Source organism: Microtus pennsylvanicus, chromosome 14 (genome assembly GCF_037038515.1).
Source record: "Microtus pennsylvanicus isolate mMicPen1 chromosome 14, mMicPen1.hap1, whole genome shotgun sequence".
Classification (NCBI taxonomy): domain Eukaryota; kingdom Metazoa; phylum Chordata; class Mammalia; order Rodentia; family Cricetidae; genus Microtus; species Microtus pennsylvanicus.
The window spans coordinates 63,940,040-64,183,832 of record NC_134592.1 but is presented as its reverse complement, the minus strand read 5'-3'; the positions used below and the strand labels follow the sequence as shown (position 1 = coordinate 64,183,832).

Sequence of the window (243,793 nt, the reverse complement as noted above, 5' to 3'; positions counted from 1 at the left end):
TTGTATACCATAGTCCATAGTAACCATGGGATGGGCCATGGGATGGGACAGACTTTTGGTGTAGTCACTCTGAAGTCCTATGAAGTCTAGTCATGACTCAGCAAACAGAAAGAACTCTGACAGAAAACTTGAAGAGAAGGCATGTTCCATAGCACTTCCTCTGAGGCAAACTTCCACTGTGGAGGTGGGCAGACGCAGGGTGTTCTGAAGTGATGTGAAGTATTCAATCAGAATAACGATCTCCTGCCTAGAAAAGGAAGAGGCCAGCTGAGCTTCCTGGAAGAGTAGAGCCACCTGGAAAGGACCGTTTCCAACCTGACCAGCTGCCTTCAGGTTGGGTAGGGAGCTCCAGGTCTCCAGCTTTGGTGAGCTGTCACCTGTTCTGGAGTGGACTTTGGTGACGAGGCTTCCTGGGAGTCTTTTCTGCTCCTGGAAGTAATTTCTCACATATATGCTCATAAATAAGACCAAGGAGACCCATGACTCACCACATTGGGCTTTGATAGTATCCTTACTTTGGACTTTCCGAGGTCCTCTATCTGGGGTGAGCAGACATTCGCTCCCATCTCCCCAGGAAAATGCCATATGGGGAGGCAGGGGGAATGAAAACAGGATTTGAGAAATCCAGAGGTTTCAGATGAGGCTCAAATGTGAAGATATGAGAGTCAAGGCAAAAGACTAACCCACCAGCAACACAGTGCAAGTACACTGTATACTGAATATTCTTGGCAGCTTTTATTTGCTGGTTTAAATCTAGTCAGCATCTGGGAAAAGCAGGTGCCCACCATCTGGGTCCTGATGGAGCTATTTATTTATTTATTAGAAACAGGCAAGATTATCAGGGATAGCAAAACAGCAAATTTAAAAGTAAACATGAACATTCTAAGAAAACCACAATTGGCTGTAACAGGCAGTCGGGGGTGAAGGAAATGGCTGTGACCCGTGGTGAGTACGCACTTTGCTGTCAGGTGACCCTTAGCAAGGCTGCGCTGAAGAAGGGACTAAGCAGACCTACCAGAAGGGTAGGGACAGAAGAGACATTTGGCGACGGTTTGAAGGTAACTTCTGCATTAGGAAGGCTTCTCACATACAATAATTACATGCTCCTATGGTTTGGATTTATAATGTGTTCAAAAGTTCTGCCTGGTGAACATTGGTCCATCATCATTCCAAGGCTACTGGGAGGAGGCCAAGGGGGGATTTTCAAGTTATTGAAACTGCCCTCTTAAGGTCTGTGGGACCTAGACTTTCATCTACTTTTCATTTTTGGGCCACAAGGTGACCAGTTTTGCACCACTGTGCTGTACTGTGACATAACCGCGACCCAAAGGCACCGTGTCTGCACCGTCACAGAATGGACCGGCTCTTGACAATTACTAGCCATGGAAACAGAGTGACTGCACCATTTCTTGTCAAGTAGAACGTAGAAACAACTTCCGAATTTCTAACAAGAGCCGAGGACAGCCTTCCTTGGGAGCACCTTGCTGGTGAGTCAGCGTTCTCATTCTGAGCTGAGCGAGACTCACCCGTGGGCACGTGTGGGATTTGAACTCGTTACTATGCAGAGTTCGGGCCATCGCTGACGTCCTCAAGCATCTCATTGCATTCTGCTCATGTTCACCCCACTGCCCTCTCACCCTTTCCTTCTCCACATATACACGTGGTAAATCGGGTTCCACATGAAAGAAAGCATGCAATATCCGTCTGTTTTTTCATGGCCTTGTTTTCCCCTCCTTGTAACCCCTTCCTCCCACACATAAGCTCCTCTCTACGTCCAGTTCCTGTATATACACGAAAGTCCAGATTCCACAGCGGAGAGAAGTGCTGACCAGTTAGGCACGTGTCCTTGATCCTTGCCATGCAGGTCTTCGTCTTTTTTTTTTTTTTAAATGGCCCATCTGCAGCATTTCTAGTATCACTAGTGACTGCAAGTTCCCTCTCCAAATGAAGCGACCTCTGTGGGTTTTCTGGGAGCTCAGCACAGCTCTTTCCTAAACATGGCCAGCAGGGCTGTGTGTGTGTGTGTGTGTGTGTGTGTGTGTGTGTGTGTGTGTGAGAGAGAGAGAGAGAGAGAGAGAGAGAGAGAGAGAGAGAGAGAGAGAGAGCTTACATCCGCCTGCCACCTATGCTATCCTGTGCCAGTGAGAGGCACTGGGATTATCAATAAGAAATCCACTTATTTGAATTTTGGTTCAAAATACCGCAAGGAAATTCCCCATCGCCCTTCTTCTCATTTCCATCTTTCCCCATCTCAAATTGCTTATCTATACAGATAAGATTTTTAAGACATCAAATTATTTTTCTTGGTGTGGTACTGCATACATTTGAGTATCTCAAACATGCGCGCGCGCGCACACACACACACACACACACATTTTTTAAAAGCACATTCCTGGTGGTAACAGAGGGAAAATTGCCAATTAATTAAAGTCATTATCAATTTATCGTATTAATTCTCTCAAAATTTGAGTTGCTGAATTTGAGTTGTTATCAGTTGGTATAACTGAGAACAAATAAAATAATTTTAACAATATAATAATCTTCTAAGGTCAACCAGGTAAGCTGTAATGCTGTTCACAAAAGAAAGTGTCTTTAGGTGCACCATTATCTTATCTCGAAGTTCTCATTTAACCAAACTCTTCCACCATTGATTCTTCATGGAGCAGTGGAGAGCACAGTCTCTGAGTCTACGTCCTTTCCTGTGTGTGCCTGCCAGAAATGGCCCTTTTGCTGACAAAGTTACGCAGGCCACTTCCCTTGAAAAACCAATGGAGTGACATTTGCTTTGCCACAGAAATAAGTGTGCGAGTGGACACGATCTGATCTAGTCTACCTTACCATCTGACGGAGCAGAGAACTGGTCTGTTGAGTCATGGAACACGCTGAGAGAAACTGTTAAACTGAGCACATATTACTGATACCGGCATGAGAACATGCAGTGATCAGCCTAACTGCTACATTCACAAAGATGGACACAAGGCCCCTCTCTCACTGAATACCGGGCACGCTCTTCACTGAGCTTAGCTCCTCCATCTTCTACACTTCAAGCTTTCCCATAATGCCACCACCATCATGCCGTTCTCAGTGCTTAGGTCTCCTGCAGGCACGCAGGCTTCCCCACCAGCATGGCAGGGGTGATGGTGCTCCCCTGCTCGGTGGGGTTTCACAGGTTTCCCAAATAACTGAGAGAAGAAACTTTCACCAGAGTTAAAATATTTAATGACAAACTTGGAGTAGCTGTAATTGCGAACCAACAGAACAGCTGTTACTTGTCTCCGAATGAAACGCAAAGGGGGCTCAATGTCAGAGAGAATTTCTGAGGAACCAAGAACACACGTTAACAGCATCACAATTCTGAAAGTTAGGGGTGAAACCTATCTCAACTAGTTTCTCTTATTTAGGGAACTCTGCAAATGTTTCTACAGAAATGCATAACCTTTTTCTACTCACAATAGGATAAGACAGATTTCACTATAATTTTAAGTCTAACACGTAAGCTTACTTTTATCGGACCTTAAAAAAAAGTGAACTACTGATCTTGTTACATTTTACAAATACATTCTTTAGGATGAAACATCAACCTGAATAACTGCATAGCTCCTGTACATAGAGATCTGACCACTCCAGTGAAGAACTCAACGGCTGTACTCCAGGAGGAAGGGGAAACACTGGCCAGCTCCTTTTCTCTATGCGTCGTCAGTTGGATGTGCAAAGTCCTTCAGAGAAAGACTGCATTTCCATATTCACAGTGAAAAGCAGAAATCTAATAAGCACTGTGAATCTTCCAGCAAGCTCAAACAAATGGGTTGGGCCCAGATGACAGGAGTCCCTTGAACAAATTTCAGTGGGTTAGACTGCATTAGTATTTGCTATTGCAGCACCTGCTACGAAAGGGTAGTGAGAATTTCCCATGTGCTGTCGGGGGCTTCTCCACATGAGGCTGGACGGCTGACCGTTGAAGAGGGGCGGCAACAGCTGTTAGAGACCCGCCTCTGGTGGAGGACAAGCAGATGAAGACCATGGTGAAGGCCTGGATGCTGACTCATCAGTAGACGCAGCTAACGTAACTCCCGGTGAGCTTCTCTTCTAGTTCAGGCTGTTTCTAACAAGACTTGGGCCTAGTGTGATCCACAGGAAGAACGGAAGGAGGGCAGGGAAGGGCACTTACAAGAAGTAAAAGGAACTCTAAGAATTAGGCTGAGGAGGAAGATTCAGCTTTCACAGTATGCATATGGCCCACCCTCTGCCCCTTCTGAATCAGCTGCTCCAAAGCAGACAACGAATTTTGTTCTTGAGTGGTGTGGGGAAGTAAGACCACCCCTCTCAACTATGTACGCTAACTCTCTGAAACGAGAATCCAGTTTTGGAAGATGAGTATGTGTGTTTTCTGAGCTAAAGTCTGCAGATGAAACCTATCTAGAGTGGTATGTGGGGGCTTTTTATTTTTATTGTTTTAGAAATCAGATAGTTCCAGTAATCAGTGGATTGCATGTTCCCGGCTTCTTTAGAATGTTAAGACACCTAAAGAAAAGTATAAGGTATAGTAAACATTCCTAGACCACAGTAGACATTTTTCCAGTATGTTCTTCAACTGGACTATCTGCCCGAGAGAATTATTTGCCGCAAATTCCATCCTCCTGACCTCATACCTGTGACATTCCATGAACCATGTGCTCTTTCCCTGGGATGTGTTATTAGCAGAACTTACACTATTTAACATTAGTAACCTAAAGTCATCTTATGCCGCTGCCTCAGAGGCTACATCACACACAAACAGGGTGGATACAAAAGAACGAATGGGTCCTAAGACCCAGGCAGCTGAAAACTCCATGCATTGCAGTGAGTGTCTGACATGTGTTGCTTGCCTCGTTGCTTTACGAGGAACAAGCACAGATTGTTGTTTTTTATATATTTAGTTTTTAATCCTCCAGAAAACAGAGCGTCCACAGTCTAAGTGCAGTAAATCCTGAGCAACATCGAATCCAAAGGTACGGAAGCGATTCTGTTCATTGTGACAGCAACAGAAAGGCTGGTAGCCATGCTGTCTGGACCAGAACAGGCAGGTTCAAATGGACACATATGCAATCTGGCACGAAGCACATGTTAAACGACACAAAATAAACCAAACACAAAACCAATATCCAAACCTCCAAAACCCAGATACCAAGAAATTTGGGGTCCTTTCCGAAGGCTACTGTGAGAGTACCTCTAACATTGGGCATAGCTTTGCAAAAGGAGAAAAAAAAAGTAGCATCTTTTCACATTATGATTTACACAGACTTTTATCTAGACAAGTTATTTATTATTATTATTGTTTTTGTGTTTGTGTTTTATGAGGTGTGTCACCACACATGTATGGATGTCAGAGGTCAACTCTGTGGCATCCAGTCACCAGGTTTATGGTATAAACACCTCATCTACTGTGCTACCTCACTGAGCCTAGATACATTGTTTTTTTGTTAGAAATATAACCACCTCCAAGTCAGATACTATAATTTGAGAGAATGACAAAAGAGAGAAACATCCATAAGACATGGAGCTTTTAAAGGAGGGTTTTTCTTAAAGGTCTGTACACCCAAATTTTTACCCTTCGTGTGAAAATTCCTACTAATCAGACTGGAAAAGAAGGAGCGGAAATGTTTATGCTTCAGCCCAGAAAGTAGATTTCTATTTGTGGTTCCGACTTGTTTCGTGAATGCTAGTGATGGCTCATGCAAAAAGATGAAGACGCAATGAAGAGCAAACCCAATGCCGCTCCTCTTCCTGATAAGCGTGTTTTCTGCAGCACAGACTTAAATCCCAGGATACTGAATTTTAATTTTGCTCTTCAGATGAAGAGAGCCAGGAATGTAAGTGAATCCACTGCTTGACTTTTAATTTTACCCAGGACCATCATCTGATGCCAGCATATTCAACTATTTTCTTGCTTAGTTTTCAAGGGTGAAAAGAAATTTTTTTTTTTTTGCTAGTTTAGACCTGGTTTATCATTTAGTCTGAATTTTATATTCAAGCTACAAAAAAATTTCCTTCAAAAGGAAAATACACACATACACACGCGCACGCACACACACACACAAAATGGAAAAATAAAGATGAAGTTGATGCTATTGCAGCGTTTCTTAGCAAGATAGCGAAATGTATGAACACAGCACATTTTCATTCATATTAACATCTGAAGATGAAAAGCCAAACCACTCAATGTCCAGATACTGGAAAAAACAATTAAACAGACAAAACAACAACAACAAAAAGAAAGAAGCAGCAGTCTGGAATTCTTGTAATCACGGCTGAGCAAACTTCCATTTTCTCTAGAGGTTCACCAGGAGAGGCAGCTTCTCAACACTTGTGCTTCATGGCAAGCTAAGGAGAGAGAGAGAGAGAGAGAGAGAAGGATGAGAACAGATGAGACCTTATTTACAGGGAGCTCTCCCTGCCTCTCCCTCCCACATCCAGGATGAGACGCATCACTGGACTCTATGTGTGGTGACGGCCACCATTCCAAGCCTCCCTGGATCCTGACAGATGTGCGCCGGAGACTGCACTTTGTCAGCCTTGCTGGTTTATGTGTCTGCTGGTGGAGGAGGCTATGCAGTGTTCTTTCGTCCCACTGCAGGAACAATGGAAACAAGATGCCCAGGGAGGACAGGGGACTCACCCTAGGGACAGGTGGGGTGCCTAGGTCACTGGTTCCGTCAGGAAGCAACACTCTTGAGATGTTAACATTTAAGTGTGAAAGCTCAACAGCATGCTAAGAGACAAACTAAAATCATCTCTATAATATGCATACTGAATTTTCAACCAGGCCCAAAGCTCCAGGCAATTAAATTGTGTTATTGAGTAGGGATGAAGAATAGACCTTAGCTTCTAATTAGTGGTGCTTGGCCTCATCCTGAAATACGTCAATAATCCATCTTTCTAGAAAAGCCTGGGGCAGTCACAATATCATCTTCTTGGTGGCTGAAAGAGAGAGGTTAGAACCCGGAGTTCCACTGGGAAAATAGTATCAATGTTGCTGCATGTGACAGAAGATGGCTAGACGCTGTCCTGGTATTCTGTGGTAGGAAAACCTCAGCTGAAAGCCTTGGTACCCCCGTATGGCACAGCCAGTGAAGACTTCCTCAGAACTGCTGGCTGCAGTAATGTTTAGTCAGCTGGCAGATGCAGAATTTGTGAGTTCTGAGTACACCCATTCTTCTATATTGAGTGCTAAAGCTTTTTTGTTGTTGTTGTTGTTGCTTCCAACAACTGTGGTGTTGCCTAATAATTCTTGACATTATTTAGTCAACAACACAGGGAAATGATAGCGGTAGGGCCCCACCTCAGACCTATCCCAGTCCTCAGTCACATTCTGGGCCCCTTACTGTCACCCTGCGTTTTTGTTCTGCCTCCAGTTTTCATGCATTATTTAGCAATGAAGTCCATCAAATAAACACAGAGCTGTTAAGTGTTGTGCGTAATGAATACGAACCATAAATATTTGATCAAGGCTACTGTCGTGGTATTTATTGAGCTCGTAACTCCCCACTAACGGGCTTGTGCCAGTTCACACAGTCACTCCTCATCAGGACGACTGGGCTGCTGCTCAGACCAGGCCCTGGCCACCTGTACTCTGCAGAAAGGCAATTGGATAGAACAATCTGCTACTTAGGTCTCATTGTGGTCTAAGTATTTGTGCCTTCCCAAAAGCCATGTCCTGAAATCTAACTGCCAGGAGAGGGTATTAGGAGGTGGGTTTGGAAGGAGGCTGGATCAGGATGCAGAGGTCTCAGGATAAACTAGAGACTCCGCTTTCACTATGATAGGACATTCTCGAAGAGGATCAGGAAGCAGACCCTCGCCAGGCATGGAATCAAGCATCTTGACCTCAGTCTTCTCTGTGAGAGATTCACTGTTTAGCAATTATCAGTTTGTTGTTTGTTTGTTTGTTAAGTAGCCTGAACAGACTCATAATAGGTATTTGGGTAAGAAGTACCGATTCTCTGGCTTCCTTAAGTCTCTGGGAATGAAGAGCCTTAGAATTAAGGCAGAAAGATCAGTAGGACTAGACAAAATTAGGAAACTGAACTACACAACTTTGCTGGGAGACGCTGAGCTCCAAAGTCAAGAATACCTTGCCTTCTCACTGTTTCCCATGCCTGTAAAATGGCCCCAGGTGAACTCAGGTGCTGGAGTTCCTCATTTACAGCTTCCTCCTGGTTTCTATACTGAGTGCCTCACAGAAACCCCTTTTCATGATTTGTAACCTATTTTACAGAATGATAATTTTAAAGAATCCTTCTGGCCTGGAGAAACTGCAATGGAAGACAATGGAGAGAGACTGACATTTCCCCCTCCTAAAGACTATAATGCCTGTTGCCAGTCCCCCCCCCCCACACACACAAACGTGGGCTGGTCCAGAAAAGCCAGATCGGTGCTCTTTTCTGTGAGAAATGGCATTTGAGGGTGCCAACTGTGGGCAATGTTCTTGCCTGCTGATTCACACCCATGGTGGGCTGTCAAAACCTGGAAAACGCTGTGGCAACCTTGAGCTTTTGGGGGCAGGGGAAAGTGAGCAGAACAGCTTCTCTCATGAGCTGTTCTTTCTTGATGGCTGGACCCATGCCAAATCCACAGTTTAGGAAGGAATCACACTTCCTCAAGACAGGCCAACCAGAGCTGGGGTGAGGAGGGTGTCAGGACAAGAGAGAAGGATCTTGTCCCTCTCTGCTCTAGAGACGACCAGCACCTACACAATTTAGGGTTTAGTTGTATAAAAGTGACTGTCCACTCTTGCACCTGGGTCATTGCAGGGGTCCTGGAAAAAACTAGAAGACCAAAGCTTCTTTCCTACTGTAAGACAGGCCACACTTTCCACTGGACGCTGGTAGTCCCTAGAGGAACTGTCACCTGGGATGACTGTTCTCTGCCACGTGCACTGTGTCCTCCTCCTGTAAACATACCCCACTCTTCATGAGTCAACAGGCCACACGCGTCTCGGGGCGGGGGAGGGTAGAAGGCCTGGCTCCTCCTCTGAACCCTCTTCCCAGCAGCAGGCCTGGTTGGCGCTTGGCCAGTGAAATGGCATCTTCATGGTAAGCCTATACCAATGGGGACAAATCAGCAGTTCTTGCCCGTGGGAAAGCAGCCACACTTTATCTAAAGAGGTCAGCCTCCTCACTAGGAACGCAGACGAGGCTAGTGGCTCATAAGTGCATTTTCCCATTTTAGAAATCCGCAAGCCTAGCTCTGACACTGTCTTACGCTCCCTCACACACGTTCTCTCAGGAACTCTACAGTGTCTCTTCTCCCCTGGGAACACCTTCCAGAGGGACAACCAATTAAAACGCTAACTCTCTTGCCTAAGCCTTCTTCATTGAGACCAGGCACCTGTCCCTCATTGACAAAGCTGGAGACCCCCTTGCATTTGATTGAAGTCTCATCAACTTCTGGTCTCATAGGCTGCTGTAAGGACTGCTCTTGGCTCAGATACCGTATACTGCCTGCTGCCTTACCCTTTTGATTTTAATCACACAATTTTCATCTGTATTCTGTTTTTTTATTATATTGCTGTTTTAAAGTTTCTCAGTCATCTGTAATAATTCTCCAGCCTCATTACTGAGCTCATTATGTGACCAAATGGGACAGGCTCGGCAGAAGCTATGTCTATTGAAATAAATCATAAACAATTTAGATTTATGAGCATGCTCATCTCAGCACCCAAGGAGGTAGGTGCTGTTTTTAATTAGTTGCCTCTGCTTTACTGATGAGAAAACACGGGCTTTGAGAAATTTAGCCCTTGTCCAAGGTCACCCAGATGGTAAATGACAGTGCGGGGCTCAAACATAGGATGCTAACTACTATACCATGTCATTTCCCAACCATCCAGCAAACTTGGCCACAGTGTCAGGGAAACAGTTGCAGCGGCCAAGAACTTGGGTGTTTGTACAGCCCCTCCTGAGAGAGACGCCGATGTGGATGACATCCAGGTATTGTCTACCCCACATCAGGAAGAATACTTTCCCAGCTTCCTTGGTAACCTGGTTCATGGTTTAACCATTAGCCAGAAATGTTTTAGCAGAGCCTTATCAGTGCACCATTGATTTCTCAATTCTGTGGGAAGGCAGGAGAGATAATCGCCTGGACAACCCAGCCTTTGCAGACGTTGGGATTCCTTTGGCTTTCTCTTCCCCACCTCAACACGAGGAGTTTTCCTCCAGGATTCTACTGTCCGTTTCCCACTCAATAACAGGAGTTGTTTTTCGTATTAGAGCATCTGGGGACTGTCACATTTCCATGCCATCATTTCCTCTGTACTAGAAAGCCTTGGGGAAACACGCGTCCGAGTTTCCTCCTTCTGGAACAGCTCACAGGTGTGAGGTCCTGATTCCAGCTTGTCGGTCTACTTTCTCAAACAGACTTGGCTAGTTCTCCTTCAAGGAGCTCTGCCTGGGCTTCAGAGGCAGTGCACTAAGGGCACTAAGACACCACTGTCGCAGAGACAGTGTCACTGGGACGCTTAGGCAGTGATGTGTAAAGGGGACCACGCAGGAAAGGCAGCATAAACACCCAGCAGGAGCCAGTCTCCTGTGTGAGGCCTGGAGAGGCATCTTCTGCCCCAGTGGAATATATCTTTCCCTTTGCTTCTTGGTTCTCCATTCCCGATTCCTCAGCAGAAGCTGCATATTCCATTGAGGCAAATTGAATTATTCTCCCTCAAAGATCAGCTCAAAACTATCTGAAGGCCCTGATCATGAGCCTGACAGGCCAATATGTCACCAGTAGAAATGGTTTCCGGAAACTTAAATCCAAATCACCAGCTAGAGATGAACCACTCTTTGATATGAAGTACACGCATGGTAATACATCTCCCTTATCACCTGAGCAGGATGGCCTTAGATAGGAGCTGCCAGTAAGTACACAGTCCTGCGTTCTTCTAAGAGGCGGTTCTCAGCAAAAGGGGTACCATCCTCAGAGGTCAGGGCCAGTGGATAATCTTGGTACCACCTGTGCTCAGAATTAGAGATCCAGACTATAGGTCTTGAATTAACACCCAGCCACTTCCAGAGTGGAAACCAGCCTTGAGGCCAGGGCTTGCTTTACGTCTGTTGAAGATCTAACAACACACAGTGACAGATACAGAATGAGAAAGGGGCAGACTGGGAAAGACACCCAAGAAGACTAAGGGCCCCACTGTTTTTTCGATCGTGGCCAAGGACAGGGCTATATCCTGAGTCCTGATCCCATTTCTCTCTTTTCCTGTGACCTGACTTGGATCCTGATTTTTGGGACAGTAATTAAAGATTTTCCCTGTTGCCTGAAATACCTAAAAGCAAAGGTCACAGAACGAGATGAGGATATTAGAAACAAGATGGTGACCACAAAAGCTAGGCACAAGGAGAAAAAGGCTAGACTCTAGTAATCATGGAATCAAATGGGACCTGATTTTCTCTCTTGCCGTAGGAAGTTTCTCGGCACTATGACCTCTTATAACCCAGCATGGGCACCCTCTCCGCTGGCTCACCTTGTGTGCGGTTTCTGCAAACTGCTGGGCACTGTTCTTCATGTCCTCTGTCTTCTCCTCAGCCCGGCCTAACCGCTCCCCACGCTCATTCAAGGCCTGGCTTGCCTTCTGTACTGCACTGGTCACACTGTCAGCTGCTGAATGGAGGATGCTGTTTCCTGGAAGAATTGCAAGAGTGTCAAGAGTTGGCTTGTCTAGCCACAGTGACAGATTCCCACACTATGGAAAGGCCAAAGTCCCAGCAGCTGAACACAGTTAACTTGGTAGCAAGGGCCTTACCTGCTCAGCACCTCAGTGCCTTATTTATATTTTGAGACAAGTATCTCACTCTGTAGTTTAAGCTAGCCTGGGAGTTCATCTTTCTGCCTCTGTCCCAAATCCAAAGTGCTGGGATTCCATGCTCAATAAAGCCTGTGGGAGGGTTTTTGTTTGTCATCTTCCAGGCCTAAGGACTGAACTCAGGGCCTTGTGAATGCAAGGCAAAACCTCCCCCACTGGCTGTATCTTAGCTTCACAGTTTGTTTTGACTTGAAGCTTAAGTTCAATAATCACAGTAAAATTTGGGCCATAGGGATTTCCTAGATATAATGTTCTATATCCCTTCCTCTTTATGTTATCCCTTTACCTAGCCAGTAAGCCACACTCCCCAGCATGTGGCTAAGGTGATATCATGGCTTTCAACCTCCAGGCCTGTGCTATGGCAGTGATGTTTAGGCTTCCTTGTGTGAGCTCTAGATTATGACAAACACCTGCAGCACTCTATGCTGCGTGCAGGTAGGAAACCATTTCAGAAACTGGCAAATAAAGAAATCTGGCATTTGCAAATTCAGGAATGACACCAGAGAAAGTAGAAGCCAATGGCATCACAAAAGGTCACACATCCTTGATACTCCAACTTGCCAAGACAGGGAGCACAACTTGGTGAAGGACTTCCAGGTCCGTTAGCCATGGGGGACAAGCACATTGCCAAATGACAACCCCAGGAAAAATTATACCTCTGTCTTGTTAACATCGAATCGAAGATATTTAATGGCATTTTATACAATAGCTTTATGTCTTTGAATAAGTTGATTACATCATTTTACTGGATGCTTCTAGCCACAAATAGCTTTTTAATAGAAACGTAGAAATGTAATTTTCACTAGTTTTGGCTACAGAGGCTTCCTAATTTCTCCTTTGTGGGAACACTTTGCAGCTTGTGGGAAAGAATCTCAGGCAAAGAATGCCTGGTCCAGAGGCAGCACTGAAGGAGCCACTTTCTACTTTTCAAGGATTTAATACCCACTTAAGAAGAGGGGATTAGGGTTAACTAACATTACCAGTTGTAGCCAGCATCACATTCCCCCCTCTCCATACACACACACACACACACACACACACACACACACACACACACACATATTCTAGATACATATTATATATGTAGACCGTGAACACAGAACTAGGGAGATGGTATTGAGCACAGGGGAAAGTTGGGGACTTCGGAACAACTTAAGAGAAGAAATCTTGGTTTCAGTATGCTTTCATACGCTACCCATGACTACAGTGGCAGTCTATATCCCAGTTATTAACACAGGATTTCACAAGCATAAAAGCATTTACCAAGATCACTTCATTTGTTCAAAATTCTGAGGCAGCAGACAGGACAAGCGGAAAAGCTTGCATATGGTCATCACACCAGAAAGTGACATGGTTATTACCGAGGGGCTTCTGTGTGTGGATGGCCCTATCCTTTCCCACAGACATGATGTAGCAATCCTGTGATGGAAATGTGGGCAGACTGGCATACAGGTGCAGGTGTGAGCCGGTATAAGCTTTGGCAGGTGTGTGTTTTGGTAGGTTATTTCCCCGGATGATTCCAGACTGCTTCTGCCCTAAAAGCGTTTTTCTTAGTAAATAATTACTGCTAATGTTACAAGGCAAGCCAAGTGACACAAAGAAAGGAAGAGGCCAGCCAGCAGGATGGACTAGGAAGATGGAGGAGAGAGTGAAAGCCTTCCTAATCTGTACCACAGATTCGCAACAAGAGGATTGAGAAAAGATGCGGCAGGAATCTGTAAGTCTCGGTGTGAACGCGTATATTGATTATCAACTTGACAGGTTGGGAGTCACTCAGAAGACACATTTCTGGGGATGTCTGTGGAAGCATTTCCAAAGAGGATGAACTAGGAAGTGAGACTTACCCCGAGAGTGGGCGGCACCGTCCTACAGGGTCAGACCCCAGACAGAATTAAAAAGGGGGATATAAGTGGAATACCAGCATTTCTGCTTTCTGACTGTGGAAGTCATGTGACCAACTGCCTCACACTCCCACTGCACCCACCCACTCTTCCCTATCTTCCCTGCCATGATGGCCTATACTCTTAAACTATGAAGAAAGAAAATATCCCCTTTCCCTTAAGTTGCTTCTTATTGTATATCTAACTACAGCAGTGAAGAACACAGGCTACGGAGACAGTTCAATCAGCAGTGTACTTGCTGCACAAGCAAGAGGACCTGAGCTTGATCCTCAGACTTTTGTAAAAATACCAGGTGTGGTGTCACATGCCACAGGACTAGTGGGTCCCTGGAACTCTCTGGACAGCTAGTCTAGCCAAATCAGAAGTATCTGATCCTGATGAAATACCCAGTCACAATAAATAAAGTAGAGGAGTTGAAAAGATAGCTGAGTGGTTAAGAGCACTCACTGCCCTTCTAGAGAAACCATGTTTGGTTGCCAGCACTGACATCAGGTAGTGTTCAAAGGCCCGCTAATCTAGATCGAGGGATCTTTTGCATCCGCGGATGTCTGCACACACATGGGGCACCCACACAGACAAACATATGCTCATGAGTAAAAGGAAATTTCAAAGCAAAATGAAACAGAGTGGAGAGCAATACAAGGAGAACACCCAAAGTTGACTTCTGGTCTACATGCATGCAAGCATGCACATGCATGTGTACATGCTCACCAGCATGCGTGTGTGCGTGCACACACACACACATAACTAATAGAGGAAGTTGGAATGCAGAAGAGGAACCATTGCTGTGATAAGTCTAACGACTGGATAGTGGGAGAAATATGAAAAAGTGGATTTGTGGCAAGAGAGGCCCTAGAAAGCCATTATGAGAATTTAAAGGAGTCATCCTGATGCAGCTTGTAAAAATAAAAATTCATCTGGAAGGAGAGCAACTGGACTGAGAATGTCCTTGATGAATTCCCTGCTAGAAAGTAGGCTCCAGGAAAAGTGCTCTTCTGGGTTCAGTTGCTAACGTGCACAGAGGAAACTACAGCTGTGGTATAAGGGGCCAGACTACTACCTTGGCATTTTTGCCAATATGATGCTGTCTTCAAAATGTAAGACTTTCAGGATCATAGGCTCCAGAATGCCACAGAGGCCAGGCAATGTGTGGCATGGTTGGATTCCCTCTAAGGACATGAGGCCATTGTGTGAAGCTGTAAGGATGAAGTACACATCACACTTGAAACCCCAAAAGATGCCAGGATTATGGGATGTCAGTCTCAGAAAGTTGCAGGCATAGAGTGGAACCAGACCAAGAGAGACTGTATGTGCTACAGCAGCAGAACCAGAGAGAAGTGGCTACCAAAGGTTGTGGAAGCCCATGTGATACCATGAACCCCAGAAGCCAGAGAATCAGTGGCAGAATTTGGAGTTTTTTCTACTCAGTCTGATATTTCCTAGATTGACTCTTATGGACCTTTTTATTGTGTTTTATTATTTTATTTTTTGAGGCAGGGTTTCCATGTCGCCTTGGTTTCCTGGTCTCTTTGTGGACTAGGTTGGCCTTGAACTCATGGAGACCGCCTCTGCCTCCCTCGTGCTGGGATTAAAGGTGTGTGCCACCTCTGCCATAGATCACTATGAACTTTTAATGGTTTTAATGTTTTAAGATTATGGGGATATTTTAAGATGAAATGATTACATTTTCACTATGAGATGGCCTTACATCTATGGGATAAGACATTAAGAGGTGTGTTTGGAGGGCAAGTTGACAAATGGTGTCCCTGTGATGGTTAATCTTAATTCTCAGTTTGCTGACAAAATTTAGTGTTGCTAAGAGATAGACTCTGGTTGTGTATATGAGGGTGTTTTCAGAGAGATGTGAATGTAGATGATACTATGCCTGGGCTGGGGTCCAGGGCTGAGTAAGATGAAAGTGGTTAGATCATCAGCATCCATCTCTCCTTTCTGACTGTAGATGCAGCATGGCCATCTGCCTCATGCTCCGCATGGCATAGCTAGAGTTGCCGTCCTGGCCACTTCTTTCCTGCTAGTAAAGATTGTGCTTCACATCTGAACCAGAAAACCTCTTCCTTAGTTTGCTTTGGTCAGTCATTTTGTCACAGCAATGAGAAAAGTCACTAACACATCTGGTTAAGAACAATTTATTACTAATTGAAGGGACTCTGGGAGTAACTGCAGTGAAATTCAAAGGACATATAATCACCATATTTTCCCAGTTGTAATAGAACCATATCACTTCCTAAGATACATACACTTATGAATTTGGACTGAATCTCCTATGCATAAGCCACATTACTTCTATGTCAGGATTTTTTTGGGATGAATCTTGTACGTGACGTTAGGTAATGCTACATCCAGTTTCTTATAGCTGCTGTAGAAGGAAACACATTGTGTAACTAAAATGGAACCAAATGCTGCACTCGTTGTTTACAGGTGACATTGATGACCACTGCCAATAGGAAACCCACCTTCGGTTATTTTCAGGAATAAGAATGAATCTGAAAAAATCTTTCAGTTGAAATGACCTCTCCCAGTTTCAATGCTGCCCGCATTGGAAGGGCCTGGTAACTCCTCTCACCTACTGGGCTCGCTATGTCCTTCTAGGGTGCTTAACCAAGTGTAACCATGGTACGTAAACCATGTCAACCTCTTCTCATACTTCACATTTTCAGCCTCTTATGCACAACGTTTAGCTGGATCATGGATTTCTTGAGCATCCTCCTTCACTCTGTTGACCATTCCCTACATCTGTAATGATGCTTCTCTTTTGACTTAGATTGGTTCACTTGACTTCCTTCTTTCTGGAACCCTTACTTTTACTAATTTTAGGGCTCTGGCCTCTCCCTGTGGCAATATTATGCAGTTCAGTTTCAAGGGCCCAAATCTTCATCATTCATAAGGTAGCTCTCTGCGCTTGGACCCATGTACTTTCTTAGTGGACTCCAACTGAATGCCCCCAAATTACCTCAAATCCAATACGTCTACACCTGACCCTATAGTATTTTCTGTAGCATTCCTGATCTGTGAATGACTCCAGTATCTGTCCATCTTATCGCACCCGACAGAAGTCTAGGGGTTGTGTGTACACTCTCATGCTACCGTTACCCAACACAAGCAAAGACTGCGTTCCCGACCGCTGGCTACACTGTGCTCTTTCCATCCTCGTGCTCCTCACACAGAGGCCAAGTCTTTACTCTTTTCCTTTTTTTAATTACTCACTTGTCTTATAACTATTACCAAAGAAGTTGGTGGCTCAAATGGCATAAACTCTCTGAGGCTTTTAGTATACGCGGAAATTGCTCTTAGTAAACACTCAGAGTTACTGGCAGCAGGCACTGTTGAACTGATGCGATTGGTAGTCACCCTGATGTTACTGATCTGGTGTTCGGTTTCTTTACATTCAAAACGTGGTTCCTGCCATCTACCTCATTTGGCTGCTACAGAGGACATTATGATGGAGACAAAGGAGCTGTAGCAGTCAGTGCGGGTGCGTCACCCCACCTCCTCTCTAAGGAAGGCCACATAAGCCTTCCAGAGAAGTTTTAGAAAAAGGCAAAATTACATTTTCCCATCTTTTCCCCCTTAACCTGGGATAAATGTTTCTTAACTAATGAAAGATGATTCTTAAGTATCTATGTGTAGCTCAGCGTCTCGCTTAGGGGGAGATGAACACACATCCATTAAGTCAAGGCATGTGCTGTTAAATCTGGAAATGAAGCAATCTCCCGAGACAGCAAGAATCATAATTCTTCCTAAATAGACAGGAAGCATATTAATACCCAAATTTATTCAAGCCGTCTGAGAAGAAGCTGTCAACCACACCAAATAGAGTCAACCGCCATTTGAATTACAGACTCTGGAGGGCACAGGGAGACTGGTTTGGCTTCACTGATGTGATCTTCCCATCAGTTCCACTTGATGTCGTCTTAAAACAAACACATGTTAGCTCCCTTTGTGTTAAGTGATTTAAAGAACTGTGGGAGAGGAACATGAGATGAAGACTCATCATTGTATTCAGTCACCATTAGAACCAAATTAGAAGAGAGAACAAGGAAGGGGAATGGAGACCGAGGAAAGCACACAGAAAGTGATACATGAAGACAACGGAGAGAACAGAGTTTTTATAAGTACATAAATCATACCGATAGCTCAGACACCAACAGGAATTAACTGGATGATTGTAGACCTCAGCCTAAGTGCTGTTGGCTAAAATTTTAAATACTATATTGATTAAAGAGGTAATTGAAAAACCTCAATAGCTACTTCATCTATATATATATAATACATATATATTTTAAATATGCATTATTTATATTTTTTAGGAAATGAAGAAAATCATCTAGAAATAAATGATAGATAAATTATGTTCATCTAGATGAGAAAACAAATATGTTCAGCTAAGAAAACAAGTTCTTAAAAAGTTTTAAATTGTATTATTATTATTATTAGTGTATGTGTGTGTGTGTGTGTGTGCGCGCGCGCGTGTGTGTATGTGTCAAGTGACTGCAATTTCAGATGGAGGCCAGAAGAGGGCATCAGATCCTGCAAATCTGGAGTCATAAGCAGTTCTGAGCTACCTGATGCAGGTGCTGAGACCTTAACTAGGATCATCTGAAAAAGCTGTAAGAACTTTTAGCCACCAGGCCGTTGTTCTAGCCAGACTTTTAAAAATAGTTTTCCTTTGTTTGAACTATTTGGGTTCTCCAAAATGAAAACAAACAAACTAAAAAAAAAAAAAAAAAAAAAACCAAAGCAAAACACCTCACAGAAATTGGCAGGAAGATTTATTTTAATAAATCCGTTAGTATACCAAAAAATTAATACTCTCATATGCATGCTAAAACTGTTCCTTAATAATTTGTTCCCCAAGTAGAGTAAATGGCTTCTATTCAATTTTCACCTAGGAGATTAACTCTCTTAGCAAAACCACTTCTGCGGGTAAGGTTTAAGGTACAATTAAGTCTGGCTTGGTTTAGTAGCATACACACTGCTTTAAATGGACATTAATATGTGGGATTAATCTCCAATGCTTATCTTTCCTTCTTTTCTTCTTCCAGTCTACCTCTAGCACAACACAGTTTCCCGGAGACTTGGATTCTTGCCCGCTACTGAAAGTGCTCACTTCTACCTACATTGTCCTTTTCCTGTGATGAGAAGTTCCCCTCCTACTTTTCATTGGTCCTTCAGTCCCCTAGTACTTTAAGTCAGACTTAGCCATGTGATCTGCATTCAACATCTTAGAAGTGAATATAATTTAAGTGCCAAATAGGCTAGTTATTATCTATATGAAATGAGTAATGAGATGCAAAGACCTACTCGGAAAAATAAGTTGGTTCCTAATTCACAGACTCCATCAATTAAGTAAGGTTTAGAGCAATAACAAGGTCTTTTTACATTATATGGGCTAACCAAATAATACCACATCAGTGCATGCCAGTGTTGGAAGCCCTGAGTGCCCTCTTTAAGATGAAGGTTCTTCTAAAGGGCAAGTTTTACCTGTATTTTCGTGTTGATGACCACATATACAACATCTTTTAAAAACGGTGCTTATATCAAGCCTTTCTAAAAGAAAGAGTATTCACCCATGCTGGGGCCAGATGCAATATGAATGTGAGCCAATCATCAAACAGCTCTCATTTATGAATGTCTACAAGTCAAGAAGTACCTTGGTGAGGGTTCACTGTTCAAAAGAAGACATTCTGACCCTGATCTTACAGTTCCAGAAATAGGGAGTAGCCCAGAACAGCCTTTGTACTAACTCCAAACCTCTTCACCATTCTCTGTTTCCCAGTGTGGTTCTTTGGACTAAGAAAAATAAATGGCTCTCATAGGCCCATGCCTTCTGGGCCAGCTGTGGTAACGGGTGGTATCAGCTCTCTCTCACGAGGGGCAGAGGCAGCTCTCCTGCTGCAGTGTTCATCTGGGCCAGGGGCAGCTATCCTAGAAGGGAAGGGCTGGTCCCAGTGGCCTAGAATCACCCAGACCCACATCCTGGGCATTAGGTTAGTCTACCCTAACATCTTCCCCATTTATGACCCGCTGGAATGTGTGAAGGGGTTGTGTCTGTGGAAGGACAGCTGCAGGATCTCCATGATTTAGGGTACCAGCAGGATATTCGAGAGGCATTTCGGTGAGGGTCCAGCGATGGTGCTGTGCCCGAGGCCTTGAAACAGACCAAGGATCAAATGCAATGAACATTTGCGGGTGGGGCTGATTAGACAAATTGTATGATGTGTGACACACTGCAGTTCCCAATGCCAGGGTGCTGGAGAGAAGGGAAAGACGGAAGAGCAAGATGCTTTTTTGTTTGTTGGCTTGTTTTTAATTACATGGGTGGGTTTCCTTCAGAGGAGGGAGGCTGTGGTGGTGCGGGGGGATACCAGAGTGAGGAGGCAAGAGGGACTGGGGTGCATGATGTCAGATTCCCAAAGAATCAATAAAGAATTATGCTATAAAATATGTGGCCCAAAGAAAGCAAAATGCCATGTCAAAATAGCTATAAAATACAATCTAATCAGGATCTTTCTTGCCGAATTTTAGATAACCCTTCATTATGCAAGCCACACATTTAAATGAGGTAAGCATGGGGGCAAAGTATGGTGTGCAATTTCTCAAACAGAGTTGCTTGTGGGATCCTCCTGGACAGTGTGCTGAAGCAGAACTCGTGCTGGAAAGCGCTGCAAGGAACAAGACTCACTCCTAAGTTAAAGGGAAAAGGCTGTGAATCTGGGCTGTCGCCATCAATTTCATAACGGACAGACAAGTCATGTAATTATATTCAAAGGCCTTGCTTTATAGAGGCAGTAAAACAGATATAGCACACTGAGTGGCAGTTCTGGAATTATCTTTTGTTTCAGTTTGGTGGCTAATTTCAGGGACCATGAAACTTGCAAGTTGCCTGGAGCTGGATGACTCAGAAAAATGGACTCCGAATCCAGGAATACTTTGTAAACCCATAAATTTCAAAGCCTACTTGCAAGAGGCCCTGGGATCTTTTGATGGAGTTAGTAAAGAAGAAACTGGCCCGTTCTACTAAATGCATGTCCCCTGTTGGCTATGTCAAGGTAATTCAGCGAAACCCTTAAGACTAGGGGAAAAAGCCCTCCGCTCTCCACTTTTCTCCTTATCTCATATGTAAATATGACTTCATAATTCAATTCCAGCATGCTCATTGACAAAACATTTAGGATTTTATTCATGTCCCTTTCAACACTTACCTTTATCAAATCAATACCTTTATCAAAAATTGAGTCTTGGTTCCTAGGGACTTGTTCATATGAGCTATGGTGTATGAGAACAGTGAGTGCAAGCCCACATCTGCTGGTTCAGTTTAGAGGGTCAGGCTCTCAAAAGGGTGACACTTCACAAGTGCCCCGTATGACCACACTCGTTTTGAGGTTTAAAAACTTAAGAGACTCTCAACAAGAAAAAGGGATTATGCCTTTTGTCTCTTTCGTTAAGTCTGGTAAGGATCAAGTTATGTCATGCAGGTCTTTGATCTTAATAGAGGAGTAAGGTAGTGGCTTTTATTTTACGAACTACAATATCAAGAGCACATAATATGAAATACCTTTACCTAATGCTGTAGGCTATAAAGCAAATTCAGTTCAATGTGTACAGTCTGCTACATCCTAGCCATGCAACACCGAACAAGTTACCTTCCCCTCTGTGCTGCAGTTTAGTTACTCTATCATGAGGTCAGTATGGTACCTATCCCCCAAGAATGTATGGTGGAAGCTTTCTCCAAGTACGAGGTACAAGTGGTGTAAGCTGCAGATAGTCAACCATCAGTATTAACAAAATAACCTGGCATGAAAATCTTTCTGCTAGGTTTCCCACCTCAGCTCATCTCTCACTTCACATTCCCACCGTTGTGACCAGCCTTCTGTGGTTCTCTCTCTCGAATTTTCCTCAGCATTTGGAACACTCAGTGTGATCCTTCTGACTGACTATATGATGATTCTTCTCTCAGGTGTGGGAAGATTCTCAGTAGGTAAGGGCACTTGGTATTCAAACATGAGAACCTGAGTTTGGGCCATGACATACACATAAAGACCCAAGTGTGGCTGCTCACCCCTTTAACACCAGAGTTGGGGATGAAGGCAGACACAGAAAGATTGCTGGACAGACAACCTAGCTGAGAAATGGTTAGCTCTGGGTTCAGGGAGGGAGCCTGTCTGAAAGAAATATGGCAGAGAGTAAAAGAAATAAGGCAGGACACCTTGTTCTCCTTTGGTTGCTACACTTGTGCATAGGTTTGTGCAAGCCTGGCCACTGGATAACAAATTCGTTGACTGGTCATTCTTTTATTTTGCTTCTAGAATAACTTTTTTTTTTATTTCTACCACTCACATTGTTCTTTTTCTTGTTAGAGAAATAAAGCCAAAACACCTGGGCTTGATTCTGGCTCTGCTAAATTGCCATCTCTGATCTCAGATAAGTTACTCTGAGGTTATAATTTCTTATCAGTAGAAAGGGGATGAAAGTACCTGTTTCCCAGGGTCTATTATAAGAAGTAAAGGCAATATATACCTAGCAAATTGCTCACTACATATTCTGCAATTTACCTACCACACATAACCACACATAACCAGTCCTATGTGAATCGCATATCATAGCATTAACTTAATGGTTTATTTTTTGTCTTCTTCCTCTAACTGTACCATTCTGCCTGGATTCACAATGTTGTTCAGGCCAATATCTTTTATTGTAACCTCCATCATTCCACCTAAGTTTGGGACATTATACCTCAGAAGAGCACTTAGCTCTCCACTTACTTCTAGTTACTATGGAACCTTAGATGCTGTTCTGGCCCTATTAAACAACCACAGACAGCATCCTGCATGACTTCCCTCCCAATGCTTTTTAGGACTCCAGTACCTTGTTTCTTCACAAACAATGTGGGTCAGGCAACTTCTTGTTTCTATAATGTGCTGGCCCACACTCATGATATGACAGAGTCAGCAAGGGAGGCCCGTCTCTTGATCTAGTCCCAGGCTACTTACTTGCAGCCTGTCATGGTTCTCTGGCCTTTATAGATTGCCTCACTATTTTTTCCAGTTATTAAGTTGTTATAGTGTGTTACTATAGAGAAACACATGTAGTAAATGTGTCTCGAATGAAAAGCAAAGTGAATAAAAAGATAACAAGAAAAACCGTGTCTATCTTTGTTCCTAACCTTAGCAGTAGAGCATTCAGGTGATTTTTGGCAGCGTCAGTCCATCTTCAAATGCAGTTGGTAGTCGGGTTTTGGTGTCTATTAGTTTTATGCTAGGAGAAAGGGAAGTTCTTTGAAAAGTAGATTCTGTGAGTTGGGGCAAGAAACACTCAAATACTTCTGAAGCATGTTATTGCCAGACATTGAGAATGCTTTCCAATGGAAGGTGTAGTACTGAAATAAAAAGCTAGTTTAATGTGGATTCCTCTAGGCAAGCTGTGATATTTAGAATTCCAACAGTAATAAAAGTTATAGCAATGATATAATTATACTAGCTTTATCTAAAAATCTCCATAACATTTTAATGCTAATAAGACAAAGAGTTCATATAAAATATATACTAATGATGCTTATACAAAATAAAACTGGATGCTTCATTTATTTGATTCATTTTATTTAGCAACAGATAATTTAATATTTGGTTATTTCATTCCTTTAACTATTTCTCTGTATAAAAGAATATTTATCCTGGTTGGTTTTTAACATGACACAAAGCTAGATTTATATGGGAAAAGGAACCTCAATTGAGAAAAACACCTCCTACAGAGATAGTCTGTAGGCAAGACTTTGTAGGGCATTCTTTGGATAATGATAGATGTGGGAGGGGCCAGTTCATTGGTGGTACCACCCTAGGCAAGCAGTCTTGGGTTGTATAAGAAAGGAGGCTGCGCAAGCCCATAAGCAACATCCCTTCGAGGCTTCTGCCTTAGTTCCTGTGTTCCTTCCCTGATTTCCTTCAATGAAGGACTACAAGCTATATGGTGAAATAAGTCCTTTCCTCACTAAATTGCTTTTCGTCATGGTTTTTATCACAGCTGTAGAAAACAAAGAAAGACAACGTGTATTTGTCTGAATTTGTGTGGATAGCAATGGAAAAATACAGCAAATATAGAAAGCCAACGTGTTTCAGGAAGAGTAGAAACTATTACAGTGAAGGGCTGACAATAAATTTAATGATAAAATATAACTGCTAACCAGAGTGACAGTGGATATTCCAAAGTCAGACTGTTCTTGTTTTTTCATTTATTTTTGAGATTATAATTTATTCACATAATTTCACTCTTCCCTTTCTGATGTGGGAGTGTCATATATTAATCTCTTGATTTCATTGGTTAATTAATAAAGAAACTGCTTGGCCTGATAGGTTAGAACATAGGTGGGTGGAGTAAACAGAACAGAATGCTGGGAGGAAGAGGAAATGAGGCAGACGCCATGCCGCTCCTCTCCAGGGGCAGACGCAATGAAGCAAACCGCCAGGTCAGACATGCTGAATCTTTCCCAGTAAGGCTGGTGCTACACAGATTACTAAATATGGGCTAAGCAAGATATGAGAGTTAGCCGGGCAGAGGCTAGATATAATGGGCCAGGCAGTGTTTAAAAGAATATAGTTTCCATGTAATTATTTTGGGTATAAAGCTAGCCGGTGGACAGAAGCCGGGGGGCAGGAACGCAGCCCGCAGCTCCTTCTACACCTTTTCTCCTTCCAAATCCCCTTACATACTACTCCTTGTTCCCTTTCAAATTCATGGCCCCTTATTTTTCATTTTTTTTGTTGTTAAATGCATATGTCTAAACATATACGTCCCTAAATATAGCCTGCTCAGTCTGTATATCTGTATTTTTATGGTTGACAATTTGGTATTTGATAACATGCTGGTATGCTCTTCCCTGGGAAGGACCATTTCTACCTCTCAGCATTCCTTAGATACTTGCAGTGTTTCTGCATATGATTGATGCCTCTTGATCCTTCCTTTACTTTAACATGTCTATTATTGTTGTCCTTGCTTATCTTATGTTGAGCAGTCATGTTGGTGAGACTTTATGGGTGTATTTTTTGTGATTCCAAGGAGACACATCTCATAGCTAACTCACCAATTCTCTGGCTCTTACGATCTTTCTTCTCCCTCTTCAGCAAGTTCCTTGAACCTTAGGTGCAGTAGTTAATTTGTGGGTTTATCCATTAAAACTGGGGGGTCACAATTCTGCATTTTAATTGGTTATCTGATGTAGGAAGTCCTTCTGTCTATGTGATGCTTTCATTGGTTAATGAATAAAGGACTGCATTGGCCTGTGATAGGACAGAGTAGAGTCAGGAGGAGAAAACTAAACTGAATGCTGGAAGAAAGAAGGTGAAGTCATGAGAGGCCATGAAGCCACCAGAAGCAAAAGACACGAGCTGCTGGCTGGAACTGTGCCAGTAGGTCACAAGCCTCATGGTAAAATATAAAATAATAGAAATCGGTTAACCACAGATATAAGAGCTAGCTAGCAATATGCATAAGTGATTGGCCAAGCAGTGATTTAAATAATTTAAAAAAGGGACCAGGCAGGACAAAAACAACTGTAAAGAGTTGTGGTATATTGTAATGGTCTCCATCTGTTGCAGAGAGAAGTTTTCTTGATGAAGGGTGATGAATACACCTAGTAAAGCAATACTGTAGGTTCTCTCCATGACTGATAACTACACTAGCCCTTGCTAGTTGGTTAGGTTTCCAGTGCCACAGATGATTTACATCTTATTGAGTAAGATGTTACTGCCAAGATATTGTCCACTATTGCACTCTTAGGTTATTGCACCATGCTGGCTGTTGTTGTGGTTCATAGGGGTGATAGTTACTTCTTTAGAAATTCAGCTGTTTATAGTAGATCCCCTTCCACTAGGGGAGAGACATCTTGATAATTTGTAAATTAGTAAGATATTTAAAAGGCACTTGCTTGTGTCTGTTACTTAACACACCAGATTGGTGATCAGTTGGAGGACTATGTAATGTTGGCCAAAAAAGCAAACAGTAAAGCATTCTGGGAGATCTATTAGACTGAAAATACTGAGTGTCGGTGAACAGCTTAGGCTCAGTACAGCTGCCAGTGGAATAATTATTAGGGGATCACACTAAGAGAAGAAAGCAGAATCGGTGCCCCTCCAAAACCAACTCTTTGACAACTCAATTCCTCTAGGCTCAGAAAAACATAAAAACAAGCACTTTCATTAAATTTGGAAGATCTGTAAGGAAGTTACACAATAATTAAGATACAAACTTTTGATGTTGTTAGTCTAAATAAAAGGACTAAATAAAATATTCTAAGTACTATAATTGTGAATATTGCATATTTTATCTATTTACGTTATCTTAACTATACAAAACATTTAAGTTTTGATTGCAACTTAAATTATTCAATAAGCTAAGTTTCATAAGTAATGATTACAAGTTTAGTAAAATTTTATTTTCCAAGTTATGCTCAATAGAAATATTTACTGACTTGAATGTCCCCACAGTCTTGAAGGAATATAATCAACCTATATGCACATACGGCCTCTTTTCTTGCTTTGAGACTTTGTATACTCTCTTTACTCAACTTCATGACACACTGTCTTTTTCTTTCATCCAACAGTTCAAACTCAGCATACTTAATTCCATCTTTGTAAATTTCCCTGATGGCTTGTTTTGCACTCACTGAAGTATTTTGGGGGTTACCTATTATTCACAACAGGTACAGCATCAGGTTGGAAACAGGGTCGCAGATAAGACAGTTGTGTTCTCACACACAGCACCCCACACCCATGTCAAGAGAGGAACTCTGAGTCTAAAGTCAGGGAGTGGAATGCCCATAGGTCAAACTTATGTGTAGAGGTAGACACAGATAGGTAAAAATATGTTTACAATTAAAATGAAATTATTAAAACACAGTTAAAAATTTCTAGGCAAGTAAACAGTTGGAAAATTAAAAACACTGACAGACAGTTAACAAGCAATTTAAACATTCACCAGTAATTTGCTGTAGTAGTAAATGAAGGGGAAGAACATTGACTTAGGGTCAGTTGGGAATACCTTTTGAAGAGGTAATGGGTTAAGCTGTGCTGTGGAAGAGACAAAGTGAACAATGTCTACATGCAAAGACCTCAAAGAGGGAAAACTTGAATGTTGTCAGAACTGAAGAAGACTGATGTGGCTTCAGATGGGATTGTGGCTTATGAAGAGGAAGAGGCAGGGGACAAACAGGAGTCAGACTCTCTAGGACATATGTGTGGATCTTAGGTGCTACTGGGGGGTATTGTTGTGTTTAAAATAGGAGTAACATGGACTAAGATTTTCATAGTAGTTACTTGCCTATAGTTTGAGAAAGGAGCATAGGAGGAAACAAAAAATTGTCAAGAAGCTACTTCAATGATTTCACATAAGAGATAATGTTGGCCAAATACTGGGATGATGTCAGTGGGAAGATCAATGGGGGAATATTAGGGACACATATGGAGGGACAGGGTATGAAGTATGAATGAAGAGGAATACAGATCTGGTTTGGAAAACTGGAATAGTAGTTATAAGATGGAAATAAGTAAAACAAATTTCCTTGGAGGATGAAAGATGAGAATCTAGGATTTTACTTCTAATGTTATTTTACAGTGCCTGTAAGTTTTCCAAGTGCAGCCTGAAAACAGGTAAATATAGTAAGAAACTTTGTAATGAAGTCTAAGATGAGAATAACATTTGGACCTTTTCAGAAGAGAATGGGATAAGCTGGCCCAGGGTTCAACAGAAGACAATAGGGAAGGGTTCATAAACATTTCCTTCAAGAATTTTATACTTTAACATTAACGGTAAAACTAAAAATGCCCATGAAGGGGAGGAATAAAATTGAGAAGTAGAGGAAAACCCAGGTCAATGGAAAGTCAGAAAATGTATCAAAGAGGTAGCTATAAGAATGCCAAGACAATTTGATGCAGAAAAAGAGCCTCACCGTCAAAAGCACCTGTGCACACTGAAGATGCACATGTAAGACTGAAGTTTGACCTCTACATTGCTCATATGCAAAACTTAAAACAGATCAAAGACTAAAAATAATAGCTACACTGTACAATGCTTAGAAGGAAACACAGGTGTACTGATGTGGGATTCCCCTCTGTATGTTGTGAATACCACTGAAGTGAGGGCTGCCAGGGTCTGGTGACTAGGGATGTCCCTCAGCTAAGCTAGCACACTCTAATGGAGTTCTCAGGGACAGGCACCTTAGGAAATGCATATACTTCAACTTTAGTCCTTGTAGGAACAACATCCCCTCCACTCTAAAGAGAGTAAATGGAAACGGGCAGTGGTGCATGCCTTTAATCCCAGCACTCAGGAGGCAGAGGCAGGCGGATCTCTGAGTTCAAGACCAGCCTGGGCTACAGAGTGAGTTTTATGAGAGCTACAGATACACATGGAAACCCTGTCTTCAAAAATAAAAGAAACAAAAAACAACAAAATAAAACAAAAACAAAACAAAGAAGGGGAGACCTAGGATAGAGAAGCAATTTGGTCCAAGGTTACCTTGATCTACATCCCTGCAAAGGGAAGAGGAGTCACTAAGACAAAAAGGCAACCCACTGACTGGGAGAAGATCTTCACCAACCCCTCAACTGACAAAGGTCTGATCTCCAAAACATATAAAGAACTCAAGAAACTAGACCGTAAAAGGCTAATCAACCCAATTATAAAATGGGGCACTGAGCTGAACAGAGAATTCTCAACAGAAGAACTTCAAATGGCCAAAAGACACTTAAGGTCATGCTCAACTTCCCTAGCGATCAGGGAAATGCAAATCAAGACAACTTTAAGATACCATCTTACACCTGTCAGAATGGCTAAAATAAAAAACACCAATGATAGCCTTTGCTGGAGAGGTTGTGGAGAAAGGGGTACACTCATCCATTGCTGGTGGGAATGCAAACTTGTGCAACCACTCTCGAAAGCAGTGTGGCGGTTTCTCAGGAAATTCGGGATCAACCTACCCCTGGACCCAGCAATACCACTCTTGGGAATATACCCGAGAGGCCCTATCATACAACAAAAGTATATGCTCAACTATGTTCATAGCAGCATTATTTGTAATAGCCAGAACCTGGAAACAACCTAGATGCCCTTCAATGGAAGAATGGATGAAGAAAGTATGGAATATATACATATTAGAGTATTCCTCAGCAGTAAAAAACAAGGACTTCTTGAATTTTGTGTACGAATGGATGGAAATAGAAAACACTATCCTGAGTGAGGTAAGCCAGACCCAAAAAGAGGAACATGGGATGTACTCACTCGTATTTGGTTTCTAGCCATAAATAAAGGACATTGAGCTTATAATTCGCGATCCTAGAGAAGCTAAATAAGAAGGTGAATCCAAAGACAAACATATAGGCATCCTCCTGAATATTAACCTTCATCAGGCGATGGAAGGAGACAGAGACCCACATTGGAGCACCGGACAGAAATCTCAAGGTCCAAATCAGGAGCAGAAGGAGAGAGAGCACGAGCAAGGAACTCAGGACCGCGAGGGGTGCACCCACACACTGAGACAATGGGGATGTTCTATTGGGAATTCACCAAGGCCAGCTGGCCTGGGTCTGAAAAAGCATGGGATAAATCCGGACTTGCTGAACATAGAGGACAATGAGGACTACTGAGAACTCAAGAACAATGGCAATGGGTTTTTGATCCTACTGCACGTACTGGCTTTGGGGGAGCCTAGGCAGTTTGGACGCTCACCTTACTAAACCTGGATGGAGGTGGGCAGTCCTTGGACTTCCCACAGGTCAGGGAACCCTGATTGCTCTTCGAGCTGATGAGGGAGAGGGACTTGATATGGGGAGGGGGAGGGATATGAGAGGCGGTGGCGGGGAGGAGGCAGAAATCCTTAATAAATAAATAAATTAAAAAAAAGAGCTCTACAATTTAAAAAGAAAAACCATAGAAGTCAAGACTCCAACACCTGATTTTTTTAAACCAATTTATACACATTCCTTTTGGGAAATGTCAAGTCTTCACTTGCTGAGAAGTTCATTCCACTAAGCATATGCACATACAAGAGTTTATAATTTCAGTAAACACTTTAATTACTAATCACAAAACCCAAAAGGGCAAAAAAGGGGGCTACTTCAAGGCTATCACGAGCATCTTTCCTGACTAACTAATGGCTTTATGATAACTAAATCGTTGTAAGGAAATCACTAATGATGTGCTTAGGATTAAGCAATGCATAAGGACCAGCAATGAGATTTGAATGAGAGGAATGAGTCTCCAGAGTACAGGTGACATTGGTGCTAAATTTTAGTTGAAATGCGCTGAGTGTAGCAGGAAAAACTGCTATTGTAGTTACCAAGGTTACATTACAAGGGGGCTAAGTCATTATTGCTATATGGTTCTCTCCTAGCATTTAGAAGGTAATAAGTTGAATTAGTTCTCCCATTAGCTATTTTTCTCATGGCTGTCACACAATCCCTGACAGAAGCAACCGAAGGAGGAATTGCTTTGGGCTCATCATTTAAGTCTCCCAGACCATGCTGACCTTTACATGAACTTGGAAATCAATTCTCAGAGTTTAATTTGGTGAATATAAAGTTGAAAACCTCCTGTCAAAGACAAGGCACATGATATGGCCATGCTTACCAATGTCAGTCCAGTTCTGCCTAGGCTGGCAGCAGTAGTGGGCACTTTTACAATTTTTCTGGAACTTAGCAATTTTGAAATTATACAACCATAGTGTGTTTCATGACTATTAATTAGTTATTCTATGGTATTTTGTTTGATTACTAATGAATTCTTGGTATAAATTTTTACTTCCTAAGAGAAATTTTTCTGAGAACTGACAACTTGTCATTAAAATCCACTACAATTATCATCAGCGGAACCCAATTATGATCAATTAACAGAAAGGAGCTAATATACACTGTACTATTTTTAGCCATTAATATTTTCTCAATTCATATTAACAAGATGCGAACGGAAAGGAGTGGCCAACCAACTGTAAACCTGGATGTGTATTGCCAGAGTCACAAATGCAGCTCATTGCCATTTACGTCACTATAAGAAACTATGATTTACTAAGGGCCACCACGTGTGATGCACAACATTAAATGCTTCACACTCATTATTATATCCTAGTAGTTGTTGTTTAAGATATTATCATGATCTCTTAAGCCCAGGGAAATGCCGAAACTCACACAAAATTATACTACTAGCCTGCGATAAAATCTTGATTTGAGCAGCGGTGGTTAGCTTCGATACCACTTTCTTTATACTATGAGACTTTTCACATATTTAAAGGCACAATTGTGAGGCAGAATCTAAGTGCCAAGATTGGATTTTCCCTTGTCGTCCATTTTCCCTTTCATCAGCTTGGCAACCTAAACCGCATTTCTTCTGATAATCTAGTTCTGATCCACTGAAGCCGAGTAAGGAAGGCTACTCATGCTCCCAGACCACCACCTGCATTTCTCTGACAGACTGATGTCCATTAGCTGTCTGTTTGTCATACTTGGAGCCTCTTTCTAGAGCACAGCACCATTTCTGACTTTCCGGCATCTCCGGGAACAACATACTCTTTTGTAGGTGTTCATTGATCCTTGCTGAATGGGTGGGAAATTGACCAGAAATAGAAGATATATGGATTCATAAAAACATTCTATGGTAGTATATATGTCTAAATCCTATTTACATTGTCATTCATCATAGATTATGATATGGCTAGTACAAAGAAGAGTGCAATTTTGGACATGGTGAAAAAATTATAATTTGGTTAATATTGCTTTCCAAGTTGTTAGGGACTTCTTTACTCTATTGAAGATCTAATCATGTATAAAATACATCTAATTGAAGCTATTTGATATATAGAGACACATCTTCACTGGAAACATTGCTGTTTCCAAAACTACTATTATCTAGTGGAAAAAGTATGACATACAAAATAAGTTTAAACCAAAACAGATTCTGCTTTAATCCATGTTTATTTCATTGGAGAAAATGAAGGCTTGTTGTTCACACCTCCCTGTTTAAATATCACACTTTAAAAGGAAAAGGGTTAAACACTGAAAACCACATTTAGAATAACAAACTTTAATGCATTCCTTCCCTAGTCATTATAAGATTAAAATGTTAAGAAAAAAATCACACAACTTAGTGATAAAGATATATGCCAGTTAAGAGAGACAGCTTACAGGTTATGCATCATATTCTGCAAACGGCATTAGGAAGACGTACCGAGGAAAGAATGATCCTCATCCATATAAGGTTCTTCCATATCACATAACTATCAGACCAGGCTTACCATCTGAAGGATTTGAAGCAGTGCTTCCGAAGTGTTTTCCTTTATGATCCAGATGAACAATTTGACAGACACAATGCTAGAGATCCGCAGAACAGCGTCTCGTTTCTCTCTTCCTTCCCTACTCTCTCTTTCTCACATAGGTTTAAGCATGTATTTTAAGGAGATCCCTGCAGTAGAATTAGTAATATGGCCAATGCATTGTCAGTAGAGGCAGTGCGTGTTACTGGGGCTGAGGTGATGAAAGCCCTGTGGCAGGCCTCCATCTCTCTTTTCCACTGTGGAACTGACTCCGGAAGGGCAGAGACCAACACAAACTGAGTTGGTTCCTAACATATGAACTGTTTGAGGGAAGGCTTCCAGTCACGCGACATGAAGAAGGAAGAAAGCATTGCTGTTGTATTGACTGAATTCTCAACTGTGGAAGGTTGATGATGACAATTTCAACATATTCTGAGGAGAGTGCCCAAATTTAAAAGCCCCTTGAAAATGCTTTATTAATTTAAGACACATGGAGTCAATAGGTTGTTTTACTGTGTCTCGGGGTGGGAGGGGGAAATACTAAATATCTGGTAAGCATGTAGTAAATGAAATTATCTAAGTGAATCCCTTTAAAATGTTGTTTTGCAACAATAAAAGAACATGGCTTATGCAATTGAAAGCTAGGTTTTACTTTATAGAAAGTTATTTTCCATCATGTCATTAAAGACAAATAGGTGTTTTTGGAAAACAAGTACTAATAAACCTATTTTATGGATCAAAATAAAAAAGGCCTAGACTTGAGATTAATACACTAATATAAACATCCTATTTCCTGCATTGGACTTGTGACCATAACTTTTAGCGATGCTATATTAACTCCTAGTGACAACACCCATAGTACATTTAATCTTCTGTGCAGTGTGAATTAAGCAAAATTATTCACTTCTTGTCTCATTAAAAATCTACCTTTGGGTAAAGAACAAAATGACAATAAGTAACAAATACTGCAGACTCTAGGCGTGATGATCCACTGAGATCACATTCACCATCAGAGAGAATGGGGACCACAGCAGCTGCTAATTCACTCTGTGTGGCGCCTTGAGAAAGTTGTCAGCAACACCTGTTAGTAAGGAGCTCTCTTCCATGTGTGTGAAATCATACACATTTGCACTTGAATGATGAGATGATTGCATTATGTCTTTCATACTCCACCGAGTACAGATAGGGGCTTTGCAGGAATACACCAAATAATTGGTCTACACACCAAAGATAAATATCACTTGCGAACTCACAACTCAGAAATGGAAACCAAACATCATTCAGAAAGCTATCAACTGACAGATGAAATTTTCTTCTTGTTAACTCTTATAATAGGGAGACAGCAGGATGTAGGTGTAGAGGCCAACCAGATCAACAGAAAGGTGAATGGGGGAGGAGAACCATTTCTTAATTCTTTGAATCTTCAGGAAAAAAAAAAAAACTCTTGTTTCAAGTAAAATTTTACATGAGTCCAAGTACACATTTTGCTGCAGGATGGAGCTATATAATTAAAGCCTTCCCTTATATGGCTAGCGTGCAGCTGCTGGCAGAACGCTTTAACATCTCATCATATTGACATGAGTTTGACAAAACGTAGTAATCATTTCCTTTTGTGGATGAGAAAGACATCCAGAACGCGCATGTTTTAATTTGCATGTTAGCGGATCCAGACGTAATTATTAGAGGTTACGGGTTATATATGGCACTGCAATTTCCCCCCTCCTTTTAGGTAATTGAACGCTTTGCTTATTGTGAATACATGTAACTTGACACAATGGTCTAGAACAAGGGGTGGGAGCAGCAGGAAAGACGAAAGAAAGTGGGGCGCAGCCACAAACTCTGAAAAGCACGGAAAGGTGATTTTTTTAAGATAAAAAAATGGCCTCAGGATGCAGATTTGGAGGTCTATTTGGCATTTGTTTCTACCAAATATCTAAATTTACACTTTAGTAAGAAGCCGGCAGTGAGCTAGGCATGGTGGCTCATGCCTTTGATTCCAGCACTCAGGAGTCAGAGGCAGGCAGGTTTCTGTGAGTTGGGGGTAGCCAGGGATATTACACAGAGAAGTCCTGTCTCTAAAGAACAAAAAACAAGAAACAAACTCGCAACAAAAAAGCTAGTGATATCTGCTTTACATTTAATAAAAGAAGCATATGCACATGTGAAATCTGAGCTCTTGTGGTGATGTAACTACAGCGAATCACGTCTCAAATAATATTGAATACTTCCTTGAGACTGGCATATGAGTTTGAATTAAGATCAGGAACCAGAGCTGATGAAATGCTGTCCTGTGGCTTTTTCAGTGGTGGATTAGAGGACTGGACTGAACAGGCTGGAATCTTTATGTTCCAGGTCTTCTGAGCTGAGGACATGCGGAACGCACAATGCCAGAACCACCTGGAGTTAGCCGCACAGGCACTTGCATTCATTTTAGCAAGGGCCAGGACAAAAATAAGCTTTGTGAAATTGACAATAAAATCGTCAAAAAGTGTAGAGGGCACACAACCCTGCTGGGAATCTAGGGAGGTCAGGAACACAGCTCAGCTTTCACAGGACAGGACTAAGATAGGTCTTCCCTTGCACTTCACCCTAAGGCATGTCTTCCAGACACTGTCTTCTGGAGGTCGGTTTGTCTGAAAAGCCCTGCAGAGCTGTGGGTGACTACAAATAGCAGCCACCGTGAAAAAGCAGCGAATGAAGGCTCCTGGTTCAGCCACAAACACAATCTTTCCCATGTTGTTACATCTGGTCAAATGTCTGCACTGTTTAACTCAGAACTTTACTGGCAAAATGGGCACAACAGTACTTGTTTGGGACTGTGTTGTGCAATTAAAGGGAACAACCATTTTCAAATGGCTGATATTTTTGATAGAGTACATATTTTATAAGTACCTACGTTAGATATGCATCTCTTAGAAATATCCCGAGGGACTGAGCTAGTGTGAGCATCAACACTTTTATGCATAGACAACTCAATTATCTTCCTACTTTCATTCCCTGGTGCTTATTATCTTTTCTATACTATGAAATTCTCAACAAACTTATACAGTAGTTCTTTCTCTTAAAAAGTTAAACATACTTAAAAGCAAACAAAACTACAAACAATTAAACCAGAACAGAGAAGAAAAAGCTCAGATCATTCAAAGGTCAACAGGCCTTGAAAATGCACACTGAAAATATTACAAAGCTCCTCCCCTCCCAACTGGGAGCCTGGCCAGGGAAATCCACAGGGAGTCGGCTTCGGTGATGATGAGTGAAAGTTGCATTGTCTGTCCCCGTCTGCCCTCCTGCTCTGTGCTCTAATTTTAGACATATTGGCCTTGACAGCATCCCTTCACAGAAAGATCAGCAGCAAGCAGCCCTAAATGGGACGTTTCCCACACCGAGAAAGTAGATAAATTCCATCTCTTCTTGTAATTTTAGGTAAACACATAGGTACATGCACACATACATGCACATGCACACACCATGCACCGCTATTGGGAACATGATCCCTATCACCACTAATCTTTATAATTCTATTGCCCCTTACACTTTCTAAATATAGGAAGTTCCCTTATGAAATGTATCAAAAATACTGGTTTTGACTATAGACTTACTGAATATCTGTCAGGCAGGATTCAGAAGAGTCAGTTCTGTAAATGGCCAATTAGTAAATACTTGGGGTTTTGCAAGTGGTAGTGCTCCTGTTACAACTGCTGTTAAATCTTGGAACTGTGGATTACAGGCAACTAAGGGGTGTGATGTGTTCCAATATAACTCTATTTACGAAAATAGGCTGGATTTGATCAGAGCCCTGCAGTTTACAGACCTCTGCCCTAGTGTTCCAAGAAGTAAGTCAATACAGCTGGCTGGTATCAGAACATAAAAGTCTATACAACATATTATTTTGATTTATCTTATAAAACTTAGGCATGTGTAAAAGATAATTTGAAATCCATTATGCTTCATATTTTGCAAATCAAAAGAATAAAAATACAACTGAGTGATGAGGCATTAATTCCATGCCCTGTAAAAACAAAATCAGTCTTCAGTGTTAAAGAAGCAGTCCCTAGTGCCTAGTGCAACCATCTCTGTTACAAATTTCCATTCCTGAGAAATGACAGCACCACTAGCTAATACACATCGGACAGGTATGTCAGATAAAATGCTGCTCAAAGTGGTCTGTAAAAACTTACTTAATCCTCTGGGAAATCCTATAAGTTTGGTTTATGTAGAAAATGGGAAGTCTAAGGGTCATATAAAAAAAACTTATCTGAGCTCACAGCTCATACTAAAGAAGGGACATTAGAACCTGAGCATTCCTGATAATATTAAGAAATATAGGTGGATAGATAATCATCTATAACAGTCAAGTTTCTAGTCATGTTAGTTAGGTTTTCTACATATATCGAGGTATATTTCAATTAGATAGGTTTTCTTCAAAATTTTCAGACCTATGGAATATGGCATTTAAATGTCTCAAGAATTTAGGACTTTTCATGAGGAGACACATCAGCTCCTGGCAGCACCAATAACATCAAGAGGAATATGGGCATCAAAGAGGCTTCTTATGGAGTTTGTTAGCCATTTTGGCAAGAAGCTGCTCTTGCCTGGACTGCTTCATGGTACGCTGTAAAAACTGGACATGCAAAATCCACAGAGTAATAACTGCTGAACTTGCCTAAGGGTGAGATGGTCCTTCAGGATTCCTGCTTCAAGAAAGAGTCTGCTAGACATTCTTCAGCGCAAAGAAAAAAGTGACTGACAAACTGCCAATATAGGCAGGCCTGTCTTTGGAATTTCCTGCTTTGTGGAAAAGTCTACTGAATACTATGGGCCTGTAGGCTGAAGATGGATGCCCCAACGTTACAAAAGAACCTTGGGTCACTGTCCAGGCAGTGAGATGTCTCTGTCAATTCTAAAGTTTTAGAACTTGTTTATAGTGCACTTCCTGTTTACTTAGGCAATATTTTATCCTTCTGTGGTCTTTGATGGAGTTGAAGAATAGACAGTTATAGTTTTTCTTAGTTATGATAAAAGATAAAATAGATAAATAGATATAAGTATCGTAACTACAAGTCTTCCTTGATACCTGTTTTGTTATAAGTAATTTTACTGTGTTAAAGTTAAAACCTTCCTTTTTATTTACATAGAAGGGGGAAAAGATGTTGGAAGCACTTATGTTTTATATATATATATACACACACATATATGTATATGTATACATATATATATGTATACACACACATATTGGTTTTATTGGTTAATGAATAAAGAATCTGATATCTGATTTGTCCTGTTTTATGCAGAATAGAGCTGGGAAGAAAAACTAAGCTGAATGCTGGGAGAAAGTAGGAAGAGTCAGAGATATGCCATAAAGCCCCTGGAAGAGATAGATGCCCAGAACTTTAGTGGGTAAGCCACAGCATTGTGACAATAAACAGATAAATAGAAGTGGGTTAATTTAAGATGTAAGAATTATCTGGGAATATGCTAGAGTCATTGGCAAATATGGCAAAAAAATCAGTATTGCAAATAATATAGTATCTGTGTGAGTATTTCAGGTCTGAGCACCTGGGATCGAACGAGCAGCCTCCACCAACACCTATCCACAGATTTGTATAGAAAAAATTTTCCTCTTATTGTATATCAACAAAATGCAACTAGTGAAGCTTATGAGTTACTCCAGTGAATTTCAAATTTTGAATTATTTTATTATTAGCTTCATTCACCTTAAATATAGTTATTTTAAATCTTTTTCAAATTTCTGCTTTTTTTCCCTTTTCATTTTCTTTTGGATAATTTCAGTTCTCAGTTATTTTTCTGTTGGCCTTTTCACTTGCTATTGAAAATTGTGAGCACACCTTTCTGGAGGAAGGAAGAATAATTAACACTAAGAATGTTTGGAAAAGTCATGCAGAAATGAATGTATTTTATAAACTTCAAACACATACACACATGTTTCTTTCTCACATCACAGAGAGAGATTGATGCTGCACTGGATAGCAGATAATACCCCTCCCAGAAGTCACAGGACACCACATAAAAGCCCACTGCCAGGTCTGGAATACCTAACTTTGAGTTGTTGATCACAAGTGCCCCAGGTACCCCCAAAACAATCCAGGTTATTACCACTGCTTTTGGTTGCCCACCATAATCTGATGTCAAGACCCCATTGCTGAAGACAGTAACTACACATTTTGGTCACAGGACTTGGAGAAATCAAGTTGGTACTGCTCAAGAAGCTTCCTACTTTCGTCACACCAGAAGGAGCCATGTAGGATGCTGGGGGAGAACTCAGCAACAGTGTTACGTAGGTGTGAGGCCTGTGGAGCTATAGTAATGGCTGGCATGATATGTCCATGAGGACAATAGTGACCTGAATAGTATAAAAGTAAGCAACTTTTTTTAAAACTCGACTTCATAAATACTGTGACCACCAGGAGCAGTAGCTTCTTACAGGATAATGTCTTATCCAAGACCTCTATCTATTGGTCAATTTCTTTGTCCTATTATCAGGAAGAATGAGAGTACTCAAGTACCATTGTAAGTCAAAGGGGTCATTGAATGAAATAGTAATATTGGCATTTGGAAATGAGAGGTTAAAATCTTCCACTTAATGATGATAAGTAACATTCTTATTTTTTTAAATACACTATTTCAATTTATTCTTTGGGAATTATAGACAATGTATTTTAGTTATAAAAGCCTCTGATTCCTAACCTTATCACCTATCATCTACCACCCACCTCCTTACTCCCCCTGACTTTCTTGCACCCCTCCTTAAAAAGTAGCTCAGTAAGTTCAAAGCTCATATACTCAGAGGTGTAAGGCTATCTACACGTGTGAACAACTTATAAAGTTCCAAATCCTTAAAGAAAACATATCCTCCCCAGAAACCATGAACTTTCAACAGCTCGTCAGTTAGCAGCTGGGGCTTATGAGCCCCTCCTCCTCCATGCTTCCAGGATGACTGGTTTGACCTTGTGCAGGCAACCACAGCTGCTGTGAGTTCACGATGCAGCAGTCCTGTTATGACCAGAAGACATTGTTCTGTCCCGGTCCTCCCTGACCTCAAGCTTCTATAGCCTTTCCTTGTCCTCTTCCACAATGGTCGGTCAGGGGAGGCAGCAATATAGATGTTCCATTTGTGGTTGATCACTTCACTAAACTTATTCTCTGTATTTTGACTAGTTGTGAGTTTCTGGATAACGAGTGTCCACTGCATAAAGAAACTTCTCGGATAAGAGCTGAGATCTGACCTAATCTAGCAGCATAGGGAAATGAGCTTAGAGGGCCATTTGATACTATCTATATTCATTGAGCAGGATGTAGATTCAACTGTGAGGCCTGCCTATAAAATGGGCTCTAAATCCAATTGAAAAGATTTGATAGCTCTCATCCCATGCATGCATCTTGACATGAAGTTCAATACTGTAGTTTATAAGATTCCTAGCTGGGTGAAGATTATTGATGATCTCCCACCTGAGAGCCCCACACAGCAGCTTCCTGAGTGAGATAACCCAGATAGAATAGACAAATGTTGCAATCTGTGGATTTGTGTGTTTAAATGAAGCACCCTTAGAATCCAGAAAACTAGAACTGGAACACTAGAGTATGTGTTTGTGTGTGTATGCACACATGTATGTGCTTGGGTGTGTGCACGTGCATGTGGGGGGTGTTAACTGAGGGGAGGTACAGATAATGAGAAAGGGGAAATAACAGGGGAAGGTTTAGCTGGAGAAAGGGATGGGAAGAAGGGCAGAGGAGGGAATGGGGAGTGGTGTGTGTGTGTGTGTGTGTGTGTGTGTGTGTGCATGTATATGAACGTGCATGCGTGTATGTGTATAAATGTTTGTATGTAAAGGAGTTCAACTGGAACTGCCCTACACAAGGAATAATGTTCTTCCTAGAAGCTATAGGTTGCCAAATTAAAAGTCCAGTGCAAGTGTAGAACATCTCCCTTAGAGTTGTTTGTGAGGACTATCCCAAAGGCCCCTAAAATAGTTCAGGCTATTGCGCTTTGTTGCTCACCAAAATCTGAAGATAAGATCCTGTTGCTGAAGACATGGCACACATTAGTCCATCACAGGACAGAAAGATCAAGTGGAGAGCTAGATTTCAAAGTTCTTCCAAATGCTCTTGTATGACAGCATGTGAACGGAACAGGGTGCCTGTTTCTGTGGATGAAATGCTAACTCACTTCTCATTACAAAGCGGCCTCATCTGATTTATGTATTTTCATTTTTGGCAGAGGAACTAGAAGTAGATTTATGAAAATTTTTTTTGTGGCAAACACATATTCATTCTCTTGTAAAGTTGCAAAAACACGCCTTGGGACTTTTTTTTTTCTAATTAGGCGTTTTGAATTATGTGCCCTGAACTCTGGCATAGTGTCATTCAATATATTTTGAACATCATTGTTTTGTGAAGTCAGCAGTAACATATACACTCCATAAATGTCAAACATAAAATGCAACACTTTCAGCATTCTATAAAACCATGGTAAATAATTCAGGATCCCAAGCATCTGAAGTATCTACAGTGCAGCAAGCTCATTCCTATCTGAAACAAAGAAGTTACTATACAGCTATTTGCATGGCAAACATGACTAAGAATACAAGGGAATTTTCTTTATAAAGAAAATGTTTGATAAATACTCTGAAAAACATGCAATAATATGAATGTGCACATTTAAATTTTTGGGCTTTTACTAATGTATAACAGTTATATAAATAAGGGTCTCATTTAGAAATTTTTAGACATGTAGATAAAAATTTCTAAATGAGACCCTTATTTATATATGTTTATATGTGTAATACAGTTATATATGTAAATAAATATATGTATATAGTATGAATAAATCATTATATATATATAATTGTCAGTTCAAAATAGGAGACTCATTTGACTGAATATTTTAAAGTTAACTTCCATGCCATTCCTTTAAGGTACACATTACTGCCCCATAATATAGTAAAGCAGAGAGACTGAGTATAATGTAAATTGCTTAGAGAAAGTCACAGGGCTAATGAGTGATACCATCTCAGGCAGGGATAAGTGAATCTGGTACACAGAGCTATGTCAATAGATCATGTAGTAAGAGAAACACACTTGTGCCTCTTTTTAAAAATCCATTCTAAATTATATGTGTATGAGTGTCTTACCTCCATGTATGCATGGGTACCACTTAGGTATCTGGTGGCTAAAAGAAGGTGCTGGCCCCCATACACTGGAGATACAGATGGTTGTGAGCTGTTGTAGACAATGGTTTTAAGATGTGTTACATTTGTTTATGCTGTGGAACATTTGTTTAATGATGAAGAGATATGTTGCATTCTTTTATGTTGCACTTGTTTAATTCTATGAAGCTGTGTTACTTTGCCTGTCTAAAACGCCTGATTGGTCTAATAAAGACCCGAATGGCCAATAGTAAGGTGAGAATGGCAGGCAGAGAGAATAAAACGGGGGAGAAATTCAGGAGGAGAGATTGAGAAGCAGGACAAGGAGGAGAACTCCAGGAGGCAGCCACCCAGCTACACAGCAAGCCATGGAGTAAGAAATAACGAAAGGTATACAGAAATAAAGAAAATAGTCAGAAGTAAAAGGGAGGTGAGATAATTTAAGTTAAGGAAAATTGGCTAGAAACAAGTCAAGCTAAGGCCAGGTATTCTTAGGAAAGAGTAAGACTCCATGTATGTGGTTTATTTGGGAGTTGGGTGGTGGACTCCCAAAAAAGTCAAAGAGTCAAAAGTGATGGAGGAAGGTCATTGGCTAATAAAGGAACTGCCTTGGCCCATTTGATTGGTTAGGACATAGGTAGGTGGGGTAAACAGAACAGAGTGCCGGGAGGAAGAGGAAGTGAGCTCAGACTCCACAGCTCTCCTCTCGGAAGCAGACGCCTCAGAGAGAGGCCATGCTCCCGGCTCCTGGGCAGAGGCACGCAATGAAGCAAGCCGCCAGGTCAGACATGCTGAATCTTTCCCGGTAAGACCGGTGCTCACAGTTTATTAGAGATGGGTTGATTGGGATATCAGAATTAGCCAGTAAGGGCTAGAGCTAAAGGGCCAAGCAGTGATTAAATGAATACAGTTTGTGTGTTGTTATTTCAGGCATAAGCTATCCAGGCGGCTGGGGTGTTGGGGACGCAGCCCCGCTACTCCTATTACTACACAAAAGACCAAAAAAACAAAACAAACAACAAAAACCCTACAACAAGCCTGTATGTGGACCTAGGAATTGAACCCAGTTCCGGTGGCAGAGCAGTTTAGTGTTCTTTATCACTGAGCCATCTCTCCAGCCCCACAGTCATGTTGTTTTTTTCCTATTTTTCTTTTCTTTGCAGTGCTACAATTGTAGAATACCAATAACAAAAACAAAATATCTCCTCCAAATAGGATTTTCCATTTATATACTTTATCATTATTATTTTTAGTAATTCACTAAAATTTTTCATTGTTTATTCCTTTATCCAGCAAGTTGTCTGTGATGTTCTTTTTCTTCAGTATTAGGGGTTGAACAGAGAGCAGTACACATGCTGTACCCTCAAGCTCTCTGAGGTAAGTCTGAAATAAAACACTCTGTCCGGGAAAAGATGTGTTGGCTAGAGCAATGAAAATGGTTTTATGGAAGGAATAAGTCTCTCTATCTGGACATTAACACAATTAAATGTTATTCATGAGTGTATAAACACAATTTTTAATTTAAGTCTCACAAAGAACCTGTTAAAGTCGTATTACTTCCTCTTCTAAGCTAAATCAATACAAAGAAATGAAGCCCTTTGTCCACGAAGGGGCCTTGTAAGTCTTTGTCTCCATTTAATGGACGGGGAAAAAGACTCAGATCTCAATTCAAACACCAGCTCTGTTCCTTAATACTGTTGGGATTTGCAGTAAGTGTTTCACAAGTCATTTTCTTCATTTTTACCAAGGGCGAGGATAACTAAAGATTGCTACTACTTTTCCAAGGACAACAAAAACAGTCACCAAGGGAACTCTGACAAGGAGTCCTCTTGGTTTAAAGGGCCAGAAGAGACATTTTGTGACTCTGCAATAACTAGGATTTATTTGTGAAGCTCGTCCTCTTTTGTTCTGTGTCTGTTCCTACATTTCTAGAAGCAACATGGAACCTTTAAAACAAGTTAATTCTACCTGTGAAGTACGGTGCGGGGTAAGGATAGGCAGAGGGAGGGATAGAAAATGGGTGTACTGAGTTTCAGTTAGAAGCGACACTACACAAGACTTTCTAGAAAAATAGGCAATTTATGTTAATGTTCTTGGTCAGAATGCGTGTAGAATTTTCATGTCCATGATCCATAAAACCTTTATATATTAAAATATTCAATAATAGAAGAAATCTAACAATTATAGCAAATGTTAACACGTTCCTTTGAAGAACCATCTTAATAAATTGGAATTTGGGATTATATTCATCACATATTTCCCCCATAAATGCATGCATGTGTTCTGGAGCAACTACAGAAACCAGGAAAGTAAAGGGATCATGGTGGTGGTGGGGGACAATAGGAGGGGGAACAGCAGGATATATGTGATTTGAAGAGGGGAATGGTGGAACAAGGGATTCATTACAGCACACAAAGCACAAGATTAATATAGAAGGAAGGAGGGGGTAAAATAACAGTAAGGATGTCTCAAAAAGTCATTAGGAATCATACTATCTATCTACATAAAATTGCCTATAACACATGTAAGTCAGTATATACACATATATACATAGTTTAAATAAAATTTTCTCATCGGGACTGATAGTGTTCCCTTCAAGAGCCACGAACTAGCTAACAAAAATCTCAACATGAGGCATAAGAAGCACCTTTGGCTTGTTGTTCAAAGTTCTCCAAGAGACTCCCGGGAACATGTTGCTGCTGCCCTTGGCTGCTACTCAGAGGTTAAAGAGAAGTCCCATTGCACAGGATGTCATGCACGTCCAAGACCTGGAGGATCTGATCTGGATCTGAGCTGAAAATCTCCACCCTGAGGACAAGCTCTCACAGCACCGAAAGCCAACTGGCTAGAGCCAGTGAGAGCATCGATTTTCGCGAATAATCTATTCCTGCCACATTTCTAAACCAGCATAATTCCTAACTACACTGTAAATACTTACCTTCTACACACAGGTAAGTGTAGTTCATCAATGAAATACCCCATAAAACAGACAGAAAGCTACAACTGACCAAGATGAAGCAAACAAGAGATCGTCCACTGCCCAGTCCCACAATGGAAACATCTACAATCCAACTCCTGCACCCGAAACTCGTCGTAGCTGAAGAGGAAATGGAGAGATTGTAATAAGGAGAGGAATAGGAAGTTTGCTGTGGCATTGTGTCTGCTAAAAAGGTCAGAAAAGCTACATTCATGAAACCTCACCAATAAGGCCATGTAAACAAGGTGCGAAAAAAATGATACCAAAACACATGCAAACAAGAGATGGGGAAAATCTTTCGGGATCTCAATCCTGGAAAAAGAACTAGAGGCAAGTAAGGAATGCTGATAATGGGAAAAATCGACTTCCCCAAGGAAAAATACATAGATTGGTTATCCTGAACTCATATACTTACAAGTATTTTATACAGACTGAGCAGGTTGCATTTTTATATTAAGGAATATATATATAATGTGTATATAAATATACATATATATGCACACACATACATATATACATGTCTATACATAAACACACACACTCATATATATATATATATATATTTGTTGTATATTTTCTTTTTTGTGTTTTATAAGGCAGTGTTTCTCTGTATATCTTTCCTTGTCCTGGAACTCACTCTGTAGACCAGGTTAGCCTTGAACTCACAGAGGTCTGCCTGCCTCTGTCTTCCAAGTGCTGTAGTTAAAGGCGTGAGCTACCATGCCCAGCTTTTTGCTGTATATTTTAATAATAATTAAAGACATAGAGGCAACAAATTTGAGAGCGGGAGGGGTGTGGGTCGGGCCTGCATAGGAAGGGTTGGTGGGGGAGGAATAATGTAATTATATTTTAATTCGAAGAGTATTTGTAAAGTTAAAAAAGGAAGTCATGCATGCACATGTGTGTGGCATATGTGAATGATGTATATATGTTGTAAGTGCAGACCTGTGAACCTATGTGCACACATGCAGATGCTACATGGCCTCCTATATTACTCTCCACCATATGCCTTTGCAGCAGGATTTCTCGCTGAAACTGGAGAGGGCTGGGTAGCCAGGATGCCCTGGTGAACCTTGTACCTGTACCCTTTCTAACAGTGGTGGAGGTCATGATATATAGCTACACCTGGGATTTTCCTTGGTTGCTGGAGATCCGAATCTAGGTCCTCACGCTGTGTGGCAAGCATTCTCACCCACTGAGCCATCTCCACCTCCTCTCCTCACTTAGTGTGTTGTCTTACTTTACACTATCTGAGCCTGTGACATTCACAAGGTGACATAATCTATTCCCACATTTTACAAGGATGGTCTTGCTTTACTTGTGGAAAAAGAAGTATAATACAAAGTCACATTGTGATTCAGTCTTTGTATTCTGCCCACCCGTGGGGAAGAGAGTAGAGTCCTTTGGCCTTCCTTTCTAGTGCGCCAATCAGCAGGGACAGACAAAGGGCAGCCTGGGATGAAGGAGACATCAGAGGCATCTGTGTTTCTGGCATTCTAATAGTGCTCAGAATCTGGGCTTTATACCATCTTCTGAAGAAGAGAGTGCACAAGGGCAATGTGTCCGAAATACCTTCGCTGCTGATCAAATATATGGCTCTTCAAAACAGGCTGTTTCCCGGAGAAAGAAATCTGCCATGTTATAAATTCTGAATATAGTTAACATAGAAATCAAACTGTCTGGATTAACTGCTGGAATAAGAGAAAACTTATTTCATCTTGCCCCGTTGTCAGCTGCTAGCCATCCCTTAAAATGCAGCGTGACCATTACCTTGCCAATGTGCAATTTGCTTTTGAAGTCTGATGCCTACCAGGAAGGTGAATTAAGATGGCGAGAGTGCCCACTTTGCGGGTGTACATAAATGGATAGCTCAGTGCCCGACACATGGGCAGGGCTGAGGATCACCCGTGGGATCAAGGACAAGAGAAGATGCGCATGCCTGAACTTCATACAGCCACTGGAGGATGGCACAGCAAGAAGCAGAAGAGTAGGAAATAATCCAATGAGTCAGGGCCTTTGGCCTTGGTGTTCAAGGAAAACTCTTAAGATAAACTTTATTGCATGCTCACCTTGAGAATAAGTCATTTTATTCCATAAATAATCTATGCCACTTACGGAAAATGAAATTATCATTACCATACAGACTTTGCAATTTCAATATAGAAGTAGTCAGGACCCAGAGAGTTGTCCATAGTTCCTAGTATACCCTTCATCTGAAAGTCTACAAACCAAAATGACCTCCAAACCTAAAAGTTTCTGGGCACAGACATGTGAAATATTCCAGTTTGATTTCATGATGGGCTGTGGAGAAAAACAGGGGCAAGCTAACAGTGGCTTAGGATCTGTAAGGGAAAAGACTCACCCAGTCATTTCCTCTGTGGAAAAACTTTGTTTCATGTTCAGAGCTATTAAGACTATTATCTACATTCAGGCTCTGTGCATAAGCTGTGTATGAAGCATAAATAAATTTTGCATTCAGACTTGAGTCTCCTCTCAAAAGTTATATCATTATGTTATGCATATACTTAGAAATAGAAAACTGGAGTCTCAAATACCAAATATCCAAACAGGTCAGCAGCAATCACTATAAAAGCTGAAGTCATAAACACAGGGTGGGAGCCATTGGGAAAGTTTCACATTTTACAAAGAGTAATGAAGCAAGCAAGATAACAAAGCCAGACTTGGGACCGCAAATTAATAAGAAATAGAATTCCCATTACCTAAAGGAATGCTCTATTTGGAGCTGACTGTATTTCTTTAAAAGGAAAGTCTCTTCTCAGGAGCTAAAATTCAAGCATACATATGTTATCAGGAGTATAATGTTCTATCATAATCTCTGTGTAAAACAGATACAGAGAAAAATAAAAGCTATGATGCCAGAAGTATATTCAACTCATGTGAACTTGATACTTCACCTCCAGGGATCCCACTCATGGATGATACCATGTCACCTTGCAGCAGCTATGAATGGTTTCATCCATCTGTGCAGGTTGCTAGGTAGTTTGGAGAATCAGAAAACTGAAAGATGGATTTAATTTTGAAGAGACTGAATCTTAGTACATGAGAGGATAGGATATAAAGGCTAGGAATGGGATTGGGAATGTTGCCCTAGGTCAACCATCTTCAGCTATCTAGAGATAAGGAGACAGCTATGAAAGAATGAGGAGCTGCCAGCAGGTCTCCATTCACATCTTTGAGGGAATGCAGCTTTGCTTCCATTTCGTGAAGGCCTTCAACCAGCCACAAAGATGTCCTCACTTCTTTCTCAGACCATGAACTAGCGGTGAGGAGGCCTTAATGCCTGTTATCCTTTGGAGCCAAGGAAATGCCATTTTAAAGCAGAGAATTTTGAATATGTCAAAGAAAAAAATTCATTTCTTTGTAACTGACCTTCCCCATGAGAAAAAGAAGCATAGAATTACACCTGGCCTGCACAGTTGACAAATGCAGGGGGAGGATGACATGGAGTTGTTGCTATCTAGGTGATAACCTTATGTTTGGAGTGGTATTAAAGAAAGTGTTATTCAGAGGAAAGATATATTCTCTGTGACAATGATAAAATCACTTTAAACCACTGGATCTCAGTTTTTCCAAGGACAGCACTGGAACACACTCAGAATCTTTGAAAGGCCATGACAATACCATCTTTCCTGTGTTTTTAACTGTTCTGAAATTCTGACTCCCCCTTTCCCCCAAAAAACCAGTAAACAATTCGAAGTCAGATGATTTTAAAGGTCTTTGATGAATTTCTGGCTCTTGGGACAGAAAGTAGATAATCATTTTTATTATATACACAAGAAGTGGCAAGGAAGACGTTTAAAAGTATCCACAACCTCTAGTCCATCTCTCCTATCCAGTCGCCTTTTAAAAACCAGGAATGTTCTGGCTAAAAAGTTTTCAACAGTTCCTACAGAGCATTAGTCACACTTAAGCCACGTAACATTCTCTAAGATGCCATTAGGGCTGTGAAAGCCACTGCTGGACTCTTATCTCCACTCCTGACAAGTGCCCTGACCCTTCCCTAGCTAGTTAATAACCCTGATTCTTATTCTTTTCTGCAGAGATAGTAAATTGTATTTCCAAAGGCTGCATTCATGCCAAGTAAGATAACATATGTAGAAAGCATCTAACAGGTCTCTCTACATATGTTATCTTACTTGGCATGAATGCAGCCTTTGGAAATACAATTTATTATCTCTGCAGAAAAGATGATTGGGTGGTCCTTGGACTTCCCACAGGGCAGGGAACCCTGATTGCTCTTTGGGCTGGGGGAGGGGGAGGGAAATAGGAGGCGGTGGCAGGGAAGAGACAGAAATCTTTAATAAATAAATAAATTAAAAAAAACATATGTAGAGAGATTGTTGGAGGGTAGCATACCAATAACGATAATAGTTTCCTTTACAAAAAAATCACAAACTTCCCCATTTCAATGTAAAACGAACATTTGCATCTACAACTTGTGACCTGAATAGAAGGTGATAAGCAAAGATTTTGAGAAATTATGTGGAGTTTAATCTGCTGAAGATGGAACAGATTCACAAAAGTAAGAGGGTCAACTAGAGTCATCCAAGAAACACCATTTTTAAGTTTCAGAATTGTGTAAGTGAAGGAAAGGAAGATAATAAGAGCACTAATTCACTAGGCTGTGTTGGCACAACTGTTATCAAGGACAGACAACTGTTTGAACAAGAAAAATTGCATTCATTAGGGACACATATGCTGCCAGCAAATTATGGCATGCTCAATACAAACTTTCTCTTTCTCCCAAGGAAAGTAGGAGCAGTCGATATTTAACAGAGTAAATTATTTAGTTCTTTAGTCAAGAAATAATTCGACACTAAACTAAGCCTCAGGAATTATGGCTGCTCAGAATGATAGAACTGAAATCCTCTAGTCTATTAGGAGATGTTATTCCTGGGAAAACTAAGGGAAAATAAAAGAAAAACTAAATAAATAAGAATAATACCTTGAGTCACAGGAGGCGGAATTAGTTCTGGTGTCTGATCTCATTAGCTTATTCTTTTTCTGACTAGAGGAAAGCAATCGAGTTTTGTCCACCATACACACCAACTGCTTAGCATTAGAAATATGAGGATCCATCTCAGTGCTGCATCTTTGGGGTTCACAAGGTCATAGAAGATAGGGCCAATGACCAATAGACACAGCTGGGTTTGACCTGTGAGGAACGTGAGTATATTCCAGGTGAACGAAGAACATGTGAAAGATGTCTCCCATGACGTTGGGTCTCCTTCTGGACTCTCCATTCTCAGTGTGGATACAGAGAAGCAATGCGCGGGGAGGCCTCTCACAGAGCCACAGGAGAGAGCCAGCCAGCAAACTAATGAACATACCAACCTCAACAAAGACAATGGCTTACAGCAGAAACCAATCTGATGTTAGGTCAGAAGAGAAAATCCCATCTGATGAAGAATAAGTAAATGCTTGGTTTCCTGGACAATTTACTGTGCATTGAAAATAGCTGCAAGTGCTCCGAAAACTATAGTTTGCCTATTTAACGAATTGGGTAAGAATGAGATTTTAATGCAGGTTTAATTTGAAGATTTCCAAGTGGCAAAGGCATAGCAGGGAACAATACCCCATTCTAATACTTCCCTTCTACACTCATCTTTCAGAGTCATGCAGTATGACATTACCATGTATTATATTATATATAATTATATATTATTTATATTTATATATATTATATATAATTATATATGTGTATATATATATATAATATGATTCATCATCCCACATATTTTAGAACTAAACAGGGGAGTTAGAGTATAGGACTCCCTTGATGCAAAAGACAGAGCTCCTAAGGTCCCTAAAATATAAATAGCCACAGAGGAAATAATGAAGCAGACAGTGTATTCTCAATACATTGTCTCATGGAGAAATAGCACAGTATGAGTAGATCAATTGTTAGCACAAAGCAATACATTTTGCCCCGTAGTCATATGAAAGATAAATAGAATCCAAGGGGATGATGCATCATCTCTAATGGGATCTTCTCAGTATTTGATGATGGCAAAGTTGGTACATTTAGAAATATTTTTCTTGATCAGTAGAAAGACCAATGTTCTAAAATATGTCCCCAACTTCAAGTGATCAAAAAGGTTTCATTTTTGTCAGCATGGCTTTCCTAAAAGGCCTTGCCACTGGAAACATAGATGTGGGCACCCTTAAATGTTTCCAGCATCAATGTTTGCCCCTTAAGCCTGGCTTACAATACTAACTCACCTCTGGATGCTATTCCTGAAAGAACAAGAAAAGCTTTTGATAGAAAGTGTTACAGTCTGAATATGAAATGCCCTCCACAGGTTTATGTTGGGGGCACTGATTTTGGAGGTTGCAGAACCTTTTGAAAACATGGGGCTTACACTTAGGGGATGTGTAGGTGTGAAGGCTACAGACTATCTCCACTTCTTAAAAAGTTACTTTGTAAGCACCCTGTGCCACAGACCCAGCTGCTCTGGCCTCCCTGTGAATGCATTTCGCACCATGAGTGGACTGCATTTTCCTCTGAACTGTGAGCCAACACAAACCCTGGCTCCCATCAGATGTTTCTTACCAAGTATCCTATCACAGTGATTTTATAAAATTAATACAATAAGTACTGTATTAGGAGGAATTTGAAGAAACTTAGGAAGGAAAATGGGAGGAACCCAGAAGAGTGTTTTGCAATAGACCTATAGCAAAGGCAGCAAAGAGATCAAACTGAGGATTTCTAATAAAGAGACAGACTTGTTCTCATAGTACAAACTGTTCTAGTTATGCTGACAATTTTTTTATAATAAGACAGGCTCTCGTGGAAGAATGAAAGCCTGCCTTTGCCTCCAGATGTACAAATATATACACAACACATGCCTTAATATCAACTCGTTCTGAGCATTTTGATGCTTTTGTTTGTTCTGAATGATGTTGCTCAACGCCCAGCTTCTTATATGAAAATGAGTGTCGGGAAATAGGATGGCTGTAATAGTGCAAGTGGCCACTTACCTCCCATGATTTTGGATTGGCAGTTAATAAACTCTGGCTTCCTGTCTGTGAGGTACCTCTGGCAGGTATGGTGGAGGATCTGGAAGAAGGTGCACTTTTCCGAGGCCGTGCTCGCCACCCACTGGTCAAAGGCATTTTCAAACAACAAGTCAAACTCTGCAGAATCCTGGAGAAGACAGGGAAGCAACTGCTGATCGCAATTCACACAAACTTCCACTTTGAGCTCTGGCCTTTCAAAAGAGGCACAAAAGCTAAAACAAAAACTCAAAAAAAAAAAAAAGAACCAACATTCATCTTTACCACGATCCAAATTTGTGGAGAGTCTGCAAGTCTTTGTCAAGCAAATAAATCCAAGTATTTTTATATTTAGAGATGTGTCTAGGAGGCTAGCACCGCAGTGGTCAAGACTCACGTGTCAGAAAGCTGACTGTAGAATCTGCCCAATGACTAGAAAAAAACATTCCTTTAAGTTTTCCACATTGATTATTTCTTTATGCAAAGGATGGGAAGGAATTCCCCTGTTCCTTCAGTACTTCACTGATGTTTGGGGACAGTGAAACCTGAGCACCAAAGAAAATAGGTTCTTTGAATACATGCTCACATCATGACACATTTCTGTTGAAATCTTAATGCATTATTTTAAAATGTCATTAAATTATTGGCATTAGGGGGAAAATGAAATGTTGACACACCTGGGGTTTTCATACCTAGGGACATGATTCTTTAAGCTCTGCCCTATGTTGAGAAACATGCTGGAGACAGCAGTGTCCTATGGGCCATCTCTTGGGTTTCCCTATCAAACATGGAAAATGTATATTTTTCCCCAAGACAGGAGCACAGACTGGGGAGTTTTGGTCACATAACTGAAAGAGAGAAATAGCCTCATAAGAAAGGCTCTAGCTACCATTCCCCCTGCTGTGCTCAAGCAGAGTTATCATGTGAAGAGAACTCCTTTGCCTAGCATTGAGAACTTCACTCACCCGGTTAGGATCAATGCCATTAACCTGGCGAAGCTGCTCGAGCATCCACTGGGATCTTCGGACGAAGGATGTGGAGCCCTCAAACTGTTTGACCTTTGTGATGGATGCCTGTGTGGGTTTCTTGTTTGTCACTGTTAAACAAAGAGAAAAAAAAAAGATTAGTGGGCGGGCAATTTGGCTGATTTCCTCAATCAGTGTTATTTTTACATGACATCGAATGTGCACACGCATGGAGAGAAGATGGGAGCTGCCTTTAGGGAGAAGTGCATGCAAGAGAAAATAAAGTTATAACCTCCCCCCGCCTCACAGCAGTTTATAGTGCGATTGTTGCTTCATTTATGTCTTCATCCAATTGAACTGAAAAGATCTTAACTGAATTACACCAAGTAATTTAATGGAAGGTACAAGTGCACAATTCCAGCTCTCAGGGAAAGAGGTATGCAGGGCAGGCAGGCCTCAGATAGGACTCATTAGGAAGGCTGAATTTTAAGTGCGGGAAAGGTTACCAATTCCTTGGGGGTAGTTACCAGGCTTCCATGATGGACTTGACTTTATAGCATGACCCAGTTTGTATCTAGTTTACCTCTGATTAAGACTGTCTGGCTAGGATTCTGGGCATAGCTCCAACATGAATTCTTTTAGTCCCTAAACCTGAGGACCAGGACAATCTTTCCCCCCTAAGTAGTTTTTAATCTTCTGTGCTGCAGGCAGATTGGCAGCATCACCTCTCAGGCAAAGTCAAGCACAGGTACTGGTAAACAGGCACTCCAAAACAGTCCTGCATTTGATTACGCGGATAATTTAGGGCTCAAGGATGGTGGAGGAGGTCATTACAGATCGCGACAAGGCTTTCCAACGGGCCACTATGTCATGTCTGTGGAAGTCAGGGAAGCCACGCGAAATCACAAGACATCATGAAGGAGCCAGGGATAGTGCCAAAAACCACTGGCGGCAATGCATTTCATCCCAGTTGCTGCCTTAAGGAAGAATGTGCATCTGGGGAATATTGTACCTGTGTTTCTAATAACTATGCAGATACTTAGCAGGTGGCATAGAGTTTCGAGGGATGAGCGAGAGAAAACACCTGCTCCAATAGTTGCTGAGAAGAAGCCTCTGTAGGTCTGCAGTGATAGCTTAGCAGTTAGAAGCATTTGCTGCTCTTGCAGAAGACATGAGTTGAGTTCCAAGCACCCACGCTGGAAGGCTGTAACTTCAGCTCCATGTACGCATGCACACAAACACATATTTTTAAATAAAGCCTCTATGGTTCATGTATCCTGCAGCTCATTACTGAAGTAGTCGAGAGCCTAAGAGAGAAGTCAACGAGGTGACTTTGCCTTCAGCTGTGGTGGATCTCCAGGTCCAACATGGAATCTCTCCTTATGGCTTTAGTACAGTCTCCTTTTGCTCCTAAACTGAATTTAGCAAATGATTTTAGACATCAAATAATGTTTGGGCTTGTTGCTTATTAGTTCAGTTATATTTGGATAAAATGTTTGAACATTTCACACCAGTTCCCTTTCTTCTGTGGTTAGCAAGTCATCATTCCTTCACTATCCCCCCTTACAAGATCACCAATGGCCTCTCAGCCTCTAGCCCAGGGGTTCTCAACCTTTTGGTTATGACCCTTTGAGGGGGGAGGGTGTACAACCCTTTCATAGGGGTTCCCTCAGAACATTGGAAAACACAGATATTTATATTACAATTTGTAATACTAGCAAACTTACAATTATGAAGTAGCAATGAAAATTTTATAGTTGGAGCTCACTGCAACATGAGGAACTGTGTTAAATGACCACAGCACTAGGAAGGTTGAGAACCACTGCTCTAGACTATTGCAAACTTTGGGAATCACCATTTTTACACACACACACACACACACACACACACACACACACACACACACACAAACATTATGTGTTAAGTCTCATACCCGGAACAAATGGTTGTGGTGCGGAATTAACACATCATTACTTGATGCCAAGTTCTCCTAGCATCTCTCAGTCCCCAGCTGTTACAGGATATGGTTGGCAGACCCCATACCCTGACCTCTCCAGCCCAGGGACCGGAGTGCCTTCCTCTAGAGGCTCCTCCCTATATAATCCAGACATTTTGATTACCTGTCCTTTTGTACCTTTGGCCTCCTGGCTGCTGCCTCTGGTTCCCCTCTCTCTTTCTCTCCCCATCTCTCCACACGGCCAGCTCAGCTTGGTCATGTCCACTCTGGACTCTCCCAAATGACCCAGCCTTTACCTACGCTCTCCCTTTAACCTACAATAAACTTTCTGCTCTACCATACCTTTTCTTTCCTTTTAATTACTTTTCTTCATTCAACACACACCTCCTGTGGTGAGAAAGAGACTTGAATGGGCCTCTCCGATAGTGTGCTCTGTGCTTACACTTTCTTGTTAAAAAAAACGACACACCTGGACTATGTGCAGGCCCGAAAATGTGCAGAACATATTAAAGACTATTTTTCAATAACAGGAAATGGGTATTAGACATGTGCATTAGACACACCCCTGGACACACAGGAGGATTTCCTCCCATTTATGAAAATCGTACGGCAGACCAGCATCCTGGGAAACTCTAGGCTTTCTTCCTGACCTCAGTTAAAGTTGTTGAGAACACCTGTTTTTTACTTCTGGTCTATTTGTTTCTCCAAGGAGTTTGTAGCATTTTAAAATTTCTCACACAATGAAGGAACACCATATGTTCTTGGCATGTTTAAGACACACGTCAGGGAGGCAAATTCCACTGAACGTTTTTCATTGAAACGAACTAATTGGTTAGGAACCCCACCCTCAATGACCAAAGCCCTCACAAAACCCTACAGCAGGGTTCATGCTATAAAGCATACAGTTACAGCTCTATCCACTCCTGCCTCATTTCCATAATTACTTTATTACTCTCCCAGATCTAGTCATCTGGCTAGTTTTCCTGGGCACCAAGCCCGGTGTGGTTTGATTTTTGTTTATTGTTATTATCTCCGACATCCAAGTTTTGAGTCTGAAGCAGGTGCCTTAAAATCATGTTATTATATACACATTATTATAGAATTAAACAAAAATTTCCTCTTACAACATCAAAGCAGTTATATAACTCCAGACTTTCTGAATACAAACCTTGAAGAAAATGTGATCTAACTCCCTCCTGATATTGGGAGTTCATAGCTGGTATGAATGAATGAATGAATGAATGAATGAATGAATGAATAAAGCTCTCAAATCTCACCTGTCTAGTGAAGAGAGTACTCTACCAGAAAGATGGTTGAAAGCACCTCTTCAATGCAAACTAATTGCCTGAATAAAAAATATCACAGCACTCACATCAAGCCAATCAACATTTCCTACCCCTAACAGCAGACAACATGGATTGGAAGAGAGGTGGAGGAAGAGTTAGTTTTCTTCAGAGATATGACTCATGATAGGCTGCCCATGCTTCAGCAGCTGAACTTAAAGCCAAGTCCATATTGGAAGCCCTAATTGGACTCAGCGATAAAGAAAAGAGGACATGAGGTTGGGTGGAAAATGAGTTAGAAGGTTAGGAGGAGTTGGAGTGGAAGAGAGTGTGTGTGTGCGTGTGTGTGTGTGCGCGCGCGCGTGTGTGTTTGTATGATCAAAATACATTGTGTATATGTGTGATATTCTCAAAGAACAAATAACATATTAAAAAATAAATGCCACAGTGCTGTGTTCTTCATTATCTATATAAACTATAATCCTCAATTAATTATTTTCAGTAACTTTTAAGTAAGTACTGCAATTTCTGTTGTACATTCAATAACCATGAAGGACAGACAGATACAGGCATTTAAAGCAGCAGGTGCATACGACAGTCCCCGGAGATACTGCAGTAACCGCCCTCTTCCTTGGTTCTCAGCAATAACTGAGCATCAGGATCACCCAGAAGCTTCTACAGTAAATATAATGAGCTGTGTGAATGGGAACCTCTGGGGACATGGCCCTGACATACACACTTTAAATCTACTCAGTTAATACTGAGGCTGACCGACCCCCAAGAACCACTAGACATATCCTTATCAATTTAACAAATATTTATGTTTTGTGGGTAATTCTGGGACTAGTACGATGGGATTCTGATCAAGAACCCAGGTGGCAATACGAGGGGTGAAAATTCTGCAGCACAGCATACATACAGGGGGATGGCGGGAATGGATGGGGTCGGCGTGAGCCGTGATACGTAAGTCATCTGAAGAAATAATGTGGGAGCTTTAAGGACTAAAGTGGAGAAAAGTCAACGTGCCGTTGCAAAGAGACAGCATTTCCGGCAGTGTACAATTATCCCTGGTATGAATTTTCATGATTTTCACCCAATTTCTTCCAGTTGGCCTATGACATATGGCAAGCTAATTGTATACAGAATAGGGAATTATGTTTTTTTTTTTCTTCTGTAGTTGAGGACAAAACCCAGGGCCTTGCACTTGCTAGGCAAATACTCTGTGACTGAACTAAATCCCCAACCCTGGGAATTCTGTTTTTTAAATGAAGTGGTATTTCAAAGCATTTAGAGTAAAATGCAAGCCTCTTACCATGACCTACGAAGCCTTAGATGACCTGCCCTTGGGTGCTAGGGACAGCACATTTCACTTCCCTTTTTATCCCCTAAGCTCCGGCTGTCATTTGCTCCTGGCAAGGTCTGTGCTCCAGACCTCCTGCAGAGGACACACCCTTGGTAGATAAGTCATTTCCTTTGCTTTTACAGTGTTTCTTGCTCACTGTTCATATTCCAGGCTACTGGTTAACTTTCCAGAAAGACACATCTATGGTTAATTTATCAACCGTAGATGTATTTCATCTATGTAGGTTTCACTTAGCACATTTCGACACTGAACTGTGTTTGTGTGAAAAATAGATTATTTCAAGCCTGGATACAATATCCAATGTCTGCTTCTTTAAGATGTTTGGGAGGAATCAAATCAGATCTACGTCATGTGCTGAGTCCGCAAACATATGTGCGATGGATATATTTCCACATGAATCTAAGCCACTGATCAGTGTGTGACACAGGTTTCCACATACTTTTAAAAACAGTATGTAATTGCAGACATCTCTTTGGTACAATCTGATTATTCTCTGTGACTTAGGCAAAAACTATGCTTTCCATTTTTATAGATGAGAAAACTGAAGCACATAAAGAGCTGACTTGTCAAAGTCACACCTAATAACTAGTAAACCCACGACATACATGAGAAACATTGAGTCACTGCTTTTTCTACTGCAAATTCTTGCCACAATGTCAAATGTCACATTTTACTTGGCATGGGATGTTCAGTAAGTAAGGATTAATTGAAGCCTTTCTTTCTAATGATACTTACTAAGATTTTTATAGTTTCCTGAATGGTTTCCTTAATATTTCCCTTTAAATAAACAAACATTTTACTCAAATAAGTTAATGAAAGACAAAATAAATTCAAGTCACAAATACACAGAGCTTTGTTTTCCTTAAATAGAAAGCAATGTGGTAAACATAGTTAAAATGTATGCACTACTAATTTCCAGCTAGAGAGAGTTTAGCATTGAGATTTAGGCTTTGGTGAATGGATGATTAGCAATTAAGACAGGTGTTAGTCTTTAACATCAAAATAAGAATGCATTCCTAGATAGGATAAAACATCTGAAAATGGCTCCTCTGGGGTCCATACTGTACACACCGAGACTCATCCATTATGTTTTGAAGGTATCCAGGCCAACATTTCTAGATGCCTTATTTCCACTCTTGGTGACCACTGATTCCTGTATGGTCACTGAAGAAAGACCAAAGCCTGGCGCAAATTAATTCCAGGTCATTTTGCTATGGGCTCTGAAGAAACAAAATGGCTTAATGATTTTTCTTTAATCTTAATAGAGCATGGTCCTAGGTTCTGGGCTATAGCTTAAATATAGTTAAAAAACAGTGATACAAAGTATTGTGTCCAGATTATCATTACCACTGTTATACAAGTTGTATTTAATCTCCATCTCATGAACTAAAGCTTCAAAATGTGTCTCAGAAGATAGTCTTTCCATGAAACATTCTATTTTCATATGAAAATAGAATCAGAATAGAATCACAGGATGGAGATAACAAACAAACTTTAATTATACCCACCTAGAAAACACTTCACTTAATTAGAAACCAACAAATAAAGTAGGCTTGGAGATACATACTTCTAATTCCACCATTTGGAAGACTGAGGCAAGAGGATCACTATGAGTTCAAGGCCAGCATGGTCTATGTAGTAAGTTCCTGGCTATCATGGTCTACATATTAAAATCATGTACTGAAGAAGAGGCAGGTGGAGGAACTATTCAGCATATCGTAGGCATGGCATGTAGAGCTAGGCAACTAACATGAGAATCACCATGCCTACATACCTTAAATATTTTAAACAGCATCATACATTAGTCTTATTATGAGTTTTCATGTAAGAGCAACTCAGTGTTAGTGGTATAGCTCAGGTTCCAGCTCAGATGGTCTAATGTCCTGACATTTTATTTTCAAGGCTTTTGATGAGAAATATATACTCTCTGTATTTTTTAAAGTGATATTTGTAATCTTACCAGTGTTGCTCTTTGACTCTGCCAGGGGTGACCGACAAAGAAAAAAAAATATAGCAGCTACAACAAAAGAAATTTGCAATATGGGTTCAGGACATCAAAGCAAACTTAAGGATGGCTTCTGGCTATCAACATTGTAAAGGAGCAGGATAAAGAAATGGTATTTATTGGAAACGGGCTTCCTTCTAGCTTTTAAAACTCTGATGTATTATCATAGACCTCATAATATGCATGAGAAATAGACTTCAGATCTGAGCTGCATCAGCAAATTTGTCAGGTGAGGTTGCTGAATGTTTATAAAGCTGAAAAACAAAAATTCCCGAATAATTACCACAAAAATGTCCAAAGTAGGGAACTCTTCTCACCTTTGCAAGAGTTAGTGGGAGATGGGACATGCAGCTTTCTATATATCGTCCATTTCTTGTTATATAACATATCAAGGTGTGTTTGTTTAGGACCTCATATATGTTTGAAGTCCAGAAGGTGGTGATCCTGGGTTCAGACTATTTTCCCAAATTACTAGATACAGCTTTGGGGATCAGTCCTCCTTTCTTTCCATCTTAGAAACCAGGGCTCTCTGTAAAGACTTCTGTGGACCCTCACTGGGCCCGAGTACCCTTCCATTTGCAAGTTTTAATAAGGAACTCTGGGGATGGGAGGATGTTGTAATTAGGAGTGGAGGGGCTGCATCCCCAGCACCCCGGCTGCCTGGCTAGCTTATGCCCTGAAATAACAACACACAAACTATATTCATTTAAACACTGCTTGGCCCATTTCTATCTAGCCTCTTCTAGGCTAATTCTCGCACCTGGACTAGCCCATTTCTAATTATCTGTGTAGCCCACGAGGTGGCTTACCAGGGAGATTCTAGGCTACGTCCATCCTGGGTCGGAGCTTCATCGCGTGTGCCTCAGAGAGCAGAGCTATCCCCGTGTCCGCCCAGGAGAGGGGCCCCCGAGAGGAGAGCTGTCGAGTCTTAGCTCACTTCCTCTTCCTCCCAGCATTCTGTTCTGTTTACTCCTCCCACCTATGGTTTAACCTATGAGGGCCAAGCAGTTTCTTTATTGCTTAACCAATGAAATCAACAGATTGATATATGACACTCCCACATCAGGAGGAGAACACTGCTAAGCCATCCTGTTCTTTAGTTCCAAGTGAAGAAGGTAGAGATTCAGTATATATGGTTTTGGTCTCCATGGGGACTAACCATAAAGGAAGAAGTCTTCTTACAAAAGATTCCTTATTTGGTATCACTATTTTAAGCTGGAGGAGAAAAATGGTGTTGGGAATGGTGATGATGATGGTGGCAGTGGTAGTGATGGAAAAAACACAAAGTTTCTCCAAAACGATATGAAAAAAAGGAACCATTTATATAAAAAATGTTTTCCCTTATAAATAAGTAGGATAAGGTATCTTGCATTAAGCCTTCTCCAGGGAAGTTCAGGGTACCCATCTATCCACTGATAGGAGAAGTACCACTTCGTAGAACTTTGCTGAGGTACTTCTTGTTTTTGTATTTTCAAATTACCAGTGACGATGTAGTATGCTGTTAGAATGTGACACATCTATTTCAAGTAGACGACTGGGTTCAGGTACAGCATAAATGGTCTTGAGCCTTTACATCCTAAAGTCAGAAAAGAAGTGTAAACCCTAAAAACATGAGTTCCCATTGCTCTCTCCAAACTAGGTTTATGATATATGGTGGTTTAGGTAAGAATGGCCCCCACAGGCTCATATATTTGAATGCTTGTCATTAGAGAGCACCACTATTTGAGATGGATCAGAATATTAGAAGGTATAAACTTGTTAGGAATAGATAGGGCTTTCTTGAAGGAAGTATGTCACGAGGGGTGGGCTTTAAGGTTTGCAAAGCTCACATTCTAGGCCTCTCTTTTTCTTGGTCTGTGGATCAGGATATTGTTTTCAGCTATTGTTCTGAAATTGTAAGCGAGCCCCCAGTTAAATGCTTTATTTGATGATTTACTTTGGTCATGGTGTTTCTTCACAGCAATATAATAGCGATGAGATCTGATGTCTTCTGTCCCATAAGTTGACACAAGTACAAATTGTATATGCATAAACAAGGGAATTAGTCACTGGTTGATTGGTTTCCTGAGATAAAGAACAGTTCTGTGCCTATCAAAAACTAGGAATACAGAAAAACTTATTTCAGGTCTAACTGCTAGGATTCAAAAATCAAGATATAGTTTACCAGACTTATTGGAAAAGAGGATTATCCTAGGACCTTGAGTGATAAGGAAGGGTAAACATCAAGAAATTACAGAAACGTCATGAGAAATAGGAGAGGAATTTCAGCATTAAAACCACTTACACTATTTTTTCCTACAACCTTATTCGAGCAGCCTCCTTAGCAAGTAATTTTTTTGCTTCCAAATCCCTGGAAACATGGCCTGAGCCCTGAGATGTGACCCATTGTCAATGTGCTGGATGGTTTAACTTCCTTACACAATCTGTCATAGTCTTGGAGAACAAATCTATTTCAATGTATTTGGAGTGAAGGTGAAATAGGATATGAAAAAAATTACAAAAGTAATATTCGTTTCTGTTCCCTTTCTGGGAAATATATGAAACTTCTGATTCATGGAATGAACTGAGTCAAGCAGCCAAATAAGTAAAGGAAATGCTCAGAGAAACAACTATGATAGAATTTGAAGGAGATTCAACTCAGGACTATTAAGGACTGCAATATACAATATACAACAAGGAAACAGAAGGGGTTAACTACAGACAGAGAGTCTGCTCTGTTCTTACTTCCTCATTTTCTCTGGAAAATAATGTAAGCGTTGCTTTTTATCTATTCTTAGAAGAGATTTACAGTAGACCATAGCACAGAAGAATCGAAGCCACAGCTACCTGACCCAAGAATCAATTAAATTTCTCCACAAGAAGGTGGAAGATAAGATCACTGAATATAAGACAGTGTCCTTTATTTGTTACACTTTCTTTCAGCAGTAATATTACATATTGGAAATATAGGTGAAGCAGTAACTGTCCTCAGGAAAGCACCGTATTTGGCATAAATTCAGTATCTATTATAACTTGACAAGCTGAGAAAAGCAAGTTTCAGCTGAGAAAAGCTGAGAAAACACATCTTACAAGAGAGAAGGGTGGTGACAACTTATTCCCTTCCAGTTTTGCAAGAGGACGGATGCTGACCACTGTGAGATGTAGTTCTGGGTCTTAGTTCCTCCAGGCTACACCCTCAGCCATGCGTCACTACTGGGGATAGTATTTCACAACACATATTCAGTACAAATGAAACATGAGAGGATTTCCTACAACCGTCAGTCTCCTTCTGCGACAAGATCATGGGCAGGAGGAAGCAAGAGAAGAAAGGAGGGAGAAGAAAAAAAAAAGAAGGTGGCTAAAACTTGAAGAGTCAGAATTAACACAATTTCCTAATGGAATAGTTCTTAAATATTTAATATCCTTAGTATTTTGAAAAAAATCAAAGCTTTTATTACTTAGCAAACACAAGCTGTCAAATATAATTACAACTATCAGTCAAGCAAAGACAGGCATAGCTGCTCTCTGCTTTACAACCACTTACTGGATACACCTCTAATTACATAGATTTTAAATAAAGACATGCATTACTGATAGTCTAAAAAAGTGAGTGATGTCACTCAGAATCTGACATGTTAACTCTTTACTGCTTGATACTGGAATATAAAATCAAGCAAAACATTCTGGTTCAAACAAAAACTTCACCACATTATAAAAGCCACCTGGGATTCAAGCTTGCTGAGGTTATTTTGGTTAACTCAAGGTAGTATCTACTATAGGTAAGTAACAGTACACATACACACACACAAATATATGCTCTGATTTGATGAAAGAAGTGAAAGATCTGCACACTAAAGACCATAATGAAAGATATTAAGGAATTAAACAAATATAAAACTATCTCATGTTCAAGCAAATGAATGATTCAGTATGGTTAAAATGGCAAAAATCTCCAAATTAATCTAAAGAGTCACAGAGGCAAGAGGCTAGAAAACTCTGCATTATTAATAGGTTAGTCTCCTCAATTGATATGCAGATTTATTAATGCTAAAAATGTCACTGGGCATTTTGGTGGAAATTGAGTATGAAATTCATATGGAAATAAATGCTAGAGGAACAGACATTGAGTGAAAAGTGGAAGACTAACATGATGTGATTACAAGATTTGTGATAAAACCAACCCCAGACAATGTGCTACGTTAGAAAAACAGACACATAAATGCAGGAACAGAGGGGAGCGTCCAAGGCAGAGATCTAGCACATAAATGCACATGTGGGTTTTTAACAAAAACGTAAGTGGTAGAACACAGAATATTACAATAGCTGGGTGCAACAAAAACAAAATCTTCTATTACTATCCACAAAGTCCGTCTGAATGATACTCAAGTATCATAAACACCAACAGATATAAACTCAGAAAGGAATGCACAGGAAAAGAAACCTGGGACCCTGGGCTGCACAAACATGTCACTGTAATATGAAAGTATAATCCATGAGCGAATGAGGGATTACGCAAATCAAAACACAATCTCTCAAAAAATTCCTCGAGAATGAAATCAGTCTCTAAAGTAGGAGGCGACATTTGCAAGCACTGAGAGTGACAGCATTTGCTTACAACGTTCGTGCTTGTTGGTTTTTGTTGCTGCAATAAAATACACGGCAAAAAAGTGGAAGAGTAAGGGTTTATTTTGGCTTGTGGTGGTTTCTGAATGTTTTGTCCATCTGGCTCATAAGCTTGGGCAGAACTTTTCTAGTATGGTGATTTCAGATATTTTGTCATGGTGATTTTAGATATTTTGTCGCAGTGATGGAATACTGTCAAAAATAACATACATATATACACACACATATATATATAATATGTGCATAAGCATATATATATATGCATTACACACAAACATGTATATATACAATACATATGCATGTATGTATATACTTTACATGTTCTATTTCTTTAGATAACTAAAGATAAAAATCCCAAGACATTTTTAGGTACAGAAAGATTTTGGGGGTATAATAGTTAGTGCAACGTGTAGGGATGTGAAAGAGTTAACACCTCAAATAAGACAAGTTTCTTTGTCTAGGATGATAAAGCTTTATGAGGAAAGAAGAAATTGAAAGATAATGGACAAAAACAAGGGCAAGTCATTAAGAGCCTGGTATAAAAGGCTTTATGAGCATGAATCAAGATGTAATTAGACAGACTTTTTTTCTTTATACTGACTATTGCACTGAATAAGTCATGGCAGCAGTGTGTATTAAAGCAGGGACCTCCCTTGCAACACGGGTTCCTATGGTCCAAGGAAGAAATGGCAAAAAGCAGGTGAGACCAGATGATAGAAGTGAAAACAGAGATACAGTGGATATTCTAATCACATAGCTGTTGAGGCTCAATATAGAAATTTCAGTCAATATAAAATCGAAATTATGATTAATACAAAAATAACAGTCCTGAAGGTCAGTTAGATACCTAGTGGATATATCACCGTCCACTTTGTGTTTTTATGAGTTGTTTTATCTGGCATATTATAAATACCCTGAGAATACATTCTTTCAAAGTAATTGGTGGTGTGTGGACTCAGTGTTCTGATTCCAATCTGCAGAAGGTCACATCATCTCCACACCATTAGAATTAGCCATAGAGCTGTATGTACTGATCACTGTGGTTACAAACACTTCATCCTCTACGCTCATCGATCATGTCTCTATTATTATTATTATTATTAATTTTAAAACTTTTGAAATTTGGACTCATTTGAAGCAGATATGCCAGGGAGACTAAGCAGTTACACCTGACTAGCAGATTACTCCATATGGTAAAGAGCTGCCGCACACACGGAAATCAGCGTCACCCCTCTGCACCTCCGTGACTCCTGCTGCACGTTCCCAGGCGGAACATACTGTTATGCATGCCATTACCATTTTGAAACAGCCTAGGAGTCATTTTTGAAATGAGTGAAGCCACATGTGTTAAACGGATTCTTCCTAAGAAAAATCTCTGGGGTCTTTTCAAAGTACTATAGTGATGAAGATTTAGAACAAGAGGAATGAATGCTGAATGAGTATTAATATGCTCAGTTTTATATTTAATTTCCACATAAATTACAACATAATTGCTGGATTCACTGTCCTAAGGAAATGAGACACAACTATCAATAAACCCACACGTCTCAACTCAGCTGGCCACAATGCATGTAATCTTCCATGTGCTAGGCCCCTCCTTTCTTCCCCTCCCTCAGCTATAGCACCTACAAGAGAGACTCCCATGATGTCTTACTGTTTTATTGCTGTGATAAGACACCATGACCAAGGCAACTTACAGACAAAAGAGTTTATTAGGGCTTACAGTTTCAGAATGAGTCCATGACCTTCACAACAGTGAGTATGGTGGAGGCAGGCAGACATGGAGCAATAGCTGAGAACTGAACCACAAGCATGAATCACACACACACACACACACACACACACACACACACACACACACACGGAGCGAGAGCAAGAGAGAGAGAGAAAGAGAGAGACAGAGAAACAGAGAGAACACAGAGACTAACTAGGAATGGTGGGGACTTTTGAAGGCTCAAAGCCCACCCCCAGGGACACATCTTCTCTCATAAGCCTATACCTCCTAATCCTTTCCAAATAGTTCTAACTATTGGTGCAGGGCCAAATTTCAAATATATGAGCCTATGTTAGCAATTCTCATTCAAACTACCACATTTGATAAAACCAATGTGAAGCAGAGAACAGTCACTATAAAGAGCCATTACTCAGTGACAGAAAGAAGCTGTAGCTTTTGTAAATGCTAATGGGAGTAACTCAACTTGATTCTCCTAGGTTCAGACAGATTTTCAGAGGTCTCTTCAACCTCTCAGTGCCTACACTAGGGAATGGGTTTTCAGTAAGTGATTATCACCTCGAATCTTCTACTGGAAGATCAAGGTGTCACACTAAAAACTAAATAGCAGGGGTAACATAATGGACAGATGTGGTTTATGTCTGACAGAGAGCAACTTTATTAAAGCATGACATTTCCCAGAATTCTCCAGTGCTTTGCATGATATTGGATTGATACAAAATTTTACTTTATTTCTTTTTTTGAGTTGTCTATTTTTTTAATTGATTGATTTTATTGGAGAATTTTTTTAGCATTTTATTGAGCATTTTTCTCTGCTCCCCTCCTTTTCTCTCCCCTCCACTTCAACCCTCTCCCATAGTCCCCATGCTCCCAATTTACACAGGAGATCGGGTCTTTGTCTACTTCCCATGTAGATTAGATCCATGTATGTCTCTCTTAGGGTCCTCATTGTTTACTTTATTCCAACTGAAATTTGTGGCAGAAATTACCACTTTCTATTGCAAAGTAATCTGTATTAGACTTAACGCTAAACTAAGAGCCAAATATGAAAGTCCTGAGATCCATAAGATAATAAAATTATAACTTTTCTTCAGAAGTGATGTCTTCTATTCTTTCAATGTATAAGCCAAAGTCTGACATAAAGTTTGTGTTACAGATCATACATGTAAGCGCTGCATGTCTATCAGGAAAGGTATCTCAAAAGGGTTTTTTTTTCCCCACTCATGTTTCCCTTGGTTACAGTCTTCTAAGACACATTGTATAAATGTTCCTTCAACTTATTCTCAAAGTAATTTATAACTTATGCCAACAACTAAAAAATTTTGTTGACAAGGAGCTCTTTATAGAATATAATTACCATCATTTCCATTTTTACATTTTCACAGCCTGAGAGTTGTTATTTAAATTGTCTCCAGTATTTTTTTAATAATCCTGCCAAAACTTTCCTATGTAGTCTATAATATGAGGCATTGTCCTACCCATCCATAACACATCACCCACTCCCTTCATGGTCCATCACTGACTCCTACTGAGGTTCCCATTTCCCATTTTCAGACACAGAAGAAAATATCAGCAGTATAAAAATACATCAAAAATGTCAAATGTGGTATAAGCACATGCTTGGCACCAGCCCTATCTGACCTCCTATTTGAGTACACTGGTTTTTTAATTAATGATGCAACGTATCTATGGTTATCTTGTTATCTAGAGTAATGGTTTAGTGTTACAGGGAGCGGGACCCATTGTTCTGGCTGCCCGGCTAGTTTACACCTGAAATAACCACACAGAAACTGTATTAATTAAAACACTGCTTATCCATTAGCTCTAGCCTCCTATTGGCTAACTCTCACATCTTGATTTAATCCGTTTCTATTAATTTGCATTGACCACGAGGTCGTTGCTTACTGAGAAATATTTAGCATGTCTGACCTGGCGTCTCCATGGCAGCTCTCTGACTCTACTTTCTTCCTCCCAGAATTCAGTTCTGTCTTCTCTGCCTACCTAAGTTCTGCCCTATCAGGCCAAGCAATTTCTTTATTGATTAACCAATGAAAGCAATCCATAAACAGAATGACCTCCTATACCAGTTTAGAGGCTCATTCTTTGACCACACTCTCAAAGAATTTAGAGACAATTGACTTTGAAAACTTATTTTTTGTTTTGTCTATAATCTATAGCAGTATTTTATATCTCATTGTATTCTTCCACAGTGCAAGAAAGCCACTCTGAGCTCCTCTTGGGAGACAAATAATGTATCTAGCAGATGGCATCAGTGGTGAGTAAACACGGAATGAATGCTATGGACATTAAGTAGACAGGCTGCTCAAAATGTCAGGATGATTCCAAGGTATGAAGAGAAAACCCTTTCACCATCCCTATCTATATAGGCATTTGTCACAGTTTAGGGAACTTCCATGTTCAAGATAAACAGGAGCTGTGGGCCGTTTTTCCCCTCAAGCTGTAATCTGGGACTGTGTCAGATGATGTCATCAGTGGATCTAAAGGTCACAAGAACTCTCACAACCAGCAACCAGCCAAACTTTTACTACCTTCAGTGCAAATGACCAAAACTTTCCTATCCAGTATAGCTTGTCTGCGTTCTCCTACTGTCATTCAATGCCCATGACTGAATGGCATTTGAAGGTACGATCTCTGAGACCGAGAGAGAGGGGGGGGGGAGAGCCAACTCCTTTAAGTTATCCTCTCCTCTCTATACAACACACTGAAGGAGTGCCCCAATCCACCACCACATACACAAAACAAGAAAATAAATGTTTAAAACTGGATCAAATTTTGCAAAATTTGATATTTTTGCAAAAACGATTGCTAACATCAAAAGCTTTGATGCTTACCTTTAATTGAAATTACAGTTTACTCAGATATCATTGCTGAGGATCATGAACTAAGACGCTTCCCCCATTTGGCAGAGGCAGTAACTTTACGCAACTGAGAATTCCACCGAGGGATATCACTGTCTGTCTCAAATACTAAATGATGACCTCTTGACACCAACCTCTCCCCTCTCCTGATTCTCTGTCTACAAACACCATGGGTATGAGTCAACCTGCTTTGTCACAGGTAGAGCACACTTGTTTAGCTATAAGACTACTCAGAAATGCTCATCATTCAAGTCTGGACTACTGATAAAGGCTACAATGTTATATTAGAAAACAATGTTGATTCTTTAAGCAAAGAGGATCATCATAAACGGGTAAAAGGCACCCAGCTCACTCCTGTATTAATGAAGGTTCTCTGTGGGAACAGAGTCAACAAGATGGACACAGATAGAATGATCAAAAAAATTTAAATTTTGAATGCAAGAAACTCAGCTGAGAACATCCCTGATAATGCTGTTGTGTAATGTGTGTAGTAGTTGTGCAGGAAATTTGGATATGGTCCTATATTTCAGCTCAAGTAGAGGTTTTCAAAAGCTAAGGTAATCATTTAAAAAAGTTAAATTCTTAAGTAGGGCTTGGACCAAGAAAGGAAACAAAATCTTTCCAAAAGGTAGGATAAATACTATGGACAGTCACTTGTTTAAGTGTAGGAATGAACAATGTCTAAATCACCTTTTCAGAGGGGAGAAACTAAAGATAGAGATGGCCAAATGTGACTGATTTGGGATTGGTAACAAAGGGATAGGACCACAGTGACTTTGTTTCTGGGCTGGAAGGACCATGACAGCCATTCAAAAGGAAGGACAGGAAAGGTCACTGCTGTTCGGCAGTGGTGTTTGTTTTGATTGTTTTTCTTTTCCATTTGCTCCCACCATCTACTGAGGACTTCTTGTAAGGTGATTTATTTTGCAGCTGGAAGTCCACCCTCTGGATCTCTCTTCCTTGATTGAGAACAATGAGGATGTGGCGGAAGAGCGTGGGAACAGCGTCCAAACATAACAGACGCAGACTCTATGCGCCCAAACTCCAGTTCTATCTTCCCCAGGACACATCTGACAATTCATATAACACCACACCTGGCTCCAATAGACAAGGAACATAATTTTGCTGATGTACATATGCAGAATCCCCAGACTGTCAATTTTTTGTCCTAGAAATGAGGTAATGGATGCTCTTGATTACAAACTAAAATTAAAATACACTGAACACTCCAAATAGGCACTTACAAATCTTAAGCAGTGGGGATTTTGAAGGCAATATCTTTGTCCTTGGTAAATTGCATACTCTTCTCTCATGGAAAGATTTTGTCTGAGAATCTGCATGCTGAATGAGGGCAGAGGCTGGAGAGGAAGGCTGCTGGGTTGTGCATTAAAGTGAAGAGCAAAAAGAGCTGAAGGGACAGCCCTCAGATCAGAGGTCCAAATTTGTACATGATGGATTCATCATGCCACTGGTCTCCGTCTTAAGTCTACACTACCACAGAGGGTTGTGCAGGTTTTTTTCAGAAGAGAAATGCAGATGGGGGAGGGGTGAATGCAGAAGTGACATCAGATCAAATTCATTCCTTGTTTTTACCTAAAAGCATTGCTTTCAAAAGACAAAAGGTTATCATCAACACTCCTGTTCCAGTTCTAGCCACGGAAACAAACCTCATTACATAGGAGGCCACACGCACTCCATGCTGTCTTGTTCATTAAAGTCTTTACTATGCAGCTCATGCATTATGACAGGTGGAAGGTCACCTCTATTCAAAAGGCTAAAGCTAATTAATAGCTATTTTTTTCCCTATGGAAAAGTTTGTTTGCTGCTAGAACAAAGTAAAGGGAAGTTTATGTAAGAATCAAAAAAAAAAGTTTCTTGTTGCGAGCCTCACAAAGGTATGTTGTTTATAGGGTCTCAGATCTATAGTGTTCAAAGAATTACAGCTCAGCCTATTGCCCCTAAGAGAAAACTAATGCTCTTTGCTTTCTGCCGAATGGACAAGCTTACTAAAGTAGCTTTCTAGTGCAGAACAATGTTTCTTTTGTCTGAAGATCCTGTATTTCTCCTGTTCATCCGATGGCAAAACAACATTAACGGCACAGGATTTTACCTAAAATCTACGCATCCCGTCGCATGGGGAGGATGCTCCACATGGCAATGAACCTTGTGCACCACTGCCGGATGGCAAACAGCAGCAGCAATACTAACATGAAGGCGGCCTCAGGGAGCAGCGGGGGGACTGGGAATCTGGGGAAACAGGACACATGCTGCCTATCTGCCTCGGCACACGGACCTTTCCTGTTTGAGTCTATTATCAATTTTAATATTGAACCTGGGCCAGGGAAACAGTATTTACTCCTTCTAGTCTTAACATTCTCTGACTCCGAAAGTAACAGAAATGAATGCATGCTGACACTGTGGGGACCATCTTCTCAGGTCCAGATACCTGGACCTAACAGAATGAGAAACAAACACAGCAATGGACTTCCTGGGTAATGCAGAAAGCTCTACACCTTTGCAAATCCAAGCAGGACATGAGAAATACATACTCTGCATGTCTAACACTCGGGCTGTTTTCAGCTCCTCATACATTCTTCCAAGACTCATCCGAGATGCATGAAAGGAGGGCCATCCTTGCCATCCCTTCTGCATGGCTAAGAGGAGCTGCCTGAGAGCAGGGCTGGAGAATCCTCTTTGCAGGAAAGGAGCCTAATGTTATATGAAGGTTTTTTTTTCTTCCTGCTGGGAGTGGCAAAACCCTATGCTCATAATTCTTTCCTAAATTCCCCTGGAGAGAATCACAGCCAGATATGGGAAGTATATGTAAATTTTCTGTCACTTAAGAGGGAGTTAAACTGCCAACACTTGGATCATAAAGCAGCATGACTTTTTTTTTCTCTCCCAGAAAATTTAAAAGCACAAATAACATGCATTCAAACAATGTTTACTGTGTGCATCCTGAAAGTAACATGAAAGTGATGGAGATGGAAGATGATGCAGGAAGTAGCCAGGTGACAGAAAATAGCTGCACTCCTTAGGAGATGTATTTCAGAAAAAGAGGGATATCCCTGAGTGCTAGAATACAGGCAGGATATCAAAGATGCCACGGGGCACACTTCTCACTACCATCATCTCTTATGATCACGTAGGAGGGTTGGAAGAACACACACTGAAAGGAAGGGTGATATGGAGAGGTGGGCTGAGCTCACGGGAAGCAAAGCACAGTTGCGCTTCTTTCCCCAAGCCCCATTTCTGCTTCCACAAGGAAACAGGCAAGCTCACTAAGGGGAAAGCACTGGGCAAGCAGGTACAGATACGCAGTCAGTCTATGAGTTCCTCCTTTCAAATTGCCTTGAGCTGGGGTGAGCCTAAAGATGACGCACATCCTGGCCAAGGACCCAGGGTACTCTCTGTGTCCAAGCTAAATGTTTAGGAAATAATCTTGTTAAATACATATTTATATTCACAACTAGAGCTCTAGACTTCCTGGTTTGGTTTCCTGGCCTTAATACAAAGGCACTATGATTTTCATGAAATGGGAATTGCTCTAGTACTCCTGCCTGGGCCCTGACAGCTACTGTTTGCCCCAATCTTCTTCCTCCCCTTGAAAGGACATACAAAATTATGGCCAACACCGGCGTGGGCAGTTCATGGGGCATGACATAGGAGCACAACATCATACTTCCACTTACACTGTGAGAGAAGAGCTAGCATTGCTTACCTCAAAATCTACACCCATTAACAATGCAGCTGCAGGGCGGGTTTGTTTCGTTTTAAGACGTAAGTCAAGAGTCTCAAATTGGTAATTGGGTATTTAATTGGGTATGTGAAAGTACTTACCGGATTTAACAGCTTCAACAGGTAATGTTTGAGAACATTAAAAATTAGAGAGATGATGACTTGGATGCAGGTGGGAAGCCGATTGGGTTCCAGCACTAGTTTAACACACACAGTGCCAAGGATGTGAGCAAATGATGATGAGTTTCTTAAACCTCCTCTGTGGCAGGGGTCATCGGAACATTTTACTTTCTTAGTTTGCTACTCCAGAAAACTGTTCTGCTCATTGCTCAATTGTTTAATAGATAATGTTTAATTTCTCCAGGGAATGGCAAGAATGACCTTCAATGGCATAAGGAAGCAACAATGAACACCTGTGAGCACCTGTGCACTCTGGCATCTGACACTCAGCCTGAGGTCTGTTCCCTGAAAGCATTGATTCTTCATGACGGTCTATTCCCAAAGATCCCAAAGACACTTATGAATTCAGCCAATGCCCATACATTAACTGTTCTTTGTAAATTTTATCTTATTTTAAATAGGTAACACACACACACACACACACATGACTTAAAAGTAAGATACCAAAGCATGATGCCTGCATCTGTGTCCACCTCACTCAGCCCCTTCCCCTTTTCTTGATGTGGAAACTACACACATGAACAGTCATTCTTCTCATTCTCCCCATTCAAGGGAAGTTTTTAAAAAACACTGAACTGTGGAAACCTCCCGAAACTCATCCAGATAGAAATTCTCAAGTTCTTTTCATTTTCATGCCCTGATTGTACAAAATAATCGGGTTCACTGCAGCCTTTCATGGGTGCATATATAACATGTGTTGGTCACAGTCACCATACCACTCTCCCTTACTTCTCCTCCAGCTTCCCCGAGCCGACTTTGCCACCCCCAGAACTCTTCACCTTCATATTTTCCTGATTATTTTTCTCCTTTACACTCCACATGGAAGAAAAGGCTGCACTTGTCTGAGTCTCACACGATATGATCTCTAGCTCCATAAATCTTCCTGAAAATGAAATAAAATTTCCTCCTTATAGCTAAGCAATACTACACATTTTTCCCCATCTAATAATCTATGGATGGGACCCAGGCTATTTCTATGATTTGGTCAGTATAATTATGCACATAAGTACAGGCATGCAAGTACTATCGGTTGAACTCTTTCTTTTTATAGCTTCAAAATACATGCTTAGTCCTAAGAATATGACTTGGGTTACTGAACTAGCCTTCCCCACTGATGAATCTTGTTAATCATCAATAATGTTACATCCAATAATCCTGCAATCATACCTCAAGAACGGTCCAGATCTAGATGCAATTGCTGTATCAACAAGCAAGGGCATAAGTAATTTTAACTATGTTGTCATCAGTGTTCTGCTGGCATATGGCACTAAGTTCTCCCACTGGAAACCTATGTCTATTTTCTCACATGCCCGTGGGCACAGGGCACGACGAGGCAGTAAGCCAAGAGATAAGAGATGACACCACAATGTACTTTACCTCTGCATTTGTCTAACTATTGACAAGGCTTTCATGGGCTTAGGACCAATTCGTAGTTCATATATTTTTCCATTTTTTTCTATCATGTTAATCATCTTTCCTTATTTATGGTATTTCCTATCTCTGGTAATTTTCTACTCTAAGGAAATAAGCTCTCTAATATGACCATCTTTTGCCATTTGGTTCTTGACCATGATGTTCTGTGCTGCAGCATTTTAATGGTTATGCTGTTTTATATTCTTATAATAATTGCCATTTTATGGTTTCAAGACTTTCAGCAAGCCAGGAATTATCTCAACTTCCTTATCCCAACCCCTTTCTAAGTGTTTTTATAAAGCATTTTTTTTTATGTTTAGCTACTGCACCTACTGGGAGTTCATAATTACAGACAACCAATGACTCCTGAGAAAGGGAGAGTTAGCATCTCCCAGAGATGAGCCTCCTAATTGGGTGTCCAATACAAAGTGTCCCTGAAACCACGTACATACAAATAACAAAAATGGACTTGGGAGTTTGTTTTATTTTTGTACATATTCATACACATATATACATATATAATACATACATGTATACTTACATGCATACACACATGCACATTTATACTTACTATAAACACATACATACACACACATATATACTTACATCCATACATGCATACATATATAATGAGATTAATCAGGGGAGAAGGAGCTACCAATGTGAGACAGGGGTGGTCATGGAAAGAATGGGAGGAGGGATTTGGTACGGGCTGGAGGGAGGAAAGGGAAGGGGAAAATGATGCAATACTATTTTAATAAAATTTGAAAAAAATATGATACTAACATGAGCTCAATTAAAAATTCACAGATGGCAACTGTTTCTATATTTCTTACTAACAGTTCAACATTTTCTCACAGACTTGAGACATGACCTCTAATACAGACCAATTTATTCATTCATTTATGTTGAACACAAATTCGACATGTAGGCTTAAGTCCAACCAGATAACCAAGCCCAGGTTGAGACAAAACCCAAATTCGAGTATCTAGTGACCTTTTCTAAAACTGACTTCCCAGAAAACCTGTCAGGATCTTCACCCGCAAGACACTCCACATTCTTATCGCTGACTTCTTTCCCATTCAATGAAAAAACTTTTTGCCTTAGAGTTGTGTGGACAATGCAAAACAGTAAGGGACCAAAGGGAACTTCTGCCCATGTTCATTCTCTTTGCAGAGAAACTCTGTGCAAGAAAGAATGATTATTAAAACACAGGTGCTTAACATTCTCCTTAAACAGGTTTGGCACAGACAACCATGTGCCTCAAATGTAAGGAGTTTAGGAATTTTATGCAAGAATAAAACGTGTAAACCAAAAGAAAAAAAAGAAATCAATACATAGCAAACACCAATAATCCAGAAAATAAACCATAATACATGCTGTCATGCTGTCAGTGATTGGTCATTCTTGTTGGTAGGAATATAAAGTTGTCCCCCAACTATGAAAATCAGAATGGAATTTTTTCAAAAAGCTATTATTGTGACTATTATAAGATGTAGCCATATCACACTTGGAACAGACCCATGGGAGGCCACGTCAGCAAAGATGAATATTGCACACATGCTTACAATGATTGCACAGATTAACAGCCAAGCTATAGAATACACCTAGGAGCCTAAAAATGGGAGAAGAAAAACAGGAGTTTTCTTCAGCTAAAAGAACGAAACTATGTCATTTGCAGTCAAAGAATGAATCTAGAAAACATCATATTAAGTGAGGTAACCCAGACTCAGAAAGACAAATATCATATGTACCCACTCAATAAGTGGCTTTTAGACATAAAGCAAAGAAAAACAAGCCTACAATTCACAATCCCAGAGAACCTAAGCAACAATGAGAACACTAAGAGAGACATAAATGGATCTAACTTCAGGCATCACTGAATGAAATACATGCAGGATACTTTGCTGGCACAGCTGGCCCCTCTCAACAATAAAAACCCAGATGGACAAAATGATCCCCCAGCAGCACCAAGGTGCCTTGTGTGGGGCTCCCGGGGTCACTTAGTGCTCAGTTAGGTGTGCAAAACCACCTGCTTCACACTTGCCGCTGACATGGGAGCAATCCTTGGTTGATATATTTCTTGTTCTTCACATTTGCTTGGTGCATACTCTCTCTTCCTGTATTAAATGGAGAACCACCCACACCAGCAGGCTTGACTGCTGTGTATTCTGACCAGTGCCTGGGCACAGCTGTGAGTGTAAAGCTAAGAGATCATGTGAGTGACCAGTAATCCCTGCTTCTCCCAATCATATTTTAACTTAATTTGTGCTATAGTAATCTGGGAAAACAAGTTAATAAACAGATTTATTTATTATATTGTTCATAATAGTTCCTAGAGAAGCCACCAGAAAGTTTTCTTAGTTAGGCAAATAGTAGGAATTAATTCCAGGCATTTTTTTTTATTTTCATTTTTTAAGTGCCAATTTAGGCATGCCAGGCAAAAAACAAAAACTAAAACCAACTAACCAACCAACCAACCAATCAACCAACAAACCAACCAACGAACAAAACAAGAGACAGGTGAATGATTTCAAACATTTCTCAAAGAATGTAAAACCTAGTGCCACCTCCTAAAGGCACATGGGTATTTAGTTCACATCCATAGGCTGTATCAGATACCGCATCCATTGCTACAGGTGTGACTGAGGCTTAGCACATCAAAGGCTTCAGACAGGAAAAAGCTCTTTGTGCTGGAAGCAGTTACAAGGAATCTAGGGATGTAAGTAACTGCACCACACCACGCGGTGCTGGGGATTTGGGACCTGAATGTAAAATGCAAAGTACAGGGGATATAGGAACAAACATCTTCAATTAGCTCAGTTCACAGGAGAGCTCATCTATAGCAGAGATGCTATAATTCATGTTCCTAGAGAAGCTAAATAAGAAGGTGAATCCAAAGACAAACACATAGGCATCCTCCTGAATGTTAACCTTCATCAGGCGATGAAAGGAGACAGAGACAGAGACCCACATTGGAGCACCGGACAGAAATCTCAAGGTCCAAATCAGGAGCAGAAGGAGACGGAGCACGAGCAAGGAACTCAGGACCGCGAGGGGTGCACCCACACACTGAGAAAATGGGGATGTTCTATCGGGAACTCACCAAGGCCAGCTGGCCTGGGTCTGAAAAAGCATGGGATAAATTTGGACTAGCCGAACATAGCAGACAATGAGGAAGAATGGGAACTCAAGAACAATCGCAGTGGGTTTTTGATCCTACTGCACGTACTGGCTTTGGGGGAGTCTAGGCAGTTTGGATGCTCACCTTACTAGATCTGGATAGAGGTGGGCGGTCCTTGGGCTTCCCACAGGTCAGGGAACCCTGATTGCTCTTTGAGCAGATGAGGGAGGGTGACTTGATCGGGGGAGGGGGAGGGAAATGGGAGGCGGTGGCAGGGAGGAGGCAGAAATCCTTAATAAATAAATAAATTAAAAAAAAAAGCCAAAAAAATAAATAAATAAAAGCCAACAAAAAAAATCAAACCCAAAACAGTGAGATATGTATGGCCCAGTGATACAGACAAGCTATGAGCCAATCATTATGGAACATCTAAATCTCTTTCCCACGGCTGTAGGCAGAAAAGGAGTGGGGTGAAGAGAGCTGCAGGGTAGAGAAGCTGGGTGAGCTGGTGGCTGGTGGCATTGCAGGGCAGCTCCAACTTCAAAAGATTGGAAGAGTCCCACTTCATAGGGCTTGCTGAATTTCTTTCCTGAGAGTGTTCTTAATCACTGCCTCAAAATCTACACAAGGGCACTGGTCCAGAGGCACCCGCATCATTTCAGGGATCATCTCTGCTGTCTTTCCAGTCGCATCCATGTTTATCTTTTCTTCCACAGATTTGCAGGTGAGTTGCATAGCCTTCTGTTTTTTTCTGTAATCTAAGAGCGTGCTGCGCTGGGAGTGACAGAGACTTCCTCTGCTGTGTTCAGTGTTTCGAGGCTGAGACTTGGGGGCAGCATTCTGGATAACTTTTGGGGGCTCTGGCTTTGTGAATCTTTCTGTCTTTCCCAGGCTGCGGTGGGTGGCCAGAGTTCCAGCCAGCAGATGAAGTTTACATTGGAACACTCTTTCAGGAACAGAGGAAAAGAAAACCCTGTTTAGGGAGTGGACTTCAGAAAAGAACACAAGTCGGTGTTTGAGCCACACTCAAAACATCCTGAAGGAGACACTTCGCAGGAGGAAAACACTCGAAATCCAACAAATGACAAATGTAAAACAACACAGATGCCATTCACAAATTCAGAACGTCTGCGGACAGAAAAGGGTTCATCAATGTGCTTTTACAGTTCCTTAACAGGAAGCAGCTGGGCTATAGCGGAGTTTGAACACCATGGCAGCAGAAGCACAGTCAGGGAACTCATGGGAGCACTGTTCACAGAAATGACAGGGAGGAGTTGTTTGTTTGATTGCTTAAAGTCTTGCTATATTTCCCAGGCAGATGATGAACTCAGGAGAAGTCCGGGCTGACCTCCACCTCATTAGCCTCCTCTGTTAGGCTCTGGGATTACAGGTGTGGTTACTGTGCCTGGCATGGATGCATTTTTCAAAGTGGGTAACCTGAGTGGCTCTGGGATTACAGGTGTGGTTGCTGTGCCTGGCATGGATGCATTGTTCAAAGCGGGTAATCTGAGCGGCTGGCATGTGCAGGGCAGGGTAATTGAATGATTGGAGCAGACATAATTCTGTGCAGCTCTGAAAGTAAGGGCCAAGAGAAGAGGAGCCATGGCCAACTGGAGGATGCTGCACAGGGAAGTCATATGAGTATCTTCATAGGAATATCCACTAGGCTTGCTGAAAATTGGATGCAAAAGGCCAACAGACTGTTGTGAAAATCTGTCAAACCAGGTTCCTCTGTAAAGTAGCTCACAACTCCTATTCCTTCTGGGTGATGGGATATAAGTGGGGTTCTCATACTTAGAAACCTGGCTCTGAGTTAATTAGCCAAAACTGTTCTGTGACCCAGCAAATGGAGAAGGATGCTCTGAGCATCCGTGAAGCTCTCCTCTGTGCCAAGTCTGTACAAAGCAACACCCAATCTGCTCTTTTTCTCATGCCTCAGTGGTATTTACGAAGTTATCCCTTCTGGTCCTCACACTGCCTCTAGTCATGGGTACCAAAACTTCAAACAGAGTAACCAATACCTTCCTCTCCACTTCCTGATTAGTTCTAGACTGCCAGTATACCATACATTCATTTGTTCATAGAATTAGCAATGTTCTTTCCTGAGGAACCAATAATGGATATTAATGAAGCTTAAACAAAGCTACAGCATGGTGCTTTGTATAATAATGATATGAGTAACTGTTTCAACAAGATGAAATTGGTTAAAGACTCTGCAATATTTTCATAGAGCTGAATATCATGAGCCAATGTTATACAATACGGTGACATAGAAAGATGGTCAAGGATGTTAGAAGCTGTGTGTGTGGTCTCTTATACCAGAAAAACCTTAAGACACAGTGTGTATATCCCCCTTGTCCTATAAAAGTCATGTGCTTAACTGCACAAATATACCCCAAATGTGTTCTTCTGTACACTATGCCTCTAAACTTCCCGAAGTTTCTATAGACAAACACTCTTTAAAATATAAATAAATTCTCTCTAATGTAGAAGACATTGAGCTTTATGAAAAACACATCTGTATTGAGGCCTTACTATAAACTGTACACTCTATTTGGATTTCCTTAATTACTGTGTCTTTGCTACTCTAGGATTCCATCAATAACACTAATATTTTAATAATAAAAATATAAATGTAAGAAGTTGTGATAGAGGAAATCATAAAATTTTACATCATTGATATAACAGTGTCCACGAGTGGCTGCAGCTGCTGAGAGGTCCACAAAGTCAAATGTCTCTACAAGTGAGCCCATTCCCTATGATCCTCAAGTAGAATGTTTTGAAACTCTGTTAGTAGAAGTGAAAAACTGACCAAAGATTCAATATAATAAAAAAACACCTGCTGCACTCACTGGCCTGGAATTAGTGATTCAGAAGTCACTGTGTTACTGAGAGTTGTGTCTGAGTTAGTAGGCAGCTGTTTGTTCTTCTGCACTGTCCAGCCACTGAATCCTTACAGAGCTAATAGAAACAATCAGACCACCCTTCTCCAAGAGTGCTTTATAAAAATGTTTTGAGTCAGAAATTGTCCTCCAGCACAAGCTCTTAAATAATTGGCAAACAAAAGGACACAGTCCTGTGCTGAGAACAAAAAAATACCCAAAGCTCTCTGCCTGCAGGCTGCTTTCCCTTGCCTCAAAAGAAACCTCAAGAGCACTCTTATGTATGTTACTCTCTTCCTATCTTTGCAAAGGAGCACACCTTATTCAGAAGAAAAGTGAGAGTGAACTAAGTCACAAGATTAAATGGATTCTCATCCATCAGTCACTTACTTTCGGAATGCGGGGGCAGGTTACCATAAAACCTAATCTGTAAAAGTGAAAAACCCAGAATAATGTCATTATTCTTAATCACACTCATATCTGAAATCACAATATTTATAAAGTTGAGGTAAAATCACCCAAAGAGGAGCTGCAGTGTCCAATCACATCTCTCATTCATGGCAGAACTTAGGAACAAAGAGTCCCATTATCTCCATTTGTGAATCAACATATTGCCATTTTAAATGGCACATTGAATGATTTCTATACCGACGAGTTTCCCAATGGACGATAATTCTAAAATAGCAGTTCTGCCAAGAGCAACAACAACAACAACAAAACTGGGAATTTCCCCCAGCTCAGTTAAGAGTCAAAAATGACCCAGTGGCTTTCCTTAAGCAATCTTTGAATGCCGCAGCCTTGAAAGCATTCACATGGAAGCTGTCCAAAAACATGTGTGTGTCACCGAGGAGTATAAAACTATAGTATCTGATGCTAATACTACATACAATCGCAGACTTTCCCAGTGTTGGTTCTTGAAGGTACACTCAAAACACAGAATCTGAAAACTTGTGACCGTGCCTTGATAGGGTTTCTGTCTTTATATGGACAGTGACATCGCAAAAGGAGAGAAACTGTTGCTCCTGACAGGTACCTTCACATGCAAAAATGTGTAAGATTATGGTTTTGTTTCCTTGAGAACGCTGAGATATTTGAGCTCAGTCCTAATGACTTTGCCAGGCTGCAGTACAAATGTGCATTGCTTCCCCTCCAGTTTAAATGTTGCCGTCTCCCTAACTGCTTTAGTTAGGGCACAACTGTCTGATGAATATTATTTTAAAAAAATATGATGTGATGAGTCATTTACATTCCTGTGTGACTCAAAAGTTAATAAATGATATAAAGGAAGCTAGTGGCACAAGCCTGAAATTCCAGCATTTGAGAGATTGAAACAGGACCATGGCAAGTTCAAAACCAGCCTAGGCTGCATAGACTCTGTTTCCAGAGAAGAAAGGGGAGGAGGAGGAACAGAGAGGAAGAAATTGCTGTGTATATTATACTAGGTCATTATCTCCAGCAGATGCTAGCTGTGCAGTGCTACAGTGGTGTATTTAAACATCTTGATTTGGAGTCAGGCAGAACCAGCTGCAAGCAGCGTCTACTTCTTGTCTGTATGACTCCAACTGAAACAATCAGGATTCAACATTCTTATATATAATAGAGCAATAATAGTAGCCTCAAATCCACATTATTTGAAAGATCAGCAATAATGTACTTTTTGATCATTAGTGGAGGGCCTGGCACGTAGAAAGCACTCAATAAAAGCCACGTATCTTAATAAAAATCATCTCTGGGAAGCTTTGGATATCTAGGATAATTTTTCCTGGTTCTATGCATTTGCCTACAAATTTGACGATGTCATTCTTTTTAATAGCTGACTAAGACTCCATTATGTAAATGTCCCACATTTTTTTATTCATTCTTTAGTTGAGGGATGATGTGTGATTCTCTTCTGTATGCAGAAAAGGGGAGGTGATGTGGGATTACCCTCAGTATGCTGTGAATATATTTTATTGCCATTGGTTAATAAAAAGAAGCAGCTTTTGGCCAATGACTTAACAGACTATAGCCAGGCTGGAAAAGATATATAGAAAGAGTAGGCAGAGTCTTGGGAGACGCCAAAGTAGCCAACAGAGGAGAAAGATGTGAGCTGGAAACTGAAACTTACCGGTAAACCATGAGCCTTGTGGTAAAATATAAGATAATAGAAATGGGTTAATTTAAGTTGTAAGAGCTAGCTGGAAATATGCTTAAGCTATTGGCCAAACAGTATTGCAATTAATATGTTTTCTGTGTGATTATTTCAGGTCTGAGCAGCCAGGAAACGAACAAGTGGCCTCCATCTACAGAAGAACATCTAGGTTGTTTTCAGTTTTTGGCTATTATGAGTAAAACCTCTATGAACATAGTTGAGCAACTGTCATTGTGATAGGACAGAGCCTCCTTTGAGTATATACCAGAGTGGTAGAGCTGGGACTGGAAGTAGATCTATTCCCAACATTCTGAGAGATTGTCATATAAATTTCCAAAGCACCTATTCAAGTTTGCATACCCACTGGCAATGGAGGAGTATTCCCCCTGCTCTACATCTTCACCAGCATGAGCTGTCACTTATGTTTTTGATCGTAGCCATTTTGTCAATGTAAGACAGAATCTCGGTCATTATGATTTCCTTTTCCCTGGTGGCTAAGGGTGTTGAAGATTTCTTTGTTTTTCAGACATGATATTTCTCAATTGAGAATTCTGTTATATCTGTACCCTATTTTTTATTGGATTATTGGGTTTTTAATATCTGAGTTCTTTATATACTTTGGATATTAGCCCTCTGTCAGATGTGGAGCTGGTAACAATCTTTTTCCATTCTCTGGCAGCCCTTTTTGCTCTGTTAACAGTGACCTTTGTCTTATAGAAACGTTTAAGTTTCATGATGTCCCATTTATTAATTGTCAATCTTAGTGCTTGTGCTATTGGTATCCTGTTCAGGAAGTTGTCTCTTGTGCCAATATGTTCGAGGCAATCTTCCATTTTCTCTTCTATCAGGTCGAGTGTATCTAGATTTATGTTGAAGTCTTTGATCCACCTGGACTTGAGTTTTGTGCAGGGTGACAGATACAGGTCTGCTAGATAAGCACCATTTGTTGAAGGTACTTTCTTTTTTCCATTGCATATTTCTGGCTTCTTTATCAATAATTAGGCATCAAGAGGCATGCAGATTTATGTCTGGGTCTTTGATCCCATTCCATTGATCAATTTTCTTTGTTTTTATGCCACTACCATGGGATTTTTATTATTATAATTCTGTAGTAGAGATTGAAATCATGGATGTTTTGTTTCTGTAGTCTGTTTTCTCTTTGGTCTTCTGATCTTTGTTGCCTGAAGTTCTGGTAGCTTTTGTGGCCTCTGGTCCAGCAGGGTGTCTCCTTCTGAGTTGGATGCGAGACTTCTGGTAGCTTGAGTGGTCTCTGGTCAGACAGGGGTTCTCCATCTGAATTGGGGGCTGTTCTTCTACCTGCTGTGACCTGAGAAGGGGAGATCTGCCTGAGTTGGAACAGGGCTGTGGCCCTTGTGGGTGAGGAGTTGGGAGAAGGAGTTGTATACAGTACATGGGGTCTTTGTAAAACAAACCTCAGGGGTAGAAGAGTCCATGGGCAGGCAGGTGGCTTACCTCAAAACAGACAAAGTCTTAACATTGTTAATTTAAAATCACTAGAAATTAAATAATTTCAAAAAAACCACAACCATTATATTTAGGGTAACACTGACATTATTAATTTCTTTCCACTTTATCGGGAAACTAACTTTAATCTCTCTCCTTACAGCAAAAGAAAGAAAAATTTTTTTCTACTTCAAAAGAAATTCACTTTGTTCATTGCTTCTTCCTAAAATCTATATTTGGATTCAACAGTCAGTAGCCTGAAACATTAATGGGGTTTTCTACTGAGCCATTAGGCTTTTTCTTTCTGTTTTGCAAACAGGGCTTATTAAATCTTTGCTGGAGGCACTAGAGCGTTGAGGAATACTGAGAATGTGCTGATGTGAAAGGCTTCACAGAACTCAAGCAAATCCGTTCTGATTGGCCATAATTCCACAACAAGAACCACCAAGATGCATGTTGCTTGGGTGGCAAATACAGATTTTTTAACACTTGGAACACTCTTGCCCTGTGCAAAGATGCTGGCTGCAGATACTTCTTATCAAGTACTTTCCAGTCAGTGTGAAGGATGGGTATTAGTGCTAGAAAAGCTTACCACAACCCCAATGGCAGAAACAGAAATGCATGAGTGTGTATTTTTGGATACCCAGATTTTCTTTCTTTTAGCTATTCTCTATTCTACTTTAAACATGGATACACACCCAAGGGCATACACTATACTGTCAAGTTGAATAGTCAGGAAAAGATGTTGACAAAAACCATAGTAGCTTTCTGTGTCTCAAAATTCACAGAAATCAACCATTTCTGTGTCAAGACTGCAATGTTCTGTCATACACACACACACACACACACACACACACACACAGCCACAGGCAAAACTTTCATACATGCAACCTTAAAAGGAACACTGTTCTGGCTAGTTTTCTATGTACTTGACACAAGCTAGAGTCAACTGACAAGGGGAGAAGGACCATCAACTGAGAAAATGCCTTGATAAGATCCAGCTGTAGGCAAAAAATGGGGCATTTTCTTAATCAGCGATTATGTGGAGGGTCCAGCCCACTGTGGGTGGTACCATTCCTGGGGTTGGTAGTCCTAGGTTCTAAAAGAAAGCAGGATGAGCAAGTCGTGATGAGGAAGCCAATAAGCAGCATTCTTCCATGGCTCCTGCATAGCTTCTGCCTCCAAGTTCCTGCCCTGTTCCAGTCCTTCAGTGAGTCACCATCATGTGGAAGTGTAAGGCAAATAAACCCTTTTTTTTTTACCACAACTTGCATTTTGGTTATGGTGTTTCACTGCGGCCATACAAACCCTGCTAAGACCAATACAATACCAACAAAGCATGCCAAGCTGGAGAGAACATGGAGAGATGGTAGTGACCCAAGATGAAAACACAGAAAGCTGAAACTTAAGTGGACAACATGGAAAATTCAAAACAAAACGAAACCAGAGTATTCTTACCCCGGTAGTCGTATCAAGAGATAGACTATCCTGAAGCAAAAACTGTTGCTATCACTGCCAACTCCAGAATCAAAGAGTGCTGTTCCTTCCAGAGCATTGTGAGAGCTTTGGTTACGGGCCATGGAGATGTACCTGTCACAGTCCATATGACTAAAAGACAGGACACACAGCATGCTGCCTCTCACAGAGCCAGTGGTTCAACATTGTGATGCTTCATAATGCTGCCCAGGGAAAAGACTTCCACGGCTGTACCTGCTAATGGACAAGTACCTGTACAGATGAATCTAAATGATGCCTGTCACGTGAGCTGTAAAACAGCTTCCAGACTCAGTGGTACCCCAGGGTAAACCAAGAGAAAGCTGCAGTGCATGTGAGATAGATAATTCAGCATGTCTGAGGTCAAAAGATCATCTACACCCAAGTAATGAACGGTCAGAAAGAAAAAAATACTCACAGAAAGAACACTGTGTTGGCTGGACGTATGCCTATCTCAGAACTTGGTAGGTGGAGGCTGGAGAATCATGAGTTTAAGGCCACATTGGGCTACACAGCAAGAGCCTGGAGGAAGAGGAAGGGAGGGAGAAATGGGGGAAGGAGGGAGAGAGGGGAGGGGTGAAAACTAGAGAGTGTGGGGGATAGAAAGGGTTCATGGATTGAAAGTGAGTCAAAACTATTTGAAAGAACCTGAAGAGTGCTCATGTGCTCATGAACCATAAGACAACACATGAAAAGAAGCCCTGAAAACGTGTCACTATAAAACTGCAGGACACTGGGACGGACAAGCCTTAAAAGCTTTGGGGTGGAGGAAAATAAGTCATAAAGTTTAAGAACTCGATTCTTTGGGGTTTCCCAACAAGCTGTACTAAAAACTAGATTGCAAAAGGTCAGCAATTTCAAAGGAAATTTTATTTTCATGTATTCCTTTGAAACACATAGAAACAGGTTATAAAGGGAAATTCAAAGTACCGTAAATTCTTATTTATCCTCCAGCAATAGTAGACGCTACTAGCTTTTGGGCCCATCTTTTATTTACACTTGGCATATTTATTCCCTCAATTCTGCAACTAGCCAGGCTCCCGGAGCAGCACCAAGCACATTTCCAGACAAACCTGTTGTTTATGCTGGGACACAGCATCCTGAACCTCATGCTACCCTCATCCAGGACTTCAGGCACAGTCTCCCATGGGGAATCTGGTCCAGTCATTCACACCCCATGCATTTCCTAGGGAAGGGTTCATAACATCTGAGCACAGGTTTCTGTGCTTTGGCCAAGATCTCATGTTGATCTGTCTGGCATGGATCGAGCGCTCTAGAAAATCTTCATTTCTGAAAGGTGGGTTACAGGTGTGACAAGTTTTCTAAGAAAATAACATGCAGGTAAGAAAACATTCATATTCCTTGGCTTTGTAATTCTACCTTTGTGAAACAACTTTAAAGAAATGATTTTATTCAATCAATATTACAGTATTGAAAAAATAAAAATCCACCTTGCCCTTGCTCAACAATCCACTAAACATAAAAGAACTATTCAAAATCGTATCAACAGTCAGATATCCTTTGTTTAACCATAGAGAAAAATGGGGAAATTCTTGTGATTATATGGTAAATGAGCAGATGAAAAGTAAAAAAAAATAAATTTTATAGGATGGTTACAACTTGGTAAAAAATGAAGCTCATCTCTAAATAGAAAATAAATCAAAGCATCATTTACATAAAATGGTTATATCTGAATAATGGACATGTGGATAATTAATTTTCTTTTGGCCATTGATTTTTCCAAACTATCTTTAGATATCATAATTGATTTTATTTAGAATTTTATTTTAGTGAAAGTAATTATCACATTAAATAGAAAATCGATGCTAATTGGTCTTTCTTATTCTAGTAATATTAGAAGACATGAATGTTCAAATTAGCAGAGATAATTCACATATAGCTTGAAGCATGATTAATAAAAACTCAGAGATAGAAATTGGGGTTCAAACTGAAGGTCAAAAAAGCAAAAGGAGCCTGCCACTGGCTCTTACCTCCACATCAATCTAAAAATGGTGATCCTGCCTCCAGGAATCTCAGAATGAGACTGTGACTGAGAGCTGTCTCCTCCTGTTTTATAATCCTCTCTAGAGCTGGGATAAAAGGCGTGCACCAATGGGATTAAAGGCATGCACTGCCTTATTTCTATGACAACTAGTGTGGCTAGTGGTGTTAAAGGTGTGTGTTACCACTGCCTGGTGTGTAATGCTGACCAGTGGGGCTGTTTTACTCCCTGATCTTCAGGCAAGCTTTATTTATTAAAATACAAATGAAATGCCACTCAGGGAAATTTCCGGAGGACCTACACTGTGCAGGAGAAATGAGAAGGACTTCCTCACCTTCCTGAAATCTGATTACAGTTCTGTGAGTCAGATGACATTATTATTCTATAATAGGTACCGAGTGCTGTAAGCTTAGGAGGAATTTAACCTACTAGCCAACCCTTGGGTGGTGCTCTTGGACCCTGTGCTACACACCACTCACCATTCTCTGAAATGGGAGTTTGTTGAACAATGTTACTGACAATGCTCACAACAGAAGAGAAGCATCAGAGAGGCTGCAGGAATTACAAAACCGCACATGGCGAGAAATTAAAAAGAGACCAAAGTGTCCCAACTCTGATCAAGACTGAAATACATGCAAACAATCTGACTGTATCTGCTCAGTTTTTGTTCCTGAAAATTCAACTTTTTCTTTTTCTATCTTTTTAGTCTTCATAATGGAAATCTACACTTCTGTGTCTTACATCCCTGAAACCCTTGGACTATCAGATATCAAGATCTTCCTTGGGGTATCCACAATTCTACTGGGGTAAAGCCATATCATCTCTCCCTGCCCCATTCAGTACCACCCCCAGCTCTCTAGAACATAGCACTCTAGGAGAATGTTGAACTACAAGAGAGCAGAGTGAAGAGTGGAAACAAAAAAAAAATCCACTTGCCACAGCAAGAAAGGGGGTTTTGTGGATGGTTATCTTCTAATGTATCATGGAGTCCAAAGTAAAGTCCGCACTTCCTCGAGGCATCTGATGTAGCTTCAACGTGTCAGGTCTGTGCTGAAAGATGCGGACAGCACTCTATACCAAATAGCAACTGGGCTAAGTAGCAAGAGATTTCCACAAAACGATTTCACTGAGCTGCTGTGATTCAGACCTGCATAATTTTTTCTGTGTGGTATGCAGAGGTTTCTGAGCTATCTGCCTACGACTGAAAGACAAGAAAATGAGGTTCGTATCCACCTGTGAAAATGACAGGACCAAATGGGGGTGCTATAAAAATTATGAAGAAAAATGACCTCTTTGCCTGACATTGAAGCGTTTTCTGTCCCATGAGGAAAGTACATCGTCTGTCCTCCCAGAAGAAACCACATTGCCAACAGCCCATTTGGGATTCAACTTTAGAAATAAATGTTGACCAGCAAAATCTAAAGCAGTGATGAAGGCAATAAAACTTGGGATGTATGCATAATTGGGAGAAGAAAGAATTCTGCTTATAGCTACATAAACTGCATTACCCCAGGACAGACTAAGTAGTGTTTATAGCTTAAATTTAAAAGCCTAACCTCAAGAACAACCAAATGACCAATCTCACTATAAATAAAAAGAGGAACTACGACTTACTTTAACTGTACACACTAGCTTTGTATAATTGTTGTTAACTTATTTAAAAGCAGAACTGTATGTAGGAATGCCAGAAACATTCTTTTCATAAGCAAAACCAACCTTTTCAAATTTAGGCCCAGTTTAGACATACATGATTTTTTGAGATTGAAGAAAAAATGAATAAATTACCAAAACACACATACCCGGATGTCAAACACAAACAAGCACAAAAACCAAATAAGCAAACCAAACAAGCAAAAGCAAGCACTGGCTGTATCAAGCTAAGACTGGAAAGTTCTGAACAACACAAATACAGTTCAATGTCATTACTACTTGGAATACAGCCTGCAGTTTCTGAAAAAATTAAACATGGCATTCCTATGACTCAGAAACTATGCTCTGATCTATGGCCCAAGAGAAATGAGTGTGTGTGGCTAGAAAGGCTATATTAGAATGTGTGGGGAAATTTCCTAATAGTCCCGAACTGGAAGCAACCCAAACAGCAGAACAAGACAATGAACAGGTACTTGTCAGTAATAAAAAACAAAAACAAACAACAGCAACAAAAATCTACCACCTCCCCAAATGACTCACCTCTATTACGGGTAAGACACAAAGGAGTCTCAAAAAGTATTGAACTAAAGAAATCAAGATTAGAAAGAGTTAAAATGCACTGTGGGAAAGCAGCGTTACCCCAGTTGATAAAAATGAGGAAAGTGATTCCCTTTAAGGATGGTTGCTTCTGGCTGGAAATGGGAGCAAGGAAACAGCACCAGGTGGTGAAAATATTGTATGTCTTCAATTGGATAGGGTTTAAATATGGGTCCACATAAGCAAAGTATCAATAAGCTATACATTTAAGGCTGTGTCTTTTACAGATTCCTTATACCTCAATCAAGAAAGTAACAGACTGAAAATGAAAAGCATTCATTTTCCTTACTATAATAAAATTTTAACATTAAATAATTTGATATATATGCATTTAAAAAGAAATAAAATCTCTATAAAAATATGAGCAATACCTGGTGTGGTCATTTGAATAGGAATGATCCAAGAGGCCTTCCTATATTTTAGTGCTTGGGAAAGTAACCACCTGAATAGGAATCAGGAGGTGTGGTCTTGTTGGAGTAGGCATGGCCTTGTTGGAAGAAATGTGTCGCTCGCTCTCTCTCTCTCTCTCTCTCTCTCTCTCTCTCTCTCTCTCTCTCTTCTGCCTGAGGATCAGGATGTAGAATTCAGCTCCATATCCAGCAAGAGGTCTATCTACATGACACCATGTTACCTGACATGCTAATAGGCAAAACCCTTGAAACTGTGAGTTAGTCCCAATTAAATGCTTTCCTTTACAAGGCCTGCTGTGGTCATGGTGTCTCTTCACAGCTAAATAAACTCTGAGGAAGTTACTCGATGTTGTTGATGAAGGGATGGGTGTAATCATTCAGTGAAAAGGGTGTTCCCTGTCAAATTATTTTTTATAGTCAAAACCTAAGAGAAAGCACTTACATCTACAGAACTAAGTGACTATGTACATACTTAAGTGAAAAGTCTAGCAGGGCAGTGGTGGCTCACACCTTTGATCCCAGCACCAGGAGGCAGAGGCAGGTCGATCTCTGTGATTTTGAGGCCAGCCTGACCTACAAAGTGAGTTCTAAAATAGTCAGGGCTGATACACAAAAAAACTCTGTCAGTCTATACTTGACCTAAATTAAGATGCAATATGTGGAAAGATTAAGCAACAATCCAAGAGTGGTGTGTGTGTGTGTGTGTGTGTGTGTGTGTGTGTGTGTGTGTGTGTGAACACATGTACGTAAAACTTGGGACTTGAAGCCCTAGTTTGTAGTATGGCTATATTGAAGATGAGGTAACTTCTCTCAATGGATGGTTGACAGATGGTGGAGGAAACATGTCAGCCAAGAAGGCCACCTCATTACACTCTCAGTGAGCTGTGGAGACACACCTGATGACCTACGAGCAGACATCCATGGAGTAAGCTGCAGCTTGAGCACCTACTGACTGGCAGAGCCATTCGCTTTTCTCTCTCAGTAGTTACTGCAGGATCAACTGACTGCGATTGCTCTCACTTCCCAATATGAGAGAGAACGTGAGAAAGTTAGCCAAGAACTATGCTTTCATGGCGTCTCCTAAAGTGAAAGGTTAATGACGAGGCCATGGTAAAGTTTCTGGTGAGTGCTGCTGCTTCGGTTAGCTCACTTCTGTCTGCAGGAAATTCCACGACTCATTGTATAAACAGCAGCATAGAGGCAGGTCTTGAATTAAAGCTCTTTATCTAAGAAGCTATTCACATACTTTCACCAATTCCCGGATGAATTATGAAAGACATTTTCAAATACATTTGTCTTTGAGTATGATTTTACATTTCCTTTGAACTTCGGCTAATAATCACATTAAAATGTAGCTCACAACAAGCAACTAATAGCATTTATCTTTTACTTTTCTTATCGAATGCCTGAGAATTGTCACACATGCCTGAGACTATCCAGTAAAATTTTCTGATGGGTTACAGCTGCCCTTCTGTCCAGTTGGGTTTTATTCTCTGCTGTCTTGTAGAACTACTGTTCACCACGAGTTCACTGATTGTTTCTGATGGCTAAGGTAGGTAGCATGGGCATGTTTAGGTATTTCAGATGTTTTTTAAAAAATATCTTTATTTTATCACACATATACACACACGTATACATACACATGATAAATATAAATATAAATATAAATATATATATATATATATATATATATATATATATATATATATATTAGATTAGAAACCAGGGATTCAATATCTGATTTTGAGATAACATGACTGGATCCAAAGCAGGAGTGGTAAAGCAGTGGACCGCCATCAGCTACACAGATATACATATGTCTTTGCCCACCTCTGTGTAACTGTGTGTGTGCAGTGCCCTCAGAAGCCAGAAGAGGGCATCGGGTTTCTCAACCCTAACTATGACAGGCCATTGTGACCTGGTAAGCTGCCAGAAAAGCCTGATATGAACTCCCTGGGTTCTCTGAAAGAACAGTCTTAACTAAGCCACCTCTATCCCCAACCCTTTTCTTAAACTGCCTGAATGCATGGCAATTGTCTCTCTGATGGCCTCATCACTAACATATTCCATGACACACACTAAACTTTATACTTTCTCTCATCAATAAACTTTCTCTCCTCTATAATGGAAGTTAGTTAAGGACAGATAATACATTTTGATTTTTTTTTTGTATTGCCTGGTTCAGAGTGTATTGCCTGGTTCAGAGGATAGAGATTTTTTATAAATGTTGTGGAATGAGCTATACTAAATTTGAAGATCCCTTAAAGCTACATACAAACACTCTGAACATAAAAGACATCTTCATTGTCAAAAGACAATCGACCAAATAGGAAAGCTGTCTTTTGGTGTAGGGACTGAACGCTGCTGAGCACAGAGAATGTGTACACCAAAGCAAAATCTCAAACCAGAAGCACAGCTTCACAGTTCCTTTAAAAACTGTGAACCACTTAAGACCACTGACTTTCAGGTTTATTAACAAAGTGAGGATGGTAGGCCAGAGAACGATTGCCAGGACTCAGTCACGCACTTGAGTCAGGGCCTGCAGGTGCATATACCACCATACACCTGCTTCTGCTCTCCCTTCTAACCCTCGCTACATCCCTGTTCTTTTTGCCGCATTAGAAAGCTTGGCTGAAAAAAAGATATAGATATGTTTTGTTATCATCCCTCTCAAGTGAGAACAATGACATCCATCAGAAAGCTCAAGGGCTGGCTTGTGGGAGCAGGTGAACAGTGTCAATGGCTTGGCACTGGGACACATTTCTTTTTTTTAATTTATTTATTTATTAAAGATTTCTGTCTCTTCCCCGCCACCGCCTCCCATTTCCCTCCCCCTCCCCCAGTTAAGTCCCCCCCCAGCCCAAAAAGCAATCAGGGTTCCCTATCCTGTGGGAAGTCCAAGGAACCCCCACCTCCATCCAGGTCTAGTAAGTTGAGCATCCAAACTGCCTAGGCTCCCACAAAGCCAGTGCGTGCAGTAGGATCAGAAACCCATTGCCATTGTTCTTGAGTTCTCAGTAGTGGGACACATTTCTTGTGGGTGACCTTGCCACTTGCTCCTGTGAGATCTAGAAGCATCATGAACTGGAAGGGACTGTTTTTTCCAGATTTCACATCTCCAGTCAAAACACAGAGTCAAAGCTGTCTCAGATTAAACAAACAAATGAACAAAGCCCTAAGGTTTAATGTGAATAATGGGGTGACTGCATCCAGCTGGAACTTAAATGGCTAGACAGGGTATTTGTCTCAGGTGATGGGGGCCCACAGTTTTAACACTCCTCTTTTGGACCCAATAGTGTCGCCTCAAAATCAGATGTCGAATCCCTGATTTCTAGTCTGACTATATTTAGAATCAGGATCTTTAAGGAAGTAATACATGTTAAATGAGGTCATAAAAATAAGGCCCTAATCCAGTATAACTGGCTTGACAAGAAGAGGAAGAGAGACCAGCATAGGAGTTCTGTGGAGAGGATGCACAAGGAAGCAATGGCTCTGGTCTAGAAGGCAGAAGAGAGACTTCCCAAACTTTTCTCCATGGCTACCCTGAACTTAAATCCCCAGTCTCCAGAATTGTAAGAAAGGTAATTTTTGTTGTTTCTACGGTACTGTTAAAGCAGTCCGAAAAGATGAGTAACAATCACCTAAAGCAAATGTACTTGACTACAACCAGTACTGGAGAAAATGCCCTCCCATCCAACCACTGGTTATTGGAGAAGACTTCCCTTCTTTTAAAAAATGAGATTTTATTAATACACAATTGTAGCAATTGGGGTACCAAGTCAATACAATATTCTGAAAATATCTATTACATTCTAAGACATTAGAACTTTTGCTAGAACACACAGACACAGTTAATAATAGACCTTGAAGTCACTGAAAATTTAAGACGGCTGCCCGACTGTGTACTCGGCCTGGTTGTGTAAACTGCCTTTAAGAAAACAACATTGGTAACAGTCAACCTTGCTTGCCTTGGATTTCCCATGAAGTCAATTCTTGCAACCTAAGCATAGCTGTAATCTTAAATTATGTACTCTTTCATGTTCCTGATCCAGAAAAGTGTATCATTTTCTGAAATCAGCAAATACAGGAATTCAAAGCAACCTTTTAAAAATGGATATTGGTTGATAAACAATGATGTCTGTTGTCTGGGTCAGGTGGGATCACTTGGAGTCACTGACTTAATCCCTGTTAACGATTTCTGTAAAGAATCCCTCATTCCTTCCCCCATGTGAAGCTTTCTGTACTGTTCAACAGATACAAAACAAAGCCCTTTGTTAGGGACAGTCACATAATACTCACAGAACAGAAGACACAGTCAAAGGGACAGAATCACAAGATGACCTACAAGGCAGGCACCGATCCATGCAACTGACCCCGGGAAATGGAAGACACAGGAAGCATGAAGCAGAGAATTCAAACTAGACTCGCTTCTTTACTAAATAACTTGAAGAAGAGGTGCTTTTATTTCTTTCCTGACTGTGACACCAATGCATAATGGGGCATTTGGAATTAACCACTAATGTGTATAATCCATTCAGGGTACAGTGTGATTTTTTTTAACAGTTCTTATTTGCATGAGATTTTGCCTGAATATTTTGTCTGTGCACCACACTCGTCGTTCCCAGTGACCACAGAGGCCAGAAGAGACTTGTCAGATCACATGGAGCTGGAGATACAGATGGTTGTGAGTCATCGGGTGAGTGCTGAGAATTAAACTCTGGTCCTCTGCAAGAGTGCCAAGTGCTCTTAACCCCAAGTCAACACTCCGGTTCCCAGTGTGATATTTTTAATACACACATTTGGCATGCCCAGATCTTAGCAGGGGCAATCAACATTTTCATGTCCTTAGATCTGAAGCCTTCATGCTCCTCTATTATAATTATTAGTGAAATATTTGACAAGCTATTATGACCTACCATTACCTTGCTGGCTTGTAGAACAGACACTAGAACATGAGAACTTATTATTGTTGTGTGTAGGGGGTAGGTACATCACTTATGTTATTCACACATGCTAAAATGGAGATGTTGAAATATCCCAGCCTACAAGGAGAGTCTTGGGCTTTACTACTAGTAGCAAGGAGATGCTGAGAAAATCATTAGCCTTCTATACATCTCAACTTCCCGTAAGTACGGGCATCTTTTCTATAGTAAGATGGAACTTATCTAAATCTCCTCTAATTATATGAATATTCTTACTACAGTAAAGGATGGGCACTGTTATCTCAGATGTGAGTGACTCAATTCTCTTTTGGATTATTTCACAATAATATTTCCTCTTTTGAATTATCTCAAAATCTCCTTCATGTCTGTGCCAGGAGGTGTCTGTCCAAGTTTCAAGTTTCAGGATATCCTTACATACAGAACCCTTAGGCCTGGGAGTGGACAAACATTAGCTTTATCTTGTTCATGAAAACAATTGCCCAATGCCATCTATTGAAGGCAGTGTTACAGGAGGGCCTTTCAACAGGTGGTTTGTGCAGTGTACAGAATAGAGCAGATAGATACGCAATATGTTTGTCAAATGTGGCTCTTTTTCTATGCTCCCACCCAAAGACTCTATTAGTCTTTGGCTTTTTGCTCCCACCTGTCTGGTTTGGAATCCTTGAGCCTCGAGGGGAGCCTGCTCTTCTGATCTTCAAACAGCAAGGGGTTGAGCTCCATGGACTAAGGAGCAAATCTTCCAGGCAGAAGAAGAAAGCTGTTGTCCGGGTCCTGTGCTATCTATACTCCACTCCACAGATGCCTTTTGAAGGAGCAGTCTGTCTTCATCCTTTAACTTTGAAAAGGAATACCTAAAACTTTTTAGTGAGCCAGTTCCTAACTGGAAGCTTCAGGTGGTACACAGCTTGAAACCAAGACTGGATCAGCTCTCCGGAGACATTCCTGAGATGTTTGTTCCCACGGCAGAGAGCCTCCACAAGGCTCTTCTATAGAAAGGCACACTCATGTATGATCTGAACTCAACAGGCTAGAGGAAAAGTTATCCTCTACAAGAAGAAATTGTTATAGAAAGTGGGAAAAACAGAGTAGGATAAAGGACCTGCGTGTGGATACAGAACCATCCATTGAATATCTCTAATTTTTTACCATTTTTAGCAATGGAATTTTTAACAAAGACGACTTTATCTTCATAGAAGATATGGTTCTATTTTCCCAAAGAATTAGATTAATTTTTAAAAAGGCTTTATGAATGGCAATTGTATTTCTCTATTTTGAAGGCCCCTAGGATGGTCTTTTCTCAATCCATACCTTATATCAGTAAACAGATGTCATATTATTTTTCAACTTAAACTAAAATACACAGAACTAAAGACATAATAATCCTCTGCAGTACAAAAACTTCAAAATCACTTATTTTTTTGGCATGGCATTTATCTTTTACTTAGGTTTAGATGTGAGGCCATTTAAAAGATTTATGTAATGCAATTCAAAGAAATAGCCAAAAATAATCATTGTCTCAACTGACATTGATAATGATCTTTTGTGTACAGAAAATATATTTAGCTTCCTGTTCCTAGGGATTCTCATAATTATACATGCATATATATATATTATATATATATACATACATACACACACACACACATATATATATACACAAATACATATATATTTGAAAGTCATTTGATTTAGATATTTTAAAAGACTGGTTTTGTTATGTAACCTAACCTGAGAATAGAACATTCATCATCTATTTTCATTTAAAGTAAAGAAAGACACAGTTCAGGACTGTATGGGTTTCAAATCAAGAGTCCCCCTTACTGTGGGAAATCTCGCTAAATCCAAATTTCAAGCTGGCAAACTGACAAGCTTTTACCTTGCTTAGTACAAACTGATGTGAAGGGGGAATAATAATCAGACTGAGGAGATGAACAGCCTACCTCTATCTTCTGAGAGAAAAAACAAAGGAAGTAGGAACTACACAAAAATAGTGAAGATAAAGGTTTGGAAACATTTAAAGACTAAGTTTAAAAACATACGTTTAAGAATTAAAGAAAATTATACACAGTTGTTAAAATCCCTGTATTATTACCTAAATTACCTAAACAGTGCCTTAGAGACACAAGGAAAAAAATGGAAAAACATGCTAAGTTAATATTTTGGTTGCTTCCTCTCTTCATACTTTTTATGATCATACCTTTTGAAGAGTGAAAATAGTTATACTTCTGATACACAGTATCCCCAACACAAGGCTCCTGTGTTGAAAGTTTGGTCTCCAGCTTGTGCCTCCAGTCACTGAGAGGTAGTCACCTCATGCTGTGGTTTCAATGAAAATGGCTCCCCATAGGCCCATAGGGAGTAGAACTATTAGAAGGAGTGGTCATGTTGGAGAAGGTGTGGTCTTTTTTGAGGAAGCATGCCACTGGGGATGGGCTTTGAGGTTGCAAAAATTCAAGGCACACCTAGTGTGATTCTCTCTTCCTGCTGTCTGCTGTTCACCTCTCAATTTCCTCTCTAGCACCATGTCTGCCTGCCTACTGCCATGCTTCCTGACATGATGACAGGGGACTAAACCTCTGAATTATAAGCTAGCGCCAATTAAATATGTTCCTTTATAATGGTTGTGGGGTCACAGCATCTCTTCACAGCAATAGAAACCGTAAGATACATCATGAGGGTTCTGAGCCACTCAGTAGACAATCCCTTGATAAATTTATAGTATAATGGCATTTTTGAAGGTCATAGGAAGTAGGAGGTCGGGCCTGCTTGGAGGAAGGTGGCATGCTCTGGAATTGTATAAGTTGTTGCTGCCCTTTCTGCCTCTGGCGGCATTTCCTCTGTGAGGAGAGCAACTTCCCGTTCACTATATCAGCTACAGTCTGGAAACAGTGGAGTCAGCTAACTCACATCCAAACTATGAGCCAAATTAAATCATTCTTCCTTCTATAAAATGTGATTATGTGTATATGTATGCTTGTACACTATTGTGTAGTGCCAAGGAAGGCCAGATTGCCCTGGAGTTGGGGTTACAGGTGCTTCTGAGCTGTATGACAAGGGTACAGGGAACGGAACTCTAATCCATTGTAAGAACAATACGCTTTTATTGCAGCCCCAAGTTTTCTTCCTTTTAAATTGCTTTCCTCAGGTCTTTGTCACCACAGTGAAATGTCTGAATATACAGACCTGCAATTGCTAGGTCTCTATCTTGGCACACTGAATCTTCCTGTTGAGGCAACAGTGTTATAGACATCCCGCCCATGGACTACAGGTTGATACTACTCTCTCTTTTAGAAAGTTTCATCATTGCATTTGGGTTTGTATTCCTTCGTCTTTCCTTCTCTGATTGTGGTTACTAGCATGCATATTTGAATGGATTTATTTGTTCTATTCAGGTGCAAGGGAAGCATTATGTTATCTTTTTGGAAGTGTTTTGTTTGTTGGTTTGTTTAAAGAAAAGTTAGAGATAACTGAATCTTGTTTAGTATGACTTCAAAGATCCAAACACAATCAGAGAATATTTATTTCGTAAAGTGTGAGGCTGTGAGGAGGTCAAAGTCATCAGAACTACATGGGATCTTGCTTTAAATTCAGAACCTCAGGCTCCACCCATATAATGAATCAGAATCTGCCCTTTAACTCCTCACTGATAGGCATACGTATTCAAGTTTGAAATAATGGCTTGCTAACTTAGCGTGATGGACTTTCTCAGAGTGAAGACCTAAGAAATTACAGATGCTTAACTGTCTGGAAAATATGACCTTTCCTAGACCATACTTTCAAGGAGCATCATGTCATGAAAAAATTTGTGTGCACATATTCTGTGCAGGAAGCATAGAATAAAGAAATTAAGAGTAAGAAGAAAATGCAGTGGTGCACCTGATAAACTCTAGCATTTGAAGAGTCAAAGTGTTGTGCAACTCCATCCTACAAAGTCAAAATTATTAATATTAAAACCCATTTTCAATTATGACTTTCTTTTGTTTGATAAGGTCTCACTATGTAACCTTGGAACTTGCTATGTAGAGCAGGCTGTCCTTGAACTCACAGAGATCAACTTGCTTATGCCTCTCCAGTCCTGGGATTAAAGTTGTGCATCACCATGCCCAGAAACTTTTCTTAATCACATCAATTCATATAAAGATTTTGTAGATAAGTCTTCTAAAAGACAAAAACAAAAACTAGATGAAAGGATGGGAAAAGCTGAAGGAGAAGGGTGTAATTAACCTCTGTACTTTGCCTACGATTTGACAAGGTACTGGAAACTGATAGGGAGACAGCAGCAGCCTCATATATTCTTCAGTGGAAAGGGAATGAGAAGAAGCTATAGCCGAAATGGCAGATAGCAAACACAGAGTACAACACAGTCTCTCTGAGGCATGGCAGCAGGAACACTATCCGTACTCAAAGAGCATCTCTTGGACCTCTACATGTTCATTTAGAAATTAACTGCATCCCAATGCTGGGAGAACTAACCTTCACACATAAAGCATATATGAGGCACCCATCTCACACTGCAGCAAAACTTAGTATATGTTTCAGGATTAAACACAAGAGCTAAAACTTTAAGAATCTTAAAGAAAGGACGTAGACATGACCTTTTGTGAGTCTTGAATCAAAACTAGCTTTTTTAAGATATGAAACTGAAAGCACAAAAGACAAAAAAGAAGGTTGAACAGAATTTCATAAAATTAGAAACATTGCCACTAATATACATAGTGCAATAAAATATGTTTTAGATTTATTTTATTTGAATGTATGATTGTTGTGCTATCAAGCATGTCTCAGCACCTTATGTGTACCTGATGTCCATAAAGACTAGAAGAGTGTGTTGGATGCCCTAGAACTGGAGTTGCAAATGGATGTCAGCCACCACGTTGGTGCTAGAGACTGAACCTGGGTTCTCTGCAGGAGCAAAAAGTACTCTGTACTGCTGCTGAGCCATCTCTACAGCCCCCAAGAAAATACTCCTTAACCACATACCTGATGACGGAAGCTGTATGCAAAATATATGAAGAGCATTGATGGAGGAAGGTCATTGGCTAATAAAGGAACTGCCTTGGCCCTGTGGGTGGAGTAAACAGAACAGAATGCTGGGAGAAAGAAGCTGAGTCAGGGTGTTGCCATGATTCTCCCACTCCAGGCAGACGCAGGTTAAGATCATTCCTGGTAAGCCAGCTCGTGGGCTACAGCAGATTATTAGAAATGGGCTAGTCCAGGTGCGAGAGCTAGCCTAGAAGAGGCTAGATAGAAATGGGCCAAGCGGTGTTTAAAAGAATACAGTTTGTGTGTAATTATTTCGGGTAAAGCTAGCCGGGTGGCGGGATGCAGCCTGACCCGCCGCTCTTAGCCATACGGGCGGCTGGGTGCCGGGAAAGTAGCCCGCTGCTCATATTACTACAAATGACACCCAGATGTGTGGCTAACTGAGTCCACAGAAAGCCTGAGAAATCTTGGAAAAGAATAGAGTAAAGCATGTTTCTTTTGGCAATTTCTTGGATCTGCTCTGCTTGCTAGAGGCAAGCAAGTGCCTCATCTAAGAGAGGCTTCCTGACTCAGCTTTAGCTGCAAAACCCTGCAGCTCATTAAGAGGTCCTGCCGTGAAACACTTAAACGGTGTTGACGAAAAGCTGAACACATGTTTTTCGGCTTTCAGCCGTAGCAGGAAAAAAGCTGCGCCGTTTAAAAATGCCAGCTTTCTGGGCTGTCCTGCCAGGGCAAACTCTGACTCTTTTACGCAGGCGGTTCATGCGGTTTGCAAGCATAGGCTGCTGAAGCTCGCTTGCTGGCAGGGACCTTGAAACGCCATGAGGCTGGAAAGCTAAGGAATGGGCTACATCTAGCCGGCAAAGCCACGCCTTTAGTCCTACTGAGATTGCTTGGGAAATTAAAGACTCATGTGGTCAAAAAACAGAGAAATATACAGTAAAGAGAGATTCAAAGACAATGAAAATTTCTAAATTGTTTACAGTGTGTTGAAAATATATGCAGACTAAAAGTTCAAGTTCTTAAAGTAAAAACAAAAATAAGGAAGAAAGAGAGTAGTTGGGTGTGGTAGCACACGCCTTTAATCCAGTGCCTAAAAGGAAGAGACAAACAGATCTCTGTGAGTTCAAGGTGTAGTAGCAAACACCTTTAATCCCAATGCCTGGGAGGCAGAGGCCAGTGGATCTCTGAGAGTTCAAGGACAGCCTGGTCTACAGAGCTATTCCAGGTCAAAGATATATGCTCAAAAAGCAAAAAGTTAACCTAGGAATGTCACAGCTTAGATTCTTAAGCGCCTAGTGATTTAAAGGTGCAAATCAAAAGTGCTCCTGGATAGTAAAAAATTGCAGATTCACAATAGGACAGATTCAGACCACTAAATGAGTCACACTGTTGGATGAATGTACGTAGGCTTGGGAGAAAGAAGAAAAAGAATATAGAGAATAAAGTTAATGGTTTAAAAAAAAGGTAAAGTCTTTAAAGAGACAGAATACAGATAGTTAAGAGATTAAAAGAAATAAAGAAAAATAAGCCACGTAAAAATGGAAAATTCACAGAGAGTCTGGATTATGTACATTGTGTTTTCTTTAAAATTTTTGACTGTGAAGGAGCTAAGTACAGAGAGACATTTCATTATATGGGCTGCCAAGTGGAACCAGAACGGATATCATGAGGGTATGATTTCAGAATTTGGATCTAAGGATATGATACTTTGGAAAAGAGATTCTTCTTTTGTTTTCACAGAGGATCAGACCTTGTGGATTGCATTTATCCCGATATGGTATGATAGACCACGCCCTCCTGAAGGGTTGGTGTGAACACCTTAAAAAAATTACTTCACTCAACTGCCAACTGAGATGACCCTGGCACACAGGTTATACCATGAAAGACCTAATTAACGACACCCCCATTCAGCAGGAAGCAGTTTGGAGAGAAAAAACTGCGCCCATGTTCCCAAATATGGTTTATAAATGTTCTTTTACATTTAAAGGGGGATATGATATGGATATGAATAATTTGCATTAGTATAGATTTTGCTTTATTTATAGAGATTTGAGGTCAATTTTGTTATATGTATATGTATTTCTGATATTGATTAAGGTATTGTGATTGTGTAGTTCATTATTAAAATGTGGTGAATAATTAGGAAATATAGGTTGTTGATGGACAATCATAAATAATAGTCAAGTATGTAGTCATGTTAGTTAGATTTTCTAGATATATAGAGATATATTTTAGATAGACATTCTTCATGTCTTTCAAAGATCACAGAATAGGACATTTAATGTTTTAATAACTTAGGACTTTTCATGACAATGAGACACTCTGCTCCTGGCAGCACCAATCTACTTCAAGAGGAAGATGGGCATCGAAGAGGCACCTTATGGAGTTTGATAGCCATTTAGGCAAGAAACTGCTCTTGCCTGGACTATTGCATAAACTGGACACAGAGAACCCACAGAGAGAGGACTACTGAACTTGCCTAAGGTGAGATGATCTTTCGGGGTTCCTGATTCATGAAAGAGTCTGCGAGACATTCTGCAGGACACAACAGATAGTGACTGAACTGACTTTGAATTTTCCTGCTTTATGGAAATGTCTGCTGGATACCATGGGCCTGAAGGCTGAAGATGGATGCCCCAACGGTACAGAGGAACTTTGGGTGACTGTCCAGGCAGCGAGATGTCTCTGTCATTTCTAGAGTTTTAAAAGTTGCTTTTTTCTTGTTTGCTTAGGTAGTATTGTATCTTTCTGGAGTCTTTGATGGAGTTAAGAATAGTTAGTTAGATTCAGTCTCATATCAATAAAGCAAAATCAAACAAAAAAAAGAATAGTTAGTTATAGTTTTCCTTAGTTATGATAAAGATTATTATAACTTTTACTTGATAACTGTTTTGTTATATGTAATTTTGCTATGTTAAAGTTAAAGCTTTTTTTTTTTGTTTAAACCGAAAAGGGGGAAATGATGGAGGAAGGTCATTGGCTAATAAAGGAACTGTCTTGGCCCTGTGGGTGGAGTAAACAGAACAGAATGCCGGGAGGAAGAGGAAGTGAGCTCAGACTCCACAGCTCTCCTCTCCGGAGCAGACGCCTCAGAGAGATGCCATGCCCCAGCTCCGACCCAGGATGGACTTAGGCTAGAATCTTCCCGGTAAGACCGGTGCTCACAGATTATTAGAGATGGGTTGATCGGGACTTGAGAATTAGCCTGTAAGGGCCAGAGCTAAAGGGCCAGGCAGTGTTTAAATGAATACAGTTTGTGTGTTGTTATTTCGGGCATAAGCTAGCCGAGCAGGCGGCTGGGGTATTGGGGACGCAGCCCCGCCGCTGCCCTTATTACTACAGAGCATTCTATCAATAAAAAGATACACCAGCTTTTTCAAGAATGTAGAACCTACGTCAAGACCCAGCAAAGCCACTTTTGGGTATATACCCAAAAGATGCTCAATCATACCACAAGAACATGTACTCAACTATGTTCATAGCAGCATCATTAGCCAGAACCTAGAAACAACCTAAATGTTCTTTGACTGAAGAATGGATATAGAAGATGTGGTACATTTATACAATGGAGTACTACACAGCAGAAAAAAAAATAATGAGATCTTGAAATTTGCAGGCAAATGGATGGATCTAGAAAACATCATATTGAGTGAGGTAACTTAGATCCAGAAAAACAAATATCATATGTACTCACTCATTAGTGGCTTTTAGACATAAAGCCTATAAATCACAGTTCCAGAGAACCTAGACAACAAAGAGGACCCCTAGAGAGACATAATGGATCTAATGTACATGGAAAATAGAAAAAGACAAGATCTCCTGAGTAAATTGGGAGCACAGGGACCATGTAAGAGGGTAGAAGGGGAGGGGAGAGAAACGGAGGGGAGCAGAGAAAAATGTATAACTCAATAAAATCAATAAAAAAAGAGCTGAGAAAAATGTAGAGCTCATTAAAAAATCAGTAAAAAATAAAATAAAATAGCAATAAAAAATCTGTTTAACCCCCTCCCTGTGTCTCCAAAGGCTTTAATAAATCCTTGAATGTATTACAGACCTGTAGCTCTGCCTTGTACATTAATTTTGAGGGTTGGTGAAATGGAAAATTTTCTTATTGAAAAGTGAATTTGATATGTGCACATTTGCTAACAGAGGAAGCGATGAGAAAGATTAGGTAAACACATATATAATATACTTGCATAGACACTGTCTTAATTTGGGTTTTATCGCTGTGATAAAGCACCATGCCCAAAAGCAACCTGGGGAGGAATGAGTTTATTTTACCATATAATATATAGTTAAAGAGTCAGGTCAGGAACTCAAGTAGGAACGTGGAGACAGAAACTGTAGCAAAGACTATGGAGGGCTACGGCTCACTGAATTTTCTCTCATAGCTTTTTTAGCCTGCTTTCCTGTACAAGCCAGGTCTACAAGCAAGGGGGAGACACTACCACATTGAGCTGAGCCCACCCACGTCAATCATTGATCAAAAAAATGCCCGAAAGGTTTGCCTATGGACAATCTAACGGAGGCACATTTTTAATTGATGACCCTCTTCCCAGATAACTCAAACTTGTGTTGAGCTGAGAAGTACTAATTGGGGCAGGTGTTTACTTAGGACAGTGCTCTAAGATTGAGTTCTCAGAAAACGTCAGCTGCTAGGATTAAATCACAGTAATGTGCCTGTAATGGAGAACAAGCTACAGAGCTAACAGGAGGGACAGGCTGGGAGATGAAAACTCTATCCACACTCTACTAGAGTGTGAAATAGAACAAGAAGAAGGAAACCTTGGGGGAAGGTGTGGCATTCCAGGCTTTTTTTCACATCTAGTCATTATGACTCTCATGAGCAAGTTTTAATCTTTTCACTGTAAATGGATGGAACATTAAACATCTAGGTGTCAAAATTCACCACAGACTAAACTTTCACCACTTCTCATATTCTTATGCTTAAACTCTCCCAGACGCCATGCATCTCGCTACCTCTTTCTTTGTTTCAATGGACCCTGAAGCTCAGCAGCGGGCCTGGTGGTGTCGTTAGGAAAGCTGGATCAGAGGGGCTCAGGACTCCTGATACTGGTAAAAGGTACATACCCGCCACATCATACCACTGTCTAAAAGTGCATCCGTGCAGCCGTTTGCTATGACACTGCCATTCAGGTCTGTTTCCAGGGGCTTTTTTTTCTGACAATATGAAAATATTTGCTCATAAAAACCTTCAACTATTGTCAATACTATCTAATATTTTCATTTCCAGCTCAAAAAGTTGAAGGCATTCCTTTGGAGGCAATATTATTTTTTCCCTTGTTGATGATGTTTTAAACTGGGTTTTACCTAGTTTGATAAAAGCAGAGCCCAAGGCTCCTGAGTAAATACATGCTTTTGGCAGTTCTCCTTATTAAAACACACTACAGTTGACATGAATTGAAAACGTTCTATTACTCAGCAAGTTCTGTGCCCCAGAAGAGTTGGTGCTCACAGAGAACCTTAGGAAGTTTGATCTATCTCTCCCACAACACAAGAAACTCCTGTTGACAAGTGGAGGCCATCTTTTCATGAGGACTGCTACCTATATCACTAGCTTTTAGGAAACAGAAACAGGGTTCAGTTACTGGGAATTCTCTGCATGCTACAACTACCCAACATGATGTCAACACGAAACCTTGAGGTCTGGTGCATGGCATGTGCTGTTGGCAGTGTGAAGACACAGGTATCAACGGCAAGGACTAGCTATTTAGTAAATGGGGCATGACAACCAGAAACGTCAAACTGGATTTCAAATAGCCTCAACTTTAAAAAAAAAAAAAAAACTTTTTGAGAAGTTCATACATGCATGTGATATATTTTGATCATATATACCTCCATATTTCTGCTTCTCAGTCCCCCCAGATCTACCACCACTCCCTCTCAACTCCATTTTATACCGTACAGTCCCAACTTATGCTGCCCAGTGACGTCAGGGTGTGGGGCCAACCACCGCAGTGTAGTTGGCTTACCAGAGCCTTTATCCTTAAACAAAACTGACTTTGCCTCTTCCAGAAGCCATACATGGTGGCTGAGCCAGGGGTGGTTCTTACTCCTGCCTTTCATACTAGAATATTCCCTGGCTGAATCTCACGCAGGCAGCCACAGCTGCTGTGAGTTCACGATGCACTGATCTTGTTTAGTCCCAGCAGACACAGTTTCGCCTCAATCCTCCACGTCTCAGGCTCACAGTCTTCTCATGCCCCATTCTGAGACAGTCTCTGAGCCTTAAGGAAGGGGATGGAATACAGATGTCTCACAGGCCCAGATGTGGCTGAGCACTCCACAAATGCTTTTTCTCTGCACTGTGGCCAGCTGTGAGTTCCCGAGTTAAGAACTGATCACTATAAGAAGACACTTCTCCAGTGAGGGCTGAAAGAAGCAAAAACCCACAGGCACAAAGATAGGAATGTAGAGTCTCTTCAACTTTTAGTAATTGCAGTTTCATAAGAATGACACATAATCTTTTTAAACTTCATTTTTCTCATCTGTAAAATGTCTACCTAGAGGGATGGGTTGAGGACTCAAAAGAAATTTCTGTGATGTTTTTAATTCATGCAATGTCATGCATAATATCTCCATGAAGATAGAAATAAATTCTTTTTTCTATGGAATCAAGAAAAGCCTGGGGTGAGCTCTCTTTAAAATGAACAGCAAAAGGCATATCTTCTTCTTGCAACGGCCAGGCTAACATTGCTGTGAATGTAATCTCATTTCCCCTTGCTAAATCTTGGAAGCTGAACTTCTGCTTACTTCAAAACTTTTCTGTATCTGCAATTTACCAAGCCGTATAAGTACACAGAGATACTGCACATTCCAATAGAATCTCTCCACTCGTTGACCTTGACATGCTCTTTATTTTATATCTGCCTAGGAAATACTTCATGTTTATTCCACCTTAAGAACTGTCTACATAATAGGGGGAACCTTTAAAGAGTCATGGTATGCTATCACTAACCCCAATATATGCTTAAGACATTGTAGTAGAGGTTCTGGGTCATTAAAAGACTTAAGTAAAAGAACGCCTTGGATTCCCACTGCTTTGGGTTCAAAGTTCTAATCTTTAATGGTGTTGTTACATTGTTAAAGAGGTATTCTTGCCTTTTGCCGATATTTTAAATTTTATAGCAAAATGCTCTGACAAAGAGATATAGAGAAAAATAGCAAACACACAAGTTTCTACTACTCAATAAAGAAAAAACAAACAGAATCATTGCTGCTTTCATATAAAATGTGTGGCGCTAGAGTAATATTTTATTTGTGTTTTAATAAATAAAGCTTCCCTGGAGATCATATTCCAGAGTTAAGCACCTAGAAGTCAGGGAGTGGCGGCACACACCTTTAGTCCCAGGACTCAAGGCCACCCTGGGCTACATGAGATTGAATCTGTCACACAAAAAAAAAGAGAGAGAGAGAGAAATATGATTCACACAAAGGTGTTCCAAGCACTTGGGAATCATCTACCTTTAATCCTAGCGCTAGGGAGATGGCAACAATAATAGGGATGGGCAGAGAGGTTTATATAAGGCAGAAGACAAGAGCTCATTGCAGTCTGAGGTTAGGTGGAGAGCATATAAAAATGTAAGTTAGTGCTGTTTTAAGGATAATACATTGCATTTAGTAAGTAACAACGTCACATCTTCTAATATTTAATGGTTAATATAGAGATATTGTGGTGGTTTGAATAAGAATGTCCTCCAAAGGTCCCCATATAGTTGAATGCTTAGTCACCAGGGCATGGAACTCTTTGATAGAGTGGAACTCTTTGACAGGGTTAGGATTAGGGAGTATGGCTTTGCTGGAGGAAGTGTGTCACTGGAACCAGGCTGTGAGGTCCCAGACCCTGGTCTACTCTCCTTTTGCCTATAGATCAAAATGTAGCTTGCAGTTACTGCTCCAGCACCTGCCTGCATGCCGCCATGTTAACTGCTTTGATGATAATGGTTTAAACCTCTGAATCTGTATGCATGCCTCAGTTAAAGGCTTTCTCTCATAAGAGTTGCCTTGGTTATGGTGTCTCTTCACAGCAATAGAATAATGGACTAAAACCCATAATAAAATTCATATGGGTGAATTCATGTTGAACTGCACTAAATGGTGAAGACTCCTGAATACATTTTTATTTACTTATTCAAAAACTGTAATTCAGTGTCCAAACAGTTCTATTGCGTATTAAAAGATACATCAACCTCAGCAGAGCCTTGGCTCAGCATCCAGTTTTGCACAAAGCATACAGTAAACAGTTCAACACAGAGGCCCTGGGTACTGGTGGTCAGAACGTTTCCCCCCATTACTAGCGAAACTGAAAGAGCCTGATATCGCCCAAAACATCAATTATGAAAGGTAAAATACAACAGAAGTAACATGGGTCAGAAAACATAGTGTGAGATCGTAATGCAGACTGGTGTGTGTGTGTGTGTGTGTGTGTGTTTGTGTGTGTGTGCGCGCGCGCTTATCCTGTTCTGTCCAGCAATTACTCTTCCTGGAGATGTCAAGAAAAAGCCTTAGCATTTTTCCAGTCAGATACCTTCCATCTCTACAAGTTACCTGAACTACTTCTCAGAAACCAGAAATTCAACTGTTTAAGATTAACAAGAACACAGACACAGGACAGTCTGACAGGAGTAATCAATTAATTCGTTGTCTTTGGAAAACCCTAAACAAGTTCACATAATAGGTCTTAAAATATTTTACAGTCTGAAAATGTCCTAAATCTCCATCCCTTCCCTACATTGAAATGGGAGGGAAGAAGAATTCAACTAGAACACTACTTCTAACTTACATGGAATTTATCTTCCACCTCCAATAAAAATAGAAACAGTATTTTTTCTTCTGCCAAAAGTCCCTGAAATATCTCACCAAGGAAGAAAACTGGAAAAGGGCCAGTATTTTTGATGGTTGGAACATAAAAGCAGAGCTTGGACAGCATCATTAAAGTGGAAGCATTATGCAGTGTAGACATTGACATGCCCTTGCTCTGCTCACTGCCTAGTTTTAGTTAACTTTTGGCAATGGATTTTATGTTTGTTTTTTTCCTTTTAATTCTTCTTCTTTACATGAACAAATAAGCATTTATTTGATGTCTAATCAGTCTAGAAAGTTCTCCTGGAAAACTGTCGAAAGAAAAAGTCTTTCCGAAGGAACTAGTGGCTGTCAGTGAAGTAAGGGACACTCAGGGGAGGTGCAACCACTTTTTAACAACTCTTTGGAGTCTTGGAGATGTTCACACCTCCCTGGCTACTCACACAGCTATCTTCCTACATATACATGATACGGAGTTAGTATCAGGGGCATCCTTTGGGGCAAATAATCCTTTATGATAAGCATGCCAAATAATTAAGTTTTTACATACTTTATTCCTTGTATTATGGAAAAAAATATATAGAATGAAAAGCTCCAATCTGTTTGATTGTTATTGTTTCGTACCTGCTAAGAAAATCTATAATTACAGCAGAAGATAAAATTGATAATAAGTAAATCATGGATTATGATTTATATTCAATGTAGATGCTAAACATTTCCAGCCGTTATGGAAGAACTCTGAGCATGCCCATATCCCAGCCTATACCTAGGAGTCTATGTACATGTGGATAGGTAAATGGACCTTTCTTCGCTTTATTGATCATCTGTAAATAGAAAATAACACTATCAACAAATTTTTGATTAACAAAATCAAGCAAAATCTTGTGTGTAGACTATTCTTACTAAAAATTTGAGCTATAGAGATTTACCAGGGGTGAATGCCTAATGTTCTTCTCATTCTATATGATATGCAGATGCTCTTATGTGGAAGGCATGTGGACCCACTCTTCAAGAAGAATATTTATAGAATGCAGGCTGTTGTCATTCCTTAGCTGCCCACCAGAACTACATGATGAAGTCCTAATGCTGAAGAGCCACATACTTCAGCCACAGGACACAGAGACATCAAGCTGGGACTGAGAAGGAAACTTCTCTACCAGTACTCATAGAGCCTGAAGGTGCTATGCAGGCAGCTGGGGTAGGGGCATCAACAGTCTCGGCAGGCGTTGGACCTGCATAGTATGATATCAACTTTCCAGACAAATTATCCATTGGTGCAAGAGCGGCATGACTGTGCTGGGGGTAACCAACTGCTCTGCGATTGGGATTTGAGGCACTTTCCACAGGAGAGAATACATGCTTGGTCCTGTAAACGCAATCAAAAGTTTACAAGCAGTGGGATCATGGGTCCTACATCTACTACTATCGTACTTTCCAATAACCTTCCCTCTAGAGACATCTTCAAGGAAAAATTGGCTTCTTTGCAATCACTTCTGATGCTGTCATTCTCCACGCGTTTGTGCCGCAACAGACTTTAGTCTTGGTGCTTCTCATATAAGAAACACAATGCAGAAGCATTCCTTTGGGTGAAATTATCAGAAATGTGCTCCAGAGGTTCTTTTTCTTTATCAGGCCCTCCCCTCACTCAGCAATCTATGGTAACATTTAGAGTGAAAAACTCCTAAACCTTTACGTCTTCAACTTTAATAACAAGTTTTTCCCTTCTACTTTTGGGGAATATATAATCAGGCAAGGATCAAATTCTCATTTATCTTAGTTTACTGCACAGATAACCTTTGAATTACTCTCTGGTCCAGTTACATTTCTACACACCTCAACAACTGAGTTGGGGGAGGAAATGGGAGGGAGGAACCAGAGAATGGGCCTTCAAATACTTTTCCTATAGCAAAGTAGTCCACCAGGATTTAGGCTAATAATCCCCTACTGGATTAATCTACCAGACTGTTCTTCTCAATTTCTTCATGAACCTTAGACCTCTTCATACACAGACAATTGAGTGGAGGGAAAGGTGAGGAGACAGCAGAGAACTGAAACATAAAGAGGCCTTCTGATACCCTGCATATAGCAAAATAGTCCAGCTGAATTTAGAAAAATGATTCCCTTACTGGATTAATCTATCAGACCACTCTTCTCATTTTCCTTATCAACCAAGCCCAAACTATATAAAAGAACATAGGGAAAGAAGAGTGTCTAGACACTTGCAATACTGTGGAAAAATCTAGATAGGAGAGAGAATATTCTAGAAGGTGGAAAAACTGAAGTTCACCTTTCATTAACCTTACACTCTGTCAATATTTCCTTTTCCTTTGTTGTTTTTTTCTTCTCGGTTTTGTTTTTATTTTCATCATAGCCATATGCTAATCTGTTCATTTACAATTTTAATAGTGTCTCTAGATCATAAGCACATTATTTCTGCTTCCACCAGCTTATGAGTCTATTAACAACTTCACACTGTGAAAACAAATTAGAATTGGATAACCTACCCAGTTTTTGACACCACTTTCTAGCTCTTTAGTAATCGCTTCAGATCCTGACAACCCCAAATATAGAAGCAAGGAACACATAGCTGAAATAATTTAGCATCTCAGTGATTAAAGCAGAAACATGCAGTCAGTAACTCACAGGCTCAACGGCACTTGCAGCTGTCATACCTAATCATTGTTTATTTCAATTTATTCACTCCAAAGGTACTTCAAGACAACCATGTGCTGGCAGAATTGGAATATTTCTAATAATCTGCCTCACTGGCATTAAGAAGAAAAGACAGCTTTTAATTCTAAAAACTCTCTGAGGGGAAACAAAAACAACAAACCACTATATATCAATCTAAGTCATTGTTAGGTTGGAAATTCTATTAAATCTCAACATGTGTCAGATTAAGAAAAAATGACAGTAGATCATTTCACAAGACCAAGACTGATGGCAGGCACAATGCAGGGACGGAGGGAAAACCCTTCACAGCAATGCAGAACATCCTGGAAGCTGCAAGCTAAAAAGTCCACTCTTGAAAAGTCTGTGCCTGTTCCTAAGCAGGCCATGACACCTCAACAAAACCTGGAATTTTGTGGGATGTTATTCTCTTGGGAAAGCCATGGGCCTAGTAGATAAAGTTGTTAAGAACTTAAGGCATCCCGAAAAGCCTTTCAACCTTCCACTTCCACAGATATTTGGCCCACATGACGAACTCCTTTTTCATGGACTGTTTTGTAACTTCAGCAGCTTCAAGGCATACTGTACTCCAGCAAAAGCCCAGACTTCTGAAAGTCTACAAACATATGCTTGGGGCCAGGCATAGTTTAGACAGTACCCTGTCTTACAGAAGATGATCTGGTCTCTCCCGGGAGTCTGCAGAAATTTAAAGCAGTGGTCCACATAGTAAAGCGCCCTTGTGCCCACGTCAGCAGCTTTATTGTTGAATTCTCAAAGAAGCTAATAAGCATTTGTCTGCTTTCCCATTTATATATTTCAATAGGAAAAGAATACACAACACAAGAGGAATTCTGTCCAACTGGAAATTCACATCAATAGCAAAATGTTCTAGCTTTAACGGCCTAGGTAGAGAAGTAAGGCCCTACAGAGGATGGCCGGGTGACCTCCACTTCACCCAGGACATTGTTCAATGAAATGGAATGACTACTTTCCTCTAATTGTTTCCCTGTTCCTCCTCTATGATTGTGGGCATTTAAAGAACTACTGTTTTATAAGTTTCCAAAACATAATTTTTTTAAAAAAGCATGACATCCACAGGGGTCTCTCACAAAGTTGTAAGTTATCTGACACAAAATTCAGTCTCTAAGATGGGATACCTTCTTTTAGGTTGTTGGCCAGGGTCAGGGGCCTCTGAGACCTTCAAACCAATGCAGGCTGTTACCATTCCTCTTGGTTGTTCATCACACTTGGTTTTAAGACCTACTACTGAACATACCCTATACTTGGATCCCAGGACATGGGCAAATCAAGCTGGTGATGATCTAGAAGCTTCCACCCTCGTGGCGGTTTTTCCATAGGGCAGAAGTTACTTTGAAGACTTTTAGGAGAGAGAAGCCACCAAGAGTCTAACTCATCTGTGAACCCTAAGAGTTCTAATAACTAGTCTGGAAAGATATGTCCGTGGTTACAGAAGTGCTATGTATGTTTAAGAGGAAGCCAGCAGCTTTCTCATTAGATTTAAGGCCCACTCCATAGAAGGAAACTCATGCCTGATCCTTTAAAACCAGTCAAAAACCTATAAGCCACAATGACAGGAAAAATCTATCATTATTTTGCTAAAGAACATAGTATCAAATGGGCATGTATATAATTACCCTTACCTGGAAGCTGCAAGCTAAAAAGTCTCTGATTAGTACAGCTGCCAAGCCTCCTAAGGGAATTCTTCTTTTTGTGATGGGTGGTAGTTGATATGGAGACTCACAACTGGTCAGATAAGTGACTGTGGAGAGTGCAGCCGTAAACGGGATCTATATTAAACCCTTGCCCACATGGCTTGGGAAACCTCACAAGAAAAAAGGGAGCAGAAATACTGTGAAGAGCAGGATATGAGGAGGACTCCTTCAAAATCTGCCTTCTAGACATGGCGGAGCTGTTGTACTCGGGAACTCACCTCAGCCACTTTAGCTGCTGAAAGAGCCACACAAAATCAAGGCAGTCAACCTTTCAGCATGGCTACTGTAAAGAGTTCGTGAGGTGTTACCCCAGCTGAGGAGTGGTGGCCTTAGACAGCTCCTGGGGAAGGGAGAGTCAGATGTGTTCTACAGATGTGGCCCCTTGAGATTGCACATGATCCTGAGAATGGACACAAACCTGCGTGCACAGAGGCAGCACAACTCTGAGTCAGTAGGCTACAAAAAAGAAATTCTGAATGTGGGAGGGAGGTGGGGAAAATCTGGGGTTTTGTGAAATGGACATGATCAAAAGACATTGTACACACATATGAAATTGTATGTGTAGGAGTATTTATGCACATGCACCCCCCCACACACACACATCTTCACAGCTAGTTAACTAGCTGGCTAGACGTCAGAGAGAAGGGGATGTAGGCCAAACAATTTGGGTGGAGAGAGTCATAATAACTTGCCTCTGACTCACAAAACAGCATTTCATTATATGTAAGAATGAACAAAACAATGTTTCCTAGTTGCAAGGTAGAACTTTTTAGAGTCACTCTAAATGAAAAATATTTCCCAGGCTACAGGTATAGAAATATTTATCTTATTAAATTTCTTCAACATTTTTAGTGCTTTCGTTGGCAACAAACAAATCTACTTTTGGAGGTGAAATCCCCCTAAAGCTGTGGCATATTCCTTTAATGGCTAATCAGACTATCGGGTAAAGCAGACCCACAATGAATCTCACAGAGACAATATGGAGATGTCACAGTTCCTGCATTTTACTAAAAATATAGAGTACTTCAATACAATTAACTTTTTTCCACTAACTTTTAGTTTTTGAAGAAAATTCATATTCATTAGAAAAAACAGACAATCCCTTTTACATTAAAATCTTCACTTTATATTTCTCTGGCCGTGGTATTGTGGTATTGAGACTTTATAGACAAACTATTAACTACACATAGTATCTAAAAAAATTATGATCAACTGTTATAGTGGAAATGTTCTTTGCTTATTCAAAGCAAACTAAATAAATCATTTCTTTGTCCAAGAGAACTCACTTAGGGTGGAGTTAGTGCATAGGAACTAGTAATATTATACAAAAACCTCAAGAGACATTCTTCTCTGATAGACAGTATAGGTTAATAAAACTGAAACAGTACCTAAGATGCATGTGAGAATAGGAAAAGAAACGTTGTTTCATAAGCAGCAATATGTTTAAATGACTGCCATTTTACTAAGTATATTTTGTATCTTCCGCAAGCTACTATTTAGCCCTACCAATATGAAAAAGTTTCAAGTTTAAAAGTTACTTCCTGTTTTTCTACTTACTCTTTGAGCTTCCACAGAACTTAGCTGGGCTATCTGCTTTTATAGTCTATCCAGATTTATCCCTAAAATAGGGTTTTCTTTAAAATCTAAGAACACAGTTCATCAAGTTTCATCGCATAGTGCTATCTTTGCAGAATATTCAATTTCATGGAATATTAAAGAATGCATGACCTTATTAAATTTTTAAAAATAAATTTATTTAAGAAATTTCAATTGTATCTTATATTTTATCAAAAATGGTTATAATATTTAATGTAGCAATTTTGAAAACTCAAAATGTACATAATCCAAATATAAGACTAACTTTATTTCTACAACAAAACCTATATTTTTCATGGATGTAAGTATACTCCCCAAGGTAACATAGCAATTTACAGACAAAAAAAACTAATAGCCACTGAACCTGGGTAAAGCAAAGACAAAATGTGACAGTAAACATAATGGTAGAAATATCAAGGCTGAGACATGACAGGAAGTGTTGTGGGATAATCTTTTTTTACACTGTGAAGATGTGCCTCTGCCAAGGCACCTCCTGATTGGTTTCAATAAAGATCTAAATGGCTAATAGGTAGGCAGGAGAATATATGTGGGCCTTCTGGGCAGAGATAGGAACTTTGAGAACAGAGACAGCAATCGCCTGTGAAACTTGGAGAAAGCTGGATGTATAATATGGAGGCGAAGTAATGAGCCATGTGGCAGAATGTAGGTCAATATAAATGGGTTAATTTAAGTTTGAAGACCTAGTTGGGAACACACCTAAGCTAAAAGAAAGCTTTTATACTTAATAACAAGTCTCTGTATCATTATTTGGAAGCTGGTAGTAAGAAAGAAAGATCTGTTACAAGAGAGTAACAGAATCCAAAATGATTTCCACAAGGCAGTTGATACTTTAAAAGCCCCCTTCCCAAAGGAGCACAGAATATGAAGACACATAATGGGGAAATCATGAAGAAAAATAAACATAGAGACTTCAGAGAATAAAAATAGAGGGTAAACTGTTAAATCCGCAATGCAATGAAATACTTTTCTAATGTGAGATTGAGCAAAAATGATGATGAGCTCTTTTCTCAGCCTCTTTTTGCAGCAGCCACATAGCTATGGTGGGGGGAAAGTCCAAATGTCCACAGAACAAGCACACTGTCATCAACACAAAAGAACACAGGGGCCCTAGGAACAAGCTCATAACTTCTGGAGAAAAATCACTAAATGCTCCAGGATGAAATGTAGTCTATCTAGATTGTGCAAGAAGAGAAACTCTGAAACCAAGAGACCATGGTAAAAAGATTTAGAACTGACATCGAACTCATTGATATATAGAACTAAAACTAAAATATTGGAAAACAACATGTTGTCAGAATAGAATGTACTTACTATAGTCCCTGACTGAGTAAAAAAATATAGAACACAATTAATAAAAGCTAAGAAGTCTAAGAGTGTAATTCTGGTAAGTGTTACTGTTTATAAAACTGATAAGATCATTCTCCAATATAAAACTCCTCAAGCTAAGTGTGTGAGACTGTTAGTTGCTGTGCTAAATACCAGAATGAAACTATTTAAATTAGGAAAGGATTTTTATTTCAGCTTTTGTCCAAAGATAGCTGGTTCCATGGCCGAAGAACCTGGCAGAGGAAAACCTCCTTACTTCTTGGCAGAGTAAACAACAGGGAGAAGCCAAATCAATCCGTATCCTCAAGGCTTGCCTCCATTCTCTGTAATTCTCTTACCTCCAAATGGTCTATTCAAATATTGACTCTATCAATTGATTACATCACTGATTAAATTCTAGGCCTCATGATCAAACTATCCCTAGAATGATGTGATTCATTAATCTCTCAGGCATCTTTCAATATAATCAAGTTGACAGTCAGGATGAACTACCACAATCAGAGAATATGATCAGGGTACATTACACACTTGTATCAAACCATTACAGTGAAGCAGTTTAAATAATTGGAATATCAAAATTTTTAAAAAGAAAACTAAAGGGCCAAAAACAATAACAGGCATATTGAGTATTAATAACATCAAGAAATATTTTTTTTTCCGAGATAGGATTTCTCCGAATATCTCTGGTTGTCCCAAAACCCATTTTGTAGAAAGACCAGGGTGGCCTCAAACTCGGAGATCCGCCTTCCTCAGCCTCCCAAGTGCTGGGAGTGTGCTACTACTGCCTGGCTTCTGGGAAAGTTCCTTTCGAAACCTTAGTTAATAATAAGGTATTCTTCTTTAAAGAAAAATCCTGGCTATCTATGTGTGTGTGTGTGTGTGTGTGTGTGTGTGTGTGTGTGTGTGTGTTCATATTCACATAGTAGAAGGACATCTCTCTGTGAGACTTCTCTTTTCATAGCATTTAGAGCTCTATATTTGAAACTTGGTTCTATTCTAACATTTTATTGAATAAATCTCATGTAGTAAATATGAAAATGTGAGAGGGCAGATACAGCATTATCACCCATACTCAGCTTCTCAGTGCAACAAAGTATTTCACCAGCAATCTGTTCTGCAGTCTCCTAATGGGAGATACAGTTCATTGGGTAATGTGTAATAAGGAATCTCTAAATTACACAGATGATGAAGTTTGAGCAGTGAAGAAAAAATCAGATGTAGAAAATAAAGTTGAGAATGAAATGAAAATAAAAGTGTCAAAACAACAGAGAAACAAATGAAAAGCAAAAACCAGAGGAAAGATATATATGACTAATACAAATAAAACACTTCACCAAAATCAAAAAGAAAATTAAGTCAAAAGAAGAGCAATGTGAATTTGGCAGGAAAATAGAAGTCATAAAGATGTGTGTGATAAAATGAAGTTATCACGGAGAATCAGATGGGCATTGCGCACAAAATGCACATATTCCGTACGATAAGAAAGCAAATGAATATAAGATTTTTATTTGTAGTTGGTACAGTTACGGTGGAGATGCAGACTTTCAACTAAGTTACACTGCTTTGTCTTTGGTGCCTTTCAGAAACTGGAGGATAGCCTCAAGTCTTTTCTCAGGTACAATACTGATTTTGGAAATAATCTTTTCCTTTCATCCTTAAAGAGACCAGACATAAGTAATTTTGTGATTCTTACTGGTACCTATTTCTCCAGGGGAGACCTAGCTCAAGATTCAAAAAGAAATTGGAGAAAAATGGAACAGTGTGTAGAGTCACAAGGCGTATGTAACAATTTCCATGACTTAAAACTGCAAACTGAAGTATGACAAGGTCAGGTGCCTCTGTGTCAGAGACAGGCTCGCTCCATTCCCTAAGGCCCTGTGCCACGTTAGCATGGCATCATACAGCCATAAAGCCATGGGCAAGTCTAATAGCTTAAACTTAAAAAGAAAAAACTGAACTTACTTATTTGCACGTGCATTTGCCTGTGTAAGTTGATGTTCAATGCATGCACCCAGAAACCTGCCAGAGGCCAGAGACAGCACCGGACCCCCAGGTACTGGAGTTATAAGCAGTGAGAGTCACTTGACGTCGACAGTTGGAACAGCATCAGGTCCTCTGGAAGAGCAGTGAAGGCTCTTAACTGCTAATCCAACTCCCCAGTCCCAAACACTTACTTTTTCAACACTGTTTTTCATCCCTCCCCACATACTGGTCAGAGATCTTGATTTTATTAATTGAATATATAATAACCACATCCTGATATTTGGCTGTTTGATCTGAAAATATAGAATGTGGCTATCAGAATAGTGAGCACTGAAACTCCACCAGAACCTTTTGTTATAAATACAAGAACATTAACCAAAGCTTGCTACGAACTGCCAGCACTGTCTCACCGGAAGCTGTCTGCTGCCCAGGTAAGCGTACAATCTTTGATCTCCTAAAAATCTTAGTCTTGCAAAGATTTGGTTTTTATGAGATTCTACTCCCCAGTAATTCTGATTTTTGTATTATCGTCAAGCTAAAACAGGAAGCAAAAGCCTCTCTCTAAGACGCTCATTTGTACTATAGCAGAAGCTACTTCTTCAGTGTTCTAAGCAAACACCAACTATACCAGATCTCTTTCCAGACTGTTCAGAAATTTTTTTTTGACGTTTTAATAAGAAAAAAACAAAAAGTCAGCTTATGTGAATGTTTGGGTGTTTAAGCACTATTTGCTTACTGTGCTGGAGTCACACCAGGCCTGGCCATTTTGGTAGCAGAACAGAAAGTATCTCCCTGTTGACTCATGCCTCAAAGCTTTCAAAAGGATCCACCTTACTCCTTAACACCCAGTCCTCTTCTGTCTGCCTGGATGTTTCTATTTAAAAAGTCACTTTGCTGTCTTAAGGGGCTTACCACGTACTGACCATGCTTAAGTAGGCGGGTAGGGACAATATCAAAGGGAAGGGGCTGGTGTTCGGAAGGTGACCAAAATAGTGCATATATGATCTATTCCAAACACACAGAAAGCAGTCACATACACAGAAAGGAAGATGCTGTGTCACAGCAAGAGAGTGGAAAATAAATTCTTATTCTATCTTGATATTCTAGGAACAGAAATAAATCATGAGACATTCACCTGTCTCATCTCAGGAGGAATATTTGATTTGGATCAAGTAAAGCACCAAAAAGTTTTCTGCCATGACTGAAAGCTTTCATTCCCGTTGTTCACTGGTGGCCAAGACAAACATGTTGCCTGGCAAACCATCTGGACACATGGAAAAATGCAGATTTGGGGGTCTTGGTATCTTCTTGCCTTCTATTTTGGTGTAAGAAGTCTTGATTCCAATCGCACCTGCTCGGTTTGGCACTCTAAAAAGTGGTAGGTTCCTTTATAACAACAAAGGTAAATGGAAAGCTCCAGAAATAGATTCAATTACATGGGGCTGCAAAGTATCCCTTCAGTCGTATTTCAATGTGATACTCTTTTCACTGAAGTTATAGCTTAAATAGTCAACTATGAGAGGTAAAAATCAGGGATTTCTGCTGTCCTGCTAACAGTGGCCATTCTTTTTTAGTCTAAGTTTTTAACATATGTTTACTGGAGTCTTACGATGTATACTTCATGAATACTATGTATCTCTACATATTGAAACACAAATTCCAGACCATTGGTTTCCAAGAGAAAAAAAAACAAAAGCATCTGTCTTTCCCTCCCCTCTTCCTTATTTTCTTCAGTCAAAAATATAGCTCTGAATGGTTTGGTACCCACTGGGTACCTAGAGTGACCTTGAACCCTAGCAATATCACTGATAAATCCACTGAGGGCTGGAATTACAGGTGTGTACCACAACCAAACGTGAAACTCATTTTTCTAACAGACATATATGAACAGCTGTGAAGAAACAGGCAACACTGACACATCTCATTTTAATGTAGTATGCAATAAAAATAAAAAGGTTGTTACATCATTTCATATTCTTATTCTTACACTAAATCTTCAAAAATTGGACAGGTCTAGACTTAAGGCACCATTTAACTGGGATTATTTTTAACTGTAAATGATCAATAGCCACACAGCGATAGCTTATGGCTGCAGGAGTAGATGGTACAGCTCCAGACCACTAGAGGAAACAACTCCTCCCCACAGTCCCAGGTAGGGAGAAAAGTGCCTTGGAGTAGAGCAGGCGAAAAATGAAAGTCTTGGAGCTGGAAAATTAGCTTTCTAGGGTTAGGTAACCTTAGGAACCAGAGATGGGCAGCATTACTAGGGAACACCTCAGCATCCCCTCTTGAACAGAACCTTGATTTTGGTGATCATGTGAAACACGGGATATGGACAGTTTGTTTTTAACCCCGTCTCACTAACAGCTAGGGTACCCTTAAGAAAGAGTTCTGGCCAGCGGAAGTACCTTGGCTTCACAGAGAATGCAGTAAAGGAAGGCCTGTAGATTCAGGTAAGGTAGAGAGCGCAGCACGGCAAAGGAGTCATGGTAACCACTGGAGCCCAAGGGGAACCGGCTCTGGATTTGTTTAAACTGCCATTGGTATATTAGGCTAGCAGAAGAGGAGCCTAGGTGATAAATGAGTCAATTCTAAATACTCCATGAGTGTTGATACCTTAAAAATCTGTGTATTTTCCAGCAGTCTTATGATCCTTATATTATTTCATAATTAGATTCTTAATTCTTCCTTTAAAAGGCAAACTGAACGAAAGCTGCCAGATTTTGTTCTGAACTAGAGGACATTTGAAATTGTAATTTCTACCAATAATGAAAACGGGCTTTTATTCAGCACTAAACTGAGTGTTCAGTCAAATGTAATGCTGTGTTATTGGGTTGTAACATCCAGAAAGATGTAAAAACTGGTTTCGGTCATTAGAATAACCTGCTAATAATTCATTACAAACTCCCGACAGCACAAGCTCTAGCTTTGATTCTAAAGCACCAGCAACCTGGAATGAATACACAATTTCTCATTTAAAAAGGCTAATTCAGTGACTCAAAATAGCGGCAGCCTAATGCTGTAACTGGAATTCATCTGTTGCTTTCTGGCATTAACTGTCTTGAACTTGCAAATGCTTTGCTTTCTCCCCAAACAGATTTAAAACAGAAATCATGGCCTTGCACTTAGTTCTGTCTGTGTTTTCAGTCGGGTCTTGGTGAATTTGCTGCTTTGTTTCTGCCCTACATTTCTCCACCTTTCTTCAACAGTCAGCCTGCTTATCACACATCAAGATGAGGAATTTCCGTCAGCTGATCTCTGAGGTGAAGAGGCATGCTAACCTCCACAGAAGGAACACACTAACAATCTCAGCTGGGGCAGGACAGCCCAGATTACTGGCAGAGTCTGAGCAACACAGACACCAGTCCTTCTGGATTTAAAACATCCAAGGAATAACATTCTAATTAAAGTTATTTTTAAACGCATCGGGGTCGTACCGTCCTAGCCCATCAGCTGAATGTGTGCACAGACAGAACTTTGTTGGGAGCATGATAAATCGTGAGAGGGTTTTCTCTGGAGCCCTAGTGTTGCTCCATTCAAATTGTGAATATTTTTAAAGACTACAGTATAGTGTGCCTTCATCATCCCGAGATCAAAACTGAGGGGGCACTCGGATTTCCCTCTTCATTACTCCATGCCTACCTAGTTAAGTGTCAAAGAATTTTAAACCAACATCAAAGCTAGTCTTTCCATCACTACTCTAGACCATGAACCAACATGGGACTACTATGTTTTTACCCCAGTTTTCCAACCTGTGTTTTTTGTTTGTTTGTTTTTAATAAATACCTTCTTTTCTTGTTACTCTATACTTTATGGTTTTAAACCTATGTTTTTCTCAGATCTCAATCACCTTCCTCTTGACTCTTCCTTTTGTTCCTTGATTAGTACTTCACAATCTTCTCCATCTTACATTAGACTATCCCATACACTACTTAATGGCAGGTGGATCCAAATGTCACTTGAGCTAGATTACGGACCTGTCATGACTATGCCGCTTTCAAAGGATATGACTGGGGATGGAATTCTTGCTGGGTTGGTTTACTATTGGCAATGTGAGAACAAGGGACTATTTAAGGTCTTTAATTCAATGAACCACTTTGTAAGTGATTTAGGCAAGATAGAAAGACAGGGAAGATTATAGAAACAGGAGAAAAAAAGGAGTTCCCCACCCAAGAATCTGGTTGAAGATTCATGTCATCAGGAAAGTATTGCTTTTAGCACAATTAACAACTGCTTAAGGCCTTTTACAATCCCTTATGTAAACCCCACATTTTCTAGAATTAAACTGTTAACTCTATTTACAGGGAAAGGACATGTACTAAGTCCCTTGTGTAACTCCAGCAGATTATGGTTCTTGTATGAGATTATCATTCTATCCACAGTATCTGTGTAACCATCTCTCTTGTCTGTCTTATCAAAGAGAAGGGAAATGGGAGGCAGAAGGTTTCTTAGCATTCATTTAAAGACTTAACTTGAGAGCCACCCAAATGGCATGTATGACTAGACTAATGCCAGGATGTTTTATTGTGACACGCCTAAAAAAGCCACACTTAGGCATTTCTTCCTTGCTGGTCATCCCTTTCTCCTAACTCCAGAGATAAAATCTATATTAAATTAGGTTTAATAAAAAGTTTCAAGTCTGCTTAAAATGCCTAGGCCAGAAATACATTTCCATATCAAAGCCAGAAATCTCTGTTTGGTCTACACTGAGGTCAGCGCAACTCACTGAGCTGGTGAAGGCGACAGTGTGGAGCTGGGTCTCTACCCCTCACTGAGCTGGTGAAGATGACATTTGGAGCTATGTCTCTACCTGTCGCCGCCGAGTAACATGATAGTTTAAGATGTCTACCTCCGAGGACTCATGATTTATTAAGTATAAAAATAATTCTCAAGCTCTCACATATACAGGAATGAGCCAGAAAATTTTGTTTTCAAGAGCACTTATACTTATTTCCTACAACTGGGTTGGCAAGAAATTTCCTTTTTTTTTTCTCTCTCTGGCTTGGCTCAGTGGTTGAGAATACTCTCTTGCTTTTCTTTCAGAGGATGGAGTTCAGTTCTGAGAACCCACAAAGGACAGTGTACAATGGCCTGGAACTCTAGCTCTAGAGTACTGATGTCCTCTTTTGTCCTCTGCAGATTCACATAATTAATAAAAAAAATAATTTCCTATATTCTGAGTGCCTTGCTTAATTCTGAACTCACCAGACATTGAACTACGGATAAAAAAATATTGGAGGGTACATTATACTTATAATAAATGAGTGCGCTCTTCATTAAAGGAATTTCCTATGTTGCAAAATAATAGCACCCATTATTGAACACTGACTGTGCTATGCACTGTCCTAAGGGATTACTAGCTCATTGAATCCTTCACCAAAACAACTTACTTAGAAAAATAATCTAACAAATTTTCTCCAGAATTAGTCACCAGGTGGCTTTCAGACACATACACAACAGACTTAAAAATGATTGAAACGGTTTAAGTCAAGAGAGTTCAAGTCAACCATTAAGCTATTTTGATCGTAAAAGTGATCAAAAGAGATTAAGTCAGCAATGATAGAATAGGTCAAAAATTATCATAAAATATTTACACCAATGTTTGATAGACTGAATATATGGAATTTTAGACAGGCTATGTAGCAAGTAATATTGAATTAAAATTTTGATGTTTAACATATAAAATAAAAGGATAAATTCAACAATTCTTGCTATCACCAAAAATTTGACCTTAATTTTAAAAACTGAGGAAAACTAGATAAAAACATAAAGCAACAGAACAGTGCTGTAGGACGATGATCTTGTACCCTGTAAAGATTTGTCAATTGTATTGGCACACTAAATGTTGATTGGCCAGTAGCCAGGCAGAAAGTATAAGCAGGGCAACCAGAAGAGGAGAATTCTGGGAAGAGGAAAGGCTCAGTCTGCAGTTGCCACTCGGATACAGAGGAAACAAGATGAGAATGCCTGACTGATAAAGGCACCAAGCCACATGGCTAACATAGACAAGCATTATGGATTAATGTAAGATGTAAGAATTAGTTCATAATAAAGCCTGAGCTAATAGGCCAACCAGTTTGTAATTCATGTAGGCTTCTGTGTGTTTCTTTGGGACTGAACGACTGCGGGACAGGGTGGGACAGAAACCTCTGCCAACGGGACAATTTTATTATATTCAGTATTCTGGAACATTTATGCAAACTTTCATATTACCGTTGTCACTACCCTTCAACTTACATATAAAAGTACTAGAAGCATTACCCTGTAGCCTTTAAGAATGTAAAATTCCCTACTAAAAATGTAAGAAACAAGAGAGAATGTGAAAGATGACCCAGAACAGAGACCCAAGAGTCTGCAATTTTAAGAGCTAAAGGTGCTAGAGATTTGCAATAGGAACAAAACAAAGTAAGCAACAAGGTAGAAGAGGAAATGAGGTACTCATGATTGTAGGAGATGACGTGAGTCAGAGACAGTCTATAATGGATGAATTACTTTTTCAATGAGGGATACAACAGCGCTGATGATATCCACATGGGAACAATTTTATTGAGTGTTGGATGGTAGATAACCAGAGAAATACCGTGCTTGTCAAAGCACAAGGGTGTGCAATACAGAAGAACTAGCCTTAGAAAGGAGCCATACGACCAAAATGAATTCACCCATGACTTCATTCAGCTAAATCAAAACACCAAAACTTTTAAATTTAAGAGGAATATGAAGACCTAAGAAATTGCTCAGAAGAGGCAACCCAAGAGCACAAAGGTAGAAGCTGTGGTTGATTTCTATGAGTCAAGGGCTTAGCAACAAATGAATTTAAGTGGCCCATCTGTTAGTAAAAAAAATTCTTCCCTAAATAATTTAATCCTGATTGACAAAGTGAGGTAAGTTTTCTAAAAAGAAAACAAAGGAGAAAGACAATTTTAATCCAAAGTTGCATCTGTACAAAGAAAACAAAAGAATTCACAGGTTCTTGCCTCTCCGGTTGGGTAGCTTGTGCACTCATAGTACTGACAGCCATGGTGTAACAACTACAGAAGGGAACACAGATGGCTTTCTGTGTGCCAAGGGACCGAGGAGCACAATGTGATGACAGAAGCAGAGAGAGAAAAATAAACCAGGACATCCAGGACCTTTTCAGTGGAATGCCACTGAAATATGCCCATATGTGGGCTCAGCCCACATACTCCCAAGAATGACATAGAAAAATTATTACCATCAAGGTCCACTGTCAAACATAGAAGGAAGAAGCCAGGGATGGGAGGAAGAATGTAATTCACTCATCACATATCCCAGAGACATTTCTGCAAACAATGCATTTGTTTCTAGACACTAAGAAGATTAACATACAGAGGAGGGAGGTAAGTGAGAACAAAGAAAGGCTGGAGAGTAGGAAAGTCAACTGTATAGTACATAGGAAGGGAATGGATGAGAATTTGTAACATTACATCTAGAATTTAATCACCAAAATTCCAAATCCTACATATCTTTCTATGTAGCTATACTTTGAAAAGTCAAAGAAACATCTTGCCAGTCTCCAATTTCTCAGAATGTAATGTACTTTTAACAACCAAGGATCTATACTCAGAAGCATTTCCTTTTCACATTAACTCTTATTTCTTTACAGATTGGTTTCTGCCTTGAAGAATACCACTACAATTTTTACTAGTAGTTACTGGCTTCTTAGGTCAGATGATCAGTTTCCAATATGGAAAGAGATATGAATGTAATACAAAAAAATATTAATAAAAATGTCTCCAAATGTGATATCCTTCACCTCACTCTTAAACAGAAGGCAGAGAGTGCTATGTGCATGAAGATGATAATGGACAAGGGTACCAGCTCTACTTGGCTGTGGAGAAAGCAAGAATGCTCGAAAAGGACCTATAATTGAGACATAGGCCTAAACTCACTCATAAAGATCCATTTTGGAATGCATAGTGGCAACTGTTAAAATCGTTCTCTGGGGCTGAGTCTATTCGACATTGGCATTGTCCAGATTCTAGACCCAAGGAATTCTCAAGAGAAGCACCAACAATTGTGAGAAGTCTTGACTTTAAGCTCTTAATGAAACGTTTCACCTACCTGCCGATGTCTGGAATGCTGGTGTTTTATATAAAGATTCTTTAGGAAGTGGCATAAGCTGAGGATGGGGCACAGCACCCAGCAGTTCTGTGGCATGGGCTATCACCAGACCATAGGGGAAATTCCTGACATGGCGCTCACATGGATAGCCATCTGAGCTTACGGACCTTCTTTCAACTAACAAGCAGCAAGTGAGAGTTGTTTGGGCAATGAGTAGGAAGAAACATCTTTAATGATTCTTATCTACTAGTCACTTCCTGTTAGGAGATAGCATCTTTAATGATTCTTATCTACTAGTCTCTCTTCCTGTTAGGAGATAGCATCTTTAATGATTCTTAAATGCTTCTATTTTCTTACTTTGTTAGGTCCTTCTCTGGATTACCCAGAGACTGATAAACCACAGTATACAACTTTCACAAGAATTTTTAAATGAATAACAAATTCTGTAGGAAAAAACAGTATCCTATCACCAAGAGGAATAAAAAAATGTCACTATCCTTTCCTCTATATAAATAAGACAGAGGTCACAAGACTGGTGATGAATTAACCATAAATAACATAATGAACCAGTACTGGAGGAGGGCTTCCCCCATATTGCTGAAACATATTCTGAAGTAGAAAATGGAGAGCAAGATTTAGTCAGTTAAAACAGATCCTAATTCTTCTGTAATATCTTTGCATATGTCCTAAAGCCCATCCATACCTGATAGCATCAGTGGAAGATAAAAGGGGGAGGAGGCTAGAGAGGTGAGGATAGAACAAAAGTAACTATGATGGTATGATGGAAAAGACACAAAGGTACTAAACTGAGGCTAAGTTCAATAAAACACCAGAGTAAGTTACATTCGTATAGAGGTACTTGATCTCGCTGACAAAGCTGGCTAGAGCTGGATACCTCATCACGAAGTGCCATCATTTTAACATTTAATATCTATTTATAAACACTTAAAGTCTAACAAGCATGGAACTGAAGAAGTTCTGCCTCTAAACTAAACAATGACTATCCAATACTTCTGAAGTTTTCCACAATTTACACAATTTCTCATATACGCAAAAACTAAAAAGATTCCAGAACAGTTGCAGACTCTCTAGAAGTGGGACAGTTGGAGACTTCCTGAATTTGAAAGCCTAAGAGTGTCCTTCAACACCAACCTAAATTTCTAAGACTGTCCCAGAGGAACTGGGGCAAATCCTTCCTTCTCAGCTTTCTGGACAGAGACAGACAAAACAAATGAGCCCGAGATAATTTGTAGATAAAAATATAGTCCACATAGAATATACACATTAAAAAGTTTTTAATTGCCAGGTAATGGTGGCGTGCACCTTTAATCCCAGCACTTGAAAGGCAGAGACAGGCAAATCTCTGTGACTTCAAGACTAGTCTGATCTACAAAGAGAATTCTAAGACAGCCTGGACTGTTACATAGAGAAAATCTTTCTCAAACAACAACAACAACAAAGCCTTTAATCTGAGCAAAAATCTATTTCCTTAACATTTTAGCTTAACAAAAATCATAACTTACTTGTCAAATGCATTAACTTCCATGTCCTTCAAATAATTTGAAACTAAAAAATGAACACTTATGAGATAACTGGTACTCTGCATGCTCTAGGGAAGAGTATAATAAGTATCACAGCAGGAAATCTGTGTCTACAAAGCCGAAGAGGCACAGCAGAACAACACAACTTGTAAAGTCCAAACTGGTAACAAAACACCTCGAAAAGTCAACCAACATTAGCATGAAGCATAGTGAGACTGGATGACTGAACGCTCTTTAGCAATGACAGCGAGAAACTATAGCTACACAAAGCAACAGGAGTAAATGAATCTCATGGACCATGAGAGGAAGAAGCCAAGTACTCAACAGTATATACTTATGGAAAAGCCATAAAAATGCAAATCTAAATGACAGGGCTAGAAATCAAGAAAATAGTACCTTTGTCAACACAACTGTGTAGTCCCTGGATATCCTAGGGTATGGAGTCCAGGAACCCTAGTGATACCAAGATCCAGGAATGCTCACATCACTAAATAAAATGGCAATGGTGCTTACTTATAATCTACAAGTCCCCCCCCCCACATTCTACAGCATTTATAGAGAACTAATCATGTAGCATAGTAAAATGTAAGCAAATAGTTGCTATACCACATTGTTTGGGGAATAATGACATGAAGAAGAATTGTATACATCTAATAAAATTTAATTTTTCTATTTGTGTTTTTATTTATTTTATATAATAGCTAAACTGAAGAGACATAAGTACCTTTCTATATTTCAGTTTTTTTCTGTTATAAAATGGATTTTATTCTTTTGAGTACTGTACATTTTACCTAACAAATATTTAGTTTCATCAAATTTACTTTATTTCATTATATTTATGAGATATAAATATACATGGAGCATTCCTAAAGTTGAATACTATTCTCTTAGATATAAATACACATGGGGTAACCATGAAAGATAAATACCGAGTCTCTTATTGAGATGTTGCTAATTTTATTACATTTAAAACTGTTTTAAATATATATTTAAATATAGACTCAATAAAATATGAATAAATAAAAAGGTGATTTACATAAAAGCAATAAAGTGAGAAGTAAGTAGCAATAAAATAGCAAGTATATGGGGGATGGCTAAATTGGTCCCCCCACTACTATACATTCAAAATTTTCACTAAGAGATTTTTAAAAATCCTTATAAAATACCATCGAGTCAAATAATAAGCTTATTTCAAAGTCAGAGATGGAGAAGTCTTACTAAAACCACATTTTCAACATTTCATTTTTCTCTTTTAGAGTTGTAGATAAAACCACATTTTGAAGTGACAGATTATAACTCCCCACACTTTGCAAGCGGCATTTTATACTACGCATCATGAAATATTCCTTCCAACCCCACAATTAAAACTCATTATCATTAAAACAAAGGTTCTAGGTTGAAATATTTTTAAACTATTGATATTCATAATACACACACAATGAAATAATCACCTCATCATTTTACTAAGCTTAAGAAAAAAGAAACTTGAAATGTTGATTTCTTTCTTCATTTGTGTAATGCTGCCAATAAATTTTCAAATAAGCAAAAGCCACAATATGTGATTCAAAAGCAATGGGGTCCAGACAAAGACACCATATCAGGAAGATTATAAAAATAAGGAGATGGCCCAAAACACATTTTATTTCTTTGCTTGTTTGCAAGCATATGCAAATGCTCAATACATATGTGTCTACTTAAATTCTGTTAAAATTTTGTTGGCTAGTATGAGTGTGCAGGTATCTTTGGTACTTTTCAAATGATTCCATTATGTCCAAAGATATTGATTATGTGTCTTGAAGGGGAGCAACCTTTAATTTGTTATCACAAAGTATTACACAATCAATCATTTAAAACAGTATGCTCATTTCCCAACAGATTTGGACATTAAAAGTCCAAAATCAAAAAATCAGCACCCTATGGTCTCTCTGTATTTAGGGGAGAATTTGTTCCTAGTTCCTGTGAAGTGACAAAATTCTAGGACTTCTGGTGGCAATATGTTGATCTCCATCTACATCACCGTCTACTCTCTATGTGTGACATTTATTATCACATTTTTCTTATAAAGACACATTTGTTGGAATTTAAGGCCTGGTTGCATGATAATCTAGGGTAATTTCATTCAAAGTCAAAATTGTACCATTAAAAGTCAGAGATTTCAAATAAATAATTTAATGATATACCTCAAGGCCTTGGATAATGTAAGAGCAATTTTCAAATTCATAGATGGAAGGAATAATTAAGGACAGGGAAGAAATTAATACAAAGGCTCAATGACACAAAGAGTTCATTTTTGGAAAGGTAAATGAGATCAACAAACTCTTAACCAAACAAACCAATGGAAAAACAAGAAAATCCCTAATAAAAAAATCAGAAATAAAGAAGATGTTTCAATGAATATCAGTGAAATCCAGAAAATGGTTAGGACATATCTTTAAAAATTATATTTCACTATCTTAGAAAATCTAAAATAAAAAGAAATGGATGAATTTCTGAATCAATATGAACTACCAAAATTACCATAAAAATATTTCAAAAGATCTATAACAAATAGTTAGATTGAACCTATAAACAACAACAAAATAAAAAATAAAATTCCAAACTAAAACCATCCAGACACAGCTATATCAGGTGCTAAATGCTAACAGACTGTTAAGCAAGTTAACACCAATATTTATTAAATTATTTTACAAAATACAAAAGAAATATTTCCAAACTCATTTGTATGAAGTAAATGTTACCTTGTTACACAAACCATATAAAGATACAACAACAAAAGAATTATTACCTAATTTCCCTCAATGTAGATTCAAGTATTATCAATAAAATATTTATGCACTGAATTCAAAAGTACACCAGAGAAATCAGTTAACATAAAGTTGGCTTCATTCTACAAATATGAGTTTAGTTCAATAAAAACAAATAAATGAATGAAATGCATTCCATAATAGACTCAAGAAAGAGATCACAATATCATCTTGTGATGGTAAGAATAAGAATGTGCCCCATAGGCTCATTGATTTGAATATTCAATCACTAGGGAGTGGCACTATTTGAAAGGCTTATGAGCTGTAGCCTTGTTGAAGAAAATGTGACAATGGACATGGCCTTTGAGTTTTCAAAAGGCCCCTTCAAAGCCCAGAGTCTCTCTCTTCTTGCTGCCTGTACATGTGGATATTGAACTCTCAGCTACTTCTCCAGCACATGTCTGTCTGTGTGTTCCCATGCTTCCTACCATGATAATAATGGACTACACCTCCGAAACTATTAATAAACTCCAGAGAAGTGTTTTCTTTTATAAGTGTTACTATGGTCATGGTGTCTCTTCACAGAAACAGAACATGGGCTAAGAGAGAAGTTGGTAACAAGGACTGCTGTGACAGGCCTGAATATGTTGCTTATTAGTGGGATGCAGTTGTTGGGAGTTTTGATTGGAAAAACAGTTGAATTCTTTATGCAGGATTTAATGGGCCATCATACTAGAAGCATGCAAGACAGAGCTGTGGGAAATTTGAACTGTGGGGATCTCGTGCAAGAAGTTTCAGAAGAAGAATATCAGTAAGTGACCTAGAGATGATGCCTGAGACATTTTGGCAAAGAATGTGCCTGCTTTCTTTCCTTGGGGCTAAATTGAAGAGGTTTGTATTTATGGCACTGGCAGTGGATATTTCAAGACAGCCTAATATTGACCCTGCCATGTGGTTATTTAGTGGTCAACTTTCATCCACCCAGAGCTGGGGCCTGCCCCATGGATCACTAAATGAGAAAAAGGCTTTCAGCTGGATTTCACTGAGGCATTTCCTCAACTGAGGCTCCTTACTCGGATGACTCTAGTTTTTGCCAAGTTGACATCCAAAACCAGTCAGTACAGTGACCAAAATGCATCTCAACAGATGTATAAAAGGCATTTTACAAAATCCATTATCTTTTCACAATAAGACTCAAAAGAGATTAAAGATGAATGGAACCTACCATAGTACAGTAAAGGCTATATGTAACAAACATAAACCTAACATTATTCTAAATGGGAGGAAAACTTGAAACATTCCAGAAAAGTCAGGAACAAGACAAGTATGGCGATTTTCTATACTCTTATTCTATATAATGCTCAAACTCTTAAATAATACATGAGAAAGTATAAATAAAGGGGATACAAATAGGAAAGAAAAAAGTCTAAGTATCTTCATTTGCAGATGATATTATTGCTTTCAGAAGAGATCATAAAGACTGTACCTTCATGTGTAGGAAGTCCTTCCGTCTGTGTGTTACTTTTATTAGATAATAAATAAAGCTGCTTTCAAGCCAATGGCTTAACAGAGCAAAGCCAGGTGGGAAATCCAAACAGAGATATAAGGAGAGAGTAAGCAGAGTCAGGGAGAAGCCATGTAGCCTCCAGAAGAGAAAGACGTGCGCTGCAAGTAGGAACCTTGCCGCTGGTTAAGCCACGAGCCTCATGGTAAAGTATAAAATAATAGAAATGGGTTAATTTCAGATATGAGAGCTAGCTAACAATACGTTTAAGTGATTGGCCAAGCAATGTTTTGATTAATACAGTTTTGTGTGACTCATTTCTGAGCAGCTGGGAATGAACAAGCAGCCTCTGCCTACATGTACCAGGAGCTGGAGGGGGTTCAGTTGTGAAGAGCATTTGTTGGTCATTACTGGGCTGAAATTGAGTTCCTAATACACTTATCAACATCCTCATGGTTCCTTTATAAATCCAGCATCAGGGGATCTTACAATCTATTCTAGCCCCAGAAGACATTTGTGTGTTGGTGAACACACACACACACACACACACACGAATAAAACAAACAAAAAGATGCCATGAGAAAACTCTTAGAGCTTTCAGAAAATTAACATACAAAACTCAGTAGCTTTCCTATATACCAATAAAAAATATGCTGGAAAAAAATCAGGCAACAATCCCATCTACAGCTGCCTCAAAAGAAAAATCTTGTAATAAGGAAATAAGTAACTAAATAAGGGAAGTTATTAAGTTACAAAGGAAGCAACATTGCTCTACAATGAAAACTGTCAAACACTGAAGAAAGAAATGGAAGAAACCACCACAGGATGGAAAGACATTTTGTGCTCAAAGATGAGAAGAATTTTATGAAGATGGCTATTTTACTAGAAAAAAAATCTATGGTTTTAATTCAATACTCATTTAAATTCACATGTCATTCTTCACAGAAACAGGAAAAAATTATTAAAATTCACATAGAAACACAAAAAACTCCAGATACTCCATGCAATCCTGAGCCAAAATAATTCTACAGGCGGTATCATCATACCTGATTTCAAGTTATACTACACAACAAAGACAACAAAGGACGCACAGCACTGGGACAAACGCTCACTCGGGCTACGTGGTCGTGACAAGGCTTAGAGTGATTAATACTAAGAGCAGGGGTCAATATCTGCACAACGAACATGGACCTGACTGGGGTGAGCTGACATGGAGTGTGCGTAAAATGTTCCTTAACAGATGGGGAAGAGGGGAGGAGATGGCGATGGGGGCTAATATGAAAGTATTTCAAACAAGCTGAGACCATTCAATGTACCCAATCTGTTACCCTACTGTGTGTGTACTAAGTTTAAATTTCCTTAAAGAACACAATATAACTAATCTTACTAAGCCTTGAATTTCCCATGGAACCAGCTTTTACGAACTAAGCTCAACATAGTTTTAAAATCTTAAACTACATATTCTTTTATGCCCTGGATCCTAAAATTGTGGGTAGGTGCATGCACACATGTGCATACCCATTCATGTATGTATGAGTATATTTCGTGATAATGAATGTATGGCAGGAAAAGAGAATAACTGTCTTAAGGAGGATGGCTAACACAGTTACCCCATCACAAATAACAGAAGGATTCATGAGTTGGCCTCTTGAAATGCTAGCTGCCATCTCTCTTGACCAGGAAGATTGGGGTATGCCAAACCATTCATTCACAAGCCACTCATGCTGTTCCCCTGCTCTCGCTGTCTCAAAAGCCTTCCCACCTGCTGTAGCCTCTGGGTCTTCAGCACAGTGCAGCAAGGAAGCACCCATCACCTTTCTTTGTTCTCCTTTCCAAACTCGTGGCTGTTCTCCTTGTTGACAGAAACAGGTAACACAGAATATAAAGTCCCTGTCCACCGTGCACTATCCTCTAGGCATGCGTTCTAATTCCCTTTCTGCTGCTGTGAAAGAACACAGTGACCAAAAGAAACACGACAGAAGAAAAGGTTTATCTGGTTCTAATTCAGTTTATGCTCCATTACTGTAGGAAGTTAAAGAGGTGTTCAAAACCTCACATCCTGTCAAGAGCAGAGAGGGAACGAGCACATAGATGCTTCCCTGCTTGCTTGTTTGCTCTCGGCCAGCTTTCTTTACCCACCTTTCTCCGTCGTTGAATATCAAAACGATCCCTCGCAGACATGCCCTCTGGCCAACCTGATCTAGGTGAGCCCTCATTAAGACTCTTTTTCAGGTGCTTCTACATTGTCAAGGTGACAGTTTCAACTAACCAGCACGGAATGGCATGGAGCTTTCATTGTCAGCAATGTTTAAGGACATTCAAACTGACACAGTAAACTGGGGTCAGAGTCTGAGCCCTTAGGACAACCCTTACACCTGGGCACAGGTCAGTGATGAACAGTGCTACAGTGGAGCTGTACGGAGAAAGTAGGGGTGCATCTGGCAATCTGGAGGTGACCTGGGGGTAGGATTCTGCTTTCTGCAGCAGGTTACAGTGACCAACGCCACCACAGTAAACCAACTGAGCAGATAACAGTCATAATAGCAGCAGATTTTACTCAGTCGAAATCACCAGGTGCCAGAAGAAAAGTAAGATGCCCCACGCATGCTACCTCTCATCTTTACAGCAATCAGCTTCAGAGCTAAGGAAACAGCACACAAAAGGGAAGTAACCAGTCTCAGTGGTATCTGTGTAAGACGCACGCAGGTGGTGTCTAAGAATCTGCCCATGGTGGTTTGACTCAAAAGCTCATGCTCTTTTCCTTACTGTAGCACATCAAATATTGGCTACTGATTCTCCGACATATCAAAAAGCACAAGAGAAATTTGGTTTTTAACTGACAGGCAGCTGGGTAAAGCAACATGAAGAAGGCATTGCCTCTTTTGATTTGGTCACACAGGTCAGAATTAAGGGGTCGAACTCACTGCACCTTTGATTGCAGCTCTATAGTAAACAACAGGACTTCAGTAGGGAATTCAGCATCCTGATCTAGCAACTGATGCACCTGCAGCGGAGGGCTGTGCACTGCATGTGGAGATATGCATGCAGGACACACTCCGGGACTGACACATTGCAAAGTAAGTCCTCATTTGAAGGGGGAAAAAAAATCCAAGCAAACAGCATTAGCATAAAAATGAACATGGAAAAAAAAGTTAAGCCAGAAATTGGTTTTTGGAAGTTTCTTTTATATCCTGAATGAATGTTATCAAGCTTCAAGGAATTCAAGATCCTTGAGGACTGGCTGTACCGTAGCTCATAGCTTACTGGAGCTTAAGACTCTATACCACAAAGATATTTGAAGAAGAAACTAAGAACTGACAGCACACGGCTTAAAACAAAGTGAAAGAAAACAAAACCTAACACAAAGCAGGAAGCAAGGAGTTTTCATTAAGGCTTCATTGCTATGGAAAGACACCATGACCATGACAACTCTAATAAAGGAAAGCATTTAACTGGGACTGTCTTACAGTTCGGAGGTTTAGTTCATTATCACCATGGCAGGAACTATAGTGGCATGCAGGCAGACATGGTGCTGGAGACATAGCCTAGAGTTCTACATTTGGATCCAAAGGAAAAGCAAGTGAGCTATTGGACCTGGCTTGAGCTTCTGAAACCTCATCTTCCAATGAGACCACACCCACTCCAACAAGGCCACACCTTCTAATAGTGCCATTCCCTATGAGTCTGTAGGGACCATTTTAATTCAAACCACGACAGTAGGTGTTTATCTGGTTATCAAAGTAAAAGAAATCTAAAGCTCATACAAAACAATAAGGCAGGTATTTGTGTTGTCTTGCTTTGCAACACACTGATGTCACCTTTAAAGCTAAAAACTTAACCTTCTGTCCTGATGAGGTCAGGGCAGGGCACTCTGGGTGTCAGCAGGTAACAGACACAGAGCAAGTGGGGTGTCTCACTGCCTTCTGCACTTACACGTTAGCCTTCAGTGCACTCCTGTGGATCTTCAAATCCCTGAGACTAGAACCACATTCTGCAGGGTTCTGCACTCTTCACCAGATCCGTTCAGCATTGTCAGCTAGCTCTGACTGAGGTCTGTGGTGTACCAGGCTAGGAGCTGGTAGTTTCCTACAACTTCCACACCAAGTCCATAAAATAAAATGTGTTTTAACTATCAGGAGAGTAAAGTAGTTCACACAGGTAGAGCATATTCTGTGATCAGAACTAGAGAGACGAGGCTGAGGTATAAACAGTCAATGTAGGACCATCACTTGGTGCAGCATCCTAACCGCCCACCATCCTCAGCCTCTCCACACATCCAGCCTCATTCAGGTTAGCCTCCATCAGCTTGTCGTTGTTTGTCTCATGATAGCACTCAAATATTTACATATTTTTTTAAAATTTTTTGATCTGGCATTTTAGACAGGTCTAATGGCGTGCCTCAGAATGGACCCGTACTTTAAAAAAACCTCTTATTGCAGCCTCTTTGTATTAAGATTACAGGTGTGCCCACCAAACACCAGTTTCACAATCAGTTTTTATATATGTGAAAGTTATGGCTTTAAATGGCCAAGGGATTCCTTGTGAACATCACAGAATTTATAGTAAGACAGTCCATGTTTCTCTCTCCTCCAAGTCCTTGCTCTTACATAGTTACTTCCCTGAGCTACTGCTATCCAAGAAATAAAAAATCATGGATCATGGGCACAGAACTATTACTTGAACCATACTGGGCCACATGTTTCTCCACTCCGGTGCTGCTGCAGTGATGGAGATTAAGTTAAGTGGCTCATCACTCACATAGTATTCCTAGTTACTAGTGTACGCAGACAACTCTGTGTCTGCGACCCACACAAAATTTAGAAAAATGATATTCCACAAACTATCAGCCACAAACAAGACTCAGGAGCAATAGTTGATTCCATCTACTTATCTAAAGAGTAAATTAAATCTATGGATTTCAAGACAGATTTCATTCTTAATCTAGAACTGGCCATGATGCTAATTTGTTAATTACCCTGTAGAAACCTGGATGATTTGTGTAAACCAGGAGCAGCATCCTCTGAAGATTTTTGAGAACCGCTGGTCTATTCTTACATCTAAGTAAAAATTAAAGTGGTCAGAAGGAAATCTAAAGTCATTTCTCCAAAACTCTCCCCTTGCTTGTGACCTGCTATTTCCAGAAATGAATATATTAAACAGAGAAAAAGGTTCCTTTTATTTCCTGACCTGACTGTTCACAGAGCTATGCTATAGCTCAAAATAAAATGAGATTTGGGAAGGAAGCAAGTTTGAAACATTATGTTGAGAGTCTTGGCAATAAGACTCCTATCATCACAGTGCTAAGCAAGAGAACATTTATTTGTAAGCCTGGCTATGTAGAGATTTTAAAAACCACACAAACATTGCTTCTGAAACTGAGGGAGGCATTTGCATTGCTCTTGGTGTTGGTGAGCCAATCTATAAAAATGCATAATTCAAGGCTCTTTGGCATCAAGTTTTATTTCTTCAGTACTATTTTCTGTTAACACACTAAAAAAAATAAAAATAAAAAAGAAGAAGCCAAATGAAATGCAAAGTCCATCCAGTAGGCTACCTTCTAAATTACAGGTAAATGTCACACCATACAAAAAGTTCTGAACAAAAGTACAATGATCAAATGGCAATCCAGGCATTAGTCATTGTGTGTTCCAACCCCAAATATAAACTCTAGAGAAGCACAGAATAGATAATAATCATTGTCCCATAAATGCAGAGTGTTGGCACCACTACTTTCCAAAGTAACCTACTACAGGTACAAACCCCGGGGAAATGTGGAGAAATGTGCCCATCAGTTACGACACAGCAGTTTGCAAAAGCCTCATGAGCTGTAATGTTCCCTGACTAACATCTTAGATCAGACCTTGTGTGCAGCTGAATTTTTAAGAGAGCTGGTGTGGAAAGGGAAAGAGGGGTTTCAGAATGAAGAAGTAGAAGATTGCATGATGAGCTGCAGAGGCGCTGGCAAGCAAAGGGCATCTGAGCAGCCAGTGATAGCTGGAGAAACAGGCAGAGCAGGGTTGGCTCTCCCTGACAACCTAAAACTCAAAAGCTCCCTTCCAAAGCCGAGGACACAGCTCAGTGGTGGGGTGTCTGCTTCACACACACACAGCTCTGTTCTGATGCCCAATGCATAAAAGGCAAGGAAATAGAGTTCAACCTCAGGGCCAACTCTTGTGTTTCTGGAGAGAGAAAAAGTGGCATTTGCAGCAGCTCCAAAATCCAGGGAAAAAGAGAAGCCTGTGACTTACTTTTTCCTTAGGAGATGTGGCAAGACTAAATGTCTCAGACAAAACACTGCAGCGTTCTTCCCCATCTGAGTCAGCTTCCCTTGGTTTCAGCTACCAGTAGTCAACAGCCGTTAAAAAAATATTAAATAGAAATTTCCAGAAATAAACTCAGGTTTTCAATACCTTCTTACAGTATACTGTTATAATTCTTTATTATTGTTGTTCTTATCTCTCACTGTATTAGTTGACTAGCTGAACTGGATTACAGGGACATGGGAGAGAATGGCAAATATAAGACACCTTGGGGTGCAAGCTGGGGATGTGGGTATGGGGGCACTGTGTTGGAATTTAAGTTAAAAAAAAAGTCTTTCCTAAAGAAGGTTGGCATAGAAACCCTAAAACAAGCAATCTATATGTATCCAATATAAAACCCAACAGAGACATATAATCATGTACAAATAAGGAAAACCACTAGGCCCAAGAGAATGGCCCATCCAGCAACCAAGGACATTGCTGTATCAGCAAAAGGGGAGGCTCCCTTGTATGAATCAATAAGAAGCAAGTCCAGAAAGGAAATGCAGGTTTCCTTTTTTTTTTTAACAAACTGTACAAAAGCCAAGAAGCATCAGAACTAAATAAATTCCAACCCAATCTGATGAAAAGTTACCAAAAGCAAAGCTGCAGATGTTTAAATGCAGTTTAAAACAAACATTAAAACTGAAACAAAAAAAATTTATATCAGCCAGTTTCAGAAAAAGAGACAACCTGAGGTAGGACACAATTATTTGACACCATCATTTAAAGACACTAATGCTAGCCACTGCGATGGGCATTCCTTGTGTTTGCATGCTCACCACATCGATCAGCTACTTCTTAAGCCAGAGCCTTTACAAATTAAACATAGTGCACTGGACAGGATTTATTAATACAGTAGTCAAGACTACGACCTCTGAGAACTCTAGTCAGGAGTCTGGAACTTTGATTTTATTTTACTTTATTTCAGTAAGAATCATTCAAGAAGTTCAAATACATATATTAGTTGATGAGTAACGTGGCTGTTTCCAATTTCTGTCTATTATGAATAGAGAAGCAATGAGCAAGTATCTCTATTGTGGGATGTACAGTCCTTTGAGTGTGTCTTGAGGTGGACCTGTTCCCAGCTTCCTGCATTGCCACAGCAGTTGTGCAAGTTTGCACTTCTACGAGCAAGGGATGAGCGTTCCCTTTTCCCTGCATCATCCACCATGAGTTCTCATTTGTTTTATTAATCTTGGCTATTCTGACTGAAGTGAGATGAAATCTCAAAATAGTTCTAATTTGCATTTCCGTTATGACTAAGGATATTAAACATTTCATTAAGTATTTCTCAGCCCAACCACTTTTGTTTCATCTTTTAAGAACTCTCCATTTATTTCTGTCGTCAATTTTTAAATAAGGTAATTTGTTTTCTTGATGTTCAGTTTTTATTACATTTACACAATGAAATATTAACCAGCTGTTAAGAAAAATGAAATTCGGATGTTTGAAGCTAAACGAACAGGGTTAGAAACAATCATCCCGACTGAGGCAACCAGACCTAAAGAAGACAAATATTGCATGTTGTCTCATATTTGTGGGTTCCTGAGATGAGTGTGTATGCTTTTAAGTTTTAGATATGCATCTGAATAATCACAGAGGCTATAGGTAGCTAATAAAGGGACAAGGGTAGAATAAGGGGATCTTCCAAAGAAAGGGAGATGGAGTATAATATTATAGAGAGAGAAAGGGGAAATAAGAATAAGAGTATTAAAAAGGGAGAATTGGAAGGCAAGGTAATGGGCGGTGGTGGTGCACACCTTTGATCACAGCACTAGGGAAGCAGTGGTAAGTGGATCTCTGAGTTCGAGGTCAACCTTGTTCTATAGACCTAGTTCCAGAACAGCAAGGCTACACAGGAAACCCTTTCTCAAACACACACACACACACACACACACACACACACACACACACGCACACACACACGCCTCATAGAAGGCAAGGTAAAGGAGGGAATATGGAAAGGAACAACTAACACTAAAGGTCACTTGAAAAGTCATATGGAAACCTACTATCATAGAAGCTTCCTAATACATAGGAATTATATATTCCTAAATCACTAAATCCCTAAACATCACACACTATTGACAAGGCTATTAGTTACTCTCCACAACCTGAAGGTAAGGCGCTATTGCTGAAAGCAAAACTTGACTATGTTACTGAACATGGAGAATCGAGCTGGTGCCCAACCAGAAACTTCTTCCCTCCTGACTTGCATTCATGGTACTAGAAGGTCCACAGCAGCCGTGGTTATCTGTACAAGACCAAGCCAGTCAACAGTCTGGCATGAGGGTGGGTGCTTCATGGGCTCCCACCCCTAACCAAGGAGCTATGGACACTTGATGGCTTGCAGGGGAAACAGAGCCAGAATTTTAGTATGTGACTCCTATAGGCTGACCACACTCCAGGGGATGGCCCCACATCTAGAATATCATAATGAAGGAATACTGAAAAGCATGAACATTAAAAAGCCAATGTCAGGATTTGCACATGTTTCCCACCAGATATTTTTCTTTCTGTCTAGTGCATATTACTTGTCTTAGCACAATATGTGCATATGTGTGCACCTGTTTCATATATATGTATATTACATGTACATGTGTGTATGCATACACAAGTGTTCAGAGAAATGAGCTAAAGTTCACGAATCTCTCTACTAGATAAAACATTCTTACCAGAAGTCAGAACTGTGTGGGTGCCGCTTAGGAGGGCCACCCTCAGCCTCCAGTATTTCCTTTATGAAAACAGAAACGTGTATCTTAAGGATTAAAGGTCAGGTATAAACTTGGCATGGTAAATCCACTTCCAAGTGCTCATGGCTTCTCAGAGCAGTGTGGTTCCTTAAGCAGATATGAAAGAGTGCGCAGCCTAACTTGAGGTTTACACCCTCAGTCACAAGGGGTTCACATATGGTAGAGGAAAAAAATAACACGTGCTAACATGGGGGGAGGGCGGAATGACAGCATTGACATCATCAGAAAGGTCAGGACTAAAACACAAAATGCGGTCTCCATTTAATCTTGATAGCCCTCTTGAAGGGAAGGCAGACTGAAAATGATTCCTGTGAGGAAAGAGCATTTGGAGGTCTGATGTAGTCAGTGTCCATTAAATGATCATTTATTCTTCATAATATAAAGTCTTTCTTCAGGGAACACACTCAGGTACTTCAAAATTCTGAGCTAACAGCTTTGTACCGTGGGTCACAATGGAAGCTTTTTATAAATTGCTCATTTTGAATGCCTCTAAAAGTCTGAAGAAACTTCCCTGTTTTCTTCGTGGTAACCGGGCCATTAGGTGGAATAAAATGTTCTGCTCAGTAGTTTAATGAATGCAAAAGACACTGAGAGACAGGCGGCAGCAGCAGCGTCTCACTGTGAGAAATGACCATGTCTGTGAAGAATCAAAAGAAGAAACCCCACTCTGTCACAATCCAGCTTAAACCTCAGAGTTAGCCCTGAGTCCAGACCTCAGATTGTGGAAACCAGAAAGACAGCAGGAGAAAAAAAAAGCCTCCCATCCCCACCTCAAGCTTCAGGGATCTGTGGGAGGACCACGACACAGCCTTGGGGGCAGAGAGATCACTGCTACCAGCCCATCCCTGGGAGAGGCTCCCACCTGCTGATCCCTGCTGATAGGAACAGAGCTGAGTGCCCAGTGTGGAGCTGCATGGAGCTTGTGCTCAGAGTGCTAACTGGCCCTGAGCTCTATGGTCCTGGAAAAACATGCCAAGTGCCCTGTGGCTCTGTTCCTTTGTAGTATCTTCTGGAGAAGTCTGTATATCCTTAGCACGACTAACGAGGGTAAAATGTCAAACCTCTCTCTCTCTCTCTCTCTCTCTCTCTCTCTCTCACACACACACACACACACACACACACACACACACAGTAACAGGAAAGAGTTGCAGAAACATAAACAAGAACCCGAGCTGGCTGAAAAGCTGGGCCTGAGGCATTGGTGTGAGCCTCTCCCACTTCTGTTGTTTGAGTAACACTGCACTTGACTGACCCCAGAGAATGTTTTGTTCTATTTTGTTTGAATTTTTCTTTTGATGTAGTGAAGATAGGTGTAGGCAAATAACATCTCTCATTTCAGAGAGGGACCTGAGGGACTAAGCCAGTTCTTACTCCTGACATAGGTGGACACAGAGGCCTGAACATAATTGACTTCAATGCCCAACACACCCAGCAATATTTTTTTTTCAGCCCAAATTCCTGAAATAGAACAGTATATACGAAGCCACCTAGTAGTGGAATTGGGGGAGGGAGGCTGGGTAAAGATTTTTAAGAGAAGCTGACTTAGAAAGCACGGGTCAGAATGACGGGGATTGTTGGATGGACCACGGCCACGGTGAGGAGAGCGAGCGATGCTGAAGCAGGGAGGCCCAGAGGAACAGCAGGTAAGTGAATCCGAGCTGCTGTGTGACAGTGCTTCACATGACCCACGTGCTAATGTCGTCACAGATTAACTGAGATTGCCTAGGACACGCCTGACCCTGCTCATGTGGAACCCTATCCATGTACCAGGCACTGCACAGACACACACAGTTCAGGCTACCCTGAATACAGAAATCACTCCCACTTTGAGATCAGAACACGGAGTCGCAAGGCTACCACAAAGTCAGCTGTCAGTGCTTTAGCGGGCATCAGTAGAATGCCCAGCTTGTTGCTCTACAACAGCAGGGGTGGAAATATAAGGTGCAGCAGAGACCCTTAGTGCCTACGTCTCTGTCCACAGTGTACTAATAATCCACAGATGGTGATGTTAGACTCTCCACGCCACAGCAAAGCGCACACACTTAGAAAATCCTCCCAAACAAAGAACCGTGCTCAAAATTGACAACAATGTCTGCTTGGTCAGCCGCTGTCAGAGATATCTACAGCTCCTTCTCAGCCACAATCCAGAGGGAGCTCTGCCGCCGGAGGCCTGAACCACTTGTACGACCTCTGCAATTAGTGCAAGCTCACAGACAGCAACAGGAGTCAGTGAGCTGGCTGTGAAACCCGCTCCTGGAAGCAGAGGGCTGGGTGGTGGGGGAGCGCACAGATGGCGTTTCCTTTCTAAATGAAAAGTTTTGGCACTGGCCTCTGTCAAGAGCTTTCCCTTGTTTCCATCTGGTTTTGGATCCTGGAACACACACAGGAGAGAATGGGAAAAGAAAACTCTGCTGGCGTGCTAAACCACTAGAAAAGCGGGAGTGCCTGCCAGCACTTCCTCTAAGTCCCTGGAGACCAGAACATTCTGCTCAAGGAACGTTATCGTGTTGTGTTTAGGGAATGGGAGAGCCTTGTTCCTCAGACCTAGCCTTGTCTTGAGGAAAAAAATATTTAGAAGTATGTATACTTTGGAGCAGAAAGTCTCACGTGTGGTCTCAGCACTGTGTTCTCTAGTTGTTCAACGGTGTGCAGGGCACTTATCCACTTAGCCCTGGCTGGGCCATCTGTAGAGTAGAAATAACAGAAGCTGGTATGAAGATGAACTGAGAGGGTACATACTAACTTCTTAGTTATCTATTGCTGGGCTCCTCTCTTCAATGGGGCCTGAGAAAAGATATTACCATCAGTTTTCACAAGAGATGATCTAGAATCATAAGGATTTCTAAAAACATTTTATTACATGAATGAACAAACCAGGTTTGTACATAGATAGGTCCCTGTGAGGAGATACTGAATTTCCCTGAGTAATCAGTTTTCTAAGAGTCAAATAGATCTGCCAATAGCATCTTTGACTGTTCACAGGTTTAATGGCTTGGCTTACAAATCTTACCATGCAACCAAAACCAAAGGCATACCCCTGTATGAAACAAGGCAAAGCCAAGAAATGGTCATTAGGTGCTTGAGATAGATAGTGAGGAACGATGTTTGGTTTTGGAATTCTTTTCTCACACAACTCTTATACCTACCAAAAAAGGGAAGAAAAAAAAAAGAACACAGACACTGAGGGAAAACAAACTGGAATCAAGCTACCCATGTTCAAATCCAGGTACTTGTATCAGGAATCGTAAGCAAGCTAATTCATGTCTGTCCTCAGTTCCTCACCTACAAAGAACTACTTCATAGCATTAACGTAAGGGCAGAATGAGTGAATGCAGGGGAAAGGATGTAACCATGCCTACTACAGGGACTCCATTGACACCATCCATGCCTGGCACTCCACTAACACAGGTACAGCAGGATCTTTGGAGAGGTCCTTTATGTGTGATCACAGTGGCTAACTATAGTCCCAGAAAGCATAGGAGAAGAAAGTCCTCTCTTTTAATTCCCCATAACCAATGGTCACTACTGCTACTTTAGCCTAGCGTTTAACCCCAAACCACAAATACTCAATAAACATTATGACAGAGAAAACTGCAGTTTTATAAAAATTTAAAAAAAAACTACAAAGAAAGTCACAGAAATAAGACAGAAGGGAAACCCTGGTATGTCATTTCTTTCCAGAGTTTCTTAATTTTACAGCTGAATGCACATACGACTCTTCATAACATAACTTACCCTGACAACTACAACATCTGTAGATGAGTCTACTGCTCCACACCTTAGACATGAGTAGGAAGATACTCATGTCTAAGGTGTGGAGCAGTAGACTCATCTTTTTACTCAGTGTGTGTAAAAAGTGGTACTTCTCTATCACCATGAACAGAAGAATCTGCCCTTCCCAACACCACTCCTGTTGAGCTAAGTCAGAGGGGTTGGGGGACTATATCCCCAGCCTAGATATCTTTTCAATTGAAGAACATATAAAACTGTAGAATCTTAACCAGGGCTAAAGAAAACGCGGGGACTAAAAAAGCACTTTTTAAAATAAAATCGAGTACCCCAAATAAGTCATTATGTCAAATATTCCAGTGGACAATCCAGAGTGTAAGACCCTTAAATAGTGAAAATGCTTCCACCTTAGTCGAGAGTCCCACACATTTAACACTTTTTCCTGAGCTTCCTGGAAGGGGCCACATCCAAGTAACTCCCAGGGTTAGGAGCTGCTGAGATACAGGGCAGGATCACCAGCTCCCATCCTCCTACTCCATACTATAGCCTTCCACGGAACATATGTACATAAATTACCTCATCACAGTGTATTCAGAACTTTTTTTTAACAGGACAATTTTGTTCTTTCTACAAATCGACAATAATTTTGAAAAGAACTAAGGTTTTCAGATTCAACAGATATACAAAAGAATGTGCTGATCACAAAAATTGGTTTCCATGTGTCCCATTTGTGGAGACAAAGTGGCAGCCAGAGAAAGAGTTAATCCATTTATGAATATGAAAGCTAATATAAAATATCATACAGGATTAGGTAAACAGGTTGTGAGGATAAAATTACAGAATGTTTAGCAGTCAACTGAATTCTAATAATAAAGTAACACTTAATTTATAGACTCAAACTATCATGGGGATATAAGTCGTGTCTTTATTTTTTGGATATATTAATATTCCCAAGTTGAGTCTACACCCTAATCAGGCAAGCACAAATCATAAATCCAGACAACGGTCTCCCATAAGCACATATGACATAACATTAGCCAGCAGTGTGGGCGGTGCCAGGAGGAACCAAGAAGAGGATGGATATTAGCTCTAGCTTTGAACAGTCTACTGAGATTTTTTCATACTTTTCTGTCCATGTGGTTGCTGCACGTACTGGTGGTTTGTTTCTTTTCACTAGTAGAACTGGATAAATTCTACTGCCTATATATAAAATATTGCTTTACTCATTCAACATGTGGGTGGAGATTTTAATTATCTCTGGGTTTTCTGGTGATGAGTAAAACATAGGAGCATTCATAACAAGCTTTTATGTGGACATGGGATTTGATTTCTTGTATGTAAATGGCCACCATAGGGATATATATCTGACTTCACTAAACACTGCCAAATTTCCAGCCAACGTAGTTACATTGCTCTCAGATTTCCTGGTTGTTAGAGCTCACACACATGCTTGCCACCACTAGGCATTACTGGCCTTTTTCATTGTATCATTACTGAGAGGGAAAAAAGATGGGAAGTGATATGTTCAAAACGTCAATTATAGAGCTATCTTAGAATGGAAGCATCTGTATACCATTCCAGAGTTTACCTAGAGGGATGCTACAAAAAGAAAATGTAAATAAATATTGAGCTCCAGTTAATGATGTGTACACTGTTCTGTTCTGGGGAAGTATATTTGTGGCTATGTTGGAATTTATTTTGAAAAATCAGTAATAAAAACAGTATAAATGGATTCACAGAGAGAGTTTTGAACAGCTGGGCAGATATACATCAATGCAAGAATTATAAAATATTAAGCTAGGCACAAAGCCAGGAGCTACAGATCCAACATCTTGGTAAGCTGAGGCAGGAGAATCACTTGAAGGCAGGACTTTGAGGCCAGCTATGGGCAGCACAGTAGGAGTGTAAACATATTAAATGAAAGTAAATTAAATTTTTAAATATTGTGAGACTTGGTGGTGAGAAAATCCTGTCCAATTTGCTGTGTAAAAAGTGTCGTGCATGCTGGGAAAATGTCGGTGGCTCTAGTATGCTCTTCAACCCACCATCATGCTACTCTTTAGATTCACTGACATTTTAACGGTAAGGACCATGCGGAAGGCGTATGTGTAATTAAAGACAGAAAGGTTTCGGCTCATAGAGCTCATGATTCCTTAAAGCACAAAAACATGATATTGGGTTGTCGTGAGCAGAAACAAGTCAGTGATTTTCTGCAATCGTTTGTGAGAGCTTTCCTGAGGGCATGACTATGTACGTGGTGTTGTGATTGTCCCAAGTACTAGGGTTAAGGATATGGACCAGCTCAAAAAAATAGACCTGGGTGACCATGAGGAAACTATCAAACTCAGTAATCCCACTGTAAGTTGGATTGAGTATCTTTTTCCTTCCAAAATAATATCTTAATAATCCAGGAAAGTTTAGATAGATACAAAGATAGATAGATAGATAGATAGATAGATAGATAGATAGATAGATAGATAGATAGATAGACAGACAGACAGATAGATATCTTTATGGTCACACACCTCTGGTTCTCATATTATAAATTATTCATAACAGAAAAAAACTGTATAAGCACTAGTTAAAATATATTAATATATCGGTGTCGAGGTGCATATATATTTTTTTTTTTTTTGGTTTTTCGAGACAGGGTTTCTCTGTGGTTTCGGAGCCTGTCCTGGAACTAGCTCTGTAGACCAGACTGGTCTCGAACTCACAGAGATCCGCCTGCCTCTGCCTCCCGAGTGCTGGGATTAAAGGCGTGCGCCACCACCGCCTGGCCATATTTTTTAAGCTTCTTTTTTTTTTTTTTTACCTCTGATTTAATGCTCCATGGTACTGAAAGGATGGTAAAAAATTATTTGCAGACCTTGTCCTGATTTATACAAAATTCACGTCTGATAAATGAATAGGTGCTTTTCATCAACCATGATATAATCTGGGTTGGCCTCCCAGAATGCATAGTAATTTACACTAATAGCAAGAAGGAACTTTTACTTCAAAACCTCCTACCCCTGGTCAGCTACAAAGAGCTGCCCCTAGTAGCTCAGAGGAAACGGGAGAAACCAGGGACCACCTGCATGCCAATGAGACCACCATTGCTCTGCCTGAGTGCTGCCCACCCACAACTCAGTTCAAAACATGGGAGCCCAATCTACCACACAGGACTAATTCCGCAAGACATGCATATCTGCATTTTTCCTTTTTGCCTTCTTCATAGTTTATAATTATGTGGGTTTTCTTAAAAGCAATTAATGTCCACAGGAGCCCACCTAACCTGCATAACTTTTTCTTGTAACTGTATCCTTAGACCCCAGGACACTCGGCAATGTAAAGATAAAACATATTGATTAACTTGTTAGTTAAAGCATTACTTTATCAGAACTGAAACGCCTCTAAGTTGTACATAAATCAGAAAATAAAAGCGGCTATTACTTTGTTCTTTAAGAAAAACACATAATGTAACAAATGTGTGTGTGTCAAAGCCACCTGGCCCTTTTCTGCCCTGGTTTCTGTTCTATTGTCTGCCAAAATGTCAGCTCTACTTTATGTAGCTTCTCACAACTTAAAAAAGAAATAATAAGGATGAAGACTTTCAGAACAAGGGATTCCCCTCTGTTCAAATGCAAGGAAGAAACAATTCTTGTCATTTTCCACTTCTAACCTGAAGGACTTGGTCATTGTAACAGGAATGTGGCTGAGAGTCCCAGGTCATTATCTCCAGCTCTGTGAGGGATGGTTACACTGCTTCCCTGAGATGAGCCTGTTAGAACCCCATTACCACTCTCGGAGACTTTATGATTAGAATCAGGCAGATAAAAGTATAAGTCTAAAAGACAAAGAAAATTGTTGACCTTCAGTTACAGGTATATACCTGGCAAAACCCGACTTGCCTTCTGGACCGTGCACTGTTCATTCAATTTATGTGCCTGTAAGAATTCTCAGAGCAGTGAAGAGAAACAAACTTTAAAGAGTTAGAATATTATGTGTCTGTGCTCACCCAAATACAAAACAAGATTGCTGGTATGCGCTTCATCCATCGTTGGTATTCATAAACAAAACAAAACAAAAAAACCGACAGGGTCCAAAATTTAAAATATGAAAGTATTTTTAAGACCTTGATCTTATCAACAAAATCCTGGGCTGGTATGGAGAAAGTTCCTTTCAGCTGGAGAGATGATTCATCATTAAGAGCACTGTCTGCTTTTCCAGAACCTCAGATTCAGTTCCAGCACCCACATGGTGGCTCACAGAGGTCTGTATCCCCAGTTCCAGAAGATCTGATGGCCTCTCATCACCACTACCATTGCACACACATGCAAGAAGAAACACACATCACCCCCACACCCACAAACACACATACACACACGCTACCAATGCACATACGTCATACAGATATACAGACAGGGAAAATACCTCCCACCCCCAAACACACACACAATAAAGAAAAGAAAGAAGTTTTTCCTTTTTTTTTTTCTGAGACAGGGTTTCTCTATGTAGCTCTAGTTGTCCTGGAACTCCCTTTGTAGACCAGGCTGGCCTTGAACTCACAAAGATGAGCGCATCTCTGCCCGCCAAGTGCTGGGATTAAAGGAGTGTGCTACCATCGCCTGGCTGATTTTTTTCTTTTTAAAAAACTTAAGTCACTGTTTCTTATTTTAACTCCCATTTGGACATTGCTTAATTATACTAACGAAACACAAATATTTTCCAAACCTAATCCTTATTTAAGAAGGAGAGAATAGTGTTTCCAGGTTGATTTCCACACCCTCTGAATGAATAAAAGTTTTCTTCTAACAATTATAAAAGCATGCTTATCAAAATGCTATGTTCTCCAAAGAAAAACATATAGGCACCCTCCTGAATATTAACCTTCATCAGGCGATGAAAGGAGACAGAGACCCACATTGGAGCACCGGACAGAAATCTCAAGGTCCAAATCAGGAGCAGAAGGAGAGAGAGCACGAGCAAGGAACTCAGGACTGCGAAGGGTGCACCCACACATTGAGACAATGGGGATGTTCTATCGGGAACTCACCAAGGCCAGCTGGCCTGGGTCTGAAAAAGCATGGGATAAAACCGGACTTGCTGAACATAGTGGACAATGAGGACTACTGAGAACTCAAGAACAATGACAATGGGTTTCTGATCCTACTGCACGCACTGGCTTTGTGGGAGCCTAGGCAGTTTGGATGCTCAACTTGCTAGACCTGGATGGAAGTGGGGGTTCCTTGAACTTCCCACAGGCCAGGGAACCCTGATTGCTTTTCGGGCTGAGGGGGGCGGGACTCAATTGGGGGAGGGGGAGGGAAATGGGAGGCGGTGGCGGGGAGGAGGCAGAAATCTTTAATAAATAAATAAATTAAAAAAATAAATTAAAAAAAGAAAAAAACAAAATGCTATGTTCTCATTTTATTCTAATCTAAGTCTGATAAATCCTTATCTATCTAATGAAAAGTCATTTATTTCTTAAAATTAATTCTGATTAACTTAGCAGATGCTGGGTTTTGCTTAAAAGCTAAAATTGGGTTTTAAAATTAAAGTTGTATTCCCGAACCACAACTCAAAAAAGATCTTAGAAAAGATGAAATGAATTGTGGTAGGTTTAGTTATCCATTCCTATCGTAAGAAATATCATGGGAAATATTACAAATGCCCTCAGTGCTTAGCTTTAGGATCACTCGGAAGCTCGTGGAAAATTTATCTCAACTTTATCGCAAAAAAACTTGGTGTGCAACCACTGTAAATCCCACAGAGACCTCCTCTCATCACAAGCAGGAAGAAAAAATAATAATCCAACCAAATTCTAAACTTATAAAAACAGATGGTTATTTTTCACATGTCTGGGGTTGTCAGGCAAAGCAAGGATTTGTAAAGGAAATCTTCTTTCTCCTGCTCCTTAAAGCAGCAATATTTGTCTCAAGGAAAACTGTTACTAATTGTTGGCAGTGGTCTAGGAAAAAAAAGTGAAGCTCAGTCTGCTAGTGGTAACAATTATCCAAAAGAAGGATTCTAAAACAAAACTCCCAAAGGACAGACCACTCCCGCTGAAGGAAGGAATGAATCAGAAAGTGCCTGCCAAACTCTGCAGAAATTCTTCAGGGACTGAAAGACTGAACTTCCCAATCTTTTCAGTACACAGAAATCTCAACAACAGAGGAGAAGGCACAAGGAAACAAGGATGGGAGACAGGAGAAAAGAGTGGAAAGGCCGATGTTACCAAATGAGCATGACTCTACCAAATGCCTTAGATGAAGCATTTTAAAACAAAAGTTGCTTTGATGTTAATATTTAGTTTTCAGTACCTGACAGGCAGATATAAGTTAAATATTCTCCTTGACCGCCAGTCGCCAGGAAAGGAATCTTTTTCTTTGTCCTCCTCTTGACTTGGACAGCGCCCAGCATTCTTTCATCGAGAGGTGCGAAAATTTCCTTGCTGATGGCAGATTTGGCACTCATTGTAGAGAAACCGACGAGGGCACACAGGGAGTTTTCTGAAGAAAAAGAAAAGGCAAGTTGGAACCGACAATACTGTAGGGCTAGAAGGAATGAGGAGGGAGTGTTCCCAGGTGCCGTGTTGCTCAGTCTGCAGTTTAAGCTCCGAATTACAGAGACATTAACAACAAGCTCTTCCTAGTGTATGCCTACAAAGATGCAAAGGGAAAGAGAGTGTGCTTTTCACTACCTGAAACACCCGGCCCAATGTGTCAGGAACAGCAAGCAATGGGCTCCAGGGGGCTTGCCAATCTCTACCTAACTGGCAACAGTATCCATCGTGTTCCTCCTTTGTCAGGAATAACACTTGCAGTTGAGAAGTCTTGCCACTGACTAACAACCCCTCAATGGAGTTCTTTATGCTCCTTCCAGATCTCTTTTAACTCCAATGTAAATACATTCTCCTAATTCCATTCAGAGTGGAAATCATTATGTCATCTTCTACATAAGAGCCACATAAGAAACAGAAGAGCATTGATTTCGCCAGTGCCCACCACTTCTCATCATCCAAGTAGGGAGCTCTTGCTTACTAGACTCCTGCAGTGGGCCCTACTGACCCATGTTCCACTGCAGAGACTTGCCACCATCTGGACCCTTGCCAAACCTGCACTTTTTTCCTGCAGTCCCAGTGGCCATGGAATTCTAAATCCATGTCAGACTTGTGCTAACTATTTTGGAAATGCTACCCAGCATGTCCCGCCTTTGTGGTTAACTGGTAGTCGGTGACCAACCACGAAGAAAATGAAGCCGTATGTTATGGCTCACGCGTTCCCCCCACAACACACCAACTAGTGCAGTCACAGCCCACACATTACATATGGCTCCCCAAAGTTGTACTTCCCTGATGGTCTTAATTCTGCTTCTGTCTTTCATGGTCAAGATCAATCTGAACATAAACGCAACTCCAGAGCCCTAGGCAAATCTACTGTCCTCTCCCTTGCGGTCACAGGTAAGAATTTACTCATCTCTGACCAATATTTATTCAGGCAACTTAAAACTTCAGAATAAGACTCACGGAAAAAGCTCATGAAGACACAAGAACCAGAGTTTGATCCCCAGAGTCCAGGTGGGAAAAGAAAGGAAACGGGCTAGCTGTGGTGACATGCACGTGTAATCCCAGCGCTGTGCTGGTGAGACCTGGAGGTCTCTGGCCTGCCAGCCTGTTCTACGCAGTGAGTGACAGACCAAGGGACTCAAAAATAAAGCAGGGGGCCAGAGCCTGAGGCAAGTTATCTCAGATTGATCTTTGGCCTCCACATACCTGCACACACATGAACATCACATGTACCAATCTGAACGTAAGGTGCAGGAGAAGCCTTTGTCCTGCCCACACAGGTTGTGTGGAGTGCTGGCAGATCCTGCATACAGACTGGCTGCGCAGTGTTTGACCTGGCAGTAGCTCAAGGCTTGATGGAACCGCCCTAAAGCTGACCACGTGATAGAGAAGCTCCCGCTATATGATGCCTTGTGTTTGGTATTAGGAATCCCATAATAAATCAAGATACGGTCTCTGTCCTACAAGGGTTGATTACAGACCACATCACCGGTTTCACCAGTAGACACGGGGAACAACTCTGTGATTAACGGCCCTTGCTGCCAAGCCTGACAGCCTTAGCTTGATTTCTAGAGCCCATTGAGTGGAAGGAGAGCACCAACTCCCACAAGCTGGCATCTGACTTCCAAACATGCATCACTCATGCTACACCTCCTAAAATAATAAATATAATTTTAAAGTTTCATTGGGATTCGAATGATTTATGAAGGAAGACCAAGGAAATATCTTTCAATGGCAAAATCATACCTGTCTACATTTCTAAGCTCCTGGTAGGAAAAATATAAGGAATTTCCCGGCTTAAAATTTTTTCTCTCTTTAATTCTGAAATAAACATGTTCTACTAGCACCAAAAGATACACTGACACATGCACTAAGGATGGGTCTAGTAGATGTATATACAGAGTGTATATATATTATACATATGTACGTATATTCTGATCTACTTGTCCTCTGACAACAGTCACTGCCACCAGGTTTTCTCTCCATGTTGGCTATGCCGTGGTGAAAATAGTGCAGGTGTGCCTGGTTGTCATTGCACTGCCACTGGGACAGCCCTCAAGCTGGCAGAAAGAACTTCTCCCAGCATGCATCTGTCTTACTGTCTGTACCTATGACAGCTTTATAATTTGTTGGGTTGCTGTTGGGGTTTGGGTGTTTTTTTTTGTTTGTTTGTTTGTTTTAAATAGAGAAACACATATTAGTTTTCTAGCTCTGAGGTCTTTCTTGTCTCCCACTCAGGGAAACACAGAAAAGAAAACCAAGGAAGAAAGCAAGCCATATTCTCAATAACATCCAGAATAAAACAAGCTCAGATTTAAATTTCAGATCCAAGATATAAGGCCTGAAATTGATAGGTAAATCTTAGCATTTCTGACTCTCAGTTTACTTAGCTCAGTGGTTCTCAACCTTCCTAACACTGTGACCCTTAAATACAGTTCCTCATGTTCTGGTGACCACCCCCAACTACAAAATTATTTCATTGCTACTTCATTACTGTGATTTTGCTACTATTATGAATTCTAATACAAACATCTGTGTTTTCTGATGGTTTTAGGCAATCCACGTGAAACCCCAAAGGGGTCTCAATCCACAGGCTGAGAACCACTGACTTAATACAACATGGAGATGTCTTTACCTCCCTCTTGGACCTGAAGAGCTAAATAGGTTAATATGTTCAGATCACGCATTCCAGTGACTCAATACTTTTTTAAAAAAATCTTAAAGGTGGAGGATTTTATTAACTTCTATTATGATACAAATTATGAAATATCTTTTGAACTATAAAAATTGAATGAATGTACCCATGCAAAGCAGAAGATGTCTAGAAGAATAATACTCAGCTTTCTTAGCAAAGCCTCGCTGTGTTTCATGCATAAGCACACATAAATAGATGGTTTCCTCTATACAAACACAAAAATGGAGAGTTATAGGCCTTTCTTGAAAATTCACTGCTGGGAGAGAATCATATTTATTCTAGGGTCAAATGTCACGTTATTCGTTCAGGGCTTTCTGAAGTACATGAAGATGTATGTTTTGAGTGCCATTCTGGGAAGGTTAATGTACAGTGGACTCGAAGGCGAATAATCAGGAAGTAAGCCGGCCACTGTGTAGCTGTCTCACATCCAGCTGCACATCTGAATTCTATAAACTATTTTAAACAACTCTCTAACTCATTCTTAGGTTCCACGGGTCATGTGGCCACCAGGTTTACAAGCCATTACCCTATACAAAGCTAAAACTTCCATCAGAATGGTGGCATTTGATAGAGATGGAACATTTCAGCATAGCATGTGGGGGTTCAAGTAGACTTTATATCTGGGGTCCCTGAGTCACAGAGATCCAGGGGGGTGTTTGCATGTAATGTCTTCAGTCTATTCTGCTGCACAAGCAGGTTTAAAACCGTTGTTTTTGGTGGGGCGGTGACCCCCTGTCTTGAAAGACTTCCTTGTTAAACACACTAATAAAAATGTTTCCTGAGCAGGTGTCCATGGCAGATGCTCTGCACTGCGCTAGTGAGGAATCCTTAAGTGTCTACAGCCCTATTTACAAAGCACTTCCACATTCAATTCCAAATGTAGGTCAAGATAGTTGCTGAATGTATCATCTCAAGACTGCAAATAAGGATCATTAGATATGTATTTTTATAATGGCAAATCATGCCGTTTTTAGCCAATTTCTTTTGGGCTACGGATTATGGGAAACTGTTATAATTTCCTCTTGTGGAGATAGTATTTTAGCTGAAACCCACTGAGGCAGAAATGACTATCAGAGAAACGTATACGCAGCAGTATAGACACAAGCTTGCCTCGGGTTCATTTCAAAAGGAACACCTTATGGATAAGATAACACTCATTAATTTTCATTGCTTAAATACAGAGGAACTGAAGCCCATTGACCTATTGGAGCATCACGTATGTTTTGTTTTCAATTAGGGCCACACATTCAGGACAGGATTTCAGATCCTCAGAACCCTTATAAGTGAGTGTGGCACACACACACACACACACACACACATACACACACACTCCACCATAATTCCAGCCTCTGAGACAAGATTCCTGGGTCAAGCTGGCTAAGGAGACTAGCCATATCAATGAGCCATGGATTTGACTGAGAGTCCCTGCCTCATTAAATAAGAGGCAAGATAATTTTCCAGGTGCACACCCACCCACATACACAGGCACCTTCACACACTACATATGTACAGGTGCACACCCACCCACATACACAGGCACCTTCACACACTACATATGTACAGATGCATACCACACTACATATGTACAGATGCACACCCACCCACATACACAGGCACCTTCACATACTACATATGTACAGATGCATACCACACTACATATGTACAGGTGCACACCCACCCACATACACAGGCACCTTCACACACTACATATGTACAGGTGCACACCCACCCACATACACAGGCACCTTCACACACTACATATGTACAGATGCACACCACACTACATATGTACAGATGCACACCCACCCACATACACAGGCACCTTCACACACTACATATGTACAGATGCATACCACACTACATATGTACAGGTAGACATACACAGACACCTTCACACACTACGTATGTACAGATGCATACCTCATACACATGAAAATGGAACAATGTGGGGGGGGCGTACTCATAGATAAGGACTTAAATAATAAGAATGAAATACTTCAGCGTGAAAATGAGGAGGACCTAGAAGAGAAAATGAGCTTCCAAATGTACAATTGCACTTGCGTCTTTTTGTTGTTATTGTTTTGTTCTTATTTGAATTTTGTTTCTTTAAAACAAGGCCTCTATTGTAGCCCTGGTTTTCCTAGAACTCCCTCTGTAGACCAGGTTAGCTTTGAATTCATGGAGATCCACCTGCTTCTGCCTAAGTGCTAGGATTAAAGGTGTGGGCCACCATGCCTAGCATACTTATATACTTATTCCCAGAAAACATCTAGAAACACATTTTCTACTAAATTCATATCATTATTTGATTTCAAACTAAGAAAATACGCCAGAATCTTCCTGCTGTCCTCACTGTTACTAAACTAGAATGCTACCTACCATAAACATCTGTGATTTCAGACCTATTCTCCCCTTAACCTGAAAGCCATAAAAACACACTTCACTGGGCTCAGGTGATCAGATTCACTGTCTCTGATTCCAATCAGTACCAAATCATTGTGAGAGAGGAGGGTTAATTCTGCAGTGGTCGAGGGGCTGGAAGACTGTCACTGGGGGAAGACATTTCCCTCTGGGCAGCAGCAGTCACCACCTGGCCACCGCCGGGACAGAAGAGCAGCAGCCATACGCCAGCTTCCGTTTGCTCCAGTAACCACACACGTTTGGACATGGTAAACACGACGATTGACCAGCACAGACAGCAGCCTTGGCCACAGTGATATCTTTAAGGAGAGAAGAGTCTCCATCATTGGCTACTAAAGCGTGAGAGTGGGCTTTCTTTTGCCTAAATATGTACTTTCCTCTGTAGGAGACACGGCCACAGGATTCTCGGTACCTAAGTCTCATGTCTACTTCAGTTACAAACATTGCTTTCAGCTCATTTTTCCTTGTTTATGTGTTTAAGTCCATCCTTCTAAAGGTTTAATAGTCAAAAATAAATCCTGCTCTGCCACAGACCTGGTTTATAAATTTGTTTACAATGTAGTATTGTAAACTGCCACATGCTAACATTAACAAACAGTATGACAAAACCAAAATATAATAATAATAATAACAACAACAACAACAGTACTTTGGTCTGAAACCATCACCTACATGAGGGACACAGGAAGTGGCCAAGCCAATTTCAATCATGTCCAAACAAAGTCAAAACCACACAGGGTCAATTCTATACACAAACAACTTAATTATGAGCTATACTCAGTATGCTTGCTGAATTACTGCCCTTGCTTCACTGATGTTGAAGAGAAGATAGAAAAAGGAAAAAGTGTTGAAGATTAGATTAAGCACACACACGTGTATGGATGCACATACATACAGACACACACACACATACACACATATGGACACACACACATACACACACAGGCAGGGGGAATTCTTTAGTAAGAATAGGATTTGCCTTTTACAGCAGATACTGACTGCAATCGTAGGTAAATTTTAAGTTTTCTCAACTAAGCAAATTCTATTTCAAAATACACCTGAATTATAACATTAAAAAGCTAAACTTTGAGAGTGAACTTTCAATTTTTATGTATACAAGCTTTCTAAATACTTAAAGTAGGGATGAAACCAGTATGATTTTAACTGCTTTTAAATTACTTCAAAATGGTCTTTCATCATATCATCAATTTTACACTAATACTCCATATCAGAAAACCCAGTTTGGGAAATGCCCCTGCTTTACAGTTTGGATGCGAACTGGAGTGTGTTTTCTATAGGTGTATGTCACCAATGGTACCTTCTGCCATGAAACCTTCCTCAGTCAAGGGGGCAGAACATAAAAACGTGATACCTCATGGGTCCATTTTAGTCATATTCACCATGTTGGTTTAAAAAACAAGATTCTAGGGCCTTCAATGCCCAATTTCATAAGTGAAAGTTACAGTTGGGTTCCTCAGCAATTTTTGTATCATCATCCGGCCAAGGATTTGATTCCAGGCTTTACTATTCTCTCCAGGGCTCAGCTTCACGACTTTGTGCCTGTATAGTTCAATGAGAATGTTGAGAGACAGACTTGCTCCAGCTCCCACAAGCACCGTTCTATGCTACTGCCTCTAATTCTGACATGAGAGGCACAAATGTGAATTTGGCATTAAAATTCCTTACAGATATGCTAATATCTGGAGAAGAGAAATTGTTTTATAGATGAGAAAAGTGAGTGGTTAGTAAATTATTGTAGACCCCACAGTATTTAAGGGCAAGCAGGAATCTGAACCTAGAAACACAATTCCAGAAGAATGTCTGTCTGTTCATCTGCACCATCTTGTACTGAAGAAAGGAAGGGGAGGGACACAGAACAGCATTCTAGGTAAATCAAAACGAACTTCATTATTTTATGACTTTCCTTTGATCAGCTTTGCTTTCTGATGGACAAGTCACTGTTGTTATCCTTGTCCAGCAACTACAAAGATAACAAATCGGGCTCTGGTTATTCCTCGTTGCTACTAGTTCATCTTGGATGTGTCCAAGCTTAGTTGGCAAAGACTATCACATAGTGTTGTTAAGATAACTTACATTCATTCCCCAGGTTAAACTGGAGCTTAATGCATAGAGTAAGACTCTACGATAGATGTCCCGCTCCAGAAAGAACACAATCCAAGCATGGAGCTGTGTGAGAGTTCTGAGTGCTTACAAGAAAATTCCAAGAAAGGAAGACAAGAATCTTGGGACCTCATTTTTTTTCAAATCACAGAATTGTCTTGGAATGTGTTTTCAGGCTGCTTCCAGGTGTAGTCAGTATGAATGAGCTCACTTTTGCTGTGGTTACTCATAGGCCTCTATGGAAAAACATATTTTTCTATGTGTGGCTTGTCCTTGTGATTATATACTTTACTTAAGTGATTCTCTTGACCCTCTGAGCATAAATTATCTGGTGCTCTGAATAAAGTTGGCTACTGCATGAGGCTTTATTCCCCCCGCCATTTTTAGTCCCCACTCTCCCACGGTCTGGCCACCAACCAGAGCCAGCAGAGGACAATGCCCACTGAACCTCCCTCCCTTTGATTCCAGCCAGGAGTCAGTTCCCGAGAAGATTTCATATGGTTGCCATGAGACCGTTTTGTGAAGCTTATAAGCTACTTTCCCAAGAGGAAAAGACTTAACTGTAAAAGACAAGTATTTCCAAGGTTTCTGCTGGTCCTCAGGAAGATACTCCTCTTTGAGCTCCTTTACTGGACTGCTTCTCCCTGGCATTTCAAAAGCACAACACTGACCTTCTTGGTTGCCATCCCTCATACATTCTATACCATCTATCTTCTTCTGTGATGCTCCAAGCAACCCTAGTTTGTCAGTAGCAATGCCCCAGGCTTCACATGGGTATTCCATATACTTTGCTTTACCAAGGAGGCTCTCAGAAAGGCTTTCATGACCTACAACCATTGCCATTGCCTTGACAGCTTTTCTCATTCCTACCTAACTACAATAATATTTAGACTGAAAGATGCTGTCCAAATGCATCTTGAGCATTTGGACTCTTCAAGTTTTAGTAGCAGAATCATTTTGGTGACTGTCTGTCTCATTCAGTTCTATCTAACGCAGAAGTTGAGTTCTAAGGTCTTATATCCAACGAGAAAGAAAGCCAAAATGTGGACTAGATGCTGGTCTCCACTTCGCTATAATACTCCTTCCAACTGAAATTTAAAAAGGATGATATGGGGGTGTAAAGTATCACACCAGCCCCATGGCTGTGGACATGAGGCAGAGTGAAGACAAGGAGGAAGCGTGATTCCACACAGTTGCGATGCTGCTCAGGATGATTCTTTTCCTTGAGAAGTGACACAAACTAAGTCCTAACCTGCAATACCTCAAGCCCGTAGATCTTTAGGCCTTGATTTTAGGCCAAAACCTCTTCTCCTGTTGGATTTCCACGGTTTACGTTCACTCATTTGGCTGTTGAAGTCTAAAGTGGAACAGGCCCAAGTGAACCATGCTGGGGAGTCCAAGAAGCACAGAATAACCCTGGCCTAGTGCCAACCCATAGATCTCTGTGCTGACCCCAGTTAGCAGAAGTCCTTCCATAACCTTGGTGCTCTGAGCCACTGTCAGGTGAGTACATTCAGGGCGACTCAGAGACACATTATCATTCTGGGAATTAACACTTTGGCATTGGCAGTCTCCACACTGGGAGCCAGATCAGCTGTTGTATGGGCTTCTTGGTACCTATTCCTGGCAAGCAATGGAGCAGGAAATAGGAATCAGTCAAGCCCAGTGCTTGTCTTTGAAATGGTACCCTTCAGCCGCAATACAAAAACAGCACCAGGTGCCTGCAATCTGTAATCAGTGCTCTATTAAAAGGCTCTCAGAAATGGTAGGACTACCCTGATTTCCGCAGGCAGCTGCATGAGGTCCTGCTGGGTAACTGCAGAGTCTTTACAGGTTCGCTTGATACACCCCAGAAGCAGTAAGCTGGAATACCAAGGTTAGGATCCAGCTTCCAAAGAACGAAATCTCTGCGGTTGGAATAAATAGTGAGTGGGGAGAGAGCCCTAGTGACTGTCTCAGATTGTTACAGAATAACTTCTAAATCCAGGTCAGACTCAAGGCCCACATACAAATGCAGAGTCTGCCCCATCCAATCATCAGTTCTGTCATTCAATGTCAATCCCTCTTAATCAACAGAGTCCAGAAGATAACTAACTTCTGACCTAACTAGCCATAACAATATTTGATAATGATGAGGGGAAAATATCTTTCAATCGAATACTACCTAAAAATGAACTCAACAATAAATTTAAAAGTGTCTCTCATTAATACTTTTAATTTAGTTGAATTTGAAGAATATTCAAATGATTAAGAAGCTGGGGTCAAAGCCTAATGGTGACTTTTCTCCTACCCCAACCAGACAGCTGACGGAGAGTGAAAAGGCGTCGACATTTGTCGTCAAGGACCTAAGCCAGTCTTTGCCTTTGCTTTGTGAATTGGGGTAAAGTGCCCAACCCCTGAGGCCTGTGTCTGCATATTTGAAATAAGGTAGTGCACCTACTTCACAGAACTTTTGTGAATTATTGTGTGGAAATCAGCTCCCACCTCAGGGGGGGGCCTTGCCCTTGACGGGCTGCTGGCATATCAGAATATCTGGGGGCATTTGTCAACACGAGTCCCACACAGTGTATTTGACATGAGCTGTTCTCAAGCAGCACCCTGCTTCATCTCTCACATCTGTGAGGAGAGAGAGGACATATCCTTACTTCTCCTGGATAGAAAAAGGGAAACAGTGGGTCTTGCCCCCAGCAATCCTGCCGGCCTTCTACTGCTACTGCCCTTAGCTAGGCGTATAAATTGCCAGCCTACAGAGAAAATAATTGACAAGACACAGCTGAAATCTCCTGCACTGAAAATAATGCTGTGACCTGAGAAGGTGCAGAACGGAAGGAACACGTTTTAAAAAGGATAAGAAAATGCACACAGAGAACAAAACTGGGAGAGAACATGTCGCGTTCACTCGGTGAGGCAGCCCTTTCTAGAGACAGAAGATTCTGAAGATAATGAGCAAAGGAGTCTTCTCCCCTCCAGAGAGCTGCCATTCCTGTGAGTACAAAGAATGTCACCGCTAACGCCACAGTTCTCCTCTTACAGAGAATAAAAGATAGCTAACTTTGGAGCACTCTGAGTGACCTTGGCTCAGGAACACGGATTTCGGTTACCCCAAGTTCCATGTTCCAAGCTGGAAGTCATTTAAGTTTTATAGTTTTACAAAGCAAAGGAAGTCATAGAGCAAGGCAAGTTTAAAATACACTGATGGAGAGATCAGAGAGGTAGATACAGCACGCGGGAGAAAGCTTCTCTGGAGGCTCCTGATACTGTTGACAACACTCTTAGCTTTTGGTTGGTGAAAGCCAGTGTGTCTGCTAAGTCAATAGACTCCGAAGGTTTGTATCTATTAGTCACAGGACATTATTCTGACACAGAGGCTGAGTAAGGAATGGCTATTCTTGGGGCTAAAGCTAGCCCAGAATAAGAATTGTTACAGTCCAAACTCTCCACACTACTGACATTCTAACCTGTCTGTCCGTCTCTACAGACACAGCTTCTTCTCAGGAGGCTTTATTCACAAGAATAGCAAGTCCACAAATCAACACAGTAGCTGAGAAGCTGACCAGGCAAAGGACTAAAGCTGGGTTATTGCCACTCATTACTAATTATCAGGTTGGAAAATCAATTCGAGGCCAAGTTCTTCAAACTGGGTATCTACCCAGCCTTGATGAATGTTTCTGGTCCTAATATATAGTATTCCTTTCTAAACTGAGGTAAGAAAATCATCTGGGGACAGCAACGAACTCTCTCTTCATTCCGTTTTTTGAGGAATGACTATAGCCTGGGCTCTTTGTGAGGTTTAGATAACACAGACAAACTATAAAATATTCAAGGAGTAAGATGAAGGAAAAGATGCAAGCGACAGATTAAAGTAAGAATCAGAATTTGCTGCTCCATGGGAAAGGAGGCAGATCCAGCTTAATCCTTCAGAGACCGGTGGTTAGGAAATACTTGCTCAATTAAGTCTATTTTTGAGATGTAATGAAAGAAGTTAACCAGGCCAGTTTGCAGGAATTATGCAGGCAGCTGACTTCGGTAAGAAGCCAGACGGAAGGCCTGGGGAAGCTGTTGGCTCTGTATGAGTGACCTAGTAGGCCATTTCCTGTCATGGCTTCTACCTGTGATCTGCACCATGGGTGCACCCTGAGAGAAAGATTGCAGTTGCGGGTAGAACACAGGGACTCCTCTATCGGGAAGTTTCTGAACAGAATCCACAAACTTAAGAAAAAAATCCAAGAGAAAGGAAGTGACACAGGAGACAGCATGATACTAGCATGATGTCTTCCTTGAATGTCTATTTGGTACTGAGGATCATATGAAGGGGTGCGGTGTGGAAGAAAAAATATGTATAAGATTCTTATTCCATAGTATGTATATGGCTCCCTGAGTTTATTTTCCAGCACCAAAAAAAAAAAACCAATAAATAACTCATGCCCATTTGTTAAGAGGTTCACTAAAGAGGTGGAAGGCAGAATTAAGGTTATAAAAGTATAAATAAAGGCTATTGCAAGAATAAGTTGTCTTGGTTTGTGAACAAAGAAAAATTACTTATTTTTATGTAAAACACATTTTCAGTTTCTCTCACAAGTTAAGGGAATTTGGCAGCCCAAGGCCTGTATTCTTCACCATCCTCATGATCGTATACTGACCAGTCACCACGCCCGCCTATCTCCTTGTTCACAACCATCAGTCAGCCTGCCTTCCAGGTTTGAATCTGGCTAGTTCTCCAACAACTGGCCCACTCGTAAGTCTCTTGCTTTCTGGTCACTGAGGATGTGGAGCCTGGTATACATACCAAGGTAAACAGGATGCAGAACATTCAAAGCACACAGGTTTTCAGAAAGGTAAATCAGAACTGAATTCAAACAAACAAACACAAAACACTGGATAATGGGAGAATAAAGCTGAAATACAAAATCATTACCTCCAGGTGGATAAAAGGAAGGCAAGAATAATAACAAAGCAAGCATATGGCCAATTTTTTTATCATATAAACATCTTTTTTGCTCTGTCTTCCAACATGCCTGCTGTGCTGGAAAAGTGCAGGTCCCAGAGAGACAAAGATGAACACCATGAAATGTGTGAGGGGGTAAGAGTAATGTGGACTATCAGGAGACTCAGGTGTCGCCAACTAGTATAAACTTGTGGAGACATTTCAGTTATGTTTATTAAAAAAAACACAAAAAACCAAAAACTTTCAACTAGGTACACCCAGCACAATAGCAATTGCGCTCAGAAATACTTTTCCAGAACAAATCAGTGGGTGAGTAGGCAAAGATGCATACCCTGTGAACATTATAGATACCACCCTGGTGGTTCTCTTCCTCTGACACCCTAGTTGATGTCTCTGCACAAACGCTGGCATTCCATAGGAACTCCACTTATTTATGCATTCCTCCCTCCAGTCAAGCATGTCACTGTGTATCTACTATGTGCAAGTCTGTGCTAGGAATCTCAGCCAGAAAAAGGACAGCCACTTCCTGTGTCACTGTGGAAGTAGAGGCCCGTGAAGGGAAATTGACTTTCTTCTAGCAGGAGAATGCAACCTCTGGCATGGGTGGGAAAACACTTAACATTCCAGCATGGCTGGCCAATGGCCTGGCTAAGGAGCCACTCCTCAGGAAGGCAGGTTCACCTGAAGTCACGCTAAAGAGAAGGGAGGAATAAGGGTGAAGTTAATGAGATAATTTGTTTTCCAACCCAGAATTCCTGACCTTACAGTTGGTTGCATAACACAGCCACACTGTGGCATAGGTTATGGACTGCTTTTTGGGATTATTCCAAAAAAGGATACCCTTTCCTTTTTTCTTCCTCTTTCTATCCCTTTTCTGAGTGTGGCTTTCCTAACACTTAGGGCTTCCCTCCTCCAAAGATCCCCTTGTCTGTCGTGTTGCTGACCTAAAACAGCATGGCTTCTCCCCCTTCTCTCCTCTATTACAGCTTGCCTGCCTCAAGGCTTCGTTCTAAAACCTAGTAACATTCTCTTTGAGCTTCTGTTTGAGTCATTTCTTGATTTTTTTTTTATTAATGAGACTACAAAGCTACAAGTAGACCCCAACTTCTCCAGTAATATATGGAAAGGCCCAGCAGGGTCGCACTGTCAGGGTATCTTGGTGGGGGGGGAATTGCACAAGCACCAGCATCCTAAGGACCACTGGTTAAAACCTGGTGGCTCGGTTACAGAAGAGCTATGATGTTCCTTTTACTCTTTTTACTATTATTTTTTATTTGCAACTAGCCATGTTGGAAGTCCTATGAAGCAAATTTCAGTGGTTACCTCCAGAAATAAGTGGAAAATGATAAATTAACCAATGCCAAAGGATCAAAGTAAGACAATGACAGTGTGCTTTCGTTTCTGAGTGACTACCTTCTACTACACATTAGGACTTCGTCTGATTGTATTTCATGTGTCTTTCCATAAAACCGAAACCTCTCTCCCGTTCGGGAAGGTTTCCACAGGGTAAGCCTAACTAACCCATGCCAGTAGAGCTGGGAAGTTAGGAGGAGAAAGAGAACCGAGCTACAGATCAGAAATTTTTATTCACCAAATTAAGATAAACAACTTAGAACAAATTAAGGCTGATAAATGCCCACCGTGACACATCTCTGCAAAGAATCAATGACTTAATTAACACAAAGCCATTTGGTGTTTGCTGATGGCCCCGGTGCTTCTGGGCTGCACAGTGCATTGACGCTGAGTTATCTGAGAAGTGGTTATGTTACTTGCTACTACTCCAGTTCCCGTCGTCTATCCTAATCTTCTCAGTGATGTGTAAACATAAAGGCAGCTCACCTTACTTTGTGAGCTGGAGAAAGCAAGTGATTAAATGTCAAAGCCATGACAACACAGTGCAGAAAATGAAATATTTCATCCCCTTTCTAAGCATTGAACTTAGAAACCACCTGGAAACTGGCCAAGATAAAATGCCCAGAACTAAACAAGCTTGATTACAAAATCCGTGTTCGATGGATGCTTATTTGGTCCAAGGCAAAACTGAGATGCTCTAACTTCTTAATGGAGTTTGAGGGGGAAAAAAAAACCCAAAAAACTTCTAGTTTGATATATAACTACTATGCTGAGATTCCATTTTATTCTATGCCATGTCATTACAGTACTGAAAAATTCATCTAGGGAAAGAAAAATGGAAGAAACAACAAACATCTTCAAAAACAATTTGAAGGCACAAGAGGAGAAACTGACAAAAAGGCATAAGCAAAGATTCCAAGGTGTTTTCAAAATCACAGACCAGTAAACAAGCCAGAGAGAGTCAGTGGGAAGGGGCTGTTAACACAGCAGGACACTCACACTTCATGGGAGAAGAGACAGACAAAGTGGGCACCTAGGAGTCAGGGCTCCTCCTGAAAAGCTATTGCCAAACATGTGACCTCAGAAGCTCAGCTCGGCTTGCTCATCACTAGGCACTGGCTGCATTTCTACACAGAGCACATGCTAAGTTAGTGATCAATGCATGGTGCATCTTCCTCAAGCTAGATTGAGAGGTGAGGTTTCCTCACGATTGTTAAATCAGCATGAAGAGTGTTCACCACAGCACATGAGGTAAGGCAGACATACACACATCATTATTCTATGGACTAAGTTCAAGTTCTAGTTCCTAGAAAAAGAGCAGGAGGAGGAGGGGAATGGCAGTAGCAGCCATGACAGGATCTCACAAAGTTGCCCAAACTGACCTTGAACTTACTTTGTAGCTCAGACGAACCTTAAATCCATTTTATAGGGAATTATAATCCTCCTTCCTTGGCCCCCAACTGTTAATTGGCTGCAATCACTGGACTACATCATCACTGCTTGTGTCTTATAAAGAGCAGTAAGCATGCAGTGTTACCACGAGGATCGACTGCATTAGAGAAGATTTAGGGGACCACAAATAGGAAATGAGTTATGCAATAGGTAGAGAAAAGTCTGCTTCAGAAGACCTTGGGTCTCACTCTGTGATGCTGAAGAGGGGGAGGACCTGTTTTATGAACCATTTGGGTATGCCTCTCAGTCTACACTGAGTGCTAGGGAAAAGAAATCCTGGCCAAGAGGAGTCAAACTATCTCCAGTGTGACCTCACTTGGAAAAACAAGTCAGGCCAGCCCTATCTTCTGAAATCAGACTCCTGGGAAACACAACTAATCGCACTCATGGGCTGAAAACACAACACATCATCTACCCGCAAGCCAGCAGTGAGAGCTGAAGATCTGTTCAGAATTACAATGCAAAGAAAGGCAGAGACGAGAATAATTATACACATGCAAAATTACAGACAGTGTTCACCTGCCAGTTGAAGACAGTGTGGTAGAGATAGGCAGAGCCGCATGATGGGGGGAAAGAAAGAATTAAAAAGAAGAAGAAACACATAGAACTTACTTGCTCATCTGCCTCTCAGCTCACGTGCAAACGCAAGACAAACTCAACTTTCCTCCAGTAATTAGAAAGAACTGTTTCTTACATGTAACCAAATGAATCTAACAGTCAAGAACATTCAGTGGTACACAAGATAAAAACTGCAAGTGTCTGTCTCTTAATCTGTATTTATAGAGGAAACGTCTACTAGCTGCCCAAGTCACTGTGAGAACACAGGTTACCATGAACAAGAAATTTGTCATGATTAAGGGGATGTATATAATATAACGACAGCCAGTTCAGAGTTTTAAACACACAAAGCTTTCGCTGTCTATCAGATGCTCAGCTTGCCTAGCTTTTATCATCCCCAAAGGCAAGATGAATCCAGTCAAAAGACAAGTTAATGCAAGATGACTTTTGTACTTTATGTAAGAGGGAAACCAACCAATTCAAGGTTGCAATTCTCACGAACCCAAACCCACACTAAGTATGTTTTTAAAAGGAAAACAGGAGCTAGAGAGATGGCTTAGCATCCAGTTCCAATGATGAATGCTGTTTCAGAGAACTAGGTTCAATCCTCAGAACCGAAAAGACAGCTCACAACTATCTGCATTTCCAATCCCAGTGGGTCTAAACCCTTTTCTGGCATCCAGACATGAGGCAGACAGGATACACAGACATACATGCAGACAAAAACTTAAATACATAAAATAAAACTTTTCTTTAATTTTTTCATACTATAAATTTTGATCACATACTTTGTTCTCCCCCAACGCCTCCCAGGTCTTCCCACCTCCCTAAATACCTAACTTTATGTTTTTTCTCTCCTTATAAAAAACAAAGAACAGGAAAAAATAAGAACAAAAAAATCAGCATGAACAAACAAAAACAAGAAAATGAACAAGATAAAAAAAATACCAAAACAAAACCCACACCCAGAGTAGCAACATGGGATGGAAAATCCTTGGTGACCTTCTCAGTTTGCACTTTTTTCCTCTTCCTGTCTCTCACCAGGTCAGAATATATACCCTCCTTTTGTACCGCAGCACAACTTCATCCCTGTGAAAAGCACACTTTGAGGATTTTCATCTTATGCTCATGGGTCTGTATTTCCAACCAAATTCTGAGCTATTAAATTCCAGCCCCTAGTATAATACCTTAAATGTGTGTACTCAGACTTCCTCCCCTATTCACACAATTACCCGAGAAGTTCTCTTTTAATTAAAGAAACCATGTAGGCCCCTCGCTATGAAAGTGACCACAGTTACCTTTCCCTAGCTTTTTTTCCTGTTGGTCCTGCTGCCTAAATGCCAACAGCAAGACCATGTCTCTACTGAAGGCACAGCAACCACTGCACATACACACGGACAGTGTTAGTGTTTCTTTTTCCCTGTTTTTTTTATTAGGAAAGTGAAGGAAAGAGTGAAGGGGCGGTTTTCACAAGCCACCCAATGTGCACTAGCCACCCCTATGTTGTTCATCAGTCCCAGCTTCCCTCTGGGGAAGGCTCGCCTGTAAGTTCTGCGGGAAGAGTGACGTCTGAACTGAGCTTATTGCTTCTGCGAGGATATTCCACTCTTCTCCTCTCACAGAACTCACACCCAAGGTTTTAGAAAATGATTTAAACCACACGCACTCTAAGTTTGAACATGATTTCCAGCTTTCAGTGAGCAGAATATTTTCAGAAAGGTAACATTTTTCTCTTTTTCTCTCTCTCTAGATTTTCTGTATTAATTGCAGGTGTGTTTCTATATTTAGAATCTACCTTCTCCCTAACCCAAATTGTTGAGATAAAAGAAATAACTTAATTCTCCCATAACTTTAATTTTAAGGATAAAATTGATAAACCAACGTAAACTTTTTTTCTTAAAACTCACTATATTACATACATACATATATGTGTGTGTGTGTGTGTGTGTGTGTGTGTGTGTGTGTGTAGCTGGAACATCAGCACCACTTTCTACCATCACCCCTTATCTTCTACTTTGACAACAGATCAAATGATGGGCCGTGTTTTCTCCTGGCCAGCACCAAATTACTTGATAAACTTGCAAATGTCAGTCTCATAGGGTATTCCTATACCTGAACCTTTGGTTCTTATTCATCTCTAGAATCACAACCGGGTCATTCAAAACATTTTCAAAATCATTTCTGGTGTGACTTTCAGTCAGACTTTGTCATTTCCTCTTTAGGAGTGGGAGAGGAGGCAGGTGGGGGCAGTGACAGAGACAGCCCCTGACAAGGCACAGCAACCAATGGAGATTGTTCTGTTGCAGAGTAATAACCAGAAGGGGGAACATGACAAGCGACAAGAGACAAGCGCAGGCTGCAATTCCTGAAAAGGCTCTAGACACGGCTTGGCCCTTTTTGAGTCACAGTTCAACCACTCTGCTATTCTGTGACCTCACACAGTGTTTGTTTCTTCGGTCTACCTCAGTTTCCTCATCCATAAAACCACAATACTAGCATCTACCTCTTGAGAGTGTGAGAAGAGTGACATATAAAACGGTGGAGAAACACTGACAGGACACAATCACAATTTTCTTTATCAGACAAAAAATCCAGCCTGCTCACACAAACTAAGGAAAGCGAGAAGAATGAACAAGATGGAAAAGGATGAGAACATCTAGATAATGAGCATAAGGCAAAGAGGTCCTTTGAGCATAAGGAGAAATGGCTTTGCCTCTGAATGCTGCAGCTAGACCTGAGACAGGAAGAAAACAGGTCCAACTCAAAACAGCTCTAGTGGTGAAGGAAGCCAGGTCAGCTGACCAGCTCACCGGCCGAGGACTGCCATCTTCTACAATGAGAGAATGTTCCTATGCTGTCAGAACTGGTTACACAGTGGTGAGTTCCTGAAGCCCTGGGAATGCCACAGGGCCACTGCAGAACCCTCAGTGGGGATACCTTCTACCTGCCAACTACAAGACACAGAGTGCAACAGCTCCGTCTTTATTTAATTTGCCTGCTCCTAGTTTTAAGCAAACTTCCTCTAAGAGACAAGTACTATAGACAGAAAAAAAAACAAAGGACCAGGAGGCTACTCCTGTAGTCTAAATGCTCAGAGAATAGGACACTGAAGATGAAAATGACTTATATAAATCATTATATAAAATATATTGTATCAATTTTCTATTTCCAGGGGTACATTAGATATGTATATATAACATGTATATGAAGGTATGAGAATGTATATACAGACACATTTATTTGCAAATGGAGAGGAAGAGAGAACATACCTCATTTTTAAGTGTAGTATGTCATTTCTTTATATAAATATGTCATTTTATCAGACCATTTTTCTAATAGTATATATTCATGTATTTTAGTTTTTCAGTAATAAAAGATACAGGACAATTACTGTGTGTCTATATGAATATTTATGTAAAAACTGATGCATTCTTTGAATGTTGATAGATTTGGCCAATTTCTATAATGTAGCACAAATTTTAATTACAGTTCCCCTGGTGTATGTAATTGCTCTTTTCCAGTTCAATACTAATAATTATTAGTCTTTCTGGATTTTGCTAATCTGATAAGCAAAATATGAGCTGGTATTGAAAATTTTCATTTCGAAGTTATAAAAAGGTGATCATCTTAGTTGTCCAGAAGACAAAAGGGGTTCCTTTAAACAAAAACCACTTTTCAATAATGTCCATATCATATATTCTTATATATAAGTTAGAGATAAAAAATGAAGACCAAGTCTTTGGGTTTAGCCACTGGGCTAAAGATCACATAAACTTTAGGAAAAAAAAAGGAAACTCCCTCATTGGTTGTCATAGAACCCCTACTTCTTCATCTAAAGGAAAACCAAAGGATGTGTTGACTGAGCTCTCTGTCATCACTGCTAGAGACATGGGTTGGTCGCTAGCACAGGACTCTGAAGCTACTCTGGCCCATTTGTTAAGACTCATACATTTCTACAAATCCACCTGAATTTACTGGATAGCTAAACACTAAATGTTTTGCAGACACTAAAGATATAAATGTTACTGAGATATGGGCCCTAACCTTGAGGAGTTCTCCTTTTTTCATGCCTGGGTAAAACAGAAACCCATAAGGAGATAATATTACTTTTACCATAAAGAAATGCTTCAAAAATTGTCTTCAAAACATCAATGCTACCTGTCATAGTTAAGAGGTTAAAAAGTTCAACTTAACCTATTTCCAAAAATGAATAGAAACAATGCTGTCTGTGGAGGATATGCAGCTTTTTAAGTCTTGCCTATAAATGTCCCTGCTCTCACAGTAGTGAACAAAAAAACCCTTTTCATTAATTATTAGTTGGAAGAAGGCTGGTTATTTTTAAAATTGACACAGAGCCAGAATGCCCTGTAATGAAGGACCCTTGTTAGCCTTGTGTATTGAGATCTTAGGCTTTTTTGCTGTCTGCATGGCATATTATCTTCCACAGAAGTCAGAGGCAGAGATACACACTCAAGTACTGTAACACAAAAAGAGCCTCTGCCTTCTCACTCCTTCCTGGTAGTCTAAGTCACAGACTGTGAAACAAAGGTTCTAAATCCTTGCAATTAGATCTGAGGTTAGAGTAATAACATGACTCTTTCCAAGGATCCAATGCTTCAGGATGGGGTTGTGGCCAGAATGACCTTCAGCTTCGTGAGCCTTTTGCTCAATGCTCAAGGATTCATTATTTCAGCTTACCACATTTTTATCCCTAGCACTCTCCTTCTACCTTTTCTTGGAGTTTTCATCTCCTTGCTTATTGCACACATTTGTCCTTGAAAGTTGTCTATTGTGTATATTAGAGCCCTTGATAGATCATAGTCTTCTCTTTTTTTTTCTAAATTCTTTATTTGATAATCCCAACATCTGCATCGGGACACAGTCTGGTTTTGTGTTATTACTTTGTCCTTCCTGTGAGCTTTTATCTTTCCTTTTGGCATATCTTATATATTTTTCTTGAAGGTGACATAATAGAAAGTGAGGTAACCATACTTGTAGTATAACAATTTATTTTTCTTCACAATGACTACAATGAAGAGATAAGGTAGCACTATCTTCTATAATAAAACATTATTAAATTTATCTATGCTTATTCTTATTTATTTCCTCATAGGAATTTCAAAGACAAAGAGTGATAGTATCCTCTACAATAAAGTATAAATTTCAACTTATATATAATTATTCTGCTCAAAAATGTATCTTCTGCTAGGTTTATGATATAATATGTATATATATGTGTGTGTGTGTGTGTGTGTGTGTGTACACAATCAATCAATAGACCAGCTCCCATCCAAGTATTAACCAGACTCCACCCTGCTTAGCTTCCAAGATCAGACAAGACCAGGTGGATTCAGGAGGTATGGCCATATACTAAATTAGCTTCTCAAGGGACCATCTGTGATATAATTCTAGCTATTGTGAATGTTGGACTCATGCCATCTGTTATGGTTAAAAGAGAGCACCAATAATCTATGTTCATTACAAACTCATTTTTCTTCATAACCCAGTACACTGATACTACAAGATATAGCTCTCTAAACATGTTTCCTAAAAGCAGTTATCACTACAGAAACATTTCCAGGTTGGTATCACAACGCAGAGAGTTAGATACAGGCAGTGTTTAATTCCTTCACAGGTGACCAGACAGATTCTGCTGAGACAAGACAATAAGCTCCCTGTTATCAAGAAAAATGATTAGATATTTTGAAGTTAACTTCTGTGGGTAAACACCATGCCACTGTATCCTGGTTTTGGAAAGCCTGTTAAAGAAATGATCATACCCTGTCTTCACAAAGTTGCCCAGAGTTAAACTGTGAGATAACACTCTTGTACACTGTAAAGATTTGTCATTTATGTTGGTTTAATAAAATGCTAATTGGCCAGTAGCCAGGCAGAAAGTATAGGCGGGGCAACCACACTAGGAGAATTCTGGGAAGAGGAAAGGCAGAAACAAAGATACCAGTCAGATATAGAAGAAGCAGGATGAGAAAACCTTACTAAGAAAAGGTACCAAGCAATGTGGCTAAACATAGACAAGACTTACGGGCTAATTTAAGGTGGGAGAGCTAATAGGCCAAATGGTGTATAATTAATATAAGCCTCTGTGTGTTTCGTTGGGACTGAATGACTACGGGACTGGGTGGGGCAGAAGTTTCTGCTTATGAGCCAGCACTGAAATACTCACACTGCAGATTACTAAATGTTGGGTTGGAGGAATCAGAGATGTGAAGACCTTCTGCTTCCCTGTCATTTGGGAAAAGATTCCTACAAAAGCCGGAAGAGGATCGAATGGAAAGGTCTGGTCAGTTTCGTTAAAGTTGTCTTTCATCTGGAGTAGAAAGCAAGGTCAACCGCTACATACGTGGATGATAGCCCCACTCTTGGATGGTCAAACAAAGGAGGCAGCAAGGCAGCTAATTACAAAGGAGAGAGGCCCCACTTCCTGGAGGACACCCAATCTCCCCTACTTACTGTCTTAAATCCTGCTAAGTCGCCACTTGGTACCATTATCACAATTAAAATGTGCCTTTCAGAAGAAGGATAACAAGCCCCCAAGGGAAGGATTTCAGCTGTAATTTTTATTAGGAAAGCAGGCCTAATTATGGACTATATGACATGAGTCCTTTTTCAGAGAATTCTCCAGTGCACCAAAGTGGATCTAAGATACAAATCTTACTAACAGGCAGGAAAATATGTTTGCTTCCTTCTATTAAATTAGACAACATGGTACACGTAGCATGGAGATGATTCTTTGCCAAGAAAAGAAAAGCAATGTGGTCAAGAGTCTTCCAAGACATGCACCTAGCATCATATGTGGGAACAGATTAAGACACATCTGCTAGGAACTGGAGACATGGCTCCATGGTTAAGAATAATTAGTGCTCTTGCAGGAGACCCAGGTTCAGCTCCCAGCACCCAAATGGTGGCCTACATCCATATATAACTCCTGCTCAAGGGGATGCCTTTTTCTGACCTCCATGCACACCGAACTCACACATGGTGTACAGACATACATTCAGACCCAAAACATAAAATAAAATAAATCTGGGAAAAATAAAACCTTTAACACACTTAGACAGAAAGCATTTAGTACAACATCACTTCCTTTCTTCAACCTAATTCTTAGTGAGTCCTGCTACCAACCAAGGCCAGGTCAGTATCATAGAAGCAAACAACAAGAAAAAACATCACACAAGTCTAAGGATATAGTTTTTCAACATGAAAAGGACAATTCACCAAACATGAAACTAGTGCAAGAAGCCCCACCCGTGTAAGAAAAGTCAGTAATCAGTTGATGAAGCAAACACTCCCTGAGCCACATAAAACACAGCACCAGAAGACTGAACAGCACAAAGATGGCTGAAGTCTGGCGCCTACCCCTAGAGCATAAATGTGCCAACTTAGGATCTCAGGGGAACAAATTGGTAGCAATAAGTCAATGGGGGTGTAAGGGCAAATTGATGAAGAGCTAAAGGAGAAGAAATGGGTTGATCTTTGAATTTTCACTGTCAAATTAAGGGAGACAAAAAGTATGTTGAAAGCCCGACTGGCTAAGATTTTCTTAGACTGCACGCGCTAGTGCCTCCGTCTCTATGTTCCCACTCTTCACACGCTCAGCAAAGTCACAAGTGATTCTTCTAGGTCCAGCTCAATGGAATCCAAGGAGAAATGAGGTCTTCATCATGCTGCTCCAGATAATGTCACACGTGCAACAGATCATAGAGGAAGGGAAAGGTCTTGCTGAGTGGAGTTGTTCCTAGACTTTGTGGTTGGACGCCTCAATAGGTAGGAGATAAACCTAATTAGATTAGAACTCAAAGGGAAAACACCTAAAGGTAAGGTATCACTTAGCTCCTAATAAATCATTTATTGTTTGAGAAATTCAAACTAAGTACTTATTACCCCCAGCTGAATGTCTCACTTGCTAACACTGTTGTTAGCTCTTTCAGGCTAGGACCCACGTTCCCCTCATTTCATGCTCCCTGGTATTGTTTACCTATGAGGCAAACAATAGAACAATTGAATGAAAGGAGGGAAAATCAAGCATCAGTTTCAGCTCCTTGGAATCTACCCTATGCCTGTGGGTGAGGGGGTTAGTTCAGCAAGAAGCAGAGACCTAACTAATACTGCGTACAGCACACACATTTGCACAGCCTAAGCGTACAATAACCTCCTCTTGCAAGGACTGTCTCCTTCATGCTGAAACAACTAGCTTCAATAATCGGGCTTGAGGCTCAGTTCCTGAAATGCAGCCTTTGCTTCTCTTGATGACCACACATCATCACAGTATTAGGAACAGGAAGTCACTGGCAAAACGAACCAGAAATGTCTGATATCTCTGCTCTTAAAATGCGAGTGAGGTGAGTGAAATGTTCTTCTTCCTCACGTGGGTCCACAGATTCACACTGATGGGCATATTGTCCATACCGTGACTGGTTCTTCGGTCACATGGCTGCACGTAACTGCAAAAGACACAAGAATACATTCTTTCTGTAGCTGCAGGAAAACCTGGATTTGAGGGAGACGTTCACAGCCTCTCTCCCTGTACTTTATAGCTTTTCCTTCCACTTTGAAGATTTTTCCTTGCCATACATGTACATGCATGTGTGTGCACATGCAAATGTATGTAACTATTCTTCTGCATAGCTAACGTTGATCCCTGATGTACAAATGCCAAGACTTTAGTACAAATACAGTTGATACTCTACTTCTGAAATAAAGAAAAATCTGGGATTAGGATCCAGAACAAAAAGCTAACAAAGAAACTCTGCTTCCAGCAAGGGCATCCTTAAAGTCCTTATCGGATCCGCATGTACAACACATTCATGAAGGATTCATGTTCCAGATCTCAAATGTTAGTAAAGCATAGCATTTCTCTCATAAAGGCAGCAAAGTGGTAAGTCTTCCCTTGAGGCCTTACATAATTCTATTCCTACCCAAGATCTATCTAATCTTGGCTCTGCACTTTCAGAGATCCATTTCATCTTAGGTTTGGCACTTTCTAACACTGGAAAGTAGTTTTCTTCAGAGCCATATTTCACAAAGAAAGAATGTTTCTCTTCAAATAAGGGGCAAAAATAATCCAATTAACATGTGGATACCAGGCAACTGGATAAACACTGGATAAATTAGCTACATATGGGCCTTCCAACATATCCAAATTAAACTCATGCCTTTGCAAAAGGAAGAATCAACATATGTTATAGACTCTTCCTATCTCTCAAATATTAAACAACTGATGTCCAATGCTCAGTCCCGCGAATATAATAACCTACATGTTCCTTTGACATGAGATTTACTTTGTTCTTCCTCGTAATGTCTTTTGTGCTGACTATCATTTATTAAACACCTACTGAATAAAGACAGTCAGTTGATTTCTCTTTATTAATACCTTCTTTACATGTATCCATTCGAAGGCTGCCAATCTTAGCAAAAAACACTTAGCCCTCATGAGTCACTCTGCAGACAGCTTTGCTAATTACAGGTGTAGGGCCACGCTCTGCCTGAGACAACAGCAGTAGTCACTCCAAGAGCATAAACAGTCACAGCACGTGAACGTCACGCCCCACCTCTGTGCTACCTCATGCCTGTAGGTCCAATTAGAAACCACAGCCAAGACTGGCAGCCCATCCCCTCTTACCACAGCATAATTCCCACCTGCTTCTCTGCTTCTTTCTAGGTCATACTGAATGTCAGTTTCCTCCACCAGAAGCCCTGTGTGTGGACGTTTGTGTGCATGCTGTACAGTCCAAAGCAGTTCTGGGTACAGGTACTCAGTAAACATTTGTGGAAGGCACCAGCCACAAAGAAGTGACCCTCACAACACATCCCAGCGTCTTTCAATCCCTCAAACATCGCAGAAAACTAAAGCTCCTTTTTGTACCTCCAGCAGGGTTTCCAGAAACCCAAGTTATTGTCTTAATGCCTGCACATAAATCAAGAATGGACAGTCTTGGAATTGGACACAGTTTTAGTAGCTTGTCACCAAACGAGAACTACAAGCACAGGTGTGGCTCACTTCAGTGAGTCCTCCCCAGGAGTCTTCTCCAGGACCTCTCCAGGCCAATCCAGCACCCACCCCATGAAGCCAGAGAGAAAAGATGGAAATTCCTTTACATTAGGAAGAAATCTGTCTGAATCCCATATAAACAAATAGTTCAGACACTACACCTAACTCTACACATGGTAAGTAGTCACAATTTATTAAAAGGGGGGAAAAATGTAGCTCTAGCAAAAGTTCAGCTTTCCCCAACTGCCCATGAACTTGATCAGGTCAATTACTCTGACCTGTTCCAGAATCCTGGGATGCTGTTATTCACCAAGCTATTGTCTATGGAGCTGTCTCTTTGTTAGCTTTTTGGCATATGAAAAAGAGTATCTTTTGCCAATAATGATCCTATTTACTTACTCTTCTGTTGTCTCTCAAATAAGGTTAAATAAGTCCACCAAAATAGTGATTAAAGACTAAAGCTTGACAATACATTACGCAAAACACTTTGTATACATCAGAAGTTTTCATATGTGCAGAACACTTTAAACTTCCATTAATCTTTAGAACAGAAAACATTAATATTTAATGATTCATAAAATGGCTTTTCATTGCCAAAAAAAAAGCTATTTTAAGATCTTCTTCCACACTTTTCAGTTTTCAAGATTTTCTTCAACCATGCTCTGGTCAAAAGGTTTGTCTTGAGTCTCATGAGTCAGTTTCCTTATCAAAAGTCCCCCCCCCCCCCCCGCCAACTAGGCCTGCCAGTCGGCCTGTGCCTATTATGTACTAAACCCACAGATGATGTGGAAAACCCAGAGACTAAGATAAAACTTCTATCAAGAGTTACTGGACTCCCTATAAAGAATTTTCAACTGTCCTGGAGAACAGCTAGCATCATTTCCAGGTAATTTGTGCTGACTGATTTAGAAGTATCACACAACTTCACAAGTATACGAGAGTTGAGACAAGTCAGCAAGCAGTGAAATCTTCAAGTACAGAATTCTTATCACTTCCATGTTTTCTATTTTAAAATTTAAATGCACAGCTTCAGATTTCATTTAACTTCATAGGACTTTCCTTTCTGAATCTCGTTTGTTTATGTTGTTGAATGCTATCTTACAGGGATGGCATGGTTTCCCCACCCGAACTCACAGCATCTGGGAGGGTGGACTGTTTTCAAAACACATTGTAGGACTATATGAATATTAAATAAAACATTTCAAATTTTAAAAGTATTCAAAAGATGGCACTCTAAAGCCACTGTAACCTCCAGTTCTCAGGAGACTGAGGAAGGAAGACTGACTGGAGTTTGAGGACAACGTAAACTACGCAGTAAGTACCCTGCAGCCTGTGCTAGTATGAGACACTCCTACATGATGCTGACCCTCTAAGACGCTCAGGTTTGCTACACTGGTTCCTGTTACCGGATCCCAAACATCCTCTCTTTATACTGTATGAGATCACAAAAAAACAAAACAAAACAAAAATGTTGAACAAGTCATAATGCCACCAAGACATACACGGACATGCTGGACATGCTCTCCAGGACATACTGCCCTACTCTGAACAGTGACACCATGGCAGGACCTGCAAATCCCTCCTCTTTTCCTAGAAGCAGTGGTGCTCTCCAGAGTGAAATGCTATCCATCCTCTGAAGGAGTGCAAGGTGCTGGAAAGGTTGCTGCACAGACATCCCAGCACTCGCAAGCCAGGGTAGGGGTCTCACCATGCAAATGAGGCCAGCCTGGGCTATAAAACAGGACCCTGACTCCAAATAAAAGAAAACACACAAACCAATGGTCTTCAGTATGTTCCCAGCATACTGCAAGGAAGATTAGAACGTATTCTGCTGTTCATTTGCAGTTCCTTGCCTACCACGATCCCGCAGGAGAACAGGTGCCAGCTGTGTACACACCGAGCAGAGCCTTTCGTGCTTCAGAAACACACTTGAACACATGCGTTCTGTCATAGCCTTTGTCCGGTGGGAATCATTACTATTGTGGATTCTTCCTGCAGATTCAGTACGGGAATTTTGTGTTCACACCAGAGGGAATTTCAACCAAGACACTCATGAAAAGTTGTTAAGTACAGCTCACTTTATAAGGAATCTTCCCACTTGAAAACAGACTTCTGGCCAGGTGTGGTAGCACACACCCTTAATTCCAGCACTTGAGAGGCAGGCAGGTCTCCGTGAGTTTGAGGCCAGCCTGGTCTACAGAATTAGTTCCAGGATAGTCAAGGTTACACAGAGAAACCCTGTCCTGAGAAGTGAAAAAAGAAAAAGAAAAGAAACAGGCTTCTGGACTACTCCAAAACTGTGTCTTAAAAAATAGAAAAACTATTCAGCAATTAAAATTTTTTCCAATTTCTAATTGCCAGACATTTATATTCTCTGTTATTAAAAGAAATACAAATTTTAAATCTTAATTCAAATTACTAAGGGCTATTACTATATACTTAATACTAAAATAAAAAAGTCCACGTGTATTTATAACTTTTTTAATAAGGCATGTAACTACCTTTAGTATGACTTTATAGCTAGGAGTGAAGTTCACGGAAAAACACACCACACACAAAATTCCTTTCCTTCCAGAACTTCCAGGCTCTACTGAAAAAGCAGAACTTTCTCAACAGGCTAAGGAACTGTAGAAAGGCGGGGCCATATTCCTGGTGACACCAGCACTCCAAATTCCTGGAATTCCCCCAGCTGTAACTTCAAGGCACCAATCAACACACACCACATGTTCTCTGTGTGGAGATGGGTCTGTTCAACGAATTTAGTAGGAAATTTAAGGATGTATATGTTTGTATACATTTCTCATTTAAATTGACGTGGAAAAGTACTAGGGACATTACATAAGACGGAACTTCTCTTCAATGTGCACAGCCTCTCAAGGCCCTGGCAGCTGTTCTGAAAGCAGACTTTCTGCTCTGACTGTGGAAACTGCCCCATGACCCTGAAAAACAGAAATTAATGTAGCCAAGATAAGCTACTGGTAGTGGGAAGGGCAATGAAATGACAGGCTACTTAATTCAGTGCGACAGAATAAGATAAAGATTCCTGAGGCCCCAGCTGCTATAAAACCTATCGGATTTTACTATCCACATTTTAGAGACACGAGGTGCTGGGAAAATGAGAGGCCAATGATTATATCACTGTTTTGTTAGTTTGTTTGTTTTTTGACTGATAGACTCAGGATGGTTTCCTCCAGAGTTTTCTTCAATTAAATGCAGAATTTAAAATAAAGTAGTTACAAGAACCATAGTTGAACAGTCTGTTGGAGCCTGGCTTCAAAAAATGAGTAGGAAATCCATCACTCAACTCCATGGCCATGCAGGCTTTTCCTTGGCTGAGACTCTCAGCCATGACGATGAGACAGCTTCTGCTCGTGTTGACGTCTGCCATGACTACAAAAACCAACTACTGAGAACTTTGTTTTCTGTCATCCCAGGAAGCTTCAGTGCATGCCCCTCCGGCTAAATTTGTTTTCCTCTTTTGAGTGGCAAACTTCTTAAGAAAATGAATGTCTAATTTTATTTAGTGGCTTTTAAAAATATTATGTGTAGCAGAGTGGGCAGTGCTTAAAGCTTCTCAACTTTAGTTAATAATAAACTGTTGAGAGAACAGTGATCCTATTTTATGCAGAGAAAAAATAAAACACAGTTCATAAACATCTAACTTCAAATTCCCCACACACACAAAAGAAATATTTAAAGTGCTTATGAAGACAGACATGGTAACACATTGCTGAGACAGGAGGATTCCAAGTTTGAGACTAGTCTGGACTAGAGGATAATTTATTCAAAAACAAAATAAAAGAATATATTTAAAAAGACAAAACCGAAACAAATTATCCTGGTCAACTTGAAAACTAAATAATAAAAGAAAAGGTACCCTACATTTGAGAGATGGAGGCTGGGGGATGCACTCAAAGCCTGCCTCAGCTTCATAGCAAGTTCAAGGCCAGCCTGAGCTGAGTCATGGGGACCATAAACTCAATCTTTCACTGAAGCAGAGACAGTGAGGACCCTGAATGGCATTGCTTCAGAAAGGGTGGTCATGGGACAATTGTACTCCTTGGCGACAGCACAGTTTGAGGGGCAGGCCAGGATCAGAGCCTGAACAGAACCTTCAAATACAGCAGTCATTTCCAGCTGGGGACATAAAGTCATGTGAGGAACTTAGGAAACTTGATTAAAGGTACATCTTTTTAACCCTTCCTGCAGATCCATCTTTAAAAAAAAAAAAAAAGAAAAAGTACCCTTGTTTTGTTTGGGGAAAGTAGATGATAGATATTATCTTATCCTTGACAAAACTAAGGAGAACTATTTACAAAGAAACACTAGATTTGGAGAATCTAGACCTGAGGATTTTTCTCAGGTTCTTCTGAGCCTCAGTGTCAGCACACAAAGCTCAGGCCAACAGTGGGGACAGGTCTGGGCCTAAAGAAAGGGGTGCTTCTGGGTCCTGCATGGCTGCCTCCATATACAAGCTTTCTCTGCTCACCTTGCCCAGTCCTCTTCTTCCATCAGCTCAGGAAGGAAGGAGTTTAGTTTCTTGCCAAGATTGAACACCTGATAATACTATATTCTCCTAGGGAAGATGCACTGCTCATAGAAAAATGGTCTTATTATTTTTGAGAGAAAATGATCCCTCTAGGTAAGGCTTCTTAAAGATATACTCAATATCTTTGAATCATATGCATTCTCCGATTGCCCTACTTAGGAACGTGCACATTCTTCATTCATGATAAACAGGAAAAAAGAAAAATGTTAGAAATTTAGGATAGACAACTGTTATGTTGGCCATGTGCTTCCAACTAAACTTGATTTAGACCAAACAGCGCCTTTTTAATTCTGCAAAGTAAATGAACAAACAAAAAAAGAAAAAAATCTGAAGCTGCCAATCTTCCTGTTGACTGAGAGACACTATAGAGGCTGCCCACAATGAAGAAAAACATCAAAATGACTCATTACAAGGCGGCTTGGTTTTGTCACTGTGTGAGCTTTGGGTCAGATTGTCCAGGCTAAAATTGCTGATTTGTCACTTAGTAGCTGCATGTGACCTTGGGAAACTGAAGGCCTTCCTGAGTTGCTCTGCCACACTGTAAAAGATAAAGAGGTGTAATATGGTTGTTGTTGTAGCGGGGCTTGCATTGCAAATGCCTGGTCATGCATCCTGAGTAAGGCCCGCTTGCTACTATGCTCTGCTATGCTCTGAAGCCCCTGTTTCTTCTTTCTTTTCTTAATCTAAGGAGCAAAAGCTTATAAAGCTCTATCGGTGAATGCTGTTTAAACCTCAACATTTTGATTTCTTTCACTCTAATAACCAGCATTTTCTCAAGAAACAATAAAGACCGTGTTAGAGCTTACTTTGCTTTTCCTAGCCATGAATGGCTGCTTTTTATTAACTTTTGGAACCCAGAATCACAAAATCACATCATTTCTGACATTCTAGGATAGCCAAAGAATTTGGGACCTAACTTCCAAAGTTCTTTGTTTGGGGGATTTCTTTCCTAGTTATATTAAATTCCCATTATCCATTTAGAAGAAAGGGAATTAGGAAACATTTAAAAAGATTATGCTTGGTGAGTTAAAGGTTTCAGGACAGGAAATTAGAAGGGGAAGTCGTAGAGGCCTGAGAAGAAGTGGACGGTAACAGGAATGAAAAGCTGACAAGTCAGGTAAGGATGTTGTGTATTCAATGATTAGATCTTCTACGGGAACCAGCAAGGCACGCTCATTGGCTAAAGGTGCCTCCCTGTGACTTACTTCCCTGTTTGCAGTTCCTCCTGGGACATCAAAGAACAGCCTGTCCGAGGAAGTTGGCCTCTGACTCTATGAACAAACATTCACAGAAGCAGCTTCTAGAGCGGTGACTACTTTGTGGACTGGTTATAATTCCCTGGCCTTGGATCTTAGCAGGCAGCGGAGTGGGGTGGACAGGGACTGGGTGGCTGAGCTCTCCGACACGAATCGAACCCATCAAGGATGGATTTTAAGCTAACAACCTGCTTGTTCTAATTCCACACCTTTGCTTTCTGCTCCTGCTTCCAGCCTGAATTCCCTCTGTCCAGATGTTTGTGGTTAGAGATCACTGTAGATCTCCCTATGGAAAGACCTGCAGGATGGAAGCCAGGCTGTTCCATAGCAACAATACAATTATATACAGCATCCAACCTAGCATAACCAGAAAACACATTTTTGGCTGATCTCTGTGTTGATGAATATTCAGAAGAAGAAGTTGCAGTTCAACTGAACATTCTTCAAGGCTGGTTAACTGATTATAGCCTCAGCGTTATACGGAGTTTGAGATGTTACAAGTTTTAGGGCACCTTCAGGTCTATTAATAGCCATTTATTGCCCTCCTCTGTATATGAACTAATAGCTTTGTGACCCTTGGCTAAATCACTTGGAGTGTATAAACTAACCACTAGCTTTTCCAACTAACCAAAAAGCTAAGAATAATTATCAGGCAGCATCTGAGGACTATAACAGGGGTTTCCTCTGCTTTGCTTTAACCAACTTTCCTAATGTTTCCACCAATTTCTTTGAAAAGTGTCTTGATCTATGAGCATCTCACAGAGAGTGAAGAAAAGATTCCTTCCAGGCATTGGAAGAAACTCTCCAAGATACCGACACAGAGTTTGCTAAAAAGTACCAGATACAGAAGGCAACCATCGGAGAGTAATGGGACACCAGAACACAGATTGACCAGGACACCAGAACACAGATTTGAGGCTGTTCATTGGCATCACCACCCAGGACTACAACATTCTTGACACATAACACCATCTAGCTCTTTCCTCTTATCTTTCCACACTTCTACATAAGGATGACTTCTGTAAATGCAGAGCCATTTACCTTGATGTGGTAGAAAAACCTGGTTCCAAATTCCAGAACCTGAGTCCTAGTTATAATTTGCCAGTGTAAACAACTTCTCTTAGTTTGGGTGCAGTCACATACTTCCTAGGCCCCAGTGCCTTTCCTGTGACAGCGGTGTTTCTAGCCTTAAAGGTAGGATCCTACTTTAAACACACAAACAAAAGAATAAATAGATAAATAATAAGTAATAAATCTAAAAACAAAAACTCTAAATTTCCATTATTTACATTTCCTGATCAGACAACCCGTCCCCATAAGAATTAACACACAGCTCTGTGCCGGGTTTTATGCTCATTATTCTTTTATTGTTTTGTTTTGTTTTTTCAGGACAGGGTCTCACTGTTAACCTCTTACTGTCCTGGAACTCACTACGTCATTCCAAGATGGCCTTGAACTCACAGAGATCTGCCTACCTCCTCCTTGAAAGTGCTGGGATTAAAGGTGTTTGACACTATGCCCAGTCTCCTCAATCTTGATCTTAACTTTCGAAGAGCTCTTCAGAAAGTGAGGGTTGGCTGGTTTTATTGAACTCAGCTGCCTTCTGTTCTGGTAGAGCCAAGAAGCATTACTATGTGGCCTTACTCCTCACATGACCATTTTTCAGGATGTAAAATGCTTAGTGAGGATGTTCATGAAAACACAGAAGAATAAACAGCTACTTATGACCAGAACTGGCTAAACACGTTTCTTCAGGAAAATGCAAAGAACAAAGCAGGCAACTGAGCCATCTGGGGAGAAAGGAGACACTATTACATGAGTAAAAACAGAGTGACAGAAGGGCTACGCTCATCAACTCCTTCTTCTCCTTGGAGAAAACGGAAGCAATCCCCAAAGGGTTGAAGCCCCAGAATACAGGTATCAGGACTGCTGAATACCTCAGGGCAAGCAGAAGCTGTCAGGATTATTAAGTCTTTGGAGTGGGGAGATGGCACAGTGGTTAGGAACACCTACTGCTCTGGCAGGAAACCGGGCAGTTTAGTACTGCCTATAACTCTAAATCTAGAGAGATCCAGTATCTCTGACTCTGCAAGCACCTGAACTCATGTTCACATACCAATACACAAACACACACAAGTGACCATAATTAAAAATCATTTAAAATCTTTTTTTTAAAGGTTATTAAGTCGAATTATTTAATGCAGTGATTTGTATCTTAGTTCGGGTAGGTATAGTTTCTCAGAACCTGAATAAACTATGACACTATTAAAAATACAGCAGCAATCCCACAAAACACAAATGCAAGAAATGTGTTTGGGGTTCTGTTTTTCTCGTGTTCATGTGTTTGTGTTTCGTTTGATTACTTCTTTTTAAGGGATGAGATAATGAGACACGGAGGGGAGAAAAATATGTACTAGGATGGAGAAAAGAAAAAAATAAAAGCAAAATCAGTGGCAGACAAGAAAGTTCCTTAAGGAAGAATAAAAAGAGCATTAGACAACACAGATCGAACTGAACTGTAGGCTGCAAGGCTCTCCTACAACATCAGAACACTGCACTGTACGGCAAACACCGTGAGTACTGAGTGCTAACACCTAGTCCGTCACCACCACCACAACTGCCCCTGCCCCTGCCTCTGCCACCACCACCACCACCACTGCTGCTGTTCACTAACCCTTTCAGACTTAGTATGAGTGTTGAATAGTGGTTAAAAGACTCCATGTGGAAGATCTTCTGTCTCTTTTCCTGATGATAGTTTTTAACATGCTGAGGATTTTCATCACACTCTAGATGTTTTGAAACGATTAAACTTAGAATTATAGTATAAAGCCCAAGGTTTTTTTTTTCTTTTTTTTTCTTTCTTTTTCTGCCTTTTTAACTATTTCAGACTCCTCTCATGTGTAAGCAGTGCTGGCTGGGTTGCTTACATTCTGAGGAATATTTGAGCTCAGTTAAATTCCCGAGTGGGGGGCTTGCCTGGCTCCGGTTCCCGGCAAGCCTGGTGCACTTCACACATGACAACAGATGTCTCCACATGGCTTCCTTCTTACTCTCCCTTCCGCGTGTATCCCAGTCAGAGCCGCAGGATATTCAGCTAAAACCGGCCCTGTTTTTGGAGGTTCTGACTCCAGGGTCAGACACCGTCTGAAGCAGCATGACCACATAAGGCAAAATCAAGTAACAAATCCTCTACTGAGCACGAGATAACAATAGTTCCTTTAGCAGTGCAACATAAGGTGATTAAAGACACATTTGAAAACATTGCTCCTAGTATACACACCAAAAACAGACAGGTGGGCACAAAACCATTTCCATGTGTCTCTTCACTGACAACAAACTCAAGAGGTTTAGAGGAAATGGAAAATAAATTCTTAGTAAACAGCCACCCAATCACTTCATGTGAATGCTAGTCAGATTCTTTCTTTCTTACCTAGTCTTGACGTCATCAGACTTTCACCATCCAAGCCCTCTCTCACTGCGATCACAATCTCTGCCTCATTAGACATTTAATTTCATGTCCATTCTTACCACCTTACTTCCGAAAGGCCATCTCTTGAGAGCGCATTTCCCATGACACTATTACCAAATGTCCTAAACTGACTTTGCTCACTTTCCACCCAACTCTGGCATCAGGTGAAGTTGACTGCAGCTCGGGGTCTAGAACTGAGCACCCGGGCACTAGAGAAAGACACTCACAGCCTATGTCACTCAGTGTATGTGAGTAGCAGCTGTAAATAAGCTCTCAGCAGTGCTGGATGATGCCACCACTATCAAACCTCTATCCTTTGACACATAAACTGCCACCCTATTCTCAGACTGCTACCCAGAAAGAAAACCATCTTTCTGAGGAACCACTGTTACTAGGCTAAGGTGCATTGATACCAACCTTAAGCTTCTGCCGTTTGTTGGATTCTGCTCCCTCTTCTCATCTGAAACCAACAACTCCATTTTACCTCCTCTGGCTCATTATCAACGTCCCCTTTGTTCTCCTAACCATTTAAGTTGTCAACCACACCCATCCAGGTGGCTACTCTCGGCTTCCAATTTGACTACATCTGTAATCAAAACCCAAGCAGCTGGACACATGTTGAAGGGTTTTCTTAACTAGATCATTTGAGGGAAGAAGGTCCACCTGAAACCTGGGCCACACCTTTTGGTGGCAGCACACATTAAAGGATGTGGAAGGTGGAAGCTTTTACTTCTTGTCTGCTTGCTCCCACTCTCACTGCCAAGTTTATGGATCTGTAGCTGAAGCATTCCTTCCCTAATATCAGAAACTCTTCCGACTCCAATAGAGACTGAGGATGAGTGGCTCTCTAGGAATCCTCTGGGATTCTTTTAGCTCTTTTAGTTGCACCAGATTGGTACTAATGAGACATCCAGTCTAGTGGACTAAAAAAACTACCTAATTCTTTACCTTTCCACTGAGGGACAGCCATGGTTGGACTACTGGAATCAGTGCCTGTAAGCTACTCTACTAAATTATCTTTTAATAGACTGCAAAGAACTGACTGATACCCGTGTGTGTGTGTGTGTGTGTGTGTGTGTGTGTGTGTGTGTGTGTGTGTGAATTTATCAGTTTTATTCCCTTATTAAAAAAAAAACCATAATAGACATACCAAATGCTGCACTAAGGCATTCTTATTCAACCCCAAGTGTCCCTACCTACAACGTCCAGTTCAAAACTAGGCTTATAATCTAAGTTAGCCCAAATACAGAGAATGTTGAGGCTATAGAGGATCTATAGAGAGATTTATGTTTTGCCGAAAGCTGGCAGAACACGGACTAGCGGTCCCAGAAAATGCTTTGGCACTGTGGAATAGACAGCTTACTTTAGCACGGGACAACTAAGAAGAGGACCCCAGATAGGAAGCTGGGGCAGATTACACTAAATAAACCCTGTGATAAGTCACAGCTCTAGGCTTTTTAGTTAAATAAGCCACTAAATTCTCCTTTGGGTGTAACCCAGTTTGAACCAGGAGTTCTTTTAGCTGCTCTAGTAAGAATTTTAATTAATGTAATTGCCAGAATTTCAACCTTGTGAATTTTCATACCGTAGCCAGGAGTTTGGGCTTGCACCAAGTACACAGGCATGTTGGCTCCACTTACTTATAGATCTTACCACTCTCGCTGTAATCACCCTGGGTCACCTACTTCATTTGGAAACAGAGCCAGAACTGTGTCTAATGCCCAATGCCTGAGACCAGAGGACGGAGATTGTCTCAAAAGAACATTTGCTGCTGCTAATAACACAGAAAATATATTCTGGGCAGCCAAAAAGCCATAAACACACACTGCAGCAACTCATTCAAATATTTTTAAAACATTGTACACTCAAAATTAAACAGGTTTGCTGGCTGAAGGTGGCTCATCAACCTCCCCTTAATGTTGCTAGTTTCCTAGGTGACCTCATCCAATACTGAGACTTCATCTACCATCTCTACACCAAAATGCCACATTTTTGTTTCTGACTCACAAACTCAACGCCTACTCAACATCTTTACTTGGATGCCTCAAACTCATCACAAATTTAATTTATCCAAAATAAAATCCATGACCTTCTGACTACCCCACCTAATCGCCTACCTAAAAGTGGCTTCCTCAGAGTTCTTACTATAAGATGAAAGAGAAATATGAGGGGACAACTTGTTACTTTGGAATTAAATTATCTCTGGAAAAGTGATCTTAACTAGGGAATTATCATTCAATCCTAAGCTAAATGCTAGTTTAGGTTTGGCAAGCTTCCCCAAAACATTTTGAGACCTTAATAAAAACATTAGAAATTAATAACAATAATTCAGGACCATGAAAAGATTCTTTTATAGTTAAAAACTAATATTTCAACTTGGAAAAATTATATTCTACTAGATATAATATCTAATGGGGATTATTTTGCTTTAAATACATCAATATTTCACAGAGTTCTCTATCCCTTCGATTAGGACCAATATGTCTCAAGTAGTATATGAGAAGAAAAAAATAACTTTCATGAAACCAACTCTAAGATTCCATTGAAATTCATTTGCTATTTCAAATACTCAAGAAAGTTACTTTGTATTTGCATTCATATATTTTCAATTTTTTCCTTTCCATTTATTTTTTAAGATGCACAAAAATAAAATGAATCCATAACAAACACAAAAGAGAAAAAGTTCATCAAGGCATGTCCAAATGTGCCTTCCCTGCTCTATCAATACAACCAGAGGCTGTCTCTTATTTAATTCATATAAGAGCATGGGAGATTGGGCAAATACTATCATATTTTGACAAAGCTAAAGAGTCACTGACTACATGATTCATGATGCAAGACTGTGTTAAAGGAACGGCCATCACAGTTGAACTATGCTATACAAGGAACTGTTGTTTCTAGACATGTACGATATAACATAACAAAAATACATGTCTCAGAATCTGTGGAAAACATAATCAGAAAAACTCCCTTCACAAATAAGAAACTAGAGCTCTCAAAGATTACCCAACGTCAGTTAGTAATTTGAAGAACAGCCAACTTTCAGGGTCTCTTTTCTACTCTAGATACATTAGGAAGTCCAGTTCCCCTGTTCCTATAGAGTTCCCTCTGTGCCCGAAAACTTTTTTCATAAACAGGTGAAAATAAATGAATCAGTTCAGCAAATCCCTTTATAAACATAGATTCTAAAATAGACAAAATTAGCATTTGACTTTTCAGTGCTGGAGAGATGGTTCAGCAATTAAGAGCAGTGTCTGCTCTTGCACAGGGACCCAGGTTCAATTCTCAGCACCCACATGGACACTCGCAATTATTTGTAATTCCAGTTTAACTCCAGTTCCAGGGTACCCGCACCCTCAGGCACACATGCAGGTGAACATCAACTCACATAAAATGAAAACAAATAAATAATTTTTAAGTACAATAAATGAAAGAACTTGACTTTTCTTTAGCTCCTAGAAATAATTCTGTAGTAAGCATTCTGCTAGTTGTGGTAGAAAGAAAGCTGTTACATTACCAACCTCACTGCTAACTCAGTAGGGTATAGGTTAACAAAGAAAAAAAAAACAAACAAACAAAAACCTCACATCTGACTGTTTATGAACCCCAACCAATTGTTATTTATGAAGCATCATTGTTGGGCCTCTAATCAAGCAGAAATGTCTTCTGTCATAAACAAACAGGATCCTCTAATGGCTGCTTTGTTTTGTCTTTTCAGAAATACCATTTGGAAAGGTACTAATTTACACCTCATTACTGAACAAAATAATGCAAGGCAAATGTGTAAGCTCAGTCTCCCTCATCATCCGAGCAAGGATCCTTTCATTTTAACACCCAACATCCACTAAAAAAATAAAAGTAAAAATTCTGTTGTAAAAGCTAAGGAACTTATAACATGAGAGCTGAATTAAGACAGGCTTGATTCATGGCAGGATTCTTTTTATATAAGTTTGGTTATTTCCATTTTGGACTCTCCACAGTTCCTTGAGCAGTGTTCTGAACACAGAAGTCGTGCAACAGGTGCGTGTGAAATGAAAATGAAAAGAACATTTCTCCTTTCCTAGCCCTGAGATGGTGCTGACTGAAAGACAGGCTGGTAAGTCTCCAGTGGTGCCTACTGTGCTTCTGGCGTCTATCAAAGCCATATCAAAGTTAACAATGTGTAGCATGTTGTGTAGCATGAATTCTAATTGGTCTTATTAATAATAAAAAACAGAGTCAGATATCAGGGTAAATGCTGAAAGATCTGAGAAGCACAGCAGCCAGCCACTAGTTCTTACCTCTACCGAATCCCAGACCCAAGGGGCAAGATCCTGTCTCCAAGAATCCTCAGACTGAATCCTGAGCTCCTGTCTCCTCCCACCTTATAGTCTCTCTCTGCCCAGCCATATCACTTCCTGTCTCCATCTGCCTAGTGCTGGGATTAAAGGCTTGAGCCACCACCACCTGGCTCTGTTTTTCTTTAGACAGAATTAAGCTCAAGTAGTCCAAGGTGGCCTTGAACTCACAGAGATCCACCTGCCTCTGCCTCCCAAGTGCTGTGATTAAAGGTGTGTGCCACCACTGCCTAGTCTCTATGGCTAACTTATGGCTAGCTCCACACTCTGATCTTCAGGCAAGCTTTAACTGTTAGATTACAAACCAAGTATCACCACAAGTGTCAAATTTAAGGGATTTAGCATGAATATAAAAGGTAGGCAGACTGGAGAATACCTTTAAGCATTCTTAGCATCTTATTAAATGTTTCGACATCATGTTCTAAGATTGTTGAGTATAAGACCTATTGCATCAAGTTTCAAGATATTCAGAAACTCCATCCTCATTTATTGCCTACATACCCCTTAGGGACACTACAAAAGAAATTAAGGGAAGAGAAAGTTTTTTGAAACCCCAAAACTGAACCCAATGTAAAACATCTCAAGAGACAGTTCCCTGAAAGCTGCAATGACTTCCTCTGGGAGTCCCATGTGATGAAGTCAAACTTCCTAAAACACAAATCTAGCCCCCCCATTCCCAGACTTAGAGACAAGTGTTATTGCTGGAGGGTGAGCCTGCAGATGCTGGCTTCTCTGCACCCTATTTCTAGGTTTACTTTTCAACCACAGCACATATACTGCTGCACCCCAATCATGTTCTCTTCGGCAATTAGCCCCTGAATTCTTGATAAGATTCCAGGCTATGGTTATTCTTTTAAACACAGGACTCCATAGGCAGCCTTTGAGGTGTCTTCCATGTTCTCCTGTGACTCTGCTCTTCTGCAATTCAAGGAAAAGCAAAGGCTGTGTCTCATCAGTAGCTGCCATACTCCATACAATGTTCCACCTATGACCGCTCAATACTTATTCCCTGAGCGACTGCAAGGGAGATCTATATTTGCAGGGTACCAAATAATGAGATGAAGGCATAGCCTATGTTCTCTGAAACAACCAGAGAGGTCCTCTCATATTAGCCCATGTGAAAAATTTCTTTTAGAGCCAGGTGACAACAAAAGTAGAGTTTGCCCAGGAAACCAGCAGGTACTTGCCTTCCCCATAACAACACTGAGCTGCATTCAGAGGAAGGGGGAAGAAGATATGTGACCTCATTTGTGATAAATCCTAGCACCTGGGCACCTATTTTGTGATTACCCAAGAATTTAATAATTCTTATTTCTGAAATAGGGAGAATGTTGTCTTGGGTCTTTGTAGCAGTAGCCATCTGATCCTATCACACACTAGAGACCAATAGTGTTAATAGCAATCTACGACTTACCCCGAAGAGACCTCATTGCAGACCAGGCAGGAGGCTTATTACCTAGAAAATCTCAGTTAATCCTCACATTAATTAAAACATGTCTCACAAAGTGATCATCTCATTTGACACAGACGAAATTTGCCATTTCAACAAAGATCCCAAGTAACGATGATATTACCTCTTGTCAGCCATTTAGTTTCTACTCTAACAAGAACGGCATGTCTCATGCTCATTCTCCATAACACACATCTTTCTTTTAGGAAACACGAGGCAAAAACAACTCTCTTGTCCATGCTAAAAATGAGTTCTCTCTGTGCCTTCAGCATACTGCACCCACTAACCCACCAGACCCCTTCTCGGGACTCAAGGTGTGACCGGTGCGCTGAAGACAAGAAAACTACAAGTTACTGTCTCATTATCCAAGTTTTCAGTCTGGACATACAAACAGACAACAACACATAAGGAGGAGCTGCATGGCACAGTAGTAATACATGCCACCTCTCTCTTGAGTGGAAATTTGATTTTCACAAATGATTTGAAAGAAGTTGCGAACCCTTAACTAAATCTCACGATAGACAAAAGATGAATGATGTAGATTATTTCAAGGACTTTTGATGGGTACTAAGTGCCAATGGAACGACCATGATGAAAAAATGACAGGCCACTAGGCTAAAGAAGCAAGGAAGAAAAATCCATCTCGGTACACACCTCCACACCTGCCTGATCTCAGCCATCAGAACAACACCCTCCCTGATAGGATGAGAAAGGCAAGGCCTAAGGTACTCGAGCAGGCAAGGGGGGTGCACAGGAAAAGTATGACTACTCCTTCCCAACACAATTTACAATTCTCCTCTCTCCTTCTCTTCTTACCACAGGCCCTGTGAACTCTGAAAACACATCTCTTGCCTTGCTAGGAGACCAACCCGATGACCTTAAGGATAAGACGCTATTCATTCAAGAGCTCTTCATCCTGGCAGACAGCGCAGAAAACAAAATGTGACGAGCAGAGCCAGGGAGCAGAGTTTCTGAAGAGAAAGATGTCAATCAGAGATCACATTTCCTATAGCTTCAGTAGCCACCAGCATAGCAGGGCTTAATAAGGACTGACAGTCATCGCCCCCCCCTGCCTCCTCTGGGGCACTTAGAACCTCTAGAACACTCATGCTTTCTGGAAGAGCAGTGGTCCAACTGCATGACTCAGGAAAAGTGTCTCCTTGGTATACACAATCAATGTTTCACTTCTACCCAAGGAAGAGCTAAAACTGTTCTCAACTGTTGTGAGAATTCACAGCACCCAGTATGATAGACACACTGAAAAGTCCCAAGGACAGAACTCATAAAGACCAAAATAACTGATGCTTTACAGTCATAAAATATTTTACACTACAAATTATTTATTCAGATACACTTTTAATATTGCCAAATTCAACAAAAAATATGTATAGAGCCATAAATCCTTGTGGTTTTGCTTTAATACAGAGCCTCATGTAACTTTGACTGGCCTGGAACTTGCTATGTAGACCACACTCCCAGAGTTCAACCTGTCTCTGTCTCCCAAGTGCAGGGAGCACCACACCCATCAGGCTATAAATCTTCATACTCATTTCACAATAAGACAAAATCATTGCTTGGTTTCCTATTTATACATAAACAATTAATTTGGTTACTAAAAATCAAAGTAACAGTGTCTAAGAAAATGATGGTGACTGAAAACCAGACTATAAAATAGAACCTTTGAAAATTTTTAAATTATACAAAGTCACAGGTCCTGCCTAGGTTCAGGTGGAGTCCTGGTTGAACTATACAGCTGCTATTTTCTTCACTGGAAAAAATAGAACTACATAGAAAGACAAAATGGTGGGGAGAAGAGAAGACTAAAACATCTAATTAGATACATGAGGAATTTTTCTGCTAAAAGCAGTGAATTTGTAATATTCACAAAATAGATCTTTTGTAGAGAGAAACAATTTCTCTTTTCCTTTTTTTTAAAAAATCAACACATTTTAAATAAGAGTAAAGAATAGTGGCCAATAAATTTGCTTCAGTTACCTTAATGAGTGATATATTTTTTCTTAAGATTCTTGCACGCAGCTCTCAAGCAGTATGATATTTAGTCTTGTGTGTCTTAAAGCGCAGAACAAGGATTTCCTCATCTCAGGTTAACTAGAAAGAGTAGCAAGGCTGTGGCATACTTAGGATAGCATTCTAACAGCAGAGAGACACATCACAGGGTCACTCTTGATCCCTGAGAGGGCAGCTCCAGAGTCTGCTACAGTTCTCGGACTGTCTTTTCCCCCATTTCTAGAAAGGCTGGTGTGAGCCTCTTCATCCTATGAAGAATCAAGGACCTTGACACACTGCCAACCCTGAGGCTGAAACTTGCCTGAGGAAGCCAGACCCTGAAGTCTAACGTACTCTTAATAAAAAATAAAACAGACTGAACCTTTCACTCCTTTTCAGTCTTCAGAGTCACATGAATCAAAAGTCATCCACTAATTCACTTACAAAGGGATAAGTAACAAGGACTGTATATTTACAAATATAAAAGATAATATTTGATGAATTTGGACCAAGGAAGGAAGGTAGGACTTTACCTAAATGTGAGCACTTATCCAAGAAATAGACCTTATTTGCCAAGAGTCAACTGTCATCCTGGGGGCTATGCCCATTTAGCAACAGTGCCCACTAGTGGTAGGGAGGACTGCACGATAGGAAGAAATATAATTAAAGATCACCTTTAATTCATGTCAAACCTTTCGGGTTCCACAAATTTTCATTGGTATCCCTGGCAGGCGCCTAAGGGCACTGCTATCACTACATTGCTCTTACAGATTAAAGAAAGCTGAATTTGGTATGAACAGAAAAAACAGCGCTCAAACAGTAAAGGCTCAGAACGACTCAGGATGTTTCCTGAGATCTGCAGCACATCTCTCTACGCCTACATGCCTTGGGGTTGGGCTCCAAGACTTTTCTCCAACAACACTTAACTACTATAATGACCACTCCTCCCCAGGAAGCACACGGGTATATCTTTCCACAGATATTTCTCTGACCTTAAATGAAACCCACTGTCTTTTCCCCTTGTTCAAATGTCAATGATAGACTTCTTGAAAAATAGGTTTTTTCTCAATACCTACTAGAATTCATTTTCCCATGCCTCACCTAAGCTAAGCTGATTTAAAATGTAGGAGTTTCTTTTAGAAATATAGTTCCTACCGATACGTGTCTGATGTCTCTACTGAGAGGCACTTCTGGGTCACAGCTGCAGGTTCTGATGACACTCTACAGTTGCTCACTACTACGACTGCATGTTACAGTGCTCAAGGAGTTCAGGAGTTACATTAAAGGCTACATAAACAATGAATGAAAGGACAAGCTCTTTCTGTGTTGCTTTCTAAGTTTATAAATCAAACATTATAAATAACAGAATTCAAGGAATCCATAAAATGTCCTTTAAACCTGGTTGTCTACAACTCTAAGTATGTAATATAATTAATATCGCAGTGACTGGGGTGAGGTCCTTATTCCCAAACCAAGAGCTTAAACACCTGCTGGAGAACTGCAGACAACTGCAGCTATAAGGTAACACAGCCAATCTACAGGGAAACAGCATTTACCATACTGACCCAACACCATCACTGGGACCTGACCTAAATCTTTCCCAGAGAAGAAGGATGCAGGAGGCCCTTACTATGCCTATCACAATGTGTATCTTCTGCTTCCTCTGTTCACTGTAACATTCAAAATACCGAGCATTATTTTCTCATTTTTCTTCTGGCAGGAGGTGAGTATAAAGTTGATGCATCTGCCAGCCACTCCAGTTCTGCCATGTACACATCTACATAAAAGTTAATGTAATCATAAAGGAAGTGCTTTAGATGGATACCCGTGCCAGCTATTCACAGCCATTGAGGATGAGACCAGTTAAGTGTTAGCAACACCCACCTCTTTGCACCTGCTCTGGAATCCTCTATGGAATTAAATGTGGTATAAAAACAAATCTCTTACACAGGTAGTGGTGTGTTGGGGGGAGAGAGGCTGCTTGTTGATTCCGGCTGCTTAGCCCCAAAATAGCATACACAGAAACTATATTATTTAAAACACTGCTTGGTCAATTACTTAGGTGTATTGCTAGCTAGCTGTTACATCTAGAATTAACCTATCTGCATTATTTTACCACGAGGTTCATGGCCTACCAGCAAGGTTCCAGCATCTGTCTCCAGCAGGGCTACATGACTTCTCTCTGACTCTGCCTCCTTTTTCCCAGCATTCAATTTAGTTTTCCCCACTAGCTCTGTTCCCCTATAGCTCTGCTATAGGCCCAAATCCAGTTCCTTTATTAACCAATGATATTCACAGCATACAGAGGGGAATCCCACATCAGTGGTGGGTGCATGCCTTTAACCCCAGCAAAGGCACATCTCTCTATACCTAAAGGCCTTTGAGTTTGGTCTCCAAGTACAGCCAGAGGCAGAAGAATATCAGAGTAAGAGGCCATTCTTGTCTACAGAGCAAGCTTCAGGACAGCCAGAGTTACAAAGAGAAACCCTGTCAGAAAGAAAGAGAGAGAGAGAGTAAGAAAGAAAGAAAGAAAGAAAGAAAGAAAGAAAGAAAGAAAGACATATGCAAGGAAGAGGAGGAGAAGGAAGAAGAGGAAATGGAGGGGGAAGAGGAGGAGAGGAAGAAGAAGGAGGGAGGAGATGGAATAGAAGAAGAGGAGGAGGGGAGGAGGAGGAAGAGAAGAAGGGAGGGAGGGAGGGAGAGGGGGGGGAGAGAGAGGGAGAGAGAGAGAGAGAGAGAGAGAGAGAGAGAGAGAGAGAGAGAGAGAGAGAATATCTTAATCCCTTACCAGAGAAGTTTTTATAAATATGTACAAATCATTTCTTAAAATCAAGGCAATTTAGATTAAAGGTGTGGCAAAAGAAAGGGACAGCATGGCTTCTGCCTCACTTGTGAGAAGTCTACAGAGAACTCTGCAAGATTCTGAGTTCCCACTGAGCAGTCAAGAAAACAGATGGTTTCTCTTGCCCTAGGAGAAGTACTCCAACTAGGCCTTGGTCTCAGGAGTCCAGGAAAGGTGAAAGCCAGCCAAGGATAGTTAAGGGTATCTCTTTTTTTCAGTCCCTTCCTATGTCAAGGCAGCTGGCTGTCTATGAGAAAGAAATTATCCCAGAACATAGTATTAAATTCTGTAAGTCCTTACTCTACACCAAAAACATTAACTCGTGCAATCTCAGGGAAGAGAAATGGATGACATGCTTTCAAGATCAGTAATGAAGAAATATTAAAGAATTCAGCAATACTCTTCCTCTATGGTCAGATTTTATATCTAGGTAGAAAAATACTATTGTCTACACAGAAGGTGGTTTCCAACTGTGACATTTTTTATGAGCCTGGCAGAAGTTTTTTCTGATTAACATTGGCCAGTTTTGAACAGATACAGCCAAGTTTCCAGCCAAGCCAATCAGTTCTGACAGGACATGGAAAAGCCTTGAAGAACATATACAAACAACAGGGCCTGAGAATCCTTCATGGCCATAGTCACTCTGTCCTAAAGCCAGAGTGTCAGGAGGATGCTTCTCACCGCTCAACCTCAGCCTGTTCCTGAGACGATACAGGAAAGGACAAGGACAGATTTCACTGTGACTCTCTGGCTAAAAGGTATCTCCTTTCTCATTTGTCATAGGAGGAGCAATATTATGGTCTAGATTTTAAATGTCGCTCAATGGGCCAAACATGGTGACACATAGCAGTGATCTCAAGACTTGGGAAGCTGAGGTGGAGGTGGGGGACAGTGGGGTTAAACTTCTCCTGGGATACACCTCAGGACTCTTTCTTTTAAAACAAAGGAACAACATCAATAACAAAGGAAAAAAAAAACACTTTTAAGAGTTCCCCAAAAGTTCACTTCATGCTAACTAAAGTAGTGTGGACTTCAGGAAGAGAGACCATTTGAAGGACTTAGGTCACTAAGAGCAGGCCTTTGAAGGGGATACGAGAACCTTGAAATTTTATCCTCTTTTTCTTCCTGGCTTCCTCTCCGCCATGATATTCTGCCATGTCATGCAACAGGCCCAGAACAAAGAGGCCATGTGACCATAGATGGCCATGAAGAGGGAAACTCAAGCTTGTCTCCTTTTAAATTGCTGATCTCAGGCATTTTGTCACGGCAGTCAAAAGCTGACTAATGCAAGCAGGATGGGGAAAGGGAAGGGGAGCACAGCTAGGCTCAACTCCTGAATCACGTTCTCTATCCCTAGACCTTCTCTAGGTGTAATCTCCTCTGGTTGCTATTTCAACTACAGAAGTAGTGAAGTGGAACACTCTTCTACTCTGTTAAGATACCTTGTGCTCAAAAAAGAAAAAACAAAAACAAAAATTCTGTTACATGAACAGTGCCCTTCTTTAGCCACTGATGAAGGATCATCCACATTCACAAGAGGTGGTATTTTGTTGGTTTCCACAGTGCTAGAGATTGAACGCGGTGTTGTGTGTTATACCAATGTACCATGGAGCTAATCTAGAGTGAAGTCTATTGCTATTTCCCTAAATCACATTCATGTTCCAAGAGCATTTTAAAACCAAGGAAAACTATTCAAAAGAACACACAAAGTATTCTTTAGCAATATTATCCCATCTTCCAAAAGTAATCTTATAAAATGAAAGCTCATACATAGATTAAATCTCTCATAACTTTATAACTGTCTAGGTTAGCTCTACCTCTTTGGGAGATTTTTCCATACAAAGGGGTTTTAGGATTCTACACACCCCTCCCTGCCCTCGTCTCCCAGAATATAAAGAGACATAACTAGGCACTGAACCTTCATGCTGAGGCTGTTCTCAGTAATTTTCCAGGTGGGCAAACTGAAAAGTAAGCAAGAAGCTTTAACAGGTACTTCACAGAATAGATCCAACTGTTAATACGCACATAAAAATATGTCAAGCTTCAAACAGTAACACGAAAAATATAATTTAATGCCGTAATGATAAAGCCCTATACACACATCAGAATGACTAAAACCAAAATGACTTACCAAGCTAAATGCTGGTAAGATTATGGAATTCAGACTCAAATCTAATAAAAGCATAAATGAGTACAATAGAAAATTGTTCATGTCTTTCTTTATTAGAGTTTCTATTGCCATGACCAAACACCAGGATCAAAAGCAAGTTGGGGAGAAAAGGGCTTATTTGGCTTACACTTCCACACTGTAGTTCATCACTGAAAGAAGTCAGGGCAAAAACCTGGAGGCAGGACTGCATACTGGCTTGCTCAGCCTGCTTTTCCCAAGGAAACCCTGACCACCACCTCATCAATCTCACAAAAAAAAAAATTTTTTAAGGTCTCAAACAGATCTTATGGAGGTATTTTGTCAATTGAGGTTTCCTCATTTCAGATCACTCCAGCTGGGGTCAATGTGACATAAAACTAGACATCACAATTGATCCCTTGTAAAATTAACATAGCTGTTAAGCTATAACCCTTTCTTGTTTTTCCTTAAGATTACACATTAATATAAATGGTCCAAATTTTAAAAGCCCCACAGTCTTAAATTCAAACACTTAAAAAATCAGTCTTCTTAAAATCACCAGACTCTTCTAAATCCCAAAGAGTAAGCCAGGTAGTAGTGGCAAAGCATTTGCAGGGAAGGTAGAGTGTGAGTTTGAGGCTAGCCTGGTCTACAGTGTGAGGTCCAGGCAGCCAGGGCTAAACAGAGAAACCCTGTCTTGAGACATCCCATTCAGAGAGCGGGGGAGCAGTTAAATCCAAAGGCTTTTGAAACTCAACGTCTCAACTCTGAGCTCCTATAAAAACAAAAGAAATCAAATATTGTCTTACTTCCAGAGGGATGAATCAGGGTACAATCATAATATGGACAAAGCAAAACCAAATTCCAAAAGTATAAATAATTCAATGTCTAATTATCTGGGACCCACTCAGGAACTTCTGGGATCCTCGAAACTGCTTGTCACTTCTGCCCTCTGCAGCACACACAGCTTGTCTTCTAGACTCCAACTGGCTCCACTCCACCACTGCCGCTGTTCTTCGTCATCATGCCATGGTACTGAATGCTGGAGTCTCTGCTGTAACTGGGATTCACTTTCCCCAATAGCCTCTCCAGGCCTCTCTTCAGAAGCTCCTGCCCTGTCACATGACAAGCCTTAGTTGCTTTCCATGACCTCCTGACACCTTCAAAACCCATACCCCATGGGTGACTCTCATACTACCAAGTTTGGTTGCCAGAATGAGGTACGATCTTGGCCACTTCTGGAGCACAGCTTATGCATGCTAACCCTGAGGAAACACTTCCCAGGAGACTTCACCTCAGTGACGCTGGCCTCCTCTTAATCATCACGGAGTCTTTAGCCCCCACTGACTAGTATCCATTGTCCCAGCAAAGCACAAGTTTTTCTTTAGCAGTTAATGCTTTTAACTCGTGTAAATCACAGCCAACTTTTCAGGTCTAGCTCACCAGACACAACAGATTCTTCACACAAAAGGTCCAGTAGGTTCTTTGCTGTCTTCCCTTTGAAACTTTACTGATGTGGGATGGCCTTCTGTATACTTCTGTATACGTGTTGCTTTTATAAGATAATTAATAAAGCTGTTTTGGCCAATGGCTTAGCAGAATAAAGCCAGGCAGGAAATTCAAACAGAGATATATAGAGAGAGTAGGCAGAGTCAATGAGACGTCACATAGCTGCCAAAGGAGAAGGACACACTGAACCCTTACCGGTAGGCCACAGCCTCGTGGTGATACACAGATTAATAAAATGGGTTAATTTAAGATGTAAGAGTTAGTTAATAAGAAGCCTGAGCTAACAGGACAAACAGTGCTATAATTAATATAGCTTCTCTGTGATTATTCGGGTCTAGGAAAGTGGGGCAACTACATCTCCATAAAGCTTGAGAAAGCTTGGGAAGGAATTCTAAACATAAAAGAACAGAGTTCAACACGGCTTCTTGGTTGCAGCATTTTTTCAGGTGGGCTCTGTTTGCTAGAGGCAAGCATGTTTCCTTTAAGAGAAGACTTCCTGCCAGGCGGTGGTGGCGCGTGCCTTTAATCCCAGCACTCAGGAGACAGAGGCAGGCGGATCTCTGTGAGTTCGAGGCCAGCCTGGTCTACAAGCGCTAGTTCCAGGACAGGAACCAAAAGCTACGGTGAAACCCTGTCTCGAAAAATCAAAAAAAAAAAAAAAAAGAGCAGACTTCCTGACTCAGCATTAGCAGCAAAAATTGTGTGGCTTCTTTAAGAAACAGCAGCTTCCAGGTTTGTGCTGTCATCATGAACTCTGGTTCTTTCAGGAGGTCCTGCACTTAAATGGGATTTGCTAGCAGTGTGCTACTAGTTGCTTAATAGCAACACAGACAGCTACTTCCCTGGAGCTGGGGCAGTGATCACGACTCACAAAGGCAGTAAACAAACCTCTACCATTTTGGATGGGGTGGAACTAGCAGGCATGACTGTGGAGTTGGTCCAAGCCACACCTGATTAGCATTAAAAAAAAAGGCACTTCAGGTCAGAAAATGATTACAGATAAGCAATAAAGATATATTCCTCTAAATGGGTTATAGTGTTGGATAAATGTACATGGGCTTAGGAGAGAGAGAAGAAATAACACACACAGTAGTAAATTAAAAGAATAAAGAGCGTAAAAAAGAAATAAGCCATGTACACAGAGAGTCTGGATTATGCAAATTATTGTACTTTCTTTGAATTTTTTTGACTGCAGTGAGACATTTGTTTCTGGGGGATGCTAAGTTAAACCAACATAAAAGTATCTTGACTTCAAAATTTGACTCTAAGAATATGTTATTTTGGAAAAGGGGTTCTGCTTTTGTTTCCACAGAAGATGAGAACCTGTGGAGTTCTTCAAGGCTAATATGATTTGATGAAACAAGACTCCCCAAATGATCCACGAACCCTAAAACAATTTGTCCTACAAATAACAGGAAGCGATTTGGAGAAAACTCCGCCAAAATTCCCAAAATGATTGTTTATAAATGTTTATTTTCATTAATTAAAAGTGTTAATGGTCACAGTCAATTTCAAAAAAGGGGGAGGATATGATGTAGAGATGAATTCTTTGCATTGGTATGGATCTTAATACATATTTGAGGTTGATTTTGTTAGACTATGTATACTATTTCTGCTCTTGTTTAAGGTACTGTGTACAGCTAATTAAAAATTGTAATCTGTAAGAAATACAGATTAATAGTCATCTATAATGTAGTTATGTTTGTTAGGTTTTCTAGATGAACAGAGATATATTTCAAATGAGTATTCTTCAAATCTTTCAAAGACCTACAGAACATAGCATTTAAAATGTTTTAAGAACTTAGACTTTTACTGACAGTGAGACATGTCTGCTTCTGGCAGCACCAATTGCTTCAGAGACATTGATGGACACTGAAGAAATTCGTTATGGAATGTGCATTCAATGTGACAAGGCTATCCATGTGGACAAGAAACTGCTCTTGCATGGAAAGCTTAATGGTATGCTATATGAACTGGACATGCAGAACCACAGAAAAGTTTAGCAAGACTACCAAAATTTCCAAAAAAATAATAGAATGGTCCTCCAGGATTCCTGCTTCACAGAGGAAACTGCCAGACATTCTGCAGGGCACAGAAGAAACCAACTGATGAACTTTGCCATCACAAGGCAGAACAGATCTTCAAATTTCCTGCTTCATGGAAAAGTCTGCTAGATACTATGGGCCTGTAGGCTGAAGATGGATGCCCCAACATTACTGAAGAACTCTGGGTGACTGGCCAGGCAGCAAAATGTCTCTGTCAATTCTAGAACTTTGGAAGTTGCTTACAATGCACTTCCTGTTCCTTAGGTAATATTATATCCTTCTGTGGTATTTGAAGAGTTGAAGACAGATAGTTACAGTTATAGTTTTCCTTAGTTATGATAAAGGATAAATTAGATATAAAACTTTAGACTCACAAAGATAGGATAAATGATAGAGTATTTTCCTTAATTTGCCAAATGTAAATGGACTAAATAGTGTAACTATAATTCTTGCTTGATACTATTTTATTATAGGTAATTTTAGTATATTAAAGTTAAAACTTTCCTTTTTATTTAGACAGAAGAGGGAGATTACGTGGGATGTCCTTCTGTGTTGCTTTCACTGGGTAATAAATAAAGCTGTTTTGGCCAATGGCTTAGCAGAGGAAACCCAGGTGGGAAATCCAAACAGAGATAGAGAAAGAGTAGGTGGAGTCATAAGACACCATATAGCTACCTAAAAAGAAGAACACACTGTTTTCTTACCAGTAGATCACAGCCTTGTGGTGATACACAGATTAATTGAAATGAGTTAATTTAAGATGTAAGAGTTAGTTAATAAGAAGCCTGAGCTAACAGGACAAACAGTGTTATAATTAATATAGCTTCTGTGTGATTATTCGGATCTGCGTAGCTGGGAAATGAACAAGCAGTCTCTGTTTACACTTTACAACCGAGACCTTCATTGTCTGAACTGCTTTCAACATTCTTATCTTCCAAGTTTCTACAGAACAGCTCACTGATCTAAAATTGTTCTTTAGCCCAAAGGGCTAAAGTCCTTCCACAATCTTTCCAAACACAAGTCTGTCACAGCAGTACCCAACTATCCTGGTACTAACTTGTCTTAGTAAAAGTTTCTATTACTGTGATGAAACACCATGACCGAAAGCAAGCTGGGAAGGAAAGGGTTTGTTTGTGTTATACTTCCACATGGGAGTTTATTATTGTTGGAAGTCAGGACAGGAACTCAACAGGACAGGAACCTGGAGGCAGAAACTGATGCAGAGGCTCATAAAGGTGTGCTACTCATTGGCTTACTTGTCATGGCTAGCTCAGCCTGCTTTCTTATAGAACCCAGGACCACCAGCCAAGTAACAGTTACAACCCACAATGGGAAGGGGCCTCCCCTATCAATCACTAATTAAGAAAATGCCCTACATCTGGATTTTATGGAGGCATTTTCTCAATTGAGGCTCCCTCCTTTCAGATAACTGCACTGTGCAACAAGTTGGCATAGAACTAGCTAGCATAACTCTTTAGGACTCAGCAATCATATACACAAACTCAACCGGCAATGCAAACCATAGTCACCCAGAAAGATGAACACAAACATTCACATCAGCAGTATTCTTACTAGGGTTGAAAACCATTCAAATCTGTCATATGTAGTTACTGCATATCTATGCACAGGAATATTATCTACCATTGAAAATGAATAAGCTACTGTGATACACACAGCATAGATTAATCTCACAAACAAAACCAGGGGGTCAGAAGTCATACTTTCAAACTCCTAGTAGTATGGGATAGAATAGTGGTTACAAAGGGATAATGGACATGAAAAATGTTGGTCAAAGGATACAAAATTTTAGTTAGGAGACATAAATTTAAGAGATTCACTGAACAAAATGACAGTCATCAACACCACTGTGTTGTGTATTTGAAAACTGTGTGAGAGCTTTCAACTGTCTGCCACAAATAAACAGGAAGTAACACATTGTGAGCTTGACTTAGTTATTCTACAATGTACACCCATATCAAAACATGTCGTATGCAAAAGACACATATGATTCCACTTGTCTATTAAAATAAATGCAAAACAAAAGGCATAGAATATAAAAGTGCTACATATTTCTATAAACTTCTAAGTGCTAGCTGTGAGTTTTAAGGGGATCAATTGTAAAGTACTCAAAACCGTGGCGTATATAATCTGTAGGCAAGAGTTACATAAGAAAACAACACTGGCAGAATCATTAATAGACTAGACAGTGACGAGGAATCCCAGAGGAAGCAGCTGTCTAGTTCCACACACTACTGTTTCTTTGCTGGCTTCCAGATGTGCATACTATCTGCAGGGATGCAAACAAACTACATGTCAAGATCCCTATTCTTGCTTCTGAAGGATTTAAGTTCTGTGGGGCCAGAGAGCAAAGACAGTTCCCAAAAAAGGCATCTGAGTTCAGAATTCTCGGTTCATCTTTTACCAAAATTAAATACAAGATAAACCACTGTGTAACTGGCAATATGATAAAGGGATCTGACTATTGTTTTGCACTTACCAGAAGAAAATGGGGATAAAGATGCTCATTCCTAGCACTGAGCTCCTTCCACAAGCACAACATCCTAGCATCAAAATAGAGGTTTGCTTGGTTTTGTAATTACTGTTATAGTTGTCTACAGATTTAATTTTAAAGGACTGACTTTAGGAACACCCAGCTTTACACCCCTCAACAGTAGGACAGCTTTCTCGCTGCTATTTAATGATAGGGTAGATTAAATTCATCAAGAACAATACTGACTTCACAATCACCAGGAACTATGAGCTTTCACCTTAGGTTATGTGAGGCAACACCTTTCAAGACAGTCTAAAACCAAAACAAAAAAGCCTCAATGATTTGTGCCCTGCCAGACAAAACATTGATAATGAAAGCTACAGGAAATAACTAGATCACACACATCATGTGCCCCAGAAATCAGACACTTCCCACTTTCAAGAGCCAAACCAGAGTGTGGGACAGGGTCTCATGGGATCCATTTGTCACCCTTACAAAAGCAGTGACCCTCAGACTGTGACAACTGGAAACTGTTTAGATATACTGGATTTGTTTGTCTTAAAGACCATACTTCTATCTTGTTTCCCAAAAGAAAGCAAGCAAGCTCTATAAATTGAAAAACAAACATGATTTCCTATTCGCTTCTATTGCACACAGTGAAGGTGACGGAAGCATAACAAAAGTCCATAATCACCAACTCACATGGTAACTGTTGGGTAAACCCCGTGTGGACAGCCAGAAGAGATTATTTCTAGTCAATTAACCATACAGGACACTGAGACTCCACACAGCTCCCAGTACAGATGCCAGCTACAACTGTGGTGACGGCTTTAGTCCTGGATTTCTCTTCAGTTGTTCCCTACTAACCTAATTCCACCTAACCACCCACAGTGAACAGACTCAGAGAAGGCAGCCAAGCAGCCAGGCTTTCCAAAGGTCACCAGGAAGCAAATATTTGCCATCTTAACTGTAGAAACATCTTCTGGGGCTGCACACCTGTGTGCATCTGCTCCCTTCATTTGCCTCCCTTGAATTAGAGATTAATATCAGTAAGAAAGGCAGAAGCCAGCAAGACAAGGATGGGCGGATCTGCGCTTTATCAAGGAACGGTGGCACTGACTGACAGCTCGGTCAGTGATGGCCTTCTGGTCAGCAAAAGACGACCCACAAAAGCCGACTAGAGACTGATCCCCATAACTTAAAATGACCCAGACTCAGCTAAGAGTGACACAGAAACCTCACCCAAAGTATGGTAATGTAAACAAAAAATTATTCCCTGAGGACTGAGATTAAATCTCATTTACCAATCCCAATACCAACCCATGCACACACAACTCGTTCTTTCATATATATATCAGTTGACTGAGCGGGAGTCAGCATTCAAACATTATATATATATATATATATATATATATATATATATATATATATATAGTTTGTTTTGTTTGGTCTTAGCTTTCACCATTGAATTCCTGGCCCTTGGAAAAAGGAAAAGGCAAACAGCATTGCTAATCTGAGACATTATGCTAAGCACATTTTTGAGTTCTGTCTTACCATGATGTGGAAAGAAAACCGGCCCACGTGGTAATTAACTTGCCAAGGTCCCATAGACACAGGGCAGAGCTGTGATTCACAGTCAGTTCCACCCCATCCCAAAGCTGCCTTCTCTGCACAAGATCAGCTTCACTTTAAGTGTGACACATGGGGAAACAGCATCTGTGTGAACTCCAGGATGGACAGAACTGCAGAATCTCAAGCGCCATAGCAGTTGGCTGAGCGGGAGTCAGCATTCAAACATGATCCCCTGGCACTTCCAGAGTTCCGCTGAGCACTCCTCCACCAAGCCAGGAAAGGGAAGAGTGTCTCCGCCCACAGGACAACTGCCTCAGCCCCAGTGGTGTTAAACATACTTAGAGCTTCATAACTCTTGGCTCAGACACACTGATGCTCACACACTAGGATTTAGCCCATGGAAGTCTGAATACAGTTTGATTTAAAACGAGGAGGGAGATCTTGACGGAATTCCAGGAACCCATACATGACATAAATGTCTACCACAGTCAAATCTGAAGGGAGACGCTACATATGAGCTGCCAGATCATTAGAACCTCTGCTGGCTCAGGATCAGGGAGCCCAAGTATGGAATTTGTCTCAAAAGGGGAATCTAGAAACAGGAGGGGATGGGAAGACAACAGGCATTCACCAGGGACCCAGGGGTGAAGGAGTAAAATCCTTTCAATAGGGGGGAGGAGAGTTTACTGAAAGTTCACAGAGGACCTTAGAGGCCCCACAGATATGGAGAAATAAGTAAGCCAGATGGTTTTCCAGTAGCAGAAGCTGATGTGTAAGGCCCTTTTAAAACTCTCAGGCCACTACACATTTTTTTCCTATTCTTTAAATTGAGCTGTAATTCATACACCACAAAATTACGCTTTTAAAGTATGCAACTCAATAGTTACCAAAAATTATGTAACCATCACCATCTAATTCCAAAACATTACATCACCCCCAAAAGAAAAACCCCAAGCTCACCAGAGTCACTTCCTGTTTCACACTCATTTCGAACACCCTGGGCTTTCTCTTCTGGGCAGTTCAGAAGGAATTCTGGGGCAGCTCTTCTTCACAGAGTAGGCTCAAGGCTCAGCAATGTTGTAGTGTGAATCCAAACTTCATTCCTCTTCACAGAAAGACTGTCTGCCATTGTAGGGACATACTTTGTCTTGTTTGTTTGCTGGTTAATGGAGGAAGGTTCTTACCATCTTTGAGCTCTATGACTAATGCTGCTATAAATATTCACTCCTAAGAGTTTATCTTGACATGCTTGCACTTCCTTTGGGAATATTCTTAGGAGTTGGGGGGGGGGCTTCTTTTCGTAGACCATGTTTTACGTTTTGAAGGGCCATCCAGCTGTTTTCCAAACTGCCTGCACAGTTCACATTCCACCAATACTCTTCGTGAAGGCCCAATTACTCCCCGTGTCTTCGGCTCACAGTCACTCTGATAGATGGGAGGTGTCTCCTTGTGGTTTTGATTTACATTTCCTTGCTGCCTAATGGCACTGAGCAAATTTTCACAGCCCTCTTTAAAGGAATAGCTATGCAAATTCCTATCTACTTTCAAATTGGGTAATTTGCCTCTTTATTGTTGAATGGTGAGAGTTCTTTCTTGCTATTTTTGAAACTCTAGGGAGAAACTCTCTTCCTGGAAAGTCCTTCTCATTACCCAGCATTCTTCCATGGAGCTGCCACAAGAGTTCCACTGTGCAAGGACGATGGTGTTCTATCATCAACTCAACTCCCCCTCCCTGAGCCAGTCCTCCCGCTTTGCAATCAATCCCCTTCTACCGCCCACAAGCATCTCTCCTGCCATCATCAGAACCTACCTGTAACCTTAGTGAATTTCCGAATCTAGAAAGCACGGAACATATGTTTTGGACCACCACTACAGGATCTCTAAGACTCATGCTGAGCAAGGCACCAAACATTTCTTGTTTTGTGCTCCTTGACCGTCATCCACACAGACACAACTGCTTGTCCCCGTAATCCTACTGCATCATACCACCAACCCAAAATGTCCTGCGTGTGCAGAAGAGTAGGGTTCCCTATTCACACTACCACACCTCTGCCCCTTTCTGGAGATTTTCTTAGCTACCATGGCTTAAAACTCTCCCTCTGCAGTACACGCCAGTCATCCCTTACAGAATTCATTAATCAACCAATATCCAGAAAATGCCCCTAACATTTTAGGAATATAGTAGGTGAGGCCACTTCATCCGTACTAGTATTAGAGAGCATATTGGAATTGTTAGTACATCCTAATATAGTGGAACATCCCCTGTGATTCATAAACAAACTCATTAATGCTTTGTGATGTGGGAAATCCTGACTAGAATGACTATGAGGGAGTATCTGTTGACAGCATTCAATGGGGTACCCCTCAGTTTTTTTTGATATGATACTGCACATGCTGAGCGTCTCTGTATGAGAGGAAAATAATAGATAGGGTTCCCCAAACTGATATGTGCTCTAGAAGAACACACCTATTAACGTCCACCCCAACAGCATCCTTCCAACACACTCAGAACTGCTGAGCTAATCCAATTATTGCACAATTCTATCAGCGGGACAGCACTGAGAAGAAAACACGCTTTATATGAAGACAACAAAGTCTATTTGCTTTGTTTTTTTAACGTCATCTGCTGGTAGACACTCTTAGCATGTTACCAAAAAGAATACACATGGACGCATAATGTGTAAAAGCTGTCTGTTTTTTAAAGAATTTTTGAAATGAAGAACAAATAACAAACAAATGTATTTTAGAACTGAGCTAGTGCAGAGTTCCAGGGACTTTTTTTTTTGTTGTTTAAAGCGTTCTCAGGAAGGCTCAGAATGGTCCTGGGTTTTGACTCCCTGTGACCCATCACCAACAGTGACAACCAAGGAGAAATGAAATATGATAATGATTGTCGCACAATAGACGTATTAAGAGAACAAAGACACCAGGGAGTTCCTGCTGAGAAAAGTCAACAACAGTGTCAAGAAAGGGACTACTCACACTCCTGAAAGAAAACAATCAGAATAGCAGCAAAAGTAAGCGTACCACCCAAAATACACACATCAAGTTATGGGGAGGAGGGTTGAAGCTGGAGCATGGCTCCTGCTAGGAGAACCACTGAATCTTAAAACTGGCAACTGCTCCTTCTCTAGGTGCTGATTGCAGTCAGGAAGGCAGGCTCGGGCCTTCAGTTTTATCTACTAAAACATTAAGAGGCGCACTTGAGTTTTTGAATAGGCTTCTGATCTACTGATAAGTTTCCCCACTGTTAATCATTTTAATGCTAAAACAAAGCACAAATGGAAAGCTAAGATAAAGCTGAGGGCGGGCTAGCTGGGATTCCATTTGGCCTGGCAATGTAAGTAGTAGTGAAAGTGCTAACTGATCTCACATGCCCAGATTTGGGTGCTGTATTATATAAACTTCACTTCTTCCCCAGAAACCGTCCTGCCTCAAGGAGGCTCCTGGTGACTCTCTGATGCAAACTAGTTAAAAATGCAGACACAATCTATCTAGGTCATAGCAAGTCATTGCAAGTCATAGTAAGATCTCCCTGCACAGGACCATCCACAGTGTGGGAGACAAGGAAAAATGCTGTGGATTGGTTGAGTCTAAACAATGGTAAAAAAGATAATTCACTCTGGCACCCTGCTGATAACACACGGCAGCCTCTGAAAGCTGTAGGTCACTCCAAGGCCATCATCTTTCAGAAAGCATGGAAGATCTTGACTAAGTCTGATCACCATGGGTCAACTGGCATGGGGTCCACTTCCCACTTCTAGAAGGCCTGAGCAAGCTGTGTGTTCAGAGAAAGCATCAGTAAAACTCCTTTTTAAATGTGCATTCTGGTCAATTTTAGCTGTCCCTTAAACCACATCGTTCCAGCCATCAATGCTGTGTGCAAACTAAATGCCAAGAGCCTCAAAAAGAGAATACTTGTTGGACTTAACCTGTTGTGCTACGTTGCTTTCTGTTGTTGTGGGAAACGTCATGACCAAAAGCAACTTGGGGAAGAAAGGGTTCATTTGGTTTACGTGTCCCAATCACAGTTCATCGCTGAAGGAGGTCTGGGCAGGAATTCAAGCAGGAACATAGGCAGGATCCTTGGAGGAACACTGCTTACTGGCTTGCTACCATGTCTTGCTCAACTTGCTTAAAGAACCCAGGAGCACCATTCAGGGTGCTACCACCCACCCTGGACTTGAGCCTCCCACATCAATTATAAGCAAGAGACTGTCCCAGAGATTTGTATACATATAAGGATCACCAAAGCATGATCACCATGTCTACCAAAAGGGGCAATCTTATCTTTTTGTAAGATCGTTCATCCGAAAAGCGACTAGAATCAGTAAAGCGACTAGAATCAGTAAAATGAGGAAGGAAAGTTGGCACGTGTCCTGGAGTTCAAAATGCTTACAGCAATTAAGAAACCCTGCTTCTACTATGAAGAACTAAAATCCTGACAATTTGGAACAGCCCTCATCTCTTTCTCTTCCTATACAAATACGTGATTCTATAGACATGGGAACAGCCCAGCACCACCTGAGACTAGTTAGGAACACAAACTGCTGTACCTCTGTTCTAAACCTAGAGACTGAAAGTGGAAACCAGCAATCTACGGGTTAGCAAGGCCTAATGCTCCTATTTGGAAAGCTCTGCTCTTGGAAAGCTCTGCTCTCGGTTCAGGGTGTGTTTCTAGGGAAGCTCAGGGCCCTCATTAAATCCCTGTTAACTGCGTGGCATGCAGTCTCCCCTGTCCTTGCCACTTAAATTGGTGTTTCATCTCGCAGACTGTTTTTACCAAAGACAGGTTGAGTTCTTAGTTCAAGGTCACTATGAGGAGAGAGCTCTAAGGCAGGACTTGCTGATTTCCTCACCAGCCTCGACTCACAAAGGAAAGAAAGCCTTGCTGACACAGACAATTCTGGGGCCCCAGGCCTGTGAGCAGTGTTAGCACAGGCCCCACGGGCTCCTCCATTATACCACACTGCCTCCCTCAGACAGAAAAGAGGGATTTCCAACCCATAGACCCAAGAGAAGCTGGGCAAGGTGTGTGAATCGCTGTTTCCACAGATCTCAGCAGCTAAACCTTGTAGTGAAGACTGCATAGCAGGAGGAGACCTGGCTCTGTCATCATCAAGAATAAACAGACTTTTTTAAACCTGGGTACAGTACTGAGCAACAATACAGAAGGCGCGGACACCGCCTTGTGTTTCCTTAGCTCTCTCCATTCCCACCGCGCCATTCAAGGCTCACAACTGCCACAGAGAGCAATGGTGTCACCACCATCTCCTATTTGTTACAAAGACAAAATGAGAAAAGCCCTGAAGTTCAGAGTGGCATTAGCTTGCCCACCAGGCCTGGCATTGGGGAAATCTGGGGCTCCGCTCTGTCTGTCTGTCTGTCTGACTGTAGAACCTGTTTGGCATAACCCCACCAATGGAATCCGGACATCTGGAAATTCTCCCCAAATGTGCACTCCCCAAGGGAGAACCCAAGAGAAAAGCGTACAGCACAAACAGTGAGGTCCTAAAACACTAACCCTTCCTCACAGGGCCCCTTTAAACACTTCACACACCAACCAGCCAAGGTGCTCAGCTAAAAGCAAGGAAAGGAAGAAGAGAAAATCAAAAAGGGAAGGAAGAAAGAGAGAGAGAGGCTTATTTCTAGCCTGCATAATCATTCCGGGCTTCCTCCCATAGCAGCCTCCTAGTCAAGGCAAACAACCACTCAGAGCCCAAGCTGAAGCTCCTCCGCACACTTCAACCCTGCTCCTCCACCTTCCCCAACACCCCACCCTGTTATGACAACTCCGCTCTGACCGGTGTGTAGGCAAAACCCTAAAACTCAAAACAAAAAGTGAAAAAAGTGGACCCAGGACAACACAGACATCCTCCACATACTTGCACTATGCTACAGCCAGGCTCAGACCGTTGAGCCTTAGGAGCCAATGTAATGAAGCAGACAGCCCTCTGCCCCTGGCTTTGCTCCTTCCCACAAAGTCCGGGTGGAAGAATGCGAGAAAGAGGAGAGGGTTGCTGTGAAGTCCAAGGCAAACAAGCTCCCATGCACTCTTCCTGAAAAATTGGGCACCATTCTAAACTCTCTAACTGACCTTTGGGTCCTGGGGTCTGTAATGATGTAAACCTGCGAAAAGTCGGGAGGCAGGGGGAAGCAAGCTAACATCTACCCCGGACCTGCCACATTCAGAAGCGCTCTAAAAAACAAAACAAAAAAAACAAAAAACAAAAACACGGGGCTCAGAGGAGGCCTTGACCTAGCCCCCTGACCATTTCTTAGGTTAGGCACAGGAGCAAAAAAGGTATGGGGGCCAGAAGCCTGTCCTGCAAGAAGTATCTGCCTCAGTTTTGGCAGCAACGATCTTCCTAGAAGACAGCAGGATTCATAGATTGGGGTGATTTGCTGATTTCAGCTGAGAGAGCTCTGACTAGGGGAGCAGCGACCCACAGAGTTCTCCATAACCAGAGCCTCCAGGCGGCACCCTTGGGGGCCATTCTGTAGAGCCTGCCGTGCAAACCTAAGGGCTCCACACTGCCACCAACTTTCTCACAGGAAACTATCCTCTAGGCTAAGACCAATATTTCTTGCACTCCAGGTCCCAGGTTCGGGGAGAATCAGCGAGCCAGATCCCTTTTCGCGCGCACAAAGCAGCTGCGCCAGGCGTGCAGCCCCCTCTTTCCGCCGCCCTCCAACTTGCTCGCGCCACTCTCCGCGCGCCTACCCTCTGCGCCTGCCCCTCGGCGCGCATCCCAGCCGGCAGCTACCGTAGCTGCCACCGTACACCGGGTGGCCTGGCCTCCCCGCGTCCCCGAGCTTACCGTGCAGCCCGGCTCGTGCTCGGGCGGTGCCTAGTGCGCGGCACGCGTCCCAACCGAAGACACTGCTTCCCCGCGACTGCCCCGCGCGGAGACGGGGGCTGAGGACCAGGCTGGCCCGGCTCGGCTGCTGGCTGCTCGTTGCTTGCCGCTCCCGCGCGGGCTCCTGCTGCCGCGCGGCGAGGAGGGAGGGGTCGGGGAAACTCCTGGCAACTCCAAGTCCCGGCACCGGAGCTCCAGTTGCAGCCTCGCGCCAGCCCGCTGCCGCGAGTGCGAGCTAGCGAAGCCAACCTGCCCCCGCCGCTGCCTATGAGCATGCCCAGTGCGGCCGTGGGCGAGCCAGAGCGCCCTGGCCCGGGGCAAAGATCGGTGGCAGAGGGCTCGGGGGATGGGCCTCAGGCTTGGAGCCCAGGGGACAAGTGGAGGAAGGCCCCGGGGGCGCGGGTCAGAGAGAGCAAGGCAGTGAGAGTCGCAGGGTTGTGAGAAGTTTGTGGGCTGGAAAGGTGGGCTGATTTTGCGAACCTCTGCCAGCCGGTATTAAAGGACAACCAGAAAACACGCTACAGGAATGTGGGCCCAGCAGGTGGGGTTTTATTCAGTCCCAAGCTTACCAAGGGTGACAAAATCCAAGAGCTAATGGGGCCTGGAAAGCCCAGTAAATGAGGGAAGCGGGAAGGCGGAGGCCAGTTTAAGAGAGCTCTGCAGGCAGCGCAGCTGTCCTGCTAGAAATGCCCACTGCTTTCATGAAAGAATTAGACCTGGGTTTGCTGGATTTTATTTTATGAACAAATAAATAATTGCTCAACATACAGATTTTTTTCATGCAAAATATTACGGTTACTGAATCTTGCCATAGAATTAAGTAGTATAACAACAACAAAATAACAATAATAACAAGACTCTAGAGTCTAGACCAAAAATCTATGGCTGGGTCCAGTGGCTGCTCAGCCAGTTTGAACCAAAGAGTTCTACAAAGAGATGCTAAGAGCCTGCCCAGGGTGGTTTAGGAAGGTGCTGGAAAGGATCCAAGATGATTCAGACTGCCTTCAAAGTGCAAAGGGAAATCGGTTTTCCTGACAGAAGCGAGCTAACGCTAAATGCTGGCACATTCGGAGAGGTAACTAGTGTGGAAAGGGGCTTTGAGAACTAACTGTGAGGACGCTTCAGGAGTATGAACATCTGACTGGGAGGTCACCGCAAGATAAGCTAGACTCAATCTAGCTGCCAGAGAGCCCCTTCAAGGCATTTTAGATTTCGAAGCAAACAGAAACCCCCATACTACCAGTCCTGCCTTTACTTAAAATTTTGATATTTTCATCATGCATTTTTGCATTGATTTCTTTCTTTTTAAATACAGCATTAAAACTTTAAACTGATTGCCAAGTTCTTTGGTCAGCCTTTCCATTTTGTGTCCTACCTCATCCAGGCCTGACCCTACTTAGCTGGAGTAAAAGCAGCAAGATGTAGTACATTCAGAGAAATGGAACAAGGTGGGCTCAGAGGTCCTGATTGCCAATCTGTGATGGCAGCACTTTATTTGGTAGATGTTTTGGAACCAACTGAGATGCTGGGGTGCGGGGGAAGCTATATAATCCAAAGATAACTCTTCTGGGAAGATGTGTTGATCAGTAGTTTGGAATGTACGTGGGAAGGGAAGAGTGGGAATTGGCTATGACATGGTCACTGTTTTATGAAAATCAGAGGCATTTCCGTGATAAAGCCATCCACATACTGCCTATCTCAGAAAGATATGGCTGGGTTACCTTTTCACCAAAAAGTAATAAACGGTGTTTTTGCTGCAATCCCAGCCATGCCTCCATCAAGAATTATGGTGAGCAAGTGGCTGCTCTTCCAACCTCTTTTCCTCATCTGTGAATTAGAAGACAATTCTCGTTATTTATGAGAGATTTAGAAGAAGTTACATGTGATTTTGGTTTTTTTAATAGAGTTTATGCAATAGGAAATCACTGACCGAAATGATTATAAATAAAGCTAGACTCAACATAAGAAGTCTCTGCTGTAGTATGAAAGTTGTCTAAAATAGCAAATTTCATCCATTTGAAAAGATTTTTTTAAAAAAAATCTGAATTTGCTAATAAAACTCTGGAATCAGTTGTTGAAGAGCTCAGCTGTTTTGTTTACTAAGATCCGCTGATAATCCCTCTCAGCCTCAGTATTGAAGGTCGATATAAAATGACTGTGCTCTCTGTACAAAGTGCCTTCTAACTCTGGAACACTTTGTCAGCGTAGTGTCTGCTTCAACTAGACACCTGGGGCTTCCCTCGGTGCCCTGTGGTGAATCTCTTTACAGAGGAGCTCATCAATTGCTCCTTTCACAGAGAACAGACTACCCTTTATCTATTGGAAGTATTTTAAGCATGCAGAACTCTCAAAGGAGGGAGAAAAAATGCTTGAGTGTTTACACAGAAGCTTTCCAGAAGTTCTGGAAACCAGGAAGTACCTAGCCCAGGACCTATCGCAAACAGGTAGTTATAAATATTTACAAAATAAATAAAGGTTTCCATCATCAAAATCTTCCGGGTCTCTGTTCACCTCCGCTAGTTCCTAAGAATTATTGTTTTAAAAGTCATAATAATAATGTCATCAAGAACAAGAACAGGATGTAAACATTTATATAGGGAGGGGCTCACAAGAAAAATATTTTGCTTGTGTTTGATAATGTGTGTGTGTGTGCATGTGTGCACGTGAGCGTGTGCATTAGGGACTGAACTAACTGCTTCATGCACTTTGTCTTTCAGCTTATTTAAAATGATCACATTTTAAAATTTGTATGAGTAAATGTCAAATGGTATTTTTTAAACACATTGCAAAGGAACTCATCTCCGAGTGAAGCCAGTTCCCACCCTGTAGAAAGATAGCATTGTCTTTTCCTTGCACATGGTTACAGAAATGGCCAAGTGGATGACAGCAAGCACAGATCTTATTTTTGTCTTTGAAGTTTAATCTTGAAATGATAGAAATAAAAAAGACACTGTTGTTCAACAAACTGCCAAGTTAAAACTCTTCTAACTGACAGCATTGTGAGAAAGAGGGAAGACATAAAAGGGGCCTTTTCTTTTTCCTTTGTGGGACAGGCAATGTCATGGTTACAAGGAGACACCAGACCCTTTTGTGGGTATTAAGTGATGCAAAACAATGATTTCATCTACAGTGCCCTAGCGCTCACTGTGAACCTCAATCTATGTTGTAGGTCCTGTAAGGCTGTATTTAGAGGAAGTGCTTTCTAAATATTGAACAGATTTGAGTAGGTGACTCCTGCCTCTAATACTAGCACAGCTGAAGCAGAGACAGGGGATTTGCCATGAGTTCAGGGGTTATATAACATGACTATATCTCAAAAGCCAATAAACAAACACACAGAATGAATTGACATGGTCACAGTTTGATACGGGGGATTGATGTCATAGGACAGTGTAGTGATACTTTATTTGTATTTTAATAAATAAATCTCACCTGCAGTTCAGAGAGTAAAACAGCCACACTGGTCAGGATTACAGGCAAGGCAGTGGTGACACACACCTTTAATCCCAGTACCCACACTATTTTGCCATAGAAACTTGATGGTAGTGGTGCATGCCTTTAAGCCCAGCCCTAGAGAGGAATATAAGACAGGAGGAGACAGCTCTCACACACAGTCTCATTTTGAGATTCCTGGAGGCAGGATCACCATTTCAGACTGAGGAGGTAGAGGTAAGAGCCAATGGCTGGCTGTTTTGCTTTTCTGACCTTCAGGTTGAACCCCAATTTCTGTCTCTAGGTCTTTATTAATCTTGTTACAGGACAGTGTTTCAATAGCTTCATTTAATATATAATGGTGCCAATCAATCGTACTATACATATAGAACTAAAAACACCTCTAATCTCTACATTTTTATTCTTCTACATTGCATAGTTAATACCTTCTCAGATTTTCATTTGGATAGTGTGAATTTAGATTTAAAAAAAGGAACAACTTTGAAATCTATCAACTTACTAACTCTTAAGTTGAACAGTATCTAACTACCATGCTTGTTAGCATAAACTATTAAATATTGGAAATCTCATATGGTTCAATTTTGGTTTTGGGGGGGTTGTTTTTTTTTTTTTTCTCGAGATAGGGTTTCTCTATGTAATGGTCCTAGCTGTCCTGGAACTAGCTCTTGTAAATCAGGCTGGCCTCGAACTCAAAGAGATCCACCTGCCTCTGCCTCCCAAGTGCTGGGATTAAAGGCATGCACCACCACCACTGGCTTCAATTTTACCTTTTTATATCCATTCAAATTAGTGTCTATAGACCTAGAAGCATCTACTTTTTAAAGTTATTTGTATATGGGCATCATGATGGTCACTTCTGTCTGTGAGCCCCTGTGAGCTCGACTAGGTTGAAGTCTGTCAGTTATATTCCCCTGATGTCCTCAACTCCTCTGACTTCTACGTTTCTTCCTCTCTCTTCCAATGGTTTCTTGAGTTCCAAGCAGAGAGACTAAATGGAGATCTCAACTTCGACTTGGCTGTGGGTCTCTGCATCTTCTCCTATCAGCTACCCTTCAATAGCCAAAGAATCTATTCTTTTTTTTGTAGACCAGGCTGGCCTCAAACTCCCAGAGATCCATCCCCCTGCCTCTGCCTCCCGAGTGCTGGGATTAAAGGCATGCGCCACCACTGCCCGGCCCAAAGAATCTATTCTTTAAGCTGCTCATTTTCCAACAAAAGTGATGTCAGTAATCTAGCCCCAAGAAATCTATTAAGTTTCTCAGTTTTAAAGTGGTACCAAGTGTGCCTGGGAGTCACATGGAAGAGGAATATGTCCCTCTTCCTCTCTGTGTGAGAACAGCAGAAAAACTTTAGTTGGTCCTGAAGTAGGTCAGGAGAATGTAGTTCTCTTCTTCTTCTTCTTCTTCTTCTTCTTCTTCTTCTTCTTCTTCTTCTTCTTCTTCTTCTTCTTCTTCTTCTTCTTCTTCTTCTTCTTCTTCCTCTTCCTCGGCACTTTGCCTTCCTACCAATCCGCTGCAACATTCACTCATCCACCCTTTCTCCTCCCTTCCTCCCCATCCACCCACTCCCCCCACACACACACTCAGCTATTCCCCTCCTTCTGGCCTTGGTTTTTCTCACTTAGTTTGTCCATTGTTCCGCATAACTAAGAATCAATGCAACTTTAGTGTATTACAACTGAGAACTGACTATAACTATTCTGTTAGATTAACCTATGCTTCTGTATGGGAAACTGACTACTCTTCTAAGACATCTACGATTAAAACTCCAATTTATTATTTCAGAGAATAATAATAAATAATAAATACTTAGAGGACAGGACATGGCAAAATAAAAAGCTGTCATGTGGGGTCCAGCGGAAGAGTGACTGCTCCCCATATACAATGCCCTATGTTTGAGCCTCTGGTGCACGAAACAAGAACTATACACACATGCATATACTTTGTGATTCTGTGCTATTGTTTTTTCAAAACTACAGATTCTCCTAAACTTTTAGGTTCTGTTTTATTTTCAGAGTAGTTCTCTTGGCAGTAGCAGGAGGCTCTCCGGCTAGTTACAGGTACATGTTGTGGGTACATGTCTCATTTCCTGTAAATCGGTAAGGAAATCCTTCACACCCAGTGACATCTGTTTGCTGGAGTATAAGAAACTTTCAGAGTTGAGATAGACTTGTACTTCAGATTTTTTCTATTCTCAGAGAAATTAATCTCAGTTTGTAGTTTTATCTAACCATGACTATCCTAGCTGGTTTGCAACTTGTGCCCATTTTTTTTTATGGTTTCATGGTACAGTATTCTGATGCCAATGTACTCATGGTATCGTTTCATTCCTTCTGTGCTTTCAAGAACCACAATAAATAGCAACTTTTGACATCAAATTTTATGAACTTCAGTGCACCATTCTGGCCAGTTTCTGAAAGACCAGGCCATTATTTGAATTCTACATTTCCTTCTCTCACAGGTTAGTGGGTTTTCCGCTGTTCTGCAGATTCCTTTCTACTTCTCTGATTATATTGCTTTATCTTCTAAGATACATCAGAGTTTGTATGCCAGTGTAGGGCTGAGGCCAATACTAACCAGAGAGAAGGAAGATGAAAGCAAAGCAAATTTTTATCTTGAAAGAAGACATGTTTGTACTTTGAACTTGGTTATTCTGTAACAATTGTGTTTTATCTACTTCTTTTCAAACAGACTTATATTTCCTCATGTGCTGAGAACAAGCTTTTAGAGCCTTAAATTGTCCTCACACAATGCCTAGCACACAGACAGAAGCCCAGCAACAAATGAAAATTACATGTCATTTTTAGGGCGTGTCATTAAAGATCAAAGATAGTTAATTTTAGAGATAAGCAATTTGATATTTAAATGTATATGCAAACATAAAATTATCTTTGCAATAAGTTTTACAGTCAAAAAGCACACCAGGTTTTGAAAAGTCTAGAGTAGAATGATTCTAAAAGAAGAGAATTTTTGAAGAAACAATGGTGAACGGAGCCAAAAAATAGCAAAGAAAGAATTTCAGGCAGAGAAAGTAGCGTGCGCTTTACTGGGCAGGTGCACTGGCTAACTTGATGTAAATTATACACAAGCTAGAGTCAGCAGAGAGGCAGGAGCCTCAACTGTGAAGTTGCCTCCATGAGATCAGGCTATAGGCAAGCCTGAAGAGGATTTTGTTAATCAATCTTTTAAGGGTGAGGGCCCAACCCATCCACAATGGTGTCATCCCTGGTTCGATAAGAAAGCAAGCTGAGCAAGCCACAATGAGCAAGCAGAACCACTCCGTGGCTTCTACATCAGTTCTTGCTGCCAGGTTCCCACCTTGCTTGAGTTCCCATCCTGACTTCCTTTGATGATGAACAGTGATGTGCAAGTGTAAGCCAAACAAACTCTAACTTACTATAGCATTTCATCCCAGCCAAAGTAAGCCAAACCAAGGTAGAAGGGTATACAGAAAGTACAGAAAGCTTCAGAGAGAATTTGAAGGTCTGTGATGATTAACCTTGATTGTCAAATCCTGGGCCTGTCTGTAAGGGAGTATCTACTGAAGTGGAAAGACCCACCCTGAATGCGGGCAGCAGCATTCCATGGACTGGAGTCCCAGGTTGTGTAAAATAGAAAAAGTTGGGAGGAATGGAAGAAGGAGAAACTGGTCGAGGTAGAGGCAGAGGCAGGCAGATCTCTGTGATTTTGAGGCCAGCCTGGTCTACAAGAGCTAGTTCCAGGACAGGCTCCATAGCTACAGAGAAACCCGGTCTTGAAAAACCAATGAATGAATGAATGGATGGATGAATGAGTGAGTGAGTGAGTGAGTGAATGAAGTAAACTGGACACTAACATTCATTTTTCACAGCTTCCTGACCACAGGTACAATGTGACTGGCTCCTTCAATTTCCTGCCATCATGGCACCCCTGCCACAGTGGGCTATTCCTTCAAATTATGATTCAAAAAAGCCTTTCCTTCCTGAAGTTGCTGACAGAGAAGTCAGCTGTCCTTCCTTCAGAAGAGATGTCCGGTGACTGGTGTGTAGGAGCAACATGCTGTCATGGGAAAGGCATGGATTTTATACCAGACAAATTCAAGTTTGAAACTTGAATCAGCTCTTCAGAAACTTGGGCAAATTTAAATCTCTATGGGATTTCTTATCTCTAAAATATTCATATTGCTATCCACAGGTGGCTTTAGTGGTCTAGAGAACATATACAATACACTTAGCGTGGTACTTGGCACACAGAATTCTACGTGAGAATTGCTACTTCAATATCCTAACCATTTATCTTGATTACTGAGAAAATAGAGAGGAAATCAATCATGTAGTTGGAGTTTCTCATCCAAGGAATTTTTAAGAAGCATCGCCTCTGCTACTTGCCATCTATTTTATCAACCAGAGACAATCATGACATTATAAAGACAAATTTACATACCCAGAAAGTGTTCTGAGAATATTCCACTTTTCTGGTTCAGACGCCCCAATGTCTCCACCTGTTACTATGTTTAAAGAGAAAAGCCAGCCAGCAGCTGTGTCACATGCCTTTAATCCCAGCTCTTGGGAGGCAGAGGCAGGGGGATTTCAGTGAGTATATGACCAGCCTGGTTTACAAAGCAACTTCTAGGACAGTCAGGATTGTTACACAGAGAAACTTTGTCTGGAAATAAATAAATAAATAAATAAATAAATAAATAAATAAATAAATGGCCAAAGCAGGTAGATTCTGACAACAGTGATTTCAGCATTTGTGCTATTAGTTTTTATTTAATAATTTGTTTATTTTATTGTATATGCATTGGTGTTTTGCTCGCATGCAAGTCTATGTGAAAGTGGCAAATCTTAGGGTTACAGACAGTTGTAAGCTGCCTTGTAGGTGCTGGAAATTGAACCCAGGTCCTCTGGAAAAGCAATCAGTGTTCTTAACCACTGAGCCATCTCTCCAGTCCCCTGCTTATTAAGTTTTGACTCAATGAAGACTTGTAAGAAATTGCTTCTCTACTATAAGTTAATCTTAAACAGGAACTACTAAATTTTGGTAACCAGTAGTTAAATATGGCTCTTTCCACAAACATGCCCCACTAACAGCAGGGCTCAGACATGGTGGGCAACTGATCTATCACTGAGATACATCTGTCACCCAATATTTCTTAAATTATTTGAATTAAAAGTCTGAGGGAACAGTGTGTAACAGAAAACTTAAAATTTGTAAAAAAAAATTATATGAACTAGTCACCTTAGCATGAACATGGCTTGTCACATAAATTCAGTTTGGTAAATGAACCATGCTGGTTGCTGGTTCCTATTTGTAGTATAAACAACGCTGTCCCCACGGTGATCCACAAGAGCCGTTAGACTATGCGCGAACAAAGAAGTTCCGATTCTGCCAGGAAACACATGAGTCACTAGCCACACAAATACTGTCTCAGCATTTCTCTGCCACAAGTTTGAGAGATGACAGGACAACACAGTCCATGCCGAACCTGAGACAGGGAGAGGTCTTCATGCTGTTCATGGCAGCAATTCCCTTTTCATTACGCTCCTTGAACCTAGTGTGGGAATAGCAGCATAAAAACCTCACATTGCCTGCTTCCCTGAAGAGTCTTGGTCCCCAGGCAGGTGGACATGAAGATATCCTGAAATCCCTTGGAGCTCAGCTTCTCAGACCCAAGGGGCTGCACATGCAGATACCCTGAATTTCTTCAGAGCTCTTGTCTAGTCTTGGAAACATAAGGCCTAGGATATAGTTGTTTAAAGATACTTCTCAGAGAAGAGGAAGTTTGGGGTGGGTGGGGTGAGGGTGGAAGAGGTCCGGGAGGAGAAGTAGGAGGGAGGGGTGGAGTGATTGCTCTCTCCTGTACTGTACAGTATGAAATTCTCCTCTTGGACTGGTAGCTTCGGCATGACCTGGGAACTTGTTAGGAATGTACTCTTTTGCCCACCCCAGACCTGCCTGCTGGACTGAAATCTGCACTGTAACAAGTCCTCCGGCTAATCCATGTACACATGAAAGTTTAAAAAGCACTGCCCCAGAATACCTAGTGGAAAAGGGCTGGGGCAGAACAAAAAGCACCTTAAAGGCAAAATCAATTTTCTTTGTCCTTGGTGTCCTGTCTAACAGTAAGCTCCAGGCCTTGACTTTGTATAGCTAAATCCTACTCTGTCTTACTTTGAGCTGTCTGCAATGTCTCCTCTGTGAAAAACCATAGTGATTGTATCAGCCAGAGCCCTTATCTTCCCCACCCCCTCACCTCTATCTATGTCTTCTTTGGCTGACTCTGTGCATGTACGCATGCTTGGGGCAAATATTGCTGAGATCTTCCTGGAACAGGGGCTAGTTAGCAGACTGAGGCAGACTGAAGGAAATAATTGCTTGTAAGAGAGAAAGAAGAGAGAGAGAAAGAAGCTCTTCACAGGTGAAGAAAATAACTCTGGAAACCTACCTACGCTGAGCCTTACAGCAGTCGGGAGTCTGGATAGACAGCCTTAATCGCCATGCCATGTCTACTTTAGAAGAGCCTTCATTTACTCGAGGGCATGGGCAGTCCTGTTGGCTAGAGATCCTTAAGCGCCATGTCATGTCTGCTCTAGAAGAGCCCTGATAGACTTGAGGGCATGGGCAGCTCTGACTTTCCAGAAGATGCTGGGATTGATGATTCAAATCATCCTTCAGAACATGACCTTGCCCAAAGCTGACTTCTTACTAGACCTATGATCAGGTCTGTTTGTTATGGCCTTGACAGTGTGGCAAGCATGCTGTAGACTCTAAAAGGATTGCCTCTTTGTTCATGTCTATTCCTCACTTAAAGTTAATGTCTTCACGTCGTGGCGCACACCTTTAATCGCAGCACTCGGGAGGCAGAGGCAGGCGGATCTCTGTGAGTTCGAGACCAGCATGGTCTACAGAGCTAGTTCCAGGACAGGTTCCAAAACCACAGAGAAACCCTGTCTCGAAAAACCAAAAAAAAAAAAATGTACTTTATGTACTTTAAAAAAATGTTTAAATTTCTCCTTTAAGAATTCGGGTTTTCATAAATTTAATTTTTGAAAACTCCTTGGAATTCATAACACAAGTACTGATAATAAATCTCTGAGTAAAAAAAATGAGTTTCTGGCTGCCACTCTTAAGTTGACAGAACTGGTTACTTTATTCCTGTCATTGATAGATGAGTCAATTAAAAATTTTGACCCAAATCAGATGTAAGATGTCATATGCACAATAAACATATCTTCTAATGAGCATCTTGGGGTCCCAACAATCTCAACACATAGTAGATATAATGGAAAATATTTCTAAGGAAAGAAATTAGACTTCAACAGTGTCAATCTCACAAGAAGAGTCTTTGATCCCAGAGAGGGGCTTCATGACAGAAACTGGGCTTCACAAAGAGTATTTCTTTCCTAAGCATTGACAGGGAATGACCCAGTCAGTGTCTGTGTCCTGTCCCTTCATCCCATGTACTCAGGAGGCTAAGCAAGAGGATCTCGTGAACCTTGCCTGGGAAATGTAGGGAGACTCCATCTCAAAAGTAAATAAATTATTTAAAAAATGAAAAGGTCTGACTGTTTTATCTAAGATTACTTATTTTGCAGTTACAATGTTATATTTCCAAAGGAAACCTTGTGATCCCCTGGGACAAAATGTTCAGCAGCTACAATCCTGCGATTCCTACCTCCGTAAGTTTCCTTAAATGAGAAAGTTCTATTACAGTAATTATAATGCTAATTATAATAGCAAAAATGGGTAACGTTTTTCAGAAAGTGAGTACATAATTATTTTTGCCCACTGATTTAATGCAATGTTTATATGTGTGATATAGAAATAAGTGAGATAGCCAGTGAGAGTATGTAAAGCCAGCTCGACTGAGAAAGTCCAGAACATGAAATCATATGAAGGTGCTATGACAACTAATCATATATCCAATAGCAAAAACTTACTCTAGACTAGGCACTGTGCTAGGTACTGGGAATGTTGCAGTGTAACCCAAGGCCTCATATGTGAATACAGTCCTCATGGATGACCCTCAGTGAATGTAATTCCTGGCATAGGAATCTCAATGATCATAAATCCTCACATGTGAGCTTCATGGTCTGATGAAAGAAAAGACAGTAAGCAAGTAAATATATAGCTACAGACTGTGTTTCATATTATGCAATATCAATGTTAATATGTAATGGAAGAACCTAATCTGGTGGCTGAGGGAGTGCTTGCCAATTTATAGCTTTTTGGAGAAGTAAAGGAAGAAACAGCTGAGGGAAGACTGGGTAAAACAGTCTGCCAAATGGAAATAGTAGGAACAGAAACACAGAGGAGAGAGAGGGTTTGTAGCCAACAAGAAACAAGAGAAGGACCAGAGTAACTGGAGCCCAGTGAAAGAATTATGATGAAGACGTGTGAAGGAGGGGGCATTCAGTGTACAGGTCATCAGGAGGTACATTTCAATGACCTAAAAAGTCACAGAAACTTTATGAACCAAAAACTGGTGAGGACCTGTCTACATTGAAGGTCACTCTTAGGGAATATGGTTAAACAAATTAAGCAAATGAGAAACAGAAAAAGGAAAACTATTTGGAGAACACTGTAGTCCAGATGAGATAGGTGTAACTGGTTTAGACTTGATTTGAAACCTGATAAATGAGGAAAGCAAACTGAGCTAGATCCAGGACTAAGACAGGTAAAATTTACTAATAGATACACTCTCTTCTTTAAATTACTGGATAGATGATCCTTAACTTTAGTAAGCTTAGAAATTTAATGCAGAAAATAATTGAAAAATCCATTTTGGTCATGCATTTGAGATATCAGAGAACCAATTGGAGACAATTTAATGTTCAACTGTGGGACTCAGAAAGTAGATTCTTCTAGAAATGATATCAATATTAGATTAATGACTATGGAGTAATTAAGGAAAGGGCGCATTTTCAGCCTCAAAGAACTGCAGCTTCAAACGACCTTGTTGAGAAGAGGAACTTTCAGAGGTGGCTTCCATACTGGAAGAGGGTTTGGCTTTCTAGGACAAAGAAAACAGAATTGCAGAATGGGAAGTGACCTTCTGAGTAAAAGCAGATACAAATGTTCTCCCATGATAAAAATCAGATATTTTTCCACACTAGAAAAAGAGTTTAGAAACAGCTGTATAATGTTTAAGTTTTATTTAACAGGAACTAGACATGGTAGCTCACACCTGAAATCCCAAAAGTCTGAGGTAGGAATATCACTGTAAAGTCAAGGCCACACTGTGCTTCAAAGTGATGTCCAGGCTAGTCTGCACTGTAGAATGAGACTATGATTTGTTGTAACCCTTAGTTTATGATTATTTTTGAGAGCTTAATTGCAGAAAGATAATACCTATGACCACTTTCCTTAATCAAAAGATGCCTGGGTGGGATGATTAGCAAAATACAAGCAGCATGAAAGGGGCCATGGAGGATACTAAATGAGGAAAGGTTCAGAGCTGATGGGAGTGGAAGAAGAAGAAAAGATGCAAACTGGGGGAGGGATCAACTAAACTGGAGGATGTATAAAAAAATTTAGAAACCTTTAGAAATTTAGAAACATTTCATAACTAAAACAATGGTGTTTGTTTAAATGAACATTATTGGAAATCCTCTGATTTATGGTGAATACCAGAAGTCACAGGTTTCTAAAACAAAATCCGGGTGCCCAGTGCCAAGTGAGGAATACTTCCCTAAGGGTGGTTGCCAGGGAGCCTGTAGAAACTCACAAAATAATACAGGCTATTGTCTTTTTTCTTGGTGCTTAGCAGAACTAGGCAGCAAGTGTCTCCTCCTGAGGATTGCATACACTCCGGACATAGAAACCAAAGTGGAACTGAGCTGCATTGTTGGAGGCTGCTCATTCGTTCCTGGCTTCCCAGACCCAAAATAATCACACAGAAACTGTATTAATTAAATTATTGCTTAGCCTATTATCTCTAGCTCCTTATTGGCTAGCTCTTACATCTTAAATTAACCCATTTCAAGTAATATGTGTATTGTCACGTGGCTGTGACTTACTGGCAAGGTTCCAGCACCACTGTCTTTTGCGGGCAGCTACATAGCTTCTCCCTGACTCCACCTTCTTTCTCCCAGCAGTCAGTTTAGTTTTCCCACCTAGCTCTATTCTGTCCTATCATAGGCCAAAGAAGCTTTTTTACACACAGACAGAAGGACTTCCCACACCAGAGCCGGAAGCTCCCTTCCTGCTGACTAGCACTCATAGTGATGGAGGATTCTATGCAGGCTATTGGGGTATAAAAGTTATCAGATATTACTCCCAGCTATCTACCTTGTGTGATACAGTATTGATCTACCTGGTGAAATGCCCACTGGTGCAGTAGTGGTATAAGTGTCTTGAGGTAACCAACTTCCAAGTTGGATTTGTTTGAAATTCTAGACTGGTGAAGACTTGGTCAGAAAAACCTCTTTTAGCAGTAGGTGACATTCAAAGTGGGGACATATAATTGGCCAAAGTGCTGAGAATCATTAACAGATGAGTGTCTGACCCCAAATGAGACAACTAGACTACCTTCTATCACAGAAGAGATGATGGAAGGTCTTCAGAAACCTAATGTGGGAAGGAGTGTTGAGGAGAGCTGTCACCAGAGTATGACATTACTATTATGATTATGAACACACAGGAGCAGTGACATGTGTGTGGCCCTCCCCCCAAAAATGAAAAAAGGAAATAAAGAAAAATGTTTTAAATCCTAAGAAGACAAGAGAGACATAAGGGTAGGAGGGGACCAGCTGAAGGAGTGGTGGGGGTGCATGATCACAGTGCATTATGAACAAATAGGATATTATCAAACATTTACAAATTATACATCCCCACACAATTTCACCTAATGGAAATTCATTAATTGGACTCTCATCTTCAGATGTGGAAAAAAATTTCCACTTTTCATGGCAGGACACTTAGTGTTTGTGAAGTGGCTGGCACAGGAACAAGGAAAGAGTGCGATACAGACGTCATATTTGTTGGTATCCTGTGGCTTCAGCTTATTTTCCTTATGAAAGAGAGTGAAAGCAGAGTAGACTTCCTTATCTTGATTGGCCTGCTTGTGGCCTTGGCTATCATTTCTCTCCTAATTTATTATAAGGACAGATAAACAACTTAGCATTAGTTTGAAGACTTGAAACTTTATGTGAATGATGGTGACCACAGGGCTTGACCTTTTGGGACCTTGAGCAAGGTCTATGCCTAAGTCAATGTCTCCCATACATTCCTGTTAACATCTTGGATTAATTACTTCTTGCATCTCTCTGTTTACTCATCTTACATATTAAATTCCATTTTCACCAATTTAGGGTAAAATGTTCACAACTTTAAAACCTGACCAGTTATCTATTCTAAGGGCATGGCTTCTAAATACACAGAATCCTGCGTTGGGTGAAGTAGAGACCACATAGAAGACAATTTCCTACATAAAAGAGAGTATGAATAATATTATGGAAATTGTTCATTTATATTTTTTGTTCATAACATTTTGTCCAAGGTGACCCTTTCTAGTCATAATCTACCCTATTCAGATGAATTCTCTGACAAATGTACATAAGAGAAAGACCACAGAAAAAAATCAGAACAAGAAGTATTTAATATTATGATATTAAAGGCCTGAATAAAAGAAGTGTGAAGTGGGGATGGAACAGAAATTATTGTCTCTCAACAATTTGGAGTAGAGTGCAACGAGGCAGACCCACTACCTCCTTATTCCTGTCCTCTGCTTAAATATCTGAACTATACATTTTCTTTATGACTCAGAGAGCCACCACCCTACTCTAGTCTTGAATTGAAAACAGGAAAGAGGAAGGAGCCTTTGAAAGGATCTCAACTGAACAGTAGGACTCACCCTGACTTCCTTTTACTATGTTCATCAAGCTTTAGTTATATTATTATATGGTACTCTCTCCTTAAAACAGGTTTTTCTTGGCAAGAGTTCAGGTTCGTGCAGACTCTCTCCTGCAATGATCCATAGCTCTGTAATGTTTATCAAAACCTGTCCAATAGTTCTGCCATGATGACCTCGTAAGATACAATATCGTCTTGTCTTTTACTAGTGACTTTTTCGTTTTTTTAGGCTCCTTTTCTCTTAGACATTGTGCATGATTTAGTAGATCTCCAGAAAGTGTACTGTCTCTCTTATGGTTAGATATATACTACAGGTAAAAAAGCAACTAAAAAACTTCAGACATAAACTACTAAAGATCTATTATGTTTATTAGGTAGCTATAGAATATTCCACTCAACAGGCATAGAACATAAACTTTCTTCTCAGCAGCCCATGGAACCATTCTAAAAAATCACAATGTAGACCACTGAGCGTGTTTTAACAAATACAAATGAATCAAATTAGATCTATGTCTTAATGGAGCAGTAAAACTAAAACTAAGAACTGCCAACAAGAGGAACTGAACAGGTACGGGTAATGAACAATACACTATTGGAAGAAGAGTTCATCACTGGAGAAACCATGGAGGAAAATTCAGGAATGATGTTTCCCTACAGTTAAACAAAAATGAAATGATAACATACCTATAAGTTTCAAAGGAAACTCCTGTTTCCCAAACTCCAAAGGGAAGTGCATATGTCCAGAAAATACACTCTAGATAAAGTTCAAGTTGGGCTATAGAAGGAATTGTTGGCACTTAGATAAAATTCCATGGTTAGCATTCCCCAGGAACCTGCAGAAGCAGGTTTCTGCCTGCCAGGAAAAGGCTCCTTCTCCACCTGTGATTGCCTATCAAACCCCTTGCAGGCCTCTAGGCTCTTTAATCCCTACTTACACATATTTGTTAATGTATTTCAAAGTCCAGGTCATCCACCTGGCCCTTCTGCCCCGTCACCACCCTAGCTTCCAAGCTGTTGCAGTTCACAGGCCTCCCTCCTCCCAGATTCATTCCCTTACAACAGGTGTGTGTGCCGAACCCCACCCCACTCCTCCCCATCTCCACCCTGCCCCACCCCACCAGCCGTGCTATTTAGCTACTCTGGAAGACAGTCCTGACCCTGTCCAGTCTGCTTTTTATTCTTTTTTTTTTTCATTGCTTTTGACTCTTCCAGGGGCCTCCGACTGCTATCTCTCTCTCATCTACAATAAAAACCTCCCCGACCAACTATTTTGGTCATTATTTTTTAACTGATTCCTTGCTTATAACTGGTGCCAAAAACCTAGGAGGGAAACAATGAGCCATTCCCAAGGGGCCGGGGCTCCTTGCTCTTTTTGTTTGTTTGTTTTTTGGTTTTTCGAGACAGGGATTCAATTGTGCAGCCCTGGATATCCTGGAACTCTTTCTGTAGTCCAGGCTGGCTTCAAACTCACAGGGCTCTGCCTGTGTTTGCCCCTTGAATGCTGTGATTTAAAGGTGTATGTTTGCCTCTAAGGTTCAAATAATTTGTTTCTGTCAGTCTCTGCCACCCATCATATTCGACTCCAAATTTTGGAGCCCACCTCTCTGGCTGCTTCTCCTCCGTCTGCTCTAAATCCCTGTCTCTCCTAGTCTACTCTAAAAAATGCCAGTTCAGAGTGCCTGCTGTCTCCGTCTCTCTCACTGGTCCACTGGAGTCTCTCCCTCTGTCCCTCTCTCTGACTCTGTCTCTGCTCCTGGATCCTACTGATCCTACAAAAGTCACAGTGACACCAGTCATCTTCTTTCACCCTACTGGGCACCCATCCCATGAAAATGAACACCTTTCCATTGTGATTTAGTGACATTTCTCTCTGACAAGTTTCCATCTGCTTGGGGATGGCCTCAGGTAAGACTTTTGTCACCAAGGCACTTACCTTTCTAAGTGTCCAGTCATTGCCTGACTCCTTTCTCCCTCCCACCCTTGACCTACTCAGTTTAGAACATCTACGATGCAGCTAAGACAGTGCTAAGAGGAAATTTCACAGATTAAATGCTTAAAAGATCTCAGATAAATAAACAAACAGGAGAGAAAACCAAATCCAATTGTAGTCAATGCCAAGAAATAATAAAGAATAGGGTCAAAATTAATGGAATGGAGATCAAAACAATCCATAGAATTGATCAGAATGTTATAGGGGAACCCAGTGATGTTCAGAGAATCATTAGACAATATTTTGGAAACTTTCATGTTGCTAAGTCTTGGAAACCTAGAAGAAATATATGTGTCTTAAACATTAATGATCTACCAAAAATTAAATAGAAATATGTAGACACAGAGTAACACCCAATAAAATTGAGACAGTAATTAAAAAATTCAGCACAAAAACCAAGACTGCATGGATTTACTGCTGAGTCTAAAAAAAAAGACTTTAAAGCTGTAACCCTAGTAGTTCTCAAACTGTCCCATGTCAAGAGGGAAAGAACACTATCCAAACTCTATGAAGACAGTAATCTTCTGATAACAAAACTAAATATGGGTATAGCAAAAAAGGTGATCAATTGACCAAATTTTGGAATGAATATAGATGAAAGCACTCAGTGAAATACAAACTGAGACATTAAAAAGTTGATACATAGTGACTAAGTTTCATCCTACAAATGCAAGGCACATTCAACATATATAAATCAATAAATATAATAACAAATCAGTGTAAGAACAAAATCAGATGATAATCTTAATTGATGCAGAACAGATGTTTGGCATAATCAAACCAAAAATAAGGACTTATTATATGCTAACTTTTATGAAATGAACATCAAATTATATTTATTTCAGAAGTGGACAGTCTTTTGAAATCACTTAGAATGCTTCATTTTCACATATTTTGATTAGAGTTCTTAGTGTTCTTAATGGAGTCCGTCTGAGTAAAACTGTGACGTGCTGTGATTGGGACATTTCTCCATATTATCTGCCCATTTATTTATTAGTTTTGCAATTTATATAGTTATTTGGAAAATTTTTAGGTAATTCTTACAAGAACTTAGAATTGTAAACAAACTATTTGAAATTTTCACGTTCAAGTTACATTAAAAAGAAATCCTTACACCTTGCAGACATTTGGAAACTACAGATCAGCAAATGAAAAAAAAACCCTCATAACTATATCAATTATAATCTGGTAGAATTTCATTATCTCTATTTGCAAAGCTTTACAACATCACGTTAATACATAGTGCTGTGTACAGATTGACACTGAGCATTCTGCTCTGGACACGGCTTTCGTAACTAAGCATTATGTCTCAACCTCTCTCACTGGCAGCGATATGAAGCTGCAGAATCATCTTCCAGATTGTCTCAAATTCTATGCTCCTGTGGGAAGACATGTTGTATATTTCCAGTTTTATTTCTTGTCCATTCTGAGTATCCGCTCCAGTGACTACTGTTGTTCAAAGTGGTGGCACACCTCTGTAAGCAGAAAATGATGAACATGTTGTTTATATATTTCTTGCTTCTCCATCAGCCATGAGAGTGCTATGGAAAAATGTGTTTGCATGTTTGAAGCCTTTATGAGCTCATTATAGATAAGATCAATTTACATCTGCAGGAAAGCTGCCTTTGCCTCACCCTCTAGTGAACTCCCAGTCCTTGTTTTAGGAAGACATCAATCCAGAGGCCAGTTTCCTACTGCAATGCTAATACCTGTTCCACTTCTAAAATTTTACAACAATTTGAGATATTCTTTCATTGCATTTTCCTGTAATATACGAGGAGGAAAAAAACCCAAGACTTTAAGAATATCTTCTTTGGGAAGAATAAGCAAAAAATAATCATTTTTGCAATTCAGTTTTCGTTAGTCTTCAGGTTGCTTGGCACAGCATTTAATTCATAACCCTTTACAATTTAGTATTATTAAATAGGGCTTGCTGGAATGAGTCATTTTGTACACATTGGGAGTTTTATGGTTAGCTTAATGTCACCGAATTTAATTAACTTAGATTCTCATTTGTATAGCATTATGCTTTGGAAAACTCTCCTTAATCAGGAAGCATTTAGCTCAGAACAACAAAAATAACATAGTTTGTCTAAGTGGCATGAACCAGTGAACTAATTTCATAGGTAGAGAAACCAAGGTTCAAGGTAGATCTTCTAATAATGGGTAAGAAATGTAAAGTCAAAAAGGCTCCAAAGTGACCAGAGAGGAAGGAAAACTAACTTGAGTAAAGGAGCCACACTGAGTGATGTTCAATTGTTGGTGGATGACATTACAAACCAGATCCAGAACTCAAGTGGGGGCAAGTGGCATGCGGCTTGGGCACTTCTTTGCATTCTCAACTCTCTAGAAAGATTTAAAAGAGGCAAAGCAGAAATCACTCTTTACTGAGAGGCTTGGTTTTAAGAAGGTGAACTCAGAAATAATATTTTAATATTAAAAATAAACTATGGAAATGAGGAAGATATGAACATTTCATAATCATAATTACTGTGATGTCTTTTTATCATCTAGTCATCCACACATATTTAGAGGAAAATTAGAATTTGAAATCTTTTCTGGGGCTGGGGAAATTGATGGCTTTAGTAGCTCAAGTGCTTGCTATGCAAGCAGAGCCACCTGAGCAGGATCGCCAGACCTCAGGGAAAAAAGAAGGCAGGTGTCACAGTTGCAGGCTTGCAACCTCAGCCCTGATAGGTAGAGGCAGGTGAAGCCAAGGGATTTGCTAGCTAGCTAGTCAAGGCAAATGGTGAGTCTTAGGATCAGTGAGTCATCCTGTCTCACAAAATAAAACGAAGATGTGAATTACAACTGAGGTTGCACATAGAGGAAGGCTGCGCGCAGCTGTGGAGCTCCTTCCTGATTTGCTTTTGTGACTAATATGCTTGTTAGGTTTTTGTCAAGTTGACATAAACTAGGTCATATGAGAAGAAACTTCTTCTTTTCTTTGTTGTGTAACCATGTCCTCTGAGGTTAAAACATTCTATCTTTCAAGGAAGCGGCTTAAACCAGAAGGCAAATAACTCAAAATAGCTTCAGGAAGTTCCTGAAACTGATCAGATTCTTTAGGGCCCTTTCTTCAGATGAGTAAACAAGACAAGCTGGACTGTGGGGCGCAAAACCAAGCCAGGCGGTGGTGGCACATGCCTTTAATTCCAGTGCTCGGGAGACAGAGGCAGGCGTATGTCTGTGAGTTTGGGGCCAGCCTGGTTTATAAGAGATCGTTCCAGAGTTCCAGGAAAGGCCCCAAAGCTACAGAAAAACCCTGTCTCAAAAAAAAAAAAGAAAGAAAGAAAGAAAAGGAAAGAAAAAGAAAAGGCAAAGCCAGTTGAGCTACATGAATGAGTTTAAAACAACTGAGTCCCATGGAAAGGATGTTCTCTAATCTGTTCAGCTGTCTTAGGCCGTGCAGTGTGTTCCTGGTTCCCCACTTTTGTGAGCTGTCACCCCTGCTGGGGTGGGCTTTGGTGGTACAGCTGTCTTTGAATCATTACTGCTCCTGTAAGTAATCCCTCGCTGATACTTCTGTAAGCAGCCCCAAGAAAACTCATTGGTTCACCAACTTGAACTTTGGTGGTAGCCATGTTTTGTTCTGTTGAGGGTTTCCTGTCTGGAGTGGATAGAGGTGTATGTTGTGTCTCCCTAAGAAAAGTGTTGTTACACAGCAATGTCTCCTTCAGATTGGCTGATAGGGAAGTCTCTGGGTGCATTTTCTTGCTTGATGGTTGATGTTGGTAAGTCCAGCCCACTGTGGATAGCCCAATGGGGCAGATAGTCCAGATTCATAGGAAATTATTGTATCAAAACCTGCATAGGAACACTGTGTAATCCATGGCCCTTGCCCCCAAGTGCCTTTCCATTTCATAAGAAATGAAGACTGTAAAAATGTATAAAAGAGGACACGTCATAAATGCTATACTAGAGAGAGAAAAACATGATACCGAAGAGTCCAGAAGAAATTGAGGCCATTTATTGGAAAGGCTCAGGAATGCTTTACTTTTCTTACTTACAATTGGGGGTATGACTTTGACAGTCTTATAAAATGACAAAGATCAGTCAGGATGAAAAGAAGATGGGACAAAGATGAGAACCAGGAGATGGAAAATAGTTAAGAGAATAGTGTGTCTGTGCTTGGCTGAGGGACATGGTTTATCAGGACAACCAGAGCAAGATAAGGAGGAGGAGGTGTCAGTGTGCTGTAGTCTACGACGAAGGCGTTTAGAATCCCAAGGTGATCCAGGAGCAATGCATCCCAATGCTTTATGTCCAAAATGCATTCCCTGCAGCGTCTGACAAGCTGTCATTCAGCAGCTTTTGTAGTTCTAGTGGGGAATTTCCCCATGGTTTGCTAAGGCAGCCGGGACTCTTGTTAGGTGACAGAACTTTTGAGGCTTCTTACGCTGATCAAAAATCTGCCACCCCCACACATTTTACCCATTCATTTTAGTCTTGATTTAACAAACTACACACACAAAATGGCATGAAAGAATTTTTCCATATGAAGCTTTTCTAATAGTTCAGCCAATTGATATTCTCTTTTCAAGTCACACATTGTGGGTGATGTTTTTTTTTTCTTTTTTTGCAATGCTTTGCAAACCTCCTGCGGTTGTGATTAATTTGTTCTCTGTGAACCCTGGCAAGTCTACTTCAGTATATCAGCTAGTACTAAATGTGTTTTCCTAAGTTTCATCTAACTTGCTTCCAATCACTCTGCTTTGAATATAGCTAGAAATTTCATTCATGGTGCCAGCAATCACAGTTGGTAAACTCTAAGCTTCGGATCAACTCACATCTGCTTTGTGGGGGGTAAAAATTAGTATTCATCTCCTGTGATCAGATTGGTGACTATCCCAATTGTCATCAGAGAAACTTCATCCAGTAACTGGTGGAAACAGATACACCCACAGCCAAACATTAGGCCAAGCTCAGGGAATCCTGATGAAGAGAAGGAGGAAGAATTGTAGGAGCCAGAGGGGTCAAGGCATCATAAGAAAACCTACAGAAACAAGTAACCTGGCTTATAGGAACCCACAGAGACTAAACCAACAACCAGGGATCATGCATGGGACTGACCTAGGCCCTCTACATACATATGACAGTTGTGTAGCTTGGTCTACTTGTCAGACTTCTAACAATGGAAGCGGGGGCTGTCCCCAGTTGTTTAACAGGCTCTTGGGAACCCATTCCTCATACTGGATTGCTTGCCCAGCCTTAATACAAGGAAAGGTGTTTAGTCTTACTGCAGCTTGATATGCCATGATTTGTTGATACCCATGGGAGGCCCACTCCTCTCTGAATAGAAACAGAGGAGGAGTGGATTGGGGAAAGGGGGTGGCAGGGAGGTGGAGGAGGAAATGGAAGGAGAGAATGGAGAGAAAATTTGATCTTGATGTAAAAGTAATTGATTAATTAGTTAAAGTTTTAAGAGAATTAATATTAAGGCTTTTCATCCAAATTCAGCCTGACTCCAGTGCTGAGTGTCTAATCCTATCATTAAAAATTGTGAGCCAGACGTGATGGCTCCTAACTTTAATACTAGTGCTTGGAAAGCAGAAGCAGAGGGAGTATGGGTTCAAGACCGGATGGGACTAAGTACTGAGGCAAAACCAAATTCCAAATTTTTTGTTGTGTTAATATCGAATATCAGTTTGGATTATCCCTATGTCCAACGCAGTGGTTGAGAGCAGAGAGTCCCAAGCCCAGGCAGGGTAGGGTTTTTATCATAGTAGAGGTTGGGGTGGGGAGTTTTCCAGGATTCAGAACCCTGATTGGCTGACATTTGTCTAGGGAACTTGGCACAAGGAGAATAGGTGAGTCCTGGAATCAGAGACGTCTTGTGACAGTACCTAATCTTATCTAATGTTTGGGACGGCAGGTACTTCCCTTTAGATGCTGGCCCTCCCTGGGTGGTGTCAGCTTACCGCTTTTCCTGGAACCCGGTGCTTCCTGCTATGGCAGCTGTGCGACCTGGGCCCCATGTGTGTCCAGGATGCCCTGAGCCCTAGGTTACTAGCTCTGTAAAATCTCCTGGGGATTTTCCCTACTGTGCGAGAACTGTGCTGTTAGGTCATGAAAACGGTATTAGTTTTCTATTCTTGTGCCATAAACTGCCACACATTAGCAGCCTAAAATAACATCCATTTACTAAGTTACAGTTCTCTGGGTAAGAAGTCTGGTGTATCATGGCCAGTTCTCAGGGAATCTCAAGACTGAAGCTATGGTATTGGCATGGTGATTCTCACCTGGGAAGCACAAGAAAAGTAAGTTCTCAGTCTCATTCTTAGTAGGACTGTAAGGATTTCCTCTGAGAGTGAAATCCTCTAAGTCTCATATCCAGTTTCCTCATTCCCTGTTGGCTGAGGGCCTCGGCTTTCTGATGCTGTCTTACTCTCCTAGCCCTGTCCTCTCTTTCATCTTCAAAGCATTGGTAGTAGACTGCATCCTTTTCAGGGTTTGAATTTCTGACTTGCCCTTTTACTACCAGAAAATACTCTTAGCTGTGCACATGTGTGTGAGTGTGTATGTGCATGTGTGTGTGTCAGTGTTTTATGTCTGTGAACACATGCATGCACTATACACACACATATGTTGAAGATCAGAGATAAACATCACAGGTAGCTTCATCACTCTCTCCCTTAATTTTTGAGATGAGATCGATCTCTCTCACAGAACCCAGAGTTCACCAATTGTCTGGACTGGTTGGCCACTAAGTTCCAGGCATCCATCTGTCTTCCCCCAGCCAGTGCTAGGGTTCCAGATCTACCCCACCATGTGTACTGCTTACCTAAGTGCTGGGCATCTGAAATCAGGGCCTCATATTGTGCCTTTTACAAGCACTTAACCAAGCAAACCATTTCCCTACCCTAAGACCTTTGACAAATTCTTTTCATTATGCCAGAACCATTTGGATAATATTTCTATCTTAAGACTGACCAATTTACCCATTGTGTTGCCATTGGCAGGACCTGAACTGATGTCTGACACTCCTGTTGCCACTGAAGGCAATGCAGATGCTCGAGCTCCTGCTGGGCCCATACAGACCTGAGTGGCATGTGTTGCCACACTTTACCAGAGCGTGGTATGGCTCTGAGCTTCAGCCTAGCATATCTGGGTCTGTGGCCCTGCCACAACTAGGACCCGCACTGATGTCCCAGGCTTCTGTTGCCATTGAAGGCCAAGAAGATGGGATCTGAGACCATGTGGGGACTCAAGGACCACACTGCCATTGAGTCCATGCCAACCTGAGTGACCTGCTCTGCCAAGCGATGGCATCATGTCATCCATGCTCGGGCTGCTACCTAGGACCATGTCTGAGTCCATCGCCCAATCACAGCTGTGATCTGTTCTTATGTCCCTGGCCTGTAATGCCACTAAGGGTCCTGCAGACATCATCTGGCCACCACCCAGAGCCAGGTTAGTGTTCCAGGGTAGAACCTCTGCCCAAGCCATGCAGATTTAAGTAGTCTGTGCTGTCTGGGCCTGGGCTGCTGCTAGGGCCTAGGTCAGGGTCTGTGCCCTGCAGCAGCAGAAGTCTTTTTGATGTCCATGGTTCCTGTATTACCTAAAGCAGTGAGGATAGGACTGCACAGAGCTAGCCCCACCTGCACTGGCTGCAGCACTAGGGAGTAGGTAAATCAGAACTGAGGGCATGAGGCGCTCCCTCATATGACCAATTTGGAAATTCAATGACTAGTTGTAATAGGTTTTTGTTAGATTAAATAAGTGGGGGAAGATAGACGTATGTCAGAGGCTAGGTGCCATGGTAGAATTGTGTGTATCGTAGGTACTATTAAGTGAAGTGAGTTTCAGACACTTAGTAAATTCTAAACTGCTCATTGTAGACTTGGACTATTGCCATATGGTGGAAAGTATGGTGTAACGAAAAGAATGGGAATTCTCTTCTGCGGTTATTTATAGAATATAGATAGGTCAAATGCTTTCAAAATAGGATGTAGTATTCTCAGAAAATGCTTGCAGATGGTTGGGGAATCTGGCTCAGTAGCAGAGCAGAGCATATGTGGGGCTCTAGGTTTTATTCTCAGACTCACACAACACACACACACACACACACACAACACACACACACACAACACACACAACACACACAACACACACACACAACACACACATACACACACAACACACACACACAACACACACAACACACACACTCACACACACACAACACACACACACACACTCACACAACACACACACGTACACACACAACACACACATACACACACACACACACACACACACACACACACACTTTGTAAGACAAAGTGAAAAGATTCTTTGGACCTAAGATTTTCTACGGGAGAAAATTGAGAAGAATAGAAATTATATTTGTGGGTATTACCCAGAAGTCCAGGACTGAAATAATTATTGGCTTTGAATAGCTGTGGTGACCGTTATGAATGGATAAAGAGATTGTGCAGGAAAATCACTGAGGAAATATTAGCTGCTGGACTTGGCAAGCTGACTTATGACCTGGTATAGATGAGAAGACCTGACATTTTACGAACCACAAGTCATAAATAAGAGAGACAGAGAGCTGTCCATTAGGAAATTACGCAATGGTGGTGATCATTCAAATTGTATTTGGGTGACATTGCAAGAAACAGTGTAAGGAAAAAAAAACAGAGCTGAATTAAAGATGTTAAACAATGTTTAAATGTAGAGGTGTAGCAAACATAAAGTCAGCTAAAGGAAAGTGGAAACCATGTATTTAAAAGTCGGAGAGAGAAAAGAGTAGAGTGAAGTCTAGTTTCAAGGCAGAAGAGGATAATCTATGACCTAGATCAAGGTTTGCAAGGACAAGAACCAAGAAGTTAAATTAATAAATTTAACGGTATATATATATATATATATATATATATATATATATATATATATATATTTTTTTTTTTTTTTAAAAGGATGTTATCAATATATTTCAATGTTCAGCAATCTGGGAAGCTGACATGGAAAATAAATCAAGTGTGTTTCTCTTAAAGATGGAAACCTCCCCAAACATCATGCTCTTCCTTGGAGCTATAAAAGACTTGGTGATTTGAAAGTATCGCTTGTCAAGTACTTGACTCAGTGGCCACTGCATACGTAATTCACTGGCAAAACAACAATGCTGTGTCGTGCTTCCTGAATTTAAAGCCCTCATAATTTGATGCTTGTCATTCCTGCTCTTAAAGTCACCTTGATGATATCCTTTCATTAGAGACACCCTGTATCTGTGACTCAGTCATCTACTCCCCGCTCATTTCTGTTGCCTGTCAACTTAACTGTCCTGGAACTGGTGTCACTGGGGCATGTGGACACTTCGTCATACAAACACACGAAATAAAATGACAATGCACATGTCACGTCTCTTCTATTCACCGTGTCATACAGTTTCATGGAAGACAGTGCTTTGGTTTTGCAAACATAAAATGTTATTGTTTATCAAGTTATCCTCTTCTTTGTGTCTTTTTCCAAATAAAATTCTTAGTCACTTCCTCTTTCTTGTCTACTTTTTTTTTACTTTCCATTTGCTCAAAATCAGCCTTAACTCATTATTTTGCTTCCAGATATTAGAAGGAAATCCTGCAGGTAAATTCCTGTGAACCATCCATATTATTGAACTGACTGAATCACATAAAATTCAGGAGGACTGTGCAAATGTTTTATTAATTCTTCACACAGGACACTGCCTTTTCCATACAAAAATTTTAATATGAGATCAATGTTCTGGTTTCCTGGAGCTTTCTATCTCTGGCAGAGGAAATAGTCTTGATTCACTGAATCTTCACATAGCACTTTAAAAACAAGTGAATCTGAGAGATGATTTCTATGTGATTCCAGAAGTTTCTAGATTCTTAGAGTTGACTTTTACTTATTTTTCTCATAGAGACATTTTTATACCCAGTTCATTCTCATAACTGCTGTTGCTATGGCTAAATGTATCCTTAGTTACTTCATAACCTTTAATACAGTAATGATAGAAAAGGCTTCAATGAATCAGAACTTCCAGATGTTACATTCACTCTTAAAAACAGAGGGTGTCCAGCAATCCCACTGATATCAGGAACAAGACAAGGTTGTTTACTCTCTCCATATCTATTCAATATAGTTCTTGAGGTCCTAGCTAGAGCAATAAGACACCAAAAGGAGATCAAGGGAATACAAATTGGAAAAGAAGTCAAACTCTCACTCTTTGCTGATGATATGATAGTTTACATAAGCAACCCCAAAAATTCTACCAAGGAACTTCTACAACTCATAAACACTTTCAGTAATGTACCAGGATACAAGATTAACTCAAAAAAAATCTGTAGCCCTCCTATACATAGATAATAATTGGGCTGAGAAAGAAACCAGAGAAACATCACTCTACACAATAGCCACAAATAGCAAAAAGTATCTCGGAGTAATTCTAACCAAACAAGTGAAAGACTTGTATGACAAGAACTTTAAATCTATAAAGAAAGAAATCGAAGAAGACACCAGAAAGTGGAAAGATCTCCCATGTTCTTGGGTAGGTAGAATTAACATAGTAAAAATGGCAATCTTACCAAACGCAATCTAAAGATTCAATGCAATGCCCATCAAAATCCCAGCAAAATTCTTCACAGACCTTGAAAGAACAGAATTCAACTTCCTATGGAAAAACAAAACAAAACAAAACAAAAATTCAGGATAGTCAAAACAATCCTGAACAACAATAAAAGAACTTCTGGAGGCATCACAATCCTTGACTTCAAACTCTACTACAGAGCTACAGTACTGAAAACAGCCTGGTATTGGCATAAGAACAGACAGGAGGACCAGTGGAACCAAATCAAAATGCCGGATATTAATCCACACACCCTCGAAAACCTGATTTTTTACAAAGAAGCAAAAAATATCAAATAGAAAAAAGAAAGCATATTTAACAAATGGTGCTGGCATAACTGGATATCAACATGTAGGAGAATGAAAACAGTTCCATGTCTATCACCATGCACAAAACTCAAGTCCAACTGGATCAAAGACCTCAACATATAGCCAGCCACATTGAACCTCATAGAAGAGAAAGTGGGAAGTACACTTGAATGCATTGGCAAAGGAGACCACTTCCTAAATATAACCCCAGTAGCACAAATACTGAGAGAAACAATTAATAAATGGGACCTCCTGAAACTGAAAAACTGTAAAACAAAGGACATGGTCAACAGACAAAATGACAGCCTACAGAATGGGAAAAGATCTTCACCAACCCACATCAGACAGAGGTCTGATCTCCAAAATATACAAAGAACTCAAGAAATTGGTCATCAAAAGAACAAATAATCCAATTAAAAATGGAGTACAGACCTAATCAGAGAACTCTCAACAGAGTGTATGGTTTTATTTTTTAAGTTTCATGTGGAAAGCTGTAAGAGAAAAAGATTTTTGGAGTCTTATGATGCACGATTAATAAAAACTCAGAGAAAAAAAAATGGACTTCAACCCGAAGATCTGAAAAGTAAAGCAGCCAGTCACTGGCTCTTACCTTGACCTTGGTCTGTAAATGGCGATTCTGCCTCCAGGAATCTCAGAATGAGACTGACTGATAGCTATTTCCTCCCCATTTTATAATCCTGTCTAGGGCTGGGATTAACTGAGTGCAACACTGGGATTAAAGTCATGCACTATCCAGTTTCTATAGCAACTAGTGTGGCTACTGGGATTAAATGTGCGTGTTACCACTGCCAGGCTGTAAGGCTGACCACTATGGCTGTTTTACTCTTCTCATCCCCAGGCAAGCTTTATTTATTAAAATACAATTGAAATGCCACTACAGCCTTACACACCTCAGACTTTGATAGTGAGCTAATGATCTAAGTGGCAAAGGAGGTCATGCAGAACCAAAGCAAATGCTGAGACCAGAGGGGAGTGGGGCAAAGATCCCCTGCTCATTTAGTTGCACAAAGAAGTCAAGAGGAAAGAGAACAAGAAATATATCAGTTCTATGGGTAGCCACATAGCTGTCTGCTGAGGTTTCCTTTAGAATTATGGCCCTGTTTTCATAATTAGCTTTAAAATGGGTCATCCCATGATTTCAAAAGTTTCCGTTTCAATTTTCCTGTAGAGGGAAAGACTACTCCTATACCTTAAAGAATTGAGTCTCCACAGGAGTTAGACATTTTCAAACTGAAGCTTCAGATTTGCACTTGACATAGAGGTAAACCTTACCATGACTGCCATTTTCATGGTTTGCCGCTCTGGGTTTGCTTCATTGTGTTTCACTGAACAGTTCCTGCAGGCCTCTTGGATAAAACAATGTTCTTCTTAAACAATGCATCATGTCAATATATATAGAAGCAATATTTTTTAGTGTAGTGTTATTTTGCTAAGAGACAGATTGAGCTGGAGAAAGGCTGACCAAGAGAATAGTATCTTCAAACAACTGCCCCCCTTTATATTTTGATCTCTTTCCTTTTAGTGGAGGCTCCTTATTTTCTGGTCATGAATTGGCAAAACAAGCTACCCAGAGAGGTAACTTCTGGTAATTTTGTACATAGAGAAAATCTACTGGGTTACTACTGGAGATCATTTAGAAGGGGTTCCTCCTGAGTTTTGTTGGTATCCAAGGAAGGGGACAAAACAACACCATCTGAAATGCTCTTAGATTTTATTTCATAATTATTCAGCAATATAAATAAGAAATCCTTGGATGCAGCTGAGATACACAGAGATCGCCGATGTTGGATGTATTGACTGGTGACATGGTGCGGCTTGGAAGCAGCATTTTGTTCTGTAGATTGATACCACAAAAATTAAATTCTCTATCAGTCCTCTTTCAAATCCTTCCTTCCTATAACTGTCTTTCTCTGAAATAGTTTTCTGCTTCTCAGGCACACATAACAGAAAATTATTCTGCATCTCTTCCAAGCTTTTTTTTTTTAAAAAAAAATCCCAGTTTTAATGCATGCTAAGATAGTGCCAAGGAACTCAAAATAGATGCCTCGGGACAAAGAGAGAGCATTTTGTACAGTAAATTTACGTGTAGCAACAGAGGTCATTACAAACCAAATTACCCAGTGAGGTTAGTTTTCAAACTTCTTGCTTGAAACTTTTGAGGCATGAGTTAAAATAAAAAATAAAATAAAACAAAATAGAAAATACCTATTCTTCTAGAATCCATGTCTTCTGGGGACTTCCACACATGCATTCCAATTACGTGGGCTGACAGTGTTGCTAGGTATTGTTGGCTCAAACTCATTTATTTTTATATATTTGGGGCTGCACTTATTAAACAAAATAGAGTTGAGCTGCTACTATCTGCATCATATCATGTTTAATGGTAGTTGGAGGCTAAGAAGATGAGGTCCAAGTTTATGCACTAGGCGTGGGTGTTGTTGGGAACGTGGAGCTGATGGGCTTAGAGAAGAGATCTTGCCAAGAACTGCCCCGTGCTGATGCAGCCTGCCATAAAGTAAGTAGCTACTTTCACTGTAGAATGGCCTAGACCCCAAACAAAGCTTTCTGCCTATGCTAACGTAGAAAGAATGGGCAAGTACTTATCAAGTGCTACAGACTTATTCCCTGCACACGCTCTCTCAAGAAAGGTCACAATATTCTGCTTCAATAGTGTTTGTCCTTAGTATTCATAAACCAAGGGAAATATTCTTTTTATATTGGTAAACTTTTGGCTGTTGGCTAATCACACATGTCTGTGAGTCACAAAAAGCAATTATGGTATTGAATTATGTCACTTTTTTTTGAAATGTGTAGCCTAGCCTGGCCTCAAACTTGTGATTCTCCTGCCTCTGCCTCCTTCAGCCAATCCTACCAGCATGTGCCACCACAGCCCGGCAAATTATGTCATTCTCACAGTGTTAAAGCTCATGGCTTCAGAGTATCTTCTTGTTTTATCTCTTAGGTCATCATTATTGCCAATGGAAATTAAGTTCTCCATCAGGATTCAAAAAGTGCAAGGTCTCTCAGACCAGAGTTCAAAGTAAACCCATTTTGAACTTACAAAAACATATACACACACCACACATAAACACACACACACACACAAATATATATATAATACAAAAAGACGTATGTTATTTTTAATTAGTTATACTTGTGTGT

General features: G+C 40.6%; 1 protein-coding gene across 3 annotated transcripts; it reads right to left on the bottom strand.

Moving 5' to 3' along the window:
* Positions 1-3,196: 3,196 nt before the first annotated feature.
* Stxbp6 (syntaxin binding protein 6) lies at positions 3,197-212,711 on the bottom strand. 3 transcript variants are annotated; one of them, XM_075947674.1, is made up of 7 exons: positions 212,396-212,504; positions 206,535-206,733; positions 150,121-150,309; positions 52,174-52,304; positions 51,194-51,359; positions 11,501-11,658; positions 3,197-6,360 (listed from the first exon to the last, which is right to left on the bottom strand). In XM_075947674.1, exons 3-7 carry the CDS (start codon positions 150,272-150,274, stop codon positions 6,337-6,339), a joined length of 633 nt encoding a protein of 210 aa, XP_075803789.1. In that variant the 5' UTR covers positions 150,275-150,309; positions 206,535-206,733; positions 212,396-212,504; the 3' UTR covers positions 3,197-6,336. The 3 variants fall into 3 exon arrangements, with proteins under 3 accessions (XP_075803789.1, XP_075803787.1, XP_075803788.1); XM_075947672.1 differs by lacking the exon at positions 206,535-206,733 and having other exon boundaries at positions 212,396-212,711; XM_075947673.1 differs by lacking the exons at positions 206,535-206,733; positions 212,396-212,504 and adding an exon at positions 205,557-205,646.
* Positions 212,712-243,793: the final 31,082 nt, after the last annotated feature.

Coding starts and splice junctions, on each gene's coding strand:
- Stxbp6 (XM_075947672.1), bottom strand. CDS start 150,274: ATGAGTGCCAAATCTGCCATCAGCAAGGAAATTTTCGCACCTCTCGAT. Junction 51,360..52,173: donor ATGGCATTGATCCTAACCGG/GTGAGTGAAGTT, acceptor TGTCTTCTCCAG/GATTCTGCAGAGTTTGACTT. Junction 6,361..11,500: donor TTGCAGAAACCGCACACAAG/GTGAGCCAGCGG, acceptor CTCTCTCCTTAG/CTTGCCATGAAGCACAAGTG.